General features: G+C 41.1%; 1 protein-coding gene and 1 long non-coding RNA gene across 5 annotated transcripts; both read left to right on the top strand.

Annotated features, from left to right (window-relative positions):
• Positions 1 to 11,961: 11,961 nt before the first annotated feature.
• On the top strand, positions 11,962 to 17,626 carry LOC125899471 (uncharacterized). Its single transcript, XR_007450733.1, has 3 exons — positions 11,962 to 12,101; positions 12,415 to 12,579; positions 14,601 to 17,626. It is a non-coding gene; the product is annotated as an uncharacterized LOC125899471 (long non-coding RNA).
• Positions 17,627 to 131,073: 113,447 nt separating this feature from the next.
• epha3 (eph receptor A3) lies at positions 131,074 to 245,819 on the top strand. 4 transcript variants are annotated; one of them, XM_049593857.1, is made up of 18 exons: positions 131,074 to 131,246; positions 140,348 to 140,412; positions 152,408 to 153,068; positions 194,440 to 194,595; positions 197,875 to 198,234; positions 203,832 to 203,956; positions 211,273 to 211,435; positions 211,702 to 211,807; positions 212,368 to 212,432; positions 213,671 to 213,796; positions 219,860 to 220,045; positions 223,639 to 223,700; positions 226,052 to 226,261; positions 229,247 to 229,396; positions 230,097 to 230,290; positions 236,752 to 236,907; positions 240,963 to 241,077; positions 242,483 to 245,819. In XM_049593857.1, exons 1-17 carry the CDS (start codon positions 131,153 to 131,155, stop codon positions 241,039 to 241,041), a joined length of 2,958 nt encoding a protein of 985 aa, XP_049449814.1. In that variant the 5' UTR covers positions 131,074 to 131,152; the 3' UTR covers positions 241,042 to 241,077; positions 242,483 to 245,819. The 4 variants fall into 4 exon arrangements, with proteins under 4 accessions (XP_049449814.1, XP_049449813.1, XP_049449812.1 ...); XM_049593856.1 differs by having other exon boundaries at positions 240,960 to 241,077; XM_049593855.1 differs by lacking the exon at positions 240,963 to 241,077 and having other exon boundaries at positions 211,705 to 211,807.
• Positions 245,820 to 247,610: the final 1,791 nt, after the last annotated feature.

The raw sequence follows: 247,610 nt of genomic DNA, 5'->3' as shown, positions 1-247,610 counted from the left end.
GCGGTGATTAGGGGGACAGGACGCGGTTTTCCGATAAGGATCTGTGGGCTTCTTGGAGGCTCTGTTCAGTTAATAGGAAACCGAAATGTCTCAAAACTGTGTCTCCTTGCTGTGTCATCTGTCTCTTTTTATCTCACCTTGGTTAATCTTGTTTCATTTTTTGTCATTTTTCATTTTGTCCCATTGGTTTGTCTGGTCTCATCTTATTTATTAAAGGATCAGCGAACTTGCAAGAGTCTGCATATTAACAGATGTCCTTCTGCTGTTTCATCTGGTCTTGAGTTGTCTCCTTTCATCTTGTCTCATTTTGTGTTGACTTTAATTTGTTTTTTGACCCCTTGTGTCCTCAAATTTTGTTTCAGTCATACAGTGTCAGAGGAAAACAAAGACCAGTGCTGCATACTAATAGACAAGTTGTCTTTTTGCTGTTTCATCATGTTTCAGTTTTTTCCTCAAATTTAATCCAAAAAAAAAAAAAAAAAGGCTCCACTAAAGGTGCACTTTAGCTAACCAAACCACCAAGACACCCATCCTCTAATCCCATTTGTTCTCATTTTAACCCCCTTTCTTTTAATGGAATCTTTTTGTGTCAGGTTTGGCATTTGTTTCCTGTGTCATATCTTACTGCAACCCAATTACCAGGAAAAAAGGTTGGCATTGTATGTTTCTGCAAATCACAGATACAGTACATTTGTTCGTTATCATATAGCAGACACATTAAAATTCTAGTTTTCAGCAGTGCCCTTTTCATGCCACAATTCAGGCCAGAAAAGCAGCTAAGGCCTAAAATAGTAATGGAAGAAAAGAGACGGGTCCTACAAGACACCCAAGTTTGGTGCTTAAAAAGGCGGCGGTAACATAGCAAAGCTTGCAAAATCCCAACTGATTTGTCATCTGTTGGTCTTGAACAGTGTTCTGCGGGTTGGCAGCTCCCCTTTATGTGCCCACCATCCCAACACATTCTCACTCTGACCTTGTCACATTTTGGTCATGGACTTTCCATGTCCAAGTACGATGTACAAGGTACCCTGGGTACATTGGTTGTTGACGTTCTGGGACACTGTGTCAAGTTCTGCCTGTTCAACACCGCAAATAGACGTTTTATTTTCCTTCAACAACAAATGCACGTGGTTGGTTTAGGCAACAAAGGCAGGTGGTTGGGTTTAGGAAAAAAGAACAAGGTTTGGCTTTAGAATCTTACGGGATGCGAACATCGCTCTAAAGGGTGAAAGTGAGTGTTCGTTGGACCCATCCACCACCCCTCCCACCAGCCCCACTCAGACTTTTGCTGCTCTATCTTTCGTCCCTGTCCCACTGCATTTCCCCCTGATGCTGCTGAGCACCGTTAAACTACAACGGTTGGTTTCTGATGCCGATAGTCACTGCCCAAGTGCTGGATTTCGATGACTTTGGATTTAGACCACACTCACCATCTATCGTCCTCTCCACCTCTGACAAAGTCAGCTTATATACTATGTATTTGTAGTTTGCAGAAATGTACAATGCCAACATTTACTTCTGACAACTGGGCTGCTTATTCTGCCCTTTCTTGTCCCATCCATGTTGCCCCACCTTTCGTTATCTCATCCACTTTTGGTAGTCCATCTCATCTCATTCTACCCAGTCTCAATTGATTTTTACAGTATATTATATGGTCTTGCTATTAGGGCAGTGGTTAGCACGTCACCTCACAACAAGAGGGTTCTGGCTTTGAGCCTACTGACTGGCTTGGGCCCTTCTGTGTAGATGTCCTCCCAGTGTTAGCATGGATTTTCTCTGGGTTTTCTGTCTTCCTGCCACAGTCCAAAGACATTCAGGTAGGTTAACTGTTGACTCTAAATTTTCCATTAGGTGTGAATGTGAGTGTGACTGGTTGTCTGTCTATCTGTCTCTGTGCCTCAGCCCTATGACTACCTGGTGACTGATCCAGGGTGTAACCTGCCTCTTGCCCAACATCAGCTGGGATAAGCTCCTCCCCCCTTAACCCTGTAACGGTTAAGAGGTTACAGGTAATGGATGGATGGATGGTCTTGCCTGAACATTTCTCACTGTCATCTCTGATCTAGTTGCATGTTGCCTGACTCACCACTTTATGCCTCAGCTCAATCTTTATTGCCTCATGTCACGTCATCTGATCTTATTTAACTTCTACTTGTAATATGGTATTGCATTCTCACACATTTCACCTTGTTTCACATTGAATTCCTCCTGGTCCCATCTTGCTTCCTGAAGCCTTATCTCATGCCATGTCATCTAGCTCCCCCATGTTTTGCCTGGTCTCTTTTTAAAGGTGCGGTCAACAATTCTAATACAATACACTTTTTGTCAAATTTCAAATATTTAGTCATGGTCCTGTGGCTGACCATTCTGTGTGTGTGCTGGAAAAAACAATCTGGTGTTCACTGCACTGGCTCTGTAGATGGGAAACAAAAGCTCCTTCTCCACCAAAATTTCCAGGAACTTTTATTTCCAGGAATTTATTTACCAGGGTAAAAGAGTTCCTGGTAATCTGTGTGGTTTGTGTTTCCACCGCACCTCAAAAAAAAAAAAAAAAAAAAAAAAAAATTAAAATCAGACTGATGACGTATATTATAATCTTGCTTAAGTTTCTTCAACTTTTCACAATTTTTTTTTGGCGTGTGCCCTATATTTAGATCTGCCAGCTTGTCGGCTATTCTTTCATAGACTCGAAGTCCTGCTGAATTTCTTCCTCGGCAAATATGCTCAAAAGAGTCTGGACCTCATCGTTTGTCCACTTCTCGTAGCTTCTCTTCTTTTGCCCCATTTTCCAAATGATCTTGTAGTAATGAAGCTTGTAGTAATGAAATAAAGTTTGCAGCCACACCGGCACGGAAGTGCGAAAAGCTGCAAGGGTGTGTTCCGCCAATCAGTGTTCTTCAGCACACAGCCAAAGTCCTACCACCTTACCAGGTACTTTTTTCAGGGAAAGTTTACGGTTGAAGGAAAGTATTTTTCCCCGGGTAATTTCCGTGGAAACAGGCCAAGGTTTTTCAAAATCCCAGGTAAATGATAAAAGATCCTGCGGTGGAAAAGGGGCTTAAGAGGCTCCGGCCAGGCCACAAGACAACACTGTTCATTCGTGCTTGTGCACAGGACAGGGGAATGGGTTATGAATGTATTAAGCAATAGGCAGTGGGAGTAAGGAGTACTGATGGGAGGGGTTTATTTGTTTTGGCACTGAGTTCAAATATTATCAGTCTTTCTCTGGAATTGCTGACTCCACATTTAATTTGTTCTTGTATCATCTTACTTCCAAATGCCTCATCACATGTCATCCCATCTTGTTTTGCTACATGTTGTAATTGTACATCATCTTGATTCTTGTTTCGTCACTTCATCGCATCTCATGTAATCTGATCTCTACACATTTTGCCTTGTTTCATATCATCATCTCTTCTTATGTCACCTTAATTCATGTTGCCTATCATGTTATCCCGCCTCATCTCATCTGCTTGTCTCATTTTTGTCAGCATATATTCCTTTGTCTTATTTACATTCCTCCTCTCTGTTACGTATTTAATCTATTCCAATCATGTTTTGTCTGATGTTGTCAGCTCATTTCACATCATTTTCTAAATGTCTCATCTTAGTTATTTCTATCTTGTCTTGTCTCCTCTCCCATAATATCTGTCTTGTCTGATTTGTCTTGTGTTTCCTTTTACATCAATTCTTTCTCTTCATTACCTCTCCTACGTCTTTGGTAACAAGTCACGAAAGGAATCATTTTCAGTGGGCTGAGATAAACCCAAAGACATGCAGATTACAACCAGACAGAAACTGCTTTGAATGTTTTTACGGACCAATTATTTATTCAGTGTTATCTCCATTTTTTTTCCGATATAGAGACTTTCAGTCAGACCTTAAAAACTTCCACTAAATGTTTGAAATACTCATCTCATTTGAATTCTTCAGAACTTGGTCCGGCTCTCTCTGTACATTTTAATTTTGCTTCATGGTTTTGCTTGATAACATTTCAAATTAAAATGCAGGCAGTTTTAGTCCTTGGTTTTCATAATGAAGTGCTACAAAGACAGGTTAACATCAAGGGACAATAACAGAGAATGTGTGCGTATAAATGACACACACACACAAAACTTTTCAGGGCATAATCATCTCGTTCTACCTGATGAGCCCTCCATATCCTTCCATCATATCCATCATGTAAATCACCTGCTATTGTCAATGCCACCTGGGGGCTAACGCGACAAACCCTCTCAGTCTCTCTGTCACAGTAATTAACCGCCTCCTCTGTCCGCCTGTACAAACACACACACACATAGACACACACATGCAAGCACAAAGAGCCAAGATCCTCTTCTTTATTTTTTTTCTCATTTCTGTTTCTTGTACTGCTCATGCTTGTCAGCCTAGTCATTATCCTGTCACGTCGGCCTGCCAGATCTCATCACAGACTGCTAAATTACTGCTGAGAGCAGATGACACAATGTGAGCATGTGTTCATATGTCCCAGTGCGTGTGTGCGTTTGTATGCATGGGTCATGTTGGTGCATGGTGTCTGCTGTCAGTGGAATCAACTGAGTTTGAAGCTTTTGGTCCTGAAGCCTGTTGAGTCTAATCACTGTATTATGTAAATTCTAATGAATTGTAATGCATGAATATTAATGGATGCAGATTTTCCCAAGTCTATCTTTGTTATATATATCCTTTCTGTTTAATTTGCAAATAAACTAAATCTTAGAATGACAAAATCAAGGGCTTTTTATAGTAACATAAACAGTGTTTATTTTACATCAAAATCAACTGTTTGTTCTTATTTTTCATTTTACATAAAAACACTTCCTGTTATTTTTCAGAATTGGTGCTTTGAAATAATTGGAAACTAGAAATCAGGGGCTTTTTAAGTGACTCACTCAATACAGGGGGTTTGACTTAATGACTTGTAAACCAACTAAAGTAGTTAAATGTTTGCATGCAGAGAGTGATTTATACTAAATCCCCACCAACTGCTGCAGTGCTGACATGTAGCAGGGAAGGACAAAGGGAGGTCTCCCCAAAGGGATGAGTACATTTTAAATTCATTAGTATCATAAACATCACAAACCTAATCATATCACACAGTGAGTCATTGCTCTTCTTATCCACCCTGTGACAAACTTTTCAAAACACACCACAGCTGCGGTAATATCCTCAGTGTATCCCACAAGACTTGGGCTTGGACTGGGGCAAATGATAAGAGCTGGTTTGAATTACGCTCATTAATGTGACCATGGACAAAAGCCTTTTGATTTATGATTCTGACTGCAGCAAAGCAGTGGTCATATTAATAAGACAAAAGCGTGGTACTCATCACCTACTCATTAGCTATCCAGGACAAGCAGTTGTTGCCAAGTAACATCTACTGGGGATCCAAATAAACAATAAACTAATAATATTACTTTAATTGAAACTCCCTGTAAACTCAGATTTGTGACTGCATCCATCTGGAAAAGGATTACTTTGCTCTGTGCTTTGTACAAGGGAAAAAATATGCTCCAAATTGTACTTTGAAATGATGAAACCTAAAAGTGTGTTCACACTGACAACACCTTAGGAATTGTTCAAATTTGCAGAAAAGCCCAATCAGTCTTCATTCAGCATTGGCAGTATAAAAACAAAATCGGGGAGTGCAGTAAAATGCCGCCTGCCTACTTTTGTTAATACAGAATGCGCCTTTTTTGGGGCAATGGGGAGCGTGAGCAAGTAGCTCAGCATGTGACATAAACAGTGACATACTCCGAGGGAAGCTGCGGCTAGTCAGTCCTTCGGCGATTCTCTCATAAGTTGGCCCGTCCTTCACCGTCCCCGTCACTATTTAATGGCCTCCTCGTTTGTGAGGGCAAGGAGGGCGCGCAATTCCTTGTCTCCCCAGTTGCTCATCTTTACAGTGTCTTTCAGGTTTGCATTTCCCTCTTGCTACTAGCTGCTCATTCCTGCGATCAGTCCACCGCCACTAGGTCCCACGTGCGGCGTCATCAACATCTCCTCCCACAAGTCACCCACAGCCCCTCCCGTGGTGGAAGGGTGCCTCGGTCTGTTTAAAATAAAGGGCTCTGCCAATATGACTACCCTATGAGGCGGAAAATTGGGCACCTCAGATCAACTCCCCAATCCGGCTCTGTGTGTCTAAACACTCGCAGCTTGCCGGCAAACGGCCCAACATTCGCCGAAAATCTGACAGTATAAAAAGGGGCTTTGAATGTTCTGGCCAAAACAGGCAGCTAAAACAAGCACAATAAAACACAAAATAAGAACACTACAAAGAAAAGCCAAAAGGTATGTTAATGTATACCAGAAATGAACCATAAAAATGCAAAAAACAACAACTACACATGATTACAAGGACCAGCTGTGACACACCATGACGTTGGTATATAGAAGACTGTGTACAAAAATCCTGCAACATTGCTTTAAAATGGCCGAAAGGAACCAAAGAGTGCAACTTTAAGTCCTTCTGCAGAAGATTGCACATATTAAGAATTGCATATACAGCTGATATGTATACTTATACACATCAGGAATGTAATTTCTTCACACTACTTTCCTCCAGAGTGTCTGATGAATTACTCAGTGATGTGCTATTTAATATAGAAGGGACAGAAAAACCCACTCATATTCATACTGATAGATTTCACTTAACTGGAGAATACAGATGTAGGAAAGCCTTATCTGCTTGTAATTCTGTGCTGTATCAGTGTAAACAGGACACACCTGCAAAAGAGCACCTGGCTCTCTGTAAAACTTCCCCCCAAAAAATAAGGTTTTGTGCCTTTTGGCCTTTTTACATCAGACATACACCAGTAGACAAGCAGTGGAGTGGACACAGATGACGGTAAAAAGACACAGAGCAATGACCAAACATATGGTTTGGGGCTGACTAAGCACTACAGATGGGGACTGCAAGCACAGATGGTACTCTCAAGTGTCAGGTAGGAGAAGGCTGATGATCAAATAAAGGGTGTTTATACCTGTATAATAGTATGGAGAGGCAGCTTGGTGTCACGGAGAGGAAAACTAATTTGTTCCCCACAAACTAACTTCAAGCTCACAAATGACTTCATTTGGGCATGCAAAAGAGCATATTGTTGACCTTTTACATGTTTAAGACTGTATAAAGGTCTATTGGCAGAATGGTATGTAATATTCAAAGAAACTAAGAACCGCTGTGTTTTCATTATCTTAGAATGTGCCATTTATATCCACATACAGAGTGGATCCTCTTCCATGAGGGCCGCCATATTGTTCTACAGTAGCCCTGAATGGACAAACCAAACACTGACTCTAGATAAGGCCATTCGCGTTTTCACTCTGGCCACCATAGCTATCCTAAACGTTTGGAACATAGGAGAAGTTTAAGTTCTACAACCTCACCACTGGATGCCACTAAATCCTACAAACTGGATCTTTAACATATTGATGTATCTCTGTACAAAAGCAATACTTGATTTAAATATATGAATGGGGCTGTACGTTGTTGCGTATATTCCAAGTAGTTAGGTAGGAATGTTAGCAGCCAGCTAGCAGCTGTGTTTTGCTATTCAGAAGCTTGCTCTAGTGGACAGTTCACCCCAAACCAAATTAACACATTTTTCTCTTACCTGTGGTGCTACTTAACAGCTTAGACTGTTTTGGTGTTAGACATACTCACGTACATAAAGATGTCTGCTTTCTCTTGAGTATAATGGAACCAGATAGCACTGGGCTTGTGGTGCCCAAAGTGCCAAAAATGCATTTGAAAAACTCGACAGCAATGTCTCTCTTCAGAAATTATGACTACTCCACTCGCCAACTGTATCACCATGCAGAAAGAAGCGTGATCTACTCAATGAATGACAGGCTTTGAGCACCACAAGCCGAGTGCCATCCAGTTCCATTATATTGGAGAGAAGGCAGACATCTCCACAGCTGTTATCTCCAGCACTTGTCAACTCACAATTAAACAATAAATAATACTACAGGTAAGAGGAAAATATATATTTTTAATTTTAGGGTAAACTGTGTCTTTAAAAATACTGAATTTATTCCTTCTTATTATGTTCCTTTGCCTATCACATTCATTTATTCCCCTTATCACTCTTTTTCATTACTGCTGTGATGCTAAATTGGATGTTGTTTTAACAGTATTGGCCAGCTTTGTCTGCTATAGGTTAAGTTAGCTGCGTTCTCATTCCAAGTTGCTTTGTCAGTGGATTTTCATGTCTACATATTGCATACTAGGTATCCTCCTGCGTCTCTTGTTAATATTCCAGGACATCGCTCCCAATGCCGGGACGCCAACAAAAGCACATGGTGTGGCTGTACATTTGTATGTGAAGCAAACATCGGCCTCCTGGGTGAAAGTCCGGGGTTTGTTGGCTCCATGCACTGCCCCTCCCTCCCACTGCATATATTACATTGTTACAGGCAGCATGTCAAACTGATGTTGTCCTGTGGCGCATCATAAGAACATGACAGGTGCCAAGACATATGGTACCAATGCAAAAGGTGGCTTTAGGCCTTGATTTGTGCAAAATGAACAGTGAAAGTTGTGAAACCATGGCAAATTTATTCCAGATGCCATTTAGATTTAAAGAGTTATATTGGATTTTGGACAGAGACGTGCATATACTCTGGATCTAGCCAGTTTGCTTATTGAACAGCATTATTTATCTTCAACACGCTGCCAGCCAGGGATAGCTGTGGCTGGAGGCGTTATGTTTTTGGGTTGTCTGTCCGTCCATCCATCCGTCCCATTCTCGTGAACACGACAACTCCAGCATTTTAAAGGAATTGTTTCAAATTGGCACAAACGTCCAGTTGGATTCAGCGACAAACTGAATAGGTTTTGGTGGTCATAGTTCAAAGGTCAAGGTCACTGTGACCTTGCATTCGTCTCATTCTCCTGAACATGATATCTCAAGAATATCTTTAGGGGATTTCTTCAGATTTGGCACAAACGTTCACTTAGACCTGAACTGATTAGAATTTGGTGGTCAAAGGTCAAGGTCACTGTGACAACACAAAACATGTTTTGGCCATAACACAAGAATTCATATGCTAATTGTGACAACATTTCACACAAATATCTAATAGGATAAAATGATGAAGTAATGACATTTTATACTCAAAGACACAGGTCAGCTTCACTGTGACATCATAATGTTCTTCAAAAACTATTTTTTGGCCATTATTTAACATCATATCTCAGGAACAGAAGGGGAAACATTTGGTCAGATACTAAACTGGTGACTCTAATCTTGGTGCTCACCTTGAAACTGTGCTGACTGTATATATCTTCTGTGCTGCCAGGGGAAAGATGTGTGTGATGCCTCCATGTTTTCACAGACATGGATGTAAACTGTAAGTGCAACTTGACTGGTGGAGGTGTACAACCACAAGAGGGTAATTCTAGTTCTCTGTGACAACCCTTGGATTCCATAGCAAACTGTTGTAACACCACTGCTACAGAACAACTATTGTACAGTATAATGCAATTTGTTTCTTTGAATTATATTAAATGGATTTCAGTTACTGTTGCAGAAATGCTGGTTTTGGATTTTTGCAGTACAAAATTAGTTTTCCGTTCAGGATACATCAGAGAGTAATTTTTTGAGCTTTCTAAGCAGATCAGTGAGCTAACATTTACCAACCCCCTGCTCAGTTTTCATTAGGGAGGTTAAATCCTCATACGACTGACCTAATCAACCCATTCAGATCATGAGGCGACTTGAAAACATAAACATTTCCGAAAGTTGATGATGCATGATTATTTCCACACTCTGCATTATAAGCAGGACAGGGACTCAGAGATGTGCCTGTTTCAGTTGGCAAGAATTTGTTAAGATCGCATAAATTTGACTTATTACTCAGCAGGCACTGCTTTACAGTTCCTTCTTGATTCAGTTGTTTACCATGTGACTTTAATTCTGACTGCAACTGCGATCAATGGAAACGATTATACATCTAAGGGCGCTTTCAGACCTTGAGTTGTCTTGCTTTGGTCCGAATCATGGACACATATTTTGGACACATATTTTTACAAAGTTGCATAATTGCCTAGAGTTGGTCCGTCTTCTCACGGCAGCATAGATAAAATGCCAGATGAAATGCCTTGTGCGAGAAAGCTGCTCTTGATTGGTCAAGCTTTCCATGTGGGATAAATCCAGGAAGTAAACAAAATGTTGCAGAAGAGTACACTTGCAAGATAAATGTGACACTTTCTAATGTCACAATGGAGGGACAAGTATGAGGGTTGATTTTTAGTGCTGGTCATCGTGAACTATATTGATTGCATTGTTCACTATTGGCAAACCATACAGTTTGAAAATGAGGCACGGCTCCAACTAGAAAACAAAGTTTTGATGCTTTGGATGCACCGAATGCGTATATTAAGGCAGTACAGGAGGAGGCGCACAGTGATAATTCTTTAGGACAGTAACATACTCATGCTTGTTTAACCCAAACATGTGACTGCAGTTGGTTCAGATCGAGGTCGGAACATGTTCTCACCACAAACAAACCGCACCAGAGTTCGGTTGTAACCGGACTGAGATCACCTCTTCAAGAAGGTCTCAATTTGGTTGTTTGGTGTGCACCCGAGTGTGATTGCTGTGTTCAAACCTGCCCAAGCAAAGGGGCAAACAAACTTGTTTGACGATTAACGATTGAATTGAACCAAGTCTAATTGGTCCTTTGTTGCACCTGTGAAGCAATGTGAGAGATTAAACTCTGTAATCCTAGTCAGCAAAGAGCCCACCATGTGCAAAAGAATTTCTGGAAACTGAAGGAAACTGAAGATACAATAGCCTTTTGGCTGATCACTATGTTTACTACCAAGTACTCTGATCTATACAGTAGCAATATGTAGCAAACATATGTTTAATGTCCTGTAACTGGTAAGTAGTAAAGGTGGGGAACAGTGGCTGGTGAAAGGGTCTACAAATCATCCACTTCAACTCCGGTAACCCAAGTTTCCCAGAGTCCCCTTTCCTACTAGTTGTTTGCTCTGACTTCTTGTTTAATATTTAACACTCTCTAACTTTGCTTTAAAACATATTTTAACCTACTTGATTTGGCACCAACAATTTTGTCTGTCTTAAAACTTTGGCAGAGAACATTTGGCAGATGCCTGATAAGCAGAAGAAAAACTTAATCCAGGCAGCATTATATTTCCCCCCAAATGTGTTTTGCTAATGCAAATCAGCTGCATATGAGCGTAATTTGTGAGAGATAAAGGTTGGCCTGCAGCTCGCTCAGATCGAGGTGCCAGCCTCCTCTTAGCTGTCCCTGTCTCTCTCTGTCTCTCTACCCTGCTCTCTCCTCTGCCTCCCTCCTGTGTGTTTGGGTGTTTTGGTGATTCCGTGATTGCTACCAGCTCCCAGCAGCCAAAACATGAATTTGTCATCACGCTCACCGCTCTCGTGAAAACTAATGGAAAGAAATGAACTGTGGCCACTCAAGGGGGCGATTGTGACAGTTGGTGAGTTGGCAGGGCGTGGGAGTTGCTGTGGGGGGAGTGAGTGTAGGGTGGGGGGGTAGTAGCAGGGCTGTGGTGAAATTAGCTGGAGCTGCAGTGCTGCTCACCTGCGTGTCGGCTGCGCAGATTTGGGCCGCGCTGGCTCGCTAAGTAAGTATTTGCACGCAAACTGGTGTTATTTGATCCACCTCAGTGTCAAGCGCTTCCATAACTTTAAAAATTGAAGAGGAGGAGGTTCTCTCGTGGCTCTCAGCTGGCAGTTTGATTCAGATTTTATTATCCGTGCTTGGTTCTATAATAAGCAGGAACTGTCCTGTCCGATTAGGCACGCTCGGCGGCGCTCTCCGTCCCCCCTCCAACTCGCTCCACCCCCACCGCCCCCATACAACTTCTTACTTAGTGAGAGGAGGAGGACGAAGCTCCCAGCAATTGCCAGCCTTTCTCTCCCTCACTTCCTCTCTGTCTGCTGGGGTAGGGAGCAGGAGGGGAGTTGCTCCTCAGACTTAACCCATTAACTGCCATCATCTCTCTTTCTCTATCTCTCCTCCCCCCCTTTTCTGTCTGTCTGCCTCTGGCCTTTGCCTCGGCCTGTCCACTCCTTTCCTCACCATGGCGACTTATTACGAGGGTAAGACTATATTGTTTTACCATGTAAGCCTCTTTAATGAGTTTGTCTTGATCATATATTTTTTAAATATCTTATTATTTTTACACAAAATTTCTAACCTGAGAAATAATTGAAGCATATATGTAACAATTAGTAAAACCCGTAATTAACCCTGGCTCACTTAATTTGTTGGGGACTACTTTACTCTGTGGATTAACACGCATGTAATGCACTGTTTGCGAATTTTCCTACAAAAAGTAATGCACCAAAATTTGTACGTGTCCAACATAAAAATGAGTCAGTAATTCTTGTATAACACATGTATTTTGGAAAGCTGCGATCACGTGACCAATGCATTGACGGAAGTAAAGACGGAAACCATCCCAAGTGGTTCCAGTGAGGAGGCAGGTGGTGGATGTGTCACAAAACACAGGGCTTTCACCAGGAGACTGGTGTGTGGAGCCATGTAAACTCTGAGTGAACTTTGAGTCATTTTAAGGTATGCCCTCACCATGTTTCTTTTACCTGAAACTAACAGTAACTTCACTTGCCTAGACCTAACCTCTGTATCTTTACATTAAATACGTAACATTTGTGGGGGCGCAAATTCATAGGACAGCATAAGAACCATATTGTGTGGCTGATTTGGGGTGCCCATGTTGATCAATGAACAAATGCAACACCCAGTGCTACAGTGTGGTTTAATAATTTTTTTCAGTAGATTTTGAACAACAGTGGACTTCAGTGGAACAAGAGAAAGAGAAATATCTGGATTTGGCTACACAAAATAAATAAATAAATAAATAAATAAATAAAAAATACTTTGTCAGTTCATCATTAGTTTTGATTTTTCATGGGAATTGTTGACAATAAAAAAAATATAGAAAAATGCCAGCCTAATCCTTATCTGGAGCCTAAATTAAGCTTCATTCAATTCAATTCAATTCAGTTCAATTCAATTCAATTCAATTCAATTTTATTTATAAAGCCCAATATCACAAATAACAATTTGCCTCAGAGGGCTTTACAGCATACGACATCTCTGTATCCCATGATAGTCAAAGTATTTGGCATGAAAATGGTCATGATCAAAGATACAAATATCAAAAGCATACAGACAGACTACATAACGATCGCCTTACTGATGATAAAACCAACACCAATTCTGGTCATTTTCATTTTTTATTTCTATTTTCTATATAAAAGTTACTTTAGGTTGAAAGAATTACTGTTAATATCCCTGAGGTTAAAATCCCCTTTATTCTTAAATTAAAATGAACTGTGTAAAGTCATTAGGCACAAATGTGGCAGCTTTTTGAATCCCCTGCTGTTATAAACTCAAAATTGTAAAAGATAATGTAAAATATTCATTCTGCCATTGTTTCTGATTTATCATCCTGTCACTGGCAAGGCAACACGAAACAAGAGTTCAAAGTTGTGATATACAGCCGACTTGTTTGTTGTGTTCCAGTACAGCTGTATTTCTACTCTTGACACTCCAGTCCAGTCAGCATCTGAGCTACTGGCTGCTGGGCTGTGATCAAACCCTGAGGTCATACTGTCTCCTCACCGGCCCTGAATGTGTTTGAGTCTTATACTAGGAAAATGTTATAGTTACTGCCTGTCACCTCATGAAAAACGAGGAGAAGTAATGAAAAAGCTAAAACAAAGAATTTTTTTTTTTTTACAAAACTGCAAAGACAAACTTGTAAACTATTAACAGGGATTCTAAAATAGTCTCCAATTTCATCTTTGGGAAATATCAAGGGTATGCTTCATCTAATAATTCTCCAAAAGCTTTTTGATTATCATGAGTTGACTTTTCTTAGACATGTCTTTGCTCACATTTAAAGTTGTAGCCAGTTTTGATTTAAACTTTTCTACAAAGACCTCCTCATGTGTGCACAAGCCTGAAAATTTAAAGGCACTCGTCATCATTTCAGAAATGCTCTTTTATATTTTTATTTTCAATATTTATAAATCCAATTTCTACAAAGTGTCACTTAATTAAAATGCTAGCACTGTCTGGAGTTGTGTCTGTCAGGCTTTGGCACTAGGAGGCTTAAGAAAATGCTATAAAGTATCCTGATGAAATAATATAAGCTTCCCCCCTCTGCAGTGTGAGGCTGTATAGCCTGAGGCAGGCAGGCTGCTGCTGATGTGGAGGATATCCAGGATGCATATATGCATATCTGTAGGCTACACACTAACCTCTGGACGATTTCTCACAGGGCCACACTTAATGTAACAGTAGGCAAAAATCTGTGTTACAAAAATCGGCAACAAGAAAGCGGAAGTTACCTTCTGCACAGTTTGTTTATGTAATTTTTTTTTTTTCACAGCACCAGAAAATTGACCCAGGACTCATTTCCAGTAAATAGGACAAGCGTTGCATATGCTGTCTGCACATTTTGTCGTTTTCTGGGAGGGTGGGTTATGCAAGCCCCCTTTCACTGCTAATTCCATCAAAGCTTTGGGAGCAGTTCTAATTGGGCGTCTCTATTTTTGGTTGTCTTCCAGCCCTGTTTTGCTGCCTTTGAGTAAAGGCAGCGCAGCGAATGTAAAGCTGTGTGATAACAGGGCCATTCGCCACAGCACTGAGTTTGACCCTGCAACCAGCCTCCATGACGGATGTGAGATGATTCCTAGCCCTCCAGCTCAGCACGACACACTCAGCACAACTCAAACACACTCTCCCAATCTCTCTCTCGTTTTCCTGTGTTGCCTGTCTTCTTCTCCATCTCTCTCCCTCTCTGTCAGTTACTCCGCAGATTGACTCGCTGCTGTATGCTGTCTATTTAAAGCTGGTGCCATAACCACCCACTGCTTCTTTAAGAAGTGGTGACTCACCTAAACAGATCAGCCCAGCAGTGTGTGTGTATGTGTGCGCGCACATGAGTGTGTGTGTGTTTAGGGATGTTATATCATCTCGGCTTTAGTTCGTCTTTGGCTATAGGCCTTCTCTGTTTGGTGACAAGTGCAGCTGTTTTTTAACGATAGCGCTTGTCTGTGTGTCAAACCGGTATCTGCAGGATTCCCAGATTAATGCAAACACACACTCCAACATACACACACACTCAGACCCAATCTGTGCACTTAGTGTCACTGAGTTATGTGCTATTCTGGGTGCATCCAGGGGACTTTCCAGCTTATGGGAAAAGCAAATGAGCGAATTTGCATTTTCCCCACTTTGCTCAGTAATGAGATATATGTAAGGGGCTATATGGGCGCAAAATGAAGGTTGTGTATCTGAGCAGACTAGGTATGGCTGCCAATTAGAAAACAAACAAGGCAATGCATATGGTGTGTTCTGTATGTGTGGCAGGAGCTTCCAGGCAGCCAGGCTGAGCAGTCTTCACTGCCATGGTTTTGAGTCTCCCCTCACTTCTCTGCATTATTAAATCATCCCTGAATAATTCACTGCCTTTCGTATCAAACAAATATTTTTGCAACTTGCACCTACAAATAGGTGAGGGAAGGGCTGCTGTACCATACTGTATTTAGTCACGAGGAAGGCGATGTTGGGATAGAGTGTTTATGTTTGTTTATGATCTGAATGCTGTCCAGATTTGGGAGGCTGTGTGAACGTCACGTGAGCTGCTGTTTGCTGCTGAATGTCATGAGTCATGCCCTCACAGAGACCTGGCATTCTTTCCTCTATATACACTGTGACATACAGTATGATATCAGTGTGCCTCAGCTGTGATGTGCTTTACTTCTCTGAAGTTGACTCCAGAGAGCTCCATCAAGTTGGCAGCACATGTGCTTGTACTGAGATATAATGTTTGTTTCTCAATGTGACATTTAGGTGTATTGTCTCTTTTTCATATTCAAATTATTTGCACACATATAGATATATGTGTTTTCCTCTGTTTAATGTGGTCCTAAGGGTTTGATTGCATTACTTTTCTATGCTTTTTTTTTTCATTGGTAGTGAGACACATAAGTAGAGTCTGACTCGGGTTGACCAGCCGATGTGATGCAGCACCTCATCCACACCGTGAATAACGACATGTCTGCACCACCTAAAGTGCATTGCTCCAGCATGTTACTATGCAAACTCTGTGCGGTGAAGATTTTCAGACCCTGTCTGAGCGATGATAGGCGACGACTAAATCCCAGCGATGACGCCGCGATGTCATGGCGGGCAAGGACTGACTCGTGTGCTGACTTGTTAGTCATGCTTTGATGCACAGTTTAAAGAGGACTCCAGGAAGCCGGTCCAATGCGCATGCGCACTTCTCTCTCTCTGACACACACACACACACACACAGAAAAAACACACACTTTTTGCACATTTGCACAAAGGAACACACAGCCGCTGAGTGCTTTAAAAGGAAAGCGGCTGCATCATTTGGTAGTCTGACATGAAACCTTGGTCATGTGTTTTTATGAGGTGACTTCAGAACAGTTTCTTGTACAGTTACAGAATTCATAAACACTGAAATTACAGCATTAAAAAAGCACCTCAGAATCAGGACACCATTTGTTAAACTTAAAAAAAAAATAACAGTCAGTTTAAAAAAAAAAAAGTGTTGCATTCAATCATATTATAGGTCACTGTTTTATTCATGACTTTGCTTTTAAAATGTGTGTCCCACTGTAAGCTAAAACATGACAGTGACACAATTACTGGTATGCCCCTAAAAATCGTATGGAAATTACTCATTTTTTAGTTAAACCCACTGACAATATACATACATTTGAAGAAAAAAAAATCACTCGATTAGATTGTGATTTAAAAATTAGGCCTGTAGTCTCTTTGGACGTTCAGTAAAGCCCGACGAGGATTGTTGTCCCTGTGCTGGTGCTTAGAGTTAGACACAGTGTTGAAACCTTTTATAGCACACAGAGAGAGAGAAAACTTTATTTAGTATATTTAGTTCTATAAAAGTAAGTTAGAGTTATGGTGATGACTTATATATACAGTACACATATAATGTCCTCTGTGTGGGGTCAAATGTAATTAAACTACAAGGTGATAACTTATGTGTTAACATAGCAATATAATGGAATGGTCAATCAACACAAAATAAAACAAAATAAAATAGAATAAAAATAAAAGTTGTTGCTGATATATTAGAAATAAAATCCACTGCATTTTATTTACATTGCTGCTCACAGCCTTGTCGGAAAAATAAATAAAAAAGCATTGAAATTATTTATTTTCAAGTGTCACTCCTAAACTTGGCCATAAGGCCACTTTTCTAACTTTGTTTTGAGATGATGATATTTCCTAATAAAGAGATAAATTAAAAGTAAGATAATAAATCAACAACAAGATAACCAGAGGCACTGATATATTTCATTTTAGTATTAAAAATATTCTCACTTACTTTAATATGAGTATATCATTTAGAAAAAATATATATATGCCTGATATGATGTACTTGCTTCATTTATTTTGTTATTACCTGTGATATATTTTTTGTCATATTTGACTTTATTTTGCTTTTTGTTTTGATTGTGGATGATTCCCTTCATATAAAATGATTTCTGATTTGACTTTAGAGAATTCATGTAGTGTGACATGTAATACTGCAGTGTGATTTCAGGTTGTCCAAAACACAAAACAATTCAATAAAGTTGATTAAACAAAAATCCTAAATCTGCTTTGTATATTTCTAAATAAATGGACGAAAGTTTCTGAGCCGACCTGGACACAAACCACTCTGGCTCAATGCCAAATATTTGGCAGCGGAGCTCTGCACGGTCCATTTATTAGAAAGGTGCTGGCTCATTATTTAGCAGCAAGACGGGAGTGAAGGAACTCCAGCAAACACTCAGCAGCTGCAGCCGCTCAGCTCTTCACATGCAATAAAGTTTGCTGCCTCATGTGGGGGATCTCTCCCTCTTTTTGAAGCAGACTTTTTTGGTCCATAATTTATACATTTACCTTACTTGCTTCTGCGTGCGTTGGCCTCCTGCATTTTTTAAAGGCCGGGTATTGAGGGATTTTCTGTCATGCTCTCTTGCTTTGTTCTGATCACGCAAGCTGCTGCCATCCCACATACGGGAACACTGGCAAACACAGAGGCCTAACTCATGCCACCTAGCTGGGAGAGAAACACACACGTGCACAGATACACAGGCTGAGTGTCACACCAGCAAATAGTCAACACATCCATAGTGGAAGGCCCACCCCCCACTCTCAGCTAAGACTGAAGGACAAACTATCTTGTGCCGTTGCGTGAGTGTTTTTCACACAATCACACACCAAACTGAGGCATCCATGTGTGTCTTAGCAAGTGAAGGGGTGTTGAATCTGCCTCTCACACCCATGCATGCGGAAGCAGTCTACCTCGTCTGCTCCCCGCGGAGGACACATGGCAGACAAAAATAGAGGAAGAGGGAGAGCCCGAGATGAACAGATTAAGAAAACAGAGAAATAGTTCCTGGATAAAGTTCTACTACTGAATTATTCCCTCTCTTTGCACAACACTACCTCACACTATGAAAATAAAACCTCTACAGTTTATATATGCCTGTAATATGGTACATAAAAATAACCATCACCGATTATGTGGGATTTCACGTGAGAAAATAAAGCAGGAAATGCCTCGAAATAACTTCATGTATTGCAGAAGATTAGTTAACCCAATCAATCCCTCTGTCACCACGGGAATTAAATCCATTATGTTAAGCTTGCAGGTAGTATTTAATTTGTATATATATAATATGTATGTGGGTATGAAAATGTACTTTACTGGTTGCAGAATCCAGGCTGATTGATAGCTGTGGGTTGAGCTAATTAACATTAAACTTAATATCTATGGACGAAAGATGATGACCTGATTGTAACAGGGTGAGCACACAATAATAAAAACTTATAATTACTGAGTTTAATTATGTGTAGTTGTTTTTTTTCTCACTAGCTAAACAATTTCTAACATTAGGCAAATTTTGAAACATTCTGTGACTATTTTGCCATTTTGACCAGGACACAAAATGCATCATTGTATAATCTTAACATTTCTAAATCTCTACCAAATTACAATACTGTATTGAATATCATATTAATATCATGCTGAAATAATGCTGCATTTATACATACATATAATTTGGTGTCCAAAGGTGACTTCAAAATATGCAATACTTTTTTTTTTAATAATTATTTATAATTATTATATTATTATTTATTTATTTTTTTACAGTGTTACAGTTAATAAAGTAACTTGGCTGATGTATGATAACTATAATTTTCAGTATTGTCGATGAGCCATTAAGCATTGTGAGGCCACACCAAACTCTTGTAAAAAAAAAAAAAAAAAAAAAGATGATATATATAAAAAAAATTTTTTTAAATCGTGCATTTATATTTTTAATTTTATAGTTGAAAGCTATATCAAGTAATTAAATAACAACCTAGTAATGAAAAAGAAATGATGAAAAGCTAAAGCAGCATCTCAGCTGTGCTTACACAGAAATGGATGTGTGGGTGTGTCAGAGTTACATGGAGTTGTCCCGTTGCAAAACTCTCAGTCTGTAGTATGCTCATTCTTATATTGTGGAATATTTAAATAAAGGAAAAATCTGCTTTTACAACTCTATGCTGCACTATAAATGTGTTAAAAAGACAAACTGTTTGGATAGACAAAAAATAAAATCAAATGAAATAAAATGCAAAAGACAAATCTCCAACTACTGTGTGCAAGTTATTATATTCATTGTTTTGAGGAAAATGCAGCGTAGATTTAAAATATTTTTTTGTATCAACTTTGTCGACTTTGAAAATTACATACTATCATTTTACATTGTTTCATACCATATTCTGCACACTCACTCAATATGATGCTTGTGTTTCTTAAACGTATTTGAAATTGTTGACTTTTGTCGATACTTTTGTTTACAACATATATCTACTTACTTTATCATTTAGAAACTAATATTACAGCAATTTATTAATTTATTTAGACACCAACCATTCTGGGTAAATAGTTTTCTTATTTAAAAAAAAAACAAAAAAAAACATTATACTGTCAAACCCAAATGTAACCCAAATGAGCAGCAGATCAGAGTTATTACCATAAAAGAAAGAATATTTAATAACAGGCATAACTGGGAATCCTTATTTTCGCTTTTAAAGTTGTCGATCTGAGCAAAAACATGGATTTTTTTCTTACTGTCCACAGGAAGTCTCTGACGCCCCCTCCTCATCTCTTGGTCTTTCTCACTCTCCCTCCTCCATGTGCTGTCATCTAGATTCCCTCCCTAACATGTAAATTTAGGTCAGGCCACAGTCTCCTCTCCGGGCTTCACAGGAAAATGTGGAAATGGATTGTTTCACACTACTTAATCTTATTGGGAGAGAGGGAGGGAAAAGCGCAAAACAACAGGGACTAATGTGGAGGACGAGGGAGAGGAGAGGAGAGGAGAGGAGAGGAGAGTAGGGAGAGGACTGAGGAGCGGCTGTAATACCGAAAAAAAAGAGACGAGAAGTATAGAGGGGAAAGAAAAAAATAACGATGGAAGTAAATGGAAAAACAAGTGGGGTTAAAATGAGGGAGCAGATGGGAAGAAGAGGAAAGAAAGTACATATGAGGAGACAAGAAGCAATGGGAGGAGAGGAGAGGCGAGGACAGAGGGATGGGCAGAAGACAACAGGGGGAGGAGGAGGAGCAGAGAGGGGGGAAAAAAATAAAGGCCAGAGAAGAAGAAGAAAGGAGATGAGAGGAGAAAAGAGAAGAAGAAAGGGGTATGCCACTCACGTCTCATCTCAGCACTCTCTGCCAGCGTCACAGCTCCCAGTACTGGCAGCTCGCATACTAACAGACAGGCCATATGGCTTCATTATGAGACACACACACATAAATAACAAACCCACACACACCGAGCGTGAGGACACACTAGCCTCGACGAACTCATAACCGTACACACACTCGAGCACGCGTGCGCGCACACAAACACAGGTGCAAACACTTGCAGGGAGAAGAGGAGGTGTGTGACAAATTGAATGAAGGGAGTGAGGAGGAGGATGTAATGGCACGTTGAGTTTTTCTACCTCCAGGGGCTCCGAGGGAGAGCAGAGCTGGCCCAATTACTGAGGCTAACATGGACACACACACACACACACACACAGTCATACACACACATATGCATGCTGCACACTCAAACACACCTATTCTCAGCAGTCTGGGAAAACTGGGAGAACATAATCTTCATTATCAGATACGGGGAGAGCAAATATTTGGAATACAGAGGTGCAAATCACAGTCTTTATGTGGATACAGTAACTCCTACAGCTGGCACACACACACTCACACACATCAAGTGGACACGAGGGACGAGCAGCGTTACTTACAGCCGTGGAGGTGTTTGGAAAGAAGGAAGTGGCTGAATAGGATGCAGTCTCTGCTGTGTAAACCACTTGGCACACATTACAGTCATTAGTGTCATGATCCTGGGGATGGACGGTGCTGGCCATGACTTCCCCCGGGGGCGGTGACTGTTGCTACGTTGGGCTCCTCCCTAGGGGTCCCTGTAGGTGTCCTGCGAGTGCTCCCTGTGGAGTGTCTGTGTTAAGCAACCTGCTACAGAGCAGGGACAACTGTAGTTCATGGGAAGGACATATGAACTTGTACACCTGACATGCTGCCAGATATAAAGTACTTTACTCAAGTATTGTTGCACTGCTGGCATTTAATATAAAGAAGAAAATAAATTCAACTGTGGAAAATATAAACTGACAAAACAGCAAAAATCATCTCACTTCTGTGTCGTTTGCTGTTGCCCATTGATGATTGTTGCTATAGAGACCGTTCAACAGCATCACCACTGCATCGTATGCCAGTTAATGACAAATCACGTTACCAATGTGTTAGGTGCAAGGAACGAAGCCTCTCTGGGATTTTACAGTGTAGTTTGATTAAACCCTCAGTTTATGTTTTACTGTTGCTATGGCAGCAAGTGCCAGCTGACGTTAGCTTAATCTACCAAACAATTATAAGCCATAAAATTACAGTAGCACATTTTTGAACAAAACCAGTCACATCACCAATGGTTCTCAGGTCCCCGACCACTGTGCTGTCACAAGTTATGTTGTCAAAATTAGAAAAATAAAAGCTTAAATCATAGGGGTGCTTCATTAGCACAAATCACGGCTGTTTCCTGTAATCTAACTTACAACACCCATTCACTATTGTGTAGAGGAAAAAAAAGTAAACTGAGGACAGACGTGACAACTGTTCACAGGGATATACAAAAAAAAAAGTTTTTTTTTATTTATTTATCTATTTTGAATTTTTTTTTTTTTTTTTTTTTGCCAACGCAACCTAGACTCGGGTCCATGTCATTGGTTCGACATCCCATTAGTCCAACTGTCCGCGGTGCTGAACGGCTCGCGGCGGGCGTATGGTGCGCCGCGACTGGCTTGAGGCGGAGCAGGCTCACGGCTTATGTGTTTGTCACTTTATTTTTCATTTTAACCCACACCATGATCTTTTCCTGACCCTAACCAAGTGGTTTTTGTGCCTAAACCTAACCAGACCTTAACCACAGGGCATCATGATGATTTCAGAAGGGACTTTGGAACAATGAGTTTAATATGGTCGGAACAATGGGATGTCGAACCAATGGGCAGTTCCCCCTAAACTCTTGCACTGAGCAATGTTTCTCAAATGGGGGCACAGATACCCTTATGGGTACTGCAAGGGGTGCATGAGACTTTTCCCCTTGGGGACTAATAAAGTATAGAAAATAAAAAAAAATTAAAAAATAAATAAATTAGTCTATGATACCTATTCGCTGCTGTGTAGAAAAAAACTGAATCCAAGGACATGGATTACACAGCCATTCTCATTGATGGACACATCAAGTTTTTTTTCCTGACATGTGACCCCAGAGTGGCTCCATTGTAGACAATACACTGTAGAGCAGGTTTCTCAAACGGGGGTACAGGTACCCCAAGAGATACTTTGGAGTACTGCAGAGGGTACGTAAGATTTTTTTTTTTTTAAATGTTATGTACATGTTGTTAATGTTAACCAGTCATGCACGTTTCCTAAAATAAATATCAGTTCAATAAAAAAATAATAAGAAGAAAAAGTCAATTTAAGTTCAGTGAACCAAATTTTATATTATGTGTCATAAACTGTCAACTGCCACAATGAACGCAATCACTTTCATGTTTACGATTGTTCACTGTGACTGAAAAGCAAGTTTTAATATTGATTGTCGGGCGCTGGTCATGGGTTACTGGGCTGAAAAAAAATTCAAAGGGAGTTCATTCACTACTAAAAAAAAGAAGAAGAAAGTTTGAGAACTACTGCTATGGCGTAAAAATACTGGGCTACATTATTTTGTGTCTCATATGGAGCTCTGGGACATAATTCCTCATCTAACAAACACATCAGTGATTTGATCACTTTGTTTTTCTCTGTGTGATGCTTAAGTTGCTTAATACTGCTGTGGGGTAATATTCACTTTATTTAAAGTAAAATACATTTATGTTTTTGTCCTGTAATCTTTGATAACCCTGATCACCCTGACTTTTACAGATATTCTTTATATAAAATAGTAAACAATGGCACAGCTACGTGCACTTACTGATAACTGCCCAGAGCTGACATGGCATTGTCATTTACATATTTATTTATCATTTTTGACGCTCATCTTTGTTTTTGTGGTGATAAGGTTATTAAAAAATATTTTTATATTTTTGTTAGGATTGAATAATATAGCTAAATAGATAGCATGTTGATGAGTTTTAATTAAACTACAATATTTGATACATTTAATATTATTGCTTATGGTTAACTTGACTAGAATTAAGCAAACAATACAAAATGTACAGTCTCAATACAATTAAAATAATGATTTTCAAAACACAGATATTCATGTTGAATTAGTGAAGTAAAGTGTGTGTTATTAGGTGATAAATATGATAGTCATTTACAATAATAACTGGCCCAGTAGACCAGTAGTTTTCATACCAGTAGCCGAGGCACATAAAAAGAAGTTACATCTTTGATATAATTGCAGATGTCTGTGGGTTATAATCTGTTTAAATAAAGCAATAATTTCCCCCATGCTTCATCCAAATATTTTTTCATGCCTGAAAAAAACAGGAATGTACTAAAATAAATAAATAAATAAGATTTTGTGTCCTCTCATGGGTCATTTCCTGACCCCTCAGATATATATGGTGACGCCTTTGGGTGTCCCGAACCCCAGGCTGGCAATCACTGCGAAAGACTGTATATAAAACATGCTGACTTCATGTAAACTACTCGCATCCTGCACAAACAGCACTTTTCAGAGTTGTGTTGAGTGTTTCCAAAAATAACTACTTGCTTCTGAAGAGTTCTGCAGACAATGCCTGCAATGGTCATCACTTATTTTTACCTGAAATAAAACCGTTAACAATCATGTCAAAAAATTAAAATTTAAAAAAAAAAAAAAAGTTAAGAAAAAAATAAAATAAAATAAAACAAATAAAGAAAAAAACAGAGGAAGCCATACCATTTAGATAATCGTGGCATAACCTAATTATCAGTTTGAACATTGGCCATACTGCAGGTTATTTTCTCCGAGTTGCACAGCTCTCTATAGAGCCAGTAAATACTCTGTTTTTTTCTTTCAAATGTGTGTGATATAATAAATGTGGAGTTCCCTTTTGAAGTCATCTCTCCCTCTGACTTTAACAACCGTCTGTATGGAAAGATCATTGAAACAAATGCATTTGCTCCTCGGGTCTGTTTCTCATATTTTTGTCCTCACTGACACACGTTGTTAATGATCCGTAGTTCATGGTGTTTTTTAATAACTATTTGATTGGTGCAAGATGATTTACCACCGTTGTCTGATATTGCTCTTTCGTAATCAGCGTATTATACTGAAATTAGCAGGAGAACAAAGTGTTTTTAATAGATTTAACAGAGTCCTGCAGAGCAGCAAGCAGACATTTTTATCAGATGATGTGGTAAGTATGGATTTTTCTGTGGTTTCCTATTACAGTATACACCGGCTTATTGAATTCAACTAAGCATGTAATCCTGGAATCGCTGACTCCTCTTCATTGAAAATCACTTTGTAATTCACTTGACATTATTAGATACCAAGGCATATGTTATTCTAATATAATGACTTATTTGAATAGCTTGAAAACATATCAGCGGGACGTTTTGATGGTGCTGCACTGAATTCTCTTACTGTTCCTGTCTGTGAGTGTACTGGCCTGTGATCCAATAAGGTCGCATTAAATTCAGTGACATTTAAGTCATAAGTTACAGAACAGACACGCACAAACAAGCACACACACACACCACATCCAAGGTGGAAGTGTTTATTAGGTCATGCTAGTACTTCCTTTAGAAAATATAAATGTACGGTATATAACTACTACAAATTGTGTGTGGTGAATAACAACAGACAGTACTGTATGTATCTCAGAGAGTGGTTATTCAAGTATAGAGAAAGGTCCAAACTTTCCACATCTGCACAGTATGGTCACAAATGATTTGGCATTAAAATTGTTTTCACCCAAAAACAGTGCAAACTGAACATTGTGTTTAATTGCTCTCCATGTTGACAATGGCGAACGCTTTACTGACCCCCTGTTCCTATTGTTCAGGTTAATTCATCTGGACCAAGTGTAGGAGCAGATGAATTGAAGCTGATGAAAAGAGAATGGAGCCCTGCAGTCTCAATCACCACCGGACGGGTGCTCTCATGGTTCGGGGTGGGGGGCGGTGCCTGTTGCCAGGATACTGGCCGGATCCAGTCTGGAGGTCCTGCTGTTTTATTGGACAACACGCTTGACCCTCTGGCGACCGCAAATTGGCCCCTGACCTGAGGAGTCACACCTAATCAATGCAGCCATGCACACGCTGACTCAGGGAAAGGTCGGTGCTGCCTACCTGCTGGTCGACACACACAGAGCGCCGAGCGGCACCGCGGATCAATATCATACAAAGTGACATCTGCAAGCATTTAAAATCACATTTAGTGTAATTACTCTTTGATATGTTGTCATCAACATGACATGTGGCATTTCAAAAATGTGTTTTAAGTGGTTCCCTACTCCACTTAGGATTTTTGAAAGAGCAAAATAAACCAAATGGGGAAATATGTGCTCGGTGTACATGTATGACCGTGTGTGCACGCATTTCCAGCCCTACTTATTATTACTAACTAAGATCAAACATGACTTAGCAATGAGTGGAACAGCAAAGGTGTCATTTATACAAGGAAAAAAAAATAAAAATAAAAACTGGAAAATTCCAAGCAAGGCCGATCAGTCTTCCTGTGAACATAGAACATTTCTTTTTCTTTCATTTTAGGGGCATCCTGCTGTCCTAGTGGTTAACTTGGCCACCACCACAATGTCCTGTATTTGATTTTAGCAGGGGTCCTTTGTTGCAAGTCAAAGCCCTTTGTCCTGCCTGTATTTTCCCCATTAAACATCCAATAAAGGCCCGAATGCCAGAAAATACACTTAAAACTCCCACAAAATGTCAAAATACAAAATATGGGAAGAAAAAAAAAACCCTAACCTGAACGACTGAATGATTCATGGAGACTGTGATGATGTAAGATTGGCTACCCATACTGTAACTGCATTCATTTAGCCCCCTACTTATACAATGCTGTCATAGCTCTCTGGCCACACGCTCATGAAAAACTCATAATAACTGAGAATTATGGGGTGTCTAATAATATTGGGCACAAAAGGAAGAAAATAAAAAAACAACATAAAGTTTTAAAGTATATTCCTTAAATATGCAGTTGTTAACGCTTTTAAAGACCAAATATAGTGCACATGTCTGCCGGGCGTGGTACACTGAATATGAAACCCTGCCTCTCGATCTGGCCTGTCACCAGTCTGTCAGCGAATACAAACCATGCACTAATCCCATGGATTTCTTCATTCTGCGGCCTGACATGAAGAGAAATAGGACGACACGCCCAGTGATCTCTCAGATTGCTTCGGAGTGGCCAGCTGTCTCAGACGGTTCAGACTGGTGGGACAGACGAGCTTCCCAGCCAGACACACACTTTTAGAAAAACAGCAGAGACACAAACTTTACGGGTTTAGAGAGGAGTTAAAAAGAAGGTAAACTGTGATCATCACAGGCAAACAACCTGAATTCAATTATATTTACGGGGGAAAATAAAAAGTGAGTGAACACAGAGTCTGAAATATTCCTGCCAATAAAACGTTGAGAAAATAATTAGCTTTAAATGGTTTAGCCTGCTCTATTACACCCCTGATTAGGAGACTGTCTTTTGTTAAATCTTGTTTTACGGATAATTACATCTTTACAAGACTCGCAAAAAAGTGCTTCCAGTGGCTGTTTTCTATAACTCAGTGGACGCCAAACTCCGGCATATAGATGTGTATTTTCATTCTCCGCTGTGCAAATCATTCATCAGGGCTAAACACAGATTAGAGCAACATAATGATCCATTGCAAAAGCTATCGCTGCTAATTGAAAGTTGGTGTGGTCATCTTCTAACTACGTTATGTTATTGTGGAGTGATAAGTCTGCAGTGTGGCGACATCATTTCTCTTCATTCGGTCAGCTGTTGGGTTCTGTTCTGCTAAGTCCCCTGTGGTCTGACTCGGCATGGCCGCTCCTCACACGCTGGCATATTGCTCACAAAGTTTTGTTTGCTTTTGCATAATAACTATTTAGAAATTCAAATTTTATAATTACTGAGGCTACTAAGTCATTATGGTTGCATATTCAATCATAGTATTTTTACACTAACCTCACAGAAGACTTAGTTTGTCAATGGTTCTTTAGAAAAAAAGAAAAAATCACAGTGAATATCTAAATGTGGTTGTAATCGCTGCTTGTTTAGAAATGTTTAATTTCATGTATTTACTCATCACCAAAACAGCTCCACTGATGCCATAGAGAACCGTTTAAGGCTTCACTGTGATGATTCACCCATGGTACATACCTAAAGAGTCATTTTCTGCTGCACTGGAGAACCTTTTTTGTTGTGGCTCTACTCTAATTATGGGAGCTTTCCTGAGCCGGACGGGAAAGTTTACTGCACAAAGAAGTTTCCAGTTATTGTGGCTGAAAAAGCAAAGTGTGGAATAAGAGGAGAGGAGCTGGCACGAATCCTCTGGCAGAAATCTAATCTGTTTGGATAAACATAACATGCATCGAGCGCGGACAACGCCAAGTGTGCCTCTATATTGACTCCATACGAAATAACACAGCTTTTTCGAGAGGCTGGTCTGCGTCCAGCTTGTTCGTGTCTCATCTTTAACATTCAGAAACAGCTGACTGCATGTTTGGAGTCACATTCCTTTTTTACCACATCAAGTGAGTTGCAACAAAAGACTTAGCAGAGAATGCGCAAATAAGTGCTGCCACGGAGAAGACGACTAATAATAATAATAAAAAAAGGGTCTGTTTTAAGGTTTCAAAACAAGTAAGCTCTTGTCTTTTGTTTGTTTTTTTGTGGTTTATTATTTTCAAAAGGCATCTGAAAACTGTTTACTTTTAATAACATGTTTTTTTAAATGTTACAATTTATTATCTACCTCGGTATTTTTTCAGTAGAAACTGCACGCATGTGAGCACTTTTTTGTCAATTCAGCTCAAATTTAATAAAGAAATTACCGTCTTGATCAGTATTTTCCTCTAATTTAATATTCGCTCATGAAAAAACTTGATATCAAGTAACAGATGAATGAGGTAACATTAGCTGAGACAGCTTTGCGCTCAAATGAAAATCCCACCAGTCTGTGGGAGACTGTGATTTCTCTTTGACATAAAACGACTTTTTGCGGCCCACTTATTCTTCCTTTCTCTGTAAGCAGATTTGAAACCTTACTGCGGGTATCTCCTGGTTGGGCAGAGCTGTTATTGCGGGTAGATTTTTCTTTCCAGATACAATTTATCAGCATAAATCAGCCGGTCTATAGGAATGATTAGAAGGTTTGTCTTGGCCACTGAGGCTACAGAACCCACCCACCTTGCCAGCTAACTAATCTATTCACCTGACCACAGCACCTCTGTTCCCATAAATCCGTTGGACTGCTCTGCTGGCTCTTTTTTACTATGTGTGTGTCACTCTGCGTGTTTTTCTGCTCATGTATATTTGCATGCGTGCATCCCTGTGTGTTTTTTTTGTTATTTGTGTGGAGAGTGAGTGTATGACCCAGCCCAGTGTGTCCGTATAGAAACATTTCTTCTTAAGAGAAGGATTGGAAGTTTCCTGATCTGGGGCGTGCCACGCACATCCATCACAGCAGCGGCCTGGTTTCCTGGTGATTTAGGGCTTACCGAAGTGGCCTTGCTAGCTGCTCTACTCTGACCACAGCCATTCCATCACCCTCCCACCTTCTACTCTTAATATCACTACACAGACAGCCAGGAGCAAAGCCCAATTCTCTGTTTCTGTGTGTGTGTGTGTGTGTGTGTGTGTGTGTGTGTGAAGCAGAAATACTGATTAATATGAATATCTGAGGTAAGAATAGACTGATATGCAGCAGGACTGATAATGGCCAGTTTGAATATGGTCCAGTAAAATGAATTAAAGATAATGCTTGTTTGTCGAAGTTGTTTTTATGGCAATTAATGTGAGTTTTTAATTGGACTTGTGTTGCATAACCACTAGTTACCATCCTGCTTTCTGAATGGTGTCCCAAGACAGTTCAGATGCTCCTGTGCAACAAGCAAACACCAAATAAGTGAAAGTTTGACACGTAAAGATGCTGTAAAAAAGAATAAAGTATAGCTATTTAAAATTTTCATCCTGCAGATCCAATATTGGCATTAAGAAACTATCAGCAAAAACTTGTGTGTAAGACTATTTGATAGCATTTCCCTCAGTTGTTCATTTCAAGTTGGAGTGCATATACTCACTCATCCCCTCTATAAGTGTTTTAAGTTGAGTCTGTTTCAAGTAATATCAGCGCATTGAGAGTACAGTCAAGTCGTCCTCAGCTCTGGGCTTGGATATTTTTTTTTTTTCCTTTTCCTTTTTTTTTTTGGAGTGCCGGCTGTCCATTTACACAAAGCGGATTTTGCATCAGCCAGCTTAGAAGTGAGCATCGCTTTGAAGTGCTCTAATCCTTCCTCTACCTTCAGACAACCTTTCCTGAGCCACAGCAGAGTCTCAGTGCCAGCCGACTGCTCAGGCAGGATGGTCCATACCACTCACCCTCATGTATAAGAGTATTCATATACTTTATGTAGACATTCATACACTATATAGCACTTACACGTAACCACGAAACCACACAGGCGCACAGTACAGTCTAAATGAAAAAGTTTAGCTGTGCACAGTAGGATTTTGAAGGAAAGGAGGCCTTATTGATGTGGTAAATAATTGCAAAACTTACCAGAACATATGGCTTGCGAGCCCTTAAAGCAAAGTCCCTATGTATAAATCAAAACATTTTTTGAGCCTTGAAGCAGAGCTAAACTGTTATTTCATAAGTATAAAATATATAGAAATAACAGAATTTTAATAGAATTTGGTGTTGCAGAAAGTTCATTTTTTTGGTCTTCGTTCCCATTCTTCCATCAATTTGAAACAGTCTTCCGATTTATCTTGTGGCCATTTGAGAGATCCTAATTCCAAGGCTCAGGGGCACTCTGCTGAAATGGTTCTACATAGGGATTTCTGAGCTATGGTAAACATTTAATAATGTATGAAACACTCTAAACTAGCAGTACTAACTTCTTCAGTGTTGACTCTGCAGTTGTTTTAATTTCCATTACATTTTACAAGCCAGACAATTATGTGAGAGATGCTATCTCATAGAGCGACTGTCCTACCCTAAGAACTGAACAGAAGCAGATCAGAAATGAAACATTCTGAATCTAAGTGGGGACAAATTTACATGAGCACACATTTGCATATGTATATAAATATAAACAAGCACATACAGTACATGTAGGGCTTCCTCATAAGCACACGCGTCTGCATGTGACTTCGCACCAAAGCAGGCAGAAATCTTACATCAGATCCAGCCGAAGGCCTCAGATTCAGTCTCAGTGAAACTCCTGCGCTCCATTGAAGAGGCAGAGCTGTCAGAGTGGGTGGCATAACCAGGCTGACAGCCTGCTGTGGGCTGCTGCTCTTTATTCGCCAGACAGAGATCAGCAATTTTCAATTTCCTCCTTGCCGCACGCTTAAGCCCACACACTACCGAGACACTCTTCAACAACAAAGGCCAACTTCTTTGACTGAGAAAGATGACTAACAATTGGACCGAGCGGTGGATTATCCAATCGGAACTGCTGTTGTTGGTGGGTGGTCTGCCTCTTTTCATACTCCTCTCTCTTTGGCTCGGAGATTGGGCCAATCCCCTGCCAGATGGGGTCACTAAAGTCTCACCACCAGCACCCCTATTGGCCGGGGCTGTTCACTGGGTAGTGGTGCTGAGAGCAGAACAATGAATGACATCAATAACACGACTTGCCAGGCCTATGCTGTGTGTATGTGTGTGTGTGTGTGTGTGTGTATGTTTTGGTCGATATATTCCAATCCAGCTGTTCAGTAATATTGTAGACTCGTGAATAATCCACATTCCTCTTTCGCTGCCTGACCATTTGCGTGCGTGTGTTGTTGTGTGTGCGTTCGTTGTCTACCCGGTGCTGGAACCAGACGGTGTATGTTGGCTGCCTCTCTCTCTCCCTTCTCTGTGAGCCAGTTCTCCGTCTGAAAAGAATCTCCGGCTTTCAAGGCTCTTTTTGTGAACCGCTCATCAAAGCCTCCGCAAACGCCATACTGCAGTTTTTGAAGTCAATATCCCACTTTTACTTTGGATGAGATCTTCTGGTCATAGCTCTGCGGCTCTCTCTTTCCTCATTATTTAAATTATATGTATGTGCTCCAATGCAAATGATCCATTGCCATTGTTTTCCTCAAGAAGGTAACCGATTGATTTAAATTGACCATTGTGATTGATAACCACAACTGGCCTTCTCTTTCATACTTTGCTTTCTTTTTTCTTTCTTTAACATTTTTGTGTTGCCTTTGTTGTATTGAAGCCGTCAGGGAAAAAAGGAAAAACCCTGATTGACCTTCATGGAAACCCTCACAGGATGGACTAAACATTTGTTAGATTTCTCTGAGGAAGTTCCTGCATCGTATTATTTACCAGGAAAACCTTCAAACAGTCATATAAAGTCAAATTAAAAAAGTAAAGGGGAAAAGTGCAATATGGCTGTGGACTGCTCGGAATGATTTATTAAGGGTCATTAAACTGTTCAGTAGTGGAACATTTAGGACAAATGATTCCTTGACGTAAGAATATGTTTCTACCTGTTTTCTGACAACTGCTTCCCACTATAATGATAAAACTGAACAGTGCCCTACCTTGCTGTTATAGAAAGCAGACGTTGGCCCGAGTAATTGTTTTGGAAGTCACAAGTAAGGGCCTACCCCTTGGCCCTACCCCTAGATTTGTGTGTTCCCGCGAGAGGTAGGGGTGTCCCAATTCCTTTTTGCGTGTAGTGGGTATGAAACTAGCCCTTTGGAGCGAGAGATTTCAGATGCTGACTTGCCAGCAAGGGGTAGACGTCACCGTGGCTACCACCGAGCAAGAGACGGGGAAAAAGTTCATATGTAGCTAACGTTACCGTCTTCAGGTTGCCTGTTAGCTAGCTAGCTAGCTAGCACTATCTGGCATCTGTCATCTGTCCTGTTATGCAAAATTGTCTGATTTTTCATATTACGATAACATGCCAGCTAGTATAACTATGCTGCCTTGTAATGTTAGCTAGCTAGCTAGCAGAAGTCCCCTGTCGTCTGTCGTTCATCAAATGAAGCCTGATGAATAACGCAAATGCAATCGGTAGGATGAACTCAACTGGAGACTCCACTGTAGATGCCAGCTGGAAATGTAGAAGGCTTGCAGCTTCCTGTTTAAAATAGTTACGTGTGCATGGACGTAACCGACGTGGTGATGCAGTGAGTGGTGTCCTAATTCCTAGGGAAAGATTTCAACCCCTACCCCTTGTTGCTTCATTTCAAGGGCCAAGGGGTAGTGGGCAAGGGTTAGGGGTAGGGCCAAGGGCTAAGGGGTAGTGGACAAGGGGGGGTATTGGGAAGTCTCAAGTCTTGCCACTCAAGTATCACGTTAAGTCCTGAGTCAAGAGTGATGAGTCCCAAGTCAAGTCCCAAGTCTTGAGCTTTGAGTTTCAAGTCCAAAACAAGTCATTATACACTCAAATAAAAGTAATGTCAATGTTAAATTTACAAAAATCATGAATGCTTTTCAAAATTTGCGTGTATTTGTTAAACGTTACTTAGCTGCTAAGCTAACCATAGCTTGGCTTTAGCTTTAGCTTGTGTCTCCTTTCTTAATTTTCAGCCTGCACATCTGGCATACTGCAGTCAACAACAACAAAAAAATCTACTTAAAGTTTTGTGTTAATGGCATGTGTGATCAGTTTATGTATGTGAACAAAATTATCTTTGGCAAAAGAATTTTTTGGGACTGGTGGTCAATAATATGATGTTAGTTCCTTATTATTATGTTTTGCAACTTGGATTTTGCCGGAGTGGTTAAAGCAAAGTAGATCTGGGGAACTAATTGTCAACCTGCTAGGAATTTGCATTAATATAAGCTGATTCAGGAAATAAAGGGCAATGAATTGATTTGTGGCATGCTTACAAGACATCCTTTTTAATCTCTGGGCTTGAGGGAAGGTAGGCTCAAGTCCAAGTGAAGTCACGAGTCATTGGCGTTAAAGTCCAAGTTGAGTTGCAGGTCTTTTTTGATTTTGACAAGTCTAAAGTCATCAAATTTGTGACTCGAGTCTGTGCAGTGATCTGAGTCCACACCTGTGATAAACAGAGATCCATGCCCACTCCCAGGCCTTGCTGCCTTCCTCCCTCTCTGGAGCACAATCCCAGCACTCTCCAACAGCAGAAGGATCGTCAATATGGTTGAGTTTTTCCTCCCTTGCTGGGCTCTCTGATGATTTGGCCAGACAGCTAGTGGAAAATTGGAAAGAGAAATTTTTTTTGGGGGGGGGGGGGGGGGGTAAAAAAGGAAAACACAGGCAGGACGATAGGGAACGATGGAACCAGCTTATCCCCATGAACACACAGGCAGTAAGATGACACTTCCCCTCCCGTTGAAACGCTGAAGACCGCTTTGTCATTCCCCTAATTGGATGTGATTACATTATAACTGGGAGGGAATGATCCCACTCGCTGGCAGGGGTGAATCTGGGTGCTTGTTCTACCGCAAATTACCTCTTATTGAATTAATTTTCTTTGAATAAAAGTTGGCAGAGACACAAAGTCTCTCATCAAGTGGCATCACCACACTGTTTGGACTCAACGGTGACAGTGGGTGGGATAATTTGCTTCTCACAAACACAAGAACACAACAAAATCCAAGGCTGATGCTTACCTTAAATGAATTCAGTTCTGATGAAGCATCCCTTGGTACTCATTAATTAGGCGTCAGACAGACCCTATAGGAAGGCCTGCTGTTTTTGGATGTTGACAGCTGCACAAAACCTTGGCCTAGAACGTTACGTGCTGGACAATATGATCCTTCCTCTAGATGGTGGCACTATATCAAATGTCCAAAATGAGTTCATAAGTTAGCAACATTTTCTACACATAATAAAAAAGCAGGTTACAAATGGGGAAATAAGTGTGTTTGAAATGTGGAACATCTTACTTGGTTTTTGTTTAAAGTCTAGTTGTAGCATTGTGTACAAGCTACAGTCTACTGAGTGCTTTTTAGTTTATACCTACAGGATTTGAAGGTGGTGTGTGAAAATTTTGCAAACATCAGAGGGTATCTAACCTTAAGCAGATCTTCAAACTTCAGTTCATTACAGCCTAGGTTTCAGTTTCTTAGCCATTACTTTGATAAGCAATTTCTAAGATCTTGGATGGTAGTGAAATTGCTTAAAAAATAGATCCAAGTGGAGAACAAACACAAGCTGACAGGTGTTCATACAGGTTGTAAACTTTATTTGGAGGTAAAACTGCATGTAAATGCACACACAATGATGCCAATGATTCCTATTTAAACTGGAAAAGTGCACACAGCTAGGGCATTTATGGTTAGTCAAGGCTGAAAAGGAAGTCAATTGACTGTGGTGGATAGTTACAACGGGCAGTTTTAGTTGCAATTTGACCTTTCACTTTTAGTTTCCATTCCAAATAAATTTGGCCAGCCTGTTTACAACCTCAATGACTGTTTGACAGCTACTGTGAACGACTTTTACTGATGTTGTCTCATTTCGAGACCACAGCAGTTACTTTGGTGAGTACAGTGTCATCGTTCATGACTGATAGAACCGATGATTATGAAAATGAAGTCCAAGACACAAAAACCATAGTTTTCTTTGAATCGTCAAGTTGTTTGCAACAACGTGGGCAAAAGAAAAAGATGTGACAGGATTTGAAGATACAGTTTTTCCCAACTAACTGAGAGAATATCTGTTCAAAGACAAACAGGATTTTCCTAAAAAAAAACAATGGCTAACACTTTACTTGAAGGTATCTACATAAGAGTGACATGACACAGTCATAACTATGACATGGTCATGAACCTGTCATGAACATTATGTACATGTCATAAACGATGATGACTGCTGTCATTAAGTGTCATTCAGTTTTTGTAATGACAAGTTGACATTGTTTGGGTTGTCTTGATTATGACAAGTTGACATTTACCAGGATGACATTACCAGAAGTTGTCTTTGTCATGACAAGTTGACATTAAATTTGTTTGGGATGTCCTGATAATGACAACTTGACATTAACCAGGATGACATTACCAGAAGATGTCTTTATGTTAATGTCCAGTTGTCATTATAAGGACATCTCAAACAAATTTAATGACAACTTCTGGTAATGTCACTTTAATTAATGTGAAGTTGTCTTAATCAAGACAGCCCAAACAATGTCAACTTGTCATTACAAAAAACGAATGACACTTAATGACAGCAGTCATAAACATTCATGACATGTACATAATGTTTATGACAAGCTCATGACCGTGTCATGTCATAGTTATCACAGTGTCATGTCACCCTTATGTAGATACCTTCAAGTAAAGTGTTACCAAGCAATGTATAGACCGATACTATACAGAAGTAATTGCTTTCAATCATCACTCATGACCCACGTGTTTGGTGGTGTATTTATCTGCAGAAACTCTGCCCTTTGCCTCATGTTCCTATTATTTTGCTGTGCTCTGTACATTTGTAGGTGTGTACCCCCACAGTGCTGTGAGGTCAGGGCTTTATAAAAAGGTAGCAACCAGGTGCCAGACCGTAAGCGGCAGGCATCCAAGAAAAACAGCCCCTAAAAACGTAAATATAGCAAGGTGAAATGCCAAATGAGAGTGAATCTGCTGTTGACTTTGGATTTCATTTTCGCTGGTGAGTGCATTTACATTAGTAACCAACAATCCTGCATAGTATACCTTTAAGAATGTATTCACTCATTATCAGAACAGAAGTAGCCTATCTTTCTGCCATGTATTTTATCCTGCCCCCTCACTGTCTGCCTCCTATCCAGAGTTTCTTCAAACAAAGGGAAACATATTAGTTTATCAGTTGAAAATATTCTACTGCAGAGTGCTGCACAGATCCACATTTGCAAACCGGCTCCCGCCTGCACCTGCAAAGCTGCAGCTACCCATAATTATCTAAAAGTCAAAAGTTGAACTGTTAATGTAAGGCTCACGACCCAAACTGTTATTTAACACACCATTTTGCCATTACCTTGTTCTGCAGCCTACTACCTCATTCAGATGTGAAAAACACTTACCCAGTCAGCTCCCATTTGTTGTTGATGTCACACAAAGTGACACAAAATATCCAATTTTATGGTAATGATCTGTCCACATATCCAAAATCACACCCTGTTGCTATCAGTCAGCGGCATTTTCAGCTGTTTCGCTGGATGTCCTCTGCCTATTTTGTCGGCCTGCGACAAAAACTGTGATACAGTTGTCAGGTCAGGCAGAATGTGCAGAGCGCCCACACAGCAGCTCGGGCACCTGTGATTATTTGATCTCACCTGCTGCCTGCCTGCATTCAGTTCATTTTTAACCGTGTCTTTGAATTTATATAAATATATCTTTTACCCATTGCACAACTTTTTTGCAGGTACCCAACCTGGTGCAGGACTCTGGTGCACTGCTAACAAGCAGCATGTGAAACAATGATAAAACACTACGTATGGCTCTCCAACCAATTGAAAAACGTAAGGAAATGAATTCTAGTTGTGAAAATTTCATTTGAAGCTCAGATTAAATGTGCTGACTATCAGTACGAGATAAAATAACCAGCTGCCTCAATCAACTCGTGCCGGTCGATGCTTCCTCAGTACACAAAGCTCTTGGATGTCCTAATGGCGGAAGCAGGCCCCGTCAGTTACTATCGCAGTTAAGCTGTCATCATAAACCTTCAGCTCTTTCCTGGCAAATAAAAGAAAGCATTTCTGTGTTGGATGCGTCTGTCAGATGCAATTTTCTCATCTGCTGTAATAGATGAGGAGAGGATGATAAGGAGGAAAGGAAAGTATCAGGTAAGCAATTAAACTGAGGCGCCCTCTTGTCATCCTCTTCTCATCTCCTTCAGTTCTTTCTCCTCCTCCTCCTCCTCCTCATTCGCCTCCCCCTCCTCCTCCCCCTCTGCGCTGCTCGGCATTCATTAGGCCCGGCTTCCCCAAACACTGTTTTATCTACAGGAAACTTTACTGTGTTGAACTCCTGATCACCCTGATAAACCGCCGGGCTAATTAAACAGAGGCGCATACAATGTGTTCCTGCATGTGTATATGCATATTTATGTGTGTACGTGCGTGTGTAATCCATGGAGTGTGTCTCTTTATCTCCTCTCCAGTTCTTTCCCCTCTCTCTCCCTCCCTCTCCTTGTCTGTCGGGCTCAGGGAAATGATGCTGAATGCTGAAAATATGGCACACGCTGAAAGCAGCATTTAAATCTTGACAGTGGCTGGGATTAGCTAGGTAACGAGGAGGACAGCTTGGGAAAAACAAGCCGGAGAGGTGAACTCGAGGACAGGGAGGCGGAGGAGGAAGATTCTGGATCTCAGGCGCGTGGAAAAATGGGACAAATTTCAACTTTAAGTTTCGTAATTATCCCCGAAACTATCTCCAGTCTTTTTTACTTTCACTTTGAAGTTTCTCACACTTTTAATGATTGTCAAGCTTTTTTTCAACGTCCTCCCACCCTAAAACTTCAGCGCGAATGGCCTGAAGTTTTAAAGTCCTCTCGTGGCCTTTATGTGCGCCATCATTATCTGGTTTTCGAAGAAGACACCAAAGTGACTTACAAAACACTTGAAGGGAAGTCTGGCTGCCTTTAATGTTCTACTTTTCCTCCCCTTTTTTTAATCAGCTCACATGTGCGGTACTAAAAGCAAACATGATCCTCGATGCGTCTTCACCCCCCCTCCCGCTATCGCCTTCGGACTGCAGCCTGCTAAATCCTAATCCTCTCTCCTATGAGTCCTCTGCAAACCTCAACTTGATGAACATGTGCTGAACTGACTCTGTGGGCTTCCTCTTTGGTCCAGAGAGAGGATGAGGTGGAGAGAAAACGTGAGAGGGAGAAAGATTGAGCAAGAGGACAGGAAAGAGGAAAAACTTCCCAATTAAGCTGCTGTCCAAGAAGGGTGCATTGTCTGACATGAACATGTGGACATGAGGGCAAAAAATGCACATAGAGTACACACACTCAGCTCCATGATAGACTTGTGGTTCCTTGGCTGGACAAAAAAAGGAAATAGTAGGTTACACCATATGCCTGCCTGCCTGTGTGTGCATTGCATATGCATAGCCTAATGTTTTATGCATGAGCTGTTATGCAATCTCTGTGTCAAAGCCTTACAGTGTGGCTGCATTTCTATGCAGACAGCATAGGCGTATTTTTCCATTTCATATTCCAGGCTTTGCATCGACATATACCGATATATATTCCATCATGTCACTCACAGCAGAGACGTGAGCTTAAGTGGCATGAAAGAAGGGCAATCCAACCTTAACTCAGCTGACACACACTTAACTTGCAGAATTGCTCATCATCCTCTTTGGCTGAAATCAATCCATATAGGGCAAAATCATGGCATACGACTGCATATAGCCAACGGTAATGTTGTGGTGAAAGTTACTGGAAGGCATAATATGTCAGAGGAATGATAAGTCATTATCTCCAGAAAGTACTGTGTGGTAAGGGCTTGGAAATCTCAGACTAGAAATCATAAAGTAGTTCAACCAACTTTTTATTAATCTTTATTCCACATCAGTGGCATGTGAACCCAGCCTTCTGCTAATGTGGCCAAATTTCCATTTTCATAAGTTAGACTTTTATACTGCCGGTTGTTATTTTTGCTGAGATTTGTATGGAGCTCTTATATTGACCTATGTGACCCTATGTGAGTCACTCTATAATGTATTTCTCTGGAGCCCTCCTAAACTGTTCTGCTATAAAGCCTGGCTATTTCAATTGCAAATGTCTCTAATCAGGTCATTGCATTCATCAGTCTTTAAGTCATGTTTCAGAACAGGATTTTTATCTCACCTTGGTAGAACTTTACTGTTTAAGGGGCCGTACATACGCCGTGTCTTTAACTGCCTTTAAAATGCAAGGTCAGGTGCTCTCTGCCAACTTTCAAGGGCGCTGAGGCAGGTTGCGTCCAAAGTCGCTAAGCAACCATAACCAACACTGTATCATAGCCTACTTACCAGAAATCCTGAGTAAAGAGCTGATCTTCTAGGCGTTTTGTAAGTGTGTATTAGGCCAAAATTGTTGTCCGTGGGACAGATGTAAAGCTCTGGGTGGCCCTGCACTGAAATCATTAACTTCACGTGCAACAACATGCATAACCACGGTATGTGCAGGTCTCATATGGAAAGATTCTTCTTTCCATCTTAAGGCAGAACAATATTGTGCCATCTCAAGTGTCTTTGAGTCAGACACTAAACCATATCTGTTGAATGCATGGATGCAATAAGGAAAACTGGATACCACATTCAAAGATGGCACTTCATTCTGTCCTGAAAAATGTCACCTCACACAGCATTCAGTGTTTCAGAGCACTCTCACTGAAGTCCTTCTCCAGTGGAGCCAGTTCGGAGCATGTGTTTATGAATGATATAAAGCTATCTTTAATTATACAGCTCTTCTAGACTCTCCAAATGCTATTGAACCAAAACAATCAAATTCTGATAATTTAAAGAATAATATCAGGAGGTTTGTGATGCTCAGAGAAATGTGTAAACAGCTGCTTTAATGTTTTTGTGTGAGAAAAAGGCTTTTTAAACCAGCATGTCAGACAATGAGGTCGCAATACTCTGTGTGGCCACTAAGCCAAATTTACTTCACAGCTTAGCTATATTCCTTGGGGCTTCGTTGAGAGGTAGCCAAGTTGTCTGTCACATGACCTTGAGACTATCACGATGTCTACGCATCCCATGTGCAGAGCATTTAAGCATGTATAGAATGAGTGAAACTTGATCCATTTCATGGCCTGTGTAGACAGCTGGATTTATTGAACCTGAAGCTTATCTACTCTGTCAGATGCATGTGGGACATCTGAAAAACGCAGTGAAAGCACATCCTGTGTAGACAGCCTGTTAATTCAAGTTTCACCATACAACTAAAATGGCAGTTTGACAAAAAAAAAACAACTGTAGTTCTTCACTCATAAATGTAAAACACTATTGTTCATTCTTGGTCAAATTACCAGTGTGCTCTTCAGTGCTTCAGCAGGATAGAGTTTTGTTAGTGATACTTCGTGTCACTAACAATACCTGAAATTGTATACATGCACTGTTGGTACATTTACCTATGAAAAGTAATGCACCAAAATTCGTAAATATCTCACATAATGATGATATTTTGGAAGGCTGCAATCACGTGACTAATGCACTGACAGAAGCGGTCCAGAGTGGTCTGATCAGGAGGCAGGCTGGAGTGTTGGATGGTCCACAAAACACAGGACTTTCCTCTGGGACTTTCCTCCGGAGGCCAGTGTTCAGAACCATGTTACCTTTGATCAAACCTTAGCCCCTTTTATACTGCCAGATTTTCCGCAAATGTTGGGCCATTTTGCTGGCAAGCTGCAAGCGTTTAGACACACAGAGCCGGATTGGCGAGTTGATCCGAGGTGTCCAAGACATTTTGGCGGAACCCTTTTAGTTTAAACAGACCGAGGCGGCCTTCCGCAACAGGAGGAGCTGTTGAAGACTTGTGGGAGGAGCTGTTGATGACGCTGCACGTGCGAGCCACAGGCGGTGGATAAACAGGAAACAGCTGATAGCAGGAATTAGCGAGCAGCTAGTAGCAAGAGGGAAACGCAAACCTGACAGACACTGTAAAGATGAGCAACTGGGGAGGCAAGGAATTGCATGCTGTCCTTGTCCTCGCAAACAAAGAGGCCATTAACCGTCAGATGACAGGGACGGTGAAGAACGGGCTGACTTATGAGAGAATCGCCGAAGGACTGACTACCCGCAGCTTCCCTCCCACGTCACTGGTTATGTCACACGCTGAGCTACACATTTTGTTACTTGCTCACACCCCCCATTGCCCCGAAAAAGGCGAATTCTGTATGAACAAAAGTAGATAGGCGGCATTTTGCCGCACTCCCTGATTTTGTTTTTATACTGCCAATGGTGAAAAAAGACTGATTGGGCTTTCCTGCAAATTTGCACAATTCCTATCTAAAATGGCTTTTGAGTCAATGCGAGTTTCCAGGTCAGTTTTTTGCTGTTCTGTTAACACAGCTTCTTCTTCTGTGTCCAGCTCTGCCTCCAGCTCTGCGATGAGTGCGGCCTCCACGTCATCATTTGTCTCCATGACTCTCTCTGCCTCCATTGTGAGTCTGCAGAAACTATCTCTGAGCTCCTCTTCAGACATGTCTTTGTACGTCCTGGTTATACTGTTGACCAGACGAGAGAAACATCTTTTGGCTGTTGTCCTCTTCACCTTGAGTTGCTCCACTGAATCTCCAGCAGCTTGGTCAGCCATGTTTCGTTTCTGTCTGTAGGCGGGTCAGAGGTAAGAAGGTACAGGTTCCTAATGATGCTTTTCTCTTCCAGGCTCCAGGTTGGTGCTGCTCCAGCTCCTGGACTTCACTCCTGGATTTCCAGTTCCCGGTCTCCCGGTTTTCACTGTCAAGTTCTGGTTAAAAAGTCCCTGCGCAGTTTCCCAACTTGAAAGGATGAGACCTCAGCTCAGAGTTGACTGGAATTCACTCAAATGACCAAACAGTTTTCCTTTTTTCCTTCTTTTATTTCATTTAATTTCTGGCCATTTGGTCACCTAATCAGGTGAAAACCTTCCAAAAAAAAAAAAAAACAGACAAAGAAATCCATGATAAATATTGCACATGATGTCTTTCTGCAACATGTAACCATGTAACAATTAATTGTAACCAAAGTGCTACCAATAAATAAATGAATAAACATCTTTATACATATATAAACCCATTAAAATCTCTTAATATTAAATGCAAATAGTGATTTTTTTTTTTTTTTTTTTTAGCGCTTCACACTTGTCTGAATTCTGCATTTCTTGATGTATTTAACAGTTAGTGTTTAACACTTATACTTGTAAATAATTAAATATTTTAGGACGCTTATTTATAATAGTCATATCTTTTTTATTTAAATTAATCAAATTAAATTATGCATTTTAAATTATACTGACATGTGTTTTTATGACAATGCAATAGTTTTTAAATTATGCAATGTTTTAAATCCAATCATGAATAACAATCACAACAGACAATGCAATTACCTTTTAGTATTTTAACCTTTTTAAATTATCAATTTGCAATCAAAGTGAAGCAATTTTAAATGCACTTAATATTACCTTTTAAACCACCTTACAAGAAACCCAATATTCCCCCACAGACACCATATTTCCACTTTCAAACATTTTCAAAAGGCAGGTACCCTAGCCACATGCTACTTAAGGTTAATGGCTGAGACACGTGTTGCCGAGCGACCGACCCCCCACCAAGCTAGCGACTGCCGACACCGGCACAGAGTAACACACAGTCCGTGATTTCAAGTCCTGCTGCTTACCGGCTGCCTCCCTGTTTTTGCTGCTGCCTCCCGTTCCAGTTGCACAGGTCTTAGCGTGAGTTTCAAACGGGCCGCCACGAGCCTCTTACTTCAGTAGCGTCTCAATGGCTCCGCTTCTCCTTCCTCCCGTGCTGTGTCTGTGCGCCGCTTTTATGGGTCCGGGCTGCACGGCCGATTGCGCAGTTGTTCCTGCCTGAATGTTATGCATGTTGTTTTCTTTTCGTTCTCAGCTCATTCCTTTGGATTGACGATTTATTTTCCCAGTTTGACTTTACACTCTCCTTGTCCTCGCAAACAAAGAGGCCATTAACCGTCAGATGACAGGGACGGTGAAGAACGGGCTGACTTATGAGAGAATCGCTGAAGGACTGACAGCTTCCCTCACACGTCACTGGTTATGTCACACGCTGAGTGACACGTTTTGTTACTTGCTCACGCCCCCCATTGCCCCGAAAAAGGCGCATTCTGTATGAACAAAAGTAGATAGGCAGCATTTTGCCGTGCTCCCTGATTTTGTTTTTGTACTGCCAATGCTGAAAAAAGACTGATTGGGCTTTCCTGCAAATTTGCACAACTCCTATCTAAAATTGCTTTTGAGTCATATTAAGGTATGTTCTCGCCATGTTTCATTTCCTAAACCTAACCTCCTACGTCTGTCATTTTATGTTAAGGATATAATGTCGTTCAAGGAACACTAATTCATAGCATACCATACCAACTATTGTGTGTGCATTTTCGTAGGGTATCATACAAACCGATGTATGAGGATGTTGATGACGTTGTCTCGCGACACCTACTGTTATATCAGCTCACAACCTTCTTTCCTGCTCTTTTATTGTCACCTTGCTATGCTCATGCTACATTTGCACTATTACCGCCACCAATACTGCCCTCTGCAGTCACAGCTTGCATTTTCTTCCTTATTTGTGTGCTATAAACAATACCTACTGTACATCCTCACACACACTGACACACTAAACTGAAGTGGTCTACAGTAATAAAGATAGAATAAGCAGATCACATGAGCTGTTGGCGACAACATCAGATGATGTTACATGACTCGAAGGAGAGTGAAAAGCAGGCTAGTCTGTTTCGGAAGACGTGAGATGGTGAGAAAAAAAGTGGGGGTGTCTGAAGCTATTCAACTGTCCGACGAGCAGTTCTGACATACTGCCGCTCTCAGATGGAGTATTTGGTGGTGTTAGATGTGGTTTCTACAGCAACTACTGATCTATCTGCTTCGGAACTCTGTGAAGATAGAAGTCAGGACGATTTGATCGCTGTGTGACGCCAAGGTTCACTTGGCTCACTGATGTCTTGGAGCCTGGGGTCTCATAACAACATTTGTGGACTGAAACTGCTGATAGGTACGTATAAGTGTGTGTTTGTGTGTGTGCTTAACCTCCATTTTAATGCCAAAACAGCCCCAGTTCCATACTAATGACACATTACAAACAGTTCATGTTACGGGTTGCTCAAGGACACGTGTAATATTGATTAAGTCTACAACGAGTGTGCAGTGAATCACGCAACATTACATTTATCATATTAATGGCGGATGACACTGACAGGTAGACCCGTTTTTTTTTTAAGTAAAAAGCCACTTTTGGCCCCATTTATCAGTCTAACCTTAGTTGTCAGTGATGTGTCCGTGCTTTGGCGCTGTCACTTCACTGTCATGTCAGAGAGAAGCCCACAGAGAGAGCACAGACAAGCCCTCTGAACTCGACCACTCACTGGTTCAAACCCTGACACATCAAGCACACACACACACACACACACACACACACACACACACACACTTGACAGCCTGACAGAGTTGGCTGTTGGAATACTGACCAGTGGATGACCATGGAAAATGATACACAAGGTCACTTACTGTTTTATTAGTACAAGCTCACTGTGTGACATCGTACAGCTACATTTTCTTTTTTCTCTTTTTATTCAACATATAAATATCACATCTGGGTTTAACTGGAAGGGCTCTGTTGGTCAAATTATTTCTGTAAAAAACACGTATCTCGAACTTTGGCAAGCAGAGGTGGGTAGAGTACTGAAATTCTACACTCAAGTAAAAGTTACTCCCATAAAACAATGACTCAAGTAAAAGTAAAAAGTACTTGGTTAGTAAATTACTCATAGTGCAAGTTACTTTTCTTTAATGTAATATATTAATTCATTGATTTTCCATAACCGCTTATCCTGTTAGGGGTTGCAGGGGGGCTGGAGCCTATCCCAGCTGACACTGGGGCAGAGGCAAGGTACACTCTGGACAGCTCGGCAGACTTTCACAGGGCTGACACATAGAGACAGACAACCAATCACACTCACATTCCCACGTATGGCCAGTTTAGAGTTACCAATTAAGCTGTATGTCTTTGGATTTTGGGAGGCAGCCAGAGTACCTGGAGAAAACCTGCACAGACACAGGGAAACATGCAAACCCTACACAGAACTACCCCCCCCCCACCCACCCACCCCAGGGTTCAAACCCCCGACCCTGGATATAATATAATACATATACTTTTTTTCAGTGACATAGAGCAGGTTGGCTAATCAAAAAAATGAGGACAGCCCCTACAACTGAGTGTGATCTCCTACTTCTCTCCATCTTTTCCTTGCTACCCCTCTCTTCCTTATCATGACATCAAAGATCCACATTACACATTAGAAATTAACACAGCTAACATTACCTCACAAACTACATTTTCCCCTACAGTATGTGCAACTTAATTGTGCTTGCGGAGGTTACAGGATGGCTTTTAAAAGCAGAAATCCTAGTGTTTTTCAGGAGGCACAGCCAATACTCGTGTGGCCAGATGTGGTTAAGGATTATTGCTGGAAGCTGTCTCTTGTTTTGGGTTTTGCTCCGTCATCATCGCATTGTGGTTAAAGACAGGTGGTGCCTCTTTGTCTTCCAGGAAGCTGGCCACTTGGCATCTGCAGTAGAGGAACTCATTGTGCGCTCTTCCCCCACTACACCCAGTCCCTACATTTAGAACAGGTGTGTTGTAACAAAGGTATAATGGCAAATGTAATTACATAAAAAGTAGCACAAACTAAAACTAAAAAGTAGTACAGTGAAAAGTAGTCGTTCCTTAAAAAAAAACTACTTTTCTACTCATGTGGCTTACTTGTAATTTCTTACTACACACTCCTGTTGGTAAAGGATGAGAAAACCTTTTCTCCGTCATCAGTAATAACTCAACATTAAAACAAATTGACTAATTTCCTTAATATTGGAACAGTTTTGAAAACATCATAATTCCTTTCAAATGTTCAGACCATAGTCATGTAACTTGATTATTATTCTCCATTACAATGATAAAAACACATTATTATCTGGACTCAGTGAGCACAAAACATAGCAAGAGACACGTTAATATTCCCGACTGACAACAGCAATGATGGCAGAGGGATTGCAGAAAATGCGATAATGACAGAGCAGTCGTGAGAATAAGGACGGTGTTGGCTTGTGAGAGGTACATTAGAGGACAGGCCCGATGTAGGAAGGCGTTGCTATGAGGCAACAACAACATAATCGACTCAGGAACATTGAACGCTCCCCTGTTACCGTGTCCTCTTATCCTTGTGGCTCAGCGGCAGCCTTTGTTATTCCTACAATGGTGTCGTTGTGCTGGCATGTCATCCTTTCACGGTCATTGTTTCTCACCTTTAGCTCGGCAGCGAGGGAGGATTTCTCTGTGGAAAACACTGTGACCTCTCATCACATTCGTTTGTCATTAAATCCCTTTTGCTTTGTTTCAATCCGTGTCTCTCTCTAGGTTTTAAATTTAGGATACATTAGTGTCAGGGGTGTTTATGACAAAACATGTTTTTCCCAAGTGGATCTTCCAACAAAGAACCATTTATACATCCAAACAATACTGAAATCAGCTGTAATATTGTTTTGATTTAACCATACAATGAAGCACTCAGCACACAGTTCCAACAATGAGAGCATGTAGGAATGCATATCATCCAAAAGCCACTCACCCACTGGACTGTAGATGGTTTTCTTCTTCCAATTACCTGCTCAGCTCTATATATGACAGTCTCGTTTTCTCTCTGTGTCCTTTCTTAAATGTCTCTGTCTTGCTAGCTTCCTCTCAACCACATCACCCATGTGGTACTGGTGATATCTCTGAGTCAGGGGACCAGACACATTCGCTCGCACACGCACGCACGCACGCACACACACACACACACACACACACACACACACACACACACTCATTACAGAGCAGCAGCTGGAGTCTGAGGCAGTATTAATCCTATTTCTGCTTGTTAATGGGATTATGTCTTTTAATTAAAGGCAAGTGGAGAGCAATTATGAGCAGTGAGAGGATGTGGTACAGTTCACTGTCGTGTCATCATGACGGTATTCAAGGTGCTCTCGTGCAGGTGGACTTGGATGTCATACTGCTTGAACTTTTAAGCCATGCAAATAAACTTTTTATTTGTACATTGATTCACTGAGAAATCATACAGTTGTGAAATGTTGCAATCAATTCAAGCCTTGATATACCTGATTTAACACACAGGTATCAGTCATGTCCATCTCTGTGCCCCACATGAGGAATGCCAGTAACTGGATTGAGTAGGTGTGTGAGAAAATTGAAACGCTTCCCAGGAGAAGCTACGCCACACTTTTTCTCCTCTGCTTGTTTTGTGCTGGCAAACCCCGGTGAAGAGTTTTTAAACAGAGGTCATGTGGGGATTGAGTAGCAGCTGTGAAGGCAGGTGAGTGGCTCAGGTGATGGGCTGAGGTGGATACTCTATCGAGATAACTGGTGCGCAGGTGCCCATAGGCGGACAGGTGTAGGAGAACAGGAGAAGGAACAAAATAACAGGAATTAAACAGTTGATACAGAGCAGGGAAGGTGAGCAGCTGTCACTATGTCACCTTTGCCTATAGTTACCAATAGTTGTTTTCTCTAAGTTAATACTAAATAAAATCTAACCTAGATTCTGCGGTTTTGTGTTTCTTTTAAAGGACTACTAAAATGTGCAACGTATACTTTGTGTGTATTCTCTTTGTAACTTTCATGCTTGAAACTTTAAAGGGGAACTAATGTTTTTTTCAACCTGGGCCCTATTTTCTGATCTACTTTTGTCTAAATGAGTGATAGGATGTTCAATATTTGACATTTCTCCAGTACGAAGCTAGGGCTGACCTGCCTGCAGCCCATGAGCGCACGCTATATTCAATAATAGGTCACCCACACAGCGTCAAACAATGTCAAAATACAGCCACTAAAAGTGCATTTTTTTCACACAGATAAGCTTGGATTGTTAGTATAATTATCCGACAACATAACGGAAAGGAGAAATGAACGTCTGTGTTTACCTTTAGCTGGAGTTGGACATATTTCTTTACCTGTTGCAATTTTAGTATACAAGCTACTGAAGTAACACTGCTCCCTCTCTCTCCTCGCCCGCTCGTCCATTGGTCAAAATTGGGAAAAACTCAGACATGTTTGTTGTGGCAAGTCAAAACACTCACTCAGAGAGTTAAAGTCTGGCTCTCACAAGATTTGAGTTGTTGCGGGAGGTTACCGCTGGAGTGACATTACAAATGCAAGGAGGTGGGGCGTCGCTGGCTTAGTGATAGAGCAGACGCCCCATGTACAAGGCTCTTGCTGCAGCGGCCCGGGTTCGACTCCAGCCTGTGGCCCTTTGCTACATGTCCTTCCCCCTCTCTCTCCCCCTTTCACACTTAAGCTGTCCTATCAATTAAAGGCTAAAATGCCCAAAAAATATCTTAGATTAATATCTTAAAGGTAAACACTAATGTTCCTTTCTCCTTTCCGTTATGTTGTCGGATAATTATACTAACAATCCGATCTGTGTGAAAAAAATGCACTTTAAGTGGACGTATTTTGACGTTGTTTGACGCTGTCTGAGTGCCCTATTATTTAATATAGCGCGCGCTCACAAGCTGCAGGCAGGTCAGCCCTAGCTTCGTACTGGAGAAATGTCAAATATTGAACATCCTATCACTCATTTAGACAAAAGTAGATCAGAAAATAGGGCCCAGGTTGAAAAAAAAACATTAGTTCCCCTTTAAGGTGCAGTATGCAATTCTGGGGAAAAAAGAAGTAGCTGATTGTTGAGTCATTCCTTGGTTGTCAAACACCGACACTTTCGGTTGGTTATTTGGACCACACCTTCAGCCAGGTATTTGACGACCTGGGAATGAGGCTTCACAATAAACTGCAAACTGTACCTCTCAGGGAGAGGAGTGTTCTTGTGCTCAAGACATCCTGAAACACGTTTAGCTTCCAGTCTTTGTGCTAAGCCAAGTGAACAAGCTCCTGGTTGTAGCATATATGTAACTGACACACAGTATATGATAGCAGTATGAATCTTCTTAGACACTTGGCCAAAAAGCAAATGAGCATATTTCCCAAAATGAACTATTTCTTTAAAGGCCCTGCATACCCGTGGTACACCTGCACAGGTGAAAAGGCTGATTGGACCTTTTTTTCAGGAATATGTGGGCATGTACAGATTGTTCAATTGACACCACTTTTCTGCCTTTACTGCTGGTTGCACCTCTTGGGATAATTAAGGGCATTATCAAACCTGCAGTGCTTTGACCTGTTGCAGAACTCTAGTTTGTTTTCTACCTCGGAACAATGCATTTGGGCACAGCAATTGTACTACGGCGTGGACCAAGACAACCTCATCAAGACCCTTGAGAGGAGGTGGTTTCGGTCTGGTCACAAACTAATCCTGGAGCACTTTGTTTGCGGTGGGAATGTGATCTGACCTTGAGCTAACCTAACTACAATGTGTGCTCTGCAAGCTTGAGCTAAATGGCTCCTGATGCCAGTTGCACTTTGCACACTGGGATGTGGGTGAGTAAAATCAGCAGTTGCTGAATCAAGCTGTGACCTGGACTAGCAACAAAGTGAGAGTCCTTTTTGATATTCAGGCAGATAGGAACTTTTTCTGGACCTTGTTCGTTTATTTTATTTTATCTTGCTTTCACCCCAGACACATCCGACCGATGAGCAGTGGGCATTATCATGTTGCTTTTGGTGATGCATTTTGGTTTATTCTCATTTTGCCATTTTAAAATTTACCAACTAAACTGTTGACGTGGACTATAGCAAGGTGCCCTAAGAGTGTATTCAGGAATATGTTGCTCGGCTGAACTTCATGATAGCATAAAACTTAAGTCTTCCCACTAGTAAGATTTAAGGTTGGGATCATTTGCCCTTCGCTGTGTTCCACAACACACTGATTCCATTAGCAAGGTGAGAACTAGCCTCCGTGTTGTGTTTCACTGCATCAAAATCCACTTAGCGGCATCTTAAAGGGGAAAGTGACACTGGAGTGGCATTACAAGCTGCAGTTCTTACAGTGGCGCTGATAGAGTTCGGGAAAGGGAGAAAGAGAGGAGAATATTACACCTCTCCTTTAATCACTTCTACCAGCTGAGAGCTTGCTAATGTGTCACCGCAGGGCATGCACTGCTGCACACACAGGTACGTGTGCTCACAACACACACAAATGCACACGTGGACGCACAGACCCAATCGTTTTTTATCACATTCAGACACACTCATATTCATCTTCTTAAGATAAGAGTACTGTATGTATGCAACATACACACACACACACACACACGCACAGATACTCTGTTTTCCATCTCTTGCTCCTCTTAGCACGCTCCTCCAATTACCTGCAGCTGCAGACATGATTCTGTCTTTATCCCTCTCTGTCTCTCTTTTTTCTCTGAGAACAAGGGAGCGTTTTGTTCCAATTAGTCCCAGCAGACAAGCTTCCAGAAGCCACCTAGCCAGCCCTCAGGATGATTAAACCCAACACACCTTGCACTCCTCCTCCAACAGATTAACATACAACTATGCTGCAGGCACATAGAGAGGGACGGAAAAAGAGAAAGAGAAAGGTAGAACGGATGTGCAAAAAGACTGTGGCACTGTGAGAAGGAAGGAAAGAGAGGGAAAGAAGGAAAAAGAAAGTGTGAGGGTGAAGATAATGAAATAATAGGAAACTGAGCCTGCAATGGAGGAAGAGAGAGGGGGAGTGATGGAGAGGTAAAGGTGATAATTCAACAAAAAGAGATTTAGGGGATATAAAGAGGGAAACTAATTTCTGACAGCTGATTCTTCAGCTTGTCTTGATGTTTGTCTTCGCCTCAAGGATGATCTGATCCAAAACCAGTCAGACATTTTGAAAAAAGTTTTTTTCTAACATATTAAGTAGATCATCTTTTTCTCTTTTGTCACAGGCTTGAACAAAAGTGCTTCTCCAGGTCTACAAATGTCTTTCACCATGGCAACAGGGCTCTGAACTCGAGCCTAACACTGAAAAACCAGGAAAAAGTCCAGTTAGGTAAGTATCCCCACTTTTACACACAAACCCAATAACACTCGTCCATTGTTATATTTGTCCTGCAAGTTAACAAGGTGTTGATTAATTTGACACACAATTCATTTAGACTTGGCATAACACTACATAGTTATTAATGTATTGCACTTTAACAAGGAGGGCTGTTTGCGTTGATCACACTTCATTGTAAATGTTTCAATATAATACTCTATAAAGATTTTATTACCACCACAGGGTGATTGTGCTGTGCAAGAGGAACTGAATTACACAGATGGAAGGTCTGCCCCTGTTTCACAACCTCAGTAACACATACAGGCCCCGGAGACAGTACATGGACAAATAGAGAACCACAGTCCTTGGGCTATTCTGTTCGACTACACTTCACTTTAAGTATTTTCTCTTGCAGCATTTCTTTTAGTGGTCTCTCTGAAAAGGTGTAACACAACAGTGATTTCTGTGGTTTTGTGTTCCAATTTAAGATGTGCAAACATGTTTTTACCCTCATTTTATCAACAATATACATATTCAAGGACACATTTTTATCAGATTGGCTTCACTATAACTCACAGCATTCACAGACAAAGCACTTGTTTTCTGCTGGACACATTTTCCCCACAAATACAACATGCTAACGGCTTTAAACACAAGCCTATGGCATTTTATATTGTATAAATTAGCCTAGCAGCTAGCAGACTTTTCCTCTACTCATATGAAGCCAGGGACAACAGCATCATTTAACAAATGATCCAGTACAACTCACAAAGTTCACTGACAAAACAACTGTCTTACACTAAACACACTGTCCAAACAAATATAATATGCTAATGTCATTAGCACAAGCCTATGGCATTTTACACTGTATAAATTAGCCTAGCAGCTAGCAGACTTTTCCTCTGCTCATATGAAGACAAGGACGGTAACTTTTAGCAAAGGTAGTGTTATAAAATTCAGCTCCATTACAACTCACAAGGTTCACCGACAAAACAACTGTCTTATACAAAACACTTTTTCCAACACTTTTTTTTTCTTATCTGTGAAATCAAAGTAAGTAAAAGCTTTGTTTCCACTGAGGGAAATGGTTTCAGCTTACAAAAACAGGTGCATGTCAGGCTACGGCATAGGCTCTGCTCTGGTACGGTGTCGATTCGACACAGAAGTATAAATCTCACTTAACTCAATGAGAGGTAAAAAGCTTCTGCATCCTGTAGAAGGTTGTGCAGTTTGGAGACTTCAAACTTTGATAAGCTCAACATTTGTCAATCTGACACAACCTGGAAATGGAGTGTAACTAACATACATGAAACACTGATGAAGCTGCAGCAACACAAGCAAGCTCCAGCATCTATAGAGGCTAGCTAAAAGACAATGTTAAATATATCTTATCATAATGAATGCTGGTAAAAACCTGCAGGGTAACAAACATTAGCTGTTTATCTCTATTTAAAGTCATCAGTCTGCTGGACATCTAAAGCTTCCACTTTACCTGGCTTGCATATCCAAACCAGTGCACTTGAAAGAAACATAGAGAACATGCAAACTGCACCCAGGAAGAGTGTAGGGTTTGCAGCACTGACCTTTATGCTACCCCTACTGATGTTTTTTTTTTTTTTTTTTTTTCATGCAGACATGTTGCCAGTTAATAACATTAAAATTAGCCTCATTCCATTACAATGTGTGAGTCTCAGGGATCCGTTATGATGCATGCTGGCTCCCTTCAATAAAAGGCACTCATCAATTAATGTTCCACCTGTGCTTCTCCTGCTATGTCAAGCCAAGATGCCCACAGAGTGACAATTTACAGTAACTTTGAAAAATAAGAAAATAAAATAGAGTAAGATCAGAGCAAAGCAGTAGGATTTATCCAACAGACTGCCTTTTAAAATCATCCTCTATTGGTTTTTCTCCGTATTTCAAGATTAACCTCCTTGTTGAGACAAACTCTCCCCCCTCCTCCAACTCGCTTTATCTTTTCCAGCCGCTCCTCCCCATCTGTCTTAATCTCATTACAGATGTCAATAGCCAAACTGCTTGGTCCTCCCCGATAAACAGCATTATTACCCCGCAGTGACCCCCAGCACTGTTTACCTTGTTAACAGCACGCTGGACCCCAAACACACTCTCATTTCCTATGCGAGGGACCCATTTATGTGTACTGTGTGTGTGTGTGTGTGTGTCTGTGTGTGTGTCTGTGTGTGTGGCTACAAAGAGACATTGGAGCCAGCAATGACGGTGTTTGTTCAGTTGTCCTACATTACTGTCAGTGATGCCTGTGTTTGAAGTAGACAGGGGCTTGTTCACGGGAACAGGAACAGGAAAAAAGTTATTTCCTGTGTCAGACCTTTTTCCCTTGAGAAGGTTGAGATGGATAGGCAAAATTAGATTAAATATTTATTATTATGATGTGATTATGATGTGTAAAATAATAATCATGTTGTGTGTTGTTTATGCAGCACATCTATAAAATAGCACGCAAACTGGTTCACACAGGAATAAGCAGGCAGGAACAAAGATGCCAAGGCTGGGTTCCTCTGTTAGAGATCAATAAGGGGATGGTGTAGTAAGTATATATGTACCAGCTTCTGGTATATAGACCTATACTTAGGAGTTGATGAAAGGATTGGAAGCAGGTGTGCAGGTGAGGTGACAGTGAAATGTGGGAAACACTGAGGACAGCTGCATAGAGAAGACGCTGGTGGACATCACAGGTTGAAAAGGTGCAGAAAATTGGTTATTGACATGGGAAAACACATTTATATGTATTTAATTGTAGGGACAATACGTAGTCATAGAATATAAATTGAATATAGTAATGTCATATAGATCACAGCATTAAGAGCTGAATATAATTTGCAGTTTTATACAATAAAAATGAAAACGTTGCCACAACAAGAACAGAGTAGGGATAGACCGATAGGGACTTTTTAGGGCCGATGCTGATACCGATTTTTTTCCATCACCCTTAGCCGATGACCGATTATGGACTGCCGATTTTCTTGAGCCGATATTTGGGGCCGATACTGCTTTTGCTCCCTCAATTTACATCAAAAAAATGACACAATAACAAATATTACAGGTCTCAAGTTTAAAATAAGAAACATTTATTGAACAGTAAAAAATACTAAAACAAGATGGAAAGTTGAGGTAGAACAGGTAGAATATTATTATTATTATTATTATTATTATTATTATACATTCAAATAAAAAAAAGAGTTCAGTGCTCTTAAATCTTCCAGTAATGTCTTTATAAAATAAACATATTTAAGCTGAAGCATAAATAAAACAACAACTACGGTACACAGTAGGATTCGCTGCATGTGCGCTGCAGGGTCTTCCGGCAACACAGAGCTGCCCGTGGATGCCTGTCTGTAAATCATACCAGGGAAAAATAAATCCGCGAACCCACGCGCGTATCGGCCGATGCCGATACAAGTAAAAAACTCAAATATCGGCCCGATATATCGGCCGGCCGATGTATCGGTCTATCCTTAGAACAGAGTAAGCAGGGCTCAGACCTAACAGCCCAGTCCCCAGAAGAAAATGCTGGCATTGTATGTTTTTGGAAGCAATGGATATGTTACATTTCTATGTTTCATACAGACCCTATCCATGTGATGAAACATAGGAGCTGTTTTCTAGAGATGGAGAAATGGTGGATGGTATGACACCCAGGCGAGACACCTACCAAGCTGCAGACCACTGCACATCACTGCTCAACCAACAAACAATAAAACCAGTTGTCTTTCAACGAGTCATCACAGTGTTTCCAACAGCTTTTTAGCCACCAAAAATGGTTGTTTTTTAGGGACCCATCAGTAGTTTTTTTTACTGAGACACTGCTTCATTTCCTGCCAGGACTGAGCCAGGGAAAATGGTTGCTCTTTAGCAGGATACTGCTACCTTTCCACAGGGGATTTTGCCACCAGTACCAAATATTTTAAGCCAAAGTCTTTTTTTAACCATAATCAAGTGGTTTTTGTAAAACTTAACCTAGAACTTCTTAATTCAAGAACTCAATTAATTTGAAATGCATTTAGTCCAATTGGTAACACTTTACTTGAAAGTATCTACGTAAGAGTGACATGACACTGTCATAACTATGACATGACACGGTCATGAACTTGTCATGAACATTATGTACATGTCATAAATGTTTATGACTGCTGTCATTAAGTGTCATTCGGTTTTTGTAATGACAAGTTGACATTGTTTGGGTTGTCTTGATTATGACAAGTTGACATTAACCAGGATGAATTACCAGAAGTTGTCTTTGTCATGACAAGTTGACATTAAATTTGTTTGGGATGTCCTCATAATGACAAGTTGACATTTACCAGGATGACATTACCAGAAGATGTCTTTGTCATAACAACTTGACATTAACAAAAAAATTGCACTTCTTTTTGTGTTTATGACAAGTTGACATAATGATTGATACAAAGACAACTTCTGGTAATGTCATCCTGGTTAATGTCAAGTTGTCATTATAAGGACATCCCAAACAAATTTAATGTCAACTTGTCATGACAAAGACAACTTCTGGTAATGTCACTTTGATTAATGTCAAGTTGTCATAATCAAGACAACCCAAACAATGTCAACTTGTCATTACAAAAACTGAATGACAGCAGTCACAAACGTTTTTGACATGTACATAATGTTTATGACAAGTTGTCATAGTTATGACAGTGTCATATCACCCTTATGTAGATACCTTCAAGTAATGTGTTACCATGCAATTTCCAGCCTCAAAGACACTACTGTAGTGTTTAGGGAATTTTTTACAACACATATCTATTTATGAAAATAATGCAATATTATTATGATGTTGGCGCTTTGGAGCGACAGCTGTACATGTAGTCTGATTCTTCTAGATGATTTAGGGATAATATCCATAATATTTTTTAGATTGCCAATCAGGAATTTACTAATTAGTACTTAAAGTTGTAATAACTTCAACTTTTAAACAAGTGAATAACCCCTGTCACCATGAATGTTTTTGAGTATGAAATGCATCCACCATCTGTGTAGTCCTGTCATTGTTTTCACCATGCCCAAACAAGTGGCAAGGGTTAGGGACTAACGAATAGCAAACATTAAGTTGTCATAAAACAAAGTGTTTGTATGCACTTGTATAAGTGTGATGACTCACTTCGCAGCTGCGAGGATTACGCGTGCTACCCAGAGCTTTGAGCAGAGCTATATAAGGATCTATAGGGATAAGAGCACCACATGTCTTTATGAAAGTGAGAGCTAATCAACGCACTTCTCCCCTCCCAACCCATCCACGCACTCCATGACCTTTGCCACATCCTTGTGACCTGCACTGGTTCTGAAACCATGCGTGTCATTGAAAAAGCACCAATCTGTATTCACTTCTCTAACTTCCTCCTTTGTGTATACCTGAAGGCGTAGCTAAAGGCTGAAGCCTCTAGGAACCACAGCAAAATCATGTTGTTCATGGAGAATCCCTCCACTGTCTCCCACTAGACTTGTTTCCCCCCTCTAACCTTACTTTGGTTTCTGCTTTCACCTTACAACTACAACTCTTGTTGAAATCTCAACCCACATTTTAGCATTTTAAAACATGGCCTGACCTTAGCTTTCTTTTTTTTATTGTCACAGCAATTGCAGTTTTAACAGGGGCCTCTTGTTAAGCACATCTGAATAAAACATGACACAAGCAAGATTATAACACTGTGAAAATCCCCTCCAGTACATGGATGTGGCATTCAGTTCAAATGTTTCATCAGCCGTTGATGTAAATGATGTCTCACACTGTTGCAAAAATCAGGGGTCGTGCATGGTGCTGAACACTGTACGTTAAACTCTGAATGAGTGGCAAGATTTCTAATAATGATGAGCTATTACATCTGCAGTTCTCTCTACAATGAGATGTTCAGGCTTGAGACATTTCAGTGGTTTCAGTGTTGGGCAGTAACGTGTGACTAGTAATAATAATAAATCTTTCAAGTAACGAGTAGTGTAACTAATTACTGATAAAAATTGCAGTAATAATATTAGTTACCCCCAAACCAAATGACTAGCTACAACTTTATTTTTTCTTATTACTCCCCTACTGACTTAAAATACAACAATTAATCGCATTAGCAGATTCATTTTCGTGATGAAAATGAATGCACATGCATGTCACAAAGCAGCAAGCTCTTGTGAAAGACAGGAACGCTTACCTTGGGCAGCAGAAAATATTTCCATTAACATTACTTTGGCTTTGTCCGCAGGAAAGATGGCAAGAACATCATCGTTCCTCAACTCAACAACATGAAGCTCCAGGAAATACACCCCACCAAAGGTGAGCACTCCTTGGCTGCACAGGATGGATGTAGCCCTACACTGGCTAAACAACCAGAACTGTTTTTTACTCTTGGACAGCTGAAGGCTTCAAGCATATGTGGTGATATGTGGTGGATCAAATGTTGCCTATCTCTATGACTGACTCTGTCTGTCAGACAGGACTTTGCGAAGAACTCCAGGTAAAAAAAATCAACTGCAAGTTATTTAGCTTTAGCTGTACTTAGCAGAGATGATTGTCACATTAAAGGGGCAATAAGTGAAATCCATCATTTCTAGATTGAAGGAATTAAAAAATTGCTATGTGAAGAACTAGAGGTGTAATTTCATCTGGAGTATAGCATGACCTCACACACCCTCTCTCTGTGTTGATCACCAGCCCATTGTTTACAAGCCGGTCCGGCTGCGTGTTCATGTACGTTCATGTGAATCCCCCCCCCCTCCTCTCGGAGCCCTTGGCCCTCCCTCCCTATAAAAGGCTACAGCCAGTGAGCTATGGCAGTGGTTATTTTCGAAATGAAATGGCGGAGAGCAGAACGTCCACCTGAAGACAACCAGGATCCGACATTACCTCTAAAGAGACAACGGTTGTTGGCGAAGAAGTTGTCGGATAAAGAAAGGGACAGAACTCGGATTAACATTGGCCTTGCATTTCCAAGGTGGAGAGCACTGCGAGAGCTAAAGGGGCTACAATCTGACTCGGAGATAGCTCTTCTTCTCCTGGACAGGTACAACATAAAGTCAAATGTCTGTTTTAATTAGTGTTACAGTAACGTTAGGCACATGTCGCTACGTCGATTCAATTAAATTTAATTTTACAATCGTAGCATGGGTTAATGTCTGGAGCTTCGGACCCAGCAATGGGTCAGGCATTTCGGTTGTGTTAGGTGTGTAGCCCGGCAGCCCAGCTAATTTGCAATTAGCATTGTAAAATATAGCCCGGCGGGCAGTCTGGCGGCTGTGTTTAGCTATTCCCCTGCCTACTTCAATGATGACGGTACCTGTAATAACTGTAATATATTTGCTGAAATGGAGGCGAGGCTCAGTGACTAGAAGAGCTGGTAGAAGCGCTCCATAGCTGCAAGCTATTCAAGTAGCCATAGTAGCTCTAGTGCTAACTGTGGGAGCTAAAGCTAACATTCCTCTTTTCTCCGGGAGTCGGGAGGCGGGCTCATGGGCTCACACTGAAGAGTTGGAACGTTAGCATAGCAGCAGACTAGTGCTAAGGCTAACGTCCCCACGCCAGAGCTCGCCGGAGCCGAGAAGTAGGCTCCCAGAACATTAGCATAGCAGCAGACTAGTGCTAAGGCTAACGTCCCCACGCCAGAGCTCGCCGGAGCCGAGAAGCAGGCTCCCAGAACGTTAGCATAGCAGCCGGCTAACGCTAACGTCCCCACGCTTCTCGGCTCCGACTCATTGAGGCTGGCGGAGAAGCGTGAGCCCAGCTCCCGGCTCAGTTGGAGCGTTAGCGTGGCAGTCGAGTAAGTGCTAATGCTAACAGGAAAGCAGGGAAATAGCTAAACACAGCAGAGACTGAGAGTGAGTGAAAGACATTGCTAACTGCTAAACTAAGTTGGCTGTTTAGGTTTTATTTCCTCGCCCCTGTGGTGAGTGAATCTGCCTTCAGAGAAAGCGGGGGCTAACCAGTGCTTCCTCCTCATGCTCCACTTCACTCAGCTACTAACACACCCAGTTAGCCTCAGCTAGCTTCCCAGCTAGCGGTTCTCCGGAGCACAAAGCTCTGGTTTGTTATTCAGGTTAATGTGGGAAGAAGCAGCGGGTATATCAGGCAGCTGAGTGAAGCGTAGCCTGCGGAAGAAACACCGGGACCATCTGGATGTGATAGTCCGTGGAGGTGCTGCGGTACTCGCCGACACAGACGAGGCGAGTGTGTGTGTGTGGGGGGGGGGGGGGGGGGGGACTTCACAGGCGCACATGTGAAGTCTGAATTTTTAGTGAAAAAGACCAAATTATCATTTTTGTGGGCTGTAACGGAAAAGTATAATAGAAAAAGTATAATGAGTAATGTAATGAATTACTGTTGGCTGAGACTAATTCAGTAAAGTAAGTTTTGAAAAGAGTAACAAAAAGAGTGTCAGAACTCTCTCCCTGATGCGCTGTCTGTCGGAGCCAGATCAAATGAATTATTCATTATTGATATGTTATCTAAAGCCTCATTTTTAGATAAATAATATTCATACTGGCATAAATGAACAATTTGATTGTATTTTCCCATGTTTACTTAGCAAGAGTTTTTATGTGAAAGGAATTAAAGGCCTGTCCTATATAGACGCTTGTTCCAAATACAGGCCTGTGTAAGTGATTTAAGCATTTAAAGTTTTATGGTATTTACATGATCTAATCCATGATACAACAGTGCTATTTAGATCTGGAATTTATGTTCATATTTTTGTTCCTTGTCATGTATTTGTAAGAAAATTCCAGCCCCCAACACAATTAAGCATGCTGTAATTACTTAAGCTATAGAGAGATGTGTTTGCTACAGTGCATGCTGCAGTCTTAACTGTCATAAAATGTGACTGACCCCCCTAATGACCATGGTATTGCTGTGCACATGACCACACCCATCTCAGCTGAAAAAGATTGCCGTTCAGTGTGTGAAGTCATAGACATGTTATGCTTAGATTATATTGCACAGATATTAAATCATGGAGGATTGTGTGGGTGTTCTTAACCTCACAAGCACAGAAAAGGTATTTTACTTGGAACAGCTAACTCTGGTTTCTGATTAAATTCAGATTTAAACGGTTCCCAAACATTTTGAATTAAGACCCTTTATAGACTGAATCACTGTGATATTGCAGTAACAACAACAATCACCTCCGGTTAGACAACTGGCAACGATTCCAGTTAAAAATGTACTGCTGTGGATGTGGGACACAGCAACGTATTTTAGCAACCTGAAAAAAATCCCATATAGATGGAATTTTCCCCCACTTTATGTAACATACAAACAAATTGAGGGGGCAGAAGACCAACAACCCCAGTGTCCTGCTTAGTAAAATTGTTGTTTTTGTCAATGGAGTCTGGTGGCTTTGAGATAACAGCTTCAGTTCCATGTCAGAAAGTTGAATGAACACTGTCTGATGGCAAGGAAAATATTCTAAATACAACATACACTTAAACCGGTATTGATTTTTTGGTAACACTTTACTTGAAGATATCTACATCAGAGTGACATGACACTGTCATAACTATGACATGACACCAGGGGCGGACTGGCCATCTGGAGGTTCTGGAGAATCACAGAACGGCCAGTACTCCAGGACAGCCGGTGGCCGCCACGCAGTCATCATCGTTTTTTTTTGTTTGTTTGTTTGTTTGTTTTTTCTCCCTTTTTCTCCCTGATAATCTATTGTTCCACATCCAGTCTGCTAGGTGGCAGGCTTTAAATTGTATGCCAGCCGGCCCATATATATTTATGAGCCAGCCGGCTGCCAATCAAATTGAAGAAGGAAGCGCATACGTCACACAAATTGAGCAGCCGTGTGCAGCAGGTGCAGATGGGAGCGACAGCGTGAAAGAGAACAGTATGAATACTGGTATTAATCCAAAAAAACAGAAAGAAAAGGGTGGAGCTGAGAAGGTGAGGGAAAAAAAAACAAAGGCAATTAGAGAGTGAAGCCTGTAAATGTCGAAAGTTAACAGAAATGTTCGCCAGCAGCAGTGCTGCAACTGCCAGCAGCAGCAGCAGCAATGTTGTTAGCCAAGAAGTTCAGCAGCAGCACGCTGAAGACGTGAGTGTTGAGGGCGGCGCCAGTGGGATTCAGAGCCACACCGCTGTGCAAGAGGCTGAGGCTGCACAGGGTCAGGGAGATGAGGGACAGAGTCATCATGAGCTGGTGGAAGTTCCCCAGACAAGTACAGGGCAAGTAAGTATGAAAGAGGGATAAAGAGGGTTACTTGTTAGATCTGACATTAGCAAATGTTATTCATCAGGTTGCTACATTTTTATCTATACTCAGAAATGAAACAAAATGATTACAGTTGTTTAAACAGATCCTCTTAAAATATTTTAGTTGTAAAACACCATATGCACATGCAGCAGCAATATTAATCCAGAAGAAATGTTAAAAAATAGTTAAAAAAATAAAAATGACAGGGACCGTCTGCAACATGAATGCTTTTACTTTTTTGAGGTTTTGGTACAGTTTTCTGATAATAATACTTGTAGACTTTTACACAGGGAAGGATTTGAATACATGAGTTAAATTTGTAGTGGAGTATTTTCATTAAAATGTGGTATTATTTGTGTAGTAAGATTAATTACTACTAAATTAATTAAGATTATTAAGTAATAAAGTCATTTTAAGATTGCATGGAATAGATGATGTAATATGCTGTTAAAATCAATTGGATACATAAAGCCTGTTTTTAAAAAAATCCATTCTTTCACTATTCACCTTGAGCATAGACCTAGGGCAGAGGATGACACCCACTCCAGCTCAACCTTGCATTACTTTGAGCATCCCAAGTCAGACAGTCACAGCCTAGAAGTCTTTTTTTCTTACCACCCTCAGAATAAGACAAAATACCTGACAGTACAAAGAATGTTTAAACGCAAAGATGGCACAGACAGAAAATGGCTAACATACTGTGAAGAGAACCATACACTGTATTGTGCAGTATGTTTAGCATTTGCCAAACAAACTGAAAGCAATCCCTTCATAAGTGGAATGCAGGACTGGAACCATATCAGTCAAAGAGTGGAGGAACACGAAAGGAGCATCATGCACAGAGGTTGTGCTGAGACATATTTTTTGAGGGCATCTAAATCACATATAGCCAGCCTGCTACATGGTTCCCACTTGACATTAACCAGGATGACATTACCAGAAGATGTCTTTGTCATGACAAGTTGACATTAACAAGAAATGCACCTCTTTTTGTGTTTATGACAAGTTGACATAATGATTGATACAAAGACATCTTCTGGTAATGTCATCCTGGTTAATGTCAAGTTGTCATAATAAGGACATCCCAAACAAATTTAATGTCAACTTGTCATGACAAAGACAACTTCTGGTAATGTCACTTTGATTAATGTCAACTTGTCATAATCAAGACAACCCAAACAATGTCAACTTGTCACAACAAAAACTGAATGACACTTAATGACAGCAGTCATAAACGTTTATGACATGTACATAATGTTTATGACAAACATTATATTAAGGTCTGTAGCCAAACAATACAATCTTATGACCCCTATTCACCTGTATGTCTTTGAGCTATGAGAAGTTTAATCCGAGAGTATTGCTCCCTTGGATTGCTTCATTTTAGTAAGCCTTATATGTAAAACTCTGTCATGACCCCTTAGCATTATCTTGCGACCCCCTGGGTGGTCCCGACCCCCATACTGAGAACCAGTGGGTGAGGAGATGAATGCACTCAACAGAGAGTACTATGGAGTGCATTCATTCCTCCAGGGTTAGTTAATATTTATGTTTCATTGAGTTCATGCATCTATTGTGCAAAACAAGGTTGGTACCTGAAACAAATCTCTGTATGTAAACACAGTATTGGTGGCTGACATGTACACTATGTGTGCTGACTGTTATTCTTAGCCTCAACTCTCTTCTAGGCATCAAACGCGATTCCCACCGTCGTATGCGCTCAAATCTCACCACTGTGCCTCACAATTCTGTCAGCTGACACCTATTAGCACTGTGCTCCACACTCAAGGCATGCATGCGCAGCTTCCACCCTGACATCTTCATTTGGGAGAAATTGTCTTCCACGCCAACTTTGACTTTGAGCTTTAATGTTTCCCTGCATTTTGTCTGAGTCCTCTTTGGTTGTCGGTTTACCGTTGTCAACTTGAGCGCATTTTTTTTGTTATGAAGAGTAAACAAATGGCTGGTAGAAGTCAAACACAATCATACTCACACAACAAAGTTGGAGCAGAGTGATGATAGATGTTTTATGGTCTAAATCGTGGTGTGCGCAAATTCCATAGATGTATGTGGTCTAAAATTCTATTAAATGTTGGTGGGAGTCAGTAAGTTGTGAATGCCCTGGTACATTAATGGTTCTCTCATGGATACGCTCAGGCTTTTAGACTGGAATACATTGCTGCTGCTTTACATAGAAGGCATGACAATATATTGCAAAACAAACTGCTTTATATTAAGCAATGTTGTCCAATGCCCGACCAAGACAAAGTGGGACAAACACGACACTGACTTTTGAACTCCTACATATTTATCCCTGCAGACATACGCAAACTCTTCAATATTTGCACTCCTTCACACATACAGACATACATACACACACTGTGCAAACACATGCTGTGCTGCCCAGGAGGACCACTCTATCAGCATCCATGAGAAGTCTGGGCTGTCGTCCTGCTCACAGCCCAATCTGGCAGCCCGCTCACCATCAGCCCTGCCATCTGCTGGGCTCTCAGCAGCTTGTTTAGAGGTTAATAGCTTCATGATCCCTCTATCAGTCCTGCCCATCTTCAAATGGCTAATTCTTCCTCTCTGGCAGCGATTAGCGAGGCCTGTGGCGCAGCGTCCTCCGTCCTTTTTTTAGGCATCATCCGGGCCATCATCAGGACAACAATCCCCGGTTGTTACCGGATATGCGATATCAGACCAGAATAGATTTTACAAAGCGCACAGCCACAACAAAATGACACATCTGGAGCCGTTGGAGATGGATCGATATTCCATTCTCAGAGGCATTGGGGTTTGTAACAGCCGTATTCTTTTTAACAGCCAGCGGATCACACTTGGAAAGCTGCTAAATAATGACTTTTCTTTCAGTTGGCAGCTTTGTAGTGGGATAAGATCTCATACAAGGAGCTAAAATGCATGTATGTGAATTTTATTTAGTTGCATGGATTTGTGTCGATACAGATCAATACGATGTGGATAGAGATTTTTAGAGTTGCCAGTTGAGTTATATGTATGTATGCCCATGTAAAAGCTAGAGGAGAGACAGAGCCCCACATGACTTCACATGTATAGATGCTGTAATCTGTCTAGTCCACGCAGCCTAAATATAAACTGCACAAAGTGTGCGTTTACTTCCCACAGGCCTCAGAGGCTGGGCCATCTCATTTGTAGGACAAACTCTCCACTGCTGCATTAGATTCCTATGGGGAATTTGATGGAGATGCTAAGTGTTAATGTGGTAGCTTTGGGGTTTAAAAGAGTGCAGGCACAGTGAATCTGAAGAGATCAACTTGTGTCAGGGCTGCGGGGACCTCTGCGCTCCCTAGAGTAGGCTGCCAGTTTGACTTTTACTGAACCCTATCCATAACTGACTGATTTTCTTAGAAAAATCTCCAACTGCCTCTCAAATTAAGTTTAAGGCATTTTTTTTTCAATGTGACTTCTGCATGACCCCCATGAATTTGCATATTACATAGCTGAGAACTGAATATTAAGCGCTTGAGCGAATTACTGTCTCTCAGTTGATATTCCCCGTGCAGCTCGAGGTAGCGAGCGGGCGGGCATTTAAAACCCCTTTTGAAGATAATGTGATTTTTTCATTTGGCTGATAAGGACGTGTCATGGAATGTTTCATTATTTTGGACACTAAGCATTTTTTTTCTTCTCCTTCATAGCTTACCAAGAGGAACAAAAATTAATCCAGCATCATATTATTGCTGGTTCAGATGAGGGAAGAGGGTGGGGGAGTTATTCGCTGTGATTGCTGTCGGATCGTCTTTGGGGATCTGCTCTGATTCTGACGATGCTGCCAGACGTCAAAGCTCTTAGGCTTGGGGCCGTGAGACGACATGCGTTCACACCCGTGGTACAGTATTTGCTCGTCTCTTAGACGACGATGTGCAGTTGTGTGAATTACCCACATCCCGTAATGCATTCTGCCATGACTTGATGATTTCCTATGATCTCAGTGTTCAGACGGGAAATGATTTATAAGACGCATTGTTCATATTTTATAGATATTGCATGTCTCAAAGCTCAGATGCCGACCACATGTTTGTTTCAAACCTCAACCTTTACCTTTCAGCGCAAAGTCTCAGGTCCAAAAATGCATTGCTCAGTGAACCTTTGGAGCTACACTATGTGGAATTGGGTATCTGGTTTCAGATGATTGCTCCAGCCCATGCATATGCATTATATAAACATGAAAAGGCCCGATAGCTCTAAGGGAAACTATGATCTCTCAACACATTCTAATTAAAGATTCCTCCCTCCACTCTGGCCAAAAATGGCTACATTCCACTTCCTGACAATCTTATTCTCAATTTGCTCTCTAGCCCCCTTTCATTTTGGTGTTTTTCCATCGCGCCACATAAACACTGATGTCACGGTGTCTTTTACAGAGGAGGATATTCCATTTTTTCATCTGCTCCTTTACGTGGGGATTTTCTCCTTGGACATAATCAGAGAGAGGTGCAGGTCCTTCCTCTGGGCTGAGGATAGCTGGTGCTGCCGGGGACAGATGAATGGCTGAATAAGGACACTCTGAGGGTTCCCGATTCCCCCCCCCCACTTGCCTTTTTGTCAGTGGATGGAAACACTGAAATAGATTCATGAGCTTTCCCTTCCAATAGCTTAGCAGACGCTGTGCCAGCGCCTGGCACTGAGCGAGGACTGCGATTGGCTGAGAGCAGACAGACACACTGCCACACACATCAAGTTAGAGATGAGCAATGTGAGAAAGAGAGGACACTAACAAACAGGGAGGAAAAGTGTAACAGTAGAGTATTTGGAATAATATTTGTAGTGCTAGTTGTCATGGCTGACTAACATTAAATGGGAACTCTTCTGCTCATTTTCAGGTTCATACCTGTATTCTGGTTACTAGAACATGCTTATATGCCTTAATGTTCAAAATACACTTCATTTTTCTCATACTGTCTAGAATGGAACTCTTTTATTCACTCTCTCACTGAAAAAACGTTTTACATTTTAGCGCCTGTCTCATAGGAAGCATTCACACTGGCACTATTTGGTCCACTTCCACGGATGGTTTGGTTCATCTGGAGTGGTGTGAATGCTCATTCAAACTCTAGTGCGGACTAAATGAGCGAACCCTGGTCTGCTTGAAAACTGGGGGTCTCAGTTGACTTGCAAGTGAACCCTGGTGCAGTTCACTTACACTGGGGAATGCAAATGGACTTTCCAGCGAACCAAAGAAAGGAAGTGACGTAGAGCGCAGTGCATTTTGGGTAGAAAAAAACAAAGCCAACAGTGCAAACTGGAAGAAGCCGAGGTAAAAAACGAAAAAGTTGGAAAATGTCGTGTGGGCAGATGTGGAATAGTGAGGAGGTGCAGGTGCTTATTGATATACGTCAGAGGACTATATATCGCAGTTATCAAGCTGGCTGAAGGGCATGGATTTCTGTTTTCAGTCCTGGCCAATTGGTGAGCCAGGTTTTCTTCTTCCTCATGCTTTTTTTCTTCCTGGCCAGTGGTTGTTTTGGGCAATACCACCCCCAAACAAGCAGCTGTTGTAACTGTGTGACGTTGTCCAGGTGGTTTGGTCCCTTTAAAAAGCGCAGTGTGAAAATGATCTGAACCAAATGAAGGTGTGAAATTTTTTGGCATTCCCTGCCCAATTGAACCGAGTCCCCCGGACTATCCTGGTGTGAATGCACCCTTAAAGCCCTCTCCAAAAAAGTCCGGTCTGCTCTGATTGGACAATTTTTCCAAGTCTTCCTCATCTCGGTGTCTTTGCTCCATTGTTGCAGCTGGGGTAATAACTACCTTGAAAAATTACCAATAGTTTTGAAACCCAAGTCTTCACAACCAGGCATGTTTAGGCAGGTTGGTTTTGGCATGTAGCTACACATAGCAGTGTATTTGCAGCTGGGAAATGACTGTGGCAGAGCATACCAGCACGTTCCACCATGACAAATCACCATTAAAAGCTTCTAAACCAAAATCTATACAACCAGATGTGTTTCAGCAGGATTGCGGTCTGAAATCGTGGATAAATTAACATCAGCAACAAAGATTACATGTTTCCCAGACATTAGCATGCAGCTACATGTAGCAGTGTAGTATATGTAATGCAAACACTTGCAGTACTGTGAATTCAGCTTGTCTGAAGTATTCTGAATTGTCTTAAGCCTGGGTTTTTTGCTCTCGAATTACTTTTAAATGTTTACCTCATTATCTGAAACATGTATATTATGAACATTCGACAAACAACATTATATATATATATATATATATATATATATATATATATGATAGAAAATAAGGAAAAGCAAAGAAAAAGGTCCCCTGTAATTGTCAATTTATGAGTTCAAGACCTCTGTGTATGTTTTTCTGTTATGGTTTGACTATTTTGAAGTGAAACACCATTAAAACTGCCTTGGAGCTAGTGGACTCAGGGTAAGGGCTCTGACTACTACTGCAGTAGTTTATTGATAACAAAATACTAAATATCATTAAAGCAGATTACAAAATAAACTTATTTGTCGTTTCTACTCATCACAGTATCCTCCAAACATTTAGTTAGCACCTCACTTTTATGTGAACATAAAATACTGGTGGCGCAGTGGTATTATAACCCTCTGGTATAACTCAGTTCAAAATCTGAGACTTTTAGGTAAAATGAACACGTCTCCAAGTGAGGCCTTGGTTTTCATCATGTTTTTCAAGCCTGAACAAAATGATGAAAACCAGGGCCTCTCTTGCTAATTTGCCTCGTAGGTCAGACATTGATTCGGTGATCAGAATTTAATAACAGCTGTCTATCAGACTCCTGAGCATGTAGTCAGTATTAGCCTTTCCATGATCTCTGGTCACTGCTTTCTAAACAAAATACACACTCTCAAACTCATTCAGTATGTTCCTTGAGATCACCCGTTATCTCAAAGCTCTCATAAATATTTAGACAGCATGGGGTTGGGAATCGCTGCATGGCAAGTTAATACCTAACAAATGTGGCTTGCCGCTTTGTCATGCAGCGCACTTGTTTAAATGTCCTGGTGAGCTGGGATCTGTGTGATTGTTGGAGTCCTGTCCAAACAGTGGGCTAAGAGGCAAACAGTGACCTCTCACAGGCTGATCATTCCTACCACATGGAGCATGTTTGTACAGACCTGCCGTGGCTTCGACCCAGGAATGCATGTCTGATTCTTCTGCATCTCCACATCCTTTTCTGCATCTGTATGGACCCCCATGTACAACCAATGATGTGAAACAGATCCTGAAGGAAGTACGCTATTCTGTAGATAACATCTGGTTTGTTAGGAGACCAAAAGAAAGCCATTATGGCATACTGATAACTGACAGTGTATCACAGCTAGTAAATGATGATGAATGGCCCCATTACCATCCGATGATCTCCATGCCGGTTTGTTTTTGTCTGGGAGTTGTTGAAGTATGATACCAGGTCAAGATTTGCCCTTAAAGGGTTAAGAGGACACCTCCAGGCTAAAACAAATGACAGGGACAGACTATGTTGACTTTGCTGACTAGGACTAAATTATAGTAGCATTAAATGAATTTGACAAAGCAACGAGCAGAATGAAAGCAGCATGAAAGTCAGCACTGACTGTCATAGTTGGGATTTGACTTCTTAAACGGGCACTGTGTAGGAATTTCTCCCATCTAGTGTTGAGATTGTATATTGCATTCAAACGGATAGCGCACTATAGCGCCTCACTGTTTCAAACGCGTATTGCAACAATGGTAGCTGCTGTGTACCAGAAAGCTATGATAACATTGATGAAACCATGTCATCCGATACGTCATGGAGTATTCATTCAGGCTCCTACACAGACACACGCGACACGAGTTGACAAACCCCCTCCTCACCATGCTGGCTGTGTTTACAATGTAGAACTGTTGGGGCAGGTGTAAATCGAAACAAACCAATCACGTCTTGTCTTTTGACAACTGACAAGTGGCTGAACCTCACACACCTCATCCCTCTCCCCACTAACAGTACTAACAGCACTAACAGCTGTTAGTGGCGCTGTTAGCGGCGCCGGTCGCTAACAGCTGTTAACCGCTGTTAGCTGTGATTCTCCCTCAGCAGCTCTCTCCACCTGGGAAAGCCTACCCCGATGTTGACCCTTTACTAAAGCTGTGTCATCCAACATATTCAGCATGGATCCAACCAGGCCTTGATAGCAATAGTACAGTAATAGCCTTCATTGCTCTATTTGACTATGCCATGATTTGGCAAACTGTGTATTTGTCTGCTCTATGATCGGCTGCTAATGTCAGCATGCCTAATGCCAACCAAACACTTTTGATAGGGTACCTCTAAAACCAATCAACGGACTGCAAGCCTGAAGCCTATTGTAAATAATAAAGCTCTCTGTATTTAAGTATACTGCAGTTTTGGTGTTGGTTATTGTGACTTTCCCGCACAGGCGCACCAGCAGAGATGCATTTTACCTCAACCGGCCAGAGCTACAGGGGGGAGTGATTGATTTGTTTTGTTTTTGTTATCCCTTACTGTTTGACACTGCTTTTTGTTTTGTCTTCTCAATGCTTCATCTTCATGTGCGTGATTCGGATATTTTCTTCTGATACTATGACTGTTGACCGTTTGAAATAAAGATTAGTGGGGACACCATAGCGATGGAGCAGCAGCTAGAAGAATGGCAAATGGCAGAAAATCTGAAGAAGTGTACAAGAAAAGTTTCTGGAGAGGACTGATTAAAAAAAGAAACTTGGTATTCAGGGGAAGGATTCAAGTCAAAAAAGAAGAAGGTGCTCCTGGGGTTGGATCATATGTGATGAGCTCACTTGCAGGCATACACCGCCAGCGGGGGGAGACCAAGAGAAGTACAAACATTAAGGCACAAATTTAACTGGTGTTGTTTGTCCACGTGTTGTTTTCTATAGTAAACATTCATGCAAGGTTCTGTTACAAAACCAACAGCCTAATCTCTTTAACATTTTATTAATATTGTTCTGTAATATGAGGGCTTTCTACTTCATTCTAGATACACAAGGAACATTCTGCTGCTTAATTTCCATGTATTCCATATGGATCATCAACTGGTAGGCTAAATGCTGGCTTTTTGCCTGGGTCCTGTAAGCTTTAGCTTTAGACCTTTTTTTGAATTAGGAGTCTCTAGGCAGCTCACGATTCGATTCGATTCCGATTCCGTGGGCAAAGATTTCAATTACAAAACGATTCTCAATTCTAAAATGAGCCAATAAGAAAATTTACACTAGATATTGAAAAACATTATTGTAATAAAGCTGGGAATACATATCCAGTGCATACAAACTGTAGGCCTATTACTTACTGTGGATGAGATGACAACGCTCCACCAGTCTCCTCTGGTCCATCCTCCTCATCCACAAATCTCAACGGGACTCTCCTGTCCCTCCTCGACCTCCTCGACATTTCTCCTCCAGTATTTACAAAACTATAAATGACTTTAACTGTCTATGAACTATAAAACACAAACTATGGTGAAAACACGACGAAAACACGGCAAAAAAAACCTCAAAAGCTCTCAAAAAACACAAATATTATTATTTACAAAAAAAAACGCCACCCTATCTCCACTAAAACTCACCAAAACTCCGCTAAAACACTCCAACTTGCACTCTCCTTGTCAGCTGTCACTGTCCACCTGTTGTGCTCACTTCCCTCCCCTCCGCCACAGGTAATGACGTCACTACCGTAATGCCGTATATCACTGGAAAGCTCCGCTTCTCAGCTTTCAGAGTCCGTTGGAATTACGTCGATAGCGTGAATGGTCGAGGAGTTACGGTAATTTGAGAAATAAAATAAAATCGATTAAGAGTTTTCCAAATCAGTGCTTGCATCGTTCAAGACAGAATCTTGATGCATCTAAAAATCGATTTTTTTCCCCCCGCCCCTAGTATTTAGCATTCAAATACAGATTTAGCAGTCTTTTGCAAGATTATTTTTAAAGTCTGCTGTGATTAAAAAAAAAAAAATCAGCAAGTGTTTTCAACCAGCTCACAGAATTAATTAATGTCCATAAGCTAGCTGTCACTGACACACATTTGCTACCAGCACTTGTCATTTTAGTCAGATTAAAACTGTAGGTTGGTCTTGTTAACTTCTGTTTCAAAGGCTCAACAAATTTCAAGTGAAATATTTGACATCTTTAACAAGGTATCCCTGAATAGGTCCCATGTAAAGCCTGACTGACATGACAAGCTTTACTGAAGATAGAGGGCTAAGTTAACAGTCGCTGCGACTTACGGTGATACCAAAATTCAAAACACGGGTAACAACTGTCATCCCATACTCCCTATAACCTATTGTATACTGCACACAAGACAATAGATCTGAGCCACCCAAACCTCAAAAGAGCCATTAAGACCTTTTCATGGGAAAGCAGCCAAGGTCAGAGGCTCTAACTCACCTTGAAATGTCTAAATGGAGACCTCCTGTTGCCAAGGTATCAACGTCTCACCACTTTATCCTCATGGAATGTCTCTGTTTATTATGAATAAAATGCACTCAAATGTGAGCGTTAATGCTGGCGATTAAAGGATCACTGAGAAAGCACTGAGTAATTTGTTCCTTTGTTTATGCTAATGCCACGCTTTTTTGCACATCCCGCAAATACAGTATATGTACTTAATTCACTTGTTTTCATTCTGTCGCTACACATGAGCAACTTCCTAGTGAAGCTGGAAGTGGTGTCTTTATACAATACTCTCTTTGCCAGCCCCTGTTAAGTCTTTTCTTTGTTGTATCCTATTATGGAGCTGGAAAGACCAACTTTCCCCTCAGGGACTAACTAAAGTTTCATCTTATCTTTCTCAGAACTCAGTTCAGTAATCTCTCTCAATTAGTTGTGGATCACAGAGGTTAGTCTCCGGGTCTCGGTGGTAGCCGGTGGTAAAGACTTTCTGTCTGCTTCTGCTCTCCATATTTGCGTACATGTGTGGTACATGATATAGGTGACTGCCTCTCATAACCAAGTAGCCTAAGGGCAAAAAATGTGGGAGACATTTTTCCTTTGAGGTTGCATATTATATAATTTTTAATATTTTAGTGTCTGTTGTTTAATCAGTAGATAGATCTATAAATCCAAATTGATCATCTTAAAATCTTTGTGTTTTTTAGAAGAAAAAAAGGCTTTGTTGTTACTGAAATGTATCAGATGATTCTAGTTAAATTCATAACAAATGTAGATAGATATCACACTTTACAATCTCAAAACTGTGCTATATGACAAAGAAATCCCCAATATTCTTACCATGCAATAATTCTTCTACATAATCTTATATTCCTAAAAAAGAAATGTTCTACCACAAGCAGTCTGCTTGTTTTCAGATTGTTTTGTTTTGTCTCAGGAATTCATTCAAATCTAAGTAACTGTTTTTAGTCACATGATATTGAGGATTCAAGATTCAATACTGGATTAAGATTTTCTATTTTATTGTTTTTGTAGCATTGATATAACATTAGGGAGAACTGCCCCAACTGTCATTCACATGGAATAAATTCCAGTTACAAACTAAAAGTTGGGTCGCTACTGTTTGGCATCGAACAATCAAGGACCAGTGTAATAAACATGCATTTTAAAAAGTATATGTTAGATTTGTATTTGAACCTTTTACGTGTATGACAGTAACTAAGGTGAGGGTTGATGTGATCATTCGTGAGTTAAGGTCACCCATTGTTTTCCTGTTAGCGGTGACTATCACCAGGCAAGTCCCTCTATAAAGAGACCTCTGCTGTCCTTTGAGATCCGTCTGTCCCAATGCGATCAATAATCCAATCTCAGTCTCCTTGTGGAGGTAGAGTGTGTGTGTGTGTGTGTGTGTGTGTGTGTGTGTGTGTGTGTGTGTGTGCTTGTGTGTGTGTAACCCTATACCCCAGATAGAGGCCACCAATAGGGGGAAATGCTCCTGTCTGACCTCCAGCATGCATCATTTTCTTCCTCCTTTCCGTCTCGGCTTTGTCGGTTCGTCGTACATGTCTCCATTTGGCTCCTCTGATCTTTTATCTTCTACCCCCAACTGTCCTTTCATCTTTTCACCTGTCTTCATGCATCAGCGTGTCCATCTGTCTATCACTCAGTCACAGTCAGTAATAAATTGGTTTGCTCTCCAGAACGTCTTTCTTCACATTCAGCGCTGATTACTGTCAGTGTATCTGTCATCTTCAGTGTATGTCACACTGATCGATGGAGTGTGTGTTTTACTCTGTGTATGTGTGTGACATCAGTGGAGCCACCTTGCTGATTTCTTGGTTGCTGGATATAAGAGGGTCAGGTCTGCTTGGGCCTAATCAATGACTTCAGAGCCTGGCTGTCTATTCCTTTATTACCCGAAGAATGAGCACACAAGCACATAAACATACACTGTACATTAGGGGCAGATAAATCGAAGCTCAATGATCACACACTTAACAAGGAGAGAAGAACTGGAAATGACAGGTCACCTCTGCCAAACCTTTAAGCTTTAGAGACTACGCCGTGTATGTGTGCGTGTGTGCATAAGGGTGGATGGACACCACTGGTTTCCACACTGAGATCAAAAGTCTAATGAGGCTCATGTGCAGCCCAGCATTATAATATAGCTTCTGCTGTTGCTGTTCAATTTCCATCCTCGAGTGGTGAGCTGTGGACCGGATTAGATACAACACCTGCCTCCAGTGTGAATATGTGTTTTATTTATCTGCACATAGACGAGGACAATTTAATTCATGAACCTCATCTAAATCAGAGGTCACCAATCAGGTTCTTAATAGGGAGAGGAGAGCAGGAATTGACCGGTCACTTGTGTTGCATCTGCAAACCTTGGGGACTTTGTATGTGTGTGTGTGTGTGTGTGTGTGTGTGTGTGTGTGTGTGTGTGTGGCTGGGACTGCAGCCGGTTTTGAAAAACCTTTTAATTAATAGACTCATTACCTTCCAATCTCCCCGTGCCCTTTCTTCTGTGTTGTCCCAGCCTCCAGAGGGAAGCTTAGTGATTCTCGTCTGTGGTGAAGGATAACATCCCTGGAAACAAGACCCTGAAGTGACCCTGTCTTTGCCAGCTGGGCCAGCGGCATGAAGCAGAAAGCAGGTGTGGTTATGACTGAGAACAATTGCCTTGGCTTTGATGAAGAGGAGACAAAAATCTTAACAGAAGGTGAGTAAACTCGTCATCAAAGGCAACCAACCAATAAGAATAAATAATTTACAAAGAAACAACAACACTGGTTCCTAGAAATAGAATAGTGCATACAGATTGAATATTCAATCTCCCAAATGCTGCAGGTAAAATCTAAAATGTATTGTTAATGCCCTATATATTACTTCTGAAAATAATGAAAGAGCCTGATGAAAAATTGGGAGCAAAAGAAGGAAATAAGGGAATGACAAGGAAAGGAAAGTGAATAAAGGACAAGATAAATGGAGGGATATTTAAAAAAAAAAAGGAGAATCTGGGTGGGGCAGACACAGTATAGGATGAAGGAATAGCCCGACCTCTTGCATATTTAATATCTTTCTCTGGGTAGCTGTTAAACCCTCATTACCACAGCACTGACAGTCTGAATAAGACACACACATATATATATGCACACCTCCTCACTCTTTACTCAGGGAAAATTCCTGGAAGTATCCTGATCAGATGCCTGAACCAACCGACATCGATCATGAAGGAGCACCAATTCTACTCTAAGCTCTTTCCAGATATCTGAACTTTCCCTGCGGATGAGCCAAGATACCCTAAAGAGAAAAGTCCTTTTGGCTACTTTTATCTGTGATCTTCTTCTTCTACTCACTACCCAGTGCTAACAACTAAAGACAAGTTGGAATGTAACAAGTGATAAAGTGAGAGCTTTGCCTTATCCCTCTTTTCAACCTGTTATCCCTTTAAGTTCCGTGCAAACTTTGATCTGCTGGCCAGTCTCATGCTTCATCTTACTTAAATGGGGGTAAGCTACCATTTTTTGGTGGAGTGTCATAGGCTCAGACAAGACAGCTGATCTTCATCACAACTAGTTCAAACTTGGCTACAAAACACATAAGTGTGCTGTGGGTATCCCTGTATGATTCACAACCAAATAGACCTACATGATCGGCAAAGCAGGGTTGCCAAACTGAACACCACACATTGGCTTTATCTTGAGATCCCGTTCATTGGAATCACACCAGGCTCAGAGTCCAACACTCACTTAGAAAACTTACCTAAAAAAATGTAGACTCTACTCTTACTCCAGTGATACAAGGACTAGATTGACTAAGAGCAGGGTCAAAGGCCCAATCTCACATGATGGCTCAAGTGTTCTCTCTTCAGGGCAATCTCTATGAACAATCTGGAGGCAATGGGACAAGATTTTTCACAAGTGTTCTGGTTTCTATTGGAGTCCAAGTAGGAGAGACCAATCATGTATGAGCAGCAGATATACAGTCTGTGTGGAGAAGTGGAATGCAATGACCGAAATGCGATCTCAGACCCCATCAGCTATCGCCTGACAACAATTTAGCTTTTTAGCTTTATATTAGCTTTTATACATTTATCTGCATTCAAATGTCGATACCTGTTTACAGAGATTAGCTGAAATGACTGCCGCATGGAAGTGAAAGTCTTGGCCCAGATTTCCACTGGCTACACCAGACCCCCTGAAATATTGCCATTGCTTCCAATGGCTTAATTGCCATCAGACAATAGTCCAGGGGTTCCAAGATCGGTTAGTGAGTAAAGCAGCTAGTGAATTGTCCCTTGGACATTCCACATTTTTCCACCTGAATCTGAGATTCAACAATCAACCAATGTCTTAAGTCAGTTGCATCAGTATAGTTCAATGTCACAAGTTTGTCTCAGAGGGCTTTACAATCTGCAACCTCAGAAAATTCAAGGTCTTCAGCATCTTTGGATGAATGTCATCATCGTCTGGCACCTTGGTATTCAGTAAGTGAATAACCTCATTGACCTCCGACATGGATATCTGTAAGGATTAAAAACACTGTTTGCATTAATGTATAGCTAGTTTACAATGATGTGACTATTATGATGTGCAAAATTCAGATGGAGGGCAGGAAGTGATAAAATCCGTATACTTCTTTACAAATTACCTCGTCCTCCTAGTCTTACTAATAATATGCTGTGAGCCGATGAACATGAACAAGAGTTGAGTGAACTATAACTATTTTGTGTGTGGTTGGGTGCATGACTGAAATGACTGCCATCTTGTTTTTGGCCCGGTGAGTACTTGAGAATAACTGTCTTTTATATTTCAACTTGGCACATAGATGCACCGCTGTCAGGCTAATGTTACTAGGTAACATTAGTTGACTTTAGCTACTATTTTCTACCTATTAGGTCATCCTGTCCCAGAGGTCTGGAAAAATGTCGTTAAAAATCTGGGTCATAATTAAAAACACAGAGACGTTATTACAGCAAATCGTAATTTTGCATCCAACTCAAGCTATCAGTCAACACAACACTTAAATGTTTACGTTTGAAATTAGTTGATTCCTCTTCTCCAGACTGAAGAAGAAAGCTTTTGATCCACATCAGCCCAATGTGATTGATTGGAACAGCCGTAGACGGCAAATAATAGGAATTTGTACAGGCAAGCTAGCTGAAATCACTTACCTTAGCAGCTGGAAATATTCCCCATCACTTTGATTTTGTCAGAAGGAAAGATGACAAGAACATTGTTGCTGCAAGTAGTCAGATTAAACTCTTTCAACTGCAAAAAACACGTCCTCAAACCTCCGGTCTGAAACATCTTGGCTACTACGACTCCTAACACAACAACGTGAATCTCCAGGAAATACATCCCACCAAAGGTGAGCCCTCCTTGACTGGACAGGATGGATGTAGCCCTGCACTGGCTAAACAATCAAAACTGGATCTTAATTGTGGACAGCTGCAGACTACAAAGAAGTGATGAAGATTGTGGCTGGATATGTGGTGGATAAAAGGTCGCTCCATGAGTGACTCTCTTTCTGAAATACTGGTTACAGGGAACAGAAAACCCCAGGTAAAAAAGAAGCCATCTTGCCTCAGCTACACTTGTATGATGTTATATGCAAAGAAGCCATTTTCTCCCAAGATATTAAATGACTGTGAGTGTATTTATTAGTTTTCAGCAAAACAAAGTACATCTGAACAACAAACACATGCCCAGTGTTAAAATTCTGGGAGATAGTTTGTTTTCTCATGAAGCATGTTTTCTGTCAGAGCTGAACATTGAGACTGTGGAGATGTTTAGTATCTGGGGAACTCCTCCTCATCATGTTCTTTGTCAGCTATGGTGCCAAACATTTTGTCAGGACTCAATATTAGATCCTTAGAGTAGCTGGTGGGTATTATAATAAGTAAGTAGACACATGAACACACACAAACACAGAAAAGCTGAGCTGGACGAAGCTCAACACTTTCCAAACAAGGTAAATGACAACAACTAATATCTCCACTGGGACATGTGTACTTTGTGTGTGTACATATGTAGATTTGTGCAAATTTGTGTGACAGTTTATAAATCATAAATTATGCATAGTTTTCCTGCAGACCTTAACTGTTCCTTATCCTAATGACCATGACCGCAGAGCGTTTCATTAGCGCTCAGTTAGTTGACCATCTCTCGCTGTTTGTTTTGCTCACTCCATCACCCAGGGCCATTTAGCTTTCATCAGTGTGCTCGCTCTCATCCCCTGGTTTTAATCAGACCACTGTGACCTGGAGGAACAATCTCTCTTACCTCTCATATGAGACGAGTGGAGCAGTAGGAATTAAGCTGAATTGATAAATCAGGGCAATATTGTTCCTTTAAAAAATAACTGCCTGTAAGTCACTATAATATTTCTATTGGCTGTCACTAACCAATATTTTACTCACCTTTTTAAGCTACATGCAAGACAGCTTTTATAACCATAATATTGTGTTCTTTAATTTTATGGCTAACCATTTATGGTTATTTTTTTGTACTGCACACAAACAGCCAGTCTAGGCATTGAGCCCAGGTGTGGCAGCATCCCCTGCATCCCCTGATGCTCCGCCATTGGCACACGCTCAGTTTTCCTGAGTAATTAAAGATTACTGCCAAATTACAGGTGCACTGTTTTCAGTTTCATTTCCAAATAAAGTGGTAAATGATACAGTTGAACTGCTGTTTTGTTCATAGGCTGTTTGACTCCTGAATGATTAAGGTCCTGTCCTGTGTCAGAGTTTGTTTAAGGGATGTTAAAACATTCCAAGGTCTCAGTAATTACTGTTGTGAGTACATTGAAACAATTTCCTGACTTATATATTGTTTATTATCTTGAGGATTGGATGGTTGAGTATATGGAGGATGTGGTTTTTAGCTGTCAGCACCTTATAGGAATAGCACTCCTTATTTTGTTGTGTTTTTTAATGATACAATGAGCGGGTTTACATGGACAGTTTAATTCCCTTTTCATTCGGAATGAAAGTTCATTCCTATTAAAAGTGATCTTGTAAACACCTATTTCAGAATGAAAATGGCCAATGCAATTGAAAATTCAATCCGATGTAAGGGGCTGGAATATTCCGTTTCTAATTCCGAATGAAATAATTTCTCGCACTTGTATACACTCATTCCTCTTAAGTTCATTCCAGTCTTTCTGCGCATGCTCGTTTCCTTGCCCTTCTGGCGCGCTGACGTATATAGCGTGCATAACAACGGGCTGAGATAGAGCAGTTGGACTCGTTGCACTCACCGGTTTCCATTCGCCAAAGCACGGTCTTCTATCTCCCTTCTTCGACTTTCTATCTCCCTTCTCCTCCTCAACAGACAAAGCATGGATGGAACAAGGTTGTTGTCGTACTGCTGCTTCAAGAATACAAGCAAAACAAGCCCCAAAAAGGCACTAAGAACGGCATCGTCAAGCATCTTGTTAGCCGGAACGAGGACTACAGTGTTTTCTTCCAGTAAATGTAAACACTTAACATCCGCCCCGCCCCCTATCCAATCAGAAACCTTCCCTGCCTCAAACCTTGCGGGGACCCGAATAAAGGCGATTAAAAGGCGATTAAACTGATGTCCCATGTAAGCCCTCATTCGGAATGAATATTTCCTATGTAAACTACCTGGGAAGACTTTAATTTAAGAGCCAAGCTGCAATAAACTGAAATATTTTAATTGTATAGCTGATTCATGCTTTAGTTTCTTTGAGCGCAATATTTTTGATGAAATGAACTCCATCTCAGATTTACAGTATTAGCTGTTTTAAAAGGTAAAATTTCAAATACTACTAAATCTAAATGATGTAACCTACATTTCAGGTCCATAATTTTACTTCATCTTGCTGTAGTTAAATTCAGGCAAAGCGTCAGTCTTGAAAGTGGTGCTTAAATACTACTTTTACGCATGCATTTGTAAATGTTTGTGGTCTTTACCACCGATGAGCTGGATTAATTGTGTTGCTTGTTTAGCCCACCCACACTTTAGCCGTGCTGTGAATTGGGTGGCTGCAAATCCCACAAACCGGCGCTCTAATAGAGTGATGGATAGTTCCCAGCTGTCAACGTGACATTTGTAATGGTCCCATCCTTTGTAACAATGAGGGAGGGGAGGAATAAATGGAGGGTGAGAAATGGAGAAAGAGAAATGTTGTCTTTGGTTCCCTGTGTCTCCATCTCCACATAGGCTGTAAGGAGCAAGGCAAGGGCACAGCAGACATGATTCACACTGAAGACTCAACAATGAATGCAAATTGCTCTCAACAGTTGTGTGCTTCCTGTGTAAATCTTTTTTTCCCCTTTTTTTCCTTGTCTTTTTTAGACACAACTACATTCCATTCACATTCCCAAACACAAGACAGTGTCCAGCAACAGGCTTATTTACTGGGTTTATAATTAGACTGAGTAACAGCTGAGTTTATTTTTCTTTATTCTTTATAAGTTGGTAACATGTCATGGTGGTTAAAGCTACGTAAGCAATTTTCTCCAATGGTGGAACAGACTTTAAAGGCATGCATTATTTTAATATTCACAGAAGAGGCTGCAATAAAGCTCATGACTGGGTAGTGCCTCACTGGAAGGTTAAAATAAAAGCATAAAGAGACTGAACCTCACCACAAAAACCAATCACTGATAATTTCTTTAAATGGTTCCGTGCTACTCACCAAACTATACCCTCCCATATTCCCCAAAACAGGCACATAAAAAAGGCAAAAATTTGTGCTGCTTACAAAAATACCACTTTACCAGTTAAAGCCTATGCCATGTGCTGTTTTATAAATATGGCCCCAAAAGCCTGTGTACAACGCCAACTGTTGACCAACTCTGGCTTTGTTGTGGTGATGGCTCTTACTTTGACTGCTATAACATTTTTAATTTGTTTAAGGGGATGAAACGGAAATGAAATTGCCGGTTACAGTTACCAGTGCTAGTTTGTTTGCTTTGTCTGTACTGTCAATCAAACACTCCAACACACCCACCTTGAGGCTTGAAAGAAAAGAACATTTCCTGTATATCCCCAGAGTAGCCATATTAGCAGTGATATGGATGGCAGTGTTGGTCTGTCAGTCACTTGGCCAGTGAGTCAACTACTTTTGTTCAGTCTCAAACATCTCAACCACTTTCAGATGGATTGCAGTTAAATTTGTTCTACAAACTTTGGTGATCCCCTAAAGTTTTATCTGACGCCATCATCAGTTCAAAATCCCCATATCCTGAGAGGTATTTCAACACCTATTAGACAGATTGGCTCAAAGATGTGGTGCACACATTCTTGATCCCTAGACAATGCCTCCTACTGACTTTCCCCTCCAGCGAAGGATTCTTCAAAGTCTGACACTGTCAAGTCCAGCCAAGTAGATTTTATTTCTGTAGCCAAATATTACAAATCACAAATTTGCATCCAGGGGCTTTACAGTTTGGACAACATACAACACTCTCTGTCCTTAGACAATTTGGATTAAAAAACAATGAGAGAAACCTCAGTAAGAGCATCCACCACCACACACATACACACTCCCAGAGTGTAGGATTTGTTTCGACACTGGGGGGTGATACTATGACAGGAGGGGTTTGGGGGTTCTCCGCCAGAAAGTTTTGAGCATGAAACACCTGATTCTTGCATTCTGTGTGACTTTTTATGCACTAAGTTGTGCTTTTTCGGCATCAATGTATGGTCTAAATGTCCTCTGTTACTGAAATGTTTTTATCAAGGGAGACAAATACACATGCTGTCAATACTGAGGGGGATGTGTCCCTCCCAAAATCTAGATGTATGCACACCTTTTCATTGTCGATGGGACATTCTGAGCCTCTGTAATATCAAGAAAAATATTTATAGTGCAACAAAGCCATATAGTTTAGACCTCTGATCCTTTTATCCCCTTACTTATCTTATTTAGTGTTTAGTTCTAGTTTATGTATTTGTGTAGATTAAAGTATTAGATTAAATTTAATTAAGCTGGTAGACAATCATGCTGCAACTCTTAGAAATAGAAGCCCCATAATGCTTTGCGGGATGTAAACAGGAAGTGCAGTGTTGTGGATTCAATGAGTTATGGTGTAGGCAACAAGTTGAGCCCAGTTTTATTTTTAGCCTATATTTGTTTGCATTTTGGCTTTTGCTGTTGCTATTAACAGTTACTGTTTACAATATACCCATACATTTATAGACAACTATCACTGGATTACTTTGATGTTCTGGAATTACCCAAGGAGTGACTTTTCCTATCATTTTTAAGCAGATCTATGAACCTTTGTCTTTGATGGATTTTGGCGATGGTACTATCATCAGAAAGGGTAAGTCACGCTGAATCTAAAAATGTGTGTAACATTATCTTGTATGTGCCTCCAGATCAGACCAACTTATGACTCTGAGAATATTTTTTGACACAAATAGCATGTTTTGTCTCTCCTTCACCACCAAATACCTACAAAACTGATGACATTCATCACCAGCCTATGCTGAATGCTAGCGGGTCTTTGTCGACGCTTGTTCTCTGAAGTTGGTTTAGTGTGTCTGGGCCTTTACTTGTAGGTCAGTTCGTTAAAGATTGCTGAATTCAGGTGTATTGCGCCAACCTGCAGAACTTAAAACTTTGGCAATACTTACTTTAACAGTTGGGTGAAGAAGCAAGAGAGAGGCCAAGAAAATAGATACTGACAAATAGCGTCTCTTAATCAAAATTGACCCCTGGGTGCCCCTGGGGTTCATGAATGTCCACAACACATTCAAGACCCTTCTCATATAGAGTGCCGCACTGATTATTATTCTGTAGACCGACACAAAAGTCAGTGTCATCCTTCCCTCGTCATAAGCCGATAGGATTTCTCCATTGGATCATTGCAGAAAAACATTTATGATACTTACACATTACATACACATTTTTTTCGGCAAGATAACCTTAACAAATGAACGCATCTTCATGATTTTTGAAACCTAAATGCAATCGCCAGAGGTAAAAAGCTAACCTTAGGCTATAAACAAACCGCTTAACTCATACCACAACTAGGCTGTAAAGCTGCATTCGGTGTAATGACGTTCTGTAATCTCATTTAGCCACTTGTTAGCAACCACCTTTTTTATGACACACAAAATCTTCAAAATTCAGTGGTAAGGTATTTATCAATGTATTTTAGGTCGTAGAACAAAATGTGAAAGTCTCTTAAGCTTGTCTTAACCACAAACCTTATTTCAGGCATCAAACCAAAAACCCAGGCAAAAAAACTTACTGAATGCTAACTCAGCCCCGGGTTTTAACACTCATTCTTTGGGCACTCTATGAAGCCCATGCAATTCCCAATGGGGAACTGACATTTATGTGACATTTCTGATAGATAGATAGATAGATAGATAGATAGATAGATCATCTGAGACAGAATTTGATTTAAAGACAACAGGGTATAGCATCCAGGAAGGAGATGAAAGAAAAGGTTGCATGTCAAAGCAGTCTCTATAAATACACCCCTCTCCTTTCACGTGGTCCTCAAGTGCGGCTTGACGTGAGAGAATATTAATTTTTTGCTGCTGACTGGAGCAGGAAAGGGTGGAAAACAACTACTTTGTCCTTGCGGAGAAGTGCGTTTCTGCTTGCATTGGCCAAAACCCTCTGAAAGAGAAAGAGAGAGTGTGTGCGTGCGTGTGAGATAGCTGAATGAAGGGCGAGACAGCGAGGGAGGAGAAGGAAGACTGAAGTGGTAATTGATGACTGTTGATTTGAGCTGCTCTTATAAACACAGTGAGAAATAGCAGAATAGAGAAGTGAGGGTGTAGCCAGATAGAGTTTCCATCCAGCAGTCAAGTGAGCTTTGACTAGATATTTGGAATGTTAAAGATGATTACTTGCAAATGTTTGTATCACATAAGTCAAAATGTCCTGAACAAAGAGGTAAATCAAAATAAAATAATAATCTTTGCTATCCAGCCATATACAGTTAGAATATCGAAAACAAAATGCATCCAGCTATTCACATAAATTACCTCAGATAGGTGGGGAAACAGGTGTAACTTTTTGGCCCTCTTATGTTTCATAATTAGAATCTAAACACTAATATTGAAATGGAACGCAGTAAAGCACACCTGCACACCTCGTCTGCTTAAACGCTCGCACATTTACGCCTCACAATCTGTCTCATTATCACTGCTGCTAACCATATAATCACAACACTTTAGAGTTGTTGAACATGATCCAACATGCTGTATATGTACGTGTGTGACTATGTGCGTACGACAGAACAAGAAGGCCGTGGCTTAGGCTTTTTATCAGCGTGTTTGTGTGGATCTAGGATACCATGTCCAGGCACAAAGCAAACAGGATTTTCTAGCATCTTTCTCTCACTGTCTTTTGTGTGTGTGTGCAGAGAGAGAGTTTACTCTATATTGTGAGGCTTAGTTTCCCACTGTGGTCATCCAGATTGCCAGTCACCACAGCCTTGTGTACGACATGCTAGATAAATCCTGTTTGCACGCACATGTGCACACGCACGCACCCATGCACACACACAAACACACACATGCAGGGGCGCCTTGTGAGCCAAGAGATGTGGGCTAGTGGGTTCAGCTTAACCACAGTGAACTCTGGTTCGTCCAAAACAAACGAGGAAGGCCGTGCAAGGATAAGGCTTTTAACAGGCTTGATCAGACTTCCATATTCCACTGGTGTAATATCAAGTAATATCTTTTACCCTTCCTCTTTTATTATCAAAGGTTTAGCATCTTTTTTTCCCCTCTTTGAGCTGCAATGTAATATCAGTCTTGCGCTGGTGACGACCTCTCACATGAGCACTGGGCAGACTCAGCAGAAGACACTAAGCTTCTTTTTTCAAGCAGAACATCAACAATCAATTTACTCTCCTACGTGGGTGCAAGTTCACACACTGTGTTGAGAATCAGTGTTTCTCAGCTCCCGTGGCTTATTTAAAAAGTTGGATTGATTTATTTTGGAGTCGAGAGCTCCTCATATCAAAAAAGGCAATTAGCAGGCTCTTCTGTTGTTGCAGCAAACAAAGATCCTCGTCATTTTAATTTAATGAGCCAAGTCTGGCTCAGAATGAGTATCTCTGCTGGAATTTAATAACGGTTTCCACTCTGTCTCGCTCTGTAGAAAAAGCTCGGGATCCAGACTGGTGTTGTCACAGTGTTAGGTAGCATCCAGGGATATTATAGGAAAACAGGCCCAGACAGACTCATTAGGAGATGTCCACACTGGCTGAGATATTAGATTCATGACAATGCTAATACACAGGCAGCCCGGCTAAGATTTCACTTGAATAATGGATGGTCTGTACTGAAGAGAGCAGATCACTGAGAGTAATTTTTTTCGCAGAGCTCTGTGACATTGAAGTGTTTTGACTGATGCAGTTGTTCCAGTAAAGAGCGAGGAGCTAACCATGCTCCCTCCAACAACAAAGAATAGACAGAGAAGCATGACGCCCATAATGCAGAACAGACGGCTTTATTCTCACCAAACTCAGGCACGCGCACACACACACACACACACACACACACACGGATGGCCAAAGGATATAGGTATCTTTATTTTTTTCACTCAACAGACACTTGGTTTCCAAAAAAACATATCAAAAACACTTTCCTCGTTCAATATGTCTTCATTTAAATAGAACTAACATCATTCACGTCTCATGGAAACGCATTCAAACAAACACATGTTGGGACTAAGTGAGTGGATTACTAACGGACTCCTCTTTGTGCTTATGGCCTGTCTGCAAAATAAAAAGCAGCCAGTTAGCATTCAAACTGAGAGCTATAGCATTGTGGCACTAATGGAGCATTAGATTGGGGTTAAGCGCTTGAATGGGGAGTGGTCCACTCGCTCTGCCCCGGGGCTACCCATACAAGGCCACCGCTTATAGCATTAGCATAATTGCTGGACACCGGAGCACAGCAGAAGGTACTGAGCAATCCCCCATTCCAGCTCACCTAATTCACTCTGATTGAGCTGGGAGGACTGGTGCTGAACTCAATGAATGGCCCTGGGATGGGGAAAGAGGATGGATGGTTCTCCTGGTAAAGCGGTTAGAGGAGATACAGAACTGCACAGATGAAGAACAGAAGCACTGGTCAGACTATACTGCAGTGAATGATAGGGCTAGATATTGTTTAAAAAATTAAGATACCGATACTAATACCAGAACCATTAAAGTGATACCGTACTTATAGAGTACTTTATTTGATACCTTTTTTCTATTTAGTTGATACCCTTCTTTTAAATTGAAACATTCCATTGCATTAATTGCCACGAGATGCCACCAATGCCATCAAATACGCCACTTCAACACAACACAGACTGTGTGGCTTGTAGCTGCTGCAGTGGTTATCAAAGAATGTGTGAGCATAATCATACAAATTGTATCATATTTTAGCCCTGGTACAGAAAGGACTGATTGCACATATTGTTTGAATGGAAAAGATTCAATACTACCCCTAGCCCTAACCCTACCCCAACTAGCCCCAGTGAATGATCCAACACATTCCCATTACCAACTCGTCATATAACTGAAGCTTGGTAAATGACCTGTCATGTCGAAATGTGACGGACTAAATATCCCTTCTGTGTCACTTTTGGACATTCAGGATTGGCGTGTCAATTCACGCTTGTTACATACATTGTCTCTTTGAAATGAATTCTGTTTTCCCAGGGAATATTAAGCATAGTGTTAGTTCAGGCAGACAGGGTGTCAAGTTCAACTTACATCCCAGCTACATTAGCTCATCTAAAACAGCCCAATCAACTGATGGAGCAGCTGACTGATGGAGGGGAGTCAACTGTCAACTGGGAGTCTATGCAACCAGTTGGCAAATCTCTTTCAGGGTGCCCTATTGAAACTGCGCTGCCCTGCCTACTGTTGTTGCTTCCTCTGCAAGCCACTTTGCAACCCACCTCCACCCCAGCTCCTCATCTTCATGCTGTGTCTTGCTTATCAATGCTGGCTCTGTTCCGGCACATGAAAGGGCAGGGAAGTTTGCTCTCTCTGGCATAGGCTTACCTTATTTGCACGTGGAAGGGCAGAGAGGTGTGCTATCTTTGCCTTAAGGCTTTCCACATAAGTGCATGGAAGGGCAGAGAGGTGTGCTCTCTCTACCTTAGGCTTTCTGCGTAGGCCTGAGGAAAGACAGAGGAGCCCCAGAACAGAGCCATACCCCCAAATATAATACTGCAAATGGAAATTAAGTTTTCTTTGACTAAAGTGTTCCTGACTGAAGTATAGTTTCTGCTTGTTAAGTGCACAGTCTTTTTCAAAATAAACTTGGAATGTAGGTAAAAATTGTGTTATGTTTGTGTAGACAACAAAACAACACAATTAGATTTAAAAAAAAATAATGGTTTGGCTTAAAATAAATACGTTTGTTACTTTCACGATGCCACGCCACATGACATACTTCACTGGTAGCATGCTACACACACTAGCACACTACATCATCATTACAGTAACTCAACTGACTTTTGGTTTCACTTGGGACATGAACAGTGGGTTCCCAAGTGAAAGTCCAGAGTTTGTTTGACCTGTCCACCTCCTCTTTCCACACACACACTTAGCAGACTTTCTTGTTCTTTTTATTACAGTAGCTGCTCAGAAAGTCAAGAAATGCCTGGGGCATCTCATACTGCTATTAAAGTGTGCCTTTGTGTGTCTGTGTCTGATGCTGACGGGCCACTGACCAAGCGTAGGCATTTGACGAGTTGGGAGTGACATCAGGTTGAATGATCACTTCTATTATTAGGGTTGGAGTAAAACAAATGAAAAAAGAAAATGAATAGGGCAACTGTAGAGGGAACGACCACATGTCCTCAACTCATAATTACCCTAATAAAGACGCTTTACAACAAATCTGACCCTCCCAGTATCACAATGCTTGACACACACAGAGACAGAGAGAGAGAGGGAGAGGGAGATCTCGTATGTGGCTGAGCACAATAGTTGTAAGCAGTCTTTCTCTGTGTCTCCCTCCCTCCCTCCACCCCACTCCTCCCCTCCTGGGATGGGTCCTATTTTGAATTTAATGAAAGAGAAGAAAACACTACATTGCATTGGACTCAAATGGGACCCTAGAGAGTCCCAAACCAATTTCGTTGGACAATGGCAAAAACAAAACCAGAGATGTGTACAGTACTGATGAATTGTAGGCAGATCGAGGAATGAAAGGAAAGAGAAAAGGAAGTTTCATTCAGGAGAATTTGGCAATTGGTTGGCACTGAACAATAGTTTTCACAGTTTATAAAGGGAAAACACTGTTGACATTTTTTTTGGTCAGCACTGTAAGCATGCACAAGATAGATGTAAATTCTGGAGACAAGGTGTTCAAATTTGATATGGTGGATTTTCCTGCTCCCTTTTTGTAAGTACTTACTGTAATAAAAATGATTCACAACTTCTCTGAGTTTGCTCCAAGGCTCTTATGATCATGAGCTCTTCTCCTGCTTTGATGATGAATAAATGGGAGGTTAGCTGTGAAGTGGGATTGGTTTAACACCATGCCATGAAGTCCCATTTCTGCAGAGCGCCAGCCTTGATGGGTCCTAGACTTAGGGCCAGTGCCCTCTACACAGCTCCTGTGAGGGTTCCCTGAACCCAGACAAGCGTTTCTCCTCCCACCTAGCGCTATTGCTCCACTCCCCTCGCCTTGGATTCCTATTCAGCCTGTTTACCATGCCACCAGGCCTATTCAAACCCCAGTCGGCAGGTCTTCCAGAGCCTTACAGAGCCACTGAACTCTCCCTAACCTACTAATCAGACCTCTCCTCCCTTTCAGCCCTTAAACATAAAGCCCCATCTTGACCACCATTTTGTAGGTCAGCCACTGTGGGCTTTGTGCAGGCCTTAGCACCACCAGAGAAAGATCCTCCTCCTATTGATGCATCTTGAGCAGCTCCCCGAGCCACCCAGACACCTCCCCCTGCAGATGGAGGCATTCAAAGACATCCAGTTTATTAAGCTGTCACTGCGCATCTAAATCTGTTCCCTATTGCAATGGTACAGGCCTTTCCAGAGCAAGAGAGAGAGAAGGCCTTTGTGTGCCACCAAGGTATTCAAAGAGCTATAAAAAAAAATCACACACACTAAAACTAATGCACACACACCGGTAAAATGAGATGCAAATCCGACGATTCACTTGGCAGCAAGAGTGTGCTTTTCTTTGTGTGTGTATATGTGTGCATCTTGTGTCTATGCATGTGGCACCCGTTGTTGTGTGTGTGTGTATGTTTGTGTGTGTGTGTGTGTGTGTGCACTTAATTCCTGTAGCATGGTCTCAATCTGTGCTGGCATAGCAGTGCCTGTACAGTTGAGCAGCCGTAACACAGTTGTTGGTACAGGGGCATTGTGTGACTGTGGCAGGGAGAGAAATTACTTAAGGAGCCGGGACAATGTCTTCAGTTAAACCAGGCTACAGTAAGGGGAGACATGCACACAGACACTCATGATCTAGGAGATGAGCAATACAGGGTGAGAGAGGGGAAGAGAGAGAGAGAGACTGAGAGAGAAAGAGAGAGAGAGGCAAAGAAAGGGTGAGGGGTGAACTGGATCCTGGTTAAGACTTCCAGCTTCTTTCTCTTCTTTAGACAATCAACACTCACAGATTGGATTTGCATGGCTAATGGGAGTTTAGGGCTGTTGTTGTGCAAGGGGGCTTCACATGGGACTGACCCCTGGATTCCAGAACTTTAAAATTAGCACCAGCATAACAAGTACAGTACAGTAGCCCCAGTGAAGAACAGTATTTTAATCCCTACTTGAGCAAATATATGAAAAAAGGGAAATTTTGGTTTATTTCAACCTGTCTCCTATCGTCCAAATTTTGTTTCAAGTGACCAGTGACATAAAAATAATAGTTAGCATGTTAGCCGTTAGCCTAGATACAGCTGGGCCGCATAGTAGTGTCAGACCTGTTAAATCGTAAGTGAACGGGCATACTTCAAGTGCAAAGTTAGTCCACTAAACAAGCTTTTTTTCCACAAAGACCGCCTCATATCGTTAGGATAAATGTCAGAGAACATATAGAAAACAACATGTAAACGTGTTGTCTTACCTTACCGGTGTGGTGCCATGTTTATTTACCATTTTGCTCTGCTTTCCAAAGCACGGCCGAAATATCGCGAGGACAAGCAGCGATCTCATAGCGTGCCTGAACAAGCAGCAATAGCTGGAAGGCAGTACCGGACAGTAGCCTGTTATTTTATGAAAGATTTATAGAATAATGGCTGACTTTTTGCCAGACTGCGACTTTGTGGAGGAGGAATTTGATTTTACAGAGTTTGATGGCCGCCCTGATTTATTTGAGCCAGAATACACTGACAAAGAGCTTTGTGAAATTGAAGAATGGAGGAGGAGAGAGAGAGGCGCAACAGGTAGAGGAGGAGAGAGGAGGAATGGCTGCTGGAAGGCTGCATAGCTCTGGAGATTGGTGGTGTACCTGTGAATGCTGCGCCCCAATGCCCACAGAAGAGGAATGCCTCTGTTGCAAGGAATGGGACCGGTTGCAGCCTTATTTTCAAGGTCTGGATGTGACCGAGGACGAGACACCTCCACCTGGAGTAGTATCCAGCTGGGCTTTATCTAGAGCTCGCGAGATTTCAGGCATGGTATGAGATCAAATTCCTCCTCCACAAAGTCGCAGTCTGGCAAAAAGTCAGCCATTATTCTATAAATCTTTCATAAAATAACAGGCTACTGTCCGGTACTGCCTTCCAGCTATTGCTGCTTGTTCAGGCACGCTATGAGATCGCTGCTTGTCCTCGCGATATTTCGGCCGTGCTTTGGAAAGCAGAGCAAAATGGTAAATAAACATGGCACCACACCGGTAAGGTAAGACAACACGTTTACATGTTGTTTTCTATATGTTCTTTGACATTTATCCTAACGATATGAGGCGGTCTTTGTGGAAAAAAAACTTGTTTAGTGGACTAACTTTGCACTTGAAGATTGCCCGTTCTCTTACGTTTTAACAGGTCTGACGCTACTATGCGCCCCGGCTGTATCTAGGCTAACGGCTAACATGCTAACTATTATTTTTATGTCACTAGTCACTTGAAACAAATTTAGAACGATAGGAGACAGGTTGAAATAAACCGAAATTTCCCTTTAATGGCAGAGGAGGCTCTTGTCCTCAGAATTTCATCCACTATGTGCTGCGTTGATCCTGGTGAATCCCTTGTGCATGTGTACGCCATTTGAATCCACTAATTTCAATACAAGTATATGGCATATAAGAATAAGGGCCAGCCATAAATAGTATCAAAAACTGGGTTTGATATGATCCTAAATCTTAAGAAATATGACCTTATTGTTGCAATTTACGGGTGACAAGAATGACATTTGCAGTCCAATCAACAAATATTCCTTAAAAAAACATGGTCCCACTCAACAACCACTGAGTGAAAACATTTTTTCTATTGAGAAATGTTTAAAAAGTGTATTAAATCATGTAGTTGTGGATCATAATGATTGGCTCATTATATGTAATTTATTGAATTTTTTTTTTCAATATATGCTGAACAAGTCAATTTTTTGTAAAAGTACAGAAGAAATTGGTTGAATTCTCATACAGGTGGTTTCCTTGTGCGAGTGTGTGTGTGTGTGTGTGTGTGTGTGTCGGTAAGTGTATATTTGGCTAAGGAGTGGAAATTAAAGGCTCAAGTAGTAAATGCTGGCATTAGGAGGGGAAATGACCACTGAGCCGTTCAATAACGCCCTCCGTTGTTAATGACCACTGCCTGGGCTCAGACAGGGACGCAGTCTGACACACATACACACATGCACCTGAGGAAAAAGAAACAGGAAGAGGAAATGAGCAAGTGATCCACTCCACCTTCTACTGTACATTCCCACAAAGATGTAAAGACTTTTCCAAACTTCTCTGTGGGCTGGATTTAGGTGTGTGTAAAGCTCGAGCAGGTTGTTTTGGACCCAAGACAATCTTTTTCAACCCCAAGGTTCCTTCTTTTTTGTGCACATGGGGAAGCCCCTACCTTGGCGAGCTATATGAAAAAACATATCAGTCTTGTGTGTTTTAATATCATTAATGGAAGGGTTTGTGTAAGTGTTGAAATACGACCCAATTAACAAGTGCTGCAGTTTTGTTATTATTTCTCCCTGAATTAATCTTATGGAAATAGGAGCTGTAAGGTAGATATTTCCCATGGCGTGGCTCTGTGAAATGGGTTACACATGTATACTCAGCCCACCGCTGCCCTTTCACATCAGCGATCCCTTTCTCCATTAGCTCCCACTCCTTTCTCATGTGGCTCCACGCTCGGTGCGCAGAGAGTTGGTCACGCGCTAAACAAACAGTATTGCCTTTCTTCCTTGAATTTGTCGATTTGGTCTGGTAATAATTTTAGGTGAGAGGACTGGGGAAACAGTGAGCCTGTATGAGCGTTACAGATGGTATTATCACATGAAAATAGGTATAATTGCACTGTGCTTATAGTGCTGGTTAAGTAAACCTACAGTAGGGATCAGGTTGCACTGCGTTGCCCTCCCTTGTGCATCACTGAGTGGTAAGATGCTGTTTTAACTGAGATACAGGAGACTGTATAAATGTCTCATAATTGCCTGGAAAGGAATTTGTTATACTTCTGTTAGTGGCTCACCATACTGACAACGATTTGCTGTAGGAATTCATTAAAGTGGTGGATGAGGATGAGAAATTACTTGTTTTGGAATAAAGCTAATAGATTAAGTACAAAACTGCAATGAAGAAAAATGAATACAACAAGAAAGAAAGTGTAAAATCTTACCTAGAAAACAGGCATTTACGATTACTGCTAGTAATGTGCAACTTTAAGAATACACATGAGAGAAACCAGCAGTTCTTCTCACTAGGCGTCTACGGTAAGTGCACAGTATTCAAAGAAACAATATCTGTAATGGCCAATTGTGTGGCCTTTTGAAAGATCTATTGCTGCTATGAATCACAACACGATGGGTAATGTATTAGAAGTGCAAAAGAAATAGGCAAACAGCCCTGAGCTGCAAATACCAGACACATTAAAGCCTGGAGCACTTCCAGGGAAATCTTTCAATTACACAGAGTGAATACCACTCTGTTTCGAGGGCGAGATGGATAACTTAGAGAATGGGCTGTCAAAGAAGTAAACTACACTATAGATTTAATTAAAATAACACATCTTGGAGCTTATACTTGCTTGAACAAGGCTGCGTTGGAACAGACAGGTGGATGGCAAATCAATGCTTTGACCAGATGGAAGAGCTGGTTTGTATAAAAGCAGTGAAAGACAAAGTGAGATGGAGGGACGAGGAGAGAAAGGCAGATTTATTGAAAATGGTCAAAGAGTCCGAGTCAGGGTTTTACTCAAAGGAGCTGTATCCAAAATCATTGCACCACACCCAGAAGGCGATTTGTTAATCCTGGGCATGGGGCACGGATCTCCTTACCTAATGTCTAACTTGCATTATGATTCAGTGCTATTTCACTGCAGTTGTACCTTCTATGATTTCATGTGACATATAAAATGATTCATTGATTTAAAATATTTTTTCCCGTGCCCTCAGAGCATCTTTTGAACAACCATACCCACTCAAATCCAAACTGTGCTTTGTCTCGTAGCAGTGTTTCACAAAGCTGCTTTAAATAATCGCCACAGCCTCAAAACAAATAATAAAATGCTTTTGGTTTTGAACCAAATGTGGGAAGACTAAACACGAAAGAGTCTGTCCATTCTTGATTAAAGGCTCTGTTTTTATCATTAACTGTTCTCTCCTCAGAATATGCCATGTGAAAGTACTTTTACTTACCCACTTGCCTGGGTCCAGACATTTAAATCTGCTCCCTCCACTCAACTCAATCAATAAGTTTGGGTTGACTGATTCAGCTGGCATCATGAAATTAAACAGCAATTTCTTGGTTAAAATGATAAACAATCGGCGCCACGGTTGGGACTAATGCTGTTGTCAAGCTGTTGTCATGTGTTGTTAAGTGATGTGCCAAAGCCAATGAGAAGTAATAACTACAATGGTGTGAAAGATGGACTGATTACTTCGCTCCGCTCTTAAAATTTGGCAAAACAGGTATGTTGGCATGGCTACACATCAGTGTGGACGTTAGGTTCAGGCACATTGGTGGGTCTTTGATTGCTTGGAGAAAATCAAATCCCCCTCACACTGAAATCAGTTAAAGTGGATGCAATGTTGGACTGAAGATGGAAACAGAATGAAACAGGTTCACAATTCTGTCTGATATCAGGCAGCTGAGTCACAATTCGTCTCTACCCTGTGTGACTCTCGTTTGCTTGTGGGTTGTAATGCTCATTGGAATGTACAGATCCGATTGGCTGAGTAGAATCACATTAGATGGTTTAACGCATACAATGAAGAGGAATGGCATTTTAAAAAGGGTGATATATTCTGGTCATTTTACCATTAATGGGGATGGCAACCCACTCATTCCTTTGCAAATCGCCTACTGAAAACACCCAAATGTTAAAATCCAATACATTTCTGTGACATGATAATGACTGGCAATAATGACACATTTGATTTGCCTGATAAAATTTAAGGGATAATTATCTAAACTGTAGATAGAACATTGGTTTAGAACAGGGGAGGAAATCATAGTCTATGGTCCAAACTGAAGTATCTTAACAACCACTGGACCAATTGCTGAAAGTTTTTACAGACGCTCATGGTCCTCAGAGGATTAACCATGCTGACCTTGGTGATTTCTTGGTTCTTCCTGTGGTGCCACAATAAGGTTGAAATTTTTCGTTTAGAATAGTTTTATACAAGTATTGAACCATTTCATATGAAATTCTGGAAATAGTGTCACCCTCAGGAGGAATCATCTTGGTGATCAGTTTTTTAATCAGTTCAAAACTTTGGTTAATACCTTCAGGACTAATAACATTTCAATTAGCCTCAGCCTTGGCCTACTTTTAGCTAATTAGCAAATGTTAACACGCAAACTTAAGTTGGTTAACATGGTGAACATTGCTTGCTAAACATCCATATGCTAGCATTGAGCATTGTGAGCATTTAACATGCTGATGTTAGCATTTAGCTAAAAGCATTGCTGTGCCTTCTGCAAGTACAGCCTCACAGAGGTGCTAACATGACTGTAGACTCTGAGTCTAGTTAATCAGTATTATGTCAGCACCACCATTTTTTCCCATTCTTCTCTCTCCACATCTTCAACACTTGAATACTTCACCCACTGTCCAGGGACAAGCAGCTCATTCACTCCCCTTTAAAGGCTTAGTTTGGATATCACCTAAGCGTGTGTGTGTGTGTGTCAACTCAAGGAGTAGATGTTGTACTTTTAATTCAATGAAATGCAATGAGGGCAGAGAGTCTGAGGGACAAAGTGTGACGAAGTGTCTGTGTAGGTGTGTGAGAGGTAGTGCTCTGTGAGTTCTCATAGATTTGCTTTGATCTCTACAAGGCTGGCGTGCCTCTTAAACAAGATTGCCAAATGTCAAGTTTATTTAATAACCATATCTCTCAGTATCTTGGAAGATCACTTGTACTAAGATTGTCTGCTTTGGCCTTTCAGTCAGTCTGATGGTGTCCCTGCCAGGTCCTACAGCATCCACTCCATGAAAGACCAGTCTGTCAGTGCACTCAGAAGCACTTTCTGCCAGACATGTGGTTCTTATTTTGCAGCCAGAGGAGCAGATTAACATAAAAGAGGGTGTGTAACAGTTCTTGCATTCAAAACCCTGCCTGGGGCAAGAGGAGGAGAGGCCGCTTTCGGATTACCTCATTTAGGATCCTTTAAAATGCTGTTTACCTTGCAAAGTGTGCATCTCAATGAGTTATTGCAGTGGCAGAAAGCATAACAGGGTCAGCGGCATTAACAAACAATCTACTTGGGTAGATAGCTTTACTCGACTCAAGGAGACATGCTGATACACACATATAGGGCTGAGAGTCAATGGTAACTCAAAGTATGACACCAGGATAATACTTTGTCCATGGCCTTACAGGCAATTCCAAAACACATATTTAACTGGTGAGACAGACAAAACCCTTAAAGACATGTTTTGCAACAGTATGAGGAAAAGCAGTCATATATTGTAGTAGTGATACTTGTCAAAACAATCCAACCCAAGGTCTATTTAGTGGCACTTCTGGGACTTTTGATTGCATCACTTGATCTTAATCAGAAGAGTTTGTAGCAAGCACTCTTGTATTTTCTTTAATGTGGAAGATGGGGGTTATATACCAGCAAGTGTCAAGTAAAACACTGCACTCAGCTACTGGTGTGGTAGTTTGTCAAGAGCTGGGAAAGCTGGTTCAAGCCATGAGTGTCAGCTGTCCCTTTAGTTTAGCCTAGAAATAATCGAGTAAGTTTGGGACCCAGCAATAAGTTTTGACGTAGACTTTGTTTTTACATCAACCTTATTGATACACCATCTCCCCACCATAATGAGAGATACTGCTGATCACTGCCACTTGACCAAACAGTAGGCAGGATTGATAATGTTGACATAATCTTCCTACATACAGGACCTAGTTTTCTCGCCAAAGTAATGAAAACTAGAGACCTAAAAATGTGCAAAAAAGACTGGCTTTAAAAGGAAGTGAAACTGTCGTTCCAAGAAAAACTGCATCAGTCAGTTAAGAAATTCCCCAAAACAATAAGAAAAGCAAGCAAGTCCAGTTACCTATGATATTAGCACTTGCGATTACCGTGACCTGGATGACTGAGAATCTTTAAACAATGTTGTGATAAAACCCTCTTGATCTGTGGCAATACTTAATGTTAAGAGCAACTAATGTAGAATAAAGAGTGAGAAACCAGACTTTTACCCAAGAGACTGCAGTTTGTTTCCCATGTGAAACCAAAATCACTATTGTTTTTATGTAATATTACATAATTTACATACGGTCATCACTTACATGGCATATTTATGCCAAGTTTATTTTAACCCAAAACATTATCTTTTTTCTTAACCTTACCAAGTAGGTTTCTTGCCTAAACGTAACCCTAATTGTTTCACAACATTAACCTCATGTTACAATGTGTTTCAGCAGTGTGTCATATGCTATCAGATGCCAAGGGAAGTGACAAAGTGTTGGTACTGATGCTCTGGGAATAAGAGCAGGTTGAGTTATAACAGTAACCATGATGATGAATGGCCACTAACCTTAACATAACACTTATTTTTACATTTAACCAAACTGTTTTTGTGCCTAAACCTGACCAAACTTAACCACAGCACTGGTACAACGTAAAGCTGATTTAATTTTCCCACAGTGATCTGTAGTAATTTTGGAGGGCACAGACAAAGAATGTCATCCTGTTGATAAGGACATCAGATCAGAATATGCCAATTAATTGTGATTATCAGCTAATTCTAATCTACTTCTTGTCATTTCTGTCTTCAAATTCCACTGCCAAATTAAAGTAAAACCAAGCACTCACTGTACTGGGACAGAAATGAAATCCTGAAGCCCAGGTGAGACCAATTTTCCTGCTATTTCCCTCTGTTTGCCCTGCTGACCTGCGCAAGAAGCTACCGGCAAGCTAGGTTCATGTTCATGTCCATACATATCTAATGCATGTCTGTGTAAATGATTTAAAACAAAGCAGACATGGCTTACACAATGTTGGCCGAGAAACAGCAGATCTTTGACCAACACTGGTTTTTGAACGTTAATATTAATAGAACAAGGATGGAGGGGTCTTTTTTTCCTCAAATGCCTGTGTGTAATCAGATCAAAATGAAGGTAAAGGACTTTCTATACCCCACTTTTTTTCATTCATTCAATATTTATATATTGTAGAATCAATTATGTAAAGCCACAAGTTGGTGGCAGTAAATGACTGGTGTCTGGTTTGTAATAAAAGGCTGGCACAACCCAATAATTAGGAAAACCAGTATTGATGAAACAACCCTTCAAATGGTAAAACACAATCCTCCTTTTTCATCACCACATCCATTAAAAGGTCCCCCCCTTCCTGCCACAGACCTATAGCCATAACCTCATGCAGGCTCAAGGGGGAAAAGGCCAGATAAGAAGGAGCCCTTTGTCTGGGAAAAATTAATATGATTTTGTGCAGTTTGATTAAATCATAATGCGGCAGGTAATGAATCTTCACCTTCGCTATTTCATTACTCAGTGCAGTCATGTTATCAAGCCCTAAATATAGCCTCATTATATATTCCATTTCTACCAGCTGGATTCAGAAAAAGAAATGGTCCTTTTCTGAACGCCAGGTGTATATTTCACTATGCTGTTCATACAAGGGACGGGCCCCCTCTCCTTTCCTTTTCTTCTCCCTCTCACCCCATCTCCTTTAGTTATAGCCACCACTTACATTTACCAACTCCAAATGAAGGAGGCCTTTGCAACTGGAATTGGAAATAGATGGGAGAATCAGGTTGAAGCACTTGGATGAAAGGTTCAATTATTCTGATGATTGGTCTCAGGAAATGTTTCACAATGGCACTCATTTAGTCCCAGTAGTGCTCTGTGGATACTTACTTGTCGCAAGCTTGAAAGTCATTTGTCATTCTCTGAACACAATATCTCTAAAATCAGCAATGCTATGATCTTTTTTATGAATTTCCCTTAATTTGATAAGATTTGGTTTGCTTATTTGAATCTTTAATCTCTCTCCAGTTGACCCTTGTTAGCTCAACCAGACGTATCCAGCTAAACATGGTAAATCTGTAATTAGGATGGGGCATAATGAACTTGACCCTCGAGGTGGGGCAGATGATGTACTAATCAGAGTCAATGAGCTAATCTATCTCGACAGAGGAGTCAAAGGTCACAGATGAAGCCACGATAAGAGATAGGCCTAATGAATAACAATAGGTGGATTAACTGGGAGCCAATCCCTGACAGGGAGGAGATTTGGCCAATAATGTCCCACTGATTTTCATGGTGAGAATGGAAGTCATTGTGTCCTGCAGACTGGAGAGAGGTCTTATTTTTGGAGATTAGGTCATAAAATATTCTCAAAGCTAAAAGTGTCCACTTACATTCTACCTTTTGGAGCTTTTGATTTTTGGGGTATTTTATGCTTTGCTGCGAGAGGAGCTCTGTAGGTGTGTGTGTGTGTGTGTGTGTGTGTGTGTGTGTGAGAGAGAGAGACTATCATGATAATAACATGAATAAAGCTCAGGCTTTTACAAATTGACTGCAGCATTTTATTTTCTGTGGTTATGTTTGTAAGTTTGCAAAATTTTGCCGGAGAAAATAAACAGAAAGTAAAATGCTGTGGCCACTTTGAGAAAGCCTGCAACCAAATTGATTTATGTTCTTAATAGGGAAGCTGACAATTTTTAAAAAAGCTTTGTGTCGACACACTGTGTTTTGGATTTTGTGCAGATGGACAGTGCTTGGCTTCCCTCTGTGTTGCCTGGAGCTCTGCGCTCATTTGCGTCATTCCACGGTCTCTTGCCAGAGGGAGGCTAACGTAAATGCTAATGTTAATGTTACCTTCTGTCAGGTCCACTTTGTGGACTGGATGCTTTCTATTGAGATGCATTAGTATTGACGTTGTGTTATTGTGGTAACCTAGACTGGTTTTACAATGTACGGAGTTTTCTTTTTGTTTCATGTTGAAATGATCCCAAACTTTGAGCTCTCTCCGTCGTTTTCCCTGGACACTCTCTTCTCTTTGCTACTAGCCATTTCTGTCATTTTGTGATCCATCAAATCACTTTTTTCAATTGTAAGCATGAATGTATGATTTTAAGGCCCAATCCCAATACCCCCCCTTGTCCACTACCCCTTAGCCCTTGGCCCTGCCCCACTAGCCCTTGGCCCTCGAAATGAAGAAATGAGGGGTAGGGGCTGAAATCTTTCCCTAGGAATTGGGACACCACTCACTACGTCACCGCGTCGGTTACATTCACATAACTATTTTAAACATGAAGCTATGAGCCATCTACATTTCCAACATCTGCAATGGAGTCTCCAGTTGAGTTCATCCTACCATTCGCTTTTGCATTATTCGTCATGCTTTGTCGGATGAACGACAGGGGACAGGGGACTTCTGCTAGCTAGATAGCTAGCTAAACAGCTAACATTACGAGGCAGCATAGTTATACTAGCTGGCGTGTTGTCGTTATGTGAAAAATCCAACAATTTTGCAGGACAGAAGACAGACGCCAGATAGTGCGAGGTAGCTAGCTAGCTAACAAACAACCTGATGACGGTAATGCTACGTATGAACTTTTTTCCCCATCTCTTGCTCGGTGGTAGCCATGGCGATGTCTACCCCTCGCTGGCAAGTCAGCATCTGAAATCCCTCTCTCCAAAGGGATAGTTTCATACCCACTATCCCTCGTTATGCCCTCTACCCCTACACGCAAAAGGAATTGGGACACCCCAGGGGTAGGGCTAAGATGTCTTCTTCATGTCACCTGTCCCCAACGTAAGCACTTTTTATCACAGTTAAAATCATCCTTGCAAAACATGGTGCTGGTATGTAGTCAAATGGCTTAAAAGGAGCTTTGATGCATCAATGATTTTCGATAATCAAAGAGTTTTTCAAGAAATTGTTTCAGCTAAATCTTACGTTTAAGTAACAGTTATTTTGCAAATACAACAAATATACTGCAAATGTCACAGAGTCAGTCATATACCAATTGATATCTACAGCTGGGACACTAACTGCACACCTGACTGATGGTAAACTACATAGTAAATACTGTATGAGCTTATGTGAGCATCTGTGCGTGGCCATGCCCATAATCACTATCTATTTACAATTTGTTAAATGCAATGATGCAAATTTGATAGATGTGTAAATGAGAGTTACGCAACACTGTGCCTGTCATAATGATGTAAACTAATTAATGATTTAAAAGTACCTGAAATGCAAATTTACTCCTTATTACTGAAAAGAGTGAACCATTAAACATGTGTTATGTTGGCAATAGAGAATAACTGAATGAGGGAGTCAGGTGGTGTCGTCCACTAACAGAGCAGCGTTCAGTTTTGACGATGCAACGCCTAAATTGGTTACCCAGGTAACAGCTGGGGTGTTAACCATCAGGATGACTGTGTGTGTATTGTTGATGAGCATACAGCTGAGTTATAAATATAGTTATGTGATGTATACGTGCAAGGAAGTGATGCAGTCTAATAATGTTCAGCTGTTTGAGGTGACTCAGTGCTGTAGGATGCAGATTCTCAGCATGACAAAAATAATGTATTTGACTCCTAAGGGGGAATTGGTCCATTGCGTGTCCCTTCTTGATGCATACACAGCAAGTGACTGTATTTTACAGTCACTTAGGTTGTTTACAGCCAGGGTTAACTTGTTTGTTTATGTCACAGTGTTGTGTATTTGCGTGTGTGTGGCTCTGTCCTGACTAGAGATCCTCCCCGTGGGTCTCCCCTGCCAACCTTAACAAAGGTCACTGTGGGGGAGGTTGCACACATAGCTTTGACCCCCCGGGGTCACAGGAGGCCTGTACGATGGAGATAGCTAGAGAAAGTGAGATAATAGAATAACAATATATATGATGTGCGTGTGTGCCTGTGCGCCTGGCCTGCACACGCATGAATCCCCCCATTCAGCGTGTTTGCACACTCAGAGCATGTGTGCAAGTGTTTTGTGCATGCATGCGTGTGCTGGGGTGTTTGCACTGTCTGTTGGCCTGCGTGTGCATCATGGGTAATGGTCAGTCCAGCATTAAAAGCTCAGCAGTTTGCCGGCGGCTAGCTGCATGTGCAGCAGATAACTGTGTTTGCATCTCTGTCTACACACATATGAGAGGGAAATCCTTGTGTCCACAGCCTGAATATTACTTTCTATTTACCGCATGGATTATATACTACAGATAATTGGAGATAACAGGGTTGCTTAGAAGGCCTGTCAGTGTTGCTTCCACCTGGCCTTTATTCCATTATCCATCCCATTTCAAATGTCAACATTTGCTTTTTGTCTTAGACAGGAAGACCCCGTGAAAGATTTAGCATATTTGAAAATGACCAACAGAATTGTAAACAGAATATTTTAAATATTAAGTTTTTTATTTTAGGTGTAGTGCTTGTGTTTAAATCTGGAAATCTCATGTTAATGTGTTCAGCAAAAGGAAACATTTTTACTCATTTATATATTATGCTTTTTGGGTTTCTCTTTGGTTTGACCTACTGCAGTGATACTTAATTTATGAGCTGTATAGTGAGATAAATGTATGTCTATAGTGGAAGATAGTTAAGACAGATACAATGGAACAAAAATAAAGCTTTTTTTTTTTAATTTAGTTTCAATTTTCCAATTAAGTTTACAGTCCTTTTTGGTACTGTAAACACACAGTATCCTTAATTATTTTCTCAGGCTCATAGGTCCCTAACATTGCTCTCTATGTGTCCATGTACAGAAAGCATATATTTTTAAAATTTTATTTCATTTTTATTATTTTATTATTATTTTTCTTGGACACTTAAGGAACAAAAAATGCATTTAGTTTAAAAAAAAAAAAAGTCCCATCATTCGTTATATTAAAAAAAGCCATGGTAAAGGCAAGCTCACTTCTCATGAATTATATTTCCATTTCCTCCACTGGATTGCATTAAATCCACCTCATTCTCTTTGCAGGGGGATTTTCTTAAGATCCTGACCCTGTATGTATAGATTCTCTAAAGATCTACAGTACACATTAAAGCTATTCACACCTAAAGTGTATAATCATGTTTATTTGTTTATATTTTTTATTCCATGTGCACATGTTTTCCCTCCCTCTTCAGATGCCGGTGAGCTCAGGAAGATGTTTACCACACTCGCTGCAGAAGTAGGCCAAATTCTAAGGATCTAATTGTCTCAGAATTCCTCAGGTTGCTTATGAAACACAGGGGAAAGACCGGGCGCGGAGCTCAATCCTCCCAGGTCTGCACGGCTCACGGTGGGCCTCATGACCTAAAACTTCTTTTGTCTTTACTGCACTGTAGTCGGACAGAGGGGAAGCCTGCGGTCATGATGTTGCACAGCGGTACGTCTCCAGTGTTCAAGCGTTTTTGACAAATTATGCACACTTGTAATAATATCTGTGTTAACCCACAACACAAAGTGCCAAACACAGCAATACCATTACACAGTGGAAAGCTTAAAAATGCTCTCCCTACCCAGTGGCTAATTGAGCAGCGCAATTAGAAAGTTACCCCTTAAACCATGAGTGCATCATAAAATACTCAACCATTAGAGCGCCATTAGTTCTAAAATGAGCCAGCAGATAACACAACTCACATCTCAAGACGTTATGAAAAAATCAGGGAGAAGTAGTCAGCACACAACATTATGCTGAAGACTAGAACTTGGTTTAAACCTAGGAAAAACTACCACCATTCAATGTCGCACCATCAAAAGGGGGAAACAGGGAGTGATGTCAGCAAAGTGCTGCAACAATTTGGTGACAATTTCTTGGTGCTTGACTGGCGACCTGTGCAGGGTGTTTCCTTGGCTTTCACATGATACATAGGCCACTGGGATGGGCTCCAGCCTTTGTGACTCATACGCCACATTTATTCTATTCACCCTTCTTTGGTATTCTATTAAAAACTTGTGGATAGTAATTGGTGCTTTTTTTAAGCCAGCTGAGCTGATATTAGAAGGTGGAGTTAAAACACTGTAGACCACTGATTGATCAGAGAGAACTGTCAAAGGGGCATCCTGTACAAACTCGCCATTTAAAAAATAGCCAAGCTATCATCAGTACTGACATTCACTTGACCCAGATCTTTAATATAATGGCAGACCACAAAACTACAGCGAAGATTATGATGATGCTATTGCACGTGTTCCTGATTTTTGTCAAATTATTGGATATCTAAGCTTCAAGTCCCACATTAGCAAGGTGACAAAAATATCACGTCTCCACCTCAGAAACATTGCTACAGTTTGACCATTTCTAAATGAAAAAGATGCTGAGAAGTTGATTCATGCCTTAATTTCAAGCCAACTCGGCTACTGTAATGCCCTTTTACTGGCCTCCAAACACCACTGACAGCTCATTCAAAACTCTGCAGCTCGGTTACGAACCAGAACCAAGAGGAAAGAGCACATCAGGCCAGTCTAAGCTGCTCTGCACTGGCTTCCTGTTACATTTGGAATTGATTTTAAGGTCCTCCTCCTTGTATACAAAGCCCTAAATGGGCTGGGACAAAGCTACATTGCTAACTCCCGTTAACTATTTGCCTCCAAGAACACTGTGCTCATCTGCTGCTGGATTATTGGAGGTTTCCAGCAACAGCTGGAAGAAGATCGGGGATGCAGCTTTTGTCAATTACGCCCAAAAGCTGTGGAACTCACTACTTATAGATATCAGGGAAGCTAGCTTGCTAAATGTTTTTAAAAGAAAGCTAAAAATTTATCTGTTCACTTTAGCCTTTAACTAGCTCAGACTTCCTGATACAGGTCTGAAACTTTTTCTTTTTATGCTCTTTCTTTAACTCTTTTAACCCTTTAAAACCTGAGTGAATTGGCTTGATTTTTAAAAAAATATATATATAAATTGTGAGTTATTTATACTTTAATAACTAAGAAATTACCCAAACACAAGCCAGAAAAGGTAAAGTAAAAAAAACAAAACAAAAACAAACAAGTAAATTACCTAAAAAAAAGCAAAAAAAAAAAAGAAGAAAATAATGGAAAAACACAAACACAAAATTATCTGAAAATAAGCAACAAAGAAAAGTAAAACAAAAATTAGAAAATTACCAGAAAACGTGCTAAACATGTGAAAAAATGTGCTATAAATTAAACTAAGTAATATCTATATTTACTTTCTGTCACATAATTTTAAATATAGAATTAGAACTTGACATTTTCCTGTTTTTTTTTTTTTTTTTTGATAATTTTCTGATAACACTATATTTTCGGTGGAAGCCAAACCAGTTTGTTGGGATATTTTAAAGGCCTGTGAACGGCATCTGAACGCAGCACAAGAAATCCAGGTTTGAAAGGGTTAAAATCTTACTTGATCTTATGATTTACAGTTTTACAATTCTATGATTATATGAATCAGTTCTATTTTATGTTTATTCTTTTTTCATGTGAAGCACTCAGTGTTTATACTGCCCTCATTGTAAAGCACTTTTCATGTCTTGTATGAAAGGTGCCATATAAATAAAGATTTCTTCTTCTTCTTCTTCTTCTTCTTCGTCTTGTTATTATTATCATCATCTTCCATATATCCACCTCCACAGTTTGTGCAACTTTCTGGCTTTGCAGTTTCATGAGAAATTCTTCAGAAGCGAGCAGTTTCCATCATTTGAACCTAAAGACAAGAGCACACACATAATGAGTTCATGCTGTAGATCTGTATTATCAGCTAATGCTCTGGGTACGTGTCGAACAATAAATCAATCCTTCGTCTCTTCCACACCTCTGTCTCAAAGTGTGACTGTATTGTGTCATACATCAAGTTTAATCTTCAGCCAGAGTCCTGCATTTTTTTTCTGTCTGGAAAATGGATGAAGAATGGCTTCTGGGGACAACAGGACACTGGCAGTTTTGCATTACTTAGTCATGCTCAAACAGTGCTTTTTCTCTCCAGCTGTTCTGACTTAACATTTAGTTTTGCTAGTTTTGAGCGAGAGGAACATTCTTCACAAGATGTTTTTTGTCTGCTAAACACTGACCAGCATTTTTCTGTCTTGCTTCCCACTTGCCTCTCAAACACAGACACACACACGGGCACAAACGCTGGACTAATGTTGGTGTAATTGCAGCGCAGGAGACCTGAATCGTCTCTAAGACTTTTTTCCTTTTTTCTTCACAAAACTTAATCGTGTGGACAGGCAGAGTGAACTAATTATCTGCACGCTGTTTTCCCAGCCAAAGCTGGTAATTTAGCAGCAATTGACCTCCTGCAGTTTGCCAGCAAATGAAAACATGTAGGCCAGTTTGCTAACGAGGGGCCTGAAGACCCCAGGGTTCGTCTGGGCCCTGTTCTGCACAGTGGACACCGAACCCCTCACTTCAGCTCCAATTTACCTCTTGACCATCTCCAGGGGAGACATCATCGTCCTCACACTGTGTAATGACTTAAGCTAGCGGCAGCAGAGGAGAGGTCTGTTGGGAGAACAACTCAATACTGTGATTGTCTGGAAAACAGGATGTACTCCTTTCCAAGGTGGTTCACTGATGGTATGTGGCCTCAATGACTCCAGCTGGACTGTGCCTTTAAAACCTATGGGTATAGCTCCACCATTCATTATATTTCATGTAACATTTTTTCTGGTTTTGTATTTTAAGTTATACAAATACGGATTTTTTAAAAATAATTTTAACTGTCTTTGAGAATTTTACTCTTGGCAGGCTGAGGAAACCTCTGACGGCATTTATAACATAACATGGGTCACAACCGCTCATGTGAAACCCCGACAGATGATTTTTTTCTTCTGTAGCTCAGCAAGTAATTATGACATTCTTCAGTCCAGTATTTTGAAAAGTTGACCTCTGACCTTCTATCTGACAGCAGGAAAACAGTCAAAGTGCTCACTAAAGGATTTCATGTTCTCTAACTGGTCATTTATATTGCACATAAAGTGGTATATACGTTTGAAATGGGTCATTATGATTCTTGTATATCACAAATTATGACAAAATAATGAAGGCATGAAGCTGAAACACCCTTAGCATTTCTACTGAGACTTTTCTTTTTGCAGAAAACCTCCCCATGCTTGCTTTGTAGCTTTGCTGGCTGGAGACACACACACACACACACACACACACACACACACACACACACACACACAAAGAAACAAAAAAAAAAAAAAAGGGGGTATGCCTCATGTGACCACATCACCACACACCACACCCTCACTTGTTAATCAGCATGCCCAATATTTTTCCAGAACAGTGACTGTTCGCCCACATGACATTTAAATGTTTCTGGGAGACTCCAGATCCTAGTGGGTGTCATTTCTGGCGTTCCTTCTCTCGTAATAACTTCACAAATAATAACGTAAAAAGCAAAGCAATTATAATCCCGTGCCGTAATCATTTAATTAACAAGGTTTCCTCATGGTGGAGTTCTGGATTTGGTTTTGTGCCTGTCAAACTAGCATCATGCTAGTTGTGTTTGTTGTGCAAGAGCTTGGGTTTGTAGTTCATGTTTTTTGGGACCTGTGTCAAAATGGCTACAGCAATGAAGCCCTTGCATTTTATTAAGACAGTGGTATTGTTAGTTGAAACATGGCTAAAGACAGTTACCAGGTAAGTCAAATTTTACATTTGTACCACATTGTTTCCATGTTGTCGTCACATTGGGGCCACATTGTTGGTGTCACGTTGTCGCCACGTGGTCGCCACGTTATCGTCTTGTTGTTGCCATGTTGTCTCTTTTTAATGACAAAATGCCAACATATGTGGTGTAGAACACGAGCACAACACACTTCTGTTGTTATTTCTTTATACCTTCACTCACATAGTTGACCGAAGTTGTGACCATGATTTAAAGTCTTAAATGAAGACAGCTACAGTTTCATTTTACAGTACTAACTTGTATAAAATCCAGAATACAAAAGTCCTACACTAGATCATAATGCTGCAGAGATGTACATATGATTCTCATTCTGCCTAGTGACACCTGAAGGAATCGCTCAGCCGACATTTGTGTGACCTGATCTCATTTTAACCTGCTGACAGTGAGCTGTCGTCTCCTTAAATCTTGTTTTCATGTGTTCTCTTCAAGATGCTTTGCTGTTTTACAAAAGAAAACAAGACATCTTTTTTTGACAATATTTGTTGTTAATCCCCAGAATGATTTATGTTTTTGGATCTGTGTATTATGCATGTGTGTGTGTGGGTGTGTTTGTGAGAGAGAGACACACACAAAGAACGGCAGTTAATTTCCCATGTGCGGTTGCTTAAGAAAACATTGCTGCTTTATGAAGAGTGAGTAACTGCGACACCATGATGTGTTAATGTCTTTGTATGTGTGTGTGTGTGTGTTGCGAGGGGGTGAGTAAGTTCACCGCGGAGATATGGTTAATGGTACAGTTACTGTGACTTTATTTTATTACCGTACAGTTTGTGATGCCAGTAACTGGCTGAGACATCTGTCGTCAACATGTTTGGAGCGCACTAACAATGAGAGAGGCCTAATGAATAACCTTCAGATTGGAGAAAGTTATTCATACTGCTACAGTTAACTGTTCCTGCTTAAGTCAACTGTCTCACCAACGCCCCGAGCTCGAAAGGATACAGCAAACCACAGCGTAACTGGGATTACCAGAAGACAGTATACACCCAGACTGTAATTCAGCCAGCACTTAATTACTATATTTCGCTAATTACTTCCAAACCATTAATAGATTCCCACCCTGTTTTATTTCAGACTTCCTAAACCTCTAAGCTTCAGGACCAGCTTACAGTATACTCTCTCAGAAGTGCTGTTCGGACAGTCGTAAAGTGGTTTAAAACTTTTTTCCGATCATCTGACGGGTTTGCGTAGCCACATTTATTTCCTTTTTTTAAACTTTAAATAGACAGCCATATCTGCTTTTTCAAATAAAATATCCAAAGCTCCTCCCAACCAGTAGATGGAAAACATAAGTCAAGCAAAGAAAAAAAGAGAGAGAAAAATAAAGTAAAAGTAAAGTGTGTTGTTTCTCTGTGCCAGGCATGTTTTGTCTTGACTTAACACATAAAATCATTTCAGCGTTATTTTAATCAATCCACCTGCAAGTAATTTTGAAGTCACCTATAAAAGTGATGGCTGCCGGGCATGTTTTCGAACTGAGATATGCTGCTACAGTAATTGACCTTTGCCATATCCTCCTTCCTCAAGTGTTATTTTGTCAATCCCTTTACAATTATAACTCAACTTTTCTGGGAAGCCTGCTTTGCTCTAACAAAAGGAACAAAAGGTTTTTTTCATTCTCTCATGCATTTTTTTTGTGCATGTGTGTGTCTGTTATTAGAAAGCTTTTGTGTTAAACAACACTTGAAGCACTGAATGAAAGTGTCATCCTACAGACAATATTGACATATTTTCAATGCAGCTATTCGTGTAAATATCGTGGAATATCCCACTCAATCACAAGATTCAGATTAAGATGACTTTGCCTGCCCTGCACACATACTGTACCACAACATACAGTAACATGTAGACACAAATAAATGAGTAATAGAATAAGAAACAGAAATTAAAAAAAAAAATTGCCAAGGAATTCAGTGGAATAAAGGAATCTATAAACAATAAAAGTTAATAGACATATTATCATAAAAGAGATTACAAAAAAACAATAAAAACAAAACTTAACAGAGAATTTAAAAGATGACTAGCAGAGGGAATAAAAGATTTTGAATACTGGTTAGTTTTACAAACAGGTAAAGCGTAACAACACCCTGACGGCAACAGAGGGAATTCCACCTGCAAGAACATGTTCAGGAGAAGCTAAAATAGTTGTGGCTTTCTGGAGGATTTGCTGATTGCAAAACCAGTCAAGTCCCAGTTTGTCTGTGTGGAAGAATGGACCAAAATCCCATCTGAACACTGTGAGAGACTGATTTCTTCATACAGGAAGCATCTTAAAAGCTGGCATTGTAAACAAAGGCTTCTCCTCCAATTATTAAGTACTTTTCATTTGGCATGTTCAATACTTTTTTGTGTTATTCCACTTTATTGCAGGTAACCTTTTGTCTATGGATTGTAATGTTATGATTTATTTGTCTGTATGGTTTTATTGAGTTAATATTGTTGTCTGGTGTAAAAAAAATGTTAATAGCTGCATTGGAAATATGTTTAATGAAAAAAATGTTGACATATTTTCCTTATTTCCCCCACAGTAACTGTCCAGGATATTTCAATTAGCAACTATTATTTTCTCTATAAGAGTTCAAACAAAAACTGAAGATTACCATCATCATAAAGGTGGGAATTTTCACTGTGAAAAGTTGTGGATGGTACCAATGGAACTGTTCTGTACTGTTCCCATTTTTGCTCCCCCCTCTGTTGGGGTACCTAGCACACAGATCTGGTACTAAATGGTGGAGCTGTGAACACTGCAGTTTGTTGATTGGTCAACAGCTGACAGTAACTCTGCTCAGGGCTGAGTTGTGGCTGGTTTTGAGGCTCGTGTAACCACTGTTCATACCATGAAGAGTTTAATTAGTAAACTATAACTACAAAATGAAAGGATGTTTTTCTGCAGCTGGAGTGGGAGTAAAAAATAACTTAATTCAATGGGCCGGCCGCCAGCAACTTTTAAGGTGGAACATTAACTTGTAATGTTACTCAATGCACAAGTTAATGACCTGAATCAATCAACAAACCCTAAATTTCATGGTAACAACTGTGACCATTACTTTAGTTTTTATATGACATATAATTTTAGTAATGAGTGGATCTTCAAGCTTTTATATAGATTAATCTACAACACTAAATCCCTGAGCTTGCCTGAGAAGGACTAAATGGACAAACCCGCTATTTTTAAATATCCCGTGCAGAGAGACTCTCACTGTAGCCTGTATTATTTTGTTCTGAAAATCTTGACATGCAACCCCATTCTGTGGACAATTAACAAGGTGCAAACTTCCAGCTGTGTCACCAATAATTAGCCTAAAGGGTTTTGGTTCCAAAGGTACCATACCAAATGTGTTTTGTGGAAATGGGGCTTAAGACTCCATAGGTGTACCTAATAAACTGGCAGCTGAGCGTATACTTCTGGCTAGTGACTGAAGTGCATATATATGTTACTGTTAGACTGAAATCATCTCTCAGAGCTTCTAAACAGTTGCTATCCACATTTAGCAGTTGAGACATGCTTGATGTACTTTACACTGTGAGGACAAAACGATGAGAAGCTGGATGCTTCTGCTCTATCTCCAGCCAAAACACCATGTGAATGTTTCCATTGAATGTTTTCAATGTCAGTAAAACACTGTTCATCTATTTCCCATGAAAGTCATTGTTCATCATCCGCTGCTCAAGGTAAACATTTGTACACTGAACTGAGACTAGCAGTGAAACAGATTGTATACAGTATGGCAGGCCGCTATTGTAATCAGAGGATGTTGCCGCATCCTTGTCAACCCGCGGACATATTCCTTATGTTTGCCCAGCCTCCGTTGTATTGAGCTGCCATCCCTGATTAGTTTTGATTGGTTTCATTTGTTCCTCTGTCTGTTTAGACATCAATCATAGCCTTCTTTTAACTGCATCGCTGCTGTCTGCCAGCTGGTTGTATTTCATGTGTGTGTGTGTTGATGCGTGTGTGTGTGTGCTTGGCTTGTGAGTCTCGCAGGTGGTCCGCTGTAAATCTATAGGTGATCAGAGAGACAAGCAAACAGAACATAAATGGTCATGAGGTGTGAAGGTGGGAGACTGGATGTATCTTGCGGAAAGCTGTCTAACTTTTGGCTCACTGCTCTGGCACTCTGCCTGTGTGTGTTTGTAAAACTGGTTTAAGCAAACATATCAGTTTCCAATACATCAAGCATCAATACATTTGTGTATCTGTGAGATATTCCACTGTGTTTTTTTTGACAAGCCTGTTTTAATCAGATTCAACGAGCATATACTTGTTCTAGTACTTATTACACGTAATAGTACCTTGAGTTTCAAACTCAGATGTTTCTCTGCTGCAAAATACCAAGAATGACATCCGTATCACCCTTGAAAAAGACCCCTATTCTTCAGTATGCAAGCATGTTTGTGCACAGACATGCATGTAATTGTTTACTTCAGACTGATTGAACCTGCATTCGTGTGAGGCTGGTTGAGGATAGCAAAGTGAATCAGCATCCTCCGAATCCTTGAGCAGGCATCCCAGATGTCAGACCGCCCTGATTACTGTTACTTACAACACATGAATGAACTGTGCCGTCATGCCCTGGATGGTCCTACATATGAGCAAGGAGTGAAAAAATCCATCTCGAATACCTCTGCTACCTCTGTTTGGTATGATTGAGAGGGAGAGGGATGGAGGAGTGTTAAGATGCAGCTTCTGGCACAACAAAAGAGGGCAACTTTCCATGAAAGCCTATGGGAGGAAGAGATGGGGGTGTTGGCAGAGATGGAAGAAAGGGAGGGATAGTGTGTCAGAGTGAGATGTCTGACATGCGGCTGAGTTCTCCGACCTGGCAAGGCCTGGGATGGCCTTGGCTCTGAAGTACAGACAGCAGTGAGGGAGGGATGGAAAGGCAGACAGAATAGATCATGTGTGGAAAAAAAGAAGGCGGTATTACCCTTCTTCATTTAACCAGACAGGTCAATTGAATGCATTTTTCAGTCAACGCAATTACAATGCTGTTCACCCTGGAATTGCTCATGTGGTTCTGCCCCTGGCAAACACTCCTCTATGGTTGGATAGACGGATGAAGAAGAGGAGAGGAAAGATGGGAGGATGGTGAAAGTGTAAGCTGGGTGGGTTGGCAAAGTGAGCAGAATCTAAGTGGTGCCGGAGTACCCTGGCAGACAGCGTGGCACCTCTAATCACATTCAATCAATCCTGTGTAGAAGGCCCAAGCCAACCTCGCTGCCAAACTCCACCAGTCTCTCACCTTCTATCTTCTTTTTCTCCAGTTCATTTGATCAGGATTTGTGCCACATGGTGGGCTGTACCAGTTGTTATTTAATTTAAACTTAGCCTAGCCTTAACTAACGAGGCGGAACATAATTGGCGTCACTGCAAACTCTGAATCCATCGCAATGGTTCAGCATATTTACTTATGAACAGAAGTCAGAAACGGAAATTCGCCTCCTCCGCCCAAATCAAACCGTAATGCCAAAAAATCGGGGGTCTGCCCCCAGAGGCTGTATCGCCGTCTGCTGGAAGTCAGACGCTGAATACAGCCGATGGGTTCCGAGAATGGGTATAGCCTAACTGGTAGCTAACTGAACAAGTCAACTGTCGCTAACATTCGGTCTCTACCAACAGGTATCTGCTTGTGTATGCAGAATCTTTAGGGAATGGTACATGATTTTGATGCAGAAAGTATTCTAGTTTTTGTTTGTAGTTTGAGCAGTACCAATAACATTTCAGTGGGCTCATGTTGCTTGCAGATAAACAGTCCACAGGGAAAGCAAAAGAGACAGAACACATTGGCCGAAATGCAATATCAGAAACCATCAGCTATCATCTCACTATAACTTAACTTTAATTCACTTTTTTCCAATTTATCTGCATTCATATGTACTGTATATCTATTTATAGAGATTAGCCGAAAGGTTGACTTGACCGTTCTCAAGTTGTCAAGAAAGAATAAGCGTCAGACAGGAAGTCTTGGCCCCGATATCTGCCTGATACACCGGAAATATTGGCTGTTGGAATATTTACATTTTCTTGCAACTCTATATGAGTTCAGAAGTTCAGGAGCTGTCATCTCATAGCATTCATGGCTTTTTCCTCATAACTTAATTTTCCTCAGTTAAAACAAGTGTTATTTCCTCCTGAAAAGCATGTGACTATAAATACTTTGCTAGGCTTGGTGTTTTGCCTTGGTGTATGAAGCCTATATATTTCTCAGGCATTCGCAATATAAAAATGTTAGTTGCAGACAAGCTTTGGTAAGCATGTCTCAGAAATGACAGGACCGTGAAAGAAGGTATCTGACTCACCATTTGCCTGTCTAGGTCAGAGGAAAAATAGATGAGAGGACTATCTCGTGCTAAGAAACTGCGGTGGCAACTTTGTAACACAGCATCTTTTTCTGCTGTGACAGATCTGCTGAAATGAGCGGAACTGTAAGTGTCTTTATGTGTGAATGCCATCCCTGGTTAGACACTCCACTGACCTGAGATAATCACTTGAGAAAGCCAACAATAGCTGTTGTGCATTGTTTTACAGATTGTGCAAAGAATGAACACAGCTCAAGGCCGGCCTCAATCGGTGACAGCAGGACTTAAAATAAATTTGTATTTTTTTCCCCCCTAGTTATGAATCACACTGTGTCTAAAAGCATTTCACCAGACTGGGAAACCTTAGGTTTCTCTTCTGCAAAGCATATTCCTGTCTGCTTTAACAGTGAAGCTCAGAAAAGAGTGGTCATTTGAAGGTAAGCAATGGCGTGATACTGAGTAAATGTGTCAGTGAAATTGTGCCACCGGGCCTGTGTCACAATGCTTTAGACTGTCAAACAAGCATGCGTGTATATGTTGGTAGGATTTTACACGCAAGCCAGGTACCCCCCAGCCACATTAGTGTAGTGTGTGCTTGCATATGCATAATAATTGCACAGCGTTGTGTGTGTTTCTGTGTTTGTGCTCGCCTTTCCTTTCTGTTAACCTTTTTGTTTGCAATGATGCAATGTTGCTCTTTGGGATTGCAGGAGGATTCATAATGTATGTTGACAATGCAAACTGTGTATACTATAGCAATCTTCCTCTCCCATTGTGGGTTTCCTATTCCTGTTTTCTTTTAACAATAATGACAACACAATAGCATCTTTGCACATGATGTCATATATCGGTGCACTGTTGAGATGCAGAGCAGGCAAGTGGGGAGGGAAAAACTACCAACACTGCCAAGATGCCTGTGATTTGCACTGTTTATGGCTGTTCAAATCCATCAAGTTGGGAAAAAACAAGGGCCGCTTTAAATCCTGAAAACATTAGAATGACCAAAAAAATGAACTGAAAAACAACAGTTCATGTGGGTCAAAAGCCTCCATCTGCAGTCTGGAGGAGGGAGTCAGCTAATGTCAATTGTTAATGTTAAATGTTCTAGTAAATATGCCGCAAGTCGGATACAATTACAGCTTCTCAGAGTTTTAAGCCATAACCCGCATTTCTAACAGCAGCCCCTTTACACTGCCAGATTTTCTGCAAATGGTGGGCTGATTTGCCAGCAAACTGCGAGCGTTTATACACACAGAGGCGGCTTGGCGAGTTGATCCGAGGTGCCCAATTTTCCACCTCGTAGGGTAGTCATATTGACGCAGCCCTTTAAGTTTAAACAGACTGATGCGGCCTTCTGCAACGGGAGGGGCTGTTGAAGACTTGTGGGAGGAGCTGTTGATGACGCTGCACGTGTGACCCGCTTGCGATGGATAAGCAGGAAACAGCTGTTAGCAGGAATTAGCGAGCAGCTAGTAGCAAGAGGGAAACGCAAACCTGACAGACACTGTAAAGATGAGCAACTGGGGAGACAAGGAATAGTGAGCCCTCCTTGTCCTCGCAAACGAAGAGGCGAGATTTACGAGAGAATTGCTGTCTGACTAGCCGCAGCTCCCCCCCCATGTCACTGTTTACGTCACACGCTGAGCTACACGTTTTGCCCCGAAAAAGGCGCATTCTGTATAAACAAAAGTAAGTAGGCTGCAATTTTCCACCCTCCCCGATTTTGTTTTTATACTGCCAATGCTGAAAAAAGACTGATTGGGCTTTCCTGCAAATTTGCACAATTCCTATCTAAAAAGGGCTAGCGTTTCAGCAGACCTCTGAGAAGGGTTGAATTAGTAAGTAGAAAATAGGAGCGAAAGTAAGTTAATGTTCGCTTGTAACGTTAGCCTAACAGTGGTGCATCCATGTACAGAGTTGAAATACAAGAGACAGCTATACTCAAGCACATTCACTTCAGAAACAAGACAGCAATCGTTTTAGTCATGGAGCCAATCGCGAACAAAATAGCTCCGCCAGACTTATCGGCTCGCTATGTAATGTTAGGTGGACTGGAAGACAGGGTCATTTGTAATGACAGTCGTGCCCATATTGGGCAAATCTGTCAAGTTGTGGAAGAAATCACTTTTCAACTTTCTGATGATACCTGCTGCACGTTCATCCAACAATTTTATTTAGTCACTTTCTTAATTTATTGGACTAGAGAAAGTACAGTTCTAACTGCAGGTGGACAGCCCTAAAGAAAACTACATCAACTTTCAATTGAAGGTATACTATGCAAGAATTGTTGGTCACTGTTAACACATTCAAACTTGGCCCTTCATCCCTGCACTGCTTGCGCATCCACTGCAAGCTACTGTAATATTGTAGAAACTTTAAATTTGTTGCTGAGTATTTAGCAGGCTAACTGATAAGCACCTACCTGTCCAACAGTAAACAGGTTGTTTATTCTCTCCTTCAGGCAGAAGTCAGGGTCTCTGTAGATAAATACACCACCACACACTTCTAGTGGGTCACAAATGATGATTGAGAGGAATTACTTTAATATGAGTTGATATCATTTTTAAGGGAATCCTGCATAGTATACCTTTTACTATTAGGTACATTCTTATATTGATTCATTATAATTTCATTAAATTCAAAGCAAAATTTGGAGCCACACTTCTGACCTGAACTCTGCGAACTTCAGATGTTCTCAATGGTAACTGCTTACCTGAACAGGCATCTAATCAACCATAGAACCGCAGAAAGCAATGCAAAAATATCCCCTAATTGGGCACAGTTGCTGTAATTTTCGTGTTTGTTTGTGCCTTGCAATTAGGAGCATTTCAGCTGCCAGTTGGACTGTATGGGGTATTTTTTGAGGATGAGTGCACGCTTCATAATTTGAATCACAGTGTATTGCAATCATCCATATATTAGAATGGATCAAACAACCTCTCCTCCCCAGCAGTTCAGATATGCAAGGGTAATTCACTTCTGCATTCATTCGAATGAATTGGAAACTCAAAAATACCCTTCATAAGCAGCTAGCTCTCACAAGTGAGGATGGGAAAGTTGTGTGATGATTCTTTTCATGGAAACGTTTGTGTCGCCATAGGAGGCTGCTGCCAGAATTATGCTTGTTGATAAATTCCTATGATGAGATTCAGAAACAGCTGGCTTCTCAGAGTAATTTTCTGGGCTGTTGTTTTCCCCGCCGCTTTTCCGCACTCGCTCACATACGGTGCGCACACACAGAGATATAAGACAGAAGAGAGGAGCATGAGAGTCAAGGTGAAGTTCATCTCTGAAATCCCTCCATTACTGAAACGTGCGCACACACAGCTCTACAGATTCCTTTAGTGGTTTAGTCTACAGCTATCTTAGCAATTACAGCAGTTTCCCACGGGCTCCAGCAAAGGGCCTGTTAGCTAATATGCTAATGAAGACAAATGGAGGTAATCTCTCTCTGTTCTCAGGATGAGTCTTAGTAGCAGAGAAAGAGAGTTGGAGAGACATAGACAGAGAAAGAGAGATAGTGACAGTTGCAGACAGACAGAGGCTGATATAAGTTTACCCAAATGTCTCTACTTTTAAGACACGACCCCGCCCTCCCCATCAACCGGCACAGATAAAAGCCAGACACAAAAGCGCCGAGGCTTGCAGTGTTCAGACGGTGTGCCTGCTTGTCTGTAATAGTGTGTTAGACACCCTCTCCAGATTCCAGAACGCATTTAAAACGTCTGAAACAAGGCAGGAAGAGCATCAGACACCATTCACACGAAAGACAGCCGCTGTGACGACTGATGGGGGTTTTGCCATTCAGTGTTACAGTGTTGCGGGATTGGATACGGTGCAAACACACACTCATCACTGTGCTGTTTTGAGGGCCGTGTGTCATAAAGCGAAGCAACATAATGACACGGGGCCCATTACACACGGTATTTAGAGATTAGACTAACACTGTGGTTTTGTGGTGAGAGTCATGCTGATGGTAACCATGTGTGCTGGAGGATATACATAGTTAGACTGCACTGACAAATAATGGGATAATGGATGCCAACATACCTGATCCATGATGAAGTGCCGGTTGTTTTTTTTTTACGGGAACAGGGTTGGTTTTGATGAGCAATGATAGAGTCATTGACTTGCTTTGACCCATATATTAAATCATAAACAATGACATAGAATACCTTGTACCTACATGGATGGATTACTGAACTGGACTACCGGGCACAGGCTCAGGGGCCCAGAGTGACAGCCCCCCTCCCGTGCTGAATGTCACTTAAAGAGACACATACCAACTAGGAAAAGACTCAAAATGACCACGAAGAGGCATAAAACAAATTCAAAGATATACAAAAAGACCAGACAGATAAAAAATGACTACAAAGAGGTGCATACAGCTACAAGGAGACACAATGAGACTCAGAACAACTACAAAAAGGGTAAAAACAACTCTCAGTAAATTGAGCATGGCCTTAATTCAGGCAGGACACGACGTCAAGCTCAGCTCAAATCCCAGCTAAATCCCAGCTACATCAGATCTCAAACAGCCCAATCAACTAATGGAGCAGCTGATTGATGGAAGGGAGTCAGCTGATAGATCACATGATTCCTTTCTATGCAACTAACTGATTCAGGGAGCCATATTTAAACTGCTCTGGCATGCCTACTATTGCTGCTTCCTCTGCAAGCCGCTTTGAAAGTGGCCTCCACCCCAGCTCCTTCTTTTCAGTTATCATTTATGATTTACTTATCAGTGTCATTTATGTTTGTCGTTGATGTTGCTGTTCTGTTCCTGGGCGGTCTTTGCTGCTGCTCTCCCTGCCTTAGGCTTTTCACACAGGTGCATGGAAGGGCAGAGAGGTGTGCTCTCTCTGCTTTAAAGGGATAGTGCACCCAAAAATGAAAATTCAGCCATTATCTACTCACCCATATGCTGACGGAGGCTCTGGTGAAGTTTTAGAGTCCTCACATCCCTTGCGGAGATCGTGGGGGGAGTGGCCAGCACACCTAATGGCAGACGGCACCCCAGAGTAACGTCCAAGAACACAAAACTGAATCCACAAAGTATCTCCATACTGCTCATCCATAGTGATCCAAGTGTCCTGAAGCCCTGACATAAATAGTTGTTTCGAAAAACATCATATCAACTCTGTTTTTAGCCTCACTGTAGCCTGTAGCTCTGACTGCTTCTCTGTGCTCCTGTGCTCCGCGTTCACGTGTGCGTGTCTGTGCGAGACCAACGAAAGCGTGAGCTTTGCTCACCCGTGTTTACATCACGTGACACGTGCGCCGCAGGGAGAGACAACTGTAACCACAGTAGCTAAAAGATAATTTGCACTACGGTCTTTTAGCGAAGGACAGCCCAACATGTCTGAAGACTTTGAAATTGAGGAGGAACAGCATTTCTTTGTTGAGCCGTATTTGTTTGAGCCCAAGTATACGGACGGAACTCAGGCTACTGGACGAAGCAGCCACTGCAGCTCATGAGCCTCAGCCAGCCGCAGAATACCGGAGTCGAGCACTGAAAACCTGGTGGTGTAGTTGTTTCAAATGCAAAGCAATGCCAACAGATGAGGAAAGTCTTTGCTGGTCAGACTGGGAATTGGTGATGCCTGCACTTGAGAATCTGGACATCAGTACTGACGAGACTGCTGCTCTTCAAAGATCACCGATCACCCTGAGCGCGCACACGTTAGCGCGGAGCACAGAGAAGCAGTTAGAGCTACAGGCTACGGTGAGGCTAAAAACAGAGTTCATATGACGTTTTTTTGAAACAACTTTTTATGTCGCGGCTGCAGCACACTTGGATCACTATGGATGAGCAGTATGGAGATACTTTGTGGATTCAATTTTGTGTTCTTGGATGTTAGTCTGGGGCGCCGTATGCCATTAGGTATGCTGACTGCTCCCCCTGCCGATCTCCGCAAGGGATGTGAGTACTCTATAACTTCACCAGGGCCTCCATCGGCATATGGGTGAGTAGATAATGGCTGAATTTTCATTTTTGGGTGCACTATCCCTTTAAGGCTTTCCACACAGGTGCATGGAAGGGCAGAGAGGTGTGCTCTCTCTGCCTCAAGGTTTTCTATGCAGGCGTGTTGAAGGGCAGAGAGGTGTGCTCTCTCTGCCTTAGACTTTCCACGTAGGCACATGGAAGAAGCTTTCTGCGTAGGCCTGAGGAAAGGCAGAGAGGCCTTGCAAATGGAAATAAAGTTTTTTTTGAGATGCACAAATGGCTTGAAAACTTTAAATTCTGTGTTTTGCTCCTGTGTGGGTGATGTGAGGTGGTGGGGCCTTCTGCATGTCTGTGCCCAGGGGTCTATGGCCTCATAATCTGTCTATGATTATCTACATGTAGTCAGTAGGTTAGTTATATAGTGTTTGATACGTCATGACTTTGGGCACATTCTATCAGGTGTTATTGCAACTGTTTGTACCGCTACTGTAAGTGTGGCTAACAAAAATAAAACACATGTGGCAGACTCACTTGGGGTAATGAAAAGTTGAAACAATATCTTATTTTTAATACATGGTGGTTTTTTGTCACAGTGTGCAAGTTTGATGAGCAAGCAATTTGAGCATCGTCAGCAATGTATAATCACTAATGTGACAACCTCTTATTATGAGTTGATGCGATAATTTTTCAACTGAGCAAATATAATCATTCCCAGTCCAAGAGGCACATAATTGCCCACTTGCTCACATCACCAACTCAGACTGTGACATTTTACTTGAGTTCTTTGACAGAGTTTGGTTTGCTTATCCATCAAACCGTCAGTTTCTATAAAGCTTTTTAATGCTCCATAAGCTCCTTGTAAATGCATATTTATTACCACACTCAAAACAACACCCAGCATGTAAAAGCATATGTTCAATACTTTTTTGGCTGATGGTACTGTTAAAGATGACAATAAATCAAGCATATCTTAAATTGCAGTTGTCTGGTGATTGTAAAAAAAAATGTATCTAAGCTTCTAATGGGCGTCTTTTTTTTAAATGCATTACACATCAAGGAAAGCATTTCTTGGCAATACTTTACAGTTCACAGCAGTTAAAATGCCTCGTGGTTGAAAGGTTTGTCTCGTGATGTTCGACTAATGAATAGCTATATTGTAAGAAACATTTCGCTATGTTTCCAGTGGGCTTGTAATCTGCATATTATGCATCATAGCACAGTTGAGGGTGTTGCCACAAACACATCCAAGTGAGGCTTCCAGGAAGGATTTAGCCAGGACACTCTGATGTTTCAACACGAGGTCTTGCTAACACAGTTGGGATTACGTTTGTAGACGTGCACCATAGCCTTGCTTTGCACCATGCTTGCCAACTGTTCATAGCTCCACAGGCGAGACTAGGAGCAGATGACAGAAACACAGACTCGCATATGGGTGGTTTACAAGGGTAGACAAAGACATTACTATTAAGATGTTTGCATTACACCATGTTCTGTTTTTGCTTTACAGTAAAACTAACCACTCTCAAAGAAACACTTGTTTTACATCTGTGGAGCACATTAATCCTCCTGTATTTCTGTATCTACAGTACATGCTTCTGTGTCAGAGCCCTATACTTTCACAAATAAATAGACCATACCCTTAATAAAAAATCTTCTGTGTAGGCTGAGAGAGTGTAATTTAATGAGTAGGTGTTGAAATAATCACATTAATGTAATGTAATTAGTGTGTATGCGAGGCTGTTCAGTGTCACTCAGTGCTCCAGTTGCCTTTCTTTGCCCCCTTAACTGCTTGACTGTGTGTCGCTCAGGTAACCTTAACAACAGCCATGATTAATGAAAGGGGAACACCTCATTTAGTAACCTAGCTTTGGCAGGAAGCAGGCAACAAGTGTGTGTGTGTGTCTGTGTGTGTGTTTGTGCTTCCTGACTCCGCAGTGTCTTCCATTTTGTCTCGTCTTCCTCTCCCGCAGCACCGGAGGTAAACACAAAAGTCTGTCACAATACACCACTTTGTTTGTGTGGATGTGCAGCGCGAGTGAATGTTTGCGCACACTTGTCTGTGTGTGTTTTCGTGTGTTTACATGTGTGCGTTGCATATGTGTATTGTGCAGAGATACATACATACATATGTATGTGTATATATCTGCACATATATATGCGTCTCTTCAGGAATAAAGTAGAACAGTCTCGACAACACAGATGCACCCAATGAGAGCGAGAGATCTGCGGAGCCATGGGCCAATTAGATGCTATTATGGAAGCTGTGTGATACTGTCACACTCTCACACACACATATGCGCAAACACACACGACTTCGGGGCCTGTACTCCATCATCTGTATAATTAAGGTGCTTTTCTCCTGAATATTTTAGTTAAATGTCTCTGCAACGACGCAGCAACAGACCTGACTGTCTTCCCAGTGATGACTGCTGCTTCGAGAGTGGAGCCATTAGAAAGCATACAAGCATGCACACACACTTTAATACAAAGACTGATATCATCTCTTGTTCTCATGTTGGGAAGTAATATTATAGACTGCTGACTTCAAAACAAATCATCCACTGAATATACTTTTAATGACTAAACAGTGAGGTTTTTAACATTGATAATATGTTGCATTACCATTTCTTTGAAATAATATCTGAGATGTCCTATTCTCCTCAAATGTTTTGTATATATACGACATTGTGAAAGTTGATTTTATGAATAAAAATGCGAAAACTGCATTTGTGTCACTCTGGAGTTGTTTTGGAAGTCAAGTGCAAAGCTGCCAAGGTCTGTGTGTGTGTGTGTGTGTGTGTGTGTGCGCGCGCGCGTGTGCGTGAATGTAATCCGATGGCAGATGGAAGAGGAATAATATCCAAGACAATACTGGCAGAGGGAGCGGCAGAGGGAGTGAGATGGGGGTTAAGACACTGTCCTTCAAAGATTGATGAGAGCTGATTCTATGACTGATATCTTCTTGTATTAGAACACAACTCCTTCCCAGAAAACACAATACTTGTATTCACTTCCACTAATTATCTCAGACAGCGCTTTGCCATGACTGTTATGTTGCAATACCATGAAATGACTTTATTATTACAGTCAAATTAGTGATTTCGTATTCTGCTGCTGACATCTTTTTTTCTCAATTAAAACAATTAATTTTTCACAGCTCAAGATGAAAGATTACTGCTGATTTCAATCAGTAGCTAAGTTAGGGACAACATACAGTAAAAAAAAGGAATGCAAAGTATCTGGATTTATATTCCCCACCAAAAAATGACAGGGTTCCCAAAGGCATTGAATTAAGTCATCTAAAATAAAGCCTTAAGTGGTGTTAAAATGTCTTCAAAAGTCTTAAAAAGTTAAAATTCTAAGATATGGCAAGATGGATTTTATTAATCTTTTTTTCTGATGTTTACTTTGGTTTAGTTAAGTTTAGTTTATTTGATATGGAGATCACAATAGTGTTAGAATCAGGGTTGGAAATTAGCACCAGCCACCAGCCAAATGCTGGTAAAACATGTAACTGGCTTCTACATTTGCTTCACTAACTAGCCCAAAACAAAATGGTAATCTATTGAGTGGCTGGTAGGTTTTGGAATCCACCAGCCAAAGTGTCAGGTGGATCAAAAAAGTTCATTTCCAGCCCTGATTAGAAGTGTACATTTATGCACAGTAACCAGATGCACTCTATGTTGTGTATGTAGCAAAATGCTACTTTGCAACACCGGTCCACAGGAGGCATTGTAAAGTCTCAAAATAATTGGTAACATTTATTTTAGGGCTGTCAAGCAATTGAAAAATGAATCTAATTAATTACATGCTCTGTCATTAATTAATCTAAATTAATCACACACATCAATTTTTGCTCTGAAAGTATTTTAAAAATTTCAATTCAAATGAATTCTGGCAGATGTTTCACAGTGAAGCTGCTGGATTTTCTTCCACCAAAACTGGTCCTCAGTCCATCCCAGTCGATTTTGCAAGGGAGTTAGCTAGTCAGTTTGCACCTGAACGCCTGGTCGAGTTTGGGTTGACGAAGCTGGCTGCTAGCGCTAGCATCAGAGGCTGTGCTACAGTAGCTCGGACCTCTGGGTTTGCTGCTCAATGCTTTGTGTTGAGGTGATATTTCAGGCTTATAGTACTTCAATGGTAGGAAAACTCCTTAATGAAAAAAATGCAAAAAACTTATTGATAGTTCTATCTGGGTGTTTTTAAAATGTAAACATTTTGTTCACGGGGCCAGGCAGTGTTGTTTCATCTACCTCCATCAGGTGACAAAGCCACTGTGGCCTTTAATGACACATGGGGTCTAAGGGCACCACAGAACGTGATTAATCAGCGTTCAATTTTTTTTTTTAACGCATTATTGTTCCTGTGATTAATTAATCAAAATGTACATGTTATTTTGACATCCTTCGTTTATTTATTTATTTTTGTAATAATTTCCTAAATGCTTCTATGGCAGTGTCAGCACATCAGGATAGTGGAACCAACAACACATATATTTTGATTGTCTCTGCTAGCATGCTGTCACTGTACCCTGGACTACACATGGAAGTGCAAATTCAAGGAAAACTGGCTATAATATCAAGATTCTTCTGCAATGGTGAAACTGTACAAGGCAATGCATCCAAGGCTCGGTAGATTTTATGCTAAACCTTTTTCAAACATGCAATGGGAACTGAGGCAGAGTGAGAAACACAAAATCACAGAGAAAACTTGCTAACAAATGCCAGTTATTTCCCAGTTGTATTCACCCCTCGTCTCCACCATGAGTTAAAAAAAAAGTCATGTTTTATGGTACAACAACAATTGGGCTAAATTGTCCCTAACCTTAGAAATGAATGCTGATTCATTTTTTATTGTTTTATTTTTGGTCTTAAATTTTATTCTGAGTAGCATTAAAAAGTTTTAAAAAGGTCTTAAATCTAACTTTCCTTAAGCTGCAGGAACCTTATTAAGGTAAATGGACGATGAGATCGGGTTTTAATTATTTACAGCCAACCAAATACTTGTCTCCAAGTTTTACTTTTTACAAGATCAGTTGTATCGTGTGCGTGTGTGGGTGTGTGTGCGTGTGTGTTAGAGACAGAGAAAGAAAGAGAGAGGGTTTCTGTCTGCTTGTTTGCATTTTTTGTGTGTCTCCTTGTGACAAAACCTCAATGCCATCAAGGAGACCAAATGTTGTTTCCTCCCTCTCTAATTACCAGCTCTTATGGTTTAGCCTTGTTTAGCTGTCCTCTAGTAAGTAAACCCTCATGTCAGACTGTTTTGTTTCAGGGCATTTCTCATTCCCATCTAGTTAAACGTCTGTTATACTGGCTCTCTATGTCTAACATAAACTGTAGATATAAGTAAGTAATGATGTAACCTATGGCCGGTTTGTGATGGCTTTTCTGGTCGGTCTCTCCCCGTAAAAAATCCTCAGGAATGTGGGAAGTTATACGTGTCCTACATTTTACTGGTTAATCAGTTTGAAGTGGTTAGTTTGCATGAGCAACTATATCCACCCTGAACAGACAAAGAAAACAGCAACATCAACAGAAATACCAACCAGAAAAAGTCACTGTGTCCTCTGCACTGTTTAGGTTAGCATGAAAACACTGCATCAATAAATGCCGGCACCGAGATGAAGGAGGTTTATCACTTTCAGGGAGATTCGTTCGGTGTACTCCAAGAAGAAAAGAAATACGTCTGTTGGATGTCTGTGTTGGGAGGTATTTCTTGTCTCAAGAAGAATATTAAAAAGCTTTGTTACACTCCCAGTTTATCAGAACATAATGAAATGCTGATTCTGAGTTGGAAAGTACGATACTTAGATCCAATTTTGAAGTATTGTTCTTGTGAATTTCCAATTTTGAAGATTTTTGACCTTTTCTCTTTTTCAGAGGGGTGTATTACGATTCTTTTCTTTTCTCCAGTACATTTGTCTGCTGGCTTTAATTAAGTTTCACATTCAGATTTCACTTTCACTGTCACAATTTTAAGCTTGCCTTCTTTCATCATCTCTTCCTAGTTTACCTTTTCTTTCTTTCTGTTTCTCTCTTTGGACTTCCCGAATAGTAGCTGATTTAAAGTCATAAAAACCCCTCAGTCAGATATCCCATTTTCAACTGCCAGCAAAACCAAACTCCACTCCTCTTTTCCATGATTAATTTTATTCACTGATATCTGGCAAACTTTTTCAAAGCAGTATTGTAACTAAATATTTTATAGTGATATTAAACTTGACTACTTCTTTCAACACTGGGTTTTGTTCTGCCATGTTGTTGCTTTTCTCGGGAACCAACACAACCAACTTGCTGTCACTAACACGTGTGCAACCATAGATTTGACCAGTGTTCTAACCATGGCAAAAGCAAGTCTTCATTTCAGACCACAGATCATGGAAAACTAGTCGTTAGTGAAGGGACTACTTTTTTTCCAGGTTTTACGGAATGGAGCAAAATAATTTAAAAAGAAAGGGACAGCCATTTCTTTAACAATTGGCAGTAACTATATATATGTATCGTTATTTGAAAAACAATCAAACAAATTCATAAATCTACTCCCATCATGCTTTTTCACTCTCTTCCCTGTCAGCCTCGTCCCACTTCATTGTAGCAGTTTGATGGGACATTATTATTGTGGCTGGATGTGGAAAGAAAGAGAGTTGTCGGTAGTGGGAAGGAGGCCCAGCTCTGGCTCACAGGAGTCTGCTATGTCAGTCCTATCAGAGCCGTCTCACTGAGGGTGATGAGGAGAATTTGCCACATGAACCATGACCCAATTAATCATGGGTGTGAATACAGGAAATAGGAGGGGGCACTTGATTGCTTTGTGTAAACATCCAGACACACTCAACTAGACACATTCATCATAAGATAAGAATGCGATGCTGATAGTAACGTGTTTTCAAACGCAACGCCTGATGCTGAATAGCAACTTTTAACTGGACAACTGTGTGAAACGTGCAGAAATTGAAATCAGAGGCACTGATTCCTGAAGGGAGATATGCCGTACCATCTTGATTTAATGGTACAGATGTGGGTTGTCAGTTTGTACATCCCTTCAGTAAATAAATATTGTTTGCACCGTCAGTGTTTGTGGACAAGTGAAACACATGGTGCTCACTGACAAAAAGTATTGCTCGTCTTGTAAGATTTTTTATTATTCCTCTTGTTATATAGACATAATATACACACAAAGGCTATAATTGTGCTTTATTTAAAACAGTAACCAGACTACTGCAGTTTCCCCCAGTTTTAGAATCCCCTGTAGGGCTGCAACAAAATGAAAGGACTAGTGAAACGGGTGAGGAGTGGTGGTGCTGGCAATGGTAAAAAAGCGTCCCTGGTATGATGTTTGGTGTTGGGGGATAGTGTTACATGCCAGCAGCCCGCTGGCTTCTCCTCCTTCTGTACGCTGCGAGCATGGAGGAATGTGCCGCCTGAGAACCACAGGGAGGAAGAGGGTACTGACAGCGAGCAGTAAACACAGGCAGCCTATCTGTTGTGTTTGTTTGTATGTTACTGTGCTAGGAGGCCAGGCCTTGGCAGCCTCAAAGCTGTGCCTAAACAACATCTGTTCTGTGAGTTTGGAGCCCTATACAGCCATGTCAGGACACATCATGACTTACAATTGCGGCCTCTAAATCAATATTTTCCTCCATCTCATACCGGATTGTTCCACTGGCAAAAGTTCAAGAATGGACAAGCGCTCATTGAGAGGAGGGAAAAAATGTTGGAGTGGATAGACGGGAGGGACCCATCGCATTTTTCCAATTCACCACAATCAGAAACAGATTTTCAACAATTAGCCTGAACTAACTTGCAAGTTTATTGACTAAAAACACAATGACAGCACCCTTCAGACAACCAGAGGAGAACAATTACTAGAGTGTGTTTGACTGTCAGCGTGAAGTGTCTTCATATGCCACAATATCATCACAGTCATTTACACTGTATTATCGAGAATCCTTGATCACTTTTTTCTTTATTGATTTTTTACTGTTATGATGCAAATATTTTAATTTCAATCTGCTCTGTTGTCAGCATTTATTTTAAGGTTGAACTGCTTCTATTGTGAGTACATTGAGCTGCATTTTTTGTCGGAAAAGTGCATGCAAAGTGGAGTATTATTCAAATTAGGAACGAATCAAGATCATAATTTGCTTGCTCTCCTTTCCAACTTTGAGTATATTTATATTCTGACAATTTTGTCATGAATATGTAGTATTTGAAAATAAATGCACTTGTTTTCTCGGAATCCTCCCTATTGAAGCTACCTCCTCATATCTGTAAACTACAAGCCCAGAACGACCAGCCTTTGAATTGATTGTAAGCTGCGGGGCCTCTCATATTAATCTTTTTCAGTGTGTAATAAGTGAATTAGTGGGATGTAGAAGATGATGTATGACGAAGGCTGGCACGTTTAAAACCTGCTGTAAATCCACATGCCACTGCCTCTTAATAATGTGGCCAGAGACCTACTGGCATCATTCTTCACCGTAGCCATTGACAACCTGAGACTAATAAATCTCCCTGAGTAAGACGGCGCTCTTAGTTTGCTGTTCAGTCATTTGTTCCAAAATATCTACATGAAATGTAAAACGCCCCAGTTCATTTTAAAAGACTTTTGAACACACTGTCAACTATATTGTATACTGAGCAAGATAAATAATAAAATTGAAATAAATAAAGATTTTCCTGTTGAAAGTGCAGCAGCGTGTGAATGCTCCATGTGTTGCCATTTTTCAAAATGCTGTGTCATTTGCATAGGCTTAGACACATTTCCGCAAATTTGGCAATGTTTTCTACACTGTCCCAACAGTTTGTATAATCGTTCTTCTTAAAAAAAAGTTCATTAAGTTAATTCAGTGGCAGCATAACATTATCATTAGCTAAACTGTGACTTTTGGCACACCCCTTTTTTCATATTTGGAAAAATCCCAACCATTGAAATGTGCTCATTTAATTAGTTTTTCATCACCGAAAATATGTTGTCTTATTCAACGCAAGAGGAATTTCTTAAGACTTTTTTTTTTTATATATCTGAGTAAGACCTCCTGCTGCAGCCCACAGTGCCATAAAGGAAATTATAAAGTAATTAGAGTTTCTGTAACAGCTACTACACATCCAAGTGTAGCTGAGTTACTGGCTCGTGTGTGTGTGTGTGTGCTGCGTCCTTTAACTTTTCCCATACGTCAGATGCCTTCCCAACCTCCAGCCTCCAACCCCCACCACAACAGCTGGCGTCTCAGCGAGGGCCCTGACGTTACACTGCCACCCCAGCCTTTCAATGCGGCTTGAGTATTGTGGTGTCAGGGGCCCCTAATGGCCCTCACAGAAAAATGCACACAGTAGACCCAAATAGAAGCACATGACATGGCCCTCTAAACAATGATGGATAAAACTTTGAAAACATGGGAACAGTACATGAACATGTATGATTTCTTTTTCATATGTAGGCTGTTAGTTACATGTTAAAATTATATATAGACCAAAGATGTGAGTTGTCATAAAACGGAGGTATTTAATGATAAAAAAACAAGTTAACTGTGACTGAATTTTGTGATTTTAAAAGGCACAGCCACAGTATCAATAGCAAAAAATAGCTTTCATACATACACTCTTTTTGCCTTTAAAAAAACTCACTGTTGGTATAATCCGCATCACTTTCACAGCAAACAACTGGCTTCTATTTGTCCCAAAATAAGGTTAAAAAGCACGTCCCTCCTGGCCATGTCAAAGGCTGAAATCATTAAAAATGACAGGATGCTGCTGGCTGTTCCAACTTCTTGATGTAAAACAAGTGTTCGATATTGGTTTGCTCCGCGGTCTAAATTAAAACCAAGACGCTTCTCGTGTAACATTAAAAATCAAAGGCCACCTTTGGTTGTTTTATTTAAAACATCAGGTTCTCATTCGGTCTTGTTTAAAAAAAAAAAAAAATTCTTATTGGCTGTTAAGTACATTTCATTTACACCCACTTGTTCTAATAAAGGCGTGTGGCTCCTGGGTTGAGCTGCTGTATTGTAATAGGCCCGAATAAAGCCTAATAGAAACGCTGATGTGATAATAGGATATAGGCGTAGATTTCAGGACAGCAGAAGACTTTTATTTTGACAAAATTAAAGATATTCCCACTATACAATTATGCATACCACACACATTGGTGCTTAAAATCAGCAGTATGCAGAAAATTAAGTGTTTGATGCTCAAATGTTTCGGCTGGTGGACCCCCGAACCCCCGTTTCATATGTTGCCCCTAAATTTGAAAGGAAATCTACACCCTTGTAATAGGTCACATATTTTCACTTGTTCTTATAAAGGCTTGTGGCTCCTGGGTTGAGCTGCTGTAATTGTAAATGGCCCAAATAAGGCCGAACTGATACTCTGATGTGAAAATAGGTTATAGGTGTAGATTTTGGGGTAGCTGAAGACTTTTATTTTGACACAATTAAAGATATTTCCACCTTAAAGTGATGCAAAGAACACAAATTGGTGCAGTAAATCACCAGTATGCAGAAATGTAAGTGTTTGATGCTCAAAATTTTCTGCTAGAGGACCCCCAAACCCACATTTCATATGTGTCCGCCCTAAATTTGAAAGGAAATCTACACCAATTTAATAGGTCACATATTTTTACTTGTTCTAATAAAGGCTTGTGGCTCCTGGATTGAGAGAACTTTTATTTTGACAGAATTAAAACTATTTCCACCATTATATGATGCATGGGACACAAATTTGTGCATAAAATCAGAAATTCGGGAGAAATTTAGGTGTTTTCTGTTAGAGGACCCCCAAACCCCCATGTCATATGTCGCCCCTAAATTTGAAAGGAAATCTACACCCTTGTAATAGGTCACATATTTTCACCGTTTTAATAAAGGCTTGTGGCTGCTGTAAGTGGAAGTGGCCCACATGAGGCCTAACCGATACTCTGATGTGATAAAAGGCTATAGGTGTAGATTTTGGGGCAGCAGAGGACTTTTATTTTGACAAAATTAAAGATATTTCCACCATAAAATGATGTAAGAGACACAAATTGGTGCATAATAACCGAAATTCAGCAGAAATGTAGGTATTTGTTGTTCAGTTTTTTCTGCTAGAGGACCCCCGGACCCCCATTTCATATGTGTGTCCCCTAAATTTGAACTCTACACTCTCTAGAGTTGTAATAGGTCTCATATTTTCTCTTCACAGTCAAACCAAATGTATTTTTTTTTTTTAAAAAAACTTCCTGCTTGTCAGTGGAAATAAATGCGATTGAATTCTATGTCACAGGAGCTATGGTGTTACTCTTTTGTTCCCACATAGATTTCTCTTATTCTTCTTAGTCTCTGCTCTCAGTTTTAGTGAGTGAAATTACAGCTTCGCGTTGACTGTAAAACATGCTGAATAGCTGAATTTGTCATTCACGTCAAGTAAAGAGTCTTAAGTGACCTGTGGTGAACTTGAGCACTGTCTTTTCCCCCCTGTCTGTCAGACTCTGTAGGACCCAGCGGAAAACTGCTCCAGCCGAAGGGAGACGGAGCGAAGAGAGAGGGAGAAAGCTGAGTGGAGAGAAGACGCTCTCAGATCAGTCAGTGGCTTCATGGAGTTATGTACCTCTGATCCGCCGCCATGGATTGCAATCCGCGATCACTCCTTTTCATTTTACCTCTTTTGTTGTCCTGCGTTGCTCCTGCGTTTCCCATCATCTACCCCCCTAATGAAGGTAAGTCAACTCTCAGTCTGCGGACGTGTGTGTTTATGCTTGTGTGTGTGTGTGCGTGCGCGCGTGTGCGAATGGTGCGCTATACGGCACGCATAACGGGCATGGGGCTGTGCGCACACCGCGGACTTGCTACTGTTCAAATTATGCTGATAACAATAACAAGATGATCTAAAGCGCGTGGAGGTGACACGGAGGATCACTTGGAGCCGGGATGTGAAAATTTACAGACAGTAATCAGGCAGGAAACTTGAAAGTAGACCCAAACAGGGCAGACAGCGTAGCCTAATTTCGGATAATCTCGCAAACGGGGGGTTAATAGTTGTTTAAATGGGGATGAATGGAGTGAGCGATGGCGAGGCAGCTCCCAAAGCGCCCATCGCGGAGTTATCACGGGGCGAAGAGATGTGAGGAAACTCCGGTGCCTGGGTTTCCATGAGAGGTTCAGGTTGATCTGTTTTATCCAAGAATCCATTTGGGGTGGACGCCCCAGTTAGGCTTACAGTCACGCCGATTTAAAGGCAGTAAATAGAAGATGAGCACGATCGCATTGTGCGTAAAAACGCGGATGTCTGGTTTTATGGCTCTGACCTGGATAAATCCAAAATAGTTGACTTGTAGGCTGGTATGGGGATCCTGTAAACCGACCATCTTATGGAGTCATGTAACGTTAATGAGCGTTTGAATTATATTTAAAAGCGACGTTTGGCTAAACCAGCGGATGCGTAATTTCGCTTATTTCCATTGCAAGTTTGGGTCACTTCTTTAGCGACTGTGAGCATGTGGCAATATTGTGAAACCCTGCTGGATTAGACAGACCGGTCCACTTCCAGCAGTCGCTTCTTCAAAGCAGCGAGCAGTGGAAACGCGTGAATCAGCCTCCTCCTTTACATGCACATTTGCTTAACTTTTTTTTTTTTTTACACATCACCCCTTTCACGTCTTGTACATGTCATGGTTAAAGTGTTTGGTAGCAGGTTCAAAGTAAAACGGAAAGGCACACGCGTGCTGAAGGTGTTCTGACTTCTGTAAAGGTTAAAACTGCCCACAGGGAGGAAGAAAATACATTTGGGTGAAGATTTGGGTCAAACTGTCTAAAGGGACCGAGCTCACATTTACAGTTATTCCCTGTAAGAAATAAAACCAAAAATAAAATTCTCACTGCACATATAGCTCCCTTACTCTGAAATTGTGCTCCATGTGAATTAGATATATATCACTATTGATTGATTTAAACCTTAATACCAATAAAGTGATTAAATAAATCTGAATGAGCCTTTAGTGCAGGCGTAATCTACTCAACAGTAATTAAATGTTCAGACACGGAAGTGGTGCTTCTGCCGCCCGTGTGGAGATCTGTAAGACATTTATTAACTCATCCTGGTGTTGTGGGGTGAGTTTGAAAAGTTTGGGTCTATAGGTCAAAGGAGCACTGCTTATCTAATAGAAACATCCTAAAGGGAAAGTTGCCCAGGATGTACACATAACCCAAATAAACAAAGATGGTGTTTCCGTTGAGTTGATTTAGCCTCTAATTCACACTGACGAGGAGTCATGCTGAAATAAACCGATATCAGACCTCGAGTTTGTTCAATTTTCATTCATGATTTGTTCCTAAACTTATTGGTTGCTGTGTCTTTTTACACTTGAAACCAGACTTCGTCTCCAAATGTTATTTTTTGCATGTCTTTAATATACTTATCTAACATCTAAAAGTACTTCGTTTACAGTTTGTCGTCTTGTGCGCCCCGTTATGTGCCTGGCAAAAATCGCAGTCCAATCTCTAATAGTTGCAAGAGCACAATAGGTTTCACTTATAATCCCTGACATGGGCGCATGAACTGGGAATCTGGAGGAAATAAAAAGTGCAGTTCTGTAACAGTGAGTGTGTCAAGGTCGAGCAGGCCTGCTGCAAATCTGCTCAGTGAATCTGCGAATTGAAGCTTCAGCCTAATTTGAACAGTTATTATATAAGAGTCAAGATTTAAGTAGTTTAATGAGGTATAAAGCTGATGGATATTTAGTGGCAGCGACCTCAGCGGCGAAAAAAGAAACAGAACCACATAAAATACACATCTCCTCTAAGAAAAATATACAGTAGTCTGCTGGGAAGAGTGTGTGTGTGTGTGTGTATGTGTGAGTAGGTGTGTGTGTGTGAGAGAGAGAAAGAGAGAGAGCTGTTTAAAGCGTTGGAGTGTTGGGTGGAGAAAGTGAACAAAAAGAAAAAAGAAAGAGAAATGCTTTCACAAGTTAGTTGGAGCAGAAAAAAGTGCGATGTTTCAGTCTGCAAAAAACAAATCGGCCAATTAAATTAATCTCTTCAAGACATAAATCTGCCAGAGAGTGTCAGTATCGAGCCGCTGCGTCTCCATATTGTATAGAAATTCATATAGACTGCTATACCGCAAATATGACCCGACACTGGAGCAGGACAAAACACACTTTGGATCAGTAGCTCCTCTCGATATGTTTCACAGTGTTGCTGCAAATGGACCGTCCTGCTGTGTGAATCGTATATTATGCTTTAGTTTACAGCCTCAATCACAGGTCGTATTATAAAAAGGTGTCTAATACAGGGTGGCAGTGACGCGTCTGAGCGGATGAAACCACCGTGAAGTTAGAAACGCACTGACCTGACGCGTTTCTCCTCATGGAATAAAGGACACTGTAACTCCCACTATCCAACAGTGGCACCACTTCACTTTCTGGTTGGTAAAAGTCACCAAAACGCGCCTGGAAGTATCCTCTTTTTAATCATACCCATGTTTATAATTACGCACAATGACAAACCTGACAAGCCACACAACTTTAGTCAGTGAAGAATGAAGTTACACTGGCCTTTATTTTCTGTGCCGACAGCCTGCTGCTGATTAAAGCCTGCAAACGCGCTCCAGATTATGAACGAGCACTCAGAGTAAACAAAGGATGCCTGTTTGTAAACTTGGAAATCGATAGTCATAAAAAAAAGAGAGAGATCTGCTGTAAATCCGCGGACAGAGTTCTATAGCATATATTAAAGCTCCATCAGTAAATAAGGAAATTAATTTAAGGCCTCGTTTCTCCAACTTGTAAACTATATGGGACTTTTCATATGCTTGATAAAATAAATTAATTAACGGCGCAGTAATTAAAGAAACATGTTTGAATGGGGAAACAAACGTCAACTTTGAAGGGGATGATGGAAAACTTGCGTTATTATTTTATTTATTCTAGGGAGAGCAGAGGTCTAGTACGGTTTCTTGTAATCTTCTTTCCCATCTCGGCACCATGCCTCCACTAACTTTTTTTTTTTTTTTTTTTGTAGGAGAACAGCGTTTACTGTGTGGCTTTCATTAGCTCGTAATGATCTTGTATAAAACTTTGGGGGGAAAGTTGAAGGAAACAGGAGGAAATCCCCGAGAATATCATTTGGTTGCGCGGATTCGGCTGAACCCTGGGCGGATATGAGATATAGGATATTGTCTGAATATATTTTGTCCACATTGAATCGAAAAAATAAATAAATAAAGTTTCTAGTTCCCTTTTTTTTGCTGGGGTGCAGCGTGTCCCTCCGCGTGGCTGCGTGGTGTGATGCTGGCCCGCTGCGGGGCGCCGGGAGGCCTCTGGTATTTTTAGCCGGCGGTAGGGAGGCTTGGCCCGGAGAGCCCGGCTCAGCAGTCCCGCTGGGACGGATGGGCGTTTGTGAGCGATGGTACCTTTCAGAGGTGCTGGAAATGTGCTTACACATGCCCCTCCTTTAAAAATAAACCCCCTTTCTCTACAGATACTACAGGCCTATATTTATATGTGTTGGCCAAACAGTGAGCTGAAGATGGAGAGTGCCATCTTCATTTTAACAGCATGTGTTTTAGGCTTCAGAGTGAGATAAAAACACAAGGTTTGTGTGTGTGTGTGTGTGTGTGTGTGTGTGTGTGTGTGTGAGTACGTGTAGATTTATGTGAGGAGATATAAGATTATACAGTATGTGAGCAAGGGTGGTGTATGCTTTTATGTGAGAGTTTATGTGCGGATGTAAGGCAGATAAGTATAAGGGTGGAGGTATAAGAATAGAAGATGAGAAGAAAGAAAGAAAGAAAGAAAGAAAGAAAGAGGAATGGGGGCAGAGGGGTTGGGCAAGCAGCAGCAACATCAGACAGAGCGACTCTGCACTTGAATAATTCATAATGGGAGGTGAACACTTCACCCTTTAACACAGACACAAGTCGCCTTGCTTTGCCTGCACTGCGGCCTGCCAACCTTCACATGCACAGAGCCAGGCTGCAAAGACAAAGCCCTCTCCACTTTGTTTCACAGCGAGATGGGAGATATTACACGAACATGTGCATGCAACTTTTTTTTTTCCTTCCCTGTTCTGTTCTCTTCAGAGCCCAGATGGAGGGGTCTCTGCTTTACTGATGGAGCCATGTGTTGATTCTGGAGCAACGTCTCTGACTGACAGCTCCTTCGTCCAACATTTTAATTGCGCCCGTGGCTGAGGATTACATTTCCACATGCATCTGCTGTGAATCGGCTTTCATATGATCGTATTTTACTGGGAGTGAGGGGGCTATTGAATTCAAGTTTGTGCCAGACAGAAATGGTTAACTTAGCTGTTAAATTATGAGAACATAGACATCAAAATAGGCCCCCTGTAGGTCTTTGCTCCAATGTTTCATGTTAATATTTCAGCATATGCTATGCCGAGCGATAGTAGGTCACTAGCAAGTAAGAAAAAAGAAAAGAGAGCGTTACATTGCTACATAAAGTGGTTTCAAATTTACAAGGTGCTCATTAGGTTTACTGGATGATACCATATATACCCCCCACACCAACACCCCATCCATGCATTCCCATCAGTTTATGAACTCTCGCAGGATTCTGCTTGCCTGTGGCGTAGATGCAGTCTCCTCATACTTTGGTTGAGTCAGTTTATGTGTGTGGGTGTTTGATAGTGGCCTATAGGTATGTGTTTATATATTGATTCACCTGTTTCTACCTCTGTGATGTTTTGCTCCCTCCCAGACAGGCCGGCTCAGTTTGCTATTAATACTCCTAGTTCCCGTTCAGAGGCACTCCCTGATGGGGCAGGGGCTATATGCTTGGCTGACGCTAGCTTGCTAACAGACTATGTGTGTGTGCGTGTGTGTGCGAGGGAGCGAGGAAGACTGTCAGCAAATGTTTGTGTATGCTCTTATTTTGTGCCCGCGTTGAGTACGCATGCGCGGGAATATGTGCATGTTTTGGTGAGCATCTGAAAGAGTGTATGCGTAGAGCACATGTGGGTGTGTGTGTTTGTAAATGCTTGTGTTTTTAAAGTGGGTACGTGTTTGTCTATTTGGTACGTTTTAGTACAAATACATGTGTTTGGATGTGTGTTTACTCCTCTAGTTTCTCGGATGGGGCGTATCTTTTGGTGTGATTCTGTGTTTTTGCAACTGTGCATAGAGCTGCTGTTTGTGAGTGTGTTTGTGTGTGTGTGTGGGTGCTGATTTCCCCAGCCAAGTGCAGCTGGAGGGGGCTTTTTTCCTCCTGCGATATGAGAGCCGTCTAATTTTCTGCTCTCAAATTCCCCCGCTTGGCTCAATTTGAGTGGTGGGCTCGGCTCGTTGAGAAATGTAAATTGGAAGCAATGGCCCTGGATGCTGAGCTGCTATTATCTGACATGAACAGATAGCTTCATTAGACTCTAATAGGAATGTGTCTACTGCCACTCAACTGGCTGAGTGGCTTAGCATGGCTACAGCTCAGGTGAGCCTCAATTCAGGAGCTTTCTGAGCCTGGAATTTGATAATAAATCTCGTTGTGTGTGTCTTCCTTTCTCTGCCTTTCCCTTTCAGGCTCTTTTTTTTGCCACACTGGCTGATAGTTATCAGACTTGCCTGAAGAAAATGACGATTTCAATCTCAACCTTTATTCCAGAGTGAAACAACAATTAGTTCTTGGAGCGGCGAAATCAGTTCTCTCTGCAAATTTAGTCCGAGCTGCTTGTGAGGGGTAAATTTTGCTTGACTAAAATGGTTTTCACAGTGCCACAGCCGTCCGCCATGACCCACAAATTCTCTCTTTGGCCGTCTTTGGAGATGTGTACGCTCTTGCTTACTGAAGCTTTGAATGGGAGAGTACAGGGAGATTGTATTGCTCATATTTTCACAGTGAATAGAGTTACAGCTGCAGGGCCTGACTGCACTGCTGCTTCACTTTGTTGTGTGTGTGCGCGTTCGCTTGGGTAAGCGCACGCATGTGTAAGTGTACTCTTGTTTGTGTGTGTTGAGCTGCGGACTGATTTGCTCTCTGGATGAGGAAGAGGCTGAGTCAGTTTCAGGCTCAAACTTAAAAGAAGAGACCTTTAGAGCAGTGGAACTTTATTGTTCTACCATCTGGTTACAATAGCTGATAATTTCCCCTCTGCTTTTTTCATGCAGGTCACTTAGTGTGTATATTAGCAAACACAGCAAGATGTGAAGTCATGTACACATTTTTGATGATTTGCTAAGTCAGAATGTGGCACGCTAAACTCAAATTAAATACAGTATTTTCAAAGATTTGAATGCAAAGAACCAGCTTGGAGGAAGCAATTTTAGAAAATAAAGTCAGTTTGAACATCCTCCTTAAAATGTGAAAAAATAAGAGTATCATTAACTATGGGTGTAACACCATTAGTCAATAGGTAATATTAGTAATAGGTTTCTCTGTTTGTTTCTTTTTCACACTAAAATAAGGCATCATATTAGTTTTCTCTCATCACTGTTTGGGAAACCAAATAAAAAGAAATAAACTCAAAATATAATTAACTGCAATTAATATCACCAACTTATTTTATTAGTGTTATTTTGGCTACACAAACAGCCTCACCCTGTTATTTAATTTGAAGTGGAATTACTCACAAGCTGTATTTATCTGTTGTCTCTTGATAGACTGTAAACAGAATCGGGTGCCAAAAACCGCATTGACAGTTCGCCTACTGATGTGGGGAATCCAAAGAGCATAAGGCTGCCTTCACATTCCCCACTCTGTATGTCATGGTACATACTGACAGTTGTATTCAATGACAATAATTCACACCGCGGCCATCTGTATATGCTAAGAATAGAAAATGTTGTAGCTCATTTCTCACGTGCTCGGGGAAGATGTTATATTTTAGAGTTTGTTTAGCCAGCGTGTTAAGGATTGCTGAGCTGAATTTGTTTACGTGTGCACAAAAGTCACTTGCGTATGTCTATTTTGGTCTGAGGAACTGGGAAATAGAAGCGGAGTTACTAATAAGTCATGACACCAAATTTGCTCTGGTCTCCACCTTAAAGAGACAGTTTAGATCAGTGGTTCCCAACTAGTGCAGCCACAGGGTCCAGATGTCTCCGTAGTCATTAGTTCAAGGTCCACACTGTTTAATACAATCAGCATCATACTTTCGTTTGGCCATGTCGTTAAGCAAGTTTGCTGTCTCTGTTAATTGCTGTTAGTTAGTCGCTCACTCTACAGCATGAAATGGCACTTCAAAATAAAAGCTCTTTGCTGGAAATGTACTTAAAAATAAAGTTTGTTCTTTACAAATTTAACCTGTTCGCAAGTCGCTTGTGGTCCATTCAGAATGGACCAAGACCCACTTTTGGACCACGACCCACCAGTTGAGAACCACTGGTTTAGACCTTTTGAAGAAGGGTTGCATGAGATACTTATCCATAGTCAGTGTGTTACATGCAGTGATCTTGGTTGCTAATGTATTGCTGTCGACAGGGGCAGAAGCAAAACAGAAAAAAATGTGTATGATAGACTAAGAATATTTTCATTGCTTTACCTTGCTGTCAGATAGTGTCTTCTGATGGGGTGCTGGAGCCATTATATCACTCTCTTCAAAGCCAGACTCCACCGAGAAAAATAATAATTTTACATCGCTAAACAGAGGAGTTGTTGGGCTGCTCGATTTTTTATTTTGTTTTTGTTATTGCGTGACTTTGGCATTTAGATCTGATTTACCAGGTCACACAGTAACACAAACTAACTGACTGTGGCAGCGATAAATCAGCAGCTCCTGCGACCAGCGAGAAAAAATGACTGCTTTTGTCAATGGAGTCTGGTGATTTTAACAAGAGCAGAGATGGGGAACTGAAGCCGTAAATGGCTTCCTGTCGAAGCCTGTCTGACGACAAGGAAAAACTTTGGAAATATTATAAATATAGTGTGCACTTAAGCTCTTATTCATTTTTTTAGGTGGGCCTTTTTTTAGGTGGATAAAATACTTTTGCTTCTGCCCCTCGTCCACATCAGTACAGTGCTAAGCTCATGTGGTGGTACTCCTGTCTGCTTTTCCAAACTGGGTTCGTGCCGACTGATATCTATTGAACAATCTGAACTATCCCTTTAAGTACTGACATTGCTGCTACTTTGCTACCATAACGTATACCATATGAAACCCATATGACAACCCAAAATCTAAACTTGCACCATCACGCTAATGGAGCTCCTTGTCTGATTTGTCCTTCGCCATATTCCATCCATTAGATGCGGATTTCTCCCTCTGCATCTTGGTTTCTGTTTGATATGAATGACTATGTTGGCGGGACACATGCATAAAATTGTATTTCCATTCATTATAAATGGATTTATATTTTGTTTTCAGTGTGGCCAATCGCACTTCTGACCACCTTTGAAACCGGCGATTGGATCTGAATTCAGATTTGATGCAGTTTTGCTTCACCTGGTGACAGTCCAATCACCACGGCGGTGTGCGTGGCTAAGTAGAACCGAGGGATACACGGGTCAAAAGCATGAGACTTGGAAAATAAATGCGTCTTTTGAAACACTGGCTTTACTTTAATACAATATATCTTCAGGGTATCTTTGTTGTGGCCAGTTTGCCCGGCCAAGTTCTGCTTTGATGCTTTACACAGCAAGACAAGAAAGCCAGCTCTCACTGTTGGTTAGCATAGGATATGTGTGTGTGTGTGTGTGTGTGTGAGTGTGTGTGTGTGTACGTGTGTGTGTGTGTGGCAGCTGAGTAAATAAAGTCATGATCAGTGCTTGGGGTTGGTGATCCCTCCTGCTGGATTAGATAAAGGCTAATTGGGGCTAACAAGGACTAGACACTCATATGTTCTCTTTGTTTTCCCTCTCTCTTTCCTCACCAGTCAACCTATTAGACTCTAAAGCAAGCCAAGGGGAGCTAGGATGGATTTCCTACCCATCGCATGGGGTGAGTATCCTCTATCTCTACATTTACCCACATCATGTCTGAATAAGCTTTCATTCTGGGGGGGGGACACATTCACCAACATGAACTGGATGTTGGATTCAACCCCACACCACATGAAATCAGGATTTTTAAAAACTCCTGTGGTTCTCACTATGTCATGTTGACCCAATGAGTCAAGTGCAGATTAACCCACTTTTCTTTAGACGTTTTTCTGTCTATTCTCCGTCTCGCAGGTTAGAGGTTAAGCGTTCAGAGCTTGCCATATGGTCAAGATGCTTAAGGGAAAATCATGCACTGTGTGCAATGTTTGTGTATTTGAGTGTGCGTGTGTTTAAAGAAAGATTAAGGCATTAAAGGATTTTAGGTTGTAGACACTAAAGCATCCGCACAAGAATGTTGATAAGCTTACCCCTTTTTAGTAAACATCACATCGACAACACAGATAACAACTTACTGCTGTTGCATGTAAACATTGTAATTCCATTGTTGTTAATCCATTTCTTTTTAATTGAAAATACACATCACCTCATTCTGTCTGTCACACATGCTTTAATATCGTATTTTAACACACATTTTCAGGCTTGTGAGTGATATGTATTAAAGGTCTGACATGTAGGATTTAGTGGCATCAAGCAGTGAGGCTGCAGAACTTAAACTCCCCAGTCTGCCGAGTGTGTGGGAGAACTACGGTGGCCAATCTAAAAATGCAAATGGCCCTAAAGAACCATTGTTGGGTTTGATCATTCTGGGCTACTGTAGACGGCAGAATCTGTGGAAGAGGACCTGCTGCGTATGTAGATATAAACGGCTCATTCTAAGCTAATAAAAACCCAACAGTCCTTATTTTCAGCTGATTATAAATTAATAAAAATATTTATGAATATTATATTCCATGTCTGACAATAGATGCCCCGAAATCCTACACACTAGACCTTTAATTTACAAAAAAAAGTGAATAGTGAAGTTTGCACTTCTGGGTTTGGCCTCTGTTTTGTTACCTTCATCCAAGACCCACTGTGAAATCATGCCGCAGCTAAAGCTTATTTTAATTGTCGATTAACTAGTCAATTATTTTCTTAATTAATCCCTTAGTCTGTTAGTCTTGGTTTGATAAATGTCAGAAAATGGTGTACAATGTCAGTCAGTGTTTCCCAAGGCCCAAGATGATGTCCTTGAATGTCTTGTTTTGTTGACAACCCAAAGACATTCAGTCTACTGCCACAGAGGAGAAAAGAAACCAGAAGATATTCATATTTAAGGAGCTGGAATCAGCTTCTTAAAAAAGTTAAAAAAAAAATAAATCTTGAAAAAAAAAAAGAAAAAGTAAAAAAAAGTAAGTCGGCAATTACATGAACAGATGACAATTAATTGATAATCGCTGCGGATTAATTGCAAAAATCTACATATAGCAGTTGTTTTTTTTAATTTGTCATTTTTATGTGCTTTTGTGCCAGAATTCTATAACTTTTTCTACCATAACAATCAATACTATTACATGTGAGAATAGTACAGCATTCTCAAAAAACAACCTGCAATGTTGCAGCAAAATAGTTCCATATTTTTGGAGTAAAGAAAAAAACTCTGCAGCCTCATCTATCAGCCTCTCTCTGCTACCAAAGTCCCTCCAGTGCGGCTCTCGCTCAGTGTTTATTTGTCTAGCTAGTTAGACTACTGTGCCTCGGGGCTAGCCCACTGACACACACACACGCACGCACACACACTCACACACGTATACCACACTTCCTCGTTTTTCCTTTATTAAGTGTTAGAATTACTCCTTGGCAGTGGCTTAAGGTAATCCAGTCATTTGTTCCGTGGAGCTGCCAAACCTTGTTTCCCTCGGCCATATACTGCGCTGGCACCGTCAGAACGCTCAGACTTTCTGCATGAGGTTCAACCACAATGAAAAAATGACCCAAAGGAAAAACTGCAGCAGGCTGGTTAAAAATGCATTTAGTCCAAAGACAATTGCAGGCTACAGGACAATTTTCGTTACCATTTCAAGGGAGAGACTGATTTTGCGCTGATAGAAGTTATTCACGTGTAGGAAAATGCATACCGATATCGAAGGCTTGATCCAGCACTGGACATTGGAATGTGTGACAGAGACTATGCAGTGTGTGCAGCAGGCTCTGCTTTATTTCAAGTTATTTGCTTTGAACAAGTTCAGAAGAAAAGCGCGTGGTTGTACAGTTCATAAAAATGCTGCAGGAATGGAAGCCAATGTCATTCTTAAATGAGAATGACTCCAGAGAGGGAAAGAGAGGGGATAGGGGAGGATCAAAAGGAGGAAGACAGAGAGAGAGAGAGACGGCAAAGGGGAGGAAGAGAGAGAAGAAGAAAGAGGGAGAAGAGGAGAGAGGGAAGGACAGGAAAGGATGAGAGAGAGACAGAGAGAGAGATATTGCTGATGATCAAGTCCTCAAGGTGAATCATCTGTAATTACTCACGTCATCCACTGACTGCGCTCCGATAAGCAGCCTGCCCTGGGAGACTGCTGCTCACAAATGATTTCTCATAATGTGGCAGTGGCACTGAGCCCTCACACACACACACACACACACCCACACACACACACATACACACACAAACACTCATTCACATTGATGGAGAGGCCGCGGCTATTGGCCTACCGAGACACACCGTGCTCCGGTCAGAACAAATTAAGAGCTTAGCCTCCCCAGGATGTTCACTCCGGAGCCACCGACTAGACTGACAACTGTGTGTGTATGTGTGTGTGTGTGTGTGTGTGTGTGTGTGAAGTGTGTGTGATCCAGATATACTGTTATCTGTCTGGGAGGCAGGCTGATTGCTGAGCAGTGTCCAGGGGGCTTAGCCCTTCACAAGACTAAAGAGTGTTAAAGATTACATTCTTGCGTGCTTTGAAAGCATTCTTCAGCAACAAACCAACACCCCAGACACTGGCTGTGCATACAAAATAGAATTAATGGGCACATACAAAGTAAAGTCCATTTTTCATAGGAACCAACAGGGGGATACAACTGCATTGCTTTTTAGAAAAATAAATAAATATATCAAAATATATTTTTTTTGCCAGGACTGTGTATTGACTCGTTGCTTAGCTAGTTACTAAAACAATTTGGAATCTGATGTTTAACCTAAATGCTGAAATAATAGGAATAATCTGAATAGTGGAGGTTTAAACAATAATTGAAACCCACAATCAGTTTTTTTTTTTGCAAGATTTTCAACTGTAATCTTTTGTATAGTTGAAGTTTATGTCAGAATAACAGGATTCCTTGCAGGAAAATCAGCATCCCATTAAAATAAAAAGCAGGATTTGTACTGTATGTTCAAAGAAATATGCTGCCTGTAAGTGCTGTTCCAATGTTTAGGCTCATACTCTCCACAGTATTCTGTAAGTAACAATGGTATTCACCGAGCTTTTGCATCACAATGAAAAATGCTTGACATCTTTAGAAAATCTCCAGCAGTCACAGTGGGTGAACTCTGCATATACTGTCAAGAATAATGAGAAATATTTAACACACACAGACTCAGACTCATTCACATCTCACATTCCAATTATCAGGTCTGGAAGATGAGGGTGAGGTTGGGGTGGGGGTGGGGATGCAAGGGGGGCAGGCACAGTATAATAGCATGGCTTTTTATATTTTGGACTAGGTCCACCACTTCAGTCAGCCAGCTTTCAATTTTTTTTTTTTCTTGCTGTCAGAGTGCAGACTGCTGTTTCAACTTCTTTAGTCACCCAAAGGCTCTTAAAGCCCCCCAATGCACTGCTGCCACCCCATCTGCGAAATCAGCCTGACCAGCATGAAACGCTGCCCCTGCCCCCCAGAAAGAGAGAGAGAGTACATAGAAAAGCCCATCTATAAACAAGGATTAGCAGCAAGGGCAAGGGACCAGAGAGGAGGAGGAAAAGGAGGAAGTATAAAGTGTGTTAGCAGTTACTTTCTTCCTGGTAAGATCAGCTGATGCAAACCCTTTGACTGACAGCATTATATCAAATATCACTGAGTACAAGAACTGGGTATATTCCCTAAAACTATATAAAATGTTTGACCTCAGTGTTATTTAGATATTATGTTATGTGCTAAGCTCCTCTGTGTTGAAAAGAAAACCAGATTTTTAACGTGGTTGAACTAGGGGACTTGTAGAAGCAACATTGCCTTCACAGTCTTCATGGACACATAACTAAGTTAGCTAATGTTAGCAAAACACAATGTATAGCTACATAGAGAGGAGTTAGCCGTATGTCAGAATAGCAATGTCAGCCAGCTTTGCGTATAACTGTGGCAACATTTAAGAGGTTCGGAGAAGCATAGATAGGTTGTTTGCTGACATATTGTTAGGATGACATCAATAGCCATTAGTCAGAGAGGATCATGGCTAACATTCCTTTGTTTGTATTATCTCTGCAAAGCTACATGCCAACCCAAAGTAATTTTTGGTGTTATTTGTTTGAATGTACTATAAAAGATCAGTTAAACCTAGTCCCAATTAAACGGCCAGTCCTTTATACCAGCCTGGTGGGGCCACACATTTTGACAAATAAATGCCTGTTTCAATTAGACGCCTGTTCAGTTGCTAAGCAGTTTATACAGGAGTTCTTTGGATGTATAAATCCTGTTTTTTGGCTACCCACCCGTGCTAACGTTAGTAAGCCGCTTAGATCGTGCATACAAATATAAATGTTTGAGCGTTTGTCAATATGGAGATGCTACATATTGTTATCTTGCTTAGATTATCCATAATTCAATTGTTTTCAATTAATTCAGATTTACTGGCACGGTAAACATGAGAGAAAGACAAAGAAAAAAAGTCAGAATATGTGTCCATTCCTTGGTTACCTTGTAAGTTATTTATATTCTTTTAATCTGTAAGGGTCGTGGGATCAAAAGAGTCAAAAGGGTTTGTAATAAAAACAAGTCCAAGTTGTGAGTATTGTTTTAAATGGATTAAGTGGTGTTATGTCAGTTTGTGAGGTGTCGTAATCCTCAAGTGCCATTAAAGAGGTGTCGTAACTCTCACTTTCTGACGTGTTGTCTGTCGCAGCTAGATCAAATGAAAGATTTATAATGCTATCTGAAGCTAATTTGTAAACAAGTAATATTCATACTGGTTTTCATAAACAGGTTGATTGTATTTCCCATCTTTGCTGAGCATAAAACGCCTGTCTCAAGTCTACGCCGGTTGAGTTTAGTGATTTAAGCAAATACTAGCCTGGGCTATTTATTGAATTGTTCCAATATATGACATCTTGCATCCATTGAGAATATATCCTTCCTTTGTATATATAGTCCTTGTCGGCAGCTTCTTGTAGGGCAAGCTAAATGACTACACAGAGCCGGTTATGCACCAGTATCATCATGTTAATTTTTTTTTGTGTGTGTGTGTTTTGTTTTGTTTTTTGGTCAGTCTTTCCCAACCTAGCAACAGTAACTTAGAGGGTGGGATTTTGGATCAAGCAGTTGCATCCCCCAGTATTATAATTATACTGCAGACTTGGTTGAAAATGAATAGTTTCCAGTGTCCTTGTTCGAGCAAAGCATGAACGTGGATTAGCATAGCTGCTCAAAAACAGGCGGGGGGAGGAAGAAGAGAAGGTATGGAGGTTACCCTTTGGTAAGACCAGCTGATGAAATGCCCTCTGACTGATATGCCGCAGTTGTCGTGTCTGTGACCCCCACTGACCTCTATGGAGCCCGAGAGCTCTGCACTTGCTGTGGATGCTTTGATTTTCAGATTTACCTCCTCTCCAGCTGTAGTGGTAAAATGGACAGTTGTAAAAGACACTATATATGAACTTTGTGTTTTACAAAACATTTAATAAAAAAAGCCCCATTTAGTAATTCCATGTCCAGAAAAATTAAAATACATAAAATTATTTTTTATGCTCCTATCCTATAGTAATGGCTGACAGAATGACATTGCTAAAATAAAAAGAAAAAATTAAAAAAAAAGTAATAATTTGTAACCAAGACCTCATCAGTGTCACTGTTGGCAAAATAAATACACGTATTAATAAATAAAATAAAAAAAATAAAGCCATTATTGTTAAACCTTGGAACAGAGCACGCTTATTCTCCATCTTGTTTCCTTGAACACAACTAGTCTGTGTATCAATGCATTGTTACCCTACACTGGTCCATATACTGCTCCATTAACTCCCATTGACCTGCGTGTCTTTGAAGTGGGTAAACTGGTGTGCTGACTCTGTGACTCTGAGGCGTGCCTGTTGCCGTAGTTGTAATGTCACGAGCAGGTCAAGTTACCACCATTTCATTTTGCTGTCCCTTGAGCAGCCTCACCTACCTACAGCAAAGATCAGAGAACCAGGGACGAGATCACACCAAACTGTGCCCCAACTGTGACCATCAGGGGTCGGGGTCAAAGGTCACAAGGACTGGTGTCAGGTCCTAGTGTTGTTATATATCAATTAGAGGGCAGGGAGAGGGGGGGTTGCATCCCCCCTGGAGAGGAACAAGGCGGTGGCTGCTCACTTTAGACCTTTATTTATCCTGGTTGACATACAAACAGTACACATTCACAGTGGGAGCTGCCTCCAGTGGTGCTGGTGGTGGTGGTTTCTTCTGGCGAGAAGTAGCAATGGTATAGGTATTGCCACTGGATTATATTAGAAGTATTGTCATTAAATGTGATCTGGAATAATCCAACAAGTTTTGCCGAATTTCCCATTATTCTTGTCTGGCAATAGAGTAGCTCGTTCAGCAACATGCCCAGAACATACTAGAACTCTGATCCAGGAAGGAACTAGGTACTACTCTTGTGCCTACTCTGTGCCAACTTGTAAAGGCGCATAGGCAGGTTACGTCTGAGGTTGCCAACCACGGCTGAATTGTTGTGGACTTACCAGAAATCCTGAGTGCAGAGCTGATCTTCTCTTGTTCTTAGGTGTGTATTAGGCTAAAAATATTGTACGTGGGACAGATGTAAAGCTCTACCTAGCCCCGCATTAAATACATCAACTTCCTATCAGTACTTACCACAGACTGATATTTATATATGAGGAGAAAGATACCTGTCAGTTGTGACTGGTTGTTTCTCGTCACATGACATGTGGTGTTGTTGCATCCCAAAAGTTGAATTCTGTTTATCTTAGAGCGCAGCCGTCGCGCCCTGAAAAATAGGCGCTCAGGAATGCTTGTGCGTCGTGATGGCATTGCTCTAGCAGTGTATTTAGGCCGCGCAAACCACAGCACTCGTACGGGCCCTAACTAATGCTTTTCTGGATCTTGGATAAATACGTTGAGACATTCTCTATTTATTTCCTCACTCCCTCTTCCACCCTGTCAAATGAAGGACAGAAAACAAGCCGGAGCTTACAAACCCCACAGAAGAGATTCAAGGTTGTTCGTTCTTATGATGTAATGTTTGGGGAGGGGGAAGAGGATAGCTCCATGTAATAGATGCTATCCTCCAGAGTGGGATCCTCACATCATAGCGGAGGTCTTATTTACTTTGGCAGAGACATGCTCAAGTCAAGTCATCTTCTCTGGAAGAGGATATAACACGCCTAACACACACACATACATACATAAATACATACAGACACATACACACACCTGGGTTTGATTTTGAGCCCCTGTGTGTGTTTGTGTTCAGACCCGTCCTAAAGACGGCTTAAAAGCAGGGCGCAATCACTCGCAGTCTCCTTAGATTTATCCCAGTTTGCATCATATTGGTGGACATGAAAGTGCATAAAGGGATAAGACATAAATCCCGCAGCTTTCACAGACATCTGCTTACAAAGACTGAGTATTATCCACACACACATTCACGCAGAAACACATGCAGAGATACACAAAACGTGTTCAGGCACAGGATAGCAAGTGGAACATCGTCCATGTTCACAAACACACACACTTGCTCACTCAGTGTATACGGGGATATGTACAGTAATACACACCTACTGTGCCCTCCATTCTCAGGCCACTTGTTCTGTTAGATGCCAATTTTGCCAGAGCAGCTTACTTTTCAGGGTAAAAGAAAATCAGATGTGGCACAATGAAATGTCATTTTCTCAGCAAGTTGAGAAACTCTTGAAGCAACAAGATTGGGTAGGTGCAATCCAGAGTGTGTACTTAAGTCTGCTCAATTTACATTTGTTCCATCTTTTTAAGTTTCAGATGGCAGATCATGAAGTGGTAGGAAGAATACAAGATATTGTACACTCTGTGTGCTCTGTATATTTGATTAAATCAGGGTTTTTCGGCTCCAAATTGATTTTGTTCCGTCCTTAACAAGGCTACATAGCTGTTTGCCACTATTGTGTTGCAACTCTACACTTGTAATCCTATTGTACATTTTCTCAGAGAGGAAAGACAAACAACTCTGTCCTCCAGAAATTATGTTTAATTTGTGTGGCCAAATACATTTTTTGGAGGAAATGTAATTGTTGCCTGGATTATGTTCACTGAGGATGTTTTTTTTCTCTCTCTCTCTCTTTTAAGGAAGTACTTTGGTCTCGTACAAAGTGCAGGGCTTTGGCACCAGAGACCAGGGTTTGCATTCAGGCTTCCACATTTAGTTATTCTAAACACCAAACCACTTTGGTTAAGGTTAGGAAGCGATTTTGGTTTTTGGGCAAATATAGACAAAAATAAACACACCACTGGTTCGAGTCAGCATTAAGATTTTAAATGTCTAACCGAGACAATCCAGTCCAAGAGAAAAAAGACAAGATCTTTCTCTCATCATAGCAAAGTGCTTTGAGTGTCTAAACATAATTATAAAGACGTTTATCATGCTCTGTGCGTGAATGCTAAAAACAGATGAACAGGGAAAACAAAAGTTTGACGAATTTACAGATACTTTCATTAAGATATTTCCTCATTAAAAACGTAATTTGTGCAACGTTATGTTTCTCCTCAAACTTATTTTATGCTGTTGAAGGGACAGTTCACCCCACAATCAAAAATACATATTTTTATCCAGTTGTAGTGGTGTTTTTTCAATCTAGATTGTTTTGGTGTTGGAGGTATTGGCTTTAGAGATATCTACCATCTCTCCAATATAGAACTAGATGGCAGTCGATTTGTGGTGCTCAAAGTGCTTTCCAGAAATCATGACCAGGTTACTCAAGATGATTCACAGACCTTGTTGAGAGCAGTTTCATGCATTCTTTTTTTTTCTACAAAACTACACCTGATACAACTGTATCACCGCACAGAGGGAAACACGCATTTACTTATGGACGAGAGCTTTGTGCTTGTGACATGTAAACATCTCCCTCGCCTGAGCTGAAATGCTTTGAGTCAGCTCAATAGTGCTACATGAGCTAGCAGGAAATGCTCACTTCCTTCTGCATGGTGATATGGATGGCGGGTGTAGTTCAGTAGAAAGAAAATAGTTCCTATATGAAAGTCCTAACAACAAGGTCTGTGGATTATCTTGAGTAACTGGGTCATGATTTCTGGGAAGAGACATTGCTGTTGAGTTTTGCATTTAAAAAAACAAAACAAGGAGCAAAGAACATGGTTTGGCTTTGTAATCGTACGGGACACGAACACAGCTTTCCAGGGTGAAAGTTGGTGTTTGTTTGACCCACCCTGCCCACAGTTCTTGGACTTTCGCCACCTTAACTTTCGTTCTTGTCCTGCTATGTTTCCCTCCTGACGACTTCAGAGTGAAACGGGGTTGATTCCGTAATGTTCTCACATCATGGTTCTACACAGAACAGGGTTGGAGTATCAACAACCACACTAAAATGTGGCCTTTTTCATGGACAGAATTTAAATCTGTATATTTCTGTATTTTTCAAGCAGGTAATAATTTTTAGCAGCAACAATGCTTAACATCTGCACAAAAAAAAAAAAAAAAAAAAAGTTAGACTCCCAGTTGTGCTGCTTTCTATTCTGACAGAAAGACATTGCTTAACTATGACAGAAAATATATATAAGGCTGAAGCAGATTAGGATGCTTTCTTTTCCTTACCCTCATGTAAGTACATTGTCTTATCAAACATGATGTCAGCAGAATCACTAATCACATTGGCAGCTCTTGTCTTCCCTCCGCTTTCTGTTGTGTCAAGCTCTATCATCAAATCTTTCCTGCATGTCGTCACATCATTACTTCTACATGACTTTTATGTCAAGCTCTAAAATCTTGAGTAAAGTGAGGTGAAATGTTAAGTTTAGCTTCACCTCTTCATATTTAGCCCCTCTCAGTTGTGTCCACTTTCCCCTGTTATTGTTAGACCTATAGAGAGCTGGGACTGCACTCTGATGAATGAGGTGACGCCAAGGCAAGCATGACGGGGGAGACTAAACACCAATGGAATCTCTCCCTTCAATTTTCATCTCACTTTATCTCTCCCTCCCTCTTCCTGTTGCTTTTTTTTTATCAGCGCTATGTCTTTTACTTTCTCTACCTCCCTTCGTCTCTGTCTCTCTCTCTCAGGGGTGTTTCATTAACTTTACTGTGAGATGAAAAGCAAGTGGCTATACTTCAGCCTGAGAGCTCCTTGAACACCACACACTCATAGATATGCTTTACACCCACACAGCCACACTCACACACACACACACACACACACACACACACACACACACACAGGCATACAAAAACATGTAATAGAGAACCTAGACTTTCTTAGCTCGTCATTAATTTCTGTGTTGAGGCTGAAAGCACCTGCTGTGTCCGCCTGCTATGGGGCTTTAAACACTTCACATGAGCCTTATGTGAATGCATATGTGTGTGTGGGTTTATGTTTCCATTAATGCTTGTGTGAAAGGAGCGATAATTCAGTTTCCACTTACCCAGAAAAGCGTTTCTCTTTCTCTGTGTCTCTCTCTGAAGAAAGCACTGCTCATTCAGGCATACATCCATTCTGAATTTTCACGGAATGAAGAAGAAAAAAAAAACAGAAAAAGCATCCATTTACACACTTAGGCCCATTCGTTCTAATGACTGTCATTTTAACCACAATGAGCCCAGTGTTTCAGGTGTTTGCCCATTCATCATCGCTCCGATTCAGTGTTGATTTGCTTGGACAGCGAAGCCAAAGCGCATGATCAATGAGTCTTCCCGCTGTGTTGAATTCAAAAGGAATGACCCCGCTTTCTTTTTTCTCCTCTCCTCTCATTGCTTTCTCCCAGTGGAGGGAAAATGTAAGATAGACACGAACGTTCCTGGTATACACTCACATCTGTCTATACTTCGTAGCTTCTTTTGTTTCATAGTGGATTCAGCACGTTTCCTTTAGTAGCTGTAGTACTGTGATGCAAATAACCAAGACTTGCAGCTTGAAAGTCCTCACTTGTAGAGAAAAAAAAAACATGTTAGTAAACGGGTGGAAAAAAACACTATAAGATTTTTGCTAATATTTAACAGCAATTAAGCAGCTTCACGTGAAGTTAATAGGACTGAGATGAGAAATCACACTTTGTGGTTGTTTTTTTTTCTCTGAGATATTTTCACAGTGCTCTAATCGAGAAAATTTGGCTAAGACAGCAAGTTTGCTTTTAATTAATTTGAGTAATTTACAAGAGATCTGGTAGTGTGATTTTTCACCCTTAAGTGTTTATTAGATGCTTAGTATTCAGCAAGAGTGAATCTGAATCTAAATAATTCATCTGCAAATGCTTACAGGGTGGAGATAACTTTTTTCTCTGCTATCTACCCCTCCTTTCCCCTTTTCTTCCTTCTTCTCTGACTCCAAATTCCCTCGTTCTTACCCTCTGCTTCAACTTTCCTCCAATGTCTTTGCTCCTTTTTTCTTTCTCTTTTGACCCCTATTTTCCCTCTTTCCCCTCACTCTCTGTCTCCCTTCTTTGCCCTTTTATCTTCACATCTTTATACCTTATATCACTTTCTTCTTTTTTACCTTCCCTTATAACTGTCTGCTTCCTCTACCTTTCCCTCCTTCCCTTTTTACCTTGAATTTGCCCCCTTTTTTCTCTTTGCATGTGGTTCTCTCTCTCGTTTGTTGGTCCTTTCTCGTCTCCCTCTGTTTCTCTCCTCCACCTCTCCTTCTCTCCATCTTTTTCAGTGGGAGGAGATCAGTGGGGTGGATGAGCACTACACTCCCATCCGGACCTTCCAGGTCTGCAATGTGATGGAGTACAGCCAGAACAACTGGCTCCGCACCAACTGGATCCCTCGCCAGTCGGCCCAGAAGATCTACGTGGAGCTGAAGTTCACCCTCAGGGACTGCAACTCCATCCCGCTGGTGTTAGGCACCTGCAAGGAGACCTTCAACCTCCTCTACCTGGAGACAGACGACGACCAGGGTAGCCACTTCAGAGAACACCAGTTCACTAAGATCGACACCATCGCTGCTGATGAGAGTTTCACCCAAATGGACCTCGGAGATCGCATCCTAAAGCTCAACACTGAGGTGCGCGAGGTGGGTCCCATGACCAAGAAGGGCTTCTACCTGGCGTTCCAGGACGTGGGTGCCTGTGTAGCTTTAGTTTCAGTGAGGGTTTACTTCAAGAAGTGCCCGCACACTGTGAGGAATCTGGCCTCCTTCCCTGATACGGTGCCCATGGACTCCCAGTCGCTGGTGGAGGTCAAAGGCTCATGTGTCAATCACTCCAAAGAGGAGGAGCCGCCGCGAATGTACTGCAGCACAGAGGGAGAGTGGCTCGTGCCTATTGGGAAGTGTCTATGTAACCCCGGGTACGAGGAGAGAAGCAACACCTGCCAAAGTAAGACAGCTCTTCTTTCAGTCCTACGTTTTTGTCTCTCTCATCCTGTCTTTGTCATGTTTTCCAAAGCTGCAAAGTGTGCAAAGTGTGTGATGAGAAGACTGTCACACTTCATATCTGTCAGCCCTGAACCTTTAATGCCTGATGCCTACCCTTTGTCTATACTTGTGTGTATGTGGAATACCTTCAAAAGAACCCCAAAATCCCACAGTGTTGCTGGACAGTTGTACGTGCGTATTTCCATGCATGTGTATGATGTGTTCTCCAGGTCTTTGAGCTACATGCTGCACTGCGCAGTAGTTCAATAGTAATCTTCTGTGTGACACATCATTAGCTATGGGAAGATCTTAACCAGAGTAGCAGGGATGGGACTGATAACCCAGAAGAAAGGAGTGGGCTGGAGTGGATGGTGAATAATGGAATAGTTGTGGTGATGGCTGCGGGTGTTGGCGGAGTCATGAGTGGGTAGACACTGGAGTCTGGAGATACTCGATCTCACCCCGAAAATCTGTTGCCGCCTTGGAGGTGGTTTCAAGAAAGCCAGAAAGTTTGGCTGCCTGGCTTTGCCTTTCATTTTCAGACTGTCTGCGACATCATCATCACATATGTTTTTGCTCTGATTTGAGTTATTGCCAGTCGGATACTGGAAAGAGTTAAAATGTGTTAACGAAAGAAACACTTTCGCTGGCAGATGCAACTATTTCCCAACTTGTTTATTGATTGTAAATGTCCTCTGATTGTCCTTGTTCGTCTTCATTTCCCTTTACTTCACCTCATCTACTTAGACATTAAGTAAATGATGCCTCATGGCAACTTTTACACCCCCTTTGGGATTAGGCAACCGGTGGGTTCAAAGGTTAAGTGTCTCAATGAGCCCTTTCATCTCAGCACATAACAAATTTCAGTTCTGAGTTCTAAACTTCCCAAAAGCACATTTAGTTTTTTACATTTTCTTTCTAAAAGGCTGCATGTATGCACTCAGACATAACATAACTAGATAATTTTGCAAAATTTAATTTCCTGTGTGTGGCTTCTGTGGCCAGCGTAACATCTTTCATCAATTACAGTTGCAGTACTTCATCAGTGGTTCTCTGCAGCATGATGCTTCACATCTGCACAGTAGCTTATCGAGTGCAGCAGACCCATATTTTATGTGCAAGAGGAGATAATATATTTTAATACCATTGTTTATAATGTAAAATAACAATAGAAGTAGTACTTGCTTACTTCAGACTCCACTGGTTTATGTCTTTGTGTATTTTTGTTTGACCATGCCAAAGAGAAAAAAAGACTGCTGACTCCCCACTTTCCCTTTGTTGTGGCTGGTTTCTGTGGTCCATATCATACTAGATGTGCTCCTCTTTTTTCACTTTCAGCGAGCTCCTCACTCTGCTTAAGAAGCCAGACACAGAGTATCTATTTGAAAGCAGCCACCTCTGCACTGCGGCTGTTCCACCATGACTTTAAAGTTAAGAAAGAAAAAAAAAAAGTGTTGGAAGTTGGAGGAAAAAGCAGTTTGTCTTTAGCTCTCTTACTCATTGTGGCTGGCCCTAAATGCTCCCATGTTCATCAACTCTCTGCTCTCTAGAGCCGTGCCCAGTGTTAATTAAAGATCAAAGGCGGTCTCCCCAGGTCAAGCCCCTGCTGTCAGGGCCAAGGGAAGCTCTTTTTCTGGGGCTGTAGACTGCAGACGAGCATGTCTCACTGGCCAGATGCGAGGAGAAACTTTGTCGCAGCTGTCAGACGAAAACCTCGTATGTGCAAAATGTAAACAGACTGGGGAAGTTGTAAAATTGTGGGCAAAAAGATGACAGCAAAAACAAGGCTAAGCATGAGAAGTAGACTTTAGAAGTCTTTAGAATAGCTCTTACTTGGACGTGTCCCATGTCTACATACATTTAAAACCTTTATCCAATTAATATGTATAAATTAAAGGGAAAATAAACTATTTTTTCGCAACATTGTCAGCAAATTCTATCCACCAATTTTGCCTTCCTCACAAATTTGAAAAGACAAAAGTTGCAGATACAAGAATGCGACATTACATCAACAAATGGCAGACCCCTGTCCCCCTCCGTACCACCCTCCTTTCACTTCCTGTCTCTGTGTATTGTGTGAATGTTTGGATGTATTTGACAATCTCTTATTAGTTTCAGAGAGGTCTAATGGACTCTAATAAGGTCTTATGTTACTCTGGAGTGGGACAGCTGCACCAACAGGCCCCCACAGCCCCCGCGTGCAGCCGTCAGGGGCCCCAGCAAACAGCTCGCTCTCCAGGCCCTCTGTGTTAACAGATAGATGAGTGCATGGTGTTAGGTCACCGTACAGACTGATAGCGAACAAGATGAAAACATATTTACAGGGCTGCAGCCAGATAAAACAAAATGAAACAGATGTCAGAATCACTTGGTCATATTTTGTTCCATGATTCCATAGAGAAGATTGTTGTTTTGTTATCAAATACATGGGGAGGAAACATAGATTCTATAATTGGATACCCTTCCCTACATCAAACAAACAAAATTTAGCTAACACCACAAACGAATAATCTTGTAATTAAACACACAGGCTGTCAGACAGCAGCGGTTAGATAGATTCAAGGTGTTTGGATTGAGTGTTGTTGGCTTTGACTGTTAGCTCTGAGTCAGATGTGGATGGAGCACCTCCACTGAATATTTCATGCTTTGTTTTCTTTGACCGAACACCTTGAAGCAGCATCTTCCACTTACCTCAGTCTCTGTTCCATGAGTGTGTGTGTGTGTGAGTGAGAGAGGAAGCGCAAGAGAGTATGAGAGTAGTTGCCTTTGTTTACTCAGACGCCAAAGTGTGTTTAAGGGCTTTAATAGAATACACTCTAGTATTAGATTGTCATTATCTTGCTTGGCTGTGTGTGTGTATGTGTGTGTGTTTGTGTGTACAGCCAGAAATGTTTATGAAAGCGAGGATGTTTTTCCAGTGGCGCCTTCAAAAGAACACATGAATTCTGTCTGGCCTTGGCAATGGGACGCCGTGTGGGAGCTGCTGTTATGAGAGCGTGTGTACACGTATGCGTGTGTGTGGCTGCGTTACATATCTCACAGGGTGCCGTGTATATTGCTGTGAGCATATTTTGATATTTCATCATCCATATCAGAGCAGATGTCATCGGATCTTTTGTCAGGCAGCGACACGGTGAGTGGATGTGGCGTTTTTTCAGACTGTACGATGGAATGGACGCGTCAGTCATCGTCTGGATTACCGTGTGTTTTGTGAGCGAGCTTCGGCCTTTCCACAGAGAATGTGAGGCCAGATCTAATCTCGCTAAGTCAGTCTTTCATCTGTCATTAGAACAGACTGGAGCAGGTGAACTAACTCCTATCTACCATCAGTGCGAAATTCCTGCAACCCTAATTTGATCCTAAAACAGCAAACGGATGTCTGTCTGTCGAGTTTCAGTGTGTGTGTGTGTGTGTGTGTGTGTGTGCTGCAAATGCAAGCAGCTGTTCTGCTGTATGTTGCAAGGATACCCAGGTTTACATTCTTACTGGATTTATCAAGACACACAATCCTCAAACTTGCCAGTACCATAATGCTTATTATAATTACACATATACAGTAAATCCATATACATAGACACAGCGACACATACACTCAAGCCTACTTAAGCCTGAGTTACAGGTTTTGCCTGGATTAGTTACCATATCTTATTGTAAATGAAAGAAGTGAGAAAGGCACAAAAATGAGTAATAATTTTGCCAAATTTTAACGCACTATAACCTAAAGATTTCTAGCATTTCTAACAGATAATTTTACCCCATATGTAAATGTTCTAAAATGATTAGTTTCTGCTGACAGCATTGACCCAACATTTCCAAATGACAAGGCCTTTCTCTCCTTGTTTACTTCCTCCTCTTCTCCCTTCCCTCTGCTCACCCCTTGCGGCTGATGGTCTTGGCCCCCGGTTCAAAGCCCGGCGTCCATCTCATGTCGAATGTTTTATATCACTCTCCACTTTCTCACTTAAGTGATTTAGCTGCTGCCCTCACGCGCAGACATGCTTGGCTTTCAAGCAGACACATTATACATCTTTTGTTGGCTTTGTCACGCAAACCTGCGTCAACCTGACCAATGAAATGCTCAAGCTCAGGTCTCCCCAAAGTGATTCAGCATCCATTTTGTCATTGAACTCCCTGTGATGTTGTTGCGGTTGCTGGAACTGCCAGTGTGTCTCGATCTCCGTTTCAACTTATTGTTTTGGTTTGCCGGTCCTGAGGGTTGATGTAGGATCGTGGACATCCAGTGTGGCTTGTGAAGAAACTTGTTTTGCAATTAGCTTGCAAAAAGGAAATGGCATACTTTCAAGGGTGGTCAGACCACACTGGAGCTACAAAACCAGTAAATATTGAACTTAGAGTCATCAAGTAGCGAGATGGAAGACTCCAATGGGATTCCAGTGTTGCTCTGTTGCTGCTGTGAGATTGTTTTGGAGTCTCTCTGCCCCCTAGTGATCAGAAATCCTTTAATGCATCTTACTGTTTATCTTAAAAGACACTCCTGCTATCCAATTAAACCTTTGATTTTGGAAAATATTAATTTGTTAATAGCTTTATTTAAATTTGGCAGTTACACCTAACTCTTCTCGGCTTACCATGTTGCTTTCTGCTTCAAATACATATTGATCAAACACCCATTTGGGCCAATTAGTAAAAGCAGAGGAGATCCAGCAGCACTGTCAAAGTCCTGTGGTTGTGTTTGTATTTCCCTTCTTATTTTTCTCATCATTCTCTACTGTTTTTCGTGCATTTCTTTTTTTTTTTATTTGTATATTTTTCTGCCAGAATGTTGAGGCTGAGTGCTGTGAATTCATGGAGCTATTGGCTCTGCTCGGGTCCCTTGGAAGGACTCTGTTTGTTTGTGTTGGCCATTATATAACTGCCCGGCTCTCCACAAGAACATGTCAGCTCCCCACACACCCACACCCACACCCACACACACACACATACACCACCACCACCACCACATCCCCTAAATTACAGTGACAGTGTTTCTACTTTAGCAACAGGCTAATATACGATACAGAGTCTTTATTGTCTTCTTTTGGTGCCAGATATGTTTTTTGCATTATTACATGTGTGCATCTGTGTGTTGTAACCTTTATTTATCCACTTCAGTGTGTCCTCTGAGCCATTGTTCCTTTTCTCAGCACCGCCCGCTACATATCATATACCAAAGTTGCACACATTCACAAAGGTAGCTGCACAGTCTCGAAGAATATAACAATGGCCTGTTACTGTTGGGCGTTCAGTTCCTTGTTGTGGGGCACCTCCATAGTTGTTATTGAAAGCGGGTGTTGCCCATATACTTCCACCACACACATTTTCAAAGCCAGTGCAGACAATCACGTCAGTTTATGCTTTTGCTTTCCTCTGTGTGTGTGTGTGTGTGTGTGTGTGTGTGTATGGTTGAATGAAGTGTTATACTGTACATGGCTCTGCTCTAACACTAGTGTTCCATTGCATCAGTCTCCTCCTCTCTTGTCAGTTTAGCTTAGTGTGGAGGCTTTCTCTGCTGCAGCCTTTTTGGCTGTGCGCTGCCTGGCACTTCGCCTTTTTGGAGCTGAAAAGAAGAGGAGAGGCTGGAAGAAAGGACAAGGCCTGGATTGAGTGCTCCAGTGAGAAAGGTCTTGAATCATGATGTTAACACTACACTATACAACCGTTGCTGAATAAAAAAAAAAAAAACATAAAAAAAACCATACAGCCTTTTTAGAATTATTTTTCCTGATATCACAGTGTCCCATTCCAATCGCAGAGATGCTTTCGCAATGTCAACTGGGCGCTCTCTCCACAGAAAGTTGATGGTAAAAACTTTTTGAGAATATCTTTGGGGATTTTTTTAGGGAGTCCACTCTTCTGGCATTCACCTTATCACCTAATATGTTTCAAGTTGCATCAATCCCTGCTCTGTTTACCTTCTTTTATTCACTTGCAAGCAACTGTAGAGGCTGAACACAGGGCAAAAGGGAATCCGTGCGCTCTACTAATGTATGACAGCTCAGAAGTGCACCCTCAGTTCAAGCTGATCTATTTGCGTTCATTTTTTATTTCCATCACTGCCCAAATTTTCAGTCCCTCCAGTACTGTTTGACTTTTTGAGGATCTTCCATAACCTTGATGTGCAAAAAAAAAAAAAAAAAAAAAACCTGAGCTAATTAAAGCATGCAGAGAAGCCCGCAGCAATCATACTGACTCCCACTCCACAACACAGCAGCCGGGAGGGGAATCTGACTGGAGGGAGGGAAAGAGAGGAAGAGAGAGTGAGAAATAGAGAGAGAGGAAGAAGAGAGAGGAGAGAGAAAGAGAGAGAGATAATGAGCATAGCGTTAATTAGAGACACCATTCAGCTGGCAGGAAAGGCAGGAATTACTCACTAAGCAAGGAAACTCAGCAATAATGTTGTATATGCTCACATGCTGTATGGTGTGTGCACATCTGTGTGTGTGTGTGTGTGTGTGTGAGAGAGAGAGAGTGGCTAGATGAACAAGAGAGAGACAAGGCAAGAGAGCACATTCATATGCTCATCCATAGCTGTATGCAGATTAAAAGACTGCACGATCATATGTCTGTTAGTGTCTCAGTCCCTCTTAAATCAGTGTCTCCTTCTTTATCTCTTCAAAGTATTATTATTATTATCATATGTATAGTTGTATGCTGATGCAGCGTCAGTGTGTATGTGTGTGTATGCTTGTGGGAGTGTGTCTCTGGCACGCAGGGCCAAGGGGGAAGCTGCAGCCAAAGATGCAGGAAAGGTTTGTTCATTTGGGGTATTATTGCCTGTTTGCTTTTCTCTTTATGGGCCTTCCAGCGCAGGCTGGGGGTTGGCGGGTGAGCCCGTCACCCCGGGGCCCTGGTGCTGTTAGGACTTCAAAGCTGTTGGTAACCACAGGCTGAGGAATTCAACTTAACACACAGACAAATACACCCGCATGCACACACACACACACACACACACACACACACACACACACACACAGACGCACAACCGGGCCTAAAACAGAAATGGAGGGATAGATAGATGGGGTGTTTATTTGTTGGAGGGGCCCCTGCCAGTTGACAAGACCACTTCACAGTGGTCAGTCTTTGTGTGTGTTTGTGTGTGTGAGTGTGTGTGTGCATATGTATGCATATCTGGGTATGTGTGTGTACTGTACACACACAGACATGGTATGCATGCTGTGTGTGCATGCAAACAAATAACAAAAGACAAAAAGAAGAGAACACATATGTATAATTTATGTGTATACGTGCATGTGTGTGTTTCTTTGCATTTCCACGCATGCAGCCGATGGGCGCGGCTTAACACTGACGGACGATCACCATGGGACTGACATAACTAGTGTGTGCGTACATGCGTCTGAGCGTGTTTGCGTCGGCGGACAGGCAAGGACAGAGGGATGGACACCACGGGAAACGTCCTGTCTGACAGACACAGTGGATGATTGGATACACATGTAATGTAACAGGGGATGGGAATGGGGGGTTGAGGGGTGGGACAAGGGAGTCACTCCATCATTCTTGATAGATGAGAGGGAGCAAGCTGAAGAGGGAGGAGAGGGGAGGTGAAGGCAAGAGAGAAAGAAAGCGAGCTGTCAGTGGGATATAGACCCCCGCTGTGACGTTACCGCTATCAATTCAACATCCACAGAGGCTGACATGTCTGTTTCTTTCTTTTTTTTTTTTCTTTTTCCCCAGTATTGCTCCACTAATCCTTTTCCTGAGCGCATTGCTCTCAAATGTTCCAGTAAGTTGGCTTGTAAAATAAAATGTTTCCCAGCAGAACTTGAAGACGCAGGTTACAAGATGAAATAGTCATCAGTGACATTTACAAAAGCTTGTCTTTGTCACTGTTTAATGTAATACTGATTTAAGTCATCACAAGGGATTATTCTTCACAGTTTTCTATTTGTTTTGCATAAAAACATGACACATTACAAAACTGCTTTTGAATAATTGATTATAAAAACATTATTTGTAGGGCAAACGGCTTCCTCATTTATATTTGTAATTACTTGTATGGAGTCTGGGTGATCTACAACATAATCAAGAGCTCATTTGCATTTAACCTTTTTTTCCTCATTTCCTATTAGGCTACCTCTCTCTACCACTATCAGTGTGTCACTTCACAACTCTGTCCTTTATAATGTGCATTGCTTTTATTTCTACCTTCAGCAGCGGTTGGGGTTTAAACAACTGTACAAACAGCAAATCAAAGGGCCAAATAATGCAGCCAGAGCCTGTCAAAGAGTCTAATCTTAATGATCTACTCTTATAATACAACTACCAGCATTATAGTGAAGACTACCTAAACTGAGAGCAAGTTATGACCAAGACCACAGTATGTCAAGACCGAGACAAGACCAACACTTCTGCCCCAAACTTCCGTTTGGTACGCATTTTTTCTGTTTCCACTGTGAAAAGTTGCGTATGGTATCAATGGAACCATTCCAACCTGTCCCCATTTTTGAACACCCCTTCTGTTGGGGTACCTAGCACACAGATCGGGTACTATTAGGTGGAGCTGTGAACACTGCAGTCCAGTAATTGGTCAATAGCGAATGGTCACTCTGCTCAGGGATGAGTTGTGGTTGGTTTTGTAACCATTGTTCATCCTGTGGCTTAGTTTTACATCTGTAAACTATAACTATAAAAATAAAGGATGTTTTGCTGCCTCTCGCAGCAGACCTGGGCCAACTACCACCAACTTTTAAGGTGGAACGTTTACTTGTAATGTTACTTTATCCATCAGCCCACCTTAAATTTCAATGTGACAGCTTTGACCATTACTTTAGTTGTTTTTGTGTCTCTTGGATGACTTTAAATGTTTAAAAATATATATATTAATTTCGACCAGATTATGTGAACTGCATATATTCTAATCCTCACTTGGAGGAAAAAATGCACAAACCCGCTACTTTTAAATATTCCATTGAGAGAGACTCTCACTGCAGCCTATTTTATTTGTTCTGAAAATGTCGGCATGCAACACCGTTCTGTGGACGACCCACATTTAAGGGTACTGTTTGTAGTGGAAATGCAAAAAAGGACCTAGGGTCTAGGTACCATGTCTGAAGGGTAACTATTGGTTCCAAAGGTACCATACTGAATGTGGTGGAAACGGGGCTTTAGAGGGGTTTCAACCAAGTCATGGCCAAAACCAGACCATAGTCTCACACTGCTCCTCACACTCATGATAAAATGTTGTTTTAGTTCCATACTGTTCATTCTTTGGATGTATTAGTGTACCATGAGAACTATTTTGATAAAATAATCAAAAGGCATTTTGGAGGTGATTTTTATGTGTAAATTTCCCTTTGCTTTTCTATGACCAAGTAAATACAAACACTAAGGCGCTGAAATCAACTTAACCCTTTTTATTCCACTTTTTTGCCCAGCCAATTTATTGATATCCTGAACCCTCTTTGTCTGAGACCAGGACAAGGCAAACTATTGAGTTCCAGATAAGACTGAGACCTTGAAAAAATGGCTTTGAAAACCAGCCATGAGACCAAGACTGATCCCGAACACTACACTACTGAGCACTACAACTATAAGCAATAGATATTTAATGTGAGCTTAAATGACATTCTGTGTATAACCTGTGAATAAAATGGGCCTTTTACTGTAAATGTAGCATTTCTTATGTCTGCTGTCCTTGGTGCTGAAGACGCCCCCAGCTGCAACCCCAGACACATTTAGGGGCTGCGGCTGTCAAGTGTCTCTCTTATCTAAACACGTCCTGTAGGCATGTTTAGTGACACTGCGAGTACTTGTCAGAAGCATCATCTCATTGTACAGCTGCGATGCTTGTGGTAAAGAGAAGGAACTCTCAGTGTCATTTCAGTTTGAAAAACCCAAGCGTCACCGCATAAATGTCTGTCTTCCAGCAGCTGTCTGATCTCGCTCGGCATCACAGATGTCAGCATAACAACCTTTCCGTTTCAACAAACACTGCACTCTTTAATGACAAGCCAGGCAAAGGCAGCGCTGTCTGCTTTAACACTTTTGAGAGGAAGGGCACAGCATGGAAGTCTAGTGGTAATTCTGCAGTGAGGCCTCAGCCTTTTAGCACATAGACAGTAGCCATTGATGTAGTGACACATTAGAACTGCTGCACTCATCTGTCCAAGAACTCAGATATCTCACTCGCAGCGTTTTTGGAGATTTTAGATCTCGTCACTTTCTGCATTGACAGCACCGACAGTTAACATGCTGGGGTATTGACTTAGAACCAGAAGAAGTGTAGGAGGATTTTTGCACACATAATGCTGTATTTGAAGTCATTTATTCTTTTATTTTTTTGGAGGTGCAGTCTGTAATTCTGAAGAAAGACAGTTGATTGTTGAATCTAATTCCCAGGTTGGCAAAAGCAGACGCTTTGGGTTGGTGGTTCAGTCTGACTGCCAACCCAAGGTTGTTGGCATTTGACGACCCAGGAATGGGGCTCTTTCTTCAGGATTGCATACTGAACCCATAAATGATCAACGTAATGTTGGTTATGCCAAAGAAATACATTGTTTTCAAGCCTCAAGTTTGGTCATTGCCATCTTGGATTTTTGGAGCCAGAAGTGCCCAGGTTGGACAAGAGGGTTGAGCTTTGGAGGAGTGATTGGTGGCATTGTTTATGCCTACATTTAAGCCCTACACAACAACAACAACAACAACAACAAAACACACCCCCTGTTGTCAAGAATGGGGAAATTATCCATGGAGACCAAAACTGATCTATAAACCAGGCTGTAAACATGTTTATTTCTGCTGTAAAGTAGGGCATTTTAATATGGGCGTCAATGGGGAGTGACTCACTTTTGCAGCCAGCCTCAAGTGGCCATTTTAGGAACTGCAGTTTTTGGCACTTCCAAAGCTTTATGTCTTTATTTTATTTCATGTTTCCAATACAGCCAATCCTGACTCAAGGATATGTGTAAATTTGGGTTTTGTGCTTTGTCAATGAAGCTGCTAATGAACAAAATATCACAGTACATATTTGTGGTTGTAGGTCTCAGCAAGCTGCCTTGAAAGAAAAAGGCTGAAAAATAATCCTATCCAGCTGATCCATGGTTACCCGCAGTTGCTTTCTATTTTTTCGAGTATGTTTATTCCCTCGTACCTGTGTCTGCTTGTGTGTTGTTGACCTTGCTGTGGTAACCTTGGTATTTTTATTGTGTCTTCCATCTTAATCAGGTCTACAGGAAGTGAGGCTTCAGAGCTCCTCTGAGATCTGTGCGTGCTTGTGTGTGTGTGTGAGACAGAGAGAGAGAGAATAAGTGCACGACATAAGCGTGAGAGACATGTCTGTCAATATATACAGGTCATTAGTAAACCAGAAGTGAGCAGAGGTGAGGAAAGGAAGACAAAGTGCTTACCGCAGCAGGAGCTGCTTCTCACTGACACACACACACACACGCACACACACATATTTTGATGCTGAAAAGTGCTTTAACTTGTTCTTTGCATTCATTTACGCTTGTCAAGACAATCCTTCATCGACCACTCATACATTCAAATGTCATCCTGTCTACATGTATCCATTAAGACATCAATTTCCAGAGTTTCCAAACTGTATGTACATTTTGCTCTGGCACAGCCTTGGGGTGTACTGGCTGCCTGTCAATAGTGTTCCCCCCGTTTTGACCCAGAGCAGGCTGGAATGGATCAAAGGAAGCTGGTCAGAGGCAAGTTTTAAAAATCCTGCATTTTCAGGGGCTGGAATGAAAGGCTGTGAAAAAGCTGCACTTGAGTTTTCAGGTCCAGTTACAGGTCCTAAGGTTGTCAAATTTCTATTGCACTCTTTTCATGCACAGTATGACCGAGCTTCCCAAGGTCTCCTGTGGGGAGACACTCTGGCAGTGTTGGGAACTCGGCTTATTTTGACTTTATACAATCCATTTAGCCGTTAAGTTGTGTTTGTTTATGGTGGGAGTCAGACTGTAGCCAAGATGCATCATGTTTCCTTCTGGTAGTAACATTCGTTTAACAGATTTAGACTTTGCAGTTCAATTAAGGATGTCCTGAAAGTAAACATCTATGAGACTGAAACCATGGCTCTCTACCTTTTACCTGGTTAAAGGGACAATGTAAACACCCATTTGTCGCAGCAGCTATATTGGGTGGTCCTAAAGAGGGAGTTGAGCCACAAAAAGGTCTTTGAGTTACAGGTCAATTTTTGTTGTGACCATCAAATATGACCTCAGCTTGAGCTTGTGCCCGGAAAAATGACGCTGTGGAGACAAGTAGCTGGTGTGACCTTTCTTTTTATGGTTACTGGCTTCACTCTAAGCAACAGAGCTCGCTGAAGAGAATTCTGGAGTAAAGATGTCTTATGGCTACAAGGCTTAACTTATTAGAGACACCTACATCAGCGGAAGAGACTTTATTTCTCTCTGGGCACAGTGGACAAAAACATATATTTTCCATGAGCTGTGCAGAATTGTACCTTCTTTAACTGGAAGGAAATTAAGCAGTGTCAAAGGGCTCCATTCACTCACTACACACACACACACACACACACACACACACCATTACAAAAACAGTCACAAAAAAGTAACCCATCTCAAGAGAACTTATGTCTCAGCCTGTGCCCCCGTTGAAGAGTCACTGAGGTCCCAGAAAGTCTTGTCTCTCTGAAATGATCCATAGACTCAGACTACATGCATCCTTGACTCTCCCTACTCCCACATTTGATAGAGATAAAGGAAAAGGTCCCTGCACTCATTTATTGCATACTGTAGCCATCCCCATCCACCCCGCAAGAAGCAGAGTGGTGACATTTTACCTTCAGCCATGGCGGTTGACTTAGAAATGGTGTCAGATGGGATGACATGCCCTCTGGTGTGTGCGAGTCTACTTGTGTGAATGTGTGCATCTGTGAGAGAGAGAAGGGGGTCATTTGCGTGTGAGATATGTACCACTGTTGTGTATGCATATGAGTGTGTGTCAGTTTGTGTGTGCTGATTAAAAGCGGTCAGGCCTCAGTGATCAGGCCTTTAGCTGTCCCTGCACTCTGAATGCCAAACACAACAGAGCATGCCCAGAGCAGCCAAGCATGGAGACTGCAACGCTAGACCACACCGGACAACCTTAACGGTCTGCAGCTGTGTGTGTGTGTGTGTGTGCGTGTGTTTAGGTATGTGTGTGTGTGTGTGTGTGTGTGTGTGTGTGTCTCTCTCTTTTCCCACTTCTGTGCATGCCTTTATGTACCTCTTTGACCATACCAAGCAATCTAGATAAGAACCATTCATAGTGAATAGACTAGTTTTTATCTCCCAATGCCAATTTCCAGCATTTAAACAAAACACTATATTCAGACTGTTCTTATTCATTGTCTGTACTTATACCTATGAAAAGTAATGCATTATAATTTGTATAAAACCCACCTAGTCGTGAGCTAGGAGGCTGTGATCACATGACCTTTGCGCTGCAAGCTGTTCCCCTTTAGTGATGGGAGCAAAGGAGGGAGTCAGATAACATTGTACAAAGAGCAACAAAGGCCATGTAGGGGGAAGAGATTGGGTTGTTGGATGGATCAAACGAACACAGGACTTTGACGCAGGAGACTGACGCTTGTGTCCCGTGTGCAACCAAAAATCAGTGCTGAGTTATTGTAAGTTAACGTAACCTTGCATTGTCACGTCGTCATGCTGTCAGGTCATCACGTCAGGTTTTCACATTATATTAAGTACGTTATGTGACAATACCCAACCATGATTCTCATGATTTTCCTAAACCTAACCCTAAATAGTAGGGGCACTATTTTGTAAAATGTCATGGCAGTAAATCATAAGATATCATACGAACCATGTGCAAACTTTACATAAGATATCTTACAAACCGTTGTATGAGGATATGTTGCTATATTGGCAGTGTGTGTGTTGAATTTTATATACCTCTTTAAGTGCTTTCTCCATTATTTGTCTACCAAACTTTATTGATTTATTGTCTTTGTTCAGCCACAGTTTGTATGACTCAAACAATGCTATTCCTTTGCAATGAAAAAAAGTTCATATCAAGAAATAAATACAATTTATATGATGTTCAAATATCATGTGCCAGAATATCAAAACAAATTGGGCAAAATGTGACAGTTTGGCCATTTCTAATGGAAAGGAAGAAAGTGTACTTTGCTCTTTTGTATATATATCTGAGGAAAATGATTGAATGTGAACAATTCTTATACATTTCTATGCATCTATGGTCTTACTCATGACTTAATTCTGATGGACACATACTGTATGGTTGCATTCATCTTTCTCAGACATATGAACATTTTCTGGAATGGTTTCTTCATCTGTTTGTCTTGAGTTATATCTACACCTCCATTAAGGCTCATTTATACTCCCTTTACATTCAAAAATACAGTTAATATGTTCCTTTCATGTGTCCTTTATGTTGATATAGATACATCAACTAGATGGCATTGAAGAGCAGAGTCAAACGTTTCAAACAAACATGGTGATGGTGAAAAGGTTGTAATAATATACATTTTCTACCTTTTATTTATGTCTGTTGTATCTTACAGTCATGTCTTTCCTGAAGTACGCTACGCTACCCCTACAACGTCTGGTGGTACTGCTTTGTTTTGTCTGTATTCAGAAAATGTGCATTAATATGGCCAAAACAGTACGGACAGAAGACTCAGTCTGTGTCCATAGATGTATCAGATATTGAGCATAAATAACCCTTCAGTTATACATTTGTCTAACATGCATCTTACATGTGCCTGTACTTAAAATCTGTCGCTATTTACTTTACTGTTTTTAACATCAGATTTTTACCCCAGAGCTAAATGCTCAAGGAAATGCGGTTTTGTTTGGCGACTGCTGGGTCTCAATGGTGAAGTTAAAGCTAATGGGTTTGAAATAAACTTAGAATGTTAGTAGTGTTAAGCTGTCTTCATGATACCAATGAGCTGTTGCTGGTACAGGGACAAACCAGTCAGCTCATTATTCTGAGTTAGTCCCACAATCTTAGTCCCTTAACATTGGCTTTACCAAAACCACCACTGTGAGTCAACAAGTGCTGTCACTGCCAAAAAAGTTTAATGCTGCTGCCCTTAAAGTAGAGGCCCCTCGATCTCTGTCTTTGTCTAAGTCTCTCCTTTTGAAGAGGCTGGAATAAAGTATCACTTATACCAGGACAAAGGATCCAACCTTTAAAGGTTGAGGGATACTGTGGAGATGAGCACTGACCTTTCTCACAAATTACACTCAGTCACTCACTCATTCACTCAGTCACTCACTCTCACGCATACTCACACACACACACACACACACACACACACACAAATATGCATGGAAGGTTACAAGTGGCGTGAAGACGAGCAGAGAAAAATGGCAGACAGCGGTGTCCAACAAGATTACTGTACTCATCATCCACAGATTTCCCACCTCCTTCGATTCATTTCCCTTCATCTCCCCCTGTTCAAATGGATGGCACCAGGCATTTGTCAAGGTGAAGGTAGCACAGCCCACGCCTAGCGATACAACCGACCAATTTTTCCATTTCTTCCGCTCGGCTAGTCTTTTGCTATTAAGTGTTCAATTTCAGCACCTGGAGGCGATGCCAAAGTGCAAAGCCTCAAGGAATGTTAGAGAAATCTCACTGATTAATGCAAAGGCCTCTGAGCTGACTCCTGCGTGATTTGCTGCTTCTCTGACTGCCTTTGTGATGCTGTTGGTGCAAACAGCTATATTGATGTGTGGGGGCTGATACTGGCCTTTCATTAAATCAGTTTTTCACCTCCAATATGGTATGTTTTTTTATTCAATCACGACACAGTGCATACACAGGAATAAAAGTCTAGTTTTATCTGAACTACTTGTATTATGAAAAGTTAAAAATTGCATGAAAACTTCCAAATAAAAAAGAAGTTTGTGGTAGATTGTGAGTTCCTGATCAAAAGGCATCTTGTGAACTCATTCTTGTGTGTGTGTGTCAATGTGGGTGTGTGGATTGGTTGGCGATGACAGCTCAGTGCCATGGGGTAATTGAGGTGTGTGGTATTGATGAGACCCCAACTCTAATGAGCTTTAGCCAATTAATCCATCGATTTACATGTAAATGGCTCCTGAAAGGTTACTGGCTGTGGCTGCCATCTGCATGTACTTACCATGCTAATGTCACGCTGAGTGACACATACACCCCCAACACACATGCAGGAATTTAAAGCTTTAGAGACAGAAAGTGTGGTAGAGAGAGAGAGAGACATGACTGCTTGATCGCTGATAAATTGCTCTGAATTCCATTAACAGCAAAATAAGGTGTTAATTACAGTGCCATACATTGACGGCAGGAGTGCACACCTTTTAATTATGAAGCAAACATCTTTCATCTAGTGTGTCAATCTCCCCCCCGCTTCTCTGCACTCCACTACATCTGGATTGTGTTTTTTGTCTGCGGATTTTATTTTTTAACTAATTTATTTCGTTTGAAGAAACTGTAAATTTCAGTGTCATTCAGTTCTGATGTTAAGAAAGAAAAATAATGCTCTCTTGCTCTTACATTTCTTCCTGGACAACACTTTATCTGTGTGGGAATGCAACAAATTTTAGGACACCCAACTGATTAATTTTTCAACTAAATAATTATTTTGGGTGTGTCTTTGTCTGCCTGCATTGTGTCTAGCATCCAGGCCTTAAAGGGACAGTTCACACCCAATTCAAAGTGTTGGAGTGTTGGAGATATGGGCCATAGAGACATCTGCCTTCTCTCCAATAAGGCACTCAGCTTGTGGTGCTCAAAGAGAAAAAAATGAATATATAAATAAAAAATACATTTGAAAAACTCAACGGCAATGTCTCTTTCCAGAAATCTTGACCCGCATGCTCAAGATAATCCACAGACCTTATTGTGAGCAGTTTCTCGTAGGAACTATTTTCTTTTTGCCGAGCTACATATGCTAACCCTATCACAACGCAGAGGGAGAGGAAGAAGATGCGTATCTTCCCATGGACGAGAGGCTCGTGTTCATGACAGCTTGAGATGTAAACCTTAATGGCCTGGGCTGGGCTGAGCTGTAACATAAACTAGCTCAGTGGTGCAAAGTGAGCTAGCAGTAGAAGCAGACTTCCTTCTTTGCGGTGATGCAATTGGCAGATGTTTTTTGATTGATAGGAAATAGTTCCTTCATGAAACTGCCCATGACAAGATCTGTGGATTATCTTCAGTAACTGGGTCTTGATTTCTGGAAAGAGACATTGCTGTTGGGTTTTTTTAAATGTATATTTTTGGCGCTTTGAGCACCACAAGCCAAGTGCCATTTAATTCCATTACATTATAGAGAAGACAGACATCTCTACGGTTATCTCCAACACTTGGCAACTCACACCAAAACGATCTAGAGTGATAAATAGCACTACAGGTAAGGGCAAAAATATGTAATATTTAATTTGGGAGCAAACTGTTCTATTATGTTATGGAACAATTACAAAGTTGGGATTTCTGTCAGACATTCGTCAGTTTTTACACATAAAACCAAATATAAACTAATTTAAAACTGTTGGAGGCTTGAGGAAGTGAGCAATGGGAAGAAGTGTCGACTTGTGCAATGTAGCACTCCTGAAGTGCATTCTAGTTTTACAGTAATTATTCTCATTCATTCCATATGAATTTGAAGTTCTTCTTCTGGTGCAATGATACGGCAGCAAAGAATGGCTCATTCTGCTTTGCAGAAAATGGGCCCTGTAAAGTCTTTCACCTAAAACAATGTGGTAATGCAGAGTTCTGCTATCAGCCAGCTAACTGACTGGGGTTCAGTGTTAATTACCAGCGTGCTCAGCTTAACTGAGATACTCAGCAAATTGTCCCCAGGTGGGGAAAGAATAGGCTATCTTCATTTCACATAGCTGCAGTTGAGCTAATTATGGCGATGTGCGTGTGCGTGTGTGTGTGTGTGTGTGAATGAGTTGTGCTTGGAAAGATTGTATATACAGTAGATGGTGCTTGAGCTCATCGGTCCCGCTTGCATATAGTATGTTTGTGTGTGTATACGTTCATGCGTATCTATGTGTGTATGTGTGAATATGGCACATCAAAGAGCTTTGTTCGCTTTCTCTACTTTGTCTGCTTTGTATGTGTGTGTACGTTTGTACGCTCAAGCAAGGCGAGACAAGAATTGGCACATGCTAAAACATGCAACTTCCAAAGCCAACAGTTCTGTTAAGTGAGATGTGCTGTGTTATAATGATGCCATCTATCACTCCCTTCATCTCTCCATTCCTTTATCCCCAAACTCCTCCATCACCGTCTCTGTGGCCTCATTAATTTAGCCTGGACTATTTATGGGCCTATAAAAACAATAAGTAAAGAGAAGAAGGGTTTCGCTGGCACGACAGACGCTTCCAGTCCATGGGAAAGATGGGGACGCCTGTTGAGTTAGATGGAGCATACCACATCACTTTGAGTTAATTGCACTGGATTCTTACCATCTGGTGAGATGTTTTCATACGTGCAGCATGTTCTTGGACATATCACAGCTATTCTGTCAGAGCATAAGTGAAAATTAAGTCTATCTATGTGGACTGACTTTTAGGCATTAGAGGGTCCAAATGATATCTGCATACCCACATGCAATGCATTGATTTGATATTCCAATGTACTCGGACATCAAAATGAAGGACTTTTAGTACAATGTGAAACCATCACAAACTGATTTCAATATTTTTTAAAACGTTAACAGGTAATAAATATAATTTTGTCTTTTTCCAACTGTGGTCATTTTCAAAAAGAAAATCCTCTCAAATAAAAAACCAATTTAGGTAGCACATCCTGGAGTACAAAGCTGAAACCCTACGATATGGTCTCTATCTTCAAAGCAGTTTGGGAGTCCAGCAATGTATTAAAGGTATACTTAGCACATAATGTTGGTTATTCTTTGTAAACATGCTCACTAGCGAAAGTGGAAGTGAAAGCCAACTCCACATACACCTTGATTTTGGATTGAGTTGGGCTTTTCAACTCACTATATGTGCATTTTCAGCACTGTCTCCACAGTTTTAGCAGCTTCCTCTTGGATGCGTGCTGCTCACAGTCTGGCACCTGGTTGCCACCTTTTTTTAAAGTCCTGATATATCACCTGCATGCTGTGCCCACGAACATCCCAACCCAGCATAATCAGAAGGAAAGAAGAAAATACCGGCAGAGGGCAGCGTCTTTACAGATAAATACATCCCCACACACTTCTAAAGGTTCATACCTGATGATTGAGGAAAGGAAAATCCTGCACAATATAACTTTAAATTTGTCACAACCAAATTCAAAATAGTTCTGGCAATCAAAAATAGCTAAAGGGTAAGAAATGAATGTGGTTTAACCTTCCTTTTATTAAAATCTGTACATAATATTAATTCATTCATTTTTGGTAACCTCTTATCCTGTTGGGGATAGCAGGGGGGCTGGAGCCTATCCCAGCTGACGTTGGGCGAGAGGCGGGGTACACCCTAGACAGGTTGCCAGACTATTACAGGGCTGACACATGGAGACAGACAACCATTCACACTCACATTCACACCTACGGCCAATTTAGAGTCACCAATAAACCTGCATGTCTGGACTGTGGGAGGAAGCCAGAGAAAACCCAGGCTTACACAGGGAGAACATGAAAACTCACACCCCGGGGTTCAAACCCCCCACACTGGGTTCGAATGAATAATGAAAAGGTCCTGATGTCCTGAGGTCCTCTGATTTATTGCTTGTACCACAGTTATGATTTATGTAGCTTAGGTCACAAAATACAATTTGTGTCTGTTGGCTCATGCTTCTTACATAAAGTAACAATCACACTAAATTCTTTTTTATTTATTTACTATTTACTTGTTATAGCAACCAGCACGTTTTGCCTTTTTGGAGGAGCAGTAAGCAAAAAAAGTCAAAAGCCTGGTACAGTAGTGCTTATCACTGAAAACCCCAAAATATTTGATCTTATGGACAGAAATGACAACAACATAAACAACTATGAACATTAGAAGGACATTTTGAGCATTGATGAGTGTTATTTATTGCGTGAACATCGCAGGCTCACTAGTATATAGACCGAATCACAATGTTAGTTTACAATAACTTCCAGGTGGAAAATCCTTACATCATATCTAATAAAATCAAACGGCGCTAAGCAAACGCTGCCTCAATTTGTTAGTTTCTAGCTGCCTACAAAAATCTATATCACATTAAGTGTATACTATATTGAGAATATTTTACCTTACCATTAGAGACTCCATTGACAAAAATGGTCATTTTACATCGCAGAATACTGAGTTGCTGCTAAAATAAGCACAGCTAAAACATCAGATAAGTCGGACTGCTGTGTTTAACTATGTAGCTTTAAATGTTACAGCCAAGGCTGAAAATGACAACAGATTGTTGTTGTTAGCACAACATCATGATACTTTGGTCTATAAGTGATTGACTAACAATGTGTGATTGGAATCAGAACTGCAGGTAGAAAATAATAACAGAGCGTTATTTTGGAGGATTGCCTTTTCAGCTCGCTGTGTTTAATCAACTGTATCAGCACAGCCACTCAGCTACTGGTCTGCACAACCTGCTGCCTGTTGGACTGTCCTTTCTACACTGTGTGTCCTACAGACTGTTTGAGGCTCAAGGGCTTTAGACCGCATGATTCCTCTCAGCCGGTGAACTATGGTAACCTGTGGCTGCTGTCAGTTAAGAGTATGTAATAGACACTATAGACTAGTCCATATGGGGTTGTAACGTGCTCCTATTGGCTCCTTTGAGTCTTAAAACACGGGGCCACATGAGGCTGCGTGGAGCTCAATGGGAGGCCGTTCACACATGCTGTTGTCAAGCGTACTGTAAGGCTGTCTGCTCCCTGGGCTTGAGCAGTAGAGGATGATAGAAATGAGATTTAGAGTATGACATTAACAAGTTGGTTTGTACAGGTGTTTCATAAACACATCAAAGGGTTGTAGCTGTGTGTGTGCATTTGAATATTTATCAGTTTCAGCTTTTTTTGTCATTTTAAATGAAGACCTGAGAGCATCATCATGACAGAAAGAACAGTTTATGAAATGCATATAAAATAAGTCATCCATCTAAACAGTGAGGCACAGTCAAGTGTGCACATACTGTACATGTTTGATGGCTTCGACAGAGTCTGTAAAGATTGTGAGCTCTGTGCAGTGTTCACGTAGCCACGCCGCGCTCTGCATCTGCCTGCAATAAGAACCCGTCACCAGGTTGCTTTTTAATGATGGACTGCTCTGGGTGGCTGTTATTGGGGAGAGTGGGGGTTATCACCATGCAGAGTGAAATACCATGTGTGCGCCCAGCGGGAGAACATTCCTTCTGGCCCCATGATTTCCTCAGGTCATTCATGCAGTCCTCATCCCCACTGTAATGGCATTGTCCTGGGGCTCAGCCGCCCCGCCAGGCCCCCCACGCTTCAGCCTTTGGCCTCCGTGACAGCACTGCCCTTCAGCTGCCTGTCAGCCAAACCCCGAGCCTGGGGTGGTTGATGGGAGAGTGGGAGGGGTCATGAGGCTGGGGCTGGGGCTAACTCTGCATTCAGGTCGTTTGAAAAAAAAAACAAAAAAACAAAAAAAAAGAAAAGATGATTGATGTCATAACAGAAGAAGCCTTATTTATGAATAAAATATTACCTTCATCTGATAAAAGCTGATCGCTTATACTGTATAAGTGCGCAGTGTAAATTACTACTTGTCTGCTTTATTTCTGATTGATGCTAAATGCACATACAGCCTGGTGGCGGAGGAAAGACTCACTCAGTTGCATTTGACCATGAAATGATTATCAGCTGTTGTGTTTAACAGGAACTTCGCTTTTGAGTGCCATCAAGCTTTTCACACCTGGAGAGCTGAGAGCTCGCTCTAGCATTCACAGCGCCTGGCACTTAGAGTGGCAGTATATTTCTGTCTCAGCTTTCCACTGAATTTCTGTAGTAATGTGGCAGTCGCATAACAAAACAACACCTCCTTCAAGCATTTGCCCTACTAAATGAGGACATCATCTGTTGTCACTTATTTTGGTCATATGCAGAGATACATACATGAGCCTATGTGAGCTAAGCAGGGGAACACAGTCGCCGGTAGAGCCTTGAGAGTGAATCTGCTGCATTGACTGAGTGGATGTATGGAATGAAAGCAGAGGAGGAGGGACGGCATCTGCCACTACTTATGAATTCAACAAAGAGAATGCATCTTTTCTCAAAGCTTCCCTCTCTCCCCTTTTTTCCTCTTTCTCTCTGCATTCTGTGCGTGTAAAAGGGGCTGTTCATCATTATTCAAGGACGGAGCTGATTAAAGGTGATTAAGCCCTGCCCATCCATCACTCTCGCCTTTCAGCCTGTCACTGGCCCCAGAATTAAGGGGGACACCGGTACATGTATGTGTGTGTGTGTGTGTGTGTGTGTGGGTCTATGTGTGTGTGAGAGAGAAAGAAAGACCGTCCATCCAGTTTTGTGTTTTCCCAAAAATTCCCCATTACACTAATTGCAAATAATTTCTCAAATAGAAAGAAACAATATACTTGGCTCCCTAATAATGCTTCCTAATACTAAAATAATACACAAAAAGCATTCACATTGCGATCTGAACTTAAATGGGCCGTGGCAGTCCATTCTTTACAGGGCTCTTTGGCAACCCTATGATGAATGTCCACTTTCTCCCTTGATTAATGGCGGCAGTAAGAGCCTTTCTTGCTCTCGCCATTCCTCATAACATTAACCTACAGTTACGCTAACTGGTGATGCTAAAAGAAAGGATAATTTCCCGAAACAAGAGTTAATTGATTGGTTTTGCTGGTGTCCTGTTCTTGTTGACAGTTAGACGTCTAGCCGCACAGGCTGTTAGCCTTTCAACGAACTGCGCAGACTGTGGGAAGAGAAGAGTTTGACTAAGATGTTGTTGTAGGAAAAGCATTCTTTCAATGCAACTGCACATTTGAATAAGGACCGAAGGTGTTTTTGCACATCGTGACTCTTCCCAGGGTGGGTAAAGCTTCTGAAGCAGCATTTCGGCAATCACTGGGCACTATAACTCTCCAGCTTTTTAAGACGGGGTGAGCTGGTTTCATTGCAGGTTTTACAGAGTGTTGAGTTAAGTTTCACTAGCCGTGGTCAGAGAGGAAGCTGTGGACGACACAGACTGGCCAGTATCTGATTTCTTTAAAAGGCCAATATCGTCCCTTAACAATGTGAGTCAACTTTCATTTCTGGTGCCCAAAGAAGTGCTTCTGTGATTGATGGTCAGATGTATGTGTGTGTGTATATGTGTGTGTTGTGTGTGTGCATGGGTGGATTATGAGACAGTGGGCCCCTGGGCACAGATATGCAAAGGGCCCTACCACTTCTCCTACATAGAAGCAAAAAACACAGACTTTGTGATGATTTTGTGTCTGTTTGTAGTCGCCATGCATCTCTTTATGGTGTTGTATCTCTTGGTGGTCATTTAATGTCTCCTTGTGGTTGTTTTGTGTTTCTTTGAGGTATTTTTGTGTTGTTTTTGTTGTCATTTTGTGTTTCATTGTGGTTGTTTTGTATCATTTTGTAGTTGTTTAAGTCTCTATAAGGTAATTGTGCGTCTCTTTGGGGCAATTTGATGGGGTTTTTTTTGGTCATTTTGTCGCAACTTTGTGTCTCCTTGTGGTTATTTTGTATGGATTTATAGTCATCTGGGTCTCTAAGGTAATTTCGTGTCTCGTTGGGGTAATTTTTTGTTGTTTTGTAGTCATCTGTGTCTCCTTATGGTTGTTTTATGCCTCTTTGTAGTTGTTTTGCGTGTCTGTGTTGTTGTTTTGCCCGTTTTTGTAGTTATTTTGTGCCTCTCTGCAGTTCTTATACGTCTCTTTGTGGTCTGTTTGTGTCCCTTTGTGGTCATTTTGAGTCTCTTCCTGGTTGGTATGTGTCAATTTAAGTGACATTTTGCAAATTAAGGCCAGGGGGGCTCCCCTGACACTTTTGCCCTCCTGGGTCTGTGCCCAGTAGGCCTCTTTAGTGATCCTCCATGTGTGCATGAATATGTTTATGTGGGTATATACTGTATGCGTACTGGTGTTGACGTGACACAGAGGCACTCTGAAAGCTTTGTATTTAACTCAGTTTGTATCGCTGCCTCACTCCTCAAGAAATAATAGCCTTATCAGTATGACTAACTCCGCACACAAACATATCCTGCTTTACAGGATCCAAGATTGATAATAATAGAACAAGGCAGTGTGTGAGGCAAACAGTTTTCAATGGTGGTGCTTGAGCATATCATTTTGGGCACAGTATGGCTTTGTGTGTGTGTGAGCCTGAATATTTAAGCGTACAGTATTTGCACATAGCGGCAACTCCAGCGAAACCTGCAAGCATCGCTTTGGGACGATGACGACTACAATCTGGTTATTTAACTTTGTTTCCCACTGTGATGAGCTGTCGGTCCACAGACTCCCACTAAAGTTAGCTCTGCAGGGTGCCACACAAGAAATACACTTCTGCTGAACTTGCATTTCTACAAGTGTCTCAACCCCACCACCACCACCACAAGCACCAAGTACCCACTCCACCACACCCAGAAGGCACAAACTCCCGGAAAATAAAGTTTAGCAAGTCAGTAACATACAGATATGATACACCAGGGGATTTTTGCATTTGTTGCATTTTGACTTCCTAATGTCAAAACTTCATCTTTTTTTTACCATACATTTGTATTATTATCTCAATTTGTCTGGTTTTCATTTTGCAAACCCTCACATGCTGTTACTATTTTTTCTGTGATATTTTCCAGGTTGGTCACTCCTCTCTGTAAGAAGATAAAATTTTTATAACAATATTGTTCTTAATCCAGCATCTTAAGTATACTTGTAAAGATGAAACACATGGCCACTCTATGACACTACACTGGTGAATTGATGCACAGCTCCTGTGGCGCTTTGATCCTGCCAATTGCTGCAACTATATTTACATTGCAGCTTTTCTGTATCTATAAGAATTGCTCAGGAGACTCTCTTATGAGAAATGGTCTTCATATATTTAATGTTCGTTGTAGTTATTTTTGTTATTCCTAATTGGCCCCTAGTGTGTTTCATGGAGCCCTTAATGGATCTCCACAGCATCCTTGGTGGTGTGTGTGTGATTTGTGTGTGTGCGTTCTAAGATTAGTACAGGAAGTTTGCTTTGAACGGACCCATGTGAATACTAGCCGTGCTTGTGTCATCAGTGATGACTCATCGCTGCACGCACACTATGCGCACAACGTGTTGTTTACACACTCAGCGGGATTCTGTGCCCGTGGTCGGACACACCGGATGCGTACATGTGTGTTTGATTTGATTGTGGCAGGTGTGCATTTCTGTCAACTTGTGGATGATATGGTGAGTGTATGCTTAGTGTGAGACAGAAATGACTTCTGATATTTTAAAACAAGTGACAACAACTTAATGTTAATTAGTTGTTTGCACCCTTGTATGTGTGTGTGATCATATGCGTGCGTATGGCATACACTGCAGCAGCTGGGGATGATGGGAGAGGGAGAGGAGGAGTCAGAGGAGGGGGTAAGGCGAGAGTCTTGATGTGTACTTGGATCGTGCCAGGATGTCTGGCCCTGTCTGTGGTTCACCTGCGCTGGTCTGTCACTCACACACTTACACCGGCAGAAACGGGTGTGCACATGCATATAGTAACACACACACACTTCCAAGGGCATAACATGTGCATACATTCTCTCTTTGTCTTTGTCTCTCCCTTTGTCTCACACACACACACACACACACACACATGCATAACTTACACCTAAATCACTAGATGCTGATTTATAGAGTGGTTTATCTGTCTCTCTGTGACCCAGTAACCGCTACCCCTGGGTCTCTCCCCTCCTCTCTCTGACTGTCTCAGCAGCAACACATGGCGGGACACCCTGTGGTGAGGTGTGTCAGTTGAGGAGTGATTTAGCGCTGCTCTGCCCCAACTACTGCTGAGACACCTGCCCCAGGAATCCTGCTGCACACATGCACACACACAGATACACACAGATGCATGAATTTGTACATGTGCACAGAGCGGACACACGTTCACATGGCAGTTCAGCGCTGCCATAACCCCCTAATACACAGAAAGTCCCTACTGCCTGAGGAGACCCCATTTCTGCCATTTCCGCAAAGCATTGCATACCAGCTCTCAGCGGATCATGCACTAAAATGTTCAGTTATGAATTCCTGAATTTTCTCTAGCTACTTAATCCTTTCCAGAGGGACCCAATGTATGCTGGGGCTGGACACTATCCCAGCATGCACTGGGTTCAAGGGAGGAAAACACCCTTGAGCGTTCACCACCGTCAACACCACACGATTGCATTCGCGCTAGAATCCAACAAAAACACTGAACTCATATTATTAGCTATTATAGACCCAATAGGCATTACACTGTAGCCAAAGCAAATCCCATGGACCATCAAAGCTATGTCAGACTTTGTAACAAGCCAGACTGAGTTGAGGGCATGTGATTTAATGCTTTTTTAATGTATAGAGATATGGTAAAATTGTGAAGCGTTAGCCACCATGACATCTTCCTAAAGAGAAATTAAAGTAGAAATCTCTTGCTACTGTAAGACAACAGTCAGTCCATCTTCCTTAAAGGCGCTGTTGAAGGTACATGTGTATTCAAAGGCACTTTCTCATCCGTTTGTTATGCAGGCAAATTAAGTCTCCTCCACGTCAACATGCTTAAATTATTTTTATCCAGCAGATGTGCTTTTCCATGACAACAGTATAAAACAATCAGTGGCTGGTGTTCCAAAAAGGAGTCCAAAGAAAGTAACAAATAATTATTCACAAATGTTCATTTGGATGAATGTGTATTTTCCAGATGTAATTGTTATTTGCTTGATTAAAAAAAGATATTCAGTTGCAATAATAAGGGCGTCGACAGCAAATGAAACTACAAGATCACATTTGGACATACCTAGACTAAGTCTAACATCCACGTCTGTGACTTCCTGTGTCTTGCTCTTGTTTCGAATTATTCTCTTTTGTTTGCTCTCACAAGAGAATGTCACAGGTTAGGAGCGTCACCGGGGAACATAACAAGGCATCAAATGAGATAGGGCTAATTTGAATGCTCAACACTGCAAGTGGAGGGGGCTGCGACATTGGCATGAAGCTGTGAATGTGATTATTATTTTGTTATACGAAACCTTGATCAAATTGCCTCTCATTTTATCCCCCGCGGCATGCAGGGGAATCCTATTAGCCACCTCGGGCATGGGCTACACAGAGGAATTCTCAGGCCTTACCAAATAGATTGTGACCTTCCTGCTTCTGTCAGAGATTCATAGGGTGATGCTCACTGTCAAGGTGAGAACTAATGAGATACATGTGAAATATTTGGTTTGGTGTGAGGTAATGAGATAAGGTGTGCTATTTTGGAATAAGGTGTAATGTGGTTTTCGCATGACGTGGTCTAAGATAAATATTTCAGGTAAAGTACCTTGAGCTGATGAGCCATTTTTGTCTTCTTTGTATTATATGGCTCCAGCTGAGCCCTTCTGATCACTGTTTTCTATTGAAATTCAGATCCTGTATGAAACAAAACATCCCTTACATGTCTTTTTTCTAGGAAATACACCTTTAGAATGCCTAAGTAAAAGGGAAAAAAGAGTGAGAGCAAGCATTTTAGCTTCAATGGAACAGTGGAAACTAAAAGTGGATAAAATCGTTATGGATCATATCCCTGTTTTTACGATAGTTTATGTTGTCTCCCGTAGCAATAGATGCAAACCAGATGTTGGAATTTCAACCCGCTGAACGCCAGTGTTGCCGTTATTTGTTTCAGAATGAAACCATTTATATTCCACATGACATTCAACAAGAAAATCAACAATAAGGTGTTGATCAGAGGGCAAGTGAGAGAAAAAAAATGAATTCAATTTCATCCTGCGACAATCCCCCAAAGATTATGCTTTGTAAGATGTAGAAAACAACAGCCAGTATCAGTTTGATCTAAGTGTGTCTTTTTTTCCTGTAGTTTTCAGTTCATCCCAGCCTCCCTACTCTAGTGTGGGTAGTGCGGGTCTCAGTGAGAGTAACACGATGGGCAATATGAAAGCCTGAATGTCATGTTGTCTGAGGTGAGAGGAGCCTGGGGGCTTTTTAGCATATGGCAACAGCCCCGCACTGAGGCTTGTGTGTAGGTGTATGTCAGTTTATGCATATATACGTGTGTGTGTGTGTGTTTATATGTATGTGTGTGTCCTTCAGCCGTCCTCAGGTGTTCCAGCAGTGAAAGTGGTCTTCCCTAGTGGGCTTTACTACACTTCTCCACCCAGACCTCAGCAGGCAGAGTAGCTTCTCCCTGATGGGGGCTCAATGTCAGCAACCATATGGACGCCATTTCGTATGAATTCCAACAGACACTAGAGGGATGGCAAACTGGAGGCAGAACACAGTAGTCATATTTATAAGAATTTAAATCAAGTATGGAAAATAAAGATTCCCTGTGTGTTATAGGTGGAGTCAGTGATTCTGGAGAAAGATTACCCAAACAAATACACTCCACTGAGCATGTACAAGATTTATCATCCCTCTCACTCCCACTGCCTTTCTCTTTATACATCCATGGCCTTTCCCCTGTCCTGTGCACAACCATGAAGGCCCCTTGTTGCAGATTGGCTGAAACAGTATAGTGTGGCTTGGTCCCAGCCAATCTATTTGTTTCCCATTTACAGAGCCAGGACTGCGTGTGAACACCAGATTTTAATAGTGCAGAGAGCTAGTGGACCGTGTGGAGATATTCACTGAATTTGACAAAACCTGTATTGCCATAGAATAACTGACTCCACCTTTAGGTGAAATTAATTTATGTTTATATGGAATGTCTTTAAAATAAAATTCAAAAAAGGAAGTAAATACAGAAGTGGCTTAATATAATAGCCGAAAAGCTTTGAAATAGCATTTGCATCATTATTAAAACTCAAAAAAACCCAAGATGATAAACTGGAAATACTTGAAATGTATTTGCGTCTTACCACTATTGTAGTATTTATCAGTTCTATAATAAATTCTGTATGTATAAGAACATATTTAATAATATCAGAGGTTTGCGTGTGCGTGCTGTCTTGCATCGGTGTGATTATAAAAGTGCCCAACATCAATTCCTTTGTTTAAGTCTTGCCGACTGAGCACATTGAGTGAAGTGGGTCACCATCATTGTGTGTGTGTGTGTGTGTGTGTGTGTGTGTCCAACAGCATTGTAGATGGCCTATTTTCTCTTAAAGAAGAGAGCGTGTCCTCTCTGGCACTGGTCAATAAAACCATCCTGGGGCACAAAAAAGGACCTGGCACAGACACGCACACACATACACACTCACACGTACACACAAACTCACACACGGACACATATTTACTTGTTGTTGAAAGATACATATGGAATTGAGGGTAATTACCTTGAGTTTTTCTATTTGTTTACTGTTCTCCCTCTTTCCTCACACTCTCCATTTTACCCTGTGGCTTTTCACTCCAGTTTTCCCACCCATCCATCTATCCACTCATGCATCTGTGCTTTCCCCACTCAGATTTTTACTGATTTTAATTTTACTGTCAAGAGATGATGTTATTGGACTTGTAACAGGAAGTAAATGCACTGTAATTGATTACTTTATATATAATTACATTCCTTTAGAATTCCATTTCCGTATCAGTGCTTGGATTAATCCCCTACTTGTCAATGGTAAACCAAGCAAAGGATGGAAATCTGTCTGAGTTCCACATCAGCTTTCCCATATCAGCATGGAAATGGTGACATGGTTGCCACAGGCTACAATTGTCACACATGGGATTACGGTACAATGGTTGGCCCCAGCTCTAAATCACCAAGATGACGACAGCTAGTGTGTTTGTGTGCTTGGTGTACATGGCTGGTTATCAGTTGCATTCAAAGCAGCACAATAGTGCTGTAAAGGATGAGTGGAGGCAAATGGGTTTAAGGCCAGTTAGGTTGTGCAGTGTGTGTTTCCAGGGAGTGTAGCAGCGGAATGTGCATGTATGTGTGTCTGTGCATGTTTGGGTGAGCGTGAGGGCATTTAGAGGTCAGTGTCGTCTTCAAACACAACACGATGAATGCATATACGCAAAGATACACACACACATACTAGTGTGTTGGCTTGGTGAAAAGTTAACACAAGAAGTGGTACTGTGTGTGATGGCTCAACACAAATAGGTTTACTGTTGGTGTGTGTGTGGTTAACATGGGAATGTGCCAATATGTTCTTTCTGTCTCCTATACTCTCAACCTACTTCATCCTCTCCTTCTTCTACATCTCCCCAGCTTCTTTGGGGTGAAAACAGGACAGACAAATTTGTTACGAGTGTGGTAAAGTTATGTCTCCCGGCATTTATAGCAGTAGAATTAACGTCACCTCAGTGTGTGTGTGTAGAGAGAGAGAGTTTTGGGTGGTTTTCTGGCTTGTCCTGGATTTTCTCACTGACCTGGCTGATCTCTGGAGTGTGGAGTGTGTAGCAAGCAGTTATTACATCCTTGATGGATACAGCAGGGAGTTGATCCATGCCTCTGCGTGTGTGGGGTTTGTACAGTACTTGCCCTGTTTTGCCCCAGTTTATTGTCCTTCACTTAACAGCAGCTACACACACACACACACACTGTATGCTATTTTAATAAAATAGCATTTTCATTCTCACGCTCCATTTCTTTAGTTTTAAGAAACTATTACAAACTATCACATCCGGCGTCCTTACATACCCTCATAATGAAATTCTATACTGTATATCAAAAGTCCAATGTGTAGGATTTAGGGGCATCTATTGGCAGAAATAATATATATTTAAGCAACAGCTCATGACAGACTGTGGTACATTGTGATTATATGGGGCATTGTTTAGCTCAAAACAAAGGGGACTTTCAAAAATATTTTCCAAGTATGGCAATATGAAAGTTACAGATAGAGACAGACAGAAACGCATTCATAAAGCATTCTGACAAATAAATAGGTCCTCCTGGCTACCTGCACATAGTGCAAAGCAGTTACTTTGCAACGTACTAGCTTGTTATCCCTTTTAAACACAGATTGTTTTCATCATTTAACTATTTATTTGTAAGACGTTGTATGTTGCCATTTATTGTACAACCAATTAAAAACTGTCTAGCGTCAGTGGGATGATTTTGAAAACTGCTCATAGGCTTAAACTTTTTGTTAGGTGGACGTGCGTTGATTGCTGTGGTGAGGATGTTGCTCCTCTTCAGAGTTTTGGTTGCCAATAACTTGTTTTTTCCAGTTTCCATTTTTTGCATATTTCTGTATGTCGTGTTTTCAGATTAACAGATTTTCCCCCTTGGAAATATACACTCCTCAACTGACTCCTCCAACCTTCCACCACGAAGGTTGAAGTAGACAATAAATGTACCCATATTGTAGCAGTTTGCTAGCTTGCTAATTAGCTAGCTAACAAACTGGCTAGTTAATTAGATGTTACCAGTTTCTATGGTTATGTGGCTTTGAAGAGTAATATGTAATAAAGGATTAAAGGTCATTGTCATTATGTATGGTTAGTAAACCATGGCTAACAGGCAATCAGATTGCTTCACCAAACCTATCCATTTTATAAAATATTCATAACTAACTTTTCATTAGTTTATAATTACCTGAAAATAAGAATGATACTGGCTGTTGTTTTCAATGCCTTCAAATTAGTCGTTTATATCTACATATGGAGCAGGGCCATTCGCGTTTTTGGGTTTTCACATTTTTGTGTTGGCCACCATAGTTCTCCTGCACACTTGGCACACACAGGTTTCACATCTGCAACCTCACCACTAGATGGCACTAAATCTTACACACTGGACCTTTAAATATAAACATAGTCTTCTCTAAAGTGATTTACATTGAGCTTGTTATTAATAACAATGTGAAAATTTCTCATTTTTCAACACTGTTACTGACATTTCTGAAATTTATAAGTATCTTGAGATGTTAACTGAGTCACGCCCCATGCCCCGCAGTCTTTTCATTGGATTTAAATTGTCTCAGACTGACACCACAGTGCAGCAACTAAGCAAACAAGTATTTTCTAATAGACATCTGATGTGTTTATTCTTCTAATTTCCCCTTGAACTAAGCAGAGAGAGGGAGGAAACAAAAAGAAATTCAGCCTTTTATTATTAATTTATTTGAAGGTTAGACTGAAAAATGATGGCCAATCTTTGTTACTATTAAAATCTAATTTAGTGTAGGCAGCATACTTTGGCGAAACTGCTTGTTTGACAATTATATAACATTAATCACTAAAATACCCCTAATCTACTGGAAATAATTGTGTTTTTAAAGCTGAACGGTAATTATGGGAAATCAGTGTGTTTTTGGACAATACAGTGGGAAAGATGTATCATTTCACACTCAAACGCAGTATCAGCGGTTGCTTTGATCATAAAACCTCAATGCAAACAAACCACACACACACACACACACACACACACACACACACACACACATACGCACACACACACGCATGCACACACCCACGCAGTATTTGGTCTGTTAGTGTGATAATGTGTTTGTGTGGCCTGGTGTTTTTTTCACTTACAAACACGTGTTTCCTTTGTGCTTTCCTGTCTGCCACAATACATGTAATGTAGACCTTCCTCACTTTGCACTTCCTCCTCATCCTCTACCTCTGTTTCACCTCCTCACATCCTCCTCCTCTACCTCCCTTCATCTTCCTCTGCTTCCTTTCGTCCTCCTCTTATCATCCTCATCAGGCTGCTTTATTATGCAAATCAGTGTTGGATCAGATCACTTAATTAAGCTTTACTGTGCCAGTTTGCGCGTGCGCTCGCATGCACGTATACACACAAAACTCACACTAACACAAACACATACACATGGTAACTTTCTTTCACACAGACAGAAACTGCTGGTGGTTGTGTGCTATGATGATTAGTATTCTGGACTCTGAGTCACACACACACACACACACACACACACAGAATGAATCTAGGCAGCTAGAGTGTCTCTTTGAGTGTGTATAGATAAACAGACTTGAATAGCGGGGTCTCTCCAGGCCATTAGCCCGCAGTTAGCACCACAAACTCCAATCTGGCCCTCCACATCACTGCAGCCAATGAAGCCAACTGCTTCATTTCTATTGCTGCTGAAAATGCAGCTTATGAGGTCAATGAGGCAATGATAAAACTGAACATCAGGGTCAGAAATTGGTCTGGTGGCCCATTTTTAGATGCTCTAGGAAAGCTACATGAGTAATGTTGCTAGTTTTCCTACCACAGGGCTGGTTTATTGCTAATTTTAGTGAGACATTTGGACTAAGACTGAACTAGAATAAAACAGGAAGCTCTGTCTGGACTCATGGGATCAGTAGTATCATAGCATCACATTTTGAGTTATGTCATTATATAGATTTGGCTTTCTTGGATGAAACAAACATTAAAAATCTCCATGAGCTATATTGTATTTCCTGAAAGCGTGCAAGAAATAGGCAATTCATTTTTAAAATGTTTCAGCTCATTCTGTGAAGATGTGAGAAATTTCTCTGTGATTACACACTTTTTTTCATCGTTTACTCTTGATCTCCACAGTGTGCCCGTTTCATACTGGGAATGATAGATTTGAGCAATTACTGGGGACATGAAGGTCTCTAACAAATAAGCAAAGACAACAATAATACTGTGCATGTTGCTGATCCCACCTGATCCTTCTTCTGTTGCTTGCTGTGCCAGCACAGGACTGAAACGACCACAATATAAAATCATCAGCAATTACGACCCTAAGAGCTGCGAGCCCATTACAGGCCTTTGTTATATTCTGATTAGCTTTGGCAGCGCTCATCAGAATTGCTTAAAAGGTTTAGTTTGGATAGTTAATGTGTCTCTGGAAATTTGCAGATGTACAGAATCGCTTCTCTGCTCAGACAGACAAGCAGCAGCACATTGGTTTGCCAAAGTGACACATGAATAAACTCCAATATGTTCCCAATGAGATTTTCATGGCAAATGAGACAATAATTGAACATAAGGGAGATAGAATGCGAAGCAATTTGCCCCAAGACACAACCTATCATTTTTGATGATTGCTTTCATTTATATCTCTGACAAAAATGAGTTCATTTTATCTGGTTACGGACATATTAGCTTTAACAAATTGATTGTAATTCAGCATAATGGATGTCTGTGTCACTTAGTCTGTTAGAGAGAACTGGAGCCTTCACTTTATCAATGTGTCTTTTGTATTTTTTCTTCCGTGACGAATGTACATGTTGTTATGGCTATCTCAGGGGTAAGTCTTGCGGTTTTTTTGTTTATGTATTGTAGCCACTGGTTTTCAATATTTTGTGCCAAAATTCAAAGTCTATTTTAAAAAATATGCCATAAATCCTTGAAATTTACACATAAACTGATATTTAGATGGATGGTTATACGATCATAATTGCTTTGTTGAAAATCTAGCTTTGCTTGCAGTTTATGTACTTACTCATTAGTCAACAATGTGCCTGTGTCATCCCATGATGCACTGTTTTAAAACAGTGACATAATTATCAGGCAGTGAAAATTCCCCACCAAAATGCACCACAGTTTCATAAAAGACTTTGACCTTTTCCAGATTTCTGTAGCTTGTTACCGGTTTGCCCAAAGGGGGATTTCATGGCAGGGGGCGAGATGTTTACTGTTGCCATGTTTCCAGTAACATTACAAGTGGCTCCGGATAAGACCGCCAGCCAAATGCCTAAGCTGTCAAAGTAAATAACTTTTCCATTTCAAAGAGAGCTATTCCAATTAAGGGAAGAAGGATGGAGCGAAAGAAAGAGAAGGGAAAGCCACAGAAAAGAACTAGGGGAGGGTGGGCAGGATGAAGGGGGAGGTGGAGACGGAGGAAGATGGAAGGGGAGGAGAAAGGGAGTGAAAGTCATTGGGATCTTGTCGGAGTGAAAGAGAAAAAAGGCAGAGGTGGTATGGAAACAGGAAATCAATTGTTGGGTCGGCGTTTTGCTCTGGCTGTTGCAACGAGACTGAACCATGAAGTGTGTGAGAAAGAGAAAGAGCAAGAGATGAAGACCAAACCTGAAGCTTCGGGCTAGGCTGACACAAAGATACGGGTCAAAGGAAGAGGTGCCTTCCCACTTTCCCTGTGTGACACCAATCAATTTACTAGTAACCAGTAAGGTCAAGGTCGAGAGGCCATGAGTCATGTGAGAAGAAACATGTGGGGGTGTTATCTAGGGTCACGTTTTTCTGATGATTACGGTATATTCTAGCAAGCTGTTGGGAAGATGTTCTAAAGCTGGTCTGTCTATGCAGCAAAGAGACACATATACTTTTGAAATCGGTGCTACATGACCAGAGAAATCAGAAAGAAAACAGCTGTGGCATTTGCTTTTGCTCAAGAGGTAGAAAACCTACAATTACCAGAATGCACTGCACTGCACCAATAAATGCCCCTGATTGTGGGTGACATAATGCAAGCCTGGGTATTTTGACACAGGAAACAACATGGCAGCCAGCTGGTTACAAATTATCTCGAATTACAGATAAACAGTAAACTAACATATGTTTCTAAAAACATTTTACATGAGATAAGCAACATAGCAACAGAATCTTGGTTGAATCTTGGAATCAGATTTTTTAGCCTCTGTTTTTAAACAGGAATTGGTATGGCGCCCATCTCCTGTTCACAAACTCTGGTATACTGTGACTTCCTATGAAAATGCCTATACTACAGGTCATATGATATCCTAAGAATTAGAGCCCCACGAATAACGTAATGTCCTAAATTTAAACTTATGCACTGAACGTGAAGTTATGGAGGTTAGGTTTAGGAAGGGAAACATGGTGAGGACGTACATTTAAAATGAGTCAGAGTTCACACATCCAAATCCTACTGTGCTGGCCAAAGTCCCGAGGGAAAGTCCTGTGTTTTTTGACCCATACACCATGCCAACCTACATACTTATGGACCACTCGGCACTGCTTTTTTTTTTTTTACTCCAGTCATTGGTCATGTGATCTAAGCCTTCAAAAGTTTGTTGGATATGAAGTGGGATATCTACAAAATTTGGCTCACTACTTTTTGTAGGAAAACATACAAACAGTGTGTAGGAACAGCCTGAAACAGTGCACTAAAATTGTGTTTCTGAAGAGATTTTATGCAAGAATAGGCACAACAGTAACAGAATCTTGGTTTATACACAGCACTGCCTTGTGTTACAGTCTGATCTAAGTTTGGTCTGCATTTAAAAGAGTGCGAAGGGCAAGTCTCTCTCTCGTAATCCATTTCTATTCTTTGTGTCCGTGGTGGCGGGCATATAAAAAAGCGGACTTACAATCTGTGGTTCGATTAACAGCCCTAGAGCAGGGAGATCTGGGCGCTGGTAAAATATCCCGTTAAAGGCTTATCTATGCTTTTAATGGGATTATGTAATTTTTTGTGAATCTAAAGTTGCTTTCTTGACACATTGACCATGGATGTGTAACTTTGTGAGCTTTAGCTATAAAGCTCTTAAAATAGTAAAATGGATTTGCTTTAGAATCATCCAGTTAGTCGATAAATTATCTTTGTTGTTTTGAAATTATTAAAAAAATTGGACCATTCTATGCATCCCAAAAGATGCATTGGAATAAAAAAACAGTCTCAGCAAGGTCAGGTCAGGTTTTCAGCTAACATGTAATAAAAAAGAGGGATGTGCATGTGACCACTAGACCATCCAGCAGTCACGTTAATTATTGATGAGGGTGTCCCATGACCTAGACTATTGATTGAGCAAATTGCAGCCCCAGTTATTTTACAACCACCATATCATATGGCTTCTGCAGCCGTGTGCGTGCACATGTATGTGTAAATGCAGCGTGCTGCTCTTTAAAAGTGAATGAAGAGATTTTGTTTCAGCTGTCATTATGCAGAGAGTAGCAAGACACTGTGTTATACCCCTGTGGGTGTGTGAGTATTTGCAAGAATTTCAACTTGAAGGCATGTTTGTGTGTGTGTGAGAGAGATATCTGTGTATCACAAAGGACTACTTACAGGGATACAGTGATACAGGCCTTACATGCTGTTACTGCTGCTGTTATTGATTTAAAATAAATAAAAGATGATTCAGGGGGGATAACCTTCATATTTTTCTCTTCTGCAGATATTTCATTGTCTCTCTATTTGTCAAGGCGGCGATGCTCTTGTGAGATGTATGTGTCTCTGTATGTGTGTTATCCTCACATACACACACACACACACACACACACACACCTACACACACACACACACACACACACCTACACACACACACACACACACACACACACATCTTTTAATTCAGCACACATATTCTGTCATCTGAAGAGGTGCTGTGTTTCCTCTCCTGAGGCACACACACACACACACACACATGCTACCACACACGGCATCATACTATATCCACTCATGCCCCTGCACACACTGCTGGTGAATGTCAGTGTAACACAACTCGCCTCTCCTCTAGATGAGTAGTTAACCTCCTGCGAGCCGAATCTGATTTTACCATCAGCCTCTGTCAGAGCTGCTTTTTATCCTGGCAGACACACAGGGAAGAAACAGGGCCTTTATTATCCTTTTCCAACTGTTATAAAAATATTTTTAGGGTTTGCGGTCAAGCAAATACAACATATCACTGTACTGTCATATGAAAACCTCATACCGTAAGTGCAGCCTCAGTTATTGATTTTTACATTGAAAGTTTATGGGATCCTCTCTGTGCCTAATAAGTTTCACGGCTGTGTTACGCACTGAAAAGTCCCCGTATATTTTTAACTTTCAAGTGGAAATGAGGCTGTTTCTTTTCTTCCGCTTGTGGAGTGTTGACTTGCCAGAGTCATTCGTTCAAGTCTAGTGAGATGTTAAGCTCCTTCAGCAGTTGCAGAAAGCCATGCTTAAAGGATAAGTGTGGTCATATTCTATATTTTCCTTAATATCAACAAATTGATCCTACTGGGAAGTATTTTTGGTGGAGCAAAAGAATTATACAGCACATTACTCTGTGTTATACGCCTCCATTGTTGTCCAAGAACTTTTAAAACTACATCAGTAAGCAGCACCATTGCACAAGGCTACATGTTCCTTCAGAATTTCAATTATAATTTTCAATTTTCAACCACAGGGAAAATTGTCATTGATTGTATAACTTTTTTTTATTATTAAAAGATAAATATAACTGGGGCACATGACAACTATGACTTTTCTTTTCTTTGTTAGTAGCAAAGAAAAGGAAGCAAAAACGCACAGCTGATAGTGGTGTATTGATGCTGCAGAAAACTAGTATTGAAACTGTTTTAAATATTCAGACTCGATATGTATGTATGTATAAATTGATAGACTACTGCCTAGACTGATTTTAGTTAGTGTAATGAACTCCCAGTACCACAAATATGCACTAATGCTCAAAATGTGTATTAATCCACAGCTGAAAATAGTTCCTAACAAACATACTATTTACAACTGTATGATTAATGTTTGCTAAAAAACTACAATGCCCAGCTGTTTAAGGAAATCATTCAGAGTGTATTTTTCCAAATGTAACTACGTATTTGTGACCAATTAAAAAAACAAAACAAAAAAAAAAACATCTTCAATAACCAATGGACCTGCGGCTAAGAGCTATAGACAGATCACGGACACAGAAAAATATAAAAAAAATAAAAATATCCACAATGATATCATTATCTGACCTCAGGCGTCTGAATATTAAGACTAAAGGAAAAAAAAAACAAAACACTCCCTTTCCTTGTGAGTATGACTATTTCCAAAATTGATTAGTTAATCCACAGTGAGGCCGATGCCAGGAGTGGGTGCGCACGGTAACTAAATGGAAACAGACCCAGCTGGACTGGAGCCCAGTGGTTAAACTGTCCTGTGAATAAAGTAAAGGGATCTTTGTTTGGTGTTATCCAGGGTGAACCATTAGGGGCATGTGTGCTCTGTCAAAGGTTGTTTATGCATAGAGGGATCAGATCTCAGTCTGCCACTGTTAGGAAATGAATTCATTCTAACTTTTGCCTGTTTATCCACACTTCTGTTTTATGTTCCTCGTGCATTTCTGCTGATCCAGCGGCCATCTCGCTGCTTCTCTTACCTGATTGGCCGGGGGTGCTGGCTGTCAGGTCTAATTTCCTGGTGTGTCTTCCAATCAGGGTGGTCTGTTTTGTGTGTGTCAGCAAGTGTTGTGGTTGTCATTCCATCAGTAGGATTATATTGGGCTGTTTAAACCCGCTTCACATTCTATTACTCTCACACACACATACACACACACATGCACATGCACACATGCGTACTGTGAAGGGGAGGTCGGGGAGTGTTTAGTGCAGCATGGGACCTTGGTGTGCCAGTGTCAGTGATGGATATGGCAGTAGTATCAGCAGTGTTGGCTTTTGCAGAAGTGTGTTGTCCACCACTGGGATCTGTCAGACCTGTTCTGCTGAGCCCACACATTCTGCTGGCTTGCTGCTATTGGTGCGAGCCATTTTTTTAATCTAGTGTGCGTGCATGTGTGTGTGTGTGTGTGTGTGTGTGTGTGTGTGAGAGAGAGAGAAAGAGAGAGAGAGAGAGAGAGAGAGAGAGAGACAGAGACAGAGACAGAGAGAAAGAGGGAGAAGCTTGTTTTTCTGTGTATGCGTGCAACAGTATCAGATTACTGTAAAAGTTCCATGTTTGCATTTGAATAAAAATTAGGTGACTGTTGAATTATTTATTGCATAATTAATCAATATGGGCCTGCTTGTCTGTGGGAAGCCTTTTTTTTTTGCAATATTTATATAAAATTACCATGCAGTTCACCAAACTGGATTTAAATGCTGTTCAAACCCCCTTTTTGCAAAAAAAACAAAAAAAAAACAGTCACATTTAAAGAAACTGCATTTCTGTCATATTTGGAAAATATGAACATGTGCATTTGTCTCCCCTTAATAAATACATGAAAGTATCAGTTATATTTTGACAAAAGTAAAGACATTAACACCATAAATTGATGCAGAAAAGTACAAACGGTGCATAAATATTCACCGGTATTAGTGTTAAATGCTCAATTTTTTTTGCGGATGACCCTAAACCCCCCATTTCATTAGTTTCAACCATAGACAGTGAAAATAATTGACATGTCTACCGTGACATCACCCATTGGTTTGAGGACTCTCGTTATGAAGCCTTGAGTTCAGCATTTCGATCGTTGCCATCCTGGTTTTTTTGGAGCCAGAAGTGACCATATTTAGGCAACAGGCTGGCACTGTGGAGGAGCGAGGGGTGGATCTGATTGAGAGGCTTAGGACACTATCAGCAGACATCCTGTCAGCCAAAACTGCCTGACCTTATGCATAGTGTTAAGTCTAAATAAAGATTCCCCCTGTACAGTTGTCATGAAAGAAAAAACTGGCTAAAAAGACCAAAACCATTTTTATTTATTTTTTTTTTTACCAAGCTGTAAACGTGTTTATTTCTGCTGTAAAGTCTGGCATTTTAACATGGGTGTCTATGGGGACTGACCGGCCTTTGGAGCCCCAAGTGGCCATTCAAAGAACTGCTGTTTTTGGCACTTCCATGTTGGCTTCATTTTTCAGCCCCGGAGGTTGCCGCTTGGTGTCTTCCCAGTGTTCAAATGAAAATGACGCCCCACTGTTGGTGTTAAACCTTGTTCTCTATGGGCAGTAAAACTGATTTTACCATCATGGCGATATGCTTTTTGTAGGCCTCAATGCTTTGTATCCCATCATCAAGTCTAGATACTGTGACAACAGGTTCAACCTGTAATGGAGGAGAAGAAAAGAGTAGAGAATACAAGAGTGCAGAGGAACTAAATTGGAGGAGAAAGGAGAGGAAAACATAAGAGAAAGTTACGTTTCATCTTCCTTCCCACACAGACGTACAAACACACTTACACATGCAATATACAGTACTTTGCACAGGTGGAGTGTCACCCTACTTGCACAGATTGCAACAGATTTGTGGTGAGTAGGAGTTAAAAGAGCTGCTGAGTGCACATTTAACACCACAGATATTTAAAGAGAACAGTCCTTTTATCTGAGGGGACAATTTGCATTATTCATGTTGTGCCTTCTGAGAGATGAAGAGAGCAAGAAATGGAGACAAAGACATTTCAGAGAATTATTGTTTTTTTTTCTTTCTCTTTTTTTTTTACTAGCAGTCAATGGGTTCTTGTTACATTAACAGCAGATTTACATGCAGTGCTCCTCTCAGAGTTTGTTTATATGTGTGTGTGAGTGCATGATATAATCCCCATCTTTCATATTTCACTTGTTGTAGGTGCTCCAATGAAGAATGCAGCTATTAGATAGTGATTGATCTGCTGGTTCAGCTTGACACTCATGCATCTGCTTGTGTGTTTTTTGTCTCCAGTGTGCAGGGCCGGCTTCTATAAATCCACGCTCGGAAATATGGAGTGCTCAAAGTGTCCGCCTCATAGCTTCTCTCACCATGAGGGGTCGCTGCACTGTGGCTGTGAGAAAAACTACTTCCGTGCTGAAGGGGACCCCGCCTCCATGGCCTGTACCCGTAAGTGTGCTTTCAACATTTGGGGCTCTTTGATGTATGAGGAGTCAGAGGCATCCTGATGTGATGCAGGTTCCTTCCCCGCCACAGTTCCTTATGTTTTTCAGATATCCAACCAGAGATGCCCTTCACTGTGGTGTGGGAGGATTTTTCTCATTAGCTCTTAAAACATGCAACGAAACCTGTCTTAATTTCGCTTTAAAGAGATGCTGAAAGCCATTAATTTGGCTGTCATTGAATTATAATGAGTTGCAATGGTATAATTCTCTCAGATGCTTCTCTCACTGAATCATTTTTGCAGATTATTTTCTTTGGCCTTACTCCATATTGTTGTGCACATGCTTATGTACAATACAAAAAGCTATTTGTCAAAAAAATATATTACCAATACGCACTGTGTGAATTTAATCAAGAGGCTTGTACTGGTTCTCATGTAAACAGTCTCACAGTGTTTACAGTGTATTTTTCTACTTAGCAGGATCTCATTTATAGATGGATACATGCACATAATGCGGTTGCAGATTGCTTTTCAATTCACCAGTGAAAATAGCTCGCTATTAGACAAAGAGCGTTAACATTCCTTATTTATTTAAAAGGTCACCAAAGCCACGGTTGCTCTTTATCACCTTTCCCTACATGATTCTCTTTTGTCTCCCTCTGATGCAAATGGATTGCAGATGCAGATGCAGATGCCTCCTGCGAGCCTTCCAAAATGCATTCTCCATAAAACTGTAAATCTCTGCATTCCCTGATGTCAGGTTATGGATACATCCGTTACTAAATGGGCTAGGAAGAGGAAAAAAAAAAAAAAAATTCCTTCACCGTGTGGAGAACAGTAGAAAATTCATATCAACGCCCACAGACATAGACAGAATCCTAATTAGAAAGACAGTCACGGCAGGTCCCTGTCGTGATTATCTCAACGCCATCTTGTCAGCTAGGCAGATTTCACCTCATTGGGACAGATTGAGCGACGCAGGGGCTGCAAATGAATAGATAAGTTGCTGGAAGATAATGATCATGATTATACAGTTAGCAGTGGGGTAGAGGTTGTTTAGAATTGAGTGTGGAAATTTAAAAATGTTGGCCGGAAAAATGAGATACTAAACTCAAAAAATATGAAAGCTTTCAACCGTATGGTATTTCCTGCTGTATTCAACGTGGGACATTTGTGTAACAGCTGTCTTTTAACAGTGTATGAAGTATAGTATGTCTGCTCCCAAGAATTCAGTTCCACCAATTAAAAATGCATCAATGCATACCCCTAAATCCCACAGCATTGCCTCCAAATTAGCACAGAAGTGCACAAGAGGTCTGCCTTGCTGATCATCACCATCGCTTTAACTTCCTTAAAGACACTATGAAACCACTTTTTATTTAAAATCTAGCAATCTCCAGTGTTAAGCAGAAAGCTGGAAAGAGCCTAAAAAATTGACAATGCATACGTCTTTTTGTGAGGGATTGGAGATTACGCACACATCCTCTGTTCTTACACGCCATAATTCATATCACATTTTAATCTCAATGTCAATGTATTATTTTGACATTTGGAATTAGTGCGTGATTGCCTGCACGTGTGCGTGCCTGCGCAGGTACTGTAATATCTTGTATGAATTACAGGTCTGAGAGTTTGATGTGGTCAGGGACGTTTGCTGTGTAGGTGAGTTAGAGGGCTTTGATTAATATCAAAGAAAGTACAGTCTCACTTTGGAAACACAGAGTAGGGTGACATATGTTCTTAACAATGTTGGTGATAAGCTCTTTTCTCTGAGGAGGGTTTCATTGTGTTTGTGAACGGAGTTATAGTTTTGACAGATCTTGATAAATTTGGTATTTATTGCTTAACTAGAACTTCTCTGAAGCCCGTTGAATGTTGGTGCTGATTTCAATGGTTGCGAAAGATTTCACAGTTGTTACGAGGTGAGCAGCCTGGACCGAATCAAATTTCATTTTCATGATAGTAACAGGACGTCAAACTCTTTGCATGGGGTGCTTTCTGTTATGGCTGAGGAAGAGACTTTGATATAAAACCATTTTAAACCATAAAATCTATTCTTTTACCACAAGTTTGAATGATACTGGTAATTGTGATAAGCTGATGTAATAACCTATCTCATGGTTTGCCCCATCATTTTGTCTTAATTGTGTATTAAAGTCATTTCATTATATGCTCTCAATTAGAAACAGCTTGTGACAGATTATTCAGTCTTGGAGCTGCGAAACTCCTCTTAAACTTCAGAGGCGTGTTAGATGTTGTAACACCAAACACGTCTTAAGAAGTCTTCAATCTAGATTTTTGAGACTTGCAGATACCATGATGTCATTTTTTTTTTAATTTTCTCCACGGCAAAAACATTCGGCGTATTTCTTATCTGATTTCCTCCCTTACACAAACACAGTCAGAGATACCGATAACCGAGACGGGAGCTGTGCAGAGTTTGGAAGCGAAGTAAATTCTTGTCAAGTCAAACAAACCAAACAAAGCATTTTATCTCAAGACACAACCCACTAAGCCCATTTTCCTCCTCCTACTGCAACTTCTCAACAGAGTTGTTTGGCAGTTTTGTTTTGTTCTCCGTGTAATTACAGTCATAGCTTTGATATGAAAATCTGGAAATATTCAGAGGGATCTGTTTGTAATAAGACGCTTTTACTTTATATGTCAGTCTGATTTTGACAGCCCTGTTTTTTTGTGAAAGAGGATAAGTCATGCCCTTTTCTTCTTTTACTGATCCAAACTGAGAAAACAGATACATTTTGCAGTACATACATAGTCTCATATTAACTCAACCCTGTTATTACCTTAATTCAATTTCATTTACAGAGGTTGTGCATCCATTACAGTTTTCTTGAGTGAAAATCTCCTAGTAGGTATTTGACACATCAAAGACTCCATTGAATGGCCAGTTTCTTCCTGGAAAATCACCCAATCTCCAATCAATAAATCCATCACAATGGTTTAAAGAAACCCCGCCCCTTTCTTTTTATTTGACTAGTCCCATCAGTTAACAATTTAAAATAGTCCTCATTAAATTCTTAAAGTTCACCTTAAGTGCTGTGTCTTGTACTTGGCAGATGACTCTGCTGCCAAATCGTATTCCATCTAATGTCAGTCTGCTGCTTGATGTTGATACTATTCCTGCCTCACCTTTCTTTGCTCCTTCCCTTTCTTCTATCACCTTTCTTCCCATCTTCTGTCTTCCTAATACAAACGTGTCTCTCATCCTGTTAACTAATGACCTCCTTTCCTCTCCTCATCTCCTTGTCTTCTCTGTCTACCAGGCCCCCCTTCAGCTCCTCGCAATGTGATCTCTTCCATCAACGAGACCTCAGTAATTCTGGACTGGAGCTGGCCGGAAGACACCGGTGGGCGCAGGGACATCACCTTCACCGTCCTCTGCAAACGCTGCCGCGGCGGGGCTGCTAACGGCAGTAACGGTGGCAACCAGCGTTGCGAGCCTTGCCGGAGCAACGTTCACTTCCTGCCAAGAGCCACAGGTCTCCACAACACCACGGTGACTGTGGGCGACTTGCTTGCCCACACTAACTACACCTTCGAGATCGAAGCGCTAAACGGTGTGTCATCGCTGGCACCCAAGATGAGGCAGTACGCCGCCGTCACCATCACTACCAACCAAGCTGGTGAGATGTCACAGCAGGTGGATAGATGACTAAGAGCATGCACTCAGATATTCAGGAAGATGTACTCTACACTAATCATTTTAAGCCACGTATTATCAAAGCCAAGCTATTTTCTTCAAACAACCGCTACACTAGGTGATTTTACTGAGTAGCTACACATGTGTTGAAGGTGTACGAATCACTGAGATGAGCTTGCAACCTTTAGACTGGCCTTAACTTTAGCTGCTCCTATGTATAAGAGATTAAGTTCACACCACCTGATTCTAGACACCATACACCATATGGCATGTATATATGGCTATGTGGTACTAATGCACGAAGAAAAGTGTGTTTCAAATTTTACTGTGGGTAAAACCACAACACGTAGATGATATGCAAGTACCTCTCTCAAAGCTGCACCCCCTTTCTCCTTCTCCCTCCTAATATCCTTATCATATAATACACTAGCCTATAGTTTATGTGCTCCAAACATATGCACTCCAGCCATCAGCCTTGGACATTTACAAGGCGATCCCAGGCCGCTATTCTCTTGTTTAACGACTGGTATCGAATATCTTCCTCCTTCACGAAAAAAAAAAAAAATCTCATCCTTTTAACAGACACTCTTAACATGTGGATGGGCACCTAACACTCCCATCAATCTTTTATACAAATATCTCTCCACACATCAAGTCCTTAGATGAATAAGAAAGCAAATGGAAGTGGTGTTGTGAAATTCCAAGAGTAAAATAAATCTTGCTGCAGTAGAAAGCGCCAAACCTCAGAAATCCCTGACTCTAGTGAGGAATGCGCAAAGGTCTGGCTGCGGTACATCAACTTATTCTTTTCCTTTTCCCGCTCCCTTCACTGTTTTCTGGCACAGTTTGCCTTTGTGTTTGGTCATGTTTTTGTCTCTCTTTTCGTCTGGACACAGGATCCTTTATTTCTACCTGTCACTCTCCAAACCCAAACCACGCCCTGCTATTGTCTTCTTCCTCATTTGTCTGTAGGGCCTTCTTTTTTTTTGTTCCAAGCCTTGGGATGTGATTTAACACTTGGATTTTGAGCAGAGTGAACAGATGGGAGTTTCTCTCATAAGTTGTCACACTGCGAGGTCACACACTCCATCACATAGTTGATGATAGGCAGATGGCAAGAGCCGTGAATTTAAACAAAGTGGTCAGAGTAGGTAGGTCGTGAGGCATTGTGCTTTGAGCCCTTCGCTTGCTTTGAATGGCACCTCCTTGTACCTGCTTTATTTCAGGAACATAAAAGTTGCTTTGCAGGTTACTATGGCAGCTTTTGACGCAGGACAGCGCAGTAACTCAGGACTTGTCACATACTCTAAATCAAGGCAAGGCATACTAAATAGATTTCTCTTTGTGTGATTAGTAGGTATAATCACAATCAAACAGCATATATCTTTGACATGTGTCCTAGGAGTAAGACTCAAGAGCAAACATACACAGGCACACACACTGTAGGGATGGATAAACTCAATCATAAATATGCAACCTCTCTAAAACAAAAGTATGAGTGATGATATGCAGATGTGAAAGGTTGTGTGTACACACAATACACATACAGACAGATGTCTAGTGTGTTTGCTCTGTGTTGTCAGAGCCTGGCTGTATTTAAAGTGACAAGGTCCAGACTTGACCTCTTTAAAGTGACAAGGCAGGGATGAGAGGTAAATATAGATTTTGTGTTTATGTGTCCATCACATACAGTATGTGCATACGTGCCTAGACTGGAGATAAGTCAGGAATCAAGTTATATGTTGTTATGAGAGGAAAGGGCAATAGGGATTAAGAGCAACACATTTAAAGTAAAGGAATGAGAAAGACAAAATGGTTTAGCAAAGCTTAGCAAAGTCGTTTATTAGTAACCATCATAATCTGTGTGGTTAGTCAGGGGGATTCGGATCGGAATATATATTAGATTTGAAGAGGACTTATCAACACTAAGAGGGCTGCGTGTGCTCTGAATACTGAAAACCATCTTTAATGTTTGAGCGATCATAGGAAGAGATGGATCTCCAATACCGTCACAGATCAAGCACACACATAGAAGCACGAAAACACACACTGCCATACCAAGCTTCCGTATACCACACAGTCCTCTCCCTCTCTAACAAATATCTCTGCCTGCAGCTGCACACTCTCCATCAGCCCTGAGAGTTTACAAGGATTAGGTATGTCAGTGCACTAGCCCCGCCCGTCTAAACACTTTCTCTCACGTAAACACACACACGCACGTACAGATGCCAAAGCTGTTAAAAGCTGGATTAAGTGTTTCCCTGGGAAGGAGGCTGTGTGTCCTGGCTGTGCTGTCAAGGTGCTGTCAGATAGCTCTCCTCATTCCAGCCTCCTTTGCTCTACACTCATTGTCATAACTATGCAAACAACAGAGTAACTGTGATCCACATTTAAAGTAGTCTAATATCAACAGTCTGAACTGCTGCTGAGCTCGGAAGAGGGACTTACAAGAAGAAAAAGCAGGCACATACAGTATAATATACAGTGCATATGACACATCACTTCTTCACCTGCTTGTTGACGTGTAGTTAATGGTGACCACATTGAAATATAGTGTCAATGTTTAATTTAAGTATGCATTCACAAATCAGTAATGCATTCCTATAAAGTCTGAAGGTGGTAAAGATGTTAAATCCAAGAAAATGTAGACAAAATGGTGTGATCAGAAGACGGAAATGCACAAAAAAGCACAAGCAACAGAAGACAAGCAGAGATGTGATCTAGTCTGCTGATATCAAATTTGAGCAATGCTTTTCCATGTTTGGTGTCTTATATATAGTGTTGCAATTTCAGATGCGCATATTAAATGTGGCAAAAGTTTCCAATAACGAGGTATGTAGTACATAGAAGTAGCCTAATACCTGTGCGCACAAATCCCAAACTGCAGAACTCTGTTTCCAGTGGTGTTTTCTACTCTGGTTACAGGTGTTATCATAGTCTGACAGATTTCTTATGATCATCTGCCACGGGTATGCTACTGCCAAGTGATTACATTATGTAGCCTAACTACTAAATTAAGCTACATACTGTAGCTCCATGCTAAAGTCAAGGAAAGATGTAACCTTGGTTGCCGATGTTGTTAATTTCTCCCTGATTTTGGATTCTGGAACATCCATCCATCCATCCATCCATTTTCGTCCGCTTATCTGGGGCCAGTTTGCGGGGGACCCCAGACATCCCTCTCAGTGGCAACACTTTCCAGCTCCTCCTGGGGGACCCCAAGGTGTTCCCAGGCCAGACGAGATATGTAATCCCTCCAGTGTGTTTGGGTCTACCCTGGGGCCTCCTACCAGTGGGACATGCCCGGGACACCTCCAGCGGGAGGCGCCCAGGAGGCATCCTAGTCAGATGCCCGAACCACCTCAACTGACCCCCGCGAAGGACCAGCGGCTCTACTCCGAGCTCCCTCTAGATGTCCGAGCTCCTCTCCCTATCTCTAAGGCTGAGCCCAACCACCCCGCGGAGGAAACTCATTTCCACTGCTTGTATCCGCGAACTCATTCTTTTGGTTGCTACCCAGAGCTCATGATCATAGTTGAGGGTTGGGACGTAGATGGACCAGTAAATCGAAAGCTTTGCTTTCTGGCTCAGCTCCCTCTTCACCATGACGGACTGGCGCAGGGCCCGCATCACTCCATCGGAGCTTGAATCTGTGATTTTTCACAGTAGAAAGTGCCACTTTTCTCCATCACAGTCACTCCCCTGCAGCACATGCACTGCTACATGTAGCTACTTTAAAGAGACAGGTGCTAAACAGAACTTTCTCAAACACTGAGTGAATACAGGTGTTCCAGCAGAGACAGTAGCAGGAAAATAAAGTGGTTTTTGTGATTGTTAAAGCATGTAAACATGTTCTAGCGGCAACCCGAACAAATATGAACCTTAAAATGAGCATTTTAGGTCACCTTTTAAGCCTTTTCAACAGCATCTGTTTTTATTGAATTCCATAGCACTGCCACCAGTAGACTACCATCACTTCCAATAGTACACCAGTGCTGTACACAATAAACAGATACGTTCCAACAGCTGCATCATGTCCCTCACATCACAGGTGAATGACACTGAAGGCCAGTTTTTAAGGCCATTATGGGCCTGGCATGCTGTATCAGTTTTACAGTTATACCACAGACAGAAACAGAGAGTGACAGCAAATTAAGTGCTTGGCAATAGACATGCAGGCAGAGAGAGGGAAGCGAGGAGAAGGGAGAGGAGGAGGAGAGGAACTTGAAGCTGCCTCCAAGCGGCCCAGACACAGTAAATCATTACCACCATAAACCACAGAGCCAATAAAAAGCACAGCCTCACCCCGCTATCAGAACCAGAGGGAGAGGAGGAGAGGAGGAGCAGGGGGTATAGAAACAGATTCTCCCCATCTGGATTCATTACAGGAGAAAAAATAACTTCCCGCGGAAATACACGCGAGTATATGCGCAGAAAGACACGCGCACACAGACACACACTCGGCAGCTATATAATCACAATCAAGAAAGGCTCGAACATTTCAAAGACAAACATGTTTTTTCCTGTGGTCTAATAAAATTAAAAGTCGATGCCTCAGATGCTGGGCTGGCCCCGGAGCTGCCTGGCAATTAGAGAGCAGTAAAAAAGGGAAATGAGAAAGGGAGTAAAGAGAGGGAGAGAGACTGAAGGAGGGGTGCAGGGCTCGATAGAGGGAGGGATGTGCTGAATTACTAGATTGGGACCATGTGAACTCCCAGAGGCAAGGCGATGCTTGGGTGAAGGATTGGCGAGCAAGATTGGCTAAGGAGAAAGCACGATGCCAAAAAAGGGACGGGATGGCGGTGAGAGGAAGGAGAAGAGATGGTTTATGGGGTTCCAAATTAAAACATGTTTCTGAGAGATGCAGAGGAACAATGGATGCTATTATAAATGCCAAAGGACAAACCACTGTGCTGCTTCGTATATGCAATATAAGCAGAAACTAATGTGAAACTTCTTGAACATCAGAATGGGAGTTTGATATTTCCACCTGCTCTAGAGACATTTAATGTGGTAACCAAGCATGGCCTTGTTTTTTCTTGTCTTGATGAAATTAGCCAGTGATTCCTCCAAGAATCATACATTTCAAAGCTTTTACTCTTCACGCTTTTACTCACTTGATACTTGCTTGAGTCACAACAGCAGAAATCTACTGTACAAAAAATTATATTTGATCATGTTTGCAGAAAATATCAATATGTCAAGGTTTAGCCCTCAAAGGTTACTCAGGAGACAAAGATGTGGGTATACCTAAAGAGAAGATTGCCGATGATGAAGCTTGTTTTGATGGGTTAAGGCTGCATCTCTCTCAAAAGTGAAATGCATTTTGTCACTGATGTGTTCAAGTCTGTATACACACAATCCAATCTTTGCATTAGTGAGCATCCCCTCGTTCCACCAACCAACCCAGGGCCGCAGCCTTTAATGTGGCCCCACTGGGCAGCAAACTGAATTACACTAACAGGAACCATAGACAATTGCCAGGATGCAACACCGGGGGACTGAACTTCCACTGAACCTTGCAATGAAGGAACTCACTCTCTGTCTTTCACTCTGTGTCTGTCTGTGTCTCCCACCCAGCTCCCTCCCCGGTAACGGTGATCAAAAAGGAGAAGACGTCTCGAAACAGCGTCTCCCTGTCCTGGCAGCAGCCGGAAAGACCCAATGGCATTATCCTCGATTATGAGATCAAATACTACGAAAAGGTTGGTGCAGAATTTGTCACTGTTCTCATGTGTCTTTGAGCAAGGCAGCATCATCAACTGAACTCCTTAAAGGCATGGTTCAACATTTTGGGAAATACGCTTTTTTGCACTCTTGCTGAGAGTTTGATGAGACGACTGACACCACTGTGATATCTGTTTGATAACCTTAAGGCTACAGCCAGCAGCAATCTATAACAAGGGTTCCCAACTGGTGAGTCCCGGTCCAAATGTGGGTCGCAGGTCCATTCTGTATGGACTGTCAGTGACTCGAGGATTGTCAAGGTTGTAAAAACATACACTTTATTTTAAGTACAATGACTTTTGGCACAGAGCTTTTATTTTGAAATGATGGATGTAGCTGTAGAATGAGTGAATGATGGGAAGCTACTTGACAGAGACAGCAACTAGCTTGGCAGCATGGCCAAACTTAAGTATGACACTGAATATATTAAACTGTGTGGACCTTGAACCAATGACTGAGGAGAAATCTGGACCCCGTCGCTGGACCAGTTGGAAACCACTGACCCATAATCTGTTAAATAGTGAGCTGTAGAGTTGGCGTAGTTATAACTAACTAACTGACTCTTGCAGAAGGAATCTCTCTTAATCATCACTTATGAATGAATCACGAGAAGTGTGTGGCGGTGTATTTACCTGCACAGACCCTGCCGTCTGCTTGTATTGTCTTCTCATTTTCTGCGTTTGGGACAACCCTGGGCACAGCACACAGGTGAGGTAGTGACCAGGTACAAGACCATAGGTAGCACGTATCTGAAAGGAAGCTACACAAATCAGTGACACAGCACATAAGAAACACAAATGTAGTGTGGCTAAACAACAATTTTGGGTTGGCTTTCACTTTCGCTGATGATATTGTTTGCGTCGTACAAACAGTAACCATCAATTCCTGCATATTATACCTTTAACTGTGGACAGAGACGGGTTAGCTGTTTCACCCATGGATGTGTTACTAAGAGAATGACTCAAAAGATGGCAAACCTTTCATTCTTATAAAATTTGCTCACTCGCATACGTTGAAAAAGTCCTCACAGGCTTCTTCATTCTTTGTTTTTGGGTCCAAACAGCGTTCTCACTAGAGTCCTCCAGGCATGCCAGTCGAGGGCATGCACATTTCAGACTTCCTCTGACCGTGCATTCTGACTTCCTGTTGGTTCCTTGCACACATCAATGGGACACAATGATTTAATCCTAGTCCTTTAGTCTAGACTTTCTAAATTCCACTGAAAGAACTCACTTCGTTTCATTTCAGTGTTTTACAAACCCTCTTTTTCCAATGATTGTATATGGGAAAAATGCTTTTTGGGCTACCATGCGTGACATGGTGATTCAGAAGTTACAATAGCGGGTGTGGTCATTACGCCAAAATGGCCTCACACAGCCCAACCCTGTTCAACTCATTGACAGTCTTTGTGCTAAGATAAGCTGACTGGCTGCAAATGTACTGTATAGATATGAGAATAGTATCACGCCTTTCATGTACCTCTTGGATAGAAAGCGAGTAAGTGGATTTCCAAAATGACAAACTATTGTTGTAAAGGTACACTATGCGGGAATTGTCAGTTAAGTGAAAGTGGAAGCCAATCGAGATGTTTTAGGTGCTGTGTCTACAATTTCCATAGTTTTCTCTTGGTTGCATGCTCCATACGGTCTGGTTCTTGTTCACTACCTTTTTGTAAAGTTCCGACCTCACCTGCGTGCTGTGCCCAAGAACATCCTAAACATAGAAAAATTAGAGGAAAACTTTAGAAAGAAAGAAAGAAATACAGAAAGAGGGAAGAATCTCTTCAGATAAATACACTGCCAAACACTTCTAGTGGGCTATATGTTATGATTGAGAGGGCTAACTTTTGTAAGAGTCTTTCCTTCATAGTATACCTTTCAGTACAGTGTTTGCCAGAAGTCACGCTACAAGAAATCAGATTAATAGATAATTTAAATCAGTTTTGGCATTCTAAATCCTTTTTCCTTTGTACAATAAGTTTGAGGTTTAGGTTAAAATAGTTGGCATGACATCAGTGTTGCCCAGTTCTTTTTACCACCCCACCTTTCTCCTCTACTACTTTACTTCTATCCTCGTTTCTTCATCTTTTTGGTCTTGCTGTCTTCATTCTTCTGCTTCTTACTCCTCCTCTCCTCCCCTTATGTTTACCTCTCATCTCCTTTTTTCATCTCTTCCTCTCTCTATTTCTCATCCTGTCCTCCTCTCCTCTCCTCTCCTCTCCTCTCCTTAATGGAGACAAGTTTTATGGCAGACAGTAAATGCGTCTGTGGGGTCGCTCATTCCTCTGTGAGGGAAATTAGTGCAGAACGAATTACACTGGCTTTCAGCACCAATGCTGTGCTATGGCTGACATTTGATGGTGAAATTAGCCGTGGATGCAAGTTTAATCACTCTGGCAGATTCAGCGTGTATATGTATGTGTGTATGTGTGTGTGTGTCCCAGAACACAGTTTGCTTGAATGCCAACAGTGGCCCCTAATCTCTTGATTAGTAGGCCGACAGAAGCTGTTTCCTCTCTAAACTCTGTTCCCTGCTCAGCCATCCTTACCTAAGATGTTAAAACAAGGCCTGAAAACAGCGAGAGGAAAAGTTAATGACTGATACTGGGTCAGAGCTCAGTGCAGATCTAATTCTCAGCTGTTAATCGCACACATATGCTCACACGTTACAACTGCATATTCATTAAAAGAAGATAAGGGAAAGAATGAAAGGGTGGAGTCTGAGGAAGAGTCTGTGTGACAGCGTTCAGAATGAAAAATCTCTTGGCCTTTGCGTTGATCCCCGTTAATCACATCGTCTCTCAGGAATTGCTGGAGACACTCGGGGACAGACACACAAACGCACACACACACACAAGTTCCCAGAGGATTCTCCACAGCAGCCATACATACCCAGGGATTTCAAACCCCAGACAAAAGACTCCTCCATGCAGAAGAGTGAACTGGGACAACCAGAGGAGACCCCCCATAACAACCTAGGACAGAGGCCTCTTCGTGTGGCAGGCAGAGGGACGCTGAGGGCCTCTAGCATGCCAAAGATCAAGGCTGTAGGAGGACAGGAGCTGGAGCACAAATTCCCCACACCAAGACCACACCATGACTCACTTATGAGACAGAAAGAGGCTTTTAGAGACTCATACTCAGACACAAGCAGATATAATTGCATGTACGCATAAACAGGATGGTGAAACGGAACACAAAAACAGACCGAGAGAGATTAAAAGAGAGCTTTTAGCAAGAAGAAGAAGATGTTCAGATTTGCAGCATCAGCCAAACTTTCTGCTTTTCTGTGTTTGTGGTTTTCTCTGTCTTTATTTATACAAGTTTGAACCAGACCTACACAGTGTACATTATCATGTAATCCAATAGCAATTTACCGATGACTCCGGCTTCTCCTAATGTAGAAAAATGAACATTTTGCCAACAACCACACAACAGCATTCAAAGCAAAAGTACCTCTGTAAAGCAGATGAATAACAGAATGGAGCAACAGATTTTTGGCAAACCAGTGTTTGACAAGGAAAGTCATGACAGTTGTGTTTTCTTTGTGGGAATAAAAAATCAAATACAACTGCTTTGTGTCAGAAGCAGGATAAGGAAAGTGTTAGAGGGCGTTAAGCTCTATAGAGTGAGGCAGAACACGTATATTAATCATCACAACTCATTTAGTCTCATATACACTATAAATCCAAAGTGCTGATTGGACTCCTCATGCCTAAAGTAATGCACCAGTTTTGTGCAACATCCTGCAAACTGATGAAGACATGGACATTTGAGGCTTTATGGGAGCTTCTGTATCAGGGTCCTGGGCCCTAATCCAAGTACAATTGACCCCAAAGTCCAACTGTACCATAACACAGAAGTGGACTGCCACTTAATGCCACTACAGGGAGTTTTTAACCAGTTATGAAACTGTCTAATTTGTGCTGATGCCTCTGTATCAGACAGCAGCACAGTCTACCATGGATGGACCCAGATTTGGCTTCACTGCAGCCTTCAACTTGCAGCTAAAGGTTCAGCAGGAGGTGGAGGGCTGTGCACCAGACAGCAGTGGTTGCTTCCCAAGCCAGGAGCAGAGCTTTGCGTCACCGCTCTGCCGGATCAACAACAAAAAATGCCACGTAGATGATGATGCAAGTGTACTTGACAGTGTGAAAGTTGAGCGGTGGGAGAGAAGAGAGAGGGGGGGGCGATTGTGCTCAGACACAGTACAAATCAATCGTACCTAATTTGAAAACGCCCTTAATAATCTTTCATGTGCATCCAATGGATCATTTACTTTAGCACATGAATTATGTTGTGTGAGTTCAAATGAAGCAGTAGCAGGTCTGCAGCATGAATAACCTTCAATGTGTGTGTGCAAGGATGCATGTATGTTTACAAAACTGCAAAAAATAATACTACATAAGTGCCAAAACCTAAACATTTTAAAATCCTTTAAAGTTCATGCAGGAAGTAGGGAGTTGGTAAATTTCAACGTAATAACTCATCAGGAAACTGATGCACTGAGAGACACTACAATACACTGAGCCCAGATGAGAAGCCTATCAGGAACTTACTGAGCAGCTACAACAAAATGTATGTTACTGGTACAATAAATTTTAACTAAGCCAAATGTGGATGAAGCCAAGATATATAAATGCAGTAGTGATGGCAGATATGCTGATATAAGTCACTGTAGGGATAACGTTAAGTAATACAGTGACATCTAAAAGAATAAAAGCAATCTAATACTACAGTAGTGATCTACTGCTCTGAATCTTTAGTCTACTTTTTTAATGATTAAGTACTTAAAAAACACTTCCTCCCCATACTGTGATGACATACAGCAAAAAATAACAAATTTATATTTAGACTGTAATCTACTTGAGAAAGGTGGAGATTTTAATGATATTAGTAGATGATATACCTCCGACCCACTCAGTGTTTGGAATTAACCTCACCTCCGTCTTCGCCCGCGCTGTCTCCGTTAACACATACCACTGTGTCACACGGTCGTGAAACCAGAGGCCCACGTTTCCAAAGTGCGAGGGCCGTTTTCCTGAACTATGTATCCTATATATGGGAATTCTTAGGGAATGTTTGCTGGTGTTCTTGGGAATTCCCATCCAGAAAACTTCCCAGAAGTAGAGAGGTGTTTCATCTTTGGAAATCCCAGGCTAACTGCGTGAGCTTCTCGTCGCTTGAACCGGCTAAAGGGTGCTCTGCAGCCGATAAGGCATTTCCAAGTGCACTTTGTGAAAATAGAATTTTGTGGGAATACACTTTGCTGATTGTTTTTGCATGTTTTATCACTGTAATCTAAAGAGCAGAGCAAAAGCTTCAGATCCACTTTAATTTGGGCTGTTTATTTAGTCTTAGATGGAAGGAATGCTGGCTGAAACACAGTATTTACAAGACTTCTGCTGTACATCTCCTGTTTTTGGGGCTGTATGAGTTTGCATCTATGTGTGTGTGTGTGTGTGTGTGTATGTGTGTTATACAAGCTATAATTTGCTACAGCTTTGTTTAGATTGTCAAAGCAGAACGCAGCACAGAGGCCATATTAAATTCTAGCAGTGCTCTGGTACGACACACACAAGCAGATAGTTCACAATCACACAGCTTGTCAGGCTGCAGTGTGCATAAAAGAGAGGTGTCAGACCTGGGTTTCTTTGTCTGCCTCTTTGTATCTCTCCCCCTCTCTCTATCTCTATCTCTCACACATACACACACGCGCGCACACACACACACACACACACGAAGGTGCTTGCACCACACCTGTGTGTGATTTTCAGGGGATCACATGCTGTCCTGGACGCGGAACGGTGACAAGCTGCGAGTAGATTTATAGCTGTGATGAAGAGTTGTCCCAGTGCAGGTCTGGTGTATCAGTTACCTCCTCACACATAGAGCAGTTTAAAAAGCTTTGTGCGCCGTAAAACTCTGATCCACTCCATTAATGGGCCTGAAGTTTCTTTTGGACGCTCCTTGTGCGTGTGTGTGTGCGTGTATGTGTGTCTACATGTGTTCACCGTTGCCTGTACCAATGTGTGCGCCTTTTATAACTAGGTCTATAAAGTCAGGATTTGACTATGCCTGAACAACATTCGGCCTTGGATGATTTTTATGAGCTTGGCTTTGTTGCAAAACATGTAGCTCATTTTTAGGATTGTTGAAGTCATGTCTAATAGGTTGTCTTTAAGATTTAAGATCTGCCTCGACCTGTTTTCCAACTATTTAGCAGTCTGTTTCACAGCATCAGATTAATTCTATGGTGTGACTGTGAGTCATTCTGCAGCACGGACTGGCTTAACAGTTTTTCACCTTGGACATTTTAAACACACTGTGAGGCACAGACAGAGAAACACAGCCTTTGGTGTTAAATGTATTTTTGTGTATTACTTTCGCAATCATGGATTTTTACTTTTGACATATTTGTTCAAAGAAAACATTGAAAGACACATTTTAATAACACTTAATATGTATTTTTTTATGAAATAATCACATACACATAAAAGTAAAGCAAAATAAACACAAAACCGAATGATAATGTTGTGGATTTATCTCTGCACAATAAAATGTTTGGTTCACTGTAGTCAACAGGGTGAAACCATAAGGGACACAGCTGTTTTTTCCTGAGGTCTGCTTCACATCAGCTCACTTATTACACATGAATATTTTCTTTTGTTTTAATTATTCTTTTCGTAATTATTATGATATTGACAGATTTTTTTTCCTTTCATCTTTCAAATTTGTGTCAAATTGTCTTTCCAGATGGTTGTATATTTATATAAGCAACACGTGGCAGTCAGGAAGCATCCTACAACACAGAAAATGAACAAAATAACAGTATTAGACTGGGCCCTCCTAGCTTCCTGACTGTAGAAATGTCACTGCACAGAGCCTAAATTAAAAACGGGCTACTTTCTTTTTTTCCTTCGTCATCTACCTCCTGTCTTCTCATCTTTTCTGCACCGTTTTTCTTCCTTCCACATCTGGAAACAATGTGCCGAGTGCAGCCCTGGTGTGTAAATCCTCCTGTTGTTTTATCAGTGGAGATCAGTAGGAGAGAAGTCATAAAATAAGAAGAGCATAATTCTTGAGATTGGGACGAAAGCTGCCAAACTGTCTGGGATGTTTGTGTATCGATGTGTTTGCATGTGTGAGAAAATGTTCATGTGCATATTTTCTGTTGTTTTGTATATGTATATTGTATTCATCAATTGTTTCAACCCAGACTAAATTGTATGTATTTGTCTTTAAAACATGTTTAATTCCTTTCCCTCTCTTTCTTTGTCCTCTTTGGCCTACAGGAGGAGCAGGAGACCAGCTACACCATCCTTCGTGCTCGGGGCTGTAATGTGACTCTGAATGGTCTGAAGCCCAACACCGCCTACCTGCTGCAGATTAGAGCTCGGACCGCTGCTGGATATGGAGCCAGCAGCCCCAGTTTCCAGTTTGAGACCAGCCCCGACTGTAAGTTCAGCTCAGAATAGAAATTTTATAGTGATTCTTTTACTGCTGTTTTAGATTAAACTGGTATATGGGGGGTATGAAGATGAGGCACAAGGCCAATATTGTCCTTTCATAAAAAAGGAAACCAGTCCTATCTATGTTATTTTTTTGTCCTGGATTTCAAAGAATGGTTTTGCCTTTTCTAATAGCTGTGTCAGAAACTGTAGTATGAAGTAACGGCTATAAGGTCAGCACTGCCACGTGACTTGTTGCTCTCTGTCTTTCAGCAGCCTTCTCTATCTCCAGTGAGAGCAGCCAGGTGGTTCTGATCGCCATTTCCTCCGCTGTGGCCATCATCCTGCTCACTGTGCTGCTCTACGTCCTGATTGGCAGGTCCGTACTAGTCACTTGAGTGTTTTCTCCTCCAATACCAGCAAACCTTTTACTGTCTTCCCTCAGTGGTACCTGAAAAATAACTGTATATGTATCTTTCAAAGTGACCTTACACATTTCAACACCACGTACTGTAAATTTTGACATGTCAGCAAATGCACTTCCATCTATCTTTCTCTCTCCCTCATAACTTCTGTAACATGTACTGTCACAACTGTGTGTATGTGTGTGTGAGTATGTATGTATATAAGAGAAACCTACAAATTGTGTGCGCATGCCCGTGTGTGTGTGTGTGTGTGTGTGTGTGTGGCTGAAGTTGGCAGTCAGTACTGTTCAGAGAGAGTATAAATCCATGGCTCATTATAAGACTTACTGATCCTCTCTTGGTTTATAAGAGCTGGGATTACACACACACACACACACACACACACACACACACACACACACACACACATGCACGTATACGCAGAGTTCTTACTAGCTTCAAGGCTGGGCCAATGGGTGAAGTCTTATTGGGAGATGTGGCACTACTTATGACCTTTCTCTGTTTGGATTGGCAGGTTTTGTTGCCACAGTAAATCCAAACATCCTGATGAAAAAAGACTGCACTTTGGCAACGGCCACTGTAAGTACTGCACCCTGTTTCCCCGAGGCTTGGTTCCATCTATCCTCTCTGCATTTCACCATTCACAGAATACAAATACATCTAGGTAGTCACAGCGTAGATATAGTTTGATAGTCACAAGCGGGAAGTTGTTTTCCTTGGGCGTCTTTATCAATGGTAGTTGTTTAGAGCAGCTGTTTCCAAGCTTGAAGTGGTTTCCCCTTTACTTCGGTTCGTTTGGTCATATGAGAAGACAGTAATCGGACCGAGACCATGTTAAGAAGACGGTTTCTCGGTCCATTTGCGAACCAATCCTGGAGGCTTCATTTGGATAGGGAACAAGATCAGACTGTTCTCTTTGCCAGCTGCGGCATGAGCTGAGACTCAAGGTTTAAACTGTCTCTAATTATAGGGTTTACTCCAGAGGAAAGTCCTTTCCATTGATACATTTTTGACCAGTGACAAGTAAGTCTTACTCACGTGGCTTTTTAATGCAGTTGAAAGTAACAATCTCTGATGTGGACCATCACAAAGGGACAAAAGGTTTAACATAACTCACATTCTCTTGCCTCCTATTTGTTGCTTCTTTATTCATATATGATGTGGAATTTATTAGGACAACTCCTACCTTTGACCTTTACCCAGGTATTGGCCCCAAACTCCCTAAGGATTGAACTGTCTGCTGTTTCATGAAAAGTATGGATGGGTCAGATGTAAAGCATAAATTTCTCCACAGGGACTAATAAAGTACAAATTTATTACCTAAAGGATAGGTTCACTTTTTTTTTTTTTTTAAGTCTGTCTTAAAAACAGTACCCACATACTTATATATACACTGAAAGTGTTTTCAGTTGCTGTGATTGTTCCTTTTTAGTTCATTTGTGTGCTTGTATCACAAATCAGCTGCACATTAATGACTGTGTGGCTTGTTCAACTTAGCAGCATCTGCAGTCGTATTCTAACTCTAATTTGCTGTGTTAACTGGCTTCTGTTCGCTTGAAGGAAATTCCTCACTGACACTCAATTATCGAGACAATGAAGACTCCACCATTTACAAATTTTTGGTTTTGTCGCCCAGTTTCACTGTAGACATATCATCACTTATCATCAATATGTATTCCATGTTGTCTTCGCATAAAAGCTGAGCGGTAGCAAGGTGACATGTCTGTACAAAGTCATATGTGGATTTAAGGACACATATAAAGAGGCACAGAGTTTTTACATGGTCATTAACTGATGCAATCTGCTCTCATCTGCAGTGCGTCTGCCGGGTATCAGGACCTACGTGGACCCCCACACGTACGAGGATCCGAGCCAGGCTGTGCATGAGTTTGCAAAGGAGCTGGATGCCTCCTGCATCGCCATCGACAAAGTGGTGGGAGCAGGTGAGAACCAACAAGGAAAAATGCTTGATCAGACTTTGCTGCATACACAGACATCATGCAGTGTATTTCAGACAAGAAAAATTCAACTAAAGCTGGTTTGCAAAATGAAAATTCAGTTCAGTTCACTGACATTCTGAAAACAGTTTTCTAAACAGGGGTTAATTCTGCCGGTCAGTTAGGGTCCGATCACACAGAAAGCTTTTTGAAGGCAGCAAAACCTGGGCACTGCACTGCCTTTTTTTTACACTAATGGCCACTAGTTTAAAAAAAATGCTTGCTGCACCTTTTTATTGTTGCCAGGTAAGCACCCCATGGTCTCCTTTTCCTAACCTCAAGCTACCTTTTTTTTTTTTTTTAACAATAATTAGTATCTAGTTCCTAAAATGGAACAGAGGGAAATGGAGATCTGCGTGGCTACATGAGACCCTAAAAAAGAGGGTGGGTCATGGGGAATACCGCCAGTCAGTCCAGGGGCTTCGCCTCCATGATGGTCATTTCCAGGCATATTTTAGGAAGACTCAGGGGTAGTTTGACAACCTGCTGACGTTGGGTGCTTTTCCACTCTGAGCTGAAGTTTTTCAACTCAAGGAGTTCAGAGCACTCCGACAAAAACGCCAGGTGCAGAAACGTGAGGCGCAATCTCATTAAAAACAAATAAGAAAGGTACCTCTAGCTGCTAAAATGCATTTTGTGTGAAAGATCAGTGACTTTCTAGAAATACTCCAGGCTATGTTAAACTGTCACTAGTACTGTACATTCAGTGAAGTGCATTGTCTATTCCTAACTCTTCCTGAATTCTCTTAAGTATTAGCAGTTAGCTAGCACCTCATTGAACAAAGCAGAGACATAAAATAAGATAAATAAACTCACATCTGGATGTTTATTAGTCCAGAAAACAGGTGCTAAAGAGTCATTCCAAATTTGTTTTTTTAAACTGTAAAAGAAAGAGCAGGTTGAGAGAAAGAAATGGTTTCTTCCTTTCCCTGTCCTCCTTTTTCCTACTCTCACCTCACAGTAACTTCCTTCGACTTTCTTACTCTTTCACGCTCTGTTTAAATGACAAAGACACACCAAGTGCTGAAGCACATATAGAAAAAAAATGAGGTGCATGTAGAGCTCCCATATATCTACATTTTTGTAGCAGCAGGCTAGTTTAACTGTGTGCCATATACTGCACAGCTGGGAATGAGAAAGCATTTAATGCCCCAGCTTGAAGTCCCTTCTTTCCAGCCCTCCTCTATGATGGAGGGAGAGATGGTGAAATTAGAAGTTGTTCTGCTCACCTTCAGTTGGCTCATTTTTAACTTTCCTCTTTCCACCCTATATATTTTACACCTTCATTCTCTTATTTCTTCACATTTCCCACAGGCGATTGCCTGATGCTCTAATTCTGAAGTTGAAGGAACGCAACAGTAAAACAAGCCTCCTCCCCTCTCCTCTCTTCTCCTCTCATCATGTACTCCCTGATAACTTGAGCAGGAGTGCAGACGGGAGGGTAATGCATTGTGATTCATGTCGAGTGCAGGCAGAATAGATGGAGAGTAAAGCACACAGCCGAAGCACAGAGGCCGGTCTCCTGAGTCCCAACAGCCCTCCACACTGTAAAGCTGTCAGGACAGCCTGAGAGTCTAATACCTGACTCCACACTGGACTATGCTACACTCCACAATGCATTTTTCATAGTAGATAGCAGACACAAAGCATATGGATAGCTATAGGGCTACAGTGATACACAGGTAGATATTGGCTTATTTATTAGAACTCAGCTATATACAAGTCAGTCTCTACTTCTGATATGAAGTGTTTGTATTTATTTATGTAGACTCTATCAGTGCTACACTGATTCTCTATTGGAAGCCCTTTTTGCGATTTTCATTTTACACAGTTACAGACCAATTACAGGGCCATGCAATTCATGCTTCATTACTAGCTGCAAAAACATTGCGATGGCATTGTTTTTACCTTGTGAGTCTGTGTGTGCATCATCATGGCAAAATCTGCTCCTGGTGACACCAGTTGGAAACTACCAAAGAAGCAATTTGAGTATTTGGGAGGTGTTTATATGCCTGTCTGTCTGTGTGTCTGTCTGTGTGTCTGCCAAATGTGCAAAATGCAGTCACAAACCTTTACAGGTGTGTAGTTGAGATCATATTGAGGGGAGAATTTGAAGAGGTGTGTGGTCTGAACAAGGGGAGGGAAAAACAGGGGTAGAAAGTGGGTAAGGGGCCACACACACACACACACACACACACACTTTACGCTGCTGGCGGACATTTGACTTCACTTGTGGATCGCTGCATCACTGCAAGATGGTCTCTCCTTAAATTTACATGTGAAGCAATGTCGCAGCCATAGAGAGGAGAGAAAAATATGATTAGTGGAAAACACAAGGGAAAATACTGTATTAATAATATGATATATAATTAACACCACCCTCTGTATCATCCCTTTAAAACCAATATCAGTTGAACCCTAATACCCTCACACACTCTTGAGTTAACACCAAAGAAGGCTACACTACAGTATATGATACATTTTTAATGTGCACAGTGCATGGCCGAGACAAAGTATATTTATTTTAGTGTGTCTCCATACTTACATGAAGTTCAACATCCCATTGTGCAATAAATCTATTTTTAATCTATGCTGGAAAGCAACTGTGAGATTATGTTCAGTTTTACTCAGTACCAAATAATTGCCTCGCGTTCACTCTACAACAACAGACTTTAGGTGTTAGATGATTGGAGCCACTTGAGGCAATCGCTCTTTGGAGAGTCCAATACTGTACTTAGCTTAAGGATCACATTCATTTACACCTTCAAGACAAAATGATGATTGTTTTGTTCGCCTTTAGCAAGCACAGCTCCCTTGAGGCTTTGACAGTAATTACTTTTGGGATATAATGTGTTGTTGCTACATGTGATCGCTAATGAAATAATAGTTTTACTGGGATATATATATATATATATTTTTAGTAGTAACCAGTAGAGTAGTAGACACAACATATCTTGTCTTAGGATATGGACAGAAAACCCTCGGAATATTTTGATGTCTTTAGAAAAAGGATGAAATCCACCATATATCCACATATCCACCACGTATTTCAGCCACCTTAAAACTCAGTGATATTAATGTATTTGAAATATTTTCTTGCTTTACCGTACACACTAACTGGTGAAGGCAATGATCGACCAACAACTCCTAAAGTATACTGTTCATTCAATGGCATATGGTGGTTTTGAGATACCAGCTTCAGTACCCATCAGAAAGGACAGTCAATTGGCAAGGTAAAGCTATAAAAATATTCTAAATATAGCGTACACTTAAACTAGTGTTAATTTTTAGGGGGCTTTTTTTTAAGTGGCTACCAAACCAACCAACTGAGGCATTGTTTGCTCATCACAGTTTCATTGTATGTACTTGATGTGGGTGTTTGCTTCCCAGAAGTTGTTCTAAACAAACATTGTGATTTGTTCTCTTGGAATGCTGGTTAGCAGGGAGAGGAAGTGAGACTTCAGCTCTTGACTCAAAATCTATTGTAAAATCAGTAAATGCCAAGTGAACACCAGAGGTGAACATTAAAGCCTGATCCATGATGTAAACAGTTTCGTCTGTCATCTCGAATACAACCACCCACCAGTGTGATTCTTATAAAACCATGTAAGCACTCTAAACAATCCACAGCATACTTCTTCTTTTGCCATCCCTGCCTCAATCCCCATCTGTCTTCATTAAACATGTTAACAAGACTTTGATCTTCTTGCCAGTCGGTGATTGTGTGTTAAAAGACAGAACACATGCTCCGCTCTGCTTACATGGGTAAGACTTTCACATCAAAGTGGGATACCTATAGCTCCACTCAGAGCAGGAAAGGAGTCAGTGTCCCTAATCAAGCCTTATTAGACCGAGATCTTCTTTCTCAGAGTGACCACATAAAAAAGGTGCCTTGGCCTGGCTTGTCCGTCCATCGCCGAGGGCCAGAGGAACAGGCATGCGCTTGGTATTTAGACAGGTTGTAATTATTCTACTTTAAGTTCTTCCAGACCCCATTGCTTCAAGTCCAAGGTCTGACCCATGCTCTCTGATCCAGAGCTGCTATGGGAAATGATTGTACAGGACTGAGGGAGATCTGCACATGTCTCAGCTCTGAGATCACCTCGCATGAGCACACTCAATATGCATATACATTTTAGGGGAAAACACACACAGAAATACATGCACACATATGTACACATTCTCATCCTCTACAGTGCCGCCAAATCCCCGTCACCAGCTGTAACATGGCTGGCTGCCTTTGAAGTGGCCAGCTTACAGTACCTGGTGAAACTCACAAAACACACACACATAGGCACGGGCTAAGGTAAACACACACATCCCCTCACCAGCAAGGAATGCTAATTGTTCTCTCCCAGAGTGGATGTTGAGTCACGCTGCGTTTTAATACGACACTGAAGCAAAGTTGAAAGATCATTTTGCTCGCTGAGCTGTTATTTGGACTGTGGATTCGGGTGGATCGGTTTCAAAGTTTATTACTACACATGATGTTATTACTATAATTAATGGTCGTAACACATAATTATGTTGTGATCCCTCTCCAAAATCAATAAATACTTTTCCTGATTAATGGGAGTTGAGTAATGACAGAGGCAATCATCAAGATCCTCTTTGATCTGCGGCTTCAGCTTTGACTCTAAGTGGTCATCTCATCTGTAAAATTTGTACATCGTGACACCTCAAACAACAATTGAAACGCTTCTCAGTCATGCTAAGCTTGTTAAGAATGCTCTTAATGATGAAACTGACCTAGCCATGGGTTAAGTGACTTCAAACATTCTGTTAAAAATGGATGACACATTAAACACAGCTTCTCTTTTTGGCTGTTGCAGTGGCACGTTATAAAAAATACACTCAGAGGTTTCCAGACATGGCAGCTAGGTCTGTTACCCAATAATCCTGATTTAGATCCCTGTTTTGTTAGCTTTAGTAACTAATCCAGGGGGATAATTTCTGTCTTTTACTTTTGATTGGGCTCAAAGTGTTATTAAAGTATTTATGTGAAACTTACTGCATGTTTAGTTGTCTTTACAATGAAGGTGTTGAGTGTAAAGAAAGACCCATAATTTGAATGGATACAATCTAGTTAAAGGAGCAATAAGGTTGAAAAATGACAGAATTGTCCTCACAGTCGGACCATCAAAGATTCAGCTCTGAATCTGCCTGACAAAGCTGTGAAACTAAAGCACAGATACAGCATACAGGCACCAGTAGAGATGAGATTTGAGATTTATATTCATAAGATTCAGTGCTCTGTTAACACAGGTTAAACACAACGCTTAACAACTGTCTCCAGAGCCACTCTCCTCAGGTCAGTTAGTCAACACAGCAGCAGTGGCTAACGTCTGATACTGAGCCTTTAAATGGTCCCAACAAACTCACACAGACACTGAAAGGACTCTACTCTGTTGTCTAACCAGATAATAACCATCAGGTTGCACTGGCTGTCGGATCCTGTGCAGAGAAGACCTCTCATGGTACAGAGACAGAAAGAGACAAATCAAAATGCTTCACGCAGCTCTACAATGAAATAAGAGTGTACGAAGAGAGAATAAGAATATCCAAATCCTAAAACTGAAAACTGAATATCCTCAACAAACAAAAATCTAATAGTGGAATATTTGGGTCCAGCCCTGTTTTGCACACTGAGTCAGTTCCTGTTGGATGACAAATAATTAATTAATTAAAGATATTAAAATGGTCCATGGGGAGTAGAATATAAGTCTTCATTGGTTAGCATTGCATCTAACCTTTAGGACATACAACTTAGTTTCTAATGGATTTTCATATGAACAAACATTTGGACAATTTTTCTCAAGATATATCTTGATAAAGTATGTTTATACCTTAAAATGTAAAAATGAATACAATTTAATAAACAAGGATTGTGAAATTAGTAAAAAGTCAGAGAAGTGAAATTCTGACATAGGTGTTTAAGATTAAAAAAAAAGAAAGAAGAAAAAAGCTCATTATTTTCTTTTGTTGTATCTTGCATGATTTTATCCTCAGGTGAGTTTGGCGAGGTGTGCAGTGGTCGCCTGAAGCTGCCCAGCAAGAAGGAGATCTGTGTGGCCATCAAGACTCTGAAAGGAGGATACACAGACAAGCAGAGGCGGGACTTCCTTGCTGAGGCGTCAATCATGGGACAGTTTGACCACCCCAACATCATCAGGCTGGAGGGGGTGGTAACACGCAGTAAGTACATCCATAACTCCTGACCTAAAGATACATTGAAGGAAACTAACTTTGTGAAAACCAAATCACGATTGGCAATAATGCTCGAAAAATAAAGTTTAAGCACAAGAAATGAACAGAATAGAATCAAATAGAGTAGACTAGAAGAACACATGGCGGAAGACTAGGACAGAACAGGAATAGAGTACATTGAAATAAGAAAGAGAACAAGAGCACCGAGATGTGATTTGCATTCACATTCCATCACAGATTCCGCATCTCCAGAGAGTCTTTTTACCGATTCCGGATTTGCAATTGTCTTTGACAAATGGCTCTAAAGTGGCCGACACTTCTGTGAAAGAGCGCAGGAGTTTTATTGAGTTGCCGTGGTGTAAATCTCTGCAGATCAATGTGCTCTGATCAAAGCCTGTGTCCAAAGCAGGCATAAATCCATAAATCCATATCTCTGACTCGCTCCCCTCTGGGCCTCTTTATAAGACTATCATTAGCACACAGAAGGCCTCTTTAAAAAGGAATGACTGCAGAAAAAGGGAAATAATGAGTCTGAACTTTGTCGCTGAGAAATGGGCCCGGCCTCTATCTCTCCCTGCGGCACCAGGCTTGTTAAGTAGTTCTGCCAGTGTGGTTATTCTAAAGAGTGGAATAAAATACATGGAGAACTTCCCTTACTTTATTGTCCCCAATATGGGTTCCTCTTATTCTGTCTCTTTTTTTCTTCACTCCCCTTTCTTTGTGTCATCTCGATGTCTTAATTGCTCCCTGCCTCTTAAATTTCAGTCATTTTAATTCAGTGACTCGCTTGCACGGCTTCCTCTAATCAAAAACAGCATCACTGAGGAACCACAGTGTAATGTGCAAACAGCAACAGGCGGGGCATTTGAACCATATTGTCTGAATTAATTATTGGTCCTTTTTTCTGTTTCTCTTTGGCTTTCTATTTGCAGTTATAGGTTTTGCAGACACATCAGGCAACTGCAAAAGAAAGAAAGAAAGAAAATTCCCAGCGGGTATATACGGCAAATTGATATTTCAGACACACTTGTGATTCATCATTTTGAGTCACCACTAACAGGAATAGAGCTGTAAAATTGTAATTCACACGTGTCCTCTCAGGGGTAACGATGAAACATTGCATTGTGGGACTTTTTTTTGTACACACACACACACAAAAAAGATATATTTGCATTTATTTATTTTATTTTTTTAATCAGTTTAAACCACATATTTTTGAGAATTCTGGGAATCAGATTAAAAAGGTGGGAAGATAAATAAAAATGAAAAAAATAGAAAATAGTGAGGATTTTTGGACATTGTCAAAATTATATTTTACATTATAAAATCATTATTTTATTTTTTTCATTTGGAAAATAAATGTACTTCACGTTAATAAATCCAAAACTTTTTTTGCAAAGGTCATAAAAAGTGAAAGCGCCTTTATGTGTGTGATCCCTCATCAGTGAGACTGTTTGTGTAATACATCTTACAGGGCACTACTCTTCCTATTAATGTCCAGCCGCTGAAAAATGCTGCAATAACACAAGACTGTGGTTTCACTTGCTGCTTCTAGACTAATAGGGGAAGCCCAATATTCAGCACTGTGAGTGTGTGTGTGTGTGTGTGTGTGTGTGTGTGTACATGACATTTGGAGGGATACCCCTGAACACATGTGCGTGAGCTGGAGCAGCATAAGTGCAGGGCATAGTTTTAGAAGGTCCATTTGATATGCTCTCATACACAGACACACACACACACAGACACACACACACACACACACACACACACACACACACACGCACACATCTACACGCACACACACTGCTGTAGGGTGATTTATTAAGCTGCTCCTGTTAATTCTTAATAATCCTGAGACTTTCACACCCCATTTACCTTGCTGCTGCTTTTGGCTGATCCACAGGCTGCATATTTGTAGGCGCGCACCTCCACACTCACACACACACATGCATGTACTCTTTTCTCCCACACACACCCACACTTGCACGCACACACACTGAAACTTGTGTTCACAGAAGAAAGGGGCTTGGGGGCCTTTATCTTATGCTGCCAATGTTGAGAATAGAGAGAAAAAGGGAAGGGAAGAGGGCGGAGGACAGGAGGGAGGACCGTGTGTGTGTGTGTTCCCGTCTGAGACTATAAAAGCCGTCCGCTGGTAAACGGAGCGATCCATCACAGCCTTTTAGGGATAGGAGGGGGGTGTGGGTGGAGGGTGTTTATCTGTATCTGTGACTGTGTTTAAATGATGAGAGATTTTTTACTGTAAATGTAAGAAGGAGTGTTGCAACTGTATTGAGAAGCTGCTGAGAGAGTTGTTTTTTTTTTTGAGCTGGCAAAAAATAACTGAAAAAGGCATGTCTTAGGGAAACACATATATTAGGGAAAAACTGAGAAGCTAAAATTTAGTTTTAATTAGGGTATGCACTGTATGTTTTACTATGAACACAAACTGGAAGTCAGAGTTTATTTGTTTAATTTCCACTCCTTAACTCAAGCACACCTTCTGTCTTGGCTCATTTACTTCGAGCTGCTTGTTGTGCCAAATAGGTCTTTTTTTTTTTGTCAGCGTCTGATTGGCTCATAGGGGCATTCTGAATTGCAATTTGCACCAGATCTGCTTTGATTAAATTAAAAACACTGAGTCAGCCAACTTCCATCATTACTAATGGAAAGTTTATTTTTTTCCCAGTGAGAATAATAGATTTGTTTCTTTTAACAAGCGATTCCATCACCCTCTCCACTCAGCCTGTGTCATTCCTGAAAAAAAAAAAAAAGGAAAAAAACGACGTCTCGCCAGATGTGGGGAGGGTTCGCATTAATACATGCAGGAGGGATGGGAGGAAAAGGGAAGGATGGGGTGATGGGGGAAGAGAGGCAGGGATGAGAGAGCGAAGGTAGGTCGGGAATGAAAGAGGGCAGGGGGAGGGGGGGTGGAGGGCACATTAATCAGAGTAAAATGGAGAAGAAGCATACGGCTGGTGGTAAGTCAAGAACGAAACAGGGGGAACATCTGGGACACAAACAAGTCCTGACACCGACACCGTTCATTTAACGATAGCTGATTTAAGGGTTTCTTAAAGAGTTTTTTTTTTCTCCTTTTCCACCCTGTAATAAACCTGGTGTTGGCCGTAGTTTGATCAGGTACAGATGATAGCAGGCGGCGTGGATTTACAGCCAGATCTTCCACAGAAATAAAGATGTCACACTTTGACAGCTGACCTGCTGGGACCCTAAAACTATGACTAGGATCATTTTATTCGTGTGTGTGTGTGTGTGTGTGTGTGTGTGTGTGTGTGTGTGGGTGTGCAACAGAAAGAAAAGACGTCAACCTGGTCCCCATCAGGGCCCATGCACGTCTGCTTTAAGTCAAGTTACAGCCCTCCCTGTTGACTTCCTGTGACTTTACCAGTTTCAGAAAATAAATCTAAAATTAATATGTTGCTAAGCTACGAGTGTCTTTGTTGGTGGAGTGTTTGGCTGTTGGTTCTGTTGCACAGCAATCAGAAGTCATTGTTCTGACTTTAGGAGTGACACAACTAACATGATGTAACCAAGGATTGAAACCTCCCTCTCTGCCACAGGTAAACCCGTCATGATTGTCACAGAATACATGGAGAACGGATCCCTGGACAGTTTCTTGAGAGTAAGTATTAACACACGCACACACACACATTTGGGGACTAGAATGGATCATGACGCATCTACTGGTGCACACCCTGAGGCAGTAGGGGGAACAGATATCTAATGGCTAGCTGAGGATTAAGGAACACACACCAGGGAACACCTTAAAGTGGTGGGAAAGAAGATGTCTTGCACCTGTACAGCGCACAGTCTACATCACACATAAGGTCACTCTGTCAAGCAGTACACTACATCTTTGCTTTTGCATTGAAAAAAATGGCGTTTCTACAAAACTTCGTCAAACGCTGAACAGTGACATTTGGTTCAAACGTGTTGAAAACTATTTACCCTAAAAGCGCAGGAGTCTATGAAAGCATGGGCTGTGGAAATGAAATAGCTGTGCTGATTAGACTGGAAGTTTAACTGCTGTCTTCTGCTTTCAGAATGTGATGAGATTAAATCTTTTTTCTGGGTGCTGTCAAATAACACATGAAAAAAAATAGATAATGTAAGTTTCGCACAGCAAAAATGTATCTTATTCAGTCTTTTTTTTTTCATTAAAAAAGTTCTGTCAATTGCGTAAAATGCAATTTCCTCGAAACGTTTGCCTGTACGACAGATGACAGAGCGCAGTCCAGTTACAAGACCTGATAAAAATGTACTAGAATTATTAGTGTTATTATTATGAGTATAAAAAAAAAACGATTTGGCCGTCTGGTAGATTTCCTGACTTGTTTAAAGAAACAAAGTTTAGACTGCTCAATAGATTCCAGTAAATACTGTACCTGAGAATGGCTGACTTTAGCAGTTCTGACTGTTTCAGCTAAACTTTCCATGCAAGGCTTATCAAATGACAAGGTTTTATGAACTGTATCCCCACTGCTTCTCTGGCCAGGAGTGAGTTTGATTCGTGCCATGCCTCTGTCTCTTAAAGAGGAATTGACCTGGCTCACTGAAATTAGCCAAAGCACAACAGCCAAGCCACAACACTGGCATGAAAGCATGTGTACCGATGCCTGTTTTAGCCCTTTTTCCACATGTGTCTGCACAGTATCCAGACACATGCAGGAGGAGTAGCTGTTGTTTCCTGACATTTTCCCAGAGGCCTGCACTTCATCATTGAGAATGTGTCATATACGCAAACACACACATGCAGATTCGTAGCTTGTGCATTGCAGCTTACGTCCGTGTTCTGAATCTGCGAAGCTTTGAAGTGACTGAGCCAGGTGGTCTGGCCACTAATTGCTCCAGACAAAATGGGAGGCGAGGTGGGCCCGAAGAAAAACACACTCATCTTACACTCATCTCGCAAATGACGTGGTTTTTGACAAATGCGGAGAGACCTGTGCATGTGAGGAGCAAGTGGACACAGGCAGACCTTTCACTCACATGCTAAATGGAGCCAAGTGCAAACCCTGAGCAAAAACCATAGAGAGAGAGAGAGAAGACAGACAGACAGATACATATACAGTGACAAATACTCTGTTGCTCAACGAGTCTACTTTCTAAAGGCATTTCATCATCTTAAGCTCCCATCATACCTCTTTGTTTATGTGTCTTTCCTATACAGATTTATAGACTAACTCATAAACACTCTCCAGTGTAAACTAGTGTAAACACTCCTGCTTGCCAATGCAAACAAAATAAAAAGTTTTGTGTTTATATTCCGTCCAGTTTGTGTTTGAATGCTGCATCTAACCACTTTGTGAGCGTTTAGCTAAGTCAAAACAAAATCAGTTTGAAATATTAAGGATTTGCCTTAAATGGCTGTCCGAGGAACAATGGACACGTGCGTCTAAATACCATTGTGCCCTTATTTTGTTTCTTAGGATTTAACTTTTTTGATGCATGTATCGTGTGTAGTAATTTAAGCATTTTAAGCACTTAGTGTTCCCCCTAAATTAAATATACTTGTTGGAGAAGAGTAGTCCTCAAATACAGTATTTAGATTCTTGGATGTATTCATACATACTTGTGAAGAATCCAAACAAAATGTCGCTGAAATCAGGTCAGTAAAGTCAAGATAAAGGGCTCTCATTGGTTATTATATAATGAATATGTAGTGGATAAAACTAACTGGGCTGATTGAAAAAAGAAAGAGCATTTCTACTATAGACTGGTGTGATCCAAATTTCCATACATTACTGTGCCTCTGGCTTTGGTATTTCACAGTTAGGCTGAAGATGAGGTACAGAATGTCAAAGGTGGTTTTTAAAGGTTAATGAAAATGCTGTGGATACTAATGTAGAAAGGTTTCATTTCATGCAAATAGTCAGAAAGGTCAGACTCTCTCTGTGTTCTATATCATGTACATTAAAAGTTTAGCATTAACAGTGTACGTCTGGTCTTCCTTTCTTTCTTTCTTTCTTTTAGAAGCACGATGCCCAGTTTACAGGCATCCAGTTGGTCGGCATGCTGCGTGGCATCGCCTCGGGCATGAAGTACCTGTCAGACATGGGCTACGTTCACCGAGACCTGGCAGCTCGAAACATCCTGGTCAACAGCAACCTGGTGTGTAAAGTGTCAGACTTTGGCTTGTCCCGAGTCCTGGAGGACGACCCGGAGGCTGCTTACACCACCAGGGTGAGCTGGAACACAAACACGATCTCAGGACATAAATGACAGCATGAACAAATAGGTTTGGCACTGTACTGTCAGGGCCATTTTTACCAGTAATGACTTACTTAAAATGCAATATTACATAAAACTCCCTGAATCACACATAGTGCTCAGTAAGTTAGCTGTAAAACTACCTACAACATACCATTCTCCCTTCTTAGATAATCTCAGCAAACACACACACACTCTTCCATTCTTTTACTATGGCAAGGGAGAGGAGCACATAAATAAAGCTGAGTTGTGATAAATCCACAGAGCTTTGCCTCCCTGGATCACAGCACAGAAATGGCAAAACATACACCAATTGGGGAGGTCATGGAGAGGAGCACTCCAAGCACCACGTGCCCTGAAGGGAACCATTACATCGATAAGAAGTTCTGTGTGTGTGTGTGTGTGTGTGTGTGTGTGTGTGTGTGTGTGTGTGGTCCAGTGTTTTGTTGACCCATCCACCGCGCCAGCATTCACACCAATCCTTTATTTTTATCCCAAAAGCCAAAAGTGCAGTTTGTTTTTGCTGCATTCAATGGCAACATAGCTCACTTTTAGAGTTTTTTGTTGTAATTGAAAAATGCAATGTGCCAAGGAGACAGTTTGAGACGTGGGAAATCCTATTTCCTCGCCCCTTGTCTCCTGCTACATTTATTGCTTCAACCCAGGTGATGCTCAGATTGTATTTACTTTGCAACTTGACCTCAACTCTCACAACTTTTTTAGATGATGACACTATAAAGCCTGAACAACGATGACAGCTTGGGTTGCGGTTGATTTGATTTAAGGAAAACACAAATGGAGTTTCCACAACAACTTTGCCGAACTGTCAAGAAATCACTTTGTGTCAGATGGTAGCTCAGGGTGTTTTTTGCAACACCCTTAAAGGGGAACACCATCTAAATTAAGAATTCCAATATGTTATTTCCATGGCCTAGGAAAGTTCGATCAATATTTGTGACCATGAGCTACTTTCTCTCAAAGCCAGAAACCAAAGACGTAAACCTGTGACATTATAGGGTATAAAGTCTGGAGCTGCTCCATAGACAATGAATGGAGTAGTGTTCTCAGTTCTGAAACAGGAAATGCACCCATATACTCAAAACATTTATCTGGGTACTCTCAGGGTCATCTAGAATATCTCTCCCAATTCATTGTCTATGGATCAGCTCTGGACTTTATACTCTATGACATTAAAAAGTTGAGTTTTAGCACTGTAGTTTTTGGATTCATTAGATAGTTGTTCATGTTTACTGATATTTTTGGACTGTCTTAGACCATAGGAGTAACATGATTAATTGTGAAATTGGTTGTAGCTCCCCTTTAAGCATAATGCTAAGGAAAGGATAGAATGACATCTGAAGAGAAACCGTAACAACAAAAACCTCAGCGCTAGGTGAGACAATCCAGTTTCAGAGAAATAAGGGTCACCATCTTGGAGATAAAAAAGATGACAGATCAACCTATTTGCAGCCCTCTTTGTCCTTGTTTCACTCCTTGAAGCACATGCCACAAAATGAAACATTATCAGCAGGCACGCCACACTTTCTTGTGTTTCATTCATCTGTTCTTTCTGCAGCATGTGAACGTATATGTGTGTGGTCATTTTCATCATAGGAACCTGTGGTCTAGACCATGCGTGCAGCCCCTTTAAACACAGTATAATTTACTGGCTGAGAATTGCTTGTCAAATAAACAGTCAGTGTGCCGTTTGCCTTTCTCCCAGAAATACATAATCTAAAATAATAGGACAGAATAATAAACTCTCCAATGCTGCAGTGACTGACAATGCTCCACACATGCAAGCAGGTTTCCATCCAGCCCGCACTGGAACTTTCTTTCTTTCCCTTTTTGTTTTGTCACTTCTCTAGCATCTACTGTTAAGGCAAAATCTATGTGTGTTCCTGTGCATGTAAGTTCAGTGTGTGTGTGTGTGTGTGTGTGTGTGTGCGTGGTGTTCACACATCTTGGGCTCTTGGGGCAGCAGGTGGCTGTTTTTGTGTTGGCACCATGTGTTTCTGTGTGCACCTGTGTTTATTTGTGCGACCATGTGTGTGATTGTGTGTTTTTTGGGCTCTTATACCTTTCCACAGTGTTTCTTTATGGATAATGCAGTAAAAGAGTGTGTGTTTGAGAGCGTAGTGCAAGAGGGTGTGTATGTGTCTTTGACTGCACAGCACCAGGCAGGAGCTGAGCAACTTGGCTGATGTCTCTGTTAGCTTTGGCTGCCACCGGCCTCCTTTCCTCCTCTCCTCAGCTCCATTTTCTTCATTTGTCCTGCTTCTCAGCTAGAATGACAAATGCAGCAGACAGTACAGTGAGAGGTCATGCAGGAAACTTTGGATTCGTTTGATTAATATGTTGTTTTTTTTTCTTTTTTAAGGTTGATACTTTTTGATTAAAACTGAATAGCACACTTTTTTTGCAATACTGTTCAATGTCACTTTATATGACTAATTTCAAATTCCACATTTTGGAAGTGTGGAAGCACCTTCACTGCAGGGCCTTCACACCAAATAATAATAATAATATTTCAGATATCTGTTACAGTTGTGGATGTGAGGTTTAGATCACCATGCTCAGTCCAAACCACTGAGCCAATTGGGGTTAAAGTTTTTCAAAACAGCTCATAAAATTTCCTGAATGTTTCATGACATGTACTGTAGGCCTTTACATGAGACATAAACCTATTACACCCAATATTACATATACAGATGTAACATTTATATTCATACCATAAAACCTGACAATAACCACATTGTTGTCACCCAGTGTCCCAACAATACATTTCTGCTTTCGGGTTATTATTCTGTGGTGTCTGATCTGTGGTCTTTTATGAATTTTGTGCACAAAAGTTAATTGGAAAATATCCATCCGGACAGCGAAAGTACATGGTAATATCAGGTTGTGAGACTGTCACTGACTAACTGAAAAATCTCTCTCCTCCTGTCTGTCTCTCAGGGAGGTAAGATCCCCATCCGGTGGACCGCTCCCGAGGCTATTGCCTACAGGAAGTTTACATCAGCCAGTGATGCTTGGAGTTACGGCATTGTGCTCTGGGAAGTGATGTCATATGGGGAACGGCCATATTGGGAGATGTCCAATCAGGATGTGAGTACTGCAGTGTTGCCAAGCTAACTTCCTTTAGCAAGGGCGTCTGTGTGGCGCAACCACCACTGTAGCATTTCTGCCAGCTCCCACTGGTTTATATGACGTGTTTAGTCAATGTTCAAGATCGTGTGAGGTTTATGGCACTTTTAGAGCAACTTTTAAACAATGTTTTTGCTAGGTTTTTGTCCTTTGGAATGCACCCGGGGTTTATGTGTTCAAACATCAACCAGAGTTCACTGATTTCTTTCTTTTGTCATATTTATTTTCATTTGTCATTCAGGCTTTGTTTTTCTTCTTTTCCAAGTGAAGCAGTCTTACCACATGATGTACAAGGCTTGGTATCAACGTAGAAAAATAAAAGACATGAAAAACAACTTTAATTTACTGTCACTCAGTGGTCAGAAAACGGTGGCTAGAAGCTTAGGTGAAATCCCCTGCCACAATCCACTGATTTGTCTATCACATTACAACAACAGTTACCACAACTCAGATAGTTTGAGTCTATTTCTGCTCCCCCATATTCCATCATATCTGTGCATAATTCATTAAAATACAAGTTGATCTCAAAATCATCATTTCGGCTCTAGCAAGCCTTTATGAGGGAAACAAAGTAATGTAGTGCAACGAGTACAGCCGGACACTTTAGATCATCTTAGATATAGTCTTGAAGTTGAAGTTGTCTTTTCTTCCCCACGTATAGGTAATAAAGGCTGTAGATGAAGGATATCGCCTCCCCCCACCCATGGATTGCCCGGCTACCCTCTACCAGCTGATGTTGGACTGCTGGCAGAAAGAGAGGAACAACCGGCCTAAGTTTGAACAGATTGTCAGCATCCTGGATAAACTCATCCGTAACCCCGGTAGCCTCAAAATCACGGCCAACACCACTTCCAGGTATCAGACAGATGTTTCACCATTTATTTGTTTTCATTTTTGGTGTTTGTTGAAAGCAGCATGCACAAAGACACACACATTGTCTGCAGGTGGAGGCGCTTTGAATCACAAAATTCTAAAAATAAGCAGGTAAAGATGGAAATCTGGCTGTTGTCTTCTTAGCTGCTTTTTGCTCCTGCTTTGGCTTCCATTCACTTGACTAGATGACACCTGTCTCTAGGCAGTCCAACATTGCAAGTAGTTCCCATTACCTTCCATGCACAGCATTATGGGTTATTGCTGGTCAAAGCACTTCCTGCTCTGGGATCCCAAAGCTTTGGGACAGCAATGGCAGTTGTAGTTTTATTTTCCATGGATGAAGCACAATTCACTATGATTAATGCACTGGGAAACAAAAAGACCAAGGGATGTGGTTTTTAAGAAAGACATTTTTGTATTAGATTTCAATTTCTGTCTCCCCTGGTGCACTTCTGTTTATATTTGGAGCCAAGCAGTACATGAGCTGGACATAAACACAGCCTTCCTGCTTCCTGTGTTTGCAGGGTTTTGCATGGAACTTAGCTTGACTCATCACACATTACTATGACATATCGTTCATCTTTCCCTTTGCCACACAGTCTAATTTCATACTCCTCTCTACCTTTCCCTTGCTCTTATGTGAAAATTTCCCCTCATTTTTACCCTCACTTATGCTTTGCTCCTTTGTTGGGACCACCATTCTCTCCCAGGGGGCCATGGGGAACCCGGGCAGCCCATGTACAGTTGTCAGTTCTGAGCAGGGAGGGGGACAGGCGCTGGGTCTGCGGCAGACAGCCGCAGTATTATGGAGACGTCAAAGCTCATAACATTGACTAATGATTTCTTAAGAAAGTGAAAATAGGTCCCTTGGAGTTTGCATGTAATTTCCCTGATTGGCTTTTAACACCGGGCGAGCACAGGCTGGCCGACAGAGTCGGCTGTGGTGATTTATGAGAACTGTGCGTGTATGTGTGTATCTGAGTGTGTGTGTGTGTGTGTGTGTGTGTGTGTGTGGTAGTGGCAGTTACACAGCGGGAGCAGCTGCACTCAGCTCCACACACCTCGTTTGTCTCAGGGCTGTCCTGGCTGGCTAATGGAGCACCCCCTCCTTCTCAAAGCCTACACCAAAGCCTGGGACTGGAGCGGAGCATCTGGAGGCTTCAGGGGTGGGACCTGGTCAGAGTTTACTGTCCCTGCATGTGGATGGAGAGAGACTGGGGTCAGTGGGCCAAGGTTGGCTGTCAGAGACTAATTATGGGCCAACAGAAGCTAAGTCAGGGTTAGAGGCCACTGTCTATCTGATTGGCTTTACAGGGTGTCTAAAATGTCTGAAATCAGAGGCTATCTGGTTTTCAAACTGAAATATGTTTTCTCTGTGTTCAGTGAAACTTGACAATGATTGTTACCAAAGCACTATAATGCAACTAGTACTCCTTCTAAAAACATGTCAATCAATGCAGTGGTAAGTAATGCGCTGATTCAGATTTACTTGGTCTGGGCTTTTTACATAATAAGCTTTTTCCCCAAGCTGTACAAAGCAAAATGAATAATGACAAGCCTCTGTGAACCTGTAACAACAAATCAAATCTATTGCATTACTCCTCTCTGTAATTCATTTTCAAACAAACTCCGTCTGGAGAATAGGGATCTTTGCTTCATTTTCAGTAGTTAGGGCTGGGCTGGAAATGGGGTTGGAATTGAAACAAGAGTGAACCCGTTCCCTGGCAAAGGGTTTGGGATAAAGTATCTGGAACTGGGGCTGGAGGCCATGGCTGCAGATGGAACTGAGCTGGTGTGGATCTTGGCTTGTAGGGTGAGGTTGGGACAGGGAATGGAAACAAAAGAACAGTTTCAATTGGTGGAAGGAAACCAGTTTGGGTACTAAAGAAAGCAGGTATTGGGACAATGATATAAGGATATGAAAAGGCAGATAATTGGGCGGCACCATCATTCATTAGTTGAGTAAATCAAAATGTCAAAATGTATAAGTAGGAGGAAATACAAAATTGGGTTGGAGACACAAGATTGGTACTGAGCCTTGCAGATTCAGTGCACTGAAAACCAGTACCGTTAAATGACATTAACATTTATTATGTTAAAAATGTGTAAGCTAATTTAAAAACTAAAACTCTTCACTGAAATGCGGCTAGTAATTCAGATTAAGAGTTCAGAGTAGGAGCCATGCATGCTTGACTGGAATCAAATCAAAATGTCACACTTGAATCAATTTAGGTTAATAGCTTCCCTCAGACCACCCGAGTAGTATTGATTGTATTGAAACTACATCATATCCATCACATCCAACAGAGAAAGATGATACATAATGGCCACATATGAGAATTTTAATTCAAAGGCCTAATATTGGCCTGAAACCGGTCTAACCCCTCCCAGAGACACCCTGGGAATTGTCCCAGTAACACAGTGAGAGGTAAAATTCCTCCCACTCTGTCCTGCCCACATGTATCTGTTCAAGCTCTTCTCCTCATCCACCTCGCTCCTCCCTTGAGAGCTCTAAAAACGAGAGACTACACAGCCCTGGTTATTTAGAGGTCAAAAGAATGAAAGATAGAACAGAAAAGGGGAAGGGAAATGAAAACATGAAGGGGGGTAGAATTTATTCTCTCTCCAGTGTATTTATACTTCCTTCTGTTCGAGCGGGTGTTTTCTGCGTTCCTATAAGGTGTTAAGACCAGGAGGGGTTTTAAACACCCCCCCTAACGTCAGACAGATGCTTTCTTTTCCCTTCATTTTCCCCTTCATAGCATCCCTCTGTTTCCCTGTTTCCTCTCCAATCATCTTGTCTCTTGAGTTGCTGTGAGATGTTGCTGAAAGTGTAACAACAAAGGAAACAAAGAAAATGATAAGGGAGGGGAAACAAGGTCATTTGCAGTTTATCTCTCGGAGGAGACAGGAGAGGGGGAAAGAAGCTGAGGATGAAGGCGAGGATGAGATCAGAGGAGGAAAGGAAGAAAAGTGGTACAGGAAAGGAGAGGAGGGGATCAATAATCCTACAAAAACGATGAACATTTTTATCCTGACAGCCCAGAAAGTTCTAATCTATGACATTTTGGATCTAACTGTATTTTTGACCTAACTTTTTTTTTTTTTTTTCGGCAAATGTATAATGGAAAAAAGTCATTCATAACCATCACAATCATTTCTTGCTCTATATATATAGCCTACGCACAGCATTTTTGGCTTTCTTTTTCTTTAAAATAGAAAAAAAAATATGCTGTCTACTGAGATTCACAGACTCACACACTTCCTTCTTTTCCCCCCATGCAAACCACCCCCACTTTCTAACCCCCAATTCCCTCCTTTTCCTACAAACCAGTCTCTCCAGGGGGTCCTGGGGGGCCCTCTGCATTTTGACAGGCCTCTGATCTGGCAGGAAAAGACTCAATCATTGTAACAACACCCACTCCACTGCCTCAAATGCATCCTTTTTTCCTGTCTCTGCTGGAGTTGTCATCTCGCTTTTCTTCTCTCTACATATGGCTTATTATGGGGTTTTTGTCTATGTTGTTTGATGGCAGCTTGATGATTTTCTATTGTAACATTCTTTTGATTGTATTTTGCTTCTTTAAATTAAAATATATTGCATCAGTATGCATGGTACAGAAAACATGTCTAGTTTGCCAGTATAATTAGGTACCTCTCATCTCCAACAGGCAGGGAAAACTACAGAAAAAGTAGTTACCCATGTCAGAATAATGACAACTAAACTAAAGAACTTTTTTATTTATCATTTTGAAAATTGAATTATTCATTTTTAAATCATGTTTTAATGTAAGAGCACACATACATGTGAAGTTTAACAAATAAGAGTATGTGTGGCTATACAAATGTCTAACTACACCTTAATATTATATGTCTTATTGTGAGACAAGATAATTATCAAGTAAAAATTGGAAAACAGCAAAATTGTGTATTGTAGTAGACACAATGTATCCTCCACCACTCTGAAGCAAAGCACACTTTTTATTTGAGATAAAATATCTAAAAATGATACATTTGTTCCCAAGAGAGTTGAGGAAGCACATAGTTGTGCTATTTAATTTTATAATTTTACATACATTCCTTAGAGTTCCAATGCTTCTTTCACAAAAAAAAAGACCCAAACAATATTGAAACAGTCTAACTAAAAGAAAATGTCTCGATTGTATTTACCTGCTGTATAGTTTTACGCCCTCCTAATTCCCAAAAGGTAGCCTAACCTTGAGTAATATTTCCTACATTCTCACACACAGCAGCTCCAAGCCTCCCTGCCAATCCAAATCAGTCAGGCGGAGGCCGACTTCCTGGTATTCTAATGAGTTTATTTACAAGGCTATGAATGGTATTCCCTGTGGGAGAACTACCTTTTTTTGTCCTGTCCTGTCCTGCCTTGTTTGCAAGAATCTATTCCCTTGTGTGCATGTGTGTGTGCACATATGTGTGTGTGTTTGCCTGTCTTGACGCAGGTGCCTTTGTCTAGTCTGCAAGACAGGTGCAGCATGTCCTTATAAAAAACAGAGTGTCTTTGCAACCTAGTTTTAAATGCCACTCACCAAATCCGCAAAAAACACTCAACATGCTTTAACTGATCCCTTATTTGGCTACTGATCGTTATGTTTTGAGTCCCAGATTGACCTTATGTGGTTTGACCTGGTTTCCCATGTCTTGCCTTGATGTGATCAGGTTTCACAGCACCAAAGTGAACCCCCTTTGTATAAGACACAGCATCAGACTGACATCAGAGATTGGACGCTGATAGAGAAAATAGCTTTCTTTGTCATCTTAAGTGTCCCCTACACTCTCTTCCATTTCACTCTGTATGTCTTTCCACCTCTCGTCCTTCCTCTTCCCCCGTCCTCGGCAACCATCAATCAGAGTGAGTCAGAACAGCGCCTGCAGCCTTTCCTTCACCCTCTACTGTTGACTGAGCACTCTAAAGCCCAACGCGGTGCATTTAATTTGATTTGATCCAATTGAAACCATCACGTCTAATCAAATCTAATGTTGCATTTTGCAGCATGGTACATGTAGTGCAGGAAACGGTAATGACATTAGACAGAAACTGATGCCGCTTTTGTTAGTAATCTTGTTCTTGAATATGTTAAATACATTATGGAAATATTTTGTGTGACGGTTTGATTTCCCCCCTGTATTCAAAGCCCAAAGGCGCTGTGCAGGTTTACTGTATGCAACAGACACATATGGCCTGTCTCTCTGTCTGTGTGTGTGTGTGTGTGTGCGTGTGTGTGTGTGTGTGTGTGTGTGTCTGTGTCTATGGTTCCCTGATGAGTGCCGTTCAATCAGATCAAGAGGTCTGGGTTACATTTAGTTCTGTGAAGGTATGTAAGCACAGGATGTGTAGAATAGCATATTTGTTGAAATATATACATATAATTACATTTTCTACACATATGTAATGGTATATAATAGATTTTTTCTTAAAGAATTAATTTGATTCACTTCCATTACAGTCACCATTGCGTTCACTGCCAAATTAGATTTCATCTCACTTGTCAGTAAATGTATAACCTTCTATCAACAGACCATGTGCAAGTATGTACAGCCATGCACTCTATAGTCAACATGTTTTGCCATTGAAGTAACAACATATAACATCAATGAGGGTAGTGGTAAAAATTTAGTGTATTTCCTGGCGACATGTACATGATTAAAATGTACAGAGTCAGTCAAGTAAAGTCGTATGTCATGTGCAGGAGTATTGCGATGGAATCTGAATATGATCAGTGCAACACTGGGGCCCATCATGACATAACTACTTAGTGTTATCAGTGCACAAATGACAGCAACTAGATGATGAAAGATCTGTTCACACTGCTGGCTAGTTACAGGAGTAGCAATAGTAGATAGTGGCAGCAATAACCAACAGCATTGATGGTTTGAACAAAATAGCATGATTAAAAACTGGACGATGGGTCTACTGGCCAGTGAACATAGAAAAGCCTGCTAGGAATTTTGCACTACAACACTCACACATGACATACTCCTCTGTCTGCAACATTCATTGAAGCAGTCTATTGCTGCCAATGACTTTGCTACACTGCTCATTATCAACATGTGCAACACTGCTCCAAACATTGCTGCTTCTTATGATGCTGCTCACGTAGTATCTCATGAACCCTGCCCCTCAATGTGTCCACCTGTAGGCTTTGCGTTCCCTGGGGGAAAGTTTCTTCTTCTCCCCATTCCAGTCTGTGTTGACTCGTTGTGGGGAGTGACAAGATCAGAGTTTATAAGCCAAATGCCAACTCTGTAAATACTTAGTATTCACATCATAATGACGCTAATGCCTTTGTGTTTCTGAAATGACTCTAAAAACTCTGCTTTATTTATCTGAATATATTACAGGCCGTTACCCATGGGGATTTGTTTATTCACTGTCCATCAATGTGTGTTCTTATATTACTCCTTGTCCTGTGTGCCCTCAGGCCAGCCAACTTGTTGTTGGACAGGAGCAGTTCAGAGGTTCCCGCGATGGGGACGCTGGGTGACTGGATGGATGGAATGAGGACCTTGCCCTGCAAAGAGGCCTTCTCTGGGGTCAGCTACAGCTCCTGTGACACCCTGGCCAAGACCTCCACCGAGTAAGACAACCACACACACAGACACACACACTAAGCTACTCTGCCCATTCATGTCAGCAGTGTTTACAGGGCCCCAGTACCCGTGGCAAGGCCCAGGAATTTGAAGAGACTCTTGGTGAAGAACACACACACACACACACACACACACACACACACACACACACACACACACACACACAAATACTCTTGTTCTCAGTAAGTAAAGAAAGCCATAGAGCCCTTACTAAAGGTGTCCAGATGACTCATGGTAATTCATAATGACAGGCCTTTAGCCACACTCTTGTATGACAGTATGACCACAGAGGGAGAAGCTGAGAGCATTAGAAGAATGAGAGATAAGTAGAGAAACAGAAAAAAGAAGAGAGAAAGAGAGGAGAGGAGTTGTGAGTTCCATAAGGGAGAGAGGATAAAAGAGAAACTATTGAGGGAGGGAATGAGAGGGGAGATTTGACAAGATAAAAGGGCAGAGAGAGGGGCCTTTGAAAGAGCAAATAAAGGCATAGCTGTCAAATAGGTATGCATGGCACTCTCTATACTGTGAAGCATTAAAATGCAGAGCAAAGATCAAGCAAAGGTTGTCAGAAAACTATTTGGACGCCAAATCCAGAGAAATTATATGTGGAGAGCACACACTGCAGGACCTACGGTATGATGACCTGTGTCACAATGACCATATAACAAAGCCTGGTCAGTCATTGTTTCGTCAGTTCAGATACGTGGTCATACCTTACAAAATATAAACGAAATCACAGCATATGCAAATGTAATCCAGTAGTAGTATTAGGAACTTTTGGTGGGATATGACATTAGAGTCAGGGTATTTGTCACAGCACAGGGTTTAGTAAATCAATGTCCCTGGATAAAAGAGAGTTAGTACCAGACAGAGATTAGAGGTTTGACTCTGCTGTCAGGATCCTTGGGCTGACAAAAGGTTCTGAGATAGTGGATCAGGTTCTGGCAAGAGTCCTGTGCTGGCAGACTGAAAGGAATTATGAATCCCGAGCACAGTGATAATAGACTAGGAGATTATACTGATGAACAAGCCACCTTTGGACTTGCGGGTCAGAGTGCAGCTACTTGGGAAAATTAAGGACAGCTGACTACTTTTATATCTCTTTGTTGCTTTCTTTTTTTGTCAAAGACAGAGTGCAGACTTTTTCTGGCACTTTTTCCCCAGACTTTCTCTCTTTCTCCCTCACTCTGTCGACCTGCTGCTGGTTTAATTGATGCGGAATGTGACCGGGTAAATAATTGGACATTTCTAATCATTGTGATCAAAGCAGCCACTCACTGTGGTGATGGCAGCAGCAGGGGATGCAAGGGCAGCTGGGGAGCGGTGGTCAGTGCTGCAGCGAGCTGTAACTCCTGTCAATAACTGACCAGACCAGATAGTCATTAACAGTGCTGGGCTTAAAGGTGAAGTGTGTAGGATTTAGTGGTAGTAGTGAAATTTCTCCAGTTTACCAGGCGTGGAGGAGAACTACAGTGGCTGATGCAAAAAAACACAGAAACACGAATGGCCCTATCTAGAGCCAGTGTCTGGGCTACTGTAGAACAACATGGAGGAGGAAAGACTCCGTATGTACATATAAACAGCTCATTCTATAGTAAGGCAAACTCAATGATCCTTATTTTCAGGTGACTGTAAACTACTGAAGACATAGTAATCAATATTATTCACCTTTTCTGACAATCGATGTCCCTAAATCCTGCACACCAGACTTTTAATACATTAGAAAGAAGCAGCATATAATGTTTGCCTTTTTGAATAATGATGAATTGTAGAGTTGATGTCACAAGTTAGCCAGTAGGGACCCTTTAATCTACTATGAATAGAACAAGACTTTAAAACTTCCTACATTGGCAGCTTTGAATTGCAAAGTATTGAAACTTCAATCTATTAAAACTACATTCCGTACAAATATAATAAGGCTCCTATTAGGAAAGTGTGAAGTGATAAAGAAGAGACACCAAATGAATAAGAGGCCAGATGCAGCTGTTCTTTGAAGAGAGACCTTTTTAGGGTGATAATAATGAGACTTTTTGATATAGATTTTCTCTCTCATTCTTTCTCATCTTATTTTTCTCAGTTGCAGCTTGATTTATTTCGCTGTTTCTCTTTTTCTCAAGGGCACTACACAAAAGATGTATTTTTTCTATTGACACTTTTCATGCCATTTATATGAATGAATACGTTCAATCAATTAAAAGTTGTCTCCAGTCAGCATGTTACAAAACAGAAAAGCTTACACTGCAGACTGGGTGGAAGTTCACGTTGGGTATTGGTGAAATATATCCCAGATAAACTGCACTACAGTAACCTCCCACTAAAGAAATCATATCAGTATGTGTTGCTTTTTTCCGTTGCTAGATGCTAAATTGGATCACTGCAGTATTAATCCACTGAAGGCTGCAGCTAAGGCACTCAAGGCTAGCTCAGCTACAAGGATAGCAGCCTTGGCTGAGACTGTGCATTGCTCAATATAGATTGCTCTATTGATTTGTACAGTCTTAATCTAGTCCTTGATATTCAGCACAAGGCTTGGCAATGCTCTGACCTCTGAGGAACAGTAATCATACTTGGCTGCAGTGTGCTGACTCATCTGCTGGAGTAATTGAAGTCTTTTTTTTTTTCAAGATGGGATGAAATGGATTGACTAGGAAATACCGCATCATTTGGACTATTTTCTTCATCTAGACAGAGTGCATGCAAAGTTCATTTCAGGTATTTGATTGGGGAAGTGATGAACTTGACCTGAATTGCAACAAAAAGGAAAGCAACTTGAAGCGGTATGACGCTGACATTTTCTTGCACAGCGGCCTGTGCACAGGCTCTGCACTCCTGCCAACCAGGACAAACCCATCAACCCTGTCTGGTACCCAAACTTTACCCAGCATCCGCTTTCTTTCAGAAACTCAAAACATGACATAACAAATTAGACACTGACTTGTGTCCATGTGTATTTATTAAGTGATACAGTTATAAACAGTGTTGTCTGTTCAGAGAAAACACCAAAATTCACATTTAATTACATTGAAGAAAGACATCCCCTGCAGGAGCTTTACTCTGGAATGATGGAAAGTGCTGAGTTAACACTGACCCGCTGTAGAAAGGAACTTTCAACTGTTAATCATTTCATGTAATGGTGTGTGCGTGTGTTAGTGTGTGTGTTTCTCAAAGTATGATTTATAACTGTACCAAATGTTAATCTATTCTCATTTCATCACTGTCTGTTCTTGAGATGATCCATGTGGCTGATCATGATGTGGAAAAATTCATTTACACTTATTATGAGGAGAGTATGCTGGCTCAGAAATGCAAAGCTTTGGTGATGCAAAGAGAAGATGACAACACAACTGCCTTGACTCTAAAAAGAACAGCATTACAGCACAACAGAGATGAATTATAGTGTTTCAAATATATACACAGTGTCCAAGGCATCAAAACTTGTCTACTTGTGGTTCAACTGTCCGCAGTAACTTTTATTGGGAACATTTCTAGAAATCCAGTGACATACTTGGAAACCAGACCAGTGCATTGTATAGCTTTTGCTAAGTTGAAGAACAACTTTACGACACATGAATTTAAGTTTGTCTCTCCTAAAAACTGTTCTGTTGTGAGTTTATGCCTTTATGTGTCTTATTTTGTTTCAAATGCTGTTGCTCTTTTGTACAGCCTAAGGGTAGAATGTCGGGTAGTGACCAATAAATACTGGATTTTCTGTAAATTTAGAGCAATGCCAGACCTAGCACATTTAGCTAACAGACAATATATTTTTGGCTTCTTGCCTCTGGGTGGTGCCCTAGGCGGCTACCTATGTTACCTTTAGGAAGGTCTGCCACTGATTTCGAGATCATAACATGTTTGCCACCATGTTCCCAAAACATGGGAATTACTGTCAATGGTTTTTCAAGCTCAGAGTATCTCCTTTTCTTGACTGTAACATTGATGTTGGATTTACACTGCATAGCTAAAGCCACATTGTTAAGCTTGATTCACTGTTGACGTCCAGTTTAAAATGTTAATGTTGCTGGGCCTGGCTGTTTCTCAGTAGAGTGGTTCTGACGGAGGTCCACGTCACACCGGCCACTTGCCCAGAATGGGAGCCGTCCATGGGAATCACCACTCTCTAACGCCCAGCTCCTCTCCGCCTCCTCAGGCTCTGGATGGTGGGTGGAGGATAACGGACCAGGCCACCGCCTGGGAGCAGTAACCTGCCTCCAGAATCACTGATGGGCTTCCACTCGTCTGACTTTTAAAGGGATAGTTTGTTGATTTTCAGTGAAAACTCAATAGCTGTGTTTCCATCCAACTATAAGCTGCAATGGCAAAGATAGTGTATTATGAGTGCATGGATGGAAACATAGCTACTGTCTCACTGTAGCATACTGGTGCTGTTTTTACTGCACCCAAAGGCAAAAACCCCATTCGGTTTTCTTTATTTTAAACTCTATGGAAATACAAAATAGACTGTTTACTTTTACATGAACTATCCCTTTACATTGCAGCACACAGTGAAGCAATATTGTGATTTCTGTCACTTTCAGTGTCTGGCTGGCCGAGATGTTCCTTAATGCTGTTTTGGCTGCTTTGGAGAACTAAAGTCTCTGCTTGCATCTGAATAATACACACCTTATTGAAACTATTTTCAAATAATATCTAACGTCTTAATGGGCAAAAGTGTTTGTTGTAGCAGTGCCACCACTCAAGCTGCAACTTCTCTGCTTCTACTAATATAATAACAATGTTGTTACTCCTAGATGAGCACAAGAGATGAGCCTTAACATGCACTGTTACTTCCTGTATTATCAACAATGTTCTGTGTGCAGATCTCTGTGTATATGATGTAGTTTAAGGTTTTTACGGTATGTTTCAAAACGGTTTTGACTCTTTCATTGAACTAACTACTGTGTGTATTTGATGTGTATGATGCATAACACATGTAAAACTGACACTGTGACTCTAATTTAGTTAAAATATTCTTCTCATACAAATGTTTTTCTACACTTGAATGCATGTAACTAATCTTTAAAGAGCTTCTGAGAGTAAGTTAATTGGTGTATCTGAATTAGGGTGTAATATTCTGCACATGTTCCAGTGCTGCTCCTCTGCACATACTTATACCTACCCTGTCAACGAAATCCAGCTCAATGTGATGCAGGAAACTGGGTCTTTTATGCCACCATGGCCCTCCCATGTTTCCTCAACTGACAGGGTCATAATAGCAGCTGTCAGTGTAGCCCCATAGGCCCACCTCCCAGTTTGTTAGTAATGGAGAGTGGAGGCAACAACCCACTCCACCCCTAGACCCCTTCAGGGTATTTGGCAGCCCAGTGGCCTTCTGGGAAATGCAGTTCTTTGTGAATGACAGATGCACAGGAAAGTGAAGGGAGCAGCACTGGGAGCATGTCATTAAATGTCACGTGGGTGTCACATCCTCCATCACTAATGCACACTTTCCATGTTTTTCTTCCCATCTTTTCCCCCCCGTCATGTCTCCCTCGCTGATTGTGTCTGGTTTTTCGACCTCTCCTGCTCCTCCCTCTCTCGCTCCCTCTCTCCTTCACAAACCAGGGATCTGAAAAAGGTTGGTGTGACTATCGTAGGACCGCAGAAGAAGATCGTGAGCAGCCTCAAAGCCCTAGATTCCCACACCAAGAATGGCCCAGTACCTGTTTAAGAAATGAACTCAGCAAGTTAAAAGAACCAGAGACTCGTCTGTCGATGTGGTTGCTAATCACAGTCTAACACAGTGGCTTCATATGTAAACTGAAAACGGATGGAAATGAAGGAAAAATATATGATCGAAATGAGGGCTTTTGTTGTTTCGTTGAAAGACAATATCAAGTCCTGACAGAGAAACGGGAAAGAGTTCAGTGCAGACCTGCCAGCTCGTTAACTGGCTGACTCTTCGACCCTCTGTCCCTCCATGCCCAAGTTGAGATGCCTTACAGACAAATAGGGGGGTTAGAGAGAGCAGAGGAAAGCCAAGGAGGTCAAGGAGACCTGCCTAGGGATACAAAATGGGACAGGACTGGGATACAGGGCAAGGACTGGACTAACATAAAGCCGGAGCTCTCCAATATTGGCTACGCTGGACAGCATAGCCTTCCCTTTACAGCAAAAAGGGGACAGGCATGCTCAAAGTCTCCTCCCTCCACGCCTGACTAGGCAGCCTGTGGAACGAGGCAGTGAAATGGTGTGTAGAAGAGCACGGCAGACAGCAGCAGCTCACCCGGATGTGGACCCTTCCTGGACTAATGAGGTCTGATGCGTGAGATTTTGTCATAACTACCTACATTTACTGTCTCTATCCATGAGAGAACTGAGCTGGTTATGGACACGCCTAGACGTTAACCGAGCCGTTTTACTCTGTAGCTCTAACTCTATAGCATTTGCATTCAGTAGACATGTCACATAAAAGCAATAATTATGATAATCAGTTAAATAGTCTCATTGTTCGGAAGCCATGAGTCTGTCACATGTACAATGTATTGAACGCTGTGCTTTGAAGGTACAGGGGCCATTACACACTTCACACACAGAATTTTCTTTATGGGGACATCTATGTTCTATGTGCTTATGAACAGATATTGTACAGTTATAGTGCCGTTCCCTCAACCCAATGCCCTTTGTGTGAAATCTCAGGATGTATACGTTATTCGTTGTATTTTCTCTAACAAGGGGAAACAGACAGAGGGAATGGAGCAGTGCCAGGAACTGAGGGCGCAGGTTAAGAAAGACAGAAAATAGAAACTGTAAGAGAGAATTTTATGAGAGGAAAAAGAGAATCTATGATGAAGTAGTGTCTTTCAGGCCTCTGCTTCAAACATTGTTGTTGTGTTGCGGAAGTGTTTTAAACTAGAAGAGTTTGTACTTGAGTTTCTTCAGGTAAGGCAAGTTAGCATCATCAACCCCACACAACATCAGGTATCATTTTCTTTCCAAGGAGTGGGATTTGTTCTGTGATCAGTCACCTGTTTCCAATAATATCAGCCCATGAAATGGCTGTTATCAGTTATTATCACTCCCATGATAATACTTCAGATGGAGCAAACTGCAGTAACCATTAGGCCAGAACATGCATATCAGTGTTGTGAAGTTAGTTAGTTTTCACTTTCGTTAGGTTTAGGCACCAAAAGTACTTGGAAAGAGATTATGATTTGGGTTGAAGTAAGTACATTAGTTATGTAACTTAAGCTACAAACATAAGTTACCTTACGTTTTGTACTTGAATACCTATGTAACTTAGAAAAAAAGGGAAACTTTTGGTTTCGCCTGGGACATAAAGAGCAGTCTCCCAGGTGAAATGTCTTACATATCTTTGAGCCATCCATCCACCCTATCGTCCTCCCTACACAGATTTTATCTCTCTTCAGACTATGTCACCTGTCTTCCTCCTTTGCTCCTGTCATAATTACTATGGCCACCTAACATTAAACATAAATATAAGAGGTAGAGTAGAGCCATAGCTCCTCAAATCTATGCTACCAATGACAACTGATAAAGGCCATTTAATGGGCTGATAGCATTCAAACTAGGCGGATCTGTTCACAAGGTTGAGATCAACACTGCTGATCCGAGGGTGTTGTAATATTGCTTTAGTCTGAGTCCATAACTTATTAACAAGAGCCATGTGGGATCTGAAAAAATGCTATTAAAAAGAACTTTATCCTAGTTTGAAATTAATCCATAAACCCTGGTGTGTTTAACACAAAATGTAGAGTGCCTCCTCTAGTTGGGTTGGATCATGGTGGCATCATCAAGCAAAAAAAAAAGCCCCTGTTTTGATTTACTTTCAACAAAGTCTTGGTCTTTTTTCTATGTTTTCAAAGGGGTATGAGGTTTTCTCATCACTGCCCTAAACTAACAATGTGTGAAAATGCCCTGAAAGAGATGCAACACGTCCAATAAATGATTGCTTTCTGAGATACTTTCTAATACAATATATTTCAACGATGGGATTTCCTAAAGGCACCTTAGAACTTAGAGGGTCTTTGTACTATGAAGTACAGACTTATAGATATTAGTCTCTTGCTTTGATGTCACCCAGTCAGTCCCTCAGCGCAACACATACCCAGTATTTCTAAACTGGCACTTTGGTACTTTGTGCTGTCGGATGGGTGACATTTAACCACGAGGGTGCTATCTGAAGCTTTTTCCAAGCACTTAGTACACACTATTTGAGCACTTTGAATGGAAATGGTATTGCCTTGGCTATAAACTAAGTTTACCTAATGGAAAGGAGTGATGTTGGTGCTTTTGGGAAACCCGTCCCTGTACAGTGCGTCAGTCGGTCCTCTGTTACTTGGTCTACCTGTGGATGCTGCTGTTGCTGCTATGTGTTCTAATTAGCATGTACATAATGTAAACCATCGTAATGATAGCAACTAGCGCTACAGATCCCACTATATGTACATGGCCATCCCTCTTTGTACAAATGTTTGTATGTATAAAAGAATAAATAAAAAATGTGCAACATTTTTAATTAAAAAAGAGACAAAAATCATCTGTATTATATTTTATCTTATGTTGAATTATATTTGTCTGCTTTGTTTGTTTTTCTTTTCTACAATAAAAAGGCAATTATGATTACATTATTATTTATTTGTTAACATTATGCAGCGCAATGTTGATGGATTTTTTTGTAGCATACAGTAAATTATGTGGCAGTGCTATCTGTGTTTTGGTTTTTGACTTACTTTATAAACCTGGGACATCTGAGAGAGCAATACTGTTATGCACCCTATATCCAGATCCCTCATTTTCTGTCTCAAGACTGACCCGTGTGTCTGTGTGAGAGTTTACGTGTGCAAATGTAGATGGCCTTGTCTACTAATGTAAAATGATTTGTAGTGGAAACATTTATATTTTTATAATAAATATTCGCAAAATATTTTCCAAAAAAATGGATGATGATAGACCTGCTCCTGTGTTTTTATTCTATCGTGTGATTATGTCGCGCACCAACAAATGATGTTGGCTTTTCTTTTACAGTGAAGCCCATTTCCATATGTTTAACAGATCACAAGTGGAAGTGAAACACTCATAATGCAGATGTCATCTTTTTTATTTTACATTCCATAGATCAGTCTTTTGGCACATCTTGTCTTCTTCAGGATAAAAGCCAGCAATCATCTGACTGACATATATAGTGAACAGGACATGTGTTTCAAATCACTGAGTTCACAGGGCAATCAACATGAACAGCGAAGGAGTCCATAGAAAGGTCATTCGTAACTAAGAAAGGTCTTCACTAGCAATGTCCGCACTCTTAAGGATCAGCAAATACATACAGTAAAAATAATGGAAAATAGAAAAGTATCAAAATTCTTATATTTAAACTGAACAATACATAATAAAAAATACAATAAGTTTTACAGTTGAATAAAGGAAGATCAACATTAGTTCTAAGTTAAAAAAAAAAGATCTGATAGGATCAGTAAAAGCAGGCATATAATATAAAATATATGCCAACCAAGAAACTGTATTAACATTTAACTTAGTTTTGGTTTCGACTACTTTATCTCAACTGAAAAACAAGTCCATTTTTCTTCAGTGTATCATATTATGACCTGCTGGACACAATTCAGACACAATTAAACTAAACAATAAATAAATAATAATAAATACAATAAAATAAAACTAAATGAAATAAAATAAAATAAACAATAAAATATTTTCAACCACAAAAATTACAACTGGATTTTAAAATTTTGATTTACATAAAAAAAACAAAAGTACCTATAAAATGAGAAAATTACATGAACATTTTCATTTGATGAAATTATTTTATTTATTTATTTACTGTATTGGCAGGACAGGACTTAGCCCATCCCTTTATCCCTTCCTTTCTGTGGTGTATGTTAAGTGTGTGTTAAGCAAGCATTAAAATATTAAAAAAAATAAAGAAGGTGTAGTACTCTTCCAATATGTCATTTCCCTATGCCTAACCTACTGTTTTTAGTTGACTACACTTAGCCATATTTTTTTTCCAGGGGCCATCATCATTTTATACCCGTCACCATATCATGCCTATTGTTGCTATGCATGCCAACTGTGGAAATTAATGACTTGAGTTGTCCAATATTAACACTCGGATTATAGGATTGTCCCAGTACGCATTTTACACCATCTTTCAGTCTACCTGTTTATACTGGACCGTCTACACCTTACACACAAACCCTCCCACATCTGTTAACCAGCTTCCAACTTAACCACCTCAGCCTCTGTTTCTAATCCCTTCCTCCCTGATGCCGCCTCCTTGTTCACCAGGCCACATCCAATAAAGCACTTTGTTTCCGATCATTTGTGGCTGAAGTCTATTTGTTGTGTGATTTTAATGTGGAAGATCTGGTATGTCCCTTTTTTTTCCTGACTGGGAGTAGATGAGATGTGTCAGACGGGAAAGAGTGATGGTCGCTCTGCACAACGTTGAAAGGCTGACACTCTCCAGATGTTCCCAGGCAGATGTGCGCGGAGAGAAAACAGGACACTGCCCTCCACAATTCAGGAAACAATGAACACAGTATGCTTGACGCCACCAATTTGGTCACCACGGTACTGAAAGCACCGGGGTGATGTGAAAGACAGCAGGGAGGGCGGAAGTGGGGGAGGTAGCGAGGGTAAAAGTTAAGAGCATAGGAAACAATAGCAGGGAAGATAGAAGGCAGGTGTGCTGGAGGTGCGATATCTCTGGCAG

Source organism: Epinephelus fuscoguttatus, linkage group LG13 (genome assembly GCF_011397635.1).
Source record: "Epinephelus fuscoguttatus linkage group LG13, E.fuscoguttatus.final_Chr_v1".
Classification (NCBI taxonomy): domain Eukaryota; kingdom Metazoa; phylum Chordata; class Actinopteri; order Perciformes; family Serranidae; genus Epinephelus; species Epinephelus fuscoguttatus.
Note: the sequence above shows the minus strand (reverse complement) of the source record. Positions and strands in the feature narration are given on the sequence as shown.

Excerpts from the sequence above, each read along its gene's own strand:
- epha3 (XM_049593854.1), top strand. The coding sequence starts at position 131,153 with ATGGATTGCAATCCGCGATCACTCCTTTTCATTTTACCTCTTTTGTTG. Across the intron at positions 140,413-152,407 it reads TTTCCTACCCATCGCATGGG|TGGGAGGAGATCAGTGGGGT; the intron begins GTGAGTATCCTC and ends CATCTTTTTCAG. Across the intron at positions 198,235-203,831 it reads CATCACTACCAACCAAGCTG|CTCCCTCCCCGGTAACGGTG; the intron begins GTGAGATGTCAC and ends TCTCCCACCCAG.